We start from the raw sequence: 288358 nt of genomic DNA on the forward strand, positions 1-288358 counted from the left end.
AAAGGGCATAGAGGAGAATACAGAAATGGATCCAGCTTTGAAGCAGATTCCTGAGAGCTGAAATTATTTTTTGTTCTATATCTACCATACAAAAAGATGGTTTTGTGTTTGCTTTTTTGTTTATCAAAGATTATGATGATTCACACAGAGTACTGAGAAGATGTTTCATCAGGTATCTTTTTTCTTTTTTAAACCCTCTGACTGACAGTAATGTTGGTTGAGCATGCAGAGTAGCTCAAAGATGTGTTTTACATCTGATGCTAAGTTTAGGTCTAGTTCTGGACTTTCCCAGGGTGTGGTGACTGACAAAAAAACCCCTCCAAAACCAAAAAACCAAACCAACCAAATAGAACCACCGAAAAAACCCTCAAACTCAGAAGCTGCTGATTTGGACTGGAAAAGCAAGGATGACTGTAGCAAACCCTCTCTCATCCCTCCCTACTCCTCTTTTTTCTCTATTCACAGCAGTGTGCCTTATCAACATATCCTGTGAGGATCTACCCAGGCTCAGCAGGACAAGGCTACCTGTCTGTTTCTCAGCGACCTGGATCTAAGGCAGAGGTCCCTCCTCAGTCAGACCTTGCTCTTTTAAAGCTATTATCATGCTATTTCCATAGGAAGGGTTTTCACATTTCTATTTGTAGATAAACTGCAATACAAACTCCTAAGTGTCTTCTCCTTCTCACTCTTTGGTCTTTTCCTACCAAGGCCCCATCCAGTACAAACTCATGGCTGTTATGCTGGTGGGACACAGAAGGCTGCTTACTTTAGTGGAAAGTGCCTGCAGACACCACTTGAACTGTAGACTACGCTTTCATGGTTTAAGGAGGTCTTAGTGGTTTCTTGGCCTTTATCTTGACTGTTTTCTAGTGCATGACTGTGGAATTCATGGTCACAAGCACTTCACCCTGCATTGGTTTCTAGAGAGTTAGTGTGTGAGTGATGAATAAATTAAACAGATACTTAAGTGATAAGAAAGAAGTAAGCAGTCCTGTTTACAACCCTCATTTCTTCTATAAACTGTAAGAAGTAAGTTAATCAGTCATTTAAGAAGTTCAAGTCGAAGTTGAAAGTTAACCTGTTAATGCTGTTTTCTGTTATATCAAAGCTTTTTTCTCTGTTACTGAACAGACAATAGTTGGAAAACAGCCAGGAGTTTAAGGACTGTTTAAAATGAAGTTGAAAAAGGGAAAACATTTTGCTACAGGGCTTTGTTGAAACGTTTTCCCTGAACTCCACAAATACAGTAACTAATTATGTGACATTTTGCTGTCTCTATTAAACTGAACACTGTGCCAGTAACATGCAATATTTCTTTTACTACTGATATTATATTTTTAAATGTCCAGTGCCAGTTCTTAAACACAGTTGACGCCTCTGCAGCAGGGCAAGAATGTTTACACAGGTAAGAGGTAGCTTTCAGTTTGTGAATTCTACTTCAGCCTATGTCAATTGTTGTAAGCTTTTAATTGGATGAGTTCCCAATGCTGATACAGATCTGGCTGCTGACAACATATATTTCCCTCATGAAGACAAACACAGCTAGAGCAAACACTTAGCTAAACTGAATTAGTTGTGGAGAAAATGATGGTAAAATTAAAACAAAAAGGAACCAAGTGCAAATCAAACCTGATGTTATCTGGATAAGAGAAAAGAGCTCCACAAAGGCGGTACGTGAGGTAACATGGAGACAACAATGTACGAGGTAAATAATGAGTTATGCCAAAGAAATTTTATGCAGAGTGGGTGGACCATGCAAATTGATCCTGAGCACTGCCAGGAAGTTATGGGAGGCCTAAACAACCGGGAGAAGTTGGACAAGAAGTAAAACTGGAAGTTTTAAAGACAGAATTAGTGACTCAAGAGCTCTGGAGAAGTCAAAGAAGTGAAAACAGTGTGTAAAGAAATCAAATGCCCAGAGACATCTCTAATAAATTCAGTCGGGCAAGGGATCAGCTGTATGGTAATATGATTGGTCCTATTACACAAGCACTAAGGGAGTTCCTGAGAACTGGCAGTGAAGTACGAGATGGTGTTGAGAGAAGGAAGGGTGCATTCCAAATGAGCACCAAGTTCTGATGTCTCTGTCAGATGCATACAGCCTAGAAATCAAGCAAGCAGGGTAGCAGGCATAAGCTGAAGGGGCACCACCTGGAGAGGAATTTCAAGGAGCAATGAAATCACTGGAAGTGGGATAATTGAGGAAAAAGACAATTTCATAGTTTACTATAACAAAAGGATAACATCATGTTTCAACATTATAGTGGTATGGAGCAGCTGTAGTTTGAGATGTTTTTTAATTAATCATGAAGTGCTTGGTGACATAAAGAGAGAGGAAAACTCAATCTTATATTCATTTATTGCTTTTTATTGAGCACTGCAGTCACAATACTAATATGATTGTATTAGTGTTATGTACTATAGTATAATCCCATTATTGACAGTACCGTTTTTATATTCCCATTTCTGTAAACATTCTGGCTCAGGGTCAATGAGTTTCTTAGTAACCTGCTCTAATTGAGTATGTCCCAGCTCATTGTAGAGAATTTTGACTAGATAGTCTTTAAAAGGACGCTTCAAACTCAAACTATTACATGATTCTATGATACTGCTGTAGAAGAGAAAGAAAAACTTCATATCCTTATCACTAGGAAAATTGCTTTGCAAATATATGGATACAGCAGGTAACCCAGTTCAGGGTTTACACTAAATTTGTACCATCTAGGTATACATGTGTTTAGGAAAATACATAACTATTTTTATAGTTATGTATTATATATATATATATATATGTAGGTATGTATGTACTTAATACCTATGCAAGTTCAAGGTGTGCTTTATTACATTTTAAAGCATTTTCTGTTAGTTGTTTAAAAGACAAACAGCACAAACTTAAATAACGCTGAAAAAACTTGTGCGTTATTTATATGAGCACTTCTTGAATATTTGTCTGAGAATGTGTGGGATTTTGAACAACTGATTCAAATCAGTGTTTGGTATGAGGATAAAAACACACAGGATTAACATTGTTTTTCTCATCATGTTCCTTAACTGGGCATTAAAGATAAGAGATTAATTTGAAAATGCTAGTTTGGGATGATAGAGCATTATATTCTTTATTTTATGCTGTTGACACCAGGCACTAGCAAACTTGTTTGAATTAAAGACATTTGCTGTCACTAAGTGTATTGCTGCTGTTGGCACTCAACCTAGACTTGCAGTAATTGGCAAAAAGCCAAAAAGACTTTGTCTACATAAAAATATGAACTGCAAAGAGCTAAAACACAGTGAAGTTAGAATGATAGGACAAATCATGTGTTTGATCAGTGCTGAAATCTGGGGTCTAATTCAAAGTAATTTTGCTTTGCTGAGAACTTCTGAATGGTTATAGATGAAGTGATAAGCTCAATGAGGAGATCTTGTTTTTTATAGAATGAACTAATCAAACCCAGCCTCTATTAGAATAAGCCTATGCTACGGTATACTGATAGCATTACTGGAAGCTCCAGGGTGCTGTGGATAGAAGAGTTCAGTGCTTTGAATGATGATAGATACCAAATGAAAAGATTGCAACACAGATAAAGAAGGAAGGAGGCTAGGAAAGAGGGAAGTAACATAAATATTGTGATATAAGTGCTACAGACACACACAAACACTGAAGAAAAATAGCACAATGCTGAAAAAATCATTAGTTTATCATACAAGTGAACTCAGCCTTGAGAAAACCTGTGTAAGCACTCTGAGTGCATCCACATCCACCCTTCCCAGAGGTTTGACTGCTGGGGCAGAAGGCAGGCTTACAAATGGTGCAGCTGATGGTGCACATCTCCCTTCCTGCTGCAGATATGGGAAGAGACTCCCAGCCAGCACGGTGCTGAAGAAAAGCCATGGCAGGTGTCCCTCTCTGCCCTGTGGGATCTGCTCTTAAGCTTGGTCCTTAATAGAGCTACTGTGCCTGGCAGCCCAGGTTGTCCTGGGCCATGGGCCAGTGATCCAGAGCTGGACCCTGTCCCTGACCTGCAGTCTTGACTTCCCAGCTTGACCTTGGACCCTAATGATTACTGGGCTGTGTCTGACCCTGGGCTGCTGCTCCTGGGGCTGTCCCATTCCCTGGATGAGGGCCTGTCCTGCCACCCCCATGGGGAGCCCCTGCTGCCCTCTGGCCAGCTCAGGCCACCAAGAGCTCCAGGGCTGTGGGGCCCAGGCCCTGCTGAACCTTCCTGTCTGAGCACAGGACACCTGCCCTGAGGGTCTCCACAGTGTTCGCTCTCTGCACTGCCCTGAGCCGCAGCTCAGCCCCAGGCCTTGACTTCCTTAGTGGCATCTGAACTTCTCCACCCCATCCAGATACTAACCTGGGGCAGTTCCAGTTTCTCCAATGCCCCTGGAGCTCTTCAGGGATGGTCTGAAGGCCTTGCCCCACTGCCTGACCTGGATTGTGTATTGATTGTGTATATCACCCCAGGCTTGCTGGCCACTGGGAATGGATATGTATCACCCACCCCACTCCGAGCCAGGGAGATGCATGGACCCTGGAAATAGTTCCATGGGGACCCCCATCTTGGCCTGAGACCCATCAGACATTGCCCAGGATCCCCTACCTTACCCTCATGGCCATAGCACCTCACAGCCAATGTGTATGACCTCAGGTCTGTGCAATGCCTGAGAACATTTTTGAGCCAGCAGTGAGCCAAGGTGGCCAAGAGAGCCAACATAATCCTGGCCTGCATCAAAAATAGTGTGGCCAGCAGGACTAGAGAAGTGATTGTACCTTTGTACTTGACACTGGTAAGTCCACACCTCAGATACGGGGCTTCTCAATTTAGGAAGGACATTGAGGTGCTGGAGCAGGTCCAGAGAAGGGCAGCGGTGCTGGTGAAGTATCTAGAAAGTCATAAGAAGAGCAGCTGAGGAACTTGGGGGTGTTTATCCTGGAGAAAAGAGATGACCTTATCACTCCCTAATGCTACCTGAAAGCCAGGTGGGGATCGGCTTCTCCCGGGCAGCTTGGGGCAGCATGAGAGGAAACCAGAGAATGTTCAGGTTGGACAGCAGAAAGATTTTCTTATCTGAAAGGGTAGTCAAGCATTGGAATGGGCAGCTCAGGAAGCTGGTGGAGTCACTGTCCTGCAGCTGTTCAAGAAATACCTGGATGCGACATTTAGTGTCATTATCTAGCTGACAAACATGGTGGGCAGTCAAGTCTTGACTTGATGATCTTGGAGATCTTTTCCAACCTTTCTAATTCTATGAGTCTATAGTATCCCTTATTGAGGTGTCCATGGCCAGGGCTCATCCCATGTCATGAGAGCTGCTCTGAAGACAAATCTTTAGTGCTATATCTTTAGAAGAGACACAGACCCCACTGTGGTGCAGCCCAGCCTGCACCTGCCTTCTGATCCTGACCCAGATCAGCACCCATGGGCCAATGCCCCAGCCCAGCTACAGCCTGTCCCCATCCCTAGGGAGGTGACCAATGCCCAGGACTAGAGCTGTCCTGGTGACCCTGGCTGCCCTGCTCCTGGACAGGGAGGAGGGATGGGTACTGGAAGCCAGGTCCTGCCCAGACACAAGGGAGCCATGCCCTGGGGAGCCTTCATCCAAATGTCAGGGCATTAAGGGCAGAAACCATGATAAAACTGAGGAATCACAAACCCTGTCTGCACATAGTTCATGTTATCTGATTGTATTAGTAGTTTTAAATTAGTATATTTAAAAGTACATGCAAATAATCCTTTCTGAGTACTGTGCCATGTTATTGAGTACAGACAGAGAAAACAGCTTGACATGAAGAATAGACCTGAAAGGATGTTATAAATTTTGAATATAAGGTCCAACTGTGACAAAGTAATCCAAACTGCCTAGAATATTGTGACATAAAGTAATGATATTATGAAAATTAATAATTAAAATGACCTATTGAATTACTTTTCTAATGCTATGTTTTGCATACCAGAAGAGTTTTGGTGCCTTCCCAGTATTTCATCTGGTAATACAGCTCTTTAGAATTGCAACACAAAATCACATTGCAAAACTCTTTACACATCTCTTTAGTTTATGTCATAAGGAGTGTAGAAGACACAGCTCTCTTTGCCTCTACCAACCTGCCAGGGTACCAGCCCTCTGGGAGGCTATCACTTCACACGAGATTTAGGCAAGAAGGAAAATCTGCCCTCCTGCAGCAGATTCCCCTCCCCTCCTCCTTCAAGAAAGTGCTTCTACCCATGTCCCATAGAGGTGTGGTGGGAAAGAGACTCCTCTGCTTAAGTACTCCTTTTTTTGGGTATCTGCCCAGTGTGCAGTTATCATGACTTTTGCTATGCTGCTAGTCATTCTTGGCATAAAAGCAGTAGAAATGCACCTACTCATAAGCACACATATATACACCTCCTTCTGTCTTAAACAGCTGAGGTTCTGAACATGCTATGCAAATTGCTGTGAGCAATGCCAACCTCTCCTGCTCACATAAGCACTTCAGTACTGATAGAGATTGGTGATATCACTTAAAGCTGATACACAAAATACAGAACTATGCCTACGTCCAGGCAGCAATTCCTGTGACCTGCTCATATATTGAAAGAATTTAGTAGAGTTCAGCAGTTTTATATCACAGAGAAATTATTTTCAATAAGGTCATTCACCACTGACACCCCAAATCCATGACATGTCAAGCATATTTCTTCCAAGGCCTAATACTAGGACTGGTATAGGTTCTTCCTACAATTTCTTTGTATTGCTTCTGGGAGCAGTGCAAAATATTTCATTCTTGCTCTAGCTGTGTCTGCCTCAGACCACTTCCTCTAGAGCAGCAAAGGACTCTATCTTTTACTTTTCCTTCTTGACTCTTAACAATGCTGTTTACCCTGTCAGAAAGCCCAAAGCTGGTGTTTCCTACAGCACATATAGATTAGCTTTCTGGTCTGGATGGTCTTCAGCCTCCTCTTCAATGGGACACTTCATTCATATTCAGAAATCCTTTACCTCTTCAGTTTTCAGGTAGGAATGCATGTTAGATTAAGGTGTGATTCAGTGCAGTGGACACCGTTCTCAGTGTTGTGTCAAACAGAAAGAGAGCCCAGGTTTGTAAAACTGGAGAAGGACAGTAATGTTCTGTCAGTGCTTCTGAATGTTTTAGCCAATTAAGACAACATCACCATGTTTTCCAAGAGTAGTGAGGTGACTGCAGAGATCTGTCTCACACTTCCAAATGGACCAGGTGGAAAGCATATGTGAACAGCTAAAGGTGGGGCAGAGCTCTTTGTTCACTAGTGTTTTCCTAGCTTACCACCCAGCTAGACCTAGGCCCAGCAGCTACAGCCCTTTTCTTAAATCCAACCCTTACTGCTAATTAAAAGCACACCCAGGCAGTCCATCAGCCATGAAACACACCTGACAGAACTGCTAGCCACATTAATGTAATCCAAAATTTTCAGAAGCTGATAAAGCATTATTACAGCCAGCCACAGGTTAAGTCCAGTTTCATCTGCCTTGTATAACCCAGCAGATGAATGCAGCTTCAGGGTAGGCAGGGAGCTGTTCAGTAGGATCTAATCCCTTCTCAGCTCTCTGTTCATAGCAGGGCAAGCACTGAAGAGGAGGGGAATTAATCACAATGCTGCATCTTGCTCATCACTTACTATCTGTCTCTCATATAGATTATTAGCTCTTGATATTGCAGCACCTTAAGGAAAGAAGGAATCCTTAACACATTTCCATCTTTCTGTATGTCACAACATGGGTTAGATTTCAACAATTTCACCTTTTTAGTATGACTAAAGTCTATCTTTGGAGAAGGCATTTGCTTCTGATTTAATGAGTGAAGATGTAGCCAGGAATGTGTTTCTGAGTTTGCTCCAAGGGCAAAATTTGCTTAAAATCTTTAATGTGTCTTCATCAGTCAGTGTCTCGTGTTTTATTAAACAATCTTTTAATAATGGCTGCTCTGGAAATTAACCAGGTTGGATGAGATGATCTTTTGAGCTGCCTTCCATCCTTGAGTGTTCCATGAAATAATTTTATACTGGAGTCCGTGTATGCTCTCAATTATGGTTTTCATAATCTAAGCACATTAAATTCTTTCAGTCCTTTGCATTAAATATTTTCTTGAACTTTCAGATACTTTCTGTGGCTTTTTTACTGGCATGTTTCAATATTCTTGTCAAATTTTGGGCACAAAAAAGGAAAGATCTAGTCTGGTATTGCCTGTTCTATTTTTTATTCAAAATAATCTATTAACTTAATTTTCACAGTATATTGGAAAACAATGTGTTTCTTAGTGCATTGGGAACTCATATTCCATTATGATTCTTCAGAACTTTTTGAAAGCATTATTTTCCAGAACTGGGAATTGAGTAATCACCATATGTTATTTTTTTACAGTTTACTCTCTCAAAAGAAAGTAAAATTTGATGCCACCTATGTCAAAGTAAGGCTTGATCATTCACTGTCCTCAATTAAAAAAAGTCATAAAATATTTAAAAAAAAATAAAGAAGTCTTGACAAAAGTAATAACTTTTGGAAATTAAGAAACTAAGTAATCTTAGACAAATAGCTCTTGCACATGAACAACTGCTTTGACAGAATAAAATCAGTCCATCTGGAAAACAAGTAGCTCAATGACCTTCCAACATTAAAACATATTCCTTCTAAAGATTTTAATTCCTGGTGTCATGCCAGAGGTACCTTTTTTGATTTACTGACCAACCTTTCCTATTCTGTGCTCTGCTTAATTCCACACAAGCAGCCAAATGTCTTTCATGGTGCTTGGAAAGCAAACCATTGGTTTGTTCTTAGAGATTATGATGGAGAATACACAATTGACCTACTTAATTTTGTGGTGCTGTCTTCTTTGGCAGCCAGAGCAAAGTAAGTGCTTTCTTGTAAACAGTGACTTTCATGCTTCTCTATCTGTACTTAATCATATCCCAGCAATGTTTGCATATTTGCCTGAGAAGTTCTCAGGCTGGAAAGCAAAACTCCAGAATACTTGAGGACAAGAACTAAAGCAATTACTCCTGCAATTTCATTACAGAAGTGGTGATGCCTGAGGAAAAACTTTGCTGTTTCTTATAGCAGTGTGGGGTCTGCAGGTTCAGAGAATAAAATAATTTCATTAGCAGGATGATAGTATTTACACATGATTACACATTTTGTAAAAGTTTGTAATTTATTGTTGTTATTTCATTTGGCTTGGGAACAGAAGGATGGGAGTAGGAATGGGAAAAAACATCACTGGGCAGTTTTTGCTTGTGCAGTTGAATACTGATAGTTATGTTGCTCAGAGGCTGAATTTTGGCAGGAATGAACACTGTACTCCTGTGTGAAGCTGGCTTCTCAGGGGCCCAGAAGCAGAGTGCAAGTGAGAAGGTTGTGCCTTCCCCCATTTGATCCTTGGCCCTGGGCTGAGGAAATTCTCCTTTTCCTCCCTCTCACCAGTTCTTTCCTCATGAAACATAAGCTGATGGCAGGACAAGAAAGGGAAAGGAAAAAGAAAGGAAGGGAGGGAAGGAGAGGGGAAGATAGGGGAAAGGATAGCTGCAATCCATCACAGTCACTAGATAGCATTGATCTATTTCTCAATATAGGTGTACTCAGTGGGACAAAGTTTAGGGCTGAAACCTATGCTAAACACATAGTAGGAATAAAAGCGTCTCTCTTACATTCCAAAAGCCTATTACCTGCATTTGTTTTCCTGGACATCCTGAAAGAAACCTGGATCCTCACCCTGGATGACAGCTGACCAGTGCTACAGGTGTGAGTCTGATGGAGCAGCATCCTGGGGAAGAGCTTTCTAAACATTCATATTGTCATCTCCTTGTCTGAATCATCTTTGTTTCATCCTGCATGCATAAATTATCTTTTGTCTCTGTTTAATACTGAATTCTTTATTCACAGCCAAGTGATAATACAATCTGGAAGCTTTCATTTTTCAGGAATGACTATTAAACAGCATCTAAAAGCAATTATATTCAGATTTAAGACTAAATAAGACTGTTGACATGACTGCAGTGAGCACAGAAAAAAAAAAAAAGTTTTCATTTGGGCTGGCAACTAGGATATTTCTGAAAACTCTGTATCTCTTTGGCCCTGCCAAACTTGATAGCTATCTAGATAATTACTTGTAGGAATTTGGAAGGGACTGAGGCACCTTCTGCAGCAGGTATTTTACAGCTCTCTGAATGATGTTGTGTCAAAGCCTCTACCATGTTACACATACATTGCAGATGTTCCAGTGTTTAACCCTGTGCTTTTCAACAGATTTGCATTGGGCTCAGAAAGTAGGGGAATTTGTTTATACAACTAGATATTAGTAAAATCTCTTGATTCCTATGAATAGCTTGTACAGTTCAGTGGTGAATAACATGCCCTTTGCAAAAAAAAAAAAAAAAAAAATTGAATTGCCATTCTGTCCTGATTTTTTTGTTCCAGTCTGACAGCATCCATTATGCTGATTCTTAGAAGAAAATACATTTCTTGACAGGTATATACCCATTGTCTGACTCCTGGCTGATGATTTTTAATCTCCTCAAATCAGTGGTTTATTTGGGATTTGATGGAAGCAAGGGTGTTATGTTTACTGAGAAGGGCAATCATGAGACTACTGAAGGGCAATCATGATAACTACTGAAGTGCCACCTCCTCACTTGTGGAAACTTACAAAATCTCATTCAGAGAAGAGAGACAAAACACATCTTGAAGTGCCAAATTCTTTGTCTACCCACCACTTACAGCTGCACATATTTCACAAATCTCCACCCTAAAGTCCAGCTCCAAGAACAAAGCCTCATTTGGCCAGAGCTGCACTGAGGCGTGTGGGACTGACCTTGGTGTTAACACCTTACACAAAGCTGATGTTACTCACCTGCTTTATTTCCCTTTTATATTTTCCACCCACTTTGGGTGACTGAATTTTATCACTGCTTCCTAAACACAGGTGAACTGAAAGTCATGCTTAAAAAGATGTAGCTTTTATCTCTTTTAAATGAAAGCATGGAATTTGCATCTTTGCCATTGAATGATAAAATTGAGGATGTGACTACATATACAAGCGATGAAACAGAAAGTAAAAGTGAAATATTTATAAAGGGATATATACTGCTCTAGAGAAAGAAAATATGAAGGTGGTTCCTATCACTAATGTGATAAGTATATCATTACTGTGATTCATGTTTCATTATTGTGTTTCTCATATTACTAATATGATCGGATTGCAAGAAATAAGGAAGGAAAATGTGCCTAGGCAAGAAACCATCTAGGTCTAAATGCCTTAAAAGTTGACCTGTTTGGGTAACACAGGTAAAGACCACCTAACTTGATTTTTCAGATGAACAAAAAGCTTGGCAATTGTATTTAAAAGATAAACAGTTCTGATAATTTGGAATCACTGTGATGGAATCCAAAAAGAACATGATGCTTTGGCAACAAATTCCATTGTACTTTCTGCCTGCTCTTGATAAGCCTCTTTTCCTCCCTGTCTCTCTTCTTTGCTGATCATGTTGTGCCAGCTCTTCCTGTTTCTTGACCAGTCCTTTGCTACACGTCCATTCTGTAATACAAAGCCTTGGCAGACATACATGTCTGTAATTGCAAAATGTTAGCTACCTGAGCTTCTTTACTTCTCTTTTGCTCATAAACTTTCCAGATATATATTGAAAACTTATTTCTTCTGTTTCGTTAGTTGCAATAGAGCATATAATTGCTGACTGTGAGAGATGACAGGTTCTTCTCCAAATACTAATTTAAGCACCAGGAACGAATGTAATTTTGAACTTGCTTTTGAAATGTGTGCTTTGTAGTACTCTGGTTCTGGAGTAAAACTTCAAAATAAGTGGTCACAAGATGATTCAATTTAATAGAAAGGGACAAATTCAGGTAGTTTTAAAACTAAGCTCCCTGGTTTTGAAAGAAGCAGTGGTAAATTCATAGGACTTATCTATAACTGCATAAAGTTCAAGAACTTGAATGCAAAGGATGTCTGTAACCTGCAGATATACAGGACAGAAGAAACAGCTTCAAACCTACCGCATGAATAGGGAAAAGTGAGTAACAGACTATTTTAGCCTGCTAAACTACTTCTCTATAGTTCAGACCACAGTGGGACAACATTAGGAATGTCTGAAATCAAAATGACTCAAAGCTCACAGAGGACTTCAAAGGAAATGACAAAAGGCATTGAGATATACAAAGTCAGAGAGGACAGAGAAAGAAAGTGTGTATCCACTTGTATGGAAAGGAGGCACATAATAAATGCTAGGCTGATATGAACCCACAATGAAGCGTTGGAGCCAATAAGGGATGTGGGTTGTGCAAGAGTCAGCACCCAGTCAGGAATGCCCTTGCAGTTGTTATGTGTTGACTGAGAAGATAACAGCACTCCAGTTGGGTGAGACTACCAAAGGGTAGTCTCAAATGCCATTTGTTTCCTGGATTTAAGCACTCTTAAGGGCTACAGGAAGTGCCACAGTGAGACCTGGGTCCATTCTGTGCACATACATCATATATTGGGATGCAGATGACAGGCTCATGGCTTCCTTAGTAAAGATGGGGGAGGAATATATGGAAAAAGGCAACAATCAGTTCCAAAAAATTGTATGTTAACTAAAACAGTTGACAAAGAAGTGGAAGACACATTCCTCAACTTATGTAAATCCAAATCTCCAGATGCTAGGTAAATCCTGCAGACTATGTGATCAGTGGATTTTGGAGCAAGTGGAATGAAGAAACCACTCAGCCTCTGCCTTAGACAGCCAGAGAGCTGCTAATGCAAAATTCACTATGTCAGGAAAGATATCAGACCTTACCCCAGAGCCCAGCAAGTAAAGGATACAGATGGAGTTAACATCATCTCATCTTTCAGTTCTTGTGTATTTTATGCTATCCAGTGTAACAGGATAAAACAGCTGACATCATTTTGGTGTGAGGAACCATCTAAATACAGGCTAATATAGAGAGTCTGTGCTTGTGTTTTCTTTATCCCTCAAAATCAGTAAAGCAGATAAGCTTCCATCTGGTTTCTTCTCCCCTCATTATTGATACCAGCACTTGCTAGGACACTCCTGCAGATTGCAAAATTTTTTGAGATTCTTCAGGATGATATTAAAGCAAAGATGACACAATTTATATAATTTCCACATGACTGAGGAAATTAATACCTCCTGCTATACACTTCAGAAGCAATCTGTGCAGGGTACATTTTCTGGATGCAGATTTGGGCTCTTTCTCCTCTGGCAATGCTTCAGTTCTTCTGTAACATCCAGCTTCCAAAATGTGCCTACAGTGTGACCATGATGCTTGAACTTCTTCTTTCTACCAGTGTCTTGAGGGACTCATTGTCACTGGGCCAGTTTTACAAATTAAAAATTCCTGCATCTCTAATGACTGGTTCATCTGCAAAATACTTCAATCTAATTTACAAATGTTTCAAAGTAACAGAAGTCCCATCCTTTGAGGCAAAAAAAAAAGAACAGCAAGTCTTCCAGCCATCTGTTTCTTGAATAGTTTGAATGGGAGCAGAGCATTTACCTTCCTCAGTCTTAAATCTTTTGACTACCTCAGGATTCAGATGGAGAAATCCCAATACATTTTCTAAGACGTCTGTCTTGTCATGTATTTATAAATTCAGGCTTGGGGTTCAAGAACATGACATCTACTTTAAAATCTCTATCTCTTGCTTTCCATGAAGCTTCAAATTGATAGAGTACTTTAAATTAATGGGCAGTAGTACCACTTTCTTTTGAAAATGCAAACAAAACAATGCCTTTAAAAAGCCCAATTCTTCTTTAAAACTCCGTTATGATGATTTTGTTGAAAAATCTGTAATGGACTCAATTAAGGCACACCACAGATTGAGCCCATGGAGGGTAACATAATAGTACTTAAAATATTTATTGCATCTCACAAAGTATCCTGTTGTCTCTCATGAGGATATGTACTAAGATGTTATTCCTAAAATCCAAACTGATTTTTTTGGCAATTGTTTTTGCTGTGATATCAATTGGCTTGGCTTAATGTGCAAGTGTCATCACTCATCAGTCATTGCTCAGGTTTGCAAAGCCCACAGACTTAGTCATGCAGACATTTATATTATATCACCTAAATTAATGTAGGGCCTAGACACCTACATGTCCCTCAGTCTCAAATCCATGGATCACTGTTCTATTACAGCACTTCTGGCAATGCCTTCAAGGCCAAGGTTCCATAGAAACAAATGCAACAGGAAGATTTAACTTTATTACAAACATATTAATGTCACAAGGATTAGCAGACAAAGTAAAAAAAATTATGGTGTTCATGAAGCAGAGCTGAGCAATGACCTTATGCTGCTCACCAGCCTGTTGGTATGTGTTAGCTGCTGCTGTTAGGCTGATGTCACTTCTAATGCAACAACTAAATCCACATTCTTGGGTATGTGTTTGCCTAGACATTGTCCCTCTTCCACTATTTGTTATACAGCAGCAAGAGGCTCAGCAGAGGCAGCACACCAGGCACCAGAACTGCCTAAGTCTGTTACACAGAAACACATGAGAGAGAGAAGTCAAACATTACCCATTCTGCTCAGGTCCTTTCTGTCTCTTCCCACCTACCCTTGTCTGACTGCATCAGCCAGCCTGTATCACAGTAGTCTCAAAGCTTGGCTCTGCACTCATCTGTTCCAAAAACTGCAGTGATAAAAGGCTTCAGAGGGACAAGATGGCATAAGATGAAACATTTGCTACATTTGCTAGCTGTATTCCCCCTATCTAGTTTCTGGCTAGACTGGACACACAAGAAGAAAACATCATTCAGTGTATTCCGTGTCACCTAGATATCCTCAAACTGTGTCCCTGTCACTGTTTAGTTTGTTAGTACAGAAGTGGTGTTGCCTTATTAAAGACATTCTTAGGAGAACAGCATTAGCAAACAAGGCTTTCAGTGTTGGCTGGACATCCTGCTTCTCCTCTGCAGAGATGCAGCCACCCCCACAGTTGAGCCTGCTTGCTCTGGAGGAAGGAAAAATACTTTCCAGGACATTTAGAAATGCATGCAGCCTGCCAGAGTTGGTGATGTGGAACGGCACCACCTCTGACAGAAAACAAACTTTGCTCTCCCATATCTGAGAAAAAAAGTCTTCATTGGTTTCTCCTGGAAGAATACCAGAGGATGGTTTTGGCAGGGGGATGTGCCTGCAAACAGACTGTGAGCTCCTTCTGCAATGAAGGTAAAAAACAGAAATAGGCCTTGAGGCACTTCAGGGAGACTAGAGAACTTGTTTTGTCCTTAGGGCTTTCTCATTAGATAGTTGTGTGTTGTTCTAACCACATTAACTGGCTGAGCTGCCTGGACTGAACTGCTAAAAGGCACATTTATTTCAGGACTTTTCTGAGAAAGGTATACCCAGGAAAGTTTCATCTGATGTTGTGAAACTTTTCAGACCCCAGTCAGTCAAGGCCAGCCATTCAATCCCAAATTTCTGAGTTTTCTATGGTGGCCTGAGAGCAACAGTCATGCTGTTCTCAGCTGCAGCTGTTATGCTGCTTCAGGAAAACTACAGGGAGCTCAGGATTGCCATTCTTTGGTTGTAAGGGTCTGAATTTGCCCAAGGTTTTTGTGAGGGAAATGAAAATTATTTGTCCTGGATATGAACAAGGGTAACTGGCTTTTGTCGGGTAGCAAACATCTTTTGTTCCAGATTGGCTGTACTACCCAAGGTATTCCCTTCTCCTGACTTCACCTCTGTCAGCCAAAGAGATGCACCATGTGTTTTCCTGCACCTCTTCTGAATCTGGAGCAACCAAAAAGAGGGGGCATCCAGGCATTCTGACAAAAGCCAGAGGCTAAGGGAAGCACATGGTTCACTGTGGGATAAGGCGGGGTGGCAGAAAGGTGCTACCCCATGCCAGCATTTGGGCAGGCTGGGCCTGTGGGAATGGGATCAGGTCAGTGACCCAAGCAGGGCTGCCAGGTATATCCCAGCAAAACCCCTGGGGAACAGTATGGAAAGCTGTCAGCCTGGAGGGTTTGTGGTTAATTTTTACCTCCCATTTTGCTATTAGACCCCAGTGGATAAAGGCATGAGGTAGGAGGGTGACATGGTGCACCTGGGGCATAAGGGTAATATGAGGTACAGGCACCATGTGGGAGAGAGAGAGATGGGGAGCATGGTACAGGTATGACGCTCCAATTCTGGGTTCTGTCCCTGTGAGAGCTCTGCAGCACACACAGTGCTCTCCCAGAGAAAACTGCTTAACTGAATAGTGTTTCCTTTTTGGAACTGGTTGTTTGAGATGTTGTTGGTGCTGCTCATCATTCCTACTATGGTTAAAGCACTTGTGCACGAAGTGTGTATTTATTGTTCAAGACAGTACAGCTAAGGAGAAACTGTAGTTTCAAAGTGTGTTCCCATGGATGTGGTGGTACCCATTAAAATTGGGCAGTTGGTAATAAAGTTCTGCATAAAAAGAAATAATAAAGAGGGCAGGAATAAGTTGTTTCTTATTTCTTTGTAAGTTTCAAAAAATACATTCACACTGCAACATTTTAGGGCTTTTGCAGCATTTTTGTTTCTTCCTGTGATATTTCATATGTCAGATCTATTTTTGGGCAGGAGAAAAGACCAACTGCATGGGGAAAGTTGTGTGTAGCTGTTTAGGAAAGTGTCAGTGTCTGTCTGTGTAAGAATATGTCCAGTGCATGTCTTGATTGCATTCTTTGGCTAACATGGAAATGCATATATGTGACCAGAAAAATCTGCTCATAATAAAAATGAAAATGTTAATTATTCTAGTGCCTGTGCAGGTGTTATTGACAATGCCTTTTATGTGAAAGAACATGAACAAAGCAGACCTGTGACTTTCTAAGAGTCAAAAGAAAGGGAAAAAAAACCTAATACTGTTCCAAATTTTAAAAAGATGAATGTTTTGAGGAAAGAAAAATAAAAAGTTTGAGTGCAGAGTGAAAAAAAGCAAGTATTGAAAACTATGAAAACAATCTTGTCACTGTATTAATGTTTTATAGGATCAGAGGAGTAGAAACATTTAAACCAGATCATGGCTAAACCCAGTAATAAGTATAACATTGTGGGTTTGAAAAGCCATCATCCTATTTGACATTTTATCTTCTGATTCCTCCATGGTTGTTCTGGTTTGCTTGTGGTCCTGCTTGGGGCAGCAACTTGTAGAAGAGCTAGCGGTCCCCAGAGCTGAGAAAAGAAGGAAAGGAGTGCAGAGAGAAAGAGAGAGAGAGAGAGAGAGAGAGAGAGAGAGAGAGAGAGAGAGAGAGAGAAAGAGAAACTGAGAGAAAGAAAGAAAGAGAAAGAGAGAGAAAGAGAGAGAAAGAGAGAGAAAGAGAGAGAAAGAGAGAGAAAGAGAGAGAGAAGAGAGAGAAAGAGAGAGAAAGAGAGGGAGGAAGGGAGGGAGAGAGGGAGGGAGGGAGGGGGGGAAGAAAAATTCCTCAGGTTGTTGTTTTCTTGGCAAGATAATTCACTCTAGATTCACAGAATTCTGTAAAAAATAATCCAAATTGAGAATAACAGCAAAAGACAAGAAAAATATTATATTTTTCTATCCAAAAATAAAGTTTTGATTCTTCAATTTGAAATCACTTGTTCAGTCTATAATTTCTTTTAATATTAAAAATGTAAAGTGTTCAGATTTACAGGCTTAATAAAAAGCTTTCTTCAAGCTGAAATTACCTCTTCTATGAAATTACCATCAAATAATAATAAAAAAGTATCATTCACATAGGTTCATCCATCCATCTAACTGCCAAAAGAGCATCCTTTTTTCCACTTCCCTTACTGCTTTCACTCTCTATCGTCTGATATTTATTATTATTTAATTGTGCTGCCATTCATCCAAGCCAGGGCTGAACTGTGCTTGTTGCTGCATGATTAGGTAGCAAAACCTTTAAATTAACAGTTTCACTAAAGAAACCTTTAGATTAGAGACATAAATAAAACAGTTTTAATCGAATATTTATCCAGTGCAATCAACCAGAAAAAAATGGTTGCCATGGCAGCTAGAATTTCCCTGTATGAATGTTAGGAGCTGTGATAGTTCACTGGTCAAGCAACAAAGTTAGGAACCCCTGCTTCTTCTTTGGCTGTAGAAACGTATCATTGGTATCTCTCTCTGAATTCTTTATTTGTTCAGTTGCCAACAAATTTAGGTGTGCTTTTTTTAATGTTGCTAAAGTCTGCTACCAAAGATAAAGTTTTTGTCCCTCTGCATCAATCCCATTGTTGTCATTCATACAAATTATACTCACCTTAAATGTATTTTGCAAATAGTGCTTTTAGCATCGTGTCTCATTAGGGAGCTAAGGATGTGCTTAGCCAAAGCATTTTGCTTTATGGCTGTCTAGGTCTCAGCTAGAAGTAAAACTCTAAGCTTCTCTACTGGTTACTGTAAGGGAGCAGAGACCAAAATGCAGATTTGTATCACCTTGGCATTTGTGGTATTAGACTGTATTATATCACCACTGAATTACCGTTTGTTTTTTTCTCTTGTGGCAAAGACAATGAGAACTGCAGTTCCATGTTTCTTTTGTAAGGTTCTCATACTCATACTTCTCTTTAGAGAGAAGTACGTTACCACAAGTGGTGCCTAATTCAAATAGAATGTTAGCTATTTCACAGAGAAGGGACAACATCACTTTACATCTCTGGACTCCAAGCAGCTTATATATTTCTGAATAATTAAGGCCTGCAGGGATGTTTAGGGATGTATCTCATATTTGGACTTACCTGAGGGGTAGTGCAATGAATGGGAACAGGCTTTGGAGCCCACTTGGAGTTCAGTAGGATGCTAGATTGATTTTAATTCCCAAAAGTCCTATTTACTCCTGTTTACCTGTTCGGATGCTGTCAATCTAATTTATGTGCAGATATGTCCAAGGAAATGGCTGAGTTTACTGAATCACTCCTGCTGAATAGAAACTGTGCAGGAGGAAGTGGAAAGCACTCAGCCAGTTCATCTACTCACAAATGTTTCAAAGCAGAACTTACTAATGCCATGGTTGTCTTATGCTGGGTGGGCCTTTTTCCTTCAAATAATGACCTTCCTATAAGGAAATATCATTCTTACAGAATTACTTAAGGAAAATATTTTTTAAAATTTGTCAGGCTAAATGACTCATTCAAAAGGGTCATTATATAAAATGTAGAACAAAAGCTGGCAAAATTACTCTAATTCTTTTTCTGTGATAATGTAACTCCTGGGAATCCTGGTCCTGAGGAAGAAGCTCTACGCCAGTGCTGGACAATTAAAGAATGAAAATGACTGTCAATCCTCAAAGGAGCTCAGCTTTAATATATGAAAACAGTGCTTTATCCAATCCCCTTGAAACCCTGTATTATAAAGGTTACCTGGTAGGAAAATGAGGAAAATGAGTTCACTGAGTTTTTTTTACTCTTCATTTTCCTGTTGAGAAGAGCAGGCAGGAAAAGTCATCAGCACAGGTGACATGGTTAGCAGCATGATGGGATTGTGGAAAACTTATTCTTGTTGTGAAAGGATAATCATGGTGCTGCCTGCCTTTAGGAGGTGTAAAGCTTTTGGATATCCAGAGAGAGGGCTGATACTTTTGTGCAACTCTCTGATGGCTGGTCATCTCCTTTGAAGATGATCTGGAGAAGAATGGAGCACAGAGAGTGGCACCAGCTTTCTCTGGCAAGAGGGATGACAGTGTAACTTTGCTGCAGTGACATGCATTTTGAAGGCTATGAAATGTGTTTATTTAGAGAAATAGAATTACAGCTATGATTTCTGACACATCCCAAAGCCATTTCGTGCAGAAAGATATAATTTTATATATACACACAAATTTATTCCACCTATTCCTGCCTATCCCTGGTCGCAATTGAGGAGATTTGTAAAGAAGTTTTCTCTCACTTTGGTTTGTTGTCAGGTGTGATGCACACATTTGGCTTGCTGGACAAGCAGCCATTCCACACATTACCATCTTCTGGTCATCTTAGTACCTGCCATAATTATCCTCCTTCCCTGTCCCCCTTTCATGGTTAACCTCACTTTTTTAAAATTATGCTCAGTTTTCCATCCTTTTACTTCATTTTCCTTCCTTCTTGCTTTGGCCCCAGCTTGGATCCACCTTCTCCCCAAGCCTTGGATAATACCTCCCTCCAGCCCTTCTTCACTGAATCTCTGAGCTTCATGTAGTAGTCCTTACTGCCACAGCAGTTGTTCTTACACTGACTTTTCTAACTTCATGGTTGTTTCTCCTACTTATGCTATGTCTGGAACCACCACTCCTCTTCTGAAAATATCTGCAGTCTTTTTATAACTCTCTGACAGAGAGTATAAAGGTTGAAAGGTCATCAGGTGAATTTGCAGGCCAGAGGACTCGGTCAGGAAGCAGGTAGATGCAAACAAAGAAAAAATATTAAAATGTAACAAATGCAAACATGGCCACAGGATTCCCAGGAATGCTCTGCAGCTTCAAAGCAAGAGGAAGAAGTGGGTATGTGTAGGTTTACATCTGGCCAGTTCAAGTCATGGCATGGGAGTACTCCTGAATTTTTCACCAATGCTCACAATTGTGTGTATTTTGTGCAAACATAAGTAGCCCTTTCTATTATCTCCCACAGAACATGTGACTATGTTGGAGTTTAGTGGTCTGTATCCGAAGCCATGACATTCTTGTTTTAACAACACACCTGCCTGTTCCCTCAGGACTATACACACTCTTTGCACTTGGACATAGGAAATACAGTGAAGTTCAGAAGACAACGTGCGCATCCCTGAGGTAACATGGAGTACTATAAGCACATCTGGTTTTTATTCTCTTCTGTGTTTCCATAAACTATTGTTAAATAAAAGATCTCAGTTCTTGCCCTCCAAGTGCACTGTTGCCTCTTCTCGGAGATCTAAATAAATGCTGCAGCAACCAAGGTAAACATCTTTCCATGACAGACGAACTAGAACATCCTCACTGTAAGAGTAAGACTCCCTCTGTGGGAGACAAAATTTTCCACCTTGGTTTGTCTGAGGCTGAGAAAAATAGTCATGGAATGGGAGCACTAAGGAAGACTTTCCTCTAATGGCAATATACATTACACCAACCTTTTTTCTCTAACATAAACACAGCTGTGAGCATATTAGCTTGAAGCTGCACAAACCAAAACAGATTAAGAGCAAGAATAAACATGGCATTTAACATGTTGCTAGAAGACACCTAGATGCAAGTAGTGATTAAGGTGTTGTAAGAGTCTACACAAAGGAATAGATATGCTTGGTGCCTGTGAGTCAGTATTTATAAGCATTTGAGTCACAGAAACATTGAATTGTTTAGGTTGGCAAAGACCTTTAAGATCATTTAGTCCAGCTATTATCTAACATTGACAAGGCCATCACTAAACCATGTCCCCAAGTGCCACATCTACACACCTTTTACATATCTCCAGGCATGATGACTCAACCACTCCCCTAGGCAGCCTGTTCCAGTGCTTGGCACCTCTTTCTCTAAAGAAATTTTTCCCAACAGCCAAAGTAAACCTCTCCTGGTGCAACATGAGGTCATTTCCTCTTGTCCTATCACTTGGTAGGAGAGACTAATGTCCACCTCACTGTAGCCTTCTGTCAGGTAGTTGTGGAGAGCTGTAAGGTCTCCCCCAAGCCTTCTTTTCTTCAGACAAAACACTTTGTAGTGTTTGGGCTTAAATTTACCATTTTAAAGTAAACTAGATAAAGGAAGATTTTAGCATTAATTATTATATTAGAAGTCTTGTAAAACTCTGACTCACAAAATGCATTCCTGGTATGCAGTCCACCTGTGCTTGCAATACCCCAGAGAAGTGTCAGGCTGCCAAGAAAGAATTAAGGAACAAGGGCCTCACCCAGTGGTGTGTGGATAGGAGTGAGGATGCCAAGGATATGTGGGCAAAAGAAATTGCCTTTTGGGACCTCTGCATTGGCAGGTAATTGGTGGGCTGCTGACAGCTGTGCCCAGAAGTGTCAGAGACACCTTTTGTTAGTTACTTCCCAAACTGTGGGTGCCCCAGAAAAACGTGGGAACTCCATGTGACCCAGCCAAAAAGTCAGGCCATGGATCTACATGCGCTAGATCCTGGTGAAACAGCCAAGATCTAAGGAAGGCCAAGTGATAACAGTGTTGACAGACCGTGTTGGTCATGGCTGAGAGTAAATGTGTTTGCTGTCATTTTACATGGGTTGTGTTCTGATTTGACAGTCTGTATTTGCTGGGAAGTGCCTCACACCCAGGTCAGATGTTACTTGACATACATTGAAGATGTCTCTGTTGGCCTTAGCTTATTTCTTTTAGAACAGAATTGCCTTTTCCACTTTCCATGTGTCACTAGCTTTCCAGGAAAGTATTGAAAACTGAGTAAACTATCCTCTCCTTTCTCACCAGAAAAATAAAGAAAAACTGAAAATTTTTGAAATAATAATTTTAATTTTTTTCCTTTTTTTTTTTTTTTTTTTTTTACTTTCCTGTCCTTAGCATCTTGTTAGAATGCCTGGTCACTTTCTTTGCCTTCTGTTTTCCAAAGGCAATGGTGTACACACATACAGACTTGTATTTGACTTTGCCTTGTGAGGTTCCTATTAAAGTTAGAAATCAAGAGTGCAGTGTGTTTCATTTCCTACTGAAACTTACCTGATTTTATTATCTCTAAATATTATTGACTTTGCAGTATTCTAGCTTTTTTCCATCTTCATCCAGGATGCTGGACAACATCAGGCTTTCGGTTAGTCCATTGATGGCAGCAAATTCTCCCAAGGTGTCTCAGAAAAGGTGAAAAAATAGTTAACATATATTTTAGGTTCATTCATATTTGAAGAAAATGTATAGACTGAGGATCTCTTCTGGAAACATTTGCAGTTCCTATTGTGAGGTCAGAATTCTTGCCATATAACAAGAGAAGTTACTTTAATCATGTCCAAAATCCCATCATAGTTGGTAACCCCCAGAAGGGAAAAAGCCACACTTTGCCACTCAAGATAACTAAGGTTTCCTGTTTGGCTCTGTGTTACAGAAAGAAAAAAAGACCTATGCAGTAATTTATGACTTTTTCTGTGTTGTCTTCTGTCCTCTTTTGGCTATTGCCAAAAATCATTTTATCAAACTTCAGTCTGGCAATGACAAATGAAACAATCAGGATCCAGATGATCTTGAGAGTGATGTTTCATTCTGAAAAGCGACCTTTTTCCTCTGGAGCTTATTGCTTACTCATGTAATTTTCTTCCTTTCCAGAAGAAAATAATTCTTCTTTTTCCTGATTTTGGCATGTAAATAGAGTGGCTTCAACAAAAAACAGAAATATCTGGGCTGTAATGGTGGAGCTGCTGACTATTTGCTCTGTGGCTTATAAATTTGTGAGTGCTCACTATTTCCCTTTTCCTTCCTAAGGTAAAGGAGAACATCCATGCTTCCACTTCTGATGTCTCCTCTCTCCCTTTTGCCCATTTAGGTTAACAACAAATGAAAGAGAACATGCAATGGAAAATACATTTATACAAATAAATGTGGAAAATGCAAAAGGATGCTGTAATCAAGAAAAGCTTTGAAAAAAGCACAGATTTTAATCACTCAAGTCAAAGAATGTTATTTGCTGGTAGTTTGTTACATGTTTTCATAGCCACCTTTGAAAATAGAGCTTTCTTATCAAAGCCATTTGAATTCTATGTTTTACAGTGTCCCAAGTTTGCTTTAGAAAATCAATATAAAACTCTTAGGCATAAGATCCTCATCCATATAGCAAGAGCACAGTATTGCTGGAATCAGACCTACATGAACTGAAATTAACCATTCAAGTCCAGGCTGAGACGAGGTTTTAAAAAGGAGATTTCCCCTCCATTTTCTGGATGTCATGGTAACACCCTGGCAATCTTGCCCAGTCACAGAAAGTGCAGAAGTCAGAATGTGAGGCAATCCACTCCCTACCCTCAGACTAGGTTGCCTATGCTGAGCAAACATCTTGACAGAGATCATAGAATCACTGAATCACAGAGCATCTCAAGTTGGAAGGAACTCACAAGATAATTGAGCCCAACTCCCTGCTCCTTGCAGAAGCAATCTCGTGTTTAAAAGTCAGGGATGGAAAGTCTTCATTTCCCTAGGCCATCAGTCACGGTCTGCACAATAATTGCAGTAGGTTGGGTTTTGTTTGCTGACTCACCTTTGCCCTGAAACTACTTGAACTTAATTTTTTTGTTACTGTAATTCACTGTTGCTTGGAGATTATCCCTGGCTGCGTGCATTAGTATTAAGCTAGAAAACCAAGAGATCAGGAGAGGAAGCAGGCAAATAAAGGGCAAGATTTGCTGTAACGTATCAGTCGATAGAGAATGGAAGGAAAGACTTTTCAGAAACTGTATTATCAATATTATAAACATGGTTCAAAAAATAGAATACTTGAAAATGTAACGAATAGTAGCAGGAAGATTAATGCCTGTTACCTGGTGAGAGCAGAACAGTGAAATGAGCTCTTAGCTGCTTAGGAATGGTGAAGGGAGGGCTATGTAGCTCAGGACTGCAATATTGTAAACACACAAGTCTGTGTTTTCACTAATAATGCAGGGAGCTGCTGCTGAAAGCCTGATGCAACCTCATCTAAATCATCATACAAAATATCAGTCTCTAAGTGCATGAAATACAAGAGATGAAATTGTTAGGGGCAACTGAACAGGTGGTAGGTGAGTCAAGTTTAACTTTATTACAATCTTTTCTGTTACTTTTCTACTGCATCAAATGTTCAATTTAATATAAAGTAACTGGTTTGAATCTTATCATAGCAGATAATCAGTAGAAACTATTTGCTATAGATAAATGATTTCAACACAGTTTTGTGTAAGGCAAAAAAGTGTATCTGCAGCTACAGTCATCTATAAGGCATCAGAGATATCACCATGGGATAGACATGTAAAACACCATTAAAGGAAGGTTAAAAACTTCTGGAGTGGTAACTTGTGGCTGCATGGAATATCCTACCATGTTTAAAGGTAAGTGGGCACCGATGTGCACACACCTGATTTGCATCATAATTCAAGGAGGATGAAAACGTCAGCACAAATAAGAAACCATGACATGTAGAAGACTGATATGGAGACATAGAAAAAGATACAGGGAATATAGAAATGGCTAGTGGGGTAACAAGGAGAAATTGGAAAAGCATCCAGGAAAGACTGTTGGCATTACATACTGATGTTCAGGTTGCAATAACAAAAATTACAGCCTGGTTCTGCAGCACTGACATTTCCGTTCTGCAGCTGAACAAGAACAGACCAGTATGTCTGTACTGCAGAAGGACAAGCACCATTCCCCAGTGGATACATCAGCCAGATGATGAGTCAGGCCACTGGGTAGTGACAAGCTGGGCTCCCAGCCAGCGGGACAGCCTGCTTTCCTGCCAGCAGCGTGGTGAAATACAACGCTGCCTGTTTGGTTTGTCAGGCAGGCATATGGGCTGCCTTTCTGCCTGGCTTCAGTCAAAAACATTAAACTCAAACAATGCATGGTTGTAAAGCCTTCTCATTCTGCTATCATAGCTTGCCTTTGGAACACTAATCCCTGCAACATCTTTCAAACAGCTTTGAATTTGATTCTGTCCCTAATACTGCCTCAGAAATACCACGTAATGGTGAGCAAATCTTTTATATAGACTTTTCAAACACACTCATCCACAGCTTCTTGGTTTTCTAGGTTCTCATCTCAAAGCCCTGGGGTATGACATGGAAAAGCTCTCCAACCCTGAAATCAATGGTTGCTTGCTTGAAAGGGAAAGGTTACAGTGCTACATTCTCCAAAAAACTAAGCTTTAGGTTCCTTTTGCATAACAGGGATCAGTGCTTAAAGTTCACCTCAAGACCCACATGCTTTATTTGCCATCTGGACATCAGTGGAAACTGCCCAGTAATCTTCTAAGAGTTTTGAGAAGAGTGGATATTTATGAACTCCTTAATGATAAATGCCCTGAAAGTGCAGATGAAGAAACTTGTTAGTCTGACTGTATTCAAACTGAAAAGACAGTAAAGAAGGCATAAGACCATACATCATAAAATCCTTACTTAGTGAATAGTGTCTTTCTTGTGCACTGAATAAATATTATTTCCCCAAGACAATGTATATGCATAACAAGTTTAACTCAGTAGCCACTGCCTTAATTTGGCTATTGCCCTATTTGAATATCTGGCTTTGCTAGATTATTATCGATATGACTACGATAATTTAGATTTACTAAGTCACACATTGATTAGTTTGTTACATATCTTGTTCTCTCCACATGAAAATAGTGTTACCATAGCAAAATGTTCAATGCATAAAATGGCACTTGCTTTTTCTGACTCCTAAAATAGAAAGAAGATCATTAAATTCATTACTGTGCTCTTTTCCCTTCCCTTTCCTCTCCATGGGTAGTCCCAGGTTTTCATGAGCACTTCTTTGGCCAATTGCTTCACACTTCTTTATATCTGCATTAGCTTCTAATTGCAGTCTCAGCAGACAGAATTACAGGTTAGTTTGGCTTTCAGGATTTTTAAGAAAATGTTATGTTCCCTTTTCCTTTTAGTTTTTTCTACTCCAAAACTTTTTAGTATTTTGTTTTGGACTTAGGAGTAAACACTAGTATGTATTTAAAAATTAAGTAGTGTCAACATTCATCAATCATAATGATGGCCAACAAAAAATGTATTTCTTGAGGATTGCTTTTTGTCCTTTTCCCATCATCACAATAATACTGAAAAAAAAGTTATTTGAATATTTTGCTTTAATACTTTTATCTGCATTCTGAAAATAAATTACTATTCACGAATCGTCTACTACTTCCTTCCCCAAACTAAGAAATGCTTGGGTAATCTTTCATTGCACAACTACTTCACAAAGCTAAAGTCAGCCTTAAGATTTACATTTTCCTTTCTCCCTCTCCCTGACCCAAACTTTATCATCATTTTGGGACTTGCACTATGCTGTCATACCTTTTAATTCACTTTTGAGTATCTAGTTAGAGAAATCCGTCTCACAGAAATCTAAACCTGTCAAATTTTGCTGATGGGCAGAGCTTTTCTTCACAAATTTTGGGATATTATTTAAATTTATTATCCAGGCTATGGAATATATAAGCAGTATTTTGTTAAAGCCTTCCCTTTCAAACCACTACGCCCTTTCCACAAGTTTTTTTCCCTTGTTTTTATAGGGATTTATCTAGAGAAAGCTGTTGACAGGTGTACTACTTACTGTTCACAAAATTCTGTGGCACACCACATATGCACAAGCAGTGCATGCTGTTTCCAGCCCCATCAGTGTCCACTGACAGCAAGGTTAAGCTGGATTTTTCTGACATATGGTTATAACATTCCTTCACGCATTAACTGATGCTATTTATTCAATAATATAGTGTAGCCCCAACCCTCTTTTATCTCAACAACATGTCAACTCTGGTGTGTAAAATTAAAGTCAGATGCCAGCCCTGTCAATAGTTTCACTGTCAATACATTTAAGCAAGAAGAGATAGGGCTGGCTGCTCCTGGGGACATGAATGAAATGAATACACAGAACATAAGAATGGTGTTTGTTTTGCAGCTGGCTTGGAGTGGGAAGTTTAGGAGATCAGGGTTGTAGATCAAAATCTAGCTAGAAGTCAGTAACTGGTAGTGTACATCAGGTGTCACCCTGAAAACTCAGCTTCTGAGCTTGCTAACATAGTTTTCTAAAGACTTTCCCAGGACAGTAGCTGTAAGCATAGATATGTGTACATTCTTTCTGTTACACGTCTTGTGATGGGCATCTCTCATGGCCAGTGCAGTGAGAAAGTGTTATCCTGACCATCCAATCCCTGGCCGTGGTAAGAAGCCTATAAATCCTGGGAGGAAAAATAAACTCTTATTTTCGCCACACCTCGACCTGTGTCCGTGTGATCTGTTCATCTTCAGTGGCAACAATCAGGTGTTACATTAGATCCAAAACTATCTGACATCTCTATAAATGATCCATATGAAGCAGAGGGCTGCCTCAGCAAGTTTACTGATGATCACAGAATCACAGATCCATTAAACTGGAAAAGACCTCTGATATCATTGAGTCCACCATACGATCTAACACCACCTTGTCAACTAGACTGTGGCATCAAGTGGCACATCCAGTCTTTCCTTAAAGACCACCAGGGACCATGACATGTAACTGGGAGGAGTGGCCGATCAGTGACTGATAACACTCCACAGACTTGTGCTGCCATCCAGAGGAACCTCAAAAGGCTAGAGAAATGGGCTGACAGGAACTCAAAAAGTTCAAAAAAGTTCCCTTTGAGTAAAGTCCTGCACCTGGGGAGAAACAACACCAGGCACTGGTATGGGCTGGAGGCCACCCCAGCTTGGGGTCCTGGTGGAGACCAAGTTGAACATAAGCTACGAATGTGACCTTGTGGCAAAGAAGACTAATGATATGCTAGGATGCATGAGAATGAATATTTACCAGAAAGTTGAGGGAGGTGATCTTTCCTCTCTACTCATAAGTGAGGCCACTGCCGGAATCCTGAATTAAGTTCTGGGCTCCCCAGTCCAAGAGGGACATGGGCATACTGGAGAGACTGCAGTGAAAGGTCACAAGGATGATGAAGGGATTCTGGTTACCTTTCCTATGAGGAACGGCTGGGAGAGCTGTTCAGGCTGAGAGGTACCATTCAGCCTGGAGAAGGCTCAGAGGGGTCTCATTAGTGTGTATACTGATGAAAAGGGGACGGAGCCAGGCTCTGCCCTGCAGTGCCCAGTGACTGGACCAGGAGCAACAGGCACAAGCTGAAACACAGCAGGTTCCACCTGAACACCAGGAAACACTTCTTCATTGTGGGGGTGGCCGAGCACTAGCACAGGTTGCCTGGAGAGGCTGTGGAGTCTCCATCCTTGGAGGCACCCAGAAGCTGCCTGGACATGGCACTTGAGCAGCAGGGGTTGGACCAGGTGACCTCCAGAGGTCTCTTGCAATCTCCGCCATCCTGGATTTCAGAGACTGAGGAAAAAATAACAGCATGGCAGGGCACCATTCAGGCCACAGAGATAAACAGTTCTTTGGTTACTTCAGATACATCTCCTGCATTTCTGTCTTCCCAGGTCTCTTGCAGTTTCTGCAACTCCTTTTATTCAGGGTCGCTTTGGCAGGCCGTGGGCGACACGACTGGAGAGGAGTTTGGTGATCACTTGCTGAACCTTTGAAAACTGCCAATTTCAGTTCTGCACCGTGTTCTGAAATTAATTAGCTCCTTTAGTTTGTATCGCCAACCTCTCCTAAACACTGTTCTTTTGGTTCGGTTTTCGTTTTCGACTAGAAGAACATGCAACATCTGGGAAGCAGCGCTGACATCAAGCGTTTCTGATGGCGTTTGGTCCCGCTAAGCCTGACTTGCCCGACTCGCGACGGATTTTTCTGTCCAAAAAAGCCGGGTGGGCACCTCGCTTGGCGCTGCGTGCACCGAGGAGATGCTTTCCATCAGCAAAGGGCACGTACAGGCGCGAAACCGGGCGAGCGGAGCAGAGCACCCCGGCCGGAGGCTCGGCCCGCACCGAGCCAGCCGCAGCGGAGCTGCTCCCGGCGACAGCCGGCACCTCCTCAGGCTCCGCGGGGAAGCCGGGCCGGCAGGAGGCGTCCTGCGGCGACTGGCAGGAGTAGGAGGAGGAAGAGGAGGAGGAGGAGGGCCGAGGCGGGGGTGCCGGCTCTCCCGGAAACAGCGCCGGCCGGCGGCAGAGCGGCGGCGGCTGCCAGCGGTGGGAAGTCGCTCCTGGTCCTGCGCCCTCGCCGCACGCTGGGCGGCTCGGGGCGGCGTGGCGGGCGGCATGGAGCGGGTGCCCCGCGAGGAGAAGCCTAACCCGCTGCAGGATGCCAACCTCTGCTCCCGGCTCTTTTTCTGGTGAGCGCCAGGGCAGGGGGAAGGGCAGCGCCGGAGGTGCGGCGCCGGGGTGTACGCCGGCGAGGAAGGCGCCGGGCTTAGCGCCGCTGCCTTTACCTTGCCCGGCCGCTCAGGAATGCCGAGCCCCGGCTAAGGGTGCCCGGCTCGCACTCGAGCACGGCTCCCGGAGCGCCCCGGCGGCGGGCGGGCGGGAGGAGGGGAGGCAGCGAGCGGGGAAGGGAAGCGGCGGCCGGCGCTGCCCCGCTGGCAGTGATTGTACAGCCGCGGCTCGGGCGCGACCTGCCCGCCCCCGCGGGCCCGGCTGTCAGCGCTGCCCGCCGGGGCAGCCCCGGCTCGCAGGTGGGCTGAGGTCTCCTGAGGTGAACCCGGCAGCCCGCGATAATCTCCGGCTGCGCTCCGGGGGCCTGCCTATCTCGGGCACGGCAGCGCTCAGCCGGGCGGGCGCGGCCCCGTCGCCCCCTCCGAGCACGTGTTCGGCTCCCTCGGTAGCTGCGGGGAGGACGGGACCGTGTTCTGCTTCCTGGCCCGGGTACCCCTGCCCGGGACTGGCTGCAGGGGTGCTCCCAGGCATTGTTCTGCTTCCCCATTTGAATAACGGGTCGCGGGCAGGGATTGCTCATCCCGCCGAGGCGTGCTGGGCTTTCCCCTCCAGCAGTGAGGTGGTTTCTGACCCGCATGGCTAGGTGGGAACTTCCTGGCTTAAGGAATGGCTGGGCAGCATCCTGGCTGCTCTCATCCACGCATCTGCTGCCTCCGCTCCGGAGAGGTTTGGGGTGTTACAGAGCGAAGGCTGGCGGTGTTGCCACAAACTTTATGGGGCCACATGGCTACCAGTCCGGAGTTAGTGCTTGGTCTCTTATTAGTGGGGATCTCGGCGTGGGTAGACATCTGTACTCGAAGAGGTGAGGAACTGCAGCTCAACATTTTAGCTACTTTGAAATGTAGTAGGAAAACACGTGCAAAGTAAAACGGGAGAGCGCCAAGCTTGTTTGTCCCAGCCGATCCCATTTGGAAGAGCACGTACAGAGACAGCCCTTATCCTACTTCACCTGCTGTAGCCTGAACCAGGGTGCACATGTTGTGTGGTGGAGGAGGGGGAAGGAAGGGAGGGCATGGCAGGTGAAGCTCTTTTTTTGGAAGCCTCTGAAACACAAATAAAAAATTCTTTGATTCTATAAGCAGCTCTGAGCAGGTGCAGAAGTTCCCTTTGGAAGATAGGGGAATTTTAAAAACCCTGACAAATTTTAGCTAAACATATTTTTCAGTCAAGGATAAGTCCTCAGAGGTACTATGTGCAAAAAGAAAGAAAATAAATAAGTAATAATAAAAAAGGCAGGTTGTATACTTGTAAAGAACTCCCTGTGTCCAGCATTTTGGCTTTTACTCTGACACCAGGGATGCCCGAGTTGGAAACAGCTTTGTTGTGAAATCCAGGCAGAATGGGATGAACCTAAGTTGGCCCTGTTGCATTCCAGGACTGCTTCTAGACTGTTCCCTTACCCTTGCTGGGACCTTGTGGTGTTCCTGGTAGTTCTGCCAAATCCAATCCAGCTAGATGTGAAAAAGAAGCATGCAGTGCTCGTAGCCAGCTTTCTGACTGCTCATATCGTACCTTTTTTTAGGCCTTCTGTATCACTCTGCAAGTATTGCAGAGAAGTGTTCACTAGCAACAGTGAAGTACCTTAAATTTCCCTAGCTTTAGGCAAGCACCTGAAAGGCTCCTTTTACCTCACATGTGTTTTTAGGTTCTTACTTTGCAAAGGGAAAAATAGGTGGAAGGCTGTGCTTAGGGGATGACAGGTCTGCTAAAAATCCAGAGATCAACTGGGACTTGAGACTTCACAGTAAATGCTGTGTACAACCATAGGGCTTCTTCTTTGGAAAAGGGTTTAGTGGAGCCTGGAAAGCTTTAGAATTTTCCCAATGTCCTGTTTCTCAGGCTTTTATAGCACTGTAATTCACAGCAGTGAAAACAGCCTTCTAAATGGTGTGTGTGATCACTAGTAGCATCAGCCAACATGCAGTAGTATTTTCTGGGTGAAAATTTCAGCTGAAATGATACCTTCAGTGGGTAAAATTGAATAAGCAGAGGCTATCAGCTTTCTGCAAGTTAATACCATTTTGCATAAAATTCAGGAAGTGTTAAAACACTCTCTCATTTAGCTATAAAGCTAATATTGCCTGGTGCAAATAGGATCAAACTCATGGGAGGAAAAAAAGTCATGTTTTCATTGAGTTATAAAACTCAGGTAATGAGTGTGTAGGCTGAAGAGACATTCTTCTACCATTGTTCAAAGCTTGTCTTCTTACTTTTGGGTTGTGACTTTGGCAAGTATGAGCTTGATGAACATTAAACACTCCAGCAGTGCATTCATGGGAAAGAGGAGCATCTGGATTGTGTGTTAATATTGTTACTTTTATAATGTGTCCCTTGTGTAATGTTACAAGAATGAAAACTATTTATGACAGAAGTGTGAAGATCAGGGAAGTTGCAAAATATTCTTGTTTTTCTGTGTCTCTCACTGAATTATCTATATTAACAGAAGTTTATCAAAGCCCAAACTGGTCTTCTGGATGTTTCAGATATTATTCGGATATATCCTGACTTTCAAGAGTCACAATTTCCATGCTCACCAAACTTTTTGAAGCCCTGGCTGGTATTTCAGTTATAGTTTAGAATGCTTGAATTTCTGATTTACGTCATCTATGTTGTTAGGTTGTTGGTTTTTTTATTGCTGGCTCAGTTTGCTGGTGAGAATGAGGATTCTGAAGGATGGGTAGGAGGGTTTGCTTTCTTTTTAAGGTTTGTCCAAGGAAGAGAGGATTCAATTGTGGTTTTCATGTTTAAACAGCTATTCAGTTGTAGCAAGTTTGGGAACTGAAAAAGCCTTATAGCCCCCCATGCAGTTGAGAATTGCACTTTTTGCATATTTTTGTTTTCTGATGTGGATGGTGGGGATTATTAAATTAATAACATTAGAGAATAAGAATATTTCTCATTTCTAGCTATGAACCCATCTTTGAGCTTGCATGTTCATTAAGTAGTAATTGTATCTTTATTTGCTCAGACCACTTGTTCCCTTGAGTTAATAAAGATGTTTTTCTGTATAGTAGGTGAATTTTTATGCATTCTGCTATTTGGACATCAAATCCACTTCAGTGGAAAGTTGCAAAACATAGACTGTGATTAAATTTTTGACAGACTGGGTAATTTTATGCTGTTAACAATATGAGGAGGGCAAGCTGGAACACCCTGGAAAGAGTATCCAGAGTTGTTATGCAGAGAAGTAAAAGAAGTTAAAGTTCTTCTAGATTTCATACAAATGTGTTACTTCATTTTAATAATAATAGTAATTACTTATCTGTCACAGACTTATCATGATTATGACAAGTGTTTGTTTTTATTGGAGTACTGAACGCTGTCATCATCCCCGGGCTGGATGCCTTTTCACATCATGACTTGACATGTGGCAATTGTGATTACATTAACAGCATTAAAACGTGATCTGAAAGCTTGCACCAAGGCATCTACAGAGTTGTTACTCCAAGAAATAAGTCAATGATTGATTTATCATTACATTTTAGTGTCTGGCAGCATTTTTTTTGACTTGCTACACGTGTGCTTTGGGGAGAATGACAAAACCACTTAATCTTCATGGTTGTGATATGCAGTGGCAGAGAAGAGTAAAAAATAATCTTCATTTTTGGGTTTAAGTGTGAATTGAATGGGGTAAACAAATATGTAAGTCCCAGGATTTTGAGTGAGGACTGTGCAATATGTAGCTGCTTGTCTGGCCAAATGTAGTCAAGTCACAGATTTCTCTTGTAGTAGTGTAAATAGTTACACACCTTACTTAACTTCCTCCTCTCTCTTCCCTGTGGCTTAGAATTGGAAAGGCCACTGACTGATTTCACTGGATTTCTCAGGCAGCCTAAGTATTGCCTGCTTGTCTGTCTTCAAGTGTTTCTTGCCTTGTATTGAAAGAAGCTGGAAAGAATTCATCGTTGTTCTTGGATATTTGAACTGGACTTCAGTGGTGCCACCAATAAAGTTGGCTTGTGTTCTTTAATGTGTCAGTGAACAGATTAGACTGAGGATTTTACATTTACTTACCATCAAAATATCAGGCTTTGTGACTTGCCTGGGATCTTGTCTGATGTTCCGTGAATTCCTGTGGTCAATGCCGGAAATTGATCATGGTAATACCACTTTATAAAGATCTCTGAGGTATGCAAGTTTAATTATTGACTTACTGGTGCAGAACAGTTGTGGTACTATAAGAAACTCTGAAGAAAATGAAAGCGTTCTCACTATAGATAAACAGAAAATTCATTTTCTGCCCCCAGAGGTTGAAATCACGTTTGCTTCTCATTTTCTCCTGGATGAAAGAAGACTGAGGATCATATATACAACTTTTTTTGAAAGATAGTGCCTTGTTTGTTCATTTATCAGATATTTAATGTCCTGCTGTCAAATCTAAATAATTTGTCTCTGGAACTATTGCATTAATTTTCAAGTTTTGCGTGCTTATTTACAATATGTCTGTATTGTGCAAAAGAAAATACTTGAAAATTATTGTTTATGAGCTAGTGAAGTTAAAATATGTGAATAAAGAGTGCTAAATAGATTGTATGGGTTACAACAAGTGTGTATAAACTGTTGAAATGTTAGCATTTGCTATCTACTGTAAATATCTGTGCTTAGATATGCAGTTTGATGAACTGTTAAGAGTATAACGAAACACAGACTATTTGCCTTTGGAATGCTTATGTAAAGCCTGCTATATCATTGATGAGAAAAAAATGGCTTCTAATTCCTGCAGAACCTCAAAATTAAGATTATTTTCATGGTGTTGTTTTTTTTATTTTTCCAAAAATAGTTTCCTATCCTGCTTCTAGAAAACTAGGCAATATGTAGGGTAGAGGAGGGAGATAACCCAATTAGATTTTGGGAGTGGAAGGTTAAAAAGACCAGTCATCTATTTTATGTAATTTGTTTAGTATCCCTGGCACCGTACCACTTGTAATAACAGTGGGAACTCACAGGGCACTTTAATTCTCCCTATTTCCATTGCTTGTCAGAAAGGATGTTAATACAGAAATTCCCACCGTGAGGTCCTTCTTTAGTGAGGAATTACTGAAGTTTTTTTTTTTTATAAGTCACAATCTTCAGACCTTTACATCAAATCTTTAGTACCTTGATATTTTTCTTGGCCTGTGGTTGTTGCATTTGGAATTGATATTTTAATGATAGTCTTTGAAATGCCACAGGTACAGGTGATGCCAGCCCTCTCTTCCCTGCTTCTGGTCCTGCAGAATGTGTTAGTTTGCAGTATGCTCCCTCCATTCTTCTTGCCATGTCTGTGCTTCTTGCTGTCTGAAATACTAGGAGTATGCTAGATGAATAAGGTAATTTTGTACCTGGCTGATGAACAGCATGAAAGCAGCCTGCAATAAAAGTAGTCAAGTACCAGTTGTGTTACTGTCAGTATCAGAAAGTGGGTGTTCAGGAGCTTAGCTGCTCACACTGTGCTGTGAAAAAGCAGCAGCTGGGAAGATGAGATGGAGCTGGGTATCAAAGGTTAATACAGTTCGTATTGAAACTGGAAGCCTGAAGGGCGTTTTTGAGTTAATATAGCTTTGAAGTAATTTCATTGTATTCCTATTTTTTCCTTCTGTAAGCAATGAGAAAAGCTGCCCTTAAAGCCACGTTAAGCTGGGGAGGGAAGTTGCAACCAAAACACCAGTTGAAAAGCATCTGAAGAAATACCAGGCTTACTCTGTTTATTCTTGTGGACGACTGCATTTGTAAGGGGAAGTGGGAGAAGGCAGCTTGCTAATGAAAATGGATGAACATGCGAAATGGAGGGGTTTAAAAGAAAATCACATGTTGACTACAAACTGTTGCTAGAATATTTATGAATTCTTGCAGAATAACTCTGGGGACTGTCAGTGTGTGTGTCCTTCTTTCTGTACATCCCATGCCACCAGTGATCCCCTGGACTGAGAGCAAGCACATAGCAGTGCTGAATTGCAGTGCTGGTGTAGAGTGTCAGATTGCAAAGGTAGGTAATGCAAAGGTACAGTGAGGCAAGCAGGCTCCTGAGGTCTGGAACCAGGAGGAATAAGCAATTTGCATTATTATCCAAAGGGCCTGTGAGGAAACCCCATTTATTTTATCAAAAAAGCCATCTCCAAAGTAGGTGATTAAAGAGAAAGAAACATGTGTTACTTTGCAGCTTAGTTGTTGAAGTAGTGCTTCCAAGCTGCTCAAGGGAGACAAAATCCTAGTGTTACGGAAGAATTTGGGTAAACAAAGACTCTCCTGTGCAACTGTTGAAAAATAACTGGACATTGAGTGTAAACAGGTGATGGTTGTAATGTAGTGCACAAATAAGCTTAAGAGGAACGGGGAAAATACAGTTCGTAAACCACCTCTTTAAGGAATTAGTTGATGAGGGTGTACCGGATGTAGCTTTGACTGGGTGCTGTAAAATTATCCAGAAATTAAACTTCTGCTTATTATTACAAATAAAGAAAATATTTTCCTAACCAGGCAAGCAGTCTTGTGTAGTCTGATTTTTCTTATTTGTCCTGGGATAAAGCAGGAGCTCTTGTGAAACTGGTGAGAAAGAAATTTTGCACTTTTGCAGAGGAAGGTACTGTAATATGCAAGTGGCTGACTGTGGGATCATAGTTGTGGAGCTGGTCCAGGCAATTGAGACTTGTGGGTGTACCCAAGGCCCTTTCAGACACATCCTTTGATCTTACATTTTTTATTTGTGTCGGCTTTGTAATGTAATTGCAAATGCTTCTTGCCTGATGTTTTTTTTAGACTTTATCGGTTCATGAAGAACTTACAATATATGCTTGGGTTTCTAGAAAGCTCTGCAAGCCTGCTCTGCAGTGTGGGAATGGTACTTCTTTGAGTATTTGCAAGCAGGACATGATACAAATCCAGAGGTACAGCAGGTCCCATCCCTGGGTTAATGAACCCATTTGAGCTGGACACTGCTATTAGTTTCATATACCTATCTGTAATGTATTTCTTCTTTTGCTGATTTTGGGATGATAGGAAATCTAATATACAAGCTTTCTTGTTTAGGAAATGTTATTTCATGTATGTAGCAGAATAGCATGACTAGCCTTAATGATGCTGCCTTTTGGATAGCAGGGCCTGTTTCTCTTTCATGCTGTCTTTGAAGAAGGGAATGGCATGTCTTAGGAGAGTAAGCAAATACTGTCTTAGCTTTTTCTGCAGATCATAGAGGCTTTCCAGTATATTGGTGGAGTTGCTGTCAGAACAATTGGAAAAAATTGAACTTTCCTGAGCAACCAAGTAAATTGTGGTTGGTTGACTGTGTTGTAATCTTAAAGGGTGTGTAACGTCAGGGCCCAGGAGTAGGGAAATGCAGGAAGTGAATGTTTATATTGTGGTCGTTGTGTATCTACTAGTTCAGAAATGAATCACTTTCTTTTTTTATCATTGCCCAGGATACTGATGCAGAGGTGAAAAGCCTTTTGGGGTCAAAACACTGATTTACTGCTTTGCAGTTGGCTATCTCTGGGTTTGCAGCAGGTTATAGAGTGATTTTTTTTAATTTGTTTTTTTTAATCTTTATTCCAAGTGACATCAGTTTTTTGGCAGTAACAGGGCATGTTTCCAGACTGACGTCTTTGATCAGCTAATCGGTTTGATAGAACAGAGGCATTCCCAGCAGAGCACAAGGTACTCAGGATTCTTACAGATACTCATATGTAGGTCATGCTAGGAAGAGTTTGGGCTAAGCTCTTTGAAAGGCATCATGTGAACCTTGTGTTCTGAAAGAGTAACTAAAATGAGGCAATATGTAAGAAAAAAAAATAAATTCAAAATTCTTAGCAAACAGGAAAGTACCTGGGGAAAAATAAGGAGAGTTACTAAGCAGTCCTCTTTTTGTTTAAGTTGAACAGCTTCTTCAGAAGGAAATACAGAAAGGGAGTGTGAGTCTTATCTCCTCAGCACATTGTTCCTTTCTTTCTTGTGGTAAAATAGATTGGTATTGAGCCCATCATTGGGGTGGGAGAAGGGGCTTAGATGACTGTCTATATTTATCCTCAGTCTCTTTAATTTTGGTTATTATTTTAGCTTTTTTATTAAAGAATAATGCAATTTGCACAGGTTCTGTTTTCATAACAAATGCTATTATTTTTTTTGTTTTGTTTTTAGTACTCCTTGAAGAGATCTGTGGTAGCTGATCTCTGTTCTGACAAAAGACATACCACTCTAATGAGTAGTCTTCCTTTAGGGCTACGTTGGGGTTTCAGGGATGTTCTTTATTTATATAGGCCTTTGCTGTATTCATCAGCCTCCTCTAACAGTCCTCTGACAGCGCTCTAATTTAACTGAGCCTTCAGGCAAGAGGAGTCTTGGTTGGTTTGCATGTTACAAGTGTGTGACTTGAGTAACAGCAGGCTGTGTGAAATAGGTTGGTCTCAGTTCTGCTGTGAGTGCAGAGAATTCCACAGGGCATCATCTGCATGGGGCATTCAGGTAGAAACTTTTACTTTAATAACTGAATGTGAACATGTGCTAAGTCTTCTGTCTGGAAGTAGACCTTCCAGCATAAAGTTCTGGATGCATCAGTGAAATGGTGATGCTCAAACTCTTCTTGCTGTACTTAGAGTTTGCAGAAGACCTCATTCTTGGGATAAAAGCCCTTCAGGTACTAAGCATCATTTGAAAAGAAAAATGTTTAATCTTCTTCTAAAGGTCTTTATACAACATAATGTTAAAAGCTTTTTTACTCTTGAGAACTCTGTAGCAGTAGCTCTTGAAGATGGGTATTTTGGGAGGACACTAATCAGAAAGGTCAACAATGGGTGATTTTTTAAATTTTTTGAGTTTTTTATACAATTTTTTCCCTCACCTTACAGAAATGTGGACTTGTGCTGAGTCTTTGCTATGTTGTCCATTATAATAAATGAGTCACAAAATGAAATACTACAGTTTTCTGCTTACTCTGGATGGGTTATCCTTGCCTTCTTTAATGTCAACATAGAGGTTGTAGTGCAATATATTACTATTTTCAATGTTATGGTTTTAACTAACGGAAGAAAGGGAGAAGCCCTGAAGTTGCACCAGGTCTCACTGGAACTATTAGTCTGACAGCCTTGAGACTTCTGGCAGTTTTTTACCTTGCACTATCATCTCTCATCTGCTCCTTAAATGTTTTTCAAATTCACTCCCACTGTAGGTACAGTGTGGAGATGGGGGGACAAGGGATTTACTGCAAACTGTAAGAACTCCTCAGTGGTGGTGGGCATCAGTGAGTTGTTTTGAGTTGTTCTGAGAGTTTAAGGACAAAGGCTAAACTAGATGGCTCTTACAGTCCTGACACTTGAGAGTGTTGTCTTTCAGTTGGTTACTTTTCAGTGGACTGCACATCTGTGGTCAGCACTTGCTGCTCTTGGCTGTAGTGTGGAATCAAATACTATCAGGATTGAACAGTTGCCTTCAGAAGCGTTGTTCCCTTATTCTTTTTGTTGCCTGCTTGCTTTTTTGAAAAATGTGTGTTCCACTGAGTAAAATTAATAGGACTGTTTTTATTTTTTAAGACTGTATATTTAAGTCTGATTCTAAAGTGTCTTTTGTTTTCCTCTGCTGCATGCAGTACTATTCAGCACTGCTGAGGCCACAGCTGGGGCCCTGAATCCAGTTCTGGGGTCCCCAGTACAAGAGAGACATGGACATACTGGAAAGAGTGCAGTGAAGGGTCACAAGAATGATTAAGGGTTTGGAGCATCTCCTCTGGGAGAAAAGGCTGAGAGAGCTGGACCTCTTTATCCTGGTGAGGAGATCAGAGGGATATCATCAATGTAGATGAATTCTTGAGAGGAGGGTGCAAGGTGAGCAGACCAGGCTCTTCTCAGTAGTGTCCAGGAGTAGGAGCAGAGGCTATAAACTGAGTAAAAAGAGGTTCCTCTGAACATCAGGAAACACTTCTTTGCTGTAAGGGTGATTGAGCACTGTCTGAGGTTGCTTGGAAGAGGATATGAATTGTGGAGATCTTCAAAAGCTGTCTGGATGTTGTCCTGTACAACCAGCTCTAGGTGGCCCTCTGCTTGAGGCCCAGCTGACCTCTGGGTGTCCCTTGTGACATAACCCCAGCCTTTCTGTGATTCTGTAATAAATATCCTATTTATGTTCCTTGTTAAACGTCAGAACCGGTTTTGTTTTCACCACTTGGCAGCAGTAGCCAGTGAAATCTCATGACCATTTCCACAGATGGGAGAGGGATTTATCCCTTATATTATTTTCCTGAAAGGGCTGCCTCATCCTGATTCTCATGCTAGGAGAAAGATAACTTCAGCCTCTGTCTGAAAGGAGATCTGACTTGTTTATGGATCCATCATAGGCTAATACTGATGTTGCAAGAAAAGGAGCACTGAGTATCCATCGGCCTCAGGAATGGACTGAAGTCTGCAGATCATTCCCTTAGCTGCTTGTCCTGGAGCAAACAGAGGCTATCTCATCCAGCAGGCAGAAATTACTTGAATGGCTTTGAGGTTATTTGCCTCATATCTGCTTTTCACCTGTGGTCAGCTGCAAGAACTGAGGCGAAAGAAGACGTGTCTCAATGGAACAGGTTCCTTGTGTCAAACCAGGCAGAAGTTCTGCTGCTGGTTGGAGCAGTTGGTCTATGAGACCTTTTATCAGGACCTTTTGTGGGGAAATTGTGATAATGACTTGGGCCTTGATGCTATTTAACCATAAAGTACAAGCAGCAGAGTTGTCTGACAAGTACTTTGTTTCTAATTGTACTTTTAACATACTTTAAGAAGTTAACAGCTCACATAAACAAATCTTCAGTACTCACTCCAGGAGTTTAAAAAGGGCTGTTAGGCATCAAAGGTGCTACTCTAGGGATAGAGACTTACTTTTTTTGAGTGAGTCACGAAAACACTGTGCTAACATGCTAAGTAGTGAAGGAAAAACACTCTATAATCCCATTTGTTACTTGCAGTTGTGCCATGGAGCCTGGGAAAAAGGTTTTTACAACAGTGCTATCTTTGAAGAAACTTTCTGAGCCTCCTCTAAGGTTCTGCCTGCCCACCCACCCTCTATAAAACTAGCCAACAACCTTCTTGTAAGCCAGTGTATACGCACTTCAACTGGAACATGCCCTAGCAAGAAATGTAGAGCAAGTTGATGAGGATTCATAACCACTGTTGTGGTTGTGAATAAATAAATACCCTCATTGTAAACCAACTCAGTTTTGAAATCTCACATGTAGGTCTTCCAGAAAATAATACATTTCATCTGGCACACCACGCATTCTTCTAAGAACTGTGTTGGTGAAGTTGGGGAATAATTAAGTATCAGAAATGAAGCAGCAGTTAAGAACTTTCACAGGCAATTGAGATGAGACAGATAGCTTGCCTTGAGTGCAAGAGTATTTTTTCCAAAACATCCCTGACTTCTTGATTTTGATGGTGTTAACCAGTTGAGAAAGTACTTGTAGAAAAAGCCTTGGAGCCAAAATCCATGTCTCCTGGAAACAAAATACCACAAATTCAGTAGAGAGACAAACTAAATGGAAAACTGCAAGTTCCCTAACTCCATTGTTCCCACTAAGCCATGCCTGTTTTGCATTTGTCATTCCCTTTTTCTCCATCTGATTGACAACTGTAATATCCATTATTTTCCCATTTTTACATTTCATGGATTATGTTTAAATTACTACCTTTAATACTTGTCAGTTGAACAGCAGCTACTTTTATCCTCAAGTAAATGTTACCAAAAAAGGCCTTTTAGTGTGCATTACAATTTTATTTACAGCTGTCAATATTTTAACCGTTGGGTTAAGTTCTGTTTTTTTCCTTAATATTTAAAGAAATGCTATTTTTGCTTGAGTGTAAGGAAACACCTTAAAGAAAACAATTCCCTTAGGACCAAGAATGGTTATGGTGGCTGTCTGGATGCCTGGGGGTAAGGTGCTGAGGGCATAAAGAGATTTAGGAAGTGGGAAGTGCTTTACCATTTGCGAGATAATGGTTGACTTAATTCTTAGATAAAAGTGCAGTGAAATTCGTAGATCTTGAATGATTCAGGAGGAGGAAGGAACAAGGTAAAAGACTTAAATTATTATGTAAAGAAATTACTTTTTGGTCCGCTGATCACTTTACTAATAATTTGTATTTAACTAGGTGGTTGAATCCCTTATTTATTATTGGCCATAAACGGAAGCTTGAAGAAGATGATATGTATAAAGTGATGCCAGAAGATTCCTCAGAGAAGCTTGGAGAGGAGTTGCAGTGGTAAGGAGAAAAACTGCAAATTACTTTGTGTTGGAAGGTACAGTTGTTCTCTTTTATTGTATTAATGCTGGAGAAGGTAAAAATCTTATTTCTATTCTAAAATTAAAATATGTTATTGTAAAGTTTAACAAGGTTAAAAATACTGAATAATTTATGGTAATAAGAACTATGATAATTTGTTTACCATAGAAGCTTTTTTAATTTTTTTCAAGTTACACATAATGGAACTGGGTTAGAGTATTTCTCTTATGTTATTTAGAATTAACTTGACACTTTGCAGAATGCTTGCGAAAGACAACTTCTGATCAACTGTAAGGGTAGTAATCCTTAATAAATGTGTGAATCTTCTGTCCTGTGGTAAAATAGCTGTGGAAACTTCAAATTGCTTTGTGTAAAAGTGGAGAAAAAAGTTTTATACTTTATTTCTTTTTGATTGTTTGTTTGTTTGTTTTGTGCCAGTTGAATTAAGTGACCCTTCAAATATATGGGTGTATATATGTATGTTGAAAATCTGCCACTCACTGGTAAAATGGGAAAGATGCCTTGGACAGCTAAAAGCATGTATCTAGGAGGTGTTTTTACTTGTTTTTAAGTACCTTTTCATAGACTGTGTACTGGTTTGTAGTGTTACAGACTCAGGGGGATCTATCTTTTAGTAGGAAAATATCTTCAAATAATTACTATTTATATAAATTGTTGTGAACCTTGCAATAGAGAGGATTTTTGTCTTCAAATAATCTTCTACTAAATATAGTTAGAGGAAAAGATGCCTCTTAGTGAAAGGTAGCCTTGCTGTTTCTTGCCTTTACACTGCAGGCAGAGCAGATGGACTTTCCCAATAGTTTGATTGGAATGAGTGACTCCTCAAGAAGCAAAAAAAATCCAGAAGCAAAAGGTTATGGCTAAGTCTGACATCACCCTGCTCTGGATAAGTTAACTGAAGAAAGAGGGTTGGTGATAAGCTTGTAGGAGTTGCTGCTTTTAATGTCTTTGTAGCTGGAGAGCTTTGCCGAATTCCATGGTTGTGTCTTGAAGCAGTTCGGGGACTTGGCTGTAGGGGAAGATGGACTTTTTCCAATGATTTTTATAGTAAAAGCACACACTTGCAGGAGTCAGGAAATGATAGAAATAAAAAATGAGTGGTTTCTAATTCTTTAGTGTACTTGACCAAGAAGCAGAGAATATAATTCATAAGTAGCTGCCTCTGGAAGCAGTCTTTTCTCTTGAGCCAAGAAATCCCATGGAACCTACACAGTTTGTGTTTTCAAAGCATGTAGACAATAACTCTGTAATTCTTGTAACAAAAAAAAGAGGGGTAAAAAAAAAGTTCTTATCTGTATGCTTTGAACTTTTGTGCCTTGTTGCAAAATAGTTGGTTTTCATGCTTTAGATTCATTTCAACCGTCAGACTATCAAGGTCAGAGGTTTGGCAGAAAACACTTAGCCTTCAGAAGAAAGGGGGAGGATCCTGTCTGACAGCAGTGTGTTTTAAGGAGTCTGCTTGAATTGTGATACTTTTTTGTTAAAATCATGCTGGCTATTACTGTCTTTGGTTTTTATGTGAACAGATTGTGTCCTCCTTGTGGGCAGACATGTGGTAATGGGAAGGTCTTTGCTGCTCTGCTGAGGAATACTCACCTTCAGAGAGGTGTGGAGAGGGTTGGGTGACAAAATCCTCATCCTCTGATGTGGTAGAAAAAAGATAGGGCCAGACATGGGAAAGGGTTGAGCATCAAAACCTCTCTGGGGAAGCACAGAGCATATGGATAAAGTCACTGCTGCCTCAGTTTAGTCCTTGGTCAGGAGATCATATGATAGTGGGCTCATAAGTAAGGTGAGTGGTGACTGAACTGAGAGGAGAAGAAATAAAGGGAGGGTTCCTCAACAGCAAATATGTCAAGGTCGATAATAGTCAAGAGTGGTGAATTGTTTTTCATTGACCAAAAGCAAATAGGCCTAAGTGCCAAATGTTTATGTGAATGAGAAGACATTATTATCTTTAATTCCTTTTGTTTTATTAGATTGTATTAAGGTGATCAGGACAATCTGGCTGTTAGTCTGAAAGTGTTTTGTTTTAGGTAATTGCCTTGTGATTTTACTTTTGTTCTCCAACATATTTGCACTTTGTTTGTCAGGTACTGGGATAAAGAGGTGCAAAAAGCAAAAAAGAGAGGAAAAACACCACATTTAACAAAAGCCATTATTCTGTGTTACTGGAAATCGTATTTAGTTTTTGGAATTTTCACAATGATTGAGGTAAGTGGTGTAAAATGTCACAGGACCTACTTCTTGGCTAACAGCAATGTGAAACTTCTCCTCTTAGATTGCATGACACGTACTGGTAACTTGACTGCTCAGAGAACCTGGTAGTGTTCTTGGAAAGGTAAAAGAGAGCTATAGCCCTGCAGAGACTGAAAAAACTGAGTCATAACTGCAGGATTATGGAACAGAGAGCTCATTTGAATGCATTATTTTTGAGACATCACAAACAATTGACTTGCTTTGTAAGGCTTATCTGTATTTTATGTGTCTGAGTGGGGTGCCCAATAGAGGGTTTTTTGCTCTCTCTGTAAGTGGCTCTAAAGGACACATGACATTTTAAAAAATGGAAGTGTAATACATACTCGTGCAATTTTTATAACATCAAAGGGTTTTTTGGTAATTGAGAAAGTTCTCTTTGAAGTTCCAGCTACATTTTAATGTGGAACATGTTTCTTTTGGATTATGTGTTGATAAAAATTGGCTTGACACTTTAGAGCACAATAAAGACAAAATAATAAAGGATATGACTTGCGGCAGTACTTGGCTCTTCCTTGCCTGTTTACAGACTTTGTTAGCACAGTATGATATGAAGTTACTAATACTTTCCCCTCTTCCTTCTCTTTCAGGAAACCCTCAAAATAGTTCAACCAATTCTTTTGGGAAAAATTATTGAATTTTTTGAAAATTCTCAAAAAGAGGAAGATTTGACTTATGCATATTACTGCGCAGGTGCTCTGTCTGTGTGCACGCTTATTCTGGCTATAATGCACCACTTATACTTCTATCATGTACAGCGGGCTGGCATGAAGCTGAGGGTAGCTATGTGCCACATGATTTATCGGAAGGTAAGCAGACCTGGTCACAGCTGTATTTTGTATTTGGCAGCTGCTCTGTTAAGGGAGTTTAAAAATGCACTTATTTATTATGCTCGTGCCTGCAATTCCGTTGAAGTTACTCATTTGTAGAGACCTAATGCATGCGGAATATGTCGGGCCTTAGATGTACACATGTGGCTTTGCTTTCTCTTTTTGCTGAGGTGTCTGGATGACACCTTCAGGCCTGCCTAGTGAAGGTGGTGAGTCAAATAGCCCTAAAGTGTTGGAGAAGCTGCTTTTTTTGCCTCCTGCTGCTGTTGGGGAGGAGCCCCCCCATTTCTTTTGGACGTGTTGCGTGCAGCGTAGAGCAGGAGAGAGCTCCCAGGAAATGCTGGCAGCTACTCAGCCTTGCAGTTTGATCTCAGGGGAGGACGTGGTGCTTGGATGTCACCATATGCTGCAGCACTCTCAGTCTCCTGGGAACTGCTTCGTTGTCCAGGTTTCTTCCCACCCCTGCTGTGGTTAATGGCAGGAGTTATTTATATTTTATTCCGTCAGTGCTGTAGAACTAGTAGTAGGTTGTCTCCTTTGCAGATCAGAGGCTGCTCCCCTCCCTTGGGGCATCCATCAGGTTCCCTCAGGGAGTGGCAGGAGGTCTGTGAAGTGCTACTTCACCTTCCAGGCAGGCTTGGCATCTTCACCTTTAGTATCCCTCATGTTTGAGGGGGAAGAGAGAGAGGAGCAGACAAAAGAGAATCAAAAGCTCAGAATCAAGTGGAATCCTAAAGGCAGGGAGATAGAGTTTTGTATTACCATTTACTGATTTTACTGTGGGAGTACTGAAGCCCTCCACTAAAACCAGTGAAATGTGAGAAGGGGTGAGCTGTGGCTTCCATGCTGTCACTGTCCTGATCAAGAAATAGCTGTCCTGAACTACAGATGGAGTTGAGGCTGCTGTCAGAGAGAAAATGGAGCAACAGGAGTTGAGTTTTACCTATAGGAGGGATGAAATGCTCTCTTTGATGTGCTCTGGGCAGCAAGCAACTGAGCAGTGAGCCCTAGTTCACTCTTCTGAAGCTGTTGCCAATACCCAAACCGTGAGTCTGTCTGCTTCCAAGCAGGAAATCTACTGAGAATGCTGAAAGGGAAAATGCCCCGTCTTTCTATCTTCAGTGCTGCTGGAATAGTGACCCTCAATTTCAGACCTCAGCAAAGAAGTTTAATTGACGAATCAAGACTACAGTTTCTTTGGAACGTTAAGAAATCCACATTATTTTAACCATTAAACATAGGTTCCATTAACTTAACACCAACATTTGTGCCACTGGCGTAGGTCATGTGAAGTTTTTGGACAAAGCAGTAAATTGAGGAGAGTAAAAATGTCCTCATTTTAAGTGGTGATTACTTTTCATATACACATTTCTTCTCTTCCTCTTTTAATACTTTGGAAAGGATCCTCTGGGAACTTGGCTTTAACATGGCACAATGTTTTCTTGTACATAATCATCTCTCTAAGGTATTAATTTACCAAACAGATTATCAAAACTAAATTAATGCAAAACGTATATAGTGATGGTGTTTGTTGCTGGGTTGATAGTGGCTTAGAAGCTTGGAAAACAAATATTTGTAATATGCAGGCTTGTTTCTAGAGATGGGATTAAATGGAAAATTAATCTGCCCTCGTGTTTACTTCTGAGAGTGAGAGTTGAGGTAACAGCAGAACACTGACAAACCTTTCTAATAATTTGTCTTCATTATGTGCTACTTATAAAAAGGTCATATTTTCTCTTTAACCTCATACAGGATTTCGAAAGAAACCTGGGTGTTTATTTACCAGCACTTTAGCAGAGTTTGTTAATTGCTGTAGAAAATAAAATCTTGGATTTGTAAGGATAAATAGATTGGATATGAGAGCATTCTTAACACAGAACTTCAAGTGTTCATAATTAAATTTTAGACCCTTTTTCATTTACTGGAAAGTTCAAATCTAATTTGCAAAGACCCTGTATTCAAACTCTTAAGAAGTTTTGTTACCAGTAAGAAGTATTAGTGATGCACATAGAAAACTTGTAACAAAAATGAAAATGAAATCTGTCTCGTGTGGACTTGGAACTTAGTTTTTAAATCAAAGGCTACTTTTGGGAAACTGGTTTTTGTTGTTGTTGTATTTTTTTTAAGACTTAGCTTTTGGAAGTTCTTTGAGGTCAGTGTTCTGACTTTAGCTGGGATGGAGTTAGTTTTCCTCAGCTCATATGGGGCTGTGTATAGATGTAGTAAAAAGAGGAAGGTACCAAACCAGGACTTTTTGGTAGAAATTGGTTATGAAAGTAAAACTGCTACTTTGCAGTCTAGGCAGATCCATTCAGCCAGGAAAATACAAGGCTTATTTCACTTCAAAACAAAAGAAAAACAATCAAAACCAAGAAGGAAGCAAGGAAATACTAAAACTGCGTTGCCACTGACAATGGGAATGGCTGCCTCTTCCCTGAGAAGACAAATCAGTCACAGATGAGCACGCTCCTTTTGGCTCAGATGCTTGTGTGGTTCCTCCTGAGACTGTCTTGGTCAAAATGACGTGGACTCATAGAATCATATTAAAACTGATTTTGCTGCTTATGTAGAAATAGCTAGGAAGAAGTCTGGAAGGTGATTGTGTGGTAGGTCCAGGACAGACCCCAGCCACGGGCCACGAGCAAGACACTGGCCTGGTCTTCTGATGGTTCAGGTGAACCTCAGGCAGCAAAGATGTTGTACAAGAGGCGCTGTAAACACATCCTGATGGGAAATGTCTCCAAACATGCATCATGTGAACTCCTGTTCTTATGATCTGTGGATTTCTAGCAGCTTTTCTCAGAGCTTACCAACCTCAATGTGTGGTGTGAAGCAAACATGACAGCAGCAGGCAGCTACCTGGGGGATTTCAGGTGTATGAGAGACACGTGGCTGAAGACAGGGAGTGAAGCAATAATTTTCTCAAATAACTAAATCTGATCTTTCAGATAAGATTCAGGATAAACCCAGTATCCTAGATTTATTTTTTGGAATGTCGGAGGAATTTCATAGTGGAGTTTTAATTTCTGCCTGCTGGTTTCAATGAAGTTAGAGTTGGGATTTTCTCTGTGATTAACAATACCTTTCTAACACAAAAGTAAGGTTCAAAAAATGTAAGGAACTTTGTTTGAAATTATGCTTTGAATAGTACTTTGATGGCTGATGTTCTTCTACTTGTTTCAAAATACTGGAGCAATTTTTGAAACAATCAGTGCTCTTCAGGTATGATTATTGGTCAGAAAGGAACCCTAATAATGTTTGGAGAGGGAGAAGTAGATGTGCACTGCCTAAAAATGTGCAATGTTTTTGAGGAGTGAACCATTTCTGGACAGAAAAACATCTAACATGCTTTATATATATTTTTTTTAGCTTGTGCTGCAAACCTGTGTTTACCTTCTAGTAGGTGTCGAAGGAAGCTGGGTGTGTTATCAGTGTTTTTGAGGAATTTCAGTTTGGATCTTTACAGTAAGGTTCAGACTGCATATTTCCAGATGTGATTTTTTGGGCGGGGATATTTTATAAGCACATATTATTTTCTACTAATTTCTTTATTAATGTATAAAAATACTTGATATTTAATGTTGTTTTCCATAGCATGTGCTAAACTTGATTTTATATAATTCATATACGATTTTTCAAGAGTTAGTGATTTGTAAAGGGACACTGATTGACAAAGATTAATAATTTTATTGATAACTTGAGGGGTTTTTGCCTTCTATCAGATAACACGTTTAAAACAGAATGCTTGCAATTGGCCTGTTCTGACTTTAATCTGGCCTTCAGGTGGAATTTTCTGTTCCTGTTTTGTACAGATGCTCACAGTGAGGGGGAGAACAGTGCACATGGAAATTTACAGCTCTTTTGCTTAGTGACTTGCTGTTTTGGTCTTTTCATATTTTTAATCACTTCAGACATGAAGATAGGGTGTTTTTATTCTCACAGTCCTTCCCTTGACCTTTTTTTTTAATACTCTTTTCTTTGGGACTTTGTTTAGGATATTTAGTCTAACCCTTATTTTATCTAAGCCCCCAGTGCTCTCAGGCAAAAGCTGAGATGTGCTTTCAGCTTTAGCCCTGGTACTGTATTTATGTATTGAATCTTGTGTGTACAGGTGTACTGTGCTTTATAAGCTGTGATAATTTGAGGCTGTTCTGAATTTTTTAGGCACTTCGTCTCAGTAATGTAGCTATGGCGAAAACTACCACTGGTCAAATAGTAAACCTGCTGTCAAACGATGTGAACAAATTTGATCAAGTAAGAAGTATTTTACAGATCTTTTCAAGGGGCTGGAGAAATTGTGGGGTTGGAATTAAGAAAGTTTTGTTTAAAATTGGTGATTAAATATTTATAATGAACATTTCTTCTAGTTGTTTCTTAAACATAGAATATTTTGTCTTGGAAGGGATCTTAAAGACCATCTAATTTCAGCTTGCCACAGGCAGAAATACTTCCTAAGTGTTACTAGGGGTTTAGTTTGGTTAGATAAGGTCAAAAGCTAATTTTTGATTCTTAACTTTTGATTTGTTTAGGTAACAATTTTCTTGCATTTCTTGTGGGCTGGACCACTTCAGGCTGTAGCAGTAACAGTACTTCTCTGGACACAAATAGGCCCATCATGTCTCGCAGGAATGGCAGTTCTGATTATTCTTCTTCCTGTGCAGACCTGCATTGGGAGGCTTTTTTCTTCCCTCAGGTAAGGCTGCATGTTTTGGGTTGTAGCTATTTTCTGTGCTGGGTTTTAAAATGTGCATATTGGGTGGAGGCAGAGTATCAGCTTGTGTCTGGGGGTATTTTTTGCAGTGTCTTTTATCTTTGCTAATGCTTTTTATAGTTGCTAATGTGAGATGTCTGAATTCCAGATTATGGACTTGAAGTGGTCTGTCTTCCAAACATGCTGAAAATATCTGCTACTCATTAGCTGTCTAGTACATTGAAAGAGTCTGATTATTTCTGTAGCTACCTTGCTGTAGATTGTGGCACAGAATTGTGAAACCTGAGCTTTGCCTTCCTGCAGTGATTCTTGTGGGGTGGTTACTCCACAGGGCATGTAATCAGCCCTTCTCTGTGTGGCTTACTGGGGTGATACAGGAGTAGCAGCAGAAAGCTCTGGAAGTTTCTTGTTCAAAGATCTTGCTCTCCTGCATGACTAAGATTCAGAGAGAAAAAAGGGGAAGGAACTGAGAGACAAGGGAAAAAAAATTGATCATGGTGGTTTTGATAGCAGCTATGAGGTTTCCAGCTGCAAGGTTCTAGGCTGTAGAGATAAGAGTTTGAAGTAATTTTTCATTATCAGACAAATTTAACTTGTTTTTCTGTAACTTTGTCCTAAAAAAACCCAGCAAGAATTGCTTCTGATGGGATTGTTGAGACAAGTTCTTGCATCCGAGTTTTCTGTTTCTTGTGTAATTAGCCATGCTTAACTTACATTATGACTTTATCAAAGGCTTTTACATCTAATTGGAAATATTTTGATGTTCTTTTACTCTGTACACATATGCTTAGGAGCGTTGGGCATCTTGCTTTACGTCTATTGCTGAATGGGTTCCTCTCAGCTCTTTGGATAAGTAAAATTTCTTTAAGTGAGTTACTGTTTGTTTTTTTTCAAGTTTTATTTCAAGACAAATTTTCTAGACATACTAAGCCTGGCATTGCTGTTGTATGGCCAAGTATGAAGAGAGAGATGAGAATTATGAAATGAAAACAACTCATAGACCTCTTCATTTGTAACCAGTGTGGTAGTCTTCAGTCATTACATTCGTGTGCTGTTTCTCAAATAATGTTCAAGGGCTGTTTCTCAAATGATCCATTCAGAGTTTTCTGTCAAATTCTAAGGGCTTTTCTTTTTATGGTAAAGCGTGTTTGTAGAACACTTACCATAGGTTCTTAGATGCGTATTTTTACTGCATGTGAAATATGTATACATAAGTATCTAGTTACCTAATTGTTGTTTTTCATTAGTTCTAAGTTTTTGAGGTTTGAGTCAATAATTAAAATACCTAGTGCTCAGCTGGTGCTTTATCTGTGGTGGCAGGCTTTAATATCCCAGTTTTACAGATGGGAAACTGAGGCAGAGATAAGTGGACTTGTCCAGGGTCAGACAGTAGGGTGACAAAAATCTCTTTCTTGAAGGTACATATTTTAAAAATTAATCAGTGGCAGTGTAACAGTGTTTGAGGTTTTTTACCCATTCAGTTACAGCCATTTGTTTGGATGCAGTGCAAGGGAAAGAATTTGTTCACTAGAAAAGCTTCTGCTTGTGTCCATGTGCACTGATCTTTTTCTTTGTGAACAGACATGTGGAATGAACAGAAGGAGTTAATGGTAAAACTGGAATAGATTTTAGCTCTGCAATGATGAGTGTATTCATGTGGCAGTTGCTGGGAATCTGCATGGATTTGAGGAGAGCAGCCTATGAAGAAGTAATTTAAGGATTAAAGCTTTTGCTAAAATCCAAGCATGCTCGGTGTGGCAGTTAATTTGTGCTATTATTCAGCATTATTCTTGTGACTCAGTCGTGTAAACACGCATTCACACCAGTTCATGATGCAGCCATTGGCCTCAGTGCTCTGGGAGTCTGCAGATATGGATTCAGTATTCTGTGGAATGGCATCCACTGTACTCTGCAGGATTGCTTTTACTTGCACAAGTACAAGAAATTTTGCAAAATACATGACCTAATATATTATTTGGGAAACAGTTCAGTTATTGGACTCAAGACCATTTTATATGTATTTAATTCACGAGAGCTGGATGCTTTCATTGCTTAGTCATGCAACTGGAGTATTATTATTATTTCAAGTCCTTTTTCTTAAAGATAAAAACTGTGTCTAACTGCTGTGTCAGACATAATTAAAACCCACCAAATATGCCTTGTGAAAGCAAAAAGGAATTTTGTAGCATGCTTAATTTAGAATGGTTTTTAGTATCACAGAGGAGTCTACTCAGACAAAAATTTTTCAGGTCCTTTCTTATTGCACTCTTGACATGCTATGTGAGCATGTATTGGACTGATCTGTTTGTACTCTGAAGTTAGTATTTTTAATACCAGGGGCATGTTTTTCTCTGTGGTAATTTACCATCAGTGCAGTGGATATCTGTGTACTTGATTTGATATCACTGTGTCTGTGGCTTCTGGTATGTATGTACAAAATATGCTTATTGTAAAGAAGGGGAGTGTAACTTAAAAAAAGTATAAAAAAGACCACTCCCCCAACCTCTTGAGCATTTTAAAGCAATTTGAAATAGGATGGTTACTATGATGACATTTCAGCAGGAAAGCTGCAAAATTCATTTGTGAGAACTGCAGCCTTTTTTGATTCACACCATTTTAAAAAAAGAAACCTCTGTTAACTTTATTATTTTCTGTCATTGTCAACTTTCTATTATGTGGAGACCAAGCCTGGAAGTTAGGTGACTTCCAGGATTGTAGGCGAGAATTGTTTGCTGATGCAGAGACATGAGCAACACATACTAATTTTGCCTTTTCTAGTGGTGGTGTGTGTATGGGGAAGAAATGATCTATTACATTCTTTAAGAAATTGTTTTTCTGTTACTGTTTCTGTTGGAAAAAGGAAAAGATGAAGTAGCAAAGGTAATCTCATTCCACATTGGTGTGGTTGGTTTAGGCTACGTTATTTTCCTCAGTGTTATTAAGAATACGTGATTGCACTAGGGCCAAGTTTCTAAATGCCTTCTGTCAGTTCCCTTGTATAAATATTTTTTAATACCCTGCTTCAGCCATCCTAGCATTTATGGAACGCTGGTGCTGAGAAGTTTTTTTAAAATCACGAGTAGGTGCTTGAAATTCTTTCAACTTGCGTTGTATAATTACGGTGATTTCTTCCAGTGTGTGAGAGAAATCTTATAGGGGACAGGTTAAGCTGAGAAAGCCCTTCTAAAAAGATTTGATTTTTTTTTTAATGATCTCTGAAACGTAACTTTCATTAGTATATGCAAAAATAAGTAATTTGACAGGTAAAGGTATGTTTTAACAAAAGTAAGGTCATAGCTCTCCATGTGCAAACTGTCTACATGAATGAATTCAGAATTATAATGGGATCTATTAGCATGATTTATGCATTCATTTTGTGGCTTCTAACTTTCAATGTTTTTTCCCTAATTAAAACTGTGACCTTATTATTTAATAATACATATTTTCCATTTTTTCCATCAGTGCAAACATAGTGTGGGTCTAAAGTAGATATACTTAAATTAGTGTTAATTATAATTAATGCTTAAATAATATTTTTTTAAGAAACCATATCTAGATTATCTAATGAATTATAGCTCATGTGCTAAGTAATCTCTCTTTCAACTGCACTTAATCCTAAAAAGTCACAAATGAGGCCAGTTTCTTTGACAACATCAAAAGAACTTTATGACAAGGGTAGTTGTTTTCACATTTTGAAATATTTTTAAAGTAATTTTCTGGTTTTTGTTTAGTTCTAAATGCAATAAACAACAGATATGTTGTTTAATACTGTGTGTTTGCACAAACCGACACATAGTTCTGAACACTGAATCAACTCTCAGTTCCCTGAGAACTAAGAATGCAAACATACCAAGTCTGCCTGCTGTGTGCCAGCTTTAAGATCTTCAGGAAAATCCTTTAATGCAATTACAGTTTTGTGAATCGTCTTTGTAAATAAAAGCAAAAACTTTGTAAATATGTTATGTGATCATAAATGGTCTTTTTTGGGGAATCTGAGAATTTTTCCTTTGTCCTATTTTCAGAAGCAAGACAGCTGCCTTAACAGATGTCAGGATTAGGACCATGAATGAAGTGATAAGCGGTATGAAGATAATAAAGATGTACGCTTGGGAGAAGTCATTTGCGGAACTTGTGAATGGTTTAAGAAGGTAATCTTGGAAAGAGACATCTTGATATATGACCACTGTAATTTTCCATTTTTTACATGTGAATAAGTGCTTTATTTGGTGCTTTAAAATGCAGTTTCCTTGCACTTCTTGGGGTGTTTTTTTTTTAAATTTTATGTGGCAGGAGTGGAGGAATGAAGATACATTCTAAGGGAATAAAAAATTCAAAAAATCCTCAAAAACTTGAATAATTCAGGCTTTTTTATGCTTCCTTTAACATTTGTGCTCAAAACAAGCAGCTAATAAGCTGTAGCAGTTGTAATGCAGCAGTTTCATCCTCCTTTTTTGCATTTTATTACTCAAGCCACCTGGGAAAGGTAGAAGGGAGAGAGACAGTAGATCAGAAATTCCCTTGTTATTCAACTGGCAAGGCCAGCTGAGTTTGGTATCCTTAGACATTCATTTCAGAGTTTATTTGACATCAGATTAAAACATATTAATACGTTTGATTTTCAGTCGGTATTTTCCCTTTTACTTGACACTAACAGCATTCAGTGCTAAAGGGTAACTGTAGGGTGCATATTTCTTATAAACTGATTTTCATGTCATGTCCCTCTCCAACATATGAATAGAAAAGTGTTATCCTCCTGCAGATTATCTGACTTTTGATTTAAATGTTTTATTTTGAAAATCCTTTTCTTAAAAGGAGTTTTCTTCCTTTTCATCCATGTGCAGGCTTGAAAAATTGCAAATGTTCCCTGAGATGTTTCTTCACACACAGATAATTGTTGGATTCTATTATCTGTTGGATTATAGGATAATGTGCTCATTGAATGTTCATGACTGATGGGAAGCTTTAGTGTCTTGCATGGAGCCAGAGAGGATATTTCTTCATCGAGAGCTTCCTCAGTGGGTGTATTCACATCACTAAATTTTAGATTTCCATCTTCAACACCTCATTAGGATTAGAGGCTTCCTTTCTAATGTTGGGAAGAAGTAAGATCTTCCAGAACACATCTTGAGCCCTCTTTCCTTTCCTGAACTGTGTTGTGGAAAACTACTTAAAACTCCTAAATTTAGTCAGATGCTTTATTGTCCACTATTTCCACATTGCCTCTTGACAGTGGCTATGATGCCATCTGAACTCCTCCACCGCTCTTTTTTCTTGTGTCTGTCTGTATTAGTTTCCTTTTATGTAAGTTTGTGCCTCAAGACAATGTAATATATTATATGCAGCCTGCAGGTAGGCTGTAATTTATCTGGTATTTATGGAGAGCAGCACAAAAAACTTGCCGATGAGACACAGATAATGAGCGGATTATTAAGGATTATTAAAGGGTGGGAAAAGAGTTTCATCCAGGCTTGTAGAAGTAATTCAATTAGACCAAATTCAAATAGTTTACATACAAATGTTCCTTCTCTGTACTCTGGAGGAGATCAGAGATTGTGAACCCTTAAGCTGAAAAAATAAGTCTTTGAAACTCTTTAAAAGTCTGTCACTTCAGCCAATTTGGCAAGTGTAGTGGGAAAGTTGCTTAACTAGTTTTCCAGTAGTGCATCCTGCATCCTTTTCTTCATTTAGTGATTGCTTAATTTACTTCAAATTGTATAATCACAACCCGAGCTTCTAATCTTAATGTATAGTTCCAAGTGGAAAGTGATCAAAATTATTAAGATTTTCCCGAAGAATTGCCAGAATATGTTGAAAGAGAAATCAGGAATTGTTTTGGGATTTTATATTTGATAGTATTAAGCAGACAAAAAGTAGACTATATGGGGAAGGAGTAAGTTGTGGTTCTCTTGATAAAGAAGAATGATTATATTAGTAAGGAGATATTCCTGATAGCATCTACATCATAGTAGATGATAGTGCAGTAACATTTTGAGGATTAGACTTGTTGAGTCATTTAGAAGTGGAAACTGCAGTTTAACTGAAATGGAAATTGAGAACAAACGCATCAGCAGCTTTTCAGTTGCTGGAGGGAGACTTAAGTGTCTGTGCAGTACTTCAATCGCTATTCAGTTTGGGCAATGACTGGCAGAACAATTGGCCTCACAGATCAGTATTTTCTTAATTTATGAACCAGAATTCCGAGAGCAAAAGAAGCCAGGAGCAGGGTCCAAACTGGGAAGGATTTAGACTGAGATGAAAGGAAGTACTCTAAATCCTGTGATATAGTTTGAGGAGCAGCAGCTGAATAATGACAGATACTTTGGCCATGGGCAAACTCTTGATCTTCTGGAAATTGCCCTGTTTTTTTCGACTGCAGAGTATGTGTTGGTCTTGTCATAAGTTTTGTGACTGAACTCTACTGGATTTTGATATTGGAAGGATAAGGAGTTGGTGTGTGCTTGGCCTTTATACAGGCTTTTTTCTCCTCTTTGCATGCAGCCCAAAAATATTTGAAGCAGATTAGAATCTGAATTAAAAAACTGGATTGACTAGAGAAGAAAAAAATAGTGTGATAGTTTTCTGACTCTGAGAAATAGTTGTTTTCTATAGCTGTTAAGATATTAAATATAATGAATTTCTCCTCTGAATTTCCAAGCCTCTTAAATTATGGTTGTTTTTTTTGTTTTTTTTTGTGTTGGTTTTGTTTTTTTTGTTTGTTTGTTTGTTTTTGTTATTTACCATATAACACGTCTTATTCACAGTTGTTTGCATAGGAGTTGGGGTGGTGCAAGGGGAGGAGAAAGGATATGAACGTAAAATCCTGAGAGGGGGCATCCATCATCGTATTGTTGAGGGTAGAAGTAATGAGATTGATGTGATTTATTTATATTTTGCATTTTTAGGAAGGAGATTGCCATGGTTATGAAAAGCTCCTACCTCCGAGGACTGAACTTAGCCTCGTTCTTTGTGGCAAGCAAAATAACAGTGTTCATGACTTTCATGGCATATGTACTACTTGGCGAATTTATCTCTGCAAGCAAGGTGTTTGTGGCAGTGTCCCTCTACGGAGCAGTGAGACTCACAGTGACCCTGTTCTTCCCTTCAGCTGTGGAGAGAGTGTCCGAGTCGGTGATCAGCATCCGACGAATCAAGGTAGCCTTACTGACTAGGAGGGGGTGTGGATTCCTTTTCTTACCCTGCCTTTGTTTTAACGTCACTGACAGCCTTACTATGGTTTTGCAGTTTGGGATTTGTAATGAAATAACCTGTTTTGGAAACGGGACGTGGTGTGAGTATGCGGGTACAAAAAGTATGACATGCACTGTAGGGTAGGCTGAGATGTAGGAGAAAAGTGTGCATGGCAAAGAGGTGTGCAAATGTTTCTGAAGTAAGAGGAACATGTGTACAGATAGGCAGGCATGCTGGGATTGGAATTTGAAGAACAAAGCAGGCAGATGGGAGCTATAGGATTCATAATTCACACTGCAGTACTGTCTCATCCGTGGAGGACAGATGGGAGCCCCAGCTTCTGTCTTGTGGCTGCTTTCAGTGCTGGAGTGAAGACTCAAATTCAGTAAGAATGAGCATTGGTAGTGCTGATGGCTGGTGCTAACAGAGCAAGAGTGTGTTGTACACCATGGACTGCCATGTTAAAATGCTTGGCTTCTCACTGCCCTCTGTAACAATGCGCACCAGCTGGAGTCTGAGCAGTACCTCTGTGCCTGTAAAAGCCTAGCAGTAATCTCCCTGCCCTCATACGGCTCCTGACATCCTCATCCTGCTTCCTCTTAGTTACTGCTTTCCGTGAGTATTCAGCAGCTATCTCACATCTGCAAACTCTTACCTAAGTACTTGTTAACTAGTCTTGGCTTTTATGATCAAGACATTCCTTCTCTTCCCAAAATATTGTCTGCTGCTGCCTATTTAAGGTCCTTAGACTCTGTGAGTCAAAGGATAAAAGAATTTCTTGGGTTTTGTCATAAAACTGTGATAGCTGTTATCCTGGAAAGTTTTCTGTGGAAATAGCTCCTTTCCTTTCTAAATGTGTTTGGGATATTTATAATCTAGCATCAGGCAAGGTGTGGTAGAAGTGTGGCTATGGTACAAAGTGCATGCTTATGCAAATTGAAGGAATAATTTGCTGACTGGGATGTAATGTAGAAGTGCAGTAGTGAAAATGCAGTGAGCCAGTTATGCAGATGTAAGCAGGTTTCCTTTTTTGTTAATATCCTGGGCTTTGAAATAAGGAAACATTCAGATAGTGTTCTGTCTTCTATTGGTCACTTGAAGAATGCTTAATAGAGGCAGAGGACAGCTGCTTACCGTGACCTCGTTACTCTTCCGATGAAATAACATAAGTCTTTGCCATCAAAGCAGTGGAATGAGAAGGTGTGGCAGTGAGGGTTTCACTTCTTCTGCATGGAAAGGAGGTGTTAAACGATTTCAAAAGTTGTCAGTGATTCAAGGAAAGGACAGGACAGGTTTTCAAGATCCATTTCTTTCTGGAATTCTTTATTGAGCAGGTGATTGTTAGAGTCCTTTCCTATTAAATCTGGACTTCTGGATGTTTTTTGGGAGCAAGTGTTAGCTAGTTAGAGGTACACTGTTGTAGTTGTGCATTGCTTTGGAAATGTAATTCTTCGATCAGTTTGTAGTTGTTTTTCCCAGTCCCATGATTAATGTTCTGTATGCTGCTTTCAAAAACCATGTTTGGGTTCCTTTCCCATTCTCAGTCTCACTTTAACCAAGATCCTCTGCTTCTCTTCTATTGCAGAACTTTCTGATGCTTGATGAAGTCTCACACTTCAAGCCACAACTGCATGACAGTAATGAAAATATCATTCTTCATGTTCAAGATTTGACTTGCTATTGGGATAAGGTAAATTTACTTACATGTTAAGTATATTGGTGCTACTGGCATTTGAAATCTTAAAATGCAGTGTGTGTATGTATAGTGTGCTGATATGTTGTACTCCATCCTTTGAGCTTGAGAATCTTGTCAGTATGTTAAGCTAACTGTAGAATAGTACTGAAAACACTATCAAGTGCATCTTAAAAGCAGCTATTTCTTAATACTATACTAAATGAAAAACTTTGCGTTTCTCTGGGAAAATATCCTTTTTTATTAAGCAGGACTGTATTGTGGCTGAGGTACTTAATTTGGAATTAAGGACACACCACACAGCAAGGTGGGCCTGATCATGTGGGGGGTTTTTTTGTGAACTGAATGCTTGATCAGTCTATTAGTCTAGAACCAGTACAATATTATACTTCTCAAAACAGATTAGAAAGTTTTAGAGACAAGTCAGCACATATTTTTAGCTCTGTATTTTGGGACTGTTCAGCTGCACATTTTTTCTGCTTAAAATGCACCAAACTCGCCAAAATGGCTAGAAAAATGGACAGTAAACATGTGATAAATTTATTTTATGTCTCTTTTATGGAAGAAAGGCAAAGGTTGACTGTTCCTCTTTTAAAACTTTAATTTCTGTGGTAAGTCAGCAATTTGTGATGAATTGCACTATTGCAACCTGTCAGTATTCTCACACTAGAGAGATTTCAGTCTCCATTACAAGTGCTGGAAGCTCTAAAAATGACTTTTGCATATAAATGTAATGCAAGTAAGACATCAAGTATTTCCCTTTCTAAACCTTTTTCCCCTACCTGTGCTGTGTTCCAAGGAAGATCAGGTGTGAAAATGTATTTGAGGGTCTACTTGCAGCTACTCAGCTGCAAAAGAAAATTGCTATTTTATTCTGCTTTACTTTCTCAGACTTCTCTGTGACATCAATATTTCTGAGGCATTGATCAGTTTTTAACAATTAATTAATATGAAAGACTTGATTGTGAATACATTGAAATGCAAAATGTAGTGTATTGCTTAGTCTTCATTTTCTTCTCAAACTGACTTTGGTACTGCCATTAACAATTTATAGGAAATGTTTACATAAAGTGCCCATAAAACACTTTTTTTTTTTTTTTTTAATGAGTTGGATAAAGCAGGGTGGCATAACTGGAATTACTGGTTTCTTTCAGTTAAAAAAACCCCAAAACCCAAACCAACAAGGCATCCACAAAACTGTTAATGTAACTTTCATTTTGATATTTAGTTGCAGTGTGCATGGGAGAAGAACAGTTAAGATCTGCTGAGAAAGTTTCTATAATATACTCTTAAAATGATGCAAGATAATAGATTTGCTCATTGAAAAAAGGGATAAATTCTGATAGACATGAGTTATGAAAGGAGTAATATAAATATGTTGTCCTTTGTCAAGTAGCAGGCTTAGCTTGCTACCCTGACTAGGTTTCTCAAGACACTTTGGATGTCTGTACAGACACTCTACAGCAGGATAATAATTCTCTTATTATTATTTTTTAGAGATTGTTTCCCAAAAGTGATACTAAAAAAAAAGAACCAAGTAGCAGCCCATGAATCCAAAATCACTTGAAGTAGAAAAGGGATTATTAGCCACACTTTTAGGAAAACAGCCTAACGTGGTGTATTACAGTTTCTGAAAAGATAAACAAAACCAATTAATTCCTGGTCACACTTCTGTTTTACTTAGGGAAGTATTATCTTGAGTACCACAGGCTAGTCTGATGCCAGCATGGAACTAGGGATTCTTCAGTACAGCTTTTTACTGTTGTTCCTTGAATTTACAGAACAGTCTGTCTGCTCAACTGAGCAACTTCAGATTTACAGTCAGCATTTGAACAGAGGCCAAATTTATCCCCTGCAATTTTAGTCCTTACATGAGAAACCTAAGTAGCATAGTACTTCTATGCAATATATGATTTCTGTATCCCTTAGGTGAGCAGAACTATTTCGTTTTCTTGTCTGTAGGGCGTGTAAGGTCTGCCCAAGCTCACCTAAGGAGTTGCTGCCCCTGAAGGGATCATTCTTGTGTCCTCTTGCCTTTGCAACTCTGTCTGTTGCCTCCCTTATTCCTGTTGTTAGTGCTGGTTTGTATGACCTTGTGGTGAAGCAGTTTGGAGGGATGAAGCACTAGAAAATGAATCACTTTTAATGAGATTACCTTTCTGGTAGCTGAGTCCCATGAACAGCACATGCAAGGTTAGGCAGAAGGAGGAAAGTTGGAGACACAGCAAGTTGATGGGGCACAGGGGAGCTGGGACATTTGTGATAGTGAGCTGTCAGGTGAACTTAACTGCAATATTAGTCTGTGCACTAATTTAAGTTTCTCAGTTTAGTGCTAAAAATAGGTGTGATGAATTCAGGACAAATTGTCTTTAATTATAAGGAATACTATTTTGCAAAAATATCGTTGCCCCTTAGGTGTGTGTTGCTGTGCTGTTGCTTGAATTACTACTTTTATGTAGGCTCTATGATAGCTTCCAGTATTGCTTTGATGTTTAGTGTGGCAGTAATAGTGTAGGAACTTTTTAAAAATCTTTCTGTAATGTTTTTTTGGCTCTTACATTATGGTTTTTTTAAATTTTTGATGTGGGTGGAAATGTCTTTGCACTTCTGTGAATACAGAAGCACTGCCCCAAGAGGTCTGAAGAGGAGCCTGTGTGTCTGAGAGCTTATTTATTTTTTCCATCTAGACATTGATTTAATAAGAGATATTTTCTCTTCCTACAAACTCCGTATTAAAAAAAAAATTAGAAAATCTTTGGCTGCCATAAATTTGTAGGGTTCTCCTGACCTTAGCATTAGGTGAGCACCTGAGCTGTGTGCTCTGGACAGAAGAATCAACTTCGGTGTCAGACGCTGCTTGGAGTGGGTGGTGGGGTTGTGCAGAGAAAAGGAAAAAAGTCCCGTTGGTGCCACCTCGTGGAAGTTTCCAGTGGCAGCAAAAGTGGTTTAGCAGAGCTGCCCTCGGAGCCTGAGTTCAGCTTCTGGCAGCCTGAGCATCTCATGCAAACCCTGCAGTGAGTCCGAGAGCCCTGGCAGCGGGGCTGCCTGCCGGGGATTTCTCCCGGCACGAGTGAGCACGTGTGTGCTATCCCAGCCATCGTAGATGTGGGTTTGTTTCTTCCCAAATAATTTGAAATGAATTGCAGGCTTCCTCCTTATGCAGTCCCAGAACGTTTTTCTTGTGTCGTCTTTTGTATGGGGTTAAGCTGATGGTCTTTTCAGCTACTTGAACTGCAAAAAGTGGCTGGAGATATTGAGGTATTCTTAACCTTGCTCTTCTGTTTCTGGAGCTTAAGGCTGTGTTTTTGGATGGCTCTTTAATCGAAGTACTTGTTTGGGGTTTGTTTAATGCTTATGTTTTACTGCTTGCATGTTAGTGTCAGTCATGCTTAGTGTGGGTGAAGTTGCATGTAAAGGCAGATTCTCTTACAAAGGTGTTTTGCTTTAATGAGAGGGAGCTGCACCAGGTCCTTAGAAATTGCTGTTTAGCATAGCTGTTAAAGACATGAGCATCCTTTTTTTCCACATTTTTGCATTTTTGCAACCTTGATAGAAGAGGTGCAAAATATGTTGGGGAATAAGCTCATCCATAACGTAAAGGATAGGCATAGTGGAAAGGAATGTTAAACAGACTGTCCAAGGGCAGTATGAATGAATATCCCGTGTGCAAGATGAAGTTGTGTGAAATCAAATAGCACGTTTCTGGTTTTACTTTGGATAGAGCCTTGACTAGAGCAAACACAGCCCTGGCTTTCCTGAGGCTCTGAGAGCCTCAGCCCTCCATTTGCCTGTGTGCTTGGAGTCGCTGAGTCTTGTGCTGGGGCTGGGAATGCCAGTGTGGTGGCCAGCGTCGAGCTCGTGTTTCCGAGGCTGCCACTCAGATGTGTGGGCTCTGAGGAAGCTCTGCTTCTGCTGTCTTTGGCCTCCTTCTTCCTTGAGTGCTATTTTAGCTGTGTTGCATGTTCGTGGTGAAGGATGAGGGTCTTTCAAAAGTGTTTGTGAATTACTGAAGAGGCAAAAACCATATGCCTGAAGATACGGTGGGCATATGGACTGGTAGTTTATAGTGATGTATGCACATTGTTTTCTGTTTCTAAGTATTTCTTTTGATGGTTTATGTTTCATTACTGAGAAATCCTGACTTTTTCTCAATCCCCAGAGTTTAGAAACCCCAGCACTTCAACAAATTTCATTTACTGTCAGACGAGGGGAATTACTGGCTGTGATTGGTCCTGTAGGAGCTGGAAAAGTAAGTCTTAATATTTACACCATTTCACGAGGCTTTTGAGTCTATTAAATGTGAAAACTAGAAACCTGAAAATATACAGTTCCTTTATGTATGTAATCACACATTCCACATCAGGATACTGGCATTCAAGACAGGCCAATGTCCTTCAGGGTTGGGAGGAGGTGATGTGGAACTAAACAGTATTTTTTGTGTTGCTTCAAGACTGCATGAAAAGGGTACTAGTGCTTTTCTACTGTTAGCAGTAGTTTGAGACACAAGGTGAAATAGACCATCGTGCCAGTAAACACTGCTCAATCTCTGTGATGTCTTTAATGCAACCAAACTTTTTAATTTTTACTTTATTTTCTTTTAAATCTTTTCCAGTCTTCGCTCTTAAGTGCCGTGCTTGGTGAACTGCCTAAAGACAAAGGTTTGATAAATGTTACTGGAAGAATTGCCTATGTTTCACAGCAACCTTGGGTGTTTTCTGGCACTGTAAGAAGTAATATACTGTTTGACAAGGAATATGAGAAAGAAAAATACGAAAATGTTTTAAAAGTCTGTGCTCTTAAAAAGGTAAGGCTTTCTCTTAGTGTATTTTCTTTCCATGAAGTTTATTTTTATTTTAGTGTTCTTTCAGACCTGTGGTGCATGATGCAATGTACAGAATATGGAATTGATATAAGTAGCTTGTGAAATAACTCCTGTTACTTATCAGAAATTTGCAGTTATTTTTGCCATCCTTGTGTAAGGCATCCTCTTCTGATTCCCAAAACTTCCACTAGGGGGAGATATAGCATGTGTGGAGTGCTGACAGATTTGGGAAAAGCTGTTCCCTATTATTTTGTTTCATAATTACATTTTAGCCCTTTTCATGCGTATTGTGGTAGGGGTGTGTGCAAATGCAATAAGAGGCAGAACACAAATGATCAAGCTAGCACTCTCTGTGACTTTCATTTTGTAAATAACCTATATGCTTTCCTCTGAAATAAATGTCATGTTTGCTGTGTGTTATGCATTGCCAACAGCTATCAAAAGAACCTTAGGGCTATGTATTGGAGAACTTGCTGAACCCAAGTAGTTATATGAAGAAATATATTTGAAAGGTTTGTGTGCAAAGGAGTTTGTGACATGAGATAGAGAAGAGGATTAAGCCAGATTTGTCAAGAAACAGACATTTTGCTTGGCAGCTAAAAAGGTTTTGTGCAGCATGTTATGATATTTCTGTCAGCAGTGACACAGGTGAAAAGCAGATGGTTACTGTAATGAACATTTTTGCAAGATTTTTACACTTGGCAGATAGAGTTTTAGTATCTCCTGCTGATATTCAGTCATGTTGTTGTCTAAACTTAAGGTTTTAATGACTTTAAAAGACAGCAAACAGCATTAAAAAAAATCCCCACTTCATATTGATGGTAGATTTGCTTTCATATTTTTCTTGCAAACTTATGTGTCTTATAAAAGCTGTGAATAAGCTTTAAGAATATATTTTGTAGCTTAATGTAAAACTTCTGTATTTCCTGAGTAGAAAATACAGTAATATGACGTGGAACACTATAATTTTGTTGTTATCCACAGTCCTGAGGTCTCAAATGAACCAAATCAGTGTGATGAATGTTGTAGTTATTTTTCCTGAATACACTGAAGTAAGAATAAAAACAATGCAGTTTTTAAGGAGATTGACAAGATAATTTACTGATAATAGTTACTTCAGTTTTTATTTTTTGTGACAGCTAATTTTGTTCTAATAAAAATGAACAAATTTACTGTTAGACTTTTTAGTATTTTATTGAATTTTCTGAATCAACAATAAATATTCCTTGTAAGACTAAGGATAGTAGTGGACTTTCCTCTGGCACAGCTGTAGAGAAAGTGAACTTTAGGATCTCATCTATTTTTTTTGCTTTCTCAATTACCTTTTGCTGAAAGTATAGAGTCAAAAAGTAACAACAGATATTACATTTAGTATGAAACCGTATATTTTAATGTGTTACATTAATACTTTTCAAATAAGAAGTGAAACAGCTTTGCCAGTCTTTGAAGTTAAAATGACTTTAAAAAAAATGTATCTGTTTTTTCACATTCACAGGACTTGGAATTACTGGCAAATGGGGACCTAACAGTAATAGGAGATCGTGGAGCCACTCTGAGTGGGGGACAGAAGGCCCGTGTAAATCTGGCCAGGCTAGTGTTTCTTGCTATTTCTAAAATTTATAAATTGTCAGACTCCAATGACTAAAGTAAACTAATGTAAGACTTTGTGATACCGACATTTCTTTAAACCTTTTAGAGCCGTGTATCAAGATGCAGACATCTATCTTTTGGATGATCCACTGAGTGCAGTAGATGCTGAAGTTGGAAGACATTTGTTTGAAAAGTATGTTACTGCTTTATTTTAATTTAAAATGCAACTGTAATATTGTAATTCCTTATCAAAAAACTTGAGAAAGCAGTAGATGCTGAAGTTCGAAGACATTCGTTTGAAAAGTTACTGCTTTATTTTAATTTAAAATGCAACTGTAATATTGTAATTCCTTATCGAAAAACTTGAGAAAGCATTTCTAGGGGGATGGATTTCTTCATGAAACTTAGTACATTCATTTTATGATTGGTTTCTCCCCTACTTTATGTAATTGAAAGATACTGGGTTTTTTTCTTCCCCTCTGTGTTTTGTTGATTTTGTTTTTAAAAGTCCTGTAAAAATCTGTTTTGATGATATAAATAGAAATATTCTTAAGGGAATATATGCCATTTTCTTAAGGAATGTCGAGTTTCATACATGAATGTTGCTGTTTATAAATAATGGGGTTTATGAATATTAGTACTGAGTGAAGAATAAAATGGGGTGGGATTTCAAGTCGCTTCTTAGTTTGCTACAACTTTACTTGCTAGTAATAAGCACTTCATTCAACTGGCTAAAGGAGAGGACAGAACTCTCTTAGATTCCTGAATAACTTTTCATTTTGGTTCTTGAAATTTCTCTTGGCTGTGTGAAGCAGGGCATGTGGCCTGCAGAGTAGGCTGCAGAGAGCAAAAATAGAGGGAAAGAGAATGTACAAGTTTGCTATATAAGAGAGGGATACTGGACCTTCCCCCATTTCCAAAGAAACAGGAGAGTGCCCATTAAAAGTCAGGCTCCCTTTTCAGTGAGTTTCTTCTTCCCCATCCCCCTGAAACTGTCTAGCCTAAGGCACAGAGGTATCAGAATAATTTGGTTAGTCCCAGCCAGTGTTTTGTCCTTACTTCTTCACAGCTTGCAACTCTCTATGTTAAGAGGCTTAACCTTGAATTTACTAGAAGGAAAAGCTCTGTTGATGGAATTCAGTGGGTTTTGGTTGAGGCCTTAAATAAATGCATTTTGCTTAACATATTTGCATCCTTTGAATTCCATGCTCCAAATACATGAATTAATTTGGTTTTACTATTGTTCTCTCCTGTCCACTCCTAGATGATCATAAAAACTTGCAGAAACCTTGCAGAAGTGGTCTTAGAAACTGCACTGAGTAGTAGTGGCGTGCAGATTCTTTTTTCCCATACAGGGAAGCTTTTAGTATCTGAATTTGTAAATTTTACATCCTGTTGATGTTTGCAGTTTCAAATCTGGATCCTCTGAAACCCCATTAACATTTTGCTTTATTTTATTGATGTTTTTAAAAGGCTATTGTTTGTTTCTGTCAGCTAGTATGGAGTAAGAGTTTTATGATGCATAGGGTTTATGTTCATTTTTTAGCTGCCACAGCTGATTGATGGAGTTCATCACCTCTAGTTCACATACACTATCAAATTCCTTTAATGCCTGCTTAAGCTTTCTAGGCTTCAGCTGCTGCTTTTCTGTTTCTGCACAAGATCTCCCTGCAACTCCAGCATCTGACTGTATCAGTGCCTGAGTTCTGAAAGTGCACCCACCTGAGCTGCTAACCTGTCTTTCCCTGAAGTCTTAAGGTCTCTTAATGAAGAGGGAGACAGGAAAGTAGTGTGGTGCCTTGTGAAGGAGGTCAGGCTGCCTCTTCAACTAACTCTGCTTTTCATGTGAGCTGTGACATTGGCAGCATCTACATTCTACTGCAAGCCTGGAAGTGTGGATTTTTGTATGTGCAAAACCATAAAGGAGATAGAAGCCATTGCACTGTGAGCACAGCATGTGTTTTGCTGATAAGTGTGTGACGATGAGGAGGTATAAGGAGGTTATCTGAGAGAATTTGAAACTCAGACAAGTAACTGGGGTTGTTTCTGTACTTTCATTTTTTCTCTGCAACTTCAGATCAGAGTGAGCAAAACACAAACAAGTAGAATGAAAGCATTTTTAAGAAAATGGACTGGGTGGAGTAGTAGTGGGAAGGAAAACCAAGCAATGCCTCCCTGCACAAGATTTTAAGAGAGGGATTTTTACGAACAGAAGTTGTCTTCTGAGGCCTTCATGGAATCTGTAAAGGTACTGGGGGTAGTGGGAAGAGTGTTATGTTCAGGAAGATGCTTTGAAAAACAAGGCAAAGCATGTACTTTAGTGCTTCCTGGATAGTACTAAAAATGTGGAGAAGACAGAGAGCACTTGGGCAAGAATGATTTCTTAGAACATGGTGCTGAGGAATGTCCAAAACACCACTTCATGCAGGCTGCTCCCCCAGGAGTCCAAACCACGAGGCTTAAAACAATGGATGAGATGGAAGAAACAGGGGATTTTTTAATGAGAATCTGAAGTGGATATTGTTCAGTTCACTCGCCCTTTCTTTTCTTGTAATTTTATGTTAAAGTTTATTTTTTTTACAAGTGTCTAGTCCATGGATTTACATCAAAGATAGGTTATGTTGCTAGTAATTCCCCAAAACTATGGCATGTGGATGGCTGGTTCATTACATTTGCTGCTTTTTTTGTGTTCTCTTCAGCTACTGCAGTAAGCAGTTTAAAATTTATAAATAATTTTCAAATGAGAAAGAATGCAAGTAGCACAGCTCCAGTGGGAAAACAGACCATGATATTATTAATAAGGGACTGTGGCTCTTAAGAATTTCTTTGTGATACAGACAAGTTGTTCTGTGGATGATGGAGTAGATAAAGCCAGATTTTCAATTAGTTCCTCTTTCTTGTTCAGATTCCTTGGTACCTAGGAAGGTATAAACTGAAGCTTTCCTATTTGTGTTATTTGTTGCCTTTTTTCGTGTGAGTTCTTTTGATAGTTAATAGTAAGCATGCTTCTGCCTTTCTGCAGTGGGGGGTTACTAGTATAGTTATATGGTTTTTTTGCATATTTGTATGTGGATATGAAAAGGTGCCTTTATTTTTTATTTATTTTTTAAAAAGTGGCATTTAATTTTAATTAACTTTTAAGAAATCCAGTATTTTGAGGCCTCGGGTTTCAAAATGGGGAATGGCCATCACAGATCCAGTAGCACATTTCTTTGTATGGTGAAGTTTGGAGCAGACTGAGATTTCTAAGAAAATCATGCAATTGCACTTGGATCCCAAGGAATTTCCTACTCTCCCTGTTTATCTATGTATTGCTATAAATTATATAGTTTCAGATCACCTTTAGGTAGAAATTAAATTGTGTTCCAGCAGTGGTATTGAATCAAAAATCATGTTTTTAAGAGTGAGATTTATATTTCATCAGTCTATTTGGGCATGCCTTTCTCTAGGTATTGTTCCTTCCCATGTATCTTTTCCAGTGACAGGAGCTGTGTAGCAGTGTCAGCTGATGATCAGCCTGATTTCTTTCTGTTTCTCCTCTGTGCTTGTGAGAGTAGTCAGAGTTGCAGGACAGGTTAGGAATCTTTTAAAATCAGACCTAAAGTTGTGATGGTTCTTGGGAGTGGCATGCACATTATTCCTAGTATCAGACAGAATTCACATAGAAAAAGTTCACAAAGACCTACTTGAACACCGGGATCTCTGGCTCAAAAAAGTTCCTAATATAAGGACTCCGGAAGCTGTAAATGTGTGCCAGAGGAGGCATGTCCCTATGTTTGCTTATATACTTTCTCCAGCCATCCAGTGCTACCTGGTGCATAGAACAATTAGTGCTTAGGTCAATTACTTTTGTGGACCAGTCATATTTATGTGTGACTGGGACTGGTCATGAGATGGACATAAATGATTACCAAGGTAGATATAGAAACAGATGCAGCAGAGTAGAACTAGAGACAGCAGAGCAGAATGTGTAGGGTGTGTGGGTTTTTTGTCTCTGGCAAGCATAGCACACTTTTTAAAAAAATTTTGTAAACTTTGAAATGTGCAAAACTAACTGGGGGATTGTTCTCAAACTACTTAAATTTAAACGGAAGGGAGTGGAAAACAAATATAGGAAGTAAATGAATATAACAAAGGCTTTATGCCTGTGAGCACTTCTGCATGTGTTTTAATTTCATTTCAGTGGTTATTTTCATTGAAATGAATGTAAGTATTAACTAGAGTAAAGTTAAACTTGCATGTGAACTTCCAAAAAGGAGAAGGAGAAAGAGTGGTAAGGAAGAAAGTAGAATCATTAAAGAAGAGACATTTTGCAGAGGTGAAAGAAAGCTGGTTCTTGGAGATAAAAACTTAAAAAAGATTGAAGGAAAAACTCATCTCAAAGAAAAGCAGACCTGATAGGGAAGGAAGAACAAAGGAGGATTTGTATGCACGAGGTGCGAAGACTCTGCCTTTGTGCAGGGGAGCACTGTGTTGTTGTAGTGTAGGCCCCCTTCTCAGTGTCTCCTGCTTCATGCTCTGCACTATCAAAGCAGAAGCTAATTATTTTTTAATCATGTAGCAGTTTGCTACAGTCAAAGTGCAGTGGGTTTTTCAAATGGATTAAAGTATCCTGTTACTTAAGTTTGTTAGCTTAAAATACTCTTTGCTTATTTGTGTTGAATTGGAAGGGTGTAATTTCTGGAGAGGTCTGTCTTTATTCCGGTATTTCTGATGATGTAGGAAGGTCATTGATGGTACATACTCAGGTGATAGAAAACGAGGCAACTGTAAAGGCACTTCTGCAAACAGACAGGTATTTGTCAAGTCTTGGCTATGGGATGTGAATTAGGTGCATGCAGCAGGGAAAAGTGTGAAGTGTTGAGTCAGTGAATGTACAATAGCAGGGATCAATAGTGTGGTAGTTACATGGAAAAGGAGGTGTAGAGTGTAGGTAGGTCACAAACCAAGTATGACTCAGCAATGTCATCTTCTTTTTAAGGAAATGGCACCCTGGGATTTATGACCAGTACTGTATGTGGCAAATCATACTCCTGTTACATTTTGTACATAATATAGTACATAGAGATAGTACATACATATAGTAAAATAATACTCCTATTATGATTTGTACATGTAAGGTCTCAGCTGAAATAATGTTTTGATTCTGTGCCCTTCAAAAAATGTATAGACCAGTTTCATACTCCAGTGTAGGTGGTCAGGAACATTCAGGTGTCCACGGCAGGGAGGCATAAAAGAAAGAAGTTGCCTATCTGCAACTTAAAAGTCTGTTTGGGACACTTCTTTATTACTTTATTTGTTTTTCTTTCATGTCTGGAGGAGAAGGACTTCAAGTATGAAGGGACTTTGTACACAGGAATTAACTGGTCTAGGGGCCTTTGGCCATTTAATGGATTGAAATTGCACCAAAGGATGTAAACTTGAACTTCAGAGAAAGATTTTGTAATGGCGAGGGTAGCTTGTCCCTGGAATACATTTTCAAGGATGTTGAAATTTCTATTTAGCTTAAACATGAAGAAGAACCCATTTAACTTCTGCCAGGAACATTTTTACGTTTAAATTGATTCTTAGTTGGGGAAGAGGATGAAGCTTTCACAGCCTCTTAATCTCACTTTTTCTTGTACTCAAGAAAGCTGAAGAACCTTTGGGTGTTTTCTATCTGGATCTTGTGTGACTGTGTGCTTGTGTATTTAATATATGTGACGGTGGTGACTTCAGTTTGTGCAGCAGTTTGTCCTGTTGTCATGCATTAAGTGTGCTCACAGTCTAACAAAGTGTGCCTCTTGAGAGTGCTGGACAGTCTCAGGGAAGGTGAGCTCCGTGGGGCTTTAAAAGGCAGATAGAAAGGTCATGGCAGTGCTGGGCAGGCTCCAGCAGATGTCTGAGCTCTTGGACCAGCTACATCCCCTGCTGAGAAGGCTTTCCCTGGGTTCTCTGTATCATCGGTGAGAAAGGGCATGATTCACTTAGAACTGGGCTTTTCCCCTAGTTCTTCTTCAGTTATACAGAGCAGTACTTCTAAAAATAGATGGATGATGATACCTTAAGTCTCAGTGAGCCAGTTGGAAAAATAAACACTTATGGACTTGTCGTGGTTTTAAACCAGTAACTAAAAAAATTACTTATTTCTTGCTGTGAGATATGGATTAGAACAAGAGCAAAACAGGCTTAAAACTTAAAAGGAATAAAGACAGTTTATTAACAAACTACAAGAATAAGAACACCAGAATAAACTTCCAGAAAACCCTTTTATCTCTCACTACTTGACTATTTCTTTGTACACATGATAACATAGAGACAAAAAAAACTTTAGAACTTTGGTGGTCAAAAACAGTCCCAATTCTTGCTAGAGTCTTTTCATCAGTCTTTGTAGAGAAACAGAAGTCTCTTCCTGCCAATTTATGGAGTTTCTCACAAGAAAACTATTTTTGTTATAGTTTTCTATTTCCTTAATGCCAGCTGCCCGGAAATCTGTCATCAGAGTTCACTCCTCCCATTCCACATCACTCCGAGGTGTGTATGGGCCATGAGTCTAGGGATGTCATTTTAAGGATGAGTTATTCAAAGGCAGAAGTCCTCTTCATCTGTCTCTGTGAGCCTTCCTGGAAAACAGTTTTCTCTTTGCCCCCCAAGGCTTCAAAATCTTCACTCTACCCATTTCCAGCAACCCACAGTATCACAATTACTCTCTCTTTTCTCAAAAGTCCACACTTTGAACACTCTATTCCTCCCATACTCTAGTCATGAATTAAAGGAGTCTTTTTAAACTACTATTGTCCATCTCCATAGCTTTAATAGAAAGATATTTCAGCTGTAAAGCATCTCCTTATTCCCTCTTTCTTATTTAAACTTAACTCTTCCTCACTGTTTTTGGTGGTTCTATGATGTCTTCTTCATGTTGATTGTCTCTCTTTCCCTGTCTTTCTGGGAAAAATCTGTACGTTTATCCAGGTAATAAAAGAATTAAAAGCTTTAGAAAGCTGCAAGAGTTCCTGGTGTCAGGTTTCAGTTTAGCAGCAGCAGTAACTGAGCAGCTCTGCTTTCTTTTCCTCCCCCCCCCCCCCCTTCGTCTTCTGCGGCCTTGTCCGGCCGGGGGGGGGAAGAGGAGGATACAACAGGACCTTGTTACCTTCTCAAAAGCCGGAAACAAAAGAGGGCAAGAGAACTCTGACTGTACTTCTTAAGGGGGTGTTCACAAGTTGAATTCATTTTTTAGTGGTCAGAACTGCTGTTAGTTCTTAGAAATGCTTGATAATTGGTCAGGAGAAAGGACTCCCATCAGCCACCAGCAGCCTCAACTTCTTTAGCTCTCAAAACTACCTTAAAGGTAAAGCTACCCCATGACAGGACCATTTTGGAATGTTTTGGGGTTTTTTTCTTTAATCAGTAGTACTATTTAATTCTCCAGAAGTCTCTGTGGCTCAGTGTTACAGCTGGTCTGAAAGCTTCTCTCAAAAAGTTACTTTTACTGGCTGTATTTCTCCATTTCTCCATAATTTTCCACAGTATCTTGCCCTTCTTTCTCTTCCCTTTAGTATAATTTTTTAAAAATACTATCTTTGCAGTTCAGCTTATGACATGTACATTTGTTACAAGAACGTTTAGGACAATTTTAGTGAAATGTCTTATTGCCTCCTCTTTTATCCCAGACCAGAAATAATTCTATTTCTTTTCCCTACCTTGAAAACTTAAAAAGTTAAATAAGGAGCATACTTGTTAATCTATGTATAATCATTTTTTGTAAATCTAGTAAACATGGTCATCTTCTGATTTTAAAAACTGAGTAACTGAATAGCTTTTACAGAAATAATTAAAATCTTTTAGGACTTTTAATTAATCTTTCCATCTCTTTGCAGATGTATTTGTCAGGCCTTACATCAGAAGATTTCTGTTTTGGTCACTCACCAGTTGCAATATCTCCGTGCTGCAAATCAGATTCTAATTTTAAAGGATGTAAGTGCTTCCAATGTCTATACTTATACTTTGTAATTATCCTTTTTAATCTAAGAAAGGAAAAAAATAAAAGTCAGATTTTAATTTTTAGTTTGTAAATGTATTTTCTGTCTACTTATGACTACATATGGTTTTTAAGTTATTAGTAAGTTGATTTTTCTTGGAATACCTTTCCTGAAAAATCTTCTTCTATCATGCATATAAATAATCTTGAATTAATAATACTTATTTCTTCAAACACTTTGTCTAGTTTTGAAATAAAGTTTCAGCCTTCCCTTGCTTCAAATTTAATATAATGTAAGACTGTGTAAATGTTTTGCTTTTGTTCTTGTTTCTTACACTTCTGTGTGAATTAAGAACTGTGTTAATTTTGCAACAAACATGTTTTTAAATTGAGGCTGAGAAATAGTCTCAGATCCTTTGAGAATGAGCAGTGCATTCAGTGCAGCTGGTTCCTTCCCATCTTGGTTGTACCAGAGGCAGAGGGGAAGTGCAAGGCCTACAATTGGGGCCTTTTTTCTTGTTTTTTTTTTTTAAGGCTGGGTAGTGAAATATTTGAAATTACTTTTGATGCATTGTGATGGTGCAAAAAAGGACACTGTCCCTCTTTTTTTTTCCATTCAGATTGCTTTAGAAGTTACAGTAGCTCTTGAGAAATGAGTTTGTGGTAGAGCTGAAAGGAATGTGGACATGGTGTGTGTTGCTCCTTGTAAGGTTCTATAAGGATCAGAAAATGAAGATGGTGTTTACCCCTGGGATGGAGCAATATAAAAAGACTGATGGTTGTGTATGTGGTTTAACAGGTTGTCCTAAAGCTGAATGGCTTGGCTGTCTCCCACAACTTCTCCAGGGAGATGGTTCTCCCGTGGCTGTAGCTTGGGCTGTTCTCATCCTGTTTGTTTGTTGGCCCTGTTAGCTGCTCCAAGGTGACTGGTCAGAGCCCAAAGAGCTTGTTTCTTCTCCTCTAAGTGAGCCTCACAGAGGCTTCAGCTCAGTTACTTCAGTGGGATTTGTGCCCAGCAACTGCAGCACCCCAGAGGTAGCAAGGACAGGTCAGAAAAATTGTCCTTTATGGAAAGTGTATAATGAAAGTACTAAAAGTTTATATTGATTGTAGGGTAAAATGGTGGGGAAAGGTACCTATGCAGAGTTCCTGAGATCTGGCATCGACTTTGCTTCCCTTTTGAAAAAAGATGAGGAGGTGATAGAACAGCCATCAGTTCCAGGAACACCCAACCTGAAGGCTGCCCGGAACCGAACCTTCTCGGAGTCCTCTGTCTTGTCCCAGGATTCATCTGTCCACTCACAGAAAGATGGAGCCGTGGAACAACCACCTGTGAGTGCTCAAAGGATAGAAGTGTCTTGGTTCTTGTCTGGCTGGTTTTGAACTTAAGTTTCGATGTGGGCTTTCCCTGCAGCATTGGGATTTCAGGGATTACTGAATTGCGTTATCAGGTGAGATCAGCTTGCCTCTGGAGGAGCTGCCCAGCTGGGCTTGGCTGGCAGCTCACAGCTCAGCGTGGTGCTGTTCAAACCCTGCAGAGTCGGTCTGTGCAGTTCAACATCAGCTCTGCTGGGTGCTGGGAGCATTCCTTGCACGTGTCCAGAGCCACCACACTATGCTTCTTTCAGTCTGTCCTCTGACAGCAGTACTTTAAAGTCCCACTGTATTGGGGGGGTTCACTGTGGAGTGTTGAACTGAAATGAACACTTCCCCTGAAATCCTGAGCTCTGAGAAGGGCATGTAGAAGCTGTGGCTTTATGCAAAGTCTGTGTTTGCATGGCTGGCATCAACATACCCATAAACATACCCACATGATCTTGAGCTGGCCCTGCGGGGGTAATCCTGGGACATCACTGCCTTGCTCTCTCCAGCCGTTTTGTTGGTGAAAACAGAAGGCTTTATATGGTGCCAGTGTGACTTCCAGGTGCCTCCTTATCTCTTGGCCTGCCCAGTGCAAAAGCAACCCTAAAGTTTCTCTACCAGAGGTTGCCTTCTGCTGGTGTGTTTGCATTCACATTGAACAGTGCAGGCTCCCTGTAACACTGCTAGGCTTGTGCTAGCACTGCATCCATGGAACAAGCAATCCCTGTATGTCCCTGATGACTGACACCTTTGTGCTGTGGGTATCTATTATTTCTATTCCTTCTCTATGATGAAAAGCAGTGAGATTATAAAAAGGAAAAAAAAAAAAAAAAAGCTATGAACTTTTTAGTACCTTTCTGAGGAATGTTTTTTTGTTGCTCCAAAGCGCAGTAAACTTAAATTATTAATGTCCCAATGGCAACTCCAGTCTTAAATTCTCATAAATTTGTGGATGTGTACCAAACTTCTTAGCAGCATTAAGACTGTTGGATGGGGATGGGGAGAACTGGGAAGGGGGGGTGGCTGGAGAAACAAAAAGCCGAGATAGGCTTCTCACCTTTTATGGATGAGTAGGTTGGATTTCTCTTTTCACGTCTGTCAGGTGTCTTGATTCGACTGCTCTTGTACAGGCATGTCTTGTGGCAACAAAATCAACTGTTACATGTCCACTGAACTGACACTAGTTTTTATATTGAGTACACTGTAAAAATTTAAAAGAAAAAATCCTGAGTTTATTAATTTGTATAGTTCTTTCACCTTCTTTATGCTTGTATAATTTTTTTCCTTCTCTGTTTTTCAGTGTTCCCCATCCATTGTTTGCTTAGTATGACTTCTCATTTGTCATTTTACTTGTCTTCCCTATTAACAGATGCTTTGTTGGTATTTACAAGAAGATGATTAGAACTTTATGGATAATTTTTAAGTCTTGGGTATATGTTGGATCATTTTGGTACATACTCGTAGAAGAGCATTTACCTTAAATGCTTTTCTGGAAGGGAAAGGTTGCCCACATTTGTATTCTGAAAACGGAATCTTCTCCAAATAAAGGCCTTAGTTTCTGGAGCTGTTACAAGTGAAGGTGGTATATAAGAAAAGAAGAACCTGAATAGTGGTCAGAGTAAATATTCCTGGCTATATATGTTGTTGTGTTATATTTGGTGATGCAGTGCCAAATAAAATCCTTGAAGTGTTGCTTTGCAGAGTAGATTTTTCAGTATTAGTGCACTGAGACTAATTTTTTTTGTCATAGCTGTAGTTCTGTATTTAAAATATAAAATTTTTATACGCATAATCACTTTATCTCCTTGTTTAATTGTTTGCTAAATCTGAACCATGACTTTCAAGTGGCATAATCTGAGTCTGTAACTACGAGGTTGATGGGGTTTATTCTGTGGATTTTTTCTTCCAGGGTGAAAATGCACTGGCTGCAGTGCCAGAGGAGAGTCGCCATGAGGGAAAAATAGGATTTAAAATTTACAGAAAATATTTCACTGCAGGAGCAAACTACTTTGTGATTTTTATACTCTTAGTACTTAATATTTTGGCACAGGTAAGTCGTTGGAAGCCACAAATAATACTGAAAGTATTTTGGGTTTGTGAGGATTGCCCCCTCCCCTGCCTTTATTTTCTTCTTTATTTTCTTCTTTATTTTCTTCTTTATTTTCTTCTTTATTTTCTTCTTTATTTTCTTCTTTATTTTCTTCTTTATTTTCTTCTTTATTTTCTTCTTTATTTTCTTCTTTATTTTCTTCTTTATTTTCTTCTTTATTTTCTTCTTTTTTTTCTTCTTTTTTTTTCTTCTTTTTTTTCTTCTTTCTTTTTTTAAAATATAGTGCATACTTGTTGCTGTAATGTTTCATCTAAAATGTTTGGGTGTTCTTCAATAATTTTGTAGTGTACCCAGGTGTCAGCATGGAATTGTTGGTACAGCATTGAGAGGTCTTGCACTTATTCTTATTTCAACAATTTTAATACCTCACTAAAATAATTAGTTTGATGGCAACATGGCACAAAAATGATAAGCCAGAGTAGTTTGTTTAGAAAGAGAAGAAAATCATAAGGTGTATAAAAGCGCTATAAAAGTTTAACAAGCCTAAACAGTCAGAATGTTTCCAGTTGAGGAGGGTAAAGAGTTTTACTGGGTGTGGGAGGACAGAGTCTGACAGAAGTGTTCAAAGAACAGCTCACCTCTTGATAAGTCCAGATTATGAAGAAAGTTTAGATGGAGGATCCCTGTTTAGCAGAGTGAGAAAGTGAGGAGGAATATAGGCAAATACCTTGTGTGATGCAGACTGTAGCAGGTATATAAAAGATTTTTTTAAACAAGGAAAGTTATTTACAAACTTACTGAAAGCAATGGTGAGCTGAGGAAGCTGAGTGAAAATACCTTGTTGCCTTTTTCTCTGTTTCTTGCTGAGAATTCAGATTTGTTTCATGGAAGTTATTTTTCTTTGCTGTAAAAAAATAATCTATATATTTTAACATCTTGCTTGTCCTTGAATTGAGTCTGTTGGAAAGGTAGCTAAGCAAGATCAAATCTCTGTAGTAGACTGCCCACAACTTCAAATTCACATGAACAGAAGTGTATTTTGAGATAATAACCCTGTTACATGTTTGTAGTCACCTCTTGTCACAGAAGGAAGGTGGCAGAAGGAGTTTTTCCCTCCCTCTCCTCTCTCATCCTCCTTCAACCCTGTTTCTGGTAATTATCTCATGTAAACACAAATTTCTGGACTGGTAACATCAGAAAGTTTGTTAATCAAAAAGAATTTTGGAATATCTCTTGTAGCAAATTTAGGAACTGAGAAAATGAGTTCTTTAATGTTCAATTAACATACATTAGGAAGAGCTACTATATTTTGTTTGCTAAAGTGTATTGCTTTCCTTTAGTTTGCTAACATGTAAGGTAATTTAAGGTAACTTCTTTCTTTGTAGAGCACCTTCTAATGTGCTTGGCAAATTGCTGCTGGTCTTGAAAGACTGGATGGCATACTTTTCTGAATATGTGATGTTTTCCCAGAGAGCTTGAAAGAATAGCAAGGAAATTTAATTTTCTAATTTTTTTTTAATTTTGTAAGATGATTCTTGTATTTGCCTCTTTTGCTCAAGGTGGCCTATGTGCTCCAGGACTGGTGGCTTTCTTACTGGTAAGTTGATGATAACAATTGGCTGGTGGTTTCTGCCTTTTCAGTTAAGTGCTGTTTGTTTAATTGAAAAGGAATGGAACCTGTTCTAGAATAGTTCAGATCTTCCTCTGATTTCCACTTCTTTTGTGGGGGAAAAAAATTTAAACTTTATGCTGAGTGTGGACTCTAATTGCATCTATTCATGTTGTGATGCATGACAGCATGAGATCTTTTCGACTAAAGATTTCAACAAAGTTGAATCTAGAAACAGCTAAACACACTTATTTGATGATGGTTACCTTCTGTGTGCATTTCCACAGGGCAAATAATCAAAAACAGTTGGATCTCTCAACAAATGGAAGTAATGGAACGAATGCGACTGGACCTCTAGACCTTAACTTTTATTTGGGAATTTATGCAGGTAATTGCACATGCACCTGTGTGTGTCTTAAGAACTATTTATTATCTGATAGAGAGTTTTGAGAGGTGCAAAGCAATGTGTGGGGAAATGTGTTTTCTAGCAGTAACTGAGCAGTCTTCTAACAGCTTAGAAGCCCGAGTCTTGCTTTTTGATTAACTAGGTTGCAATAAATAAATCTGACAGAAGAAATAGGCAGAATGCAGAGTCTTTAATTGCTTTGCCTGGATTTTGGAGAGTAAATCAGGAATTGAGTGTTTGTAAAGTCAGTCACATTAAGGTTGTGCTTATTGTCTATATATTAGTAAGTCATTGAGCTAAATCTTCAGTCATTATATGGATGGCAAGAGGGATTAGAAATGGATGTTTGTTCTGTGCAGTTCTAAAACTTGGCATGGCTATGTTTCTTCTGAAGTGCCATAGCAAAAGAACAAGTTTCTAAAAGCCATACTAGATGGGTATGCAAAGCAGGTTGTTAAAAAACATTTCAATATATTTCAATAGGTAGCATTATGCTTCTGAATATTCAGAAAAGGGCGTTGATCCTTGCATTCAGGCATCCAAACATCTTGAAAAACTGCTCTGAGATGTAGTAAAAATTGCCACAGAAAAATCATGTGCATGCTCTCAGATTCTGCTATTTAACACTCCTAGTGATGTATGGTTTTGTATGGAATGGTAATTTCTTCATGGAGATGTAAATGACTGGTGTGAGAAAACAGGTGGAATGCCAGAGGAATATGCATTGACTGCATTCAGAAACATCTCCATGGCTGAGAGAATAGGTGCAGGATTTTTTGTTTAGTTTGTTTTCTGGAATCCACGTGACCTTAGTGGCTGACAGAAAACATTGTGTTTGGCCTGGAAAGCAGCAATTTAGGAGCCAGATAAACCTGGCTCTTATTTCCTCTGTGTAATGTCTTATTTCGTGAACTGTTCCAGTGGACTGCACAGTATGATTAAATGTGGCAAATTTCACTTTCTCTGACCAGATAGCCTAAAACACATTAGTGAAAATTTTATCCTTTAAGGAATATTTTGCTCTAGATAGCAGAACAACAAAAGCTATCCTTATATTGAAGTGTTTAGATGACTTAGTGAGATATTTACTATGGTTGAACAGACAGCATTGACTTACAAACACAAAATTGTAAGTGAAGTTGACAAAGTTATAAAAATATAGTATTTTATGTGAAATATGCAATAATCCAATTTACCTTTTTCTGTAATCTCTTAAACAGTATAAAACAATTTACCATTTTTACTTCTGATTTTGAATGTTTGATAAAACAAAAAAACCCACTGTAGTATTTCCTTCTTAGGACATTAGTCCTTGTTGCTTTTGTGAAACAAAGGTTTTGAAGAGTAAAATTGCTGTTAATAGGGAACACTATTGTTGGCCAGAACTGAGGTACCAATTCTACACCTCTTCTATAAGGATAACATTCAAAGGGCTCTTGTCTCTCTCATACGGAGCTTCTGAGCTCATGAGCAGGAAAGCAAAGAGTGAAGGACTCAGAAGCGTGTCTTGTTCCTCCTTCTCTCCAGCTGTTAGGTCTTTTCAGGAGTTTTGTTCTGGGAGGCTCTTACCAACAGCTGCTTCCAGGCCTGAGTAAAGTTGTACAGAAAAGTAGGGTTCTCAGGATGTGGTCCCTTTCCTCGTGTCACTCCCACAGACTGCTGTTAGGAGTGGGCTGTGCCCTGGCCTCCTGCTTTGTGCCTCTCCTGCTCCCTTGCATGACCCAGCTTTCCTGTTCGGGTATATACAGTTACTCTTGGAAAAATTGTCTTCTCCTACCTGGTCTGGAATACAGCAGCTGGGACAAGGCAAACAGACTCTTGTCCCAGCCACCATCTTTTTTCTTGAAAGCAGCACCTCAGAGAATGTAAGCAATTAACTGCAAGCAGACAAATTAAATAGTGATGATACATACTTTTTTTTGCTCCCTGGGAGAACAGAGAAGGAAACAGGATGGCATAGCTTAACCGTGTCACATAATTTAAAACCTCCCTCTTTCCTGCTGTTACTGTAGCTGTTCCTGAATTGTGCATGATTTTAACCTGCCCTTAGAATAGGCAAGTTTTTCTGCTGATAGTTGAGGTCTGACTTCAGTGTGTCCTCAAGACCTGAGGTAGCTTTGCTGATTTTCTGAAGCAGATCATGTGGAGCCTGGAAGCTCTGCTAAATGCAAGGTTTAGACCTTCACTGTTCACCCTTATTGACAGGGAATTTGGGCAGCCCCACTGGAGATTATGCACAGCAAACAGAGCAACAGCAATCTCATTATTTGTTTCGGTTTTTTTGCCCTGTAGCACCCTTGTCTTGCCAGCAGAGTTGTGCCCAGAAGAGAGACAAAAAGTCTGCAGACCAGTTCCCTAGAATGACTTTCACGTGACATAAGGAATGCATCTTAGGAAGTGTGAAAGACATGCAATTTAAATGATTTGGTGTGTTTTACAAGGGGAAGAGTGGCATGAGTTGCTTGGGCTGATTTGGAGTTGGTTGTCTCTAAATAGCCATGTATATATTACTTGTTTAATACCTGCTGGCAAGTGTTGAATCTTCACAGTGACCTCTGCAAGCCACAATTGTACATGGCACTGTGAAATTAATTTTTTAGTAACGCTGTTATGCAGAAAGTTTTAATACACATTTATCTCATGGGTTAACAGATATTTCTTACATTTCTATGAAGTACCAATTCTTTCAAAAGAGAAAAAGAGACATTGATTAAATGGCTTCTGTGATAATAACTGAAACTAGTGACAAATGTATCTGTGCTCTGCACCCAGTTTGAGTCCCCCTAGGCTTAAGTTTGGATTCTTGCTATATGCAGAAGTCCAGAGAATTTGTTTTTAGTGCAGTTTTATTTTTAACTCCTTTTCTTTTTCTGAAAGATCCATATCTTTTTGGAAGCTTTATTCATGTTTTGTTTTTGTTTGTTTTTTTTTCCTTTCAGGTTTAACAGTGGCTACAATACTATTTGGCATAATAAGAAGTCTTCTGGTGTTTCAAGTTCTTGTTAATTCTGGTCAGAATTTGCACAACAAAATGTTTCAATCCATTCTGAAAGCTCCTGTCTTGTTTTTTGACAGAAATCCTATAGGTAAGTTTATTAGTCAAAAAAAAAAAACAACAACAAACCTCGGTATTTAATGTATCTTCTTGACTGCACAAATTGTACCGTTTCTGGACAATTACAATTTGATGGTATTTTTGCACTTTTGTTGGGTTATTTTGCTTCTTTTACTGAGACTCTCTAAGTCTAAATTTTACTTAAACACTTGAAATCTAACAGTGTAGTCCTTTTCAATTTCAAACTCCGACTGCTTATTGATGTTTCATCTTACTGTCTTTAAATGCAGCTTACAGAACAATTAATTAGCTGCAGCTTTGGTGTTGTACATTGACTTGTATTTGCACTGCTGTTTTGATGCAGTTTCACAGGGTGTCTGTCTCCCATATGCTGAATGTGTATGAGTGCATTTTGTAAAATTGTGATCCAGATCCTTGTGTTCTTCAAAAGAAGGGAGAGAGAAGCTGGAGCAGAGTGAAAAGAGGGGGAAGTGGATGGTACTGACTGACTAGCCAAAGGTTTCTCTTTTACATGAGGAACAGAAACCCGATGGCCTTCACTCCCTTGGGGAAAAAATGGACATGGGCTTGTTCTCATAGCACCAGAAGGCATTTCATTAAAGAATATATAGGGATGGCTTTATTTCTTCAGTGAAAGTAGTAATATTTTCAGGAAATAGATACTCATGTGGAGAAAAGGTTCATGTCCATGATATGATGAATGAAATGTGTACAATTTAATCTTAACAAATACCCCTATAACTGCAGAAGTTTAGATCTGTGTTACATGGCCTGCTTGTAATGTGAGTGTGTGGAAATGTAAATCTAAGGACACTGCAAAGGATTAGAAGGGAAGTCCAGGAAATGGGTTAGTGGTCAGCTTGTGAGAGCACATACAGGAGGAGAAATCCTAGTGCTGATGTGTTGGGGATTTTCCTCTAGTCTCTCTTGTGTATGTGTGCGCAGCAAGTGCAGTAGTTTTATTTTTGAGAGAATACGTAATGATCTTGTAAAAATGCCCCTAAATCTGACTCATAATAACAAATTTAAGAACTAGAGAAAAAACATCAGCAGCAATGCAGAGTAACACCAGTTTGCTTTGTAACACTGTGAAGCTCTAATTAGCAGTGCATTGTAAAACTGGCATTCATAAAACCTGCCTGTCGCTGGTATTCACACACTGTTGTGATTTATATGTGTATTTCTGTTAATCAACAGATACTTTATAATAGAAGATTAACTTCAGGATGCATATATTTCCTTACCTTCACCTTTCTTTTGGTCAAGGTGGCATGCAAAAGTACTGCTGTTCTGATCTCTGCATTATTTGAAAAAGGAAAAAATGAGAAGAGAAAAGATGACACATGAGACAATGTTCTTGTTCAGAATTGCAGCATTTAGCAGTTCTGAAATCTGTTTGTAATATCTGTATTTCATTGTCTGATTTACGTGGGTTTTTTACTATTTATTTATCTTTTAGAACTTCACATGCTATTTCTTGTATTGAGGTGGGATGTATTTTTTTTTTCCCCAATTGTTTTTTCGATACGCCTATGAAAGACATACTAAAAAGAAATTGAGATTATTAAATGTGCCTTTTTCTAGGGTTGTGATTGTAATAGCTAAGCCAAACTATTAGTTATCATATCCTGTATTAGCAAAGCTAATATTGCAATGTCAGATCTGTCATTTAAGCATCCAGCATGTTCTCAGTATTAATGTGAGGTCTCTTCAGCAGAAGCAGTTCCTGAACTGAATTTTGCTGTTTTATTTATCAGAAAATAATCAGTAATTAAAAAATGCCACGGCTAGTATTTTGAACACATGGTGATCTGTGTTCCAGAGTTGAGGAAGGAAACTTAAATAAATAGACATCCCAAGCTCTTGGAAGTTTTTACTGGGGAAGCAGAGTAACGAGGAGCATCAGAGAGTCGACATTAGGAAATGGAAATGCGTGGTGAATCATGACATGTCTGTCAGCTCCCAACAGTGTAGATCCAATCAGTCTTGGTGAATAAATGAGATGACTTATTTCTAAAAAAATTACACTTTGTGAATCAGTTTAGGCATGAGCCCAAGATTTCTCTTTACAGATTGCACTAGCAATATATAGGGAGGGAAAGGTTGTAAAGGGAATAGTAACTACCATTTTACCCAGATGATAGAAGACTGTCAATGTATTTTTGGAAGCTGGATTGCACAGCAGAGAGAGGAAAGGAATAAAAGGACCGCTCTCCTGTCTCCCTTCCCAGACAAAAATGTTTGTATATACACAGATTTCACTTTTCTGTAATTTGGCATAGGTCTAAAAATAGTTAAACATTACTGCATATTTCACATTGGAAGAACCTTATTAATAATTGACTGTCTCTCTTTCTTTTTCCTTCTTAAGTATTTAGCCTAACCGTACTGAGCTGATAATCCTAAGTGACCAAAGTGTGTTGTCTTACCCAGCATTCAGAAAAATTTGCCATTTATTTATGACTGAAATACAAATTTATCAGCAGATATCTCTACTGCATCACTTACACCGCTGTTGTGAATGCTTGATGAGCAGTTGAAGTGTTAGTATTTTGGGTTTGAGTTGTCTGCATTTGTTTACAAAACTTATTTTTTTGAGTGTAGAATTTGGCTCTCCGGAAACTTCCTTTGCTCTTCTACCCATATCCCAGTAAGGGATTCATGACATGAATGTCAAAGTATCTGTAAAGTAGGAAGATGTGGACGATTCCTATTTCCTAGTGAATGCTTTATGTATTGCTCTTCACATGTCACTTGCAGGAATAAAAAGGGGTTGGTTTCTGTGCATGTCTAGCACAAGAGGGCAGCATGATCTGTTTTATCCCAGTTGAGCATTACAGCGGCCTCTTAGAAGGATAACAGAATTCATCTGTTATGTTTTTAGAGATGATATTTGAGGAGTGAATTTTCAGCCTCTCTGCTGAGCAGTAGTAATGTGGTTCCATTCAGTTGTCTTCATTATCTACAAGAGTAGTATTTTCTCCTGATCTTTTGCACAATAAGCTTTTCAGCTTCATGTAGTGCTGAGTTCAGGACCTTTTTTCATTTTGGAAATAGTGGCCAAAAAGTCAGATAACCCTCTAGAGTCAGAAGAGTCCCACCAGGGAGACCTTCCTCAGCCATTTTTCCTTTTAATTTCTTTTTCAAGATGTTTATAACACTTCAAAACAAATTTGTTATAAAGCTAGGTGGAAGGGGCCTGGACTTCAGCAGCGAAGACTTGATTTGGGACTTGCCTCTTCTGAAATTAGTTTCCTATTGAATAGTTCAGAGGATCCTACTTTTGACAAACTTCAGGATTTGATTCAAGATTACTTGCATAGCTTGTAAATGAATTATTCTTTTCTGGGATTTAGGGACAGAGATTAGAAAAGTGATGCTAATGTGTAACTGCATCATTTTCAGTTGTGGTAGTTTTAGTGCAAATTCTGTGTAATTTTGAATTTCATTGGGTTTAGGAAGCTGAAACCTCCTGCTGCTCTGCTGATGGGTGCTATAAGAAGGAATGGATGATATGCATTCATTTCTTCAGATAAAATAGAAATCGCTTCCCTTTCTAGAGAATCTGTGTGAAATTTAAATTAAACCAGAATCACTACACAAGCACAGCTTTTTTTTTTTTTTTCCCCTGAGTTGTATCTCCCCAAATTCTTGGTTCTGACACTTATAGGAGGAAAAGAAATATTTTGGCAGACTTTACAGCATTTCTGGCCTTCTTAGAAATGGGAAGCACTGAACTGTATGATGACGATCCTCAACCTGTTAAATTAGCTGATTTTTTTTTCCCCCCACAAATACTTTGTGGAAGCATTAAATAAACATTGATCCCTTTAGGTGCTTACCTAGACTTTGAGATTTGACCAAGAGAGAAATACTCTTTTTTGGTTTTGGCAGCCAGAAATGACATGCTGAACTGATAGCTAATAGCAGCACATGAAAGCAAACTCCAAATATAAAAGATTAAAATGTGAAAGAAAGCTGTTGTTATAATGAAGAGTTTGTTTTTCTTTAAGGCATAAGGATTTTAATTATGGTATTCATAAATTGAGTGCTGAAACGCTTATAATTTGACAGAGAAAGTTTCTTTATAGGATTAAAAGCATGTTCATCAATGCACAAGTGACTATCTGCATTTTATCTGACAGAAGTGTCAAATTGGCAATGTTGTTAAAGTGTTTCAACCATATAATATTTGCAACGAATATGGTATTTCAGCAGTCTGAAAATTACAATGCTGATAATGAGGTTGTTAAATTATACTTTATCAGATGGATAGTGAAACTGCTCTAGTTAGTGTACATTAATGTATGCTTGTTCACACAAGTGATTCTGCTGAACAAGTAGCGTGTTTAAACAAGAAATACTGGTCTTAAACTGTGTGATTTACAGTAGGTGGTGTTTTGGCATATCACGCAGTTAACCAGGCAAAGCTTCATGTTAAGATACTTTGTTTGTAGTCTCATTCGTCAGTGATATAAATATTCAGTAGCAATGCCAGGAAATGTATTGTATTCCTATTTGACTCAATGACTCAATTGCTTTTTTTTTCTTTTTTCTTTTTCTTTTGTTTTTTTTTTTGGAAACAAGATCTGTCCTATCTTTCTGATGCAGTTTTCAAGTATATCCTTGTGGTCAAGATGAATTCTGCAGGGTTGCGAAAAACTGTACTAGCTCTTTTGACAGCTTTCATGTTCTCTTAAGCTAATACAAAAAAATACATTGTCCTTAAAGCAACAGAGGCTTTGTTTTCGACTCTGTGCCAGGCTCTAAAGCGCATTCACATGTGCACAGGTTTGTTAGTTTACGTTGAAAAGAAGTCCCTATAGGACAGCCTTTTGTTGTAAAATAAAAACACAGATTCTCTCTTCTGTGTTGGTAATCACTTGCATTTGTTGTTATTAAGATGGCAACACAATGGGTTCCATCAATCATCAAGATCCTTAACAACCACACAACGTTGTAAATATTATGTTTGGGTGTTTGAGTGGAACAGCTCGTCACTGAAGTAGGTGTGGTAATTAAAACCTGTTAGGTTGCTACATGTGTTAAAGAAAAAAACCCTTTAATGTTTTTTTCATATAACAATGGCGATATGTACTTTAAATCTTATCAGGGTGTGATTATTAAATGATATTTTATGGGAGTTGCTCATTTACTGTTAGTATTATCATGGCTTTGTTAAGAGTTTAAATAGTCTTATGCTTCCATGTGTTTTATCACCATTACGATTCTGTCAAGAGCCTTACAAAGTTGATTGCTATAGGAGTAGTCTTTAAAGTCAGTAAATGGCACTCTGGAGTTATGTTTACATTTATTATCTGTTAGCGTAACTCTAGTCAACTCTATCCTGTTCTTTTCAGCAATAGTAATTGAATGAAACTTGGCCATAAACCGATGAGACAAGTCCATTACATTTTCAGTTCACCGAGTCTGAGCTCACCCCATTTATGCCTAATATGGGAGATGAAATTAAAAGCTTTATGGGAAAGCTGTTTGTAGGAGGGGATGAGACATTATTTGATAGGGAAATAGCGTGAAGCTTGTACTGACAGCCCCTTCCAAGTGCAGCCTCCTGCTTCCCCAGCACAAGATTCCACGTCCCTTCGTAGGGATTTTCTATCTTCTTCACATTAAGATCCCCTGGTGGGGAAAACAGCCTGCTGTGAAACTCATTTCTGACCATATGCTGACCTGCCCAGATACTGCAGAGTCTAGTGTTTTCATTTACTGAAGCAGCTACAGAGAGAGCTGCTCTCGCCCCACCTCAGCCGAGCAAAAAGGAGGCATGGGATGTCGAGCAAGACAGGGAAGTCTAATTAAAAATACTGGCTTTAGAGGACTGCACAGAAGCTGTTTAGAGACCTCCCATTCCTGCAAGTGTAGCTGGAAAATAAAAATGAAATTTTGTTTTAGTCTTGCATGGATGGCATGCTGTTTTGGGGAGATTTGTGGCAGTGAGGAACTGAATGTTGGTTTGGAGGCACTTGAAAACCAAGGGAGAGTCTGCTGTAATGTTGATGGAAAACTGTAAGGGGCTTAAAAAGAGGGTCCAACTGAGGTGATGCAGCTACAAATAAGCTTTTAGAGATAATCCAAAATAGAGGATTTTTTTGTTTGTTTGTTTTGATAATAACTATTTAAAATACATACCTTTTTTTTTGCTATTTTTAACCTGTTTATAAAACGTGGAATGCTGCTACAACTGCTGGGGATACTGGGGACTGGAGATGCCACGTGGATAGAATGTGCTTTTGCTGTTCATGGATGCCTGTTTTGGATGGGAAATCAACATTTCTGAGAAATGAGGAAACACTTATCAAAACTCACTTCGTTCAACCTTGGAACAAGGCATATGCATTTCCAAAAATAAATTACTTTGGGGAAGAGCTGGGCAGGGATGATGAACAGCCAGGTGGTGAGACCACATGTATGGAGCATGGGAAAAGCAGTCCAGCTCTTCTCTCCCTCTGGTTGAATGTGAGCCTTGAAGATGTGGCTCCCCTACCCTGGGTGACATCAGACTCTTGGCTGTCCTGGGCTTTTGGCTGTGCCATAACCTTCCACTGCTGTCCTTTACGGACACACAGACACAGTTAGACTGCTGTGGTGTTTGCAGAAAAACCAGCCCACCTTCATGGGGTGTTTGGGGTTTTTGTTTTGGTTTTTTTTGTTTAATCTGAGTAGCTGGAAATTAAAATGAAGCAAACACTGTCACAGTGCAAACTCATTTCATTAACACTGTTCTGCTTTATACTGCACAGAATTCCTTTTCCCAGATGATCCTAGGTAATCTGCACTGCAGCATCTGGGTGAATTAATTAGTTGAGGTTTCTTTTTTTCTTTTCTTTTTTTTTTTTTTTTTTTTTTTTTTCCAGATTGCCAGCATCTTGTAGATTATGCAACAAGTGAAGATTAGTTTGTGCCTGTGGTGATCTTGTAGAGTGTTTGGAAACAAAAGGCACTTCTCGATCCAAAATTAAAATTTTAGTGAAGAAAAGAATGGCTGTTGTATGTGAATCTGCCTGTTTTGGCAATCCAGACTAAACCCTGAAGAATAGAAATAACAGCAGAAGCAGAGGTATTGAATTGAACTTGACTTTAGTGTGTTGTTCAGTTTAAAAAATACAAACTTTAAGTTATTTACAAATGGTACAATACAGCATTGCTTGCTGCCTTCCACCCTGTCTTCCCAAGATAATTTTTTTTCCTTCATCAAAATCATTAGGTACTTTGGGGCTTTTTTCAGGTGAATACCTATGCAGAACCTCCTTCAGGTTTTGATTTTTGATGTAATTTTATGGAAGATAATGTTACATTTGGAGAGGGTAACATTATTATAAGCTGTGCTGTGTATGTTGATATCTACCAGCCTTAAGAGAGCTTTTCAAAGTGTTCTAAAATATCAACAGGCATATGAAGAACATTTTTGTTTGTTTTATTAGTTACTGGACAATAGTCCTGTAATTAGGATGGTAGTATGTAATGGACATTAATTATTGCTTGTGGCTATACTGACCTTGAAGCAAGTAGCTTGAAACTGAAAACTGCATGTTCATTTTTGTTTGGGGTTTGTTTTAATGTTCATTTAAATTTGGGCACTTGCTGAACATTTTCCTGATTCTTACTTGCATACTTAATTTCCACAGCTTTTGATTTTGGCTTGAGCAGAATATTTAGTTATGATGGTCCCAAAGGGAGGTTGCAGAGTGCGGAGGTTTCTGAAAAGTCTGGATAGGCTGGAGCTGCCTTAGCTGTTACTCACCTAATGCTGGGTAGGAAGTTGTATTCACAGAGCCAGCAGGCAAAGCAAGCTGCTGTATGGCAGAAAGGTGGCAGAGTCTTCATTCTCAGCTGTTTGGTTCAGAACAGAGTGCCTTTTGTGCTCAGGAGGTAGTTTTGGTTTTGTGTTCATCTTTGCACTGTTTTAAAAGACTTACAAATGACTTTTGACATGTTTGTCTTCTATTTGTAGGATCCCCTCATCCTTCCTCATTTACCAGTTAAAAAAAGAGCATAAAGATCACTGATATTTCTCAAACTTGAGCTTTTATCATTGTCCAGCATTTATGACATTTGAAAATTCACAGGAAGTTTAAGAGTTCAGCTTTTCATAAGGTCATGTTTTTTCTGTCCACTGACATGGTTCTGGTCAGTTTTTATCCACATTTTATTTAATTTTTGTGTACTGAATTCATCCTCTGCTTTCTGAGTCCAGGAATGCTACTTTTTCTGCCCTCTTTCAAGCATAAGTCTTCACTAGCTTGAGTTAGTGTTGGGGCAGAGAATGCAGAATAATCTGAAGGTGCTTGGAAATCTGAGAAGGTGAAGGTTTGGAACTTGGACATTCTTGCTAGCAATTATAAGGAATAATAGATGGAAGAGAGATGGTCTAGCTCTTCCTCAGTTCTCTTTTTATCAGATGTGATGAGATTTCTGTGTGTGTGTGGTAAACCTCTTTTTTCTCAATGAAGTTACTGTCTGTTTAATATGTAAATGATGCAATGCAGAATATTGCTAATTCGTGTGTAGGCAAGAAAAACCACTCTGCTTTGTGGTAAGCTTTCCTTCACTGGGAATACATGTTTCTTTGTCCCCACGTGTATTCATTTCTCAGTGTAATTTCATGTTCATGGGTTTGAATGTTCACAACCCAAAACAAGTAGTTTAGTCTACATTTTAGGCAAAATTCCTACATCTGTTTTTAAGATGTCATAATTAATTTCTCATACAGGAATACTGTCCCTGCCCCATCTTTTCTAGGACATGCCAGGAGGACAATAAGTGATTAGATGCCAGGGGCATTTGCTCAGTGTTGGGTTTTTCCCTGCTCTCTCCTTTTCAATGTGAATACCTAAAAACTGTAAATTTTACACTGTCTTGTTCCTCTCTTCTTCTAGAGCACTAATTTTTTTGTTTAGAATCTTGTCATGGTGATCTTTAGAGAAGAGGTAGTGTCTGTCTTCACTTAGAGAGTTAAGCCCCTGTGCTTAAGGATGGGTGTCTAAGATTTGGAAAGTACCACTTAGAAGAAGAGAAAAAAATGAACCATATTTTTAATATTTATTTTAAATATATATGTATGTATATGTAAAGCCCCCTATGCTTTCCTTGAGCTTGTTATTATACTTGGAGTAATACTTGGGTATAATACCTTTCTCCCGTCATTAATTCTCTAGTCTTCTTTTAGAAGAACAGTCCTCCTCTCTCCTGTCTCAACAACCAGCCAAAAGTAAACAATTACAGTTAGCTTTCTAGAATATTTCTGGTATTTCCTGACTAAAGAAATGTTGAAATGGTTTAAGGAAGAGTTGATAGTTCTTACCTTTAGACAGCTAATGTTCCATTACCGTTGGAGAAAAAAAATAATATTTTGGTGCTCCTTTGAGACAAAAGATACCTGCAGAAACCTCTGCAAATTTAAAGCTTCAGAACTGTGAAATACAGATGGTTTTTAGCTTTAGAAGTGTCATCTTTTTTTTTTCTATTAAACTAACAATATAGAGAGAATTTTTTTTATCAGTATTTTCAACAGAAAACTAGTTACGCTAGACTTACTCTAATATTAAGAAATCTTATCTAAGGAATGCTTTCAAAATAAGGCCAAATTTGAGAGAAAAAAGTGCCTTGAGGTTTTTATAAAGCTGACAAATTTTAATATTCCAAATACATAGTGACAATGATCTTTTTTCATAATTAAGCTACAAGTATGATTTAATATTGAATTCAAAGGCATTCACTGAATGCTGCTTATATTTAAATGCCCAAAAATCCCCAAGAGAAAAAATGGAAAAAACAATCTCAACATACTTTTTTTAATTCAGATAAGAAAAAATAAACTCTGCTGCACCTCAGTTTAATAACCAATGTTGCTCAGCTACTACCAAAGGCTTAAGGACAGTGTTTAGAAGTGATTGTTCAGAAATAAGTGTTTCTCTAAGATTATGAGGGCTTATACAGATGGTTTTGTTCACCTGCTGAGTGTTCAAGAGTGGAAATGTCCAATCTGACGCTTTCCAGAAGTGTTTGTTTGCTTGAAAAAATAGAAACATTCCTGTGGAAAAATAGGATTTAATTAATTTTGTCCTATCTTAGCCACCTACGAAAGCAATATTGTTTCGTACTTTTAATAGAGAAACACGTGTAGTGGAATGCAAAATCCCAGGTTTCTGAAATGATCTGAGATGTTTTTAGCTTAAAATGGAGTGCTGTGAGCACTGCTTAATTTGTTAATACCTTCCTTCTCTGCCTCTGTTATTTGTACTTCTTAGGAGATACAAGATGCCAAAATGCTTGTTGAGTACTTGTTACTAATTTTAAAATGGGCATGGAAATGTTTAGAATGGAAATCTTATGTATTGTTCAATTTAAATGGGCAGAAAGAGGACAAGTTAGTACAACTGAAAGATAGTACATTTATATTAGATATTAAGAAAAACTTCTTTGCTGTGAGGTTTGCTGTCCAGACAAGCCTGTCGATGCGTTATCCTTGGAAGTGTTCAAGCCATGTTGGATGGGGCTCTGAGCAAGCTGGTCTCGTGGAAGGTGCCCCTGCCCACTGAAGGAGGGTTGGAACTAGGTAGTCTTTAAGGTCCCTTCCAACCCAGGCCCCATTCCAAGTTGCTTTATTTGTATGGGTCTTGGATACATTCATTCTTTCAGGATACAGGATACATTCATTCTTTGACCCCCCCTGAGGAGGAGATGGAAAAACATTCTTCAAGCTAGTGACCTGCAGCACTCTGGTAGCTTTGGGCTGTATCTGAATTACTAAGAAGTAAATGTGATGAAAAAAGAGGTTCAGTATGGAAGAAGAAGGCTTTAAAGACCTTTCATGCCTCTCAGATTTGGTGCAGAGATTTATACTTTCATCCTTAAAGGGGTGATGGTTCTCATAATGGAACTCGACCAGCAGGATGGACAGAGAATGCTGTTGGTGTAAGAGGAAGTGTGAATTTGCTCCTCAGACCAATTTTTCCTCTTGCTGTATGCCTTTCTGCTGTGATACCAAAGCAATTCAGAGAGGAAACAGAGCAAGGAAGGCAGTTACTTTAATTAGTGTATTTTATCCTCAAAGGCTTTTCAATCTAATTCGGTTTTCTGATTTTCTGTTGATTCTTCCAAATGCTTCAGACTTAGTCAGACAAAAGCCTTTTTCTTCACAATTGTCAAATTTCATTGAATCTTGAGTCTTGGTGATAGAGCTTAATTGTCAGCAAAATAAGTCTTGGTTTCTGTAAATTGTTTGATCCTCAATTGGTTTAGAAGTGACAATATACTTTCATTTACAGGGGTTAGATACTGTTTTCATGTGGCCTGTGGAGCAAAGTTAGACCAACCAAAAACATTATTTCAGTTGTTTTCTGTTAGGAAGGCTTAGACAAAGAGCTTAGTCTCAGATCCTTTAAAGTTCAAGCATCTGCCACTAGGGGCAAAAATTATTTTCCTGTAGGCATTCATCTTTTATTGTAGATTTACCGTGCTGCTTCACTTGGTTGATAATCTAATTTAAACCTCAGAGATGATTCATACCTCCTCAAGGGGATTCACAGCTAGTTTAAATGGTCTGATGTCAGAACTTTTCAGTTCTTCTAGGATCTCTTTTCTGTACATAATGGTCCTTTGGGTGATTGAATGCACTGAGGAGGAAAGAATGTAACTCATGTTAACACTCGAGAAATACAGTTTTACAACACACTTCAGATTATTTTTTTTTCGAATTTATTTGGATTTCTAGTTCAGGTAACTTGTGATGTCTTGACTTAATTTAGGTCCTAATCATGCCAAGTGGTCTATTGTGGATAAAATTCTGCAGGTATGAGCGTGGTACCTGTAGAAGTATGAACTTTCTGGAAGGTAGAATAGACTGTATGCTGTGCTAGAGACTTTTGTTTCATAAGCCCAGCATTTTGTCTATCTGTAATGTGACAGTTTTCCAGAAAAACATTAAATTATGAAAGGTTATGAAACCTTGATGTCAAAAGGCATTTTCAGTTTCCATTCTCAGAAAACCAAAAGGAACAAAGAACCAAACCCCCAATTGTCCAGGAGGTCTTAGAAGGTTTTAGAGTGATCCAAAGACTTAAACTTGTTTGTGACCCCTTCCTGGAGGCATGACCACTGCATAGTTGACCACTAAGAACTTTTAAGAATTGAATGTTCATATTAGGGACGTGAACTGCTATTTGAGGAGGACTTCTCTAGAGTCAGGCAAGGACAAAATAGACATTCAGAAAATTAAGAGGTGTTGTAAATACCATTCAGCTGTGCTGAGAAGTTTATTGAATGCTTTCCATATGCATTCTAAAGTTAAGCTGCATTTTGAAAACTATCAGAGCCAACATTAGTTCTCCAAATATTCTAATTAAATAAACTACTATGCTAAATTGTTACTAATTAATACTCTAATTTTAATAGTGGTTGGTTTATTAATACAGTTTTGCCTTTTGTGGTTCTTTTGCTTGGAGGTATAGTTTTGTTTCATGTGTTTTAATGATGTATCTGCAAATTGATACAGAATGAAGTTCTGTGCTCATGCTGTTTTGGGAAGAGGGAAACAAAAACACGAGGTATTTTTCTGTAATTTTCTTTCATTATTATATGTGTATTTCTCCATTTTATTCATGCCTTATCAGAAATTTGGTGTCTTTTTCAAAGCAGAATAATGGCAAAGCTGTTGTTTTGAAAGAACCTTTCCCAAAATGTTTGGGGTCAGATTATGATCTGTGATTATTTGCAAAAATTTTAATGCATATTACAAAATATAACTTGTGCTTCAGTTCCATGAGGGGGTTTAATAGTGGTTTATGTATTGAGTGATAGGTATTTTTGCCATAGTTGTCACATGACTCCTCTAGTTGTCCTGTTTGTTACAGTCCTGGAACTTGTTTCATCCTAATGTGTCTGATGTATTTTCAGCAGAAAAGCTGCTGGTTTAAAAAAGCAACAAAACCAAATTGTGGTAAAAATGGGTGTCAGGAAAACAAAATCAATGCTTAAGTAAGTGAACTATTAAAAATCCAATGACAGACAAGTTTTGAAGGAAGAAAGAAAACTTACTGATAATTCTTTTACCTGAAATCTTAATTGGCCTTGTGAAATCTTAAGACCATTTGTGAACAAAATTAAGCAAACTAATCAGAGTGTACTCTAAAGACTAATGAGACACAACCATCTGTTTCCCCTGGAGTTCTGTAGTTAGCAGAGTGAAATATGCTTCTGTAAGAAGTAACTAAAATCCTCTGAATTGTTTTCTAAAGACATCTGTTTCAATAGATATCAGTCTTCCCTTGTCTGTCAGAGTATAACCTTGTGAATAGGCTGTATGTGTCCAGTGCCTATGGTTATCCAGTATGTACTGGATGCACTTTGCCATCTTCCTTCAGGTGACACTGGCTTTTTTACTTCCACAGTTCTAGTTTGGGAACTATTTCAGAACCTGTTCTCTTGCTTGTGGTATTTCCCATGTTTTTCAATGTAAAACACCCTTTCTGTTGCCTTTATGGCTCACGTGCTATTCTCCTGTCTGGCTCTTTTTGTCACCCTGCATTTCCAAAACATCAGTTCAGGCACTTTTCTGGTTTCAAGTGTTGCAATCACCTTGTGTTCACCTTCTGTTCTCAGTTGCTTTGTCCCTAACTCTTCCACACTTCCCGGACTGTGTCTTGCTGTGTTGGGCTTTGTGCCTTGGCTGTGTGTGGGATGACATTTGTACCTAGAGCTTGTGCCATGCCATGGTGAAGGAGAATGGAAGAACCAGTGCTGAAGGAAGAAAGAGAAGAGGAAATGGGGAATGGATATGCAGGGTGAAGGAGAGGACACATGCAAGCAGGGCAAAAATTCAAGTAAATATGTCCACAAAAGCTCTCTCAATATCCAAACACCCAGGTTTGGTGAAGTCTGTGGCTGTGACTGCCAGTTTGCCTCTTGACAATTCTGTCTCGCAGCTGCTCCCCAGGGCCAGATGGAGGGAAGGGCTTTTCTTAATCTTGAAACCCCAATATACTGTGAGGGAGTCTAACAGGAATTGTAGAGAGGAGTATGACTTGGCTTGTGCATTAGCCTTCTCCCCATGCAAAGCTTTTACTATTTCTGCACCCAGTAAATGCACTTGGCACATTCCAGTGTTTTTAACTCCCTCCCTCATCATTTTGCTTGTTTATCTTTCATGCTTACATCTTTGTAGCTCCCTGCTCACTGTGCACTGAAGTTCATCCACAAGCTGGCAATCTTTTTGTCTTAAAATCATCTTTCGAGATTCACCAGTAGTGTTGTAACCGCAGTACACTGACAGCAGTTAAACGTATGGGTGGGGAAATTCATTAATTCTGTGACCCCTTTGTGTTCCTGCACTTCAAAACACGTCTTGTCCTGCAACTTTCTGTTCCAGCTAACTGCTCCATCTTCCCCTAGCTCCTTATTCCTTCTGTAGTCAGTTGTGTTGGTTTCTCTTGACTGACACAAACTCTTCAGGGCAGGGCACACTGCTGGCTATGTGGTGGTGCAGCCTGTGTCCTAGCCAGGCTCTGCCTCCCGCCTCGGATACGTAATTCCTCTTCTGGGTGTTTCTGACGTGCAGACAACAAATGGCAATGAGTCCCTTGTTGTGAGCAGCACTCTTGTGTTTTAGCCTGTTTATTTATTTAGGAGTTTATACTGCAGGACAGCTGTAAATCAGAGCTTCACAGTGAAGTCTGTCTTTGAACTGAACAAAACCAAAAGGGTAAATTATATTCACTTCTGCTTGAATGACAGTTCGTTCAGTCAAATAATTTTTCTCCTCCTTGATGTGTGTGAATTTTTTTCTGTGCTCATAGAGAAGTGAAGAAATGTTGCTGTTAACATATTTATCATTGTAAGTTTCTTATTATTTGAAAGCCATGAAAAAGAGGAAATGATAGGACTTTTTCTTCAATTTTAAACAACGTATATGCAAACATATGGTTTTAATTTGACCTCTAGCATTCAGCTGTCAAAAAAATCTATGGGGATTTATTTAAGGTGTATTTATACATAAACATTAAAGGTTCTTGGGTTTTGATATATGCACGACTAATGTTTTAGTGTGGTCAGCAGCTACTTCTCATTTGTAGCTGCTTATTTCTAGTACATTTTTCTTTTTTGTTTCTGAGATGAAGCTTTCTAATAGTTGCCCAGTAGAGGAGTACAGTAGAGTCAAAGGCAGCGCAGCATTTCAAGATGCTTAGCATTTAATAATGTAATTATTAAAATGTCTTTAATGTAATGAATAAAATATACAGTAGAGAAGAGGTCACATTTGGGGTTTTTTTCTCATTTGATTTCATTTAAGTGTTGTTAATTATAGTTTAGGCTGCAAAGAAGTTTACTTTATAGTGATATTTTTTTCCCCAGAAGCCAATGGCCCAAGGAAATGCATTGTCAGACTATATGTATATTCTCTTGGACATCACTTCTGGAATAAAACTCTTGGGTTGTGGTTGCCTTCAGCTTTTCTGAGAAAAAGATTTTTGGTTGGTTGTGAGGCAAGATTTGCAAGTGGAATTTAATGCCAGTCACAAAACAGAAGAGTAGGTGAAGTCATTCCTCTGAACACCCTGGAGCTGGCTCCACTGGAAAGGATCCATTCCGTGCCCTAAATGAGGCCCCTCAAAAAACCCAAAGGCTTTCATTCCAGCTGTAGTCCCTCCCATGCTGATTGCTGTAGCCTTCAGGCACGCGCCCATTTGCCTTCTTCTGGTGCTGTACTTTCTACTGAGATTTCCAAAGCTTCATGAGCAGGGACTGAAGGAGACCTACAGCAGAAGTGCCTGTAGTAGAGAAATAACATGCCTGCTGGAGAGGTGGGCGGCCCACCTTCAGTGTATTCTCTGTGACTGCTGAAAATAACACATTCCTGTGGATCTCTGCCCCACCTTTGCCTCTCTTCTAAGTCCTGGCCCCTGGGCTTGGCTGTGCCTTTATAAAAAGGATGACAGGTTTCCCAATATCTTATTTTGTGAATGGTACGTAAGTTGTGAATATAGTTGTTTCCAAATGTTATGTGACTTTCCCCCAACATGTGGCTTATAAAAGTCCCAAATTGAAGCAAAATATTTATTTTCGTGGGGCATTAGGGTGTGGTGTGGGTCTTCTTTAACACAGAGCAAATTTTCCAAGAGAATGCTTTGATTATTTGCACAGCAGACTAAGTGAGCTTTCTGATAGCTATACTAGAATATCTTTGGAGTTCTGTAGTAATGATATTCCATGTGAGGGAGGAAAAAATCCATTGAAAATTATCCAGTGTCATCCATTGCGCATTCTGGATAGCCAAACACATGGGGGTTTTTTTATAAATTTTTTACCAGTGGCTTTTTTATAGTAAGAGTAGTTAAAAGGGAAAATGTATTTCAGGAATCATTACATGGGTATATAATGAATGAACTTCAGAGAGAATCCCTCCTTTCCAAACAGTCACATATTCCAGAAGAAGAGAGAAAGAAAATTAAGCTGAAGCAAAATTGAAATGAATGATCAAACTGAAGGAACATGCCAAGCAAAAGAGAAGGGTTTACAGAGTCACATGAAGCTGTGAAGTGCCTCTGCTGTTTGGCCTGTCCCGAGGCTTTATCCTCATGGGTGGGCTAGGTAGAAACCAGAAGTCTTGGCTGTCCCAAGACAGCCCCTATAGAATTCAGCCCCTATGGACTTCTAAACAGAAGAAACAGTCCCTATAGAATTGTCTTTCATGGTTCCAAAAAAAGGAAGAAGATGAATGGAGTTCTGAATATGTAAGACTAGTAAAATGTGGCATATTATTTGTTTTTGGAATGACAACCAGATAGCAGTTTCAACTAAGATTTCAGGAGTCAAATGCTTTATATTCAGTAATGTCCTATTTCTTCACTGTCATTTTAGACTGCAGTGATGGTTGAGCCCCTCTACCTTGAGCACCAATTTTAAAAAACGGGAGGGAGGAAGAGAAAAACATTGAAACATTGGAAATTAAGATTCTTATTATGAGAACTATCTTTAGGAGATAGAATGGTAAGCAAAGCAACAAATATGAGCAGATTTGCAAGAGCTATGTGGGAACCACCCCAGTATTTTCTGAAATGCATTATTTCAAGCCTAGTCTGAATCAAGTCTTGATAGTATAAATAGCATAGGAAAATTCCTTTTTGTTGTTGCAAAAACCTTACCAGGAAGGTGACATGTCTTTCCATTTTTATTTTAATTATTGCATTGATGTATATTTTGCTCCCAAATATGAAAATAGCTCTAATAGCTGTTTCTCTCCTCTCATGTAAGTATTCCAGTAACAAAATACTCTTCAGTTATTTCAGTCCCTCCTGATTTGTAGTATTCTGTTTAATTTTTTGTAAGTCTCTCCTCCAGCAAAAAAGCACTTGGGACATAATTTCAACCTACATTGGATTTGTAGTAGAAAGAACTGGACTACACAAGTGCTCTTTCAGAAGTGAGTGCTTTTGTGGTTAAATATTTTAGTGAAGAACTAAATTAATAATCTTGCTAGTAGAAAGTCAGTATAAGACTACATTTTGTAGATAATGTTTCGGGTCTGTTGTACAGATGCTTTGCATTGCAGTGAGAAGTTGAAGTAGGTAACTTTATATATGAAAAAGAAAAAGACGGTGGTGTAAATCAATGGAGAATTTTGTCAGTAGTGTATAACTTGACATCTTTTTAAAGGCAGGTTGAGAAGAAGTTGCAAATGGTTACCATTTTCAAGTTTTTTTCCCCCTTCTGGAAGGGTAAGGAGGCCAGTTGAAGCTCTCCTGTACCCCCCTCCTCTATACAGAAGCCTTTTTTTTTGTTTGTTGTTGTTCAGTTGGACTGTGTCGCTTAAAAATGGGACTGAAAAGTCATGTTGCTTATGTTGAAGCATACAGCAGAAATTCTGCTGTATTTTGGCAGTACATTAGATTTGGTGGCATCATTTTAGGTTGTGAGTTTTTTTGTTTCAGTATGTTTAAATATAGAATTTTTTCATTGAACTGAGGATAATTTAGAACAGCTTCACTGGATGAGTTTAAAATGAAGCAGAGAGGATATCCAGAGCTTAACTTCTAGAATGATTAGAACTTTATTCTGGCAATCTTCATCACAGGATTATGTATTAGAAGTTTGATAGTACTCCAGGGACTGGGGGGGTTGCAGGTGCCTGCTTCCATTGTTACTCTAATTATGAAGCAGAGATATAGTTTTGTACTCAGGTTCTAGCATAAAATTTTTATGTATTGCTAGAAGTTTGTACTTTTAAATGATTTGGAATATTCCTTTCATAATCAATTACAGGGTGTGATTGCAGGGACCAATAATTAGAAAATTACTGATGAATATATTATCCCAGCTCTAGCATACATTTTTAAAAGGGATCACTTTATTAGCCAGTATAATACAGCACCAAGGTTAAATTCTGTTTTGTAAATGCTGGTACATCTGGAATTGTAACCAACTCAGTTAACGGGTTATGAGACACAATCAGAAAGGCAGTTAGGATGCAGAAGGTATTTTGAGATTTGCCAAGCAAACAATTTCAGAAAGAAGGAAAGTTACACTTCCCTCCCTTCCCACATGCAATCAAGAGGTTTTTCCTTTGTGTGCTTCTGTTTTTAATGGAGACCTTATATAAAATTTCTGCATTGTATCTTATTTGAGGAGACTTTGGCTGGTGATAACAGATGTTATCATTCAGATGCTCTTCTGAGTACACCCAGGAAAAAGGACAAATCAGCTGTACCACATAAATTACCAGAGAATTAAAAAAAGCTGTATAGAGCATCAACCTATTTTGGTTTGCCACAGCAGGATAATTCCAATCAGTGGTGTGTATGGACTAGAAAGCTCCAGAAACAACTGTATAGTTAGAATCAATGTATTCATACTAGGTAATGTAGATGTCTCCATCAGCTATGAAAATAAAAATTCATTTCCAAAGAAGTCTGTTTTCCATTCTTATCTTTATCATAGTTATTCTTCTTCCTTTAAATCCTACACTTAAAAATAAGATCAAACACAGTGTTCGCGTTTTCTTCTCGTTTCCTAACTGTTTTCTTGTTTGACAGCATTTGTGTAAAAAGTCCTTTTCAAGTAGTGAATTAATTTGGATAGAAGGCTTCCCACCTGAATTCATTACATGCTGGCAGTTTAGATAAATGGATATTATGATCTCAGCATATTTCGGCCCAGCACCACTGAGCCTATTTGCAAATGTCTAAGAAAGTGATAATATTCCTATCAGTTTCAGACTGCTAAAGAAAAAAATGGGGTAGAATTTCTTATTTATATTTATAGGATGCCTGTGGGGAAGACAGCAATGCTGTATATGGCAGTTTGTGTGGACATGTGGTGCTAAACATATATTAAAAAAAGATAACAGACCTTTTGACGTTTCTTTGTAGAAATATGGAAGAAAAGCCAGGGTAGATCAGTAATTGACAGCTATGCAGGAGATGCATTTCCAGATTTCTTTCTGAAGAAATATTTCACAAACTTACAATTCCTTTCAAAGTCAGTAATCCATCTTTAATTATTTTGTTGATTTCATAGTTGTATTTTACAAGGTTGATGTAATGTCTGCTTCCTGCCAACATTTGATATGGACAATCCACTTTGTCATTGCTTTGATGAAATGGCAGGCTGCTTGTAGTTACAGTACTTTTTTCTTTTTTTTTTTCCTTTTTTGGGGGGTGTGTGTTTATGTGTGTGAACTGAGCATGGGTAAAGGCTTATCAGTTGCTGAATGCCACAGCTTAACAGCAAGATATGTGTGGAGCTGCCAGTTTGTACCACGGACAGAATGGGAAGTGTGTTCAATGCAGTTTACTGGATGGGCATTTAAACATTTAAACGTACCTGGTTATGTACAGCTATTCCTACTTTTTGAGTGTGCCTTTATTGCCACACATACACTTGAGAGCATTATTTTGCTACCAGGTGTCCGTTTAAAAGGGCTTTGGTGTTCCAAGCTGTAATTGGGACTGTTGGAGTGCACGATTCCTCTCTTTGGGGTCAGGGAGCCCACGCTGTGCCGTGGCTGTTGCAGGCAGTGGTGGCACCCAGCCATGGTGCCACGGGGGTGGGGGACACGAGGGGCTTCTGCTTACTTAGCTAAGTCAGTGGCTGCACAGTGTGTGCTTTGGGGTTGTCTGACATGGATCCATCCAAAAGTTGTCTGTCCTAGCCCAGGCGAGCATCTCCTTGGCATGACATACCTTCAAGCAAGTGTGCAATCCTAGTTGGGTTGTTTATCTTTAGTTACACATAAATGATTAAGTACCTTTTTGAATCTATTCTTAACACTACAGGTTGCCTTTAGACAGGTTTCTGTAAGTTTGCAGCAAGGAGTGGAAGAGAATGTGACTTTTTCTCCATGGAGGCTGGGCAGTGAGGGTGTTCTGGCTTCACTGTTTCAGAGCAGCTTAAGAGAGTTTGAAATTTATTTTTTTTTTCCCCCTGGTAAATGCAGTACATGGATAGGGATATTTAGGCCAATTGCTATGGAGGAGTTTAGGTTACCATGCAAAGCAGTATTTATTAATGACATTTGCATATTGAAATAAAAAGTGTGATGCAATTAAAACTGCCTGCGCTGAGGATTAGCCTGATCTCCGAGGGGAAGAACATTCCAAGAGTGTGCACCCGTACACAAACATACACACACAAGTGGCACAACCCTACTATCTGTAGAAGGCCCTTTTCTTAAACCCTTTTACTTTTCCAAAGAGGCCAATCAATGAAGTAGAGAAGTAGTGACAAAGTATTTCTGCAATGTGTGATGAAGCAAGTGGGTATAAAGGTTTTGTAAGCTCATTGCAAGGTATAGAAAATCAATGTGCCTACTCTATTGTGTTACACAGAAGTATTTCAGTGAATGCCCTGGCCAACAAAGTATACTAGAAGTGCCAAATACATTTAGAAATAATGTACTCTTGCTCTTATGGCTGTTGGAATTTAGGTTGCACAACACTGATTACTGTGGATGGCATTTGGCTATTCCAGTGGAGGATCCTAGTTTCTTGTTTAAAAAAAAAAATAAAATCCTTTTCTGGTGTTTACATCTTGAGTGTTGATTCAGTGTGGATTGTATTTCTTTCATGATAAAGTATGTATAAACATTTTAAAAAGGTGTGGCACAGTCGAGTGTTTTCATTATTTGTATGATAGGTTTGAACATCTATTCCAGAGTATCAGTAGGCACCTGCAGAAGCAAAGTGGGTTTGTAGCACCTGAACACATTCCGATTTGTGCAATTAAAGCAGTTTACAGAGCAAGGAAGAAAAGAATATCACATACTGAGGTTTGATGTCTTTTTCACGGACGACAAAAGAGTTTTGATTCTTTCATTTCAAGTTTAGCCTAACTATTGTGTAGGGGAGGAGGTTTAATGAATCATTGTTTAACTTTGATACTGCCAAGTATTTGACCATTAAATAGTCTGAAATGTGTACATTGCACTTTGGTGACAGACCCTTATTTAACAGTGATTAATTGGCATTGAATAGTTATTTAATTACTTCGGAAGAAATCTAACAACAGTGTGTGTTCTGATTAAGTTATTTGATGTAAAAACAAACATAAGACTGCTGAAGAGAGCACGTCCCCTTTTGCAGCTTGCTACTAACAGTACACACCACGTGGAAGCCTGAGTGATTGAATTAGCAGATACTATTCACCAGTTTGGATGCTGTTGTAACACTGGCATACTTAATCCTTGATTTCTTAACAGACTTTTTTTCATTAGTGGTTTGGTGAAATTTGACTTATAAGTTTCAAGTGTAGTATTTTCCTTTTGCTTTCGTAGCCCCTCGCTGGGATAAGTAAAGGATGTAGGTATTAAGAAAGCTTAAAAATTTTTGTGAATTGGATATACCGGACTGATCTAAAAATTATTGTTATAGATGGGACACTTGGCATGTATATGTATCTCAGAGATGCTTACTCTAGGAGTTTGGGGTTTTTGGAAATATGAACTATGGTGGCACGGTAATCTTGATAGTCTGTAAGTTTAGGAGAGAGGAATTTTAAGGTTAGGAAGAGAAATTGTAATTTTCAGGGTGAGAGGGCGGGTAAGTGGTTCAGCTCCTGCCCTTCTTGAATAGCAGGTGCAACAGTTTCCGTTCTCAAAAGAAGAACCATTCTCAAAAGTTAGGTTTGCAAATTCTGGTAGGAGCTGTAGTCATAACTGTAAGCATTTTGAGACCTGACTCCTAATAGGTACTTTAACTTTTAAATCTGGAATGTTTTCTCTTGCATGCTTAATAAGGCATAAGTAAGTCACTGATTTACTGTGCTTCCAGTAAGTGGAAACAGTTGTTTCTTCATACCTTGTGAAATAGACCTCTTGTACTTGTAGATATCCTTATAAATGAAGCAATTGCTTTGAATGCAATACTGTAATGGCTGTTGGGCATCTTGTGGATATTTCCAAAGCATAACACTCCTGCTCAGAGGTGCATTGCTGTCCCTGCTACATGGTGAAGGAACTTGCTTTAGTGGGTTACTCTAGCTTCCTTCTGTGTAGGGTGTGCTGTATAAAATGCCAGTTCAGTTACATCCGTGTGAACAGGATCTGAAATACATCTCCGGACTTGTATTTTCTCTTCTACTGTCTCTGAGGTAATAGAATTGAAAAACAGCAATGACAAAAATAAGGCTAAGGCTTGCGGGTTTGTTGCTTGCCTTTAGCTGTTGAAAAGCATTAATGGTCACCAGATAAATAGTACAGGAGGGAGATACAGACCTCTTAGCAATGAGCAAAAGATTTTCCTCGTCTTAATGACTTCAGGTGTCATTTTTCAGAATTTCTATGTGCAAACACTGAATAGATTAATTTTTCAGTAATTTGAAAATTCAAAATCAACGAAGCTCTGCTATCAGAGATTCACTTCAATGTTTATTTGGGAAACAACTGATTCACGTTGCCACTGTTTAATTATATTAGGTGGACTGTGGAGGGTTCCAGTTTTCAAGATTTGTCTTTTTCATATGCCATTTCTTTTGCTCACTCAAATTTTAGTCAATGTCATTTTATAGAATTACTGTATTTACATTTTAAAGAGGATTAGGCAGATTAAAAGATGTTTTCATGTTTTATTGATAACATCAGATTAATTTCCACTTCCCTAGTGGCAGCTCACAGAACTGTCAAAACAGAGGCTGTAGAAATATTGTTATACTTAACAATTTCATAAGGCAGTTGCAAAAAAATAAAAAATAAAAAATACAGTTTTGGCAATTAATTAGTGGTGTGATTACCTCTGGGAACTGGAACTGTTGGTGGTAACGTGGAAGAGACAGTGAAACCAGCGATTGCTGGGGATGGCCTGGGTGAGCTAAGTTTTCTGTCATGGCCACGTTGCTCAGAGAACTTGACTGGAAGTGGAGGAGAACCACAGTCACTCCTGATGTGCAGGCATTGCTGGGTTGCTGGAGGTGCCAGCATTGGGCTGACCTTGCTGTGGCCATGGAAAAGTAGCCAGCCCCAGTGACCTTGCTGCCTCCTGGCAGTGTCACGTGGGATGGCCTTTGCGCAACGGCTCCTTATGTAAGTCTGAAACCACTGCAAATAAAACTTACTTGGGGTTAAAAGGCAAAGCGTGATTCTTAGGCTGAGTTAAGGTGGGGTTTGCTTGCTATGGGATTAATCCGTTGCCCTTATGTACAGCTTGTCATTGGTGGGTCTCACAGCTTTTCATAGAGGGGCTTAGCACTGTCACCTCTCCTTGCTGTGCTCCTTGCTCTGTAAAATAAAGTTCCTCAGAAGGATGCCTTGAGAGCCTGCCTAGAACAGAGGCTGGACAGAGTTGAAGGATTAAAGTAGGTATTTATTAAAAAGCCTTTAAAAGATACACTTTGGGCAGTACAAGAGCCCAGCCATGGCTCTGCCCAAGATGGACCCAAGATGGACACCTGGTCACCAGTTTTCACACTTTTGTAAGTTTTGGTCCATTTGCATACTGGTGTTAATTGTCCAATTACAGCTTCAGGTTATGAAGTCCCCTCCTCCCGATTTGCTCTCCTCAATTCACTGTTGTTTATACTTTTTGGGTCCTGAAGCTGCAGTGGTGCCCTAGGTTCTAGGGCTGGAGAAGGATTGTGTTGTCTAACTAAACTGTGAAGAGAACTTGCTAATGCTCTATATGACGTTCAGACTTACATGCTAATGCAGTACAGAATCTGGAAAGTATGAAAGCTAAAACTTAAGGCATCAAGAAGACAGGTGACAAATCTGTGAACAGATTTCTAATACCCTGAGCCCAGTCTGTTATTCCACCTACTTTCCCTTATCTCCCCTCCCTGGACGTGCTGTTAAGGAAGGCTCTATCAACAGGAAACATTTAACCTCTTTGAATGATTTTCTTTTTGCCAGTGAAAATAACCTAGAATGTGGTATTTTAGAATATTAGGAAGCCTTAGTGACAGCATGTATGCAGCATGTGCTTGGATCACTCTTCTGTGACCAGTCTCCATGTAAGAAAATCATGGGAAAAAGAAAGGTTTTTTTAAAATTGCCTTGGACTTCCTTCTGATGTATTTACCCTGATATAAGTAAAAGGGAATGTCCCCACATGCTAATCCCAGTAGAAAAAGATGAAAGAGATTTTTCTGAGTCTTGTGTTGCTGTATACCTCTCCTCTCTGTGTGCAAAGTCTAAAAAGGATGAATTCTTCTCTTGGCTGCCTGAAGTAACTGCTTTGGGTAGTGAAGTATTGCAGAGCAAGCTCTTTGCCATCAGTATCTCTCTTCAGAGTCATGTTCCAGACCTAAGGAGAGGTTGTTTTCTGTATTGTTTGGTGTAGAACAGAAATTCCCTTTAAAAAAAAAAAAAAAGAATGAAAAAGAGCTGTGAGCAGAAAACTAGCATGATGGTTCCTACAGAAGTTACTTCACTGTCTCTTATCTCTAAATTACGTCTCCAGCGCACTCTGTGGAAACTTTAAACTTGCTTTCAGTTTAATGAGCTCCTTTGAAAAGAAATAAAAAAAGTCTTTTGTTGCCAGTGCAGTGAATGTGTTTGTACCAGTTAAAAGTATAATTGAATCAAGATATGTGCAGATAACAAAGCAATGTGAATGCATGTATGGGCATCACACACCTTAGAAATGGCCAGATTCCCATCCCTGGTTTCTTTTCTTTCCTGGTGAGTAGAGATACTGATTAATAGAGAAAGATACTAATCCACTTATGGGTGGCAGTGCTGTGACTTTAATTATTGACGAAGTCTTGATATAACTGATTTTTTTCACTCAAGTAGAACCTGGGAAAATAGAGAAATGTAAATGCTCCACTGACAGCAGACTAAAAATCATTTTATTAGCTTTAATAAAGATCAGTATTGTCAAGGTTTTGAATAAGTATAAATGTAGGGCTGCATGAATGCAAATCTATCTCAGATTTTATTTTAGAAATGCCTGCAATTTGAGTCCATGTATAATGTTGAGGGGTGAGAACAGAAATGCTAAAAAAAGATCAGTTAGATCAGCTATGATTTATCTGAGACATGCATGCACTAGTGAGTTTCAGTCAAGGATAGGAGCAGATTCTGGCTGATGTTGCTTGATGAAACTTGCATTAAGTTGTCTGAACTATAAACCTTTACCTGCACATGTTAAGCATATAAAGCATGTGTGTTTCACCTGTTAAATTCTGTTGAAATATTATCTTCAGAGCCCATTTAAGTAAAGGTTTTATATTTGGGTAGAAGGTATTTGTAGAAGAAATTCTTCAAAATATATTGCAGTGGTCATAGAAGAGTCCCTTCATGGGGGTTTCCAAAATTGTCTTTTTATTTTTTGAGTCCAGCTGTTTCCTTTTAATTGTTTTTGAAATGGTAAAACATGGATCTTTGCAGGAATTATATTTACTTCCCTTGTGTTTTTCTTCTCACCCCTGTTTCTATAGGAAGAATCTTAAATCGTTTCTCCAAAGATATTGGCCACTTGGATGACTTGCTTCCGTTGACGTTCTTGGACTTCGTACAGGTAATTCAGTTGCTGCTGTCAAAGACTTCTGCACTGCATTTTGCATTTAGATTCCTGTATGCTTTGCTGAAGATCAGCTATTTGTCACAGATGTAGCTGAGTTGAATGAAAGTGCTTGTTTATGAAAGAAAGGTGCGGTTGAAATTTAATGTGTCAGTAAAAAGCTAACATGAGTAATAACTGGCAGGTAGGAGTGGCTATACACAGCTTGCTCTTATGTCAAGATTTCAGCTCATAGTAGCTACATGCTTGGTAAATTGCTTCTGATTTGCCTCCAAGCAATCTGGCAAGCTTATTGCTGTTATAAGAAATATGTCCATAGTAAAGAAACAATCAACTCACATGAAAAGATAGCGCAGATTAACCTAATTACATGTCTACTTCCACAAAGAATCAAATGCTTACCACACCATTTCGGATTAAAATAGGTGTGGCTATTTACAAAGAAAAGATTAGTAGTAATAGGGTGAATATAATAGCCTTAATAGGAACAAGTGAAATAAGTTGCTGCAGAAAAGAAAGATGGACAAAGCATTGAGATTTTGATGATGATGAAATGATAAAGGATTATATATGACATCAAGGTAATTTTTCTGTTGCAGTTGCTATTAATCTTTCTCATAAAAAGTTGTAGGAGGATAAATCTGAAAAGGAGTGATCATACTGCATGAAAATAACATGATTCATATAATACACAGAATTGTGGAGGCTAGATAAAAAAAGACTTAGTGGATTATCTGGATCCACTTAGGGGATCACACTTGTCATGCTGAGGTCAGAAATTTTTCTTAAAATGCTATTGCTAGCTTTGCTTTGACTCTTAAAGACAACTTATTCAGGATCTAAACCCTGATTTGACTTATTTAAAAATAAACCAAAGACATTTCAGGTTGAGCAGTTTAATCATGTTGTTCTTGCTGAACTCTTGAAAATAGGAAAATAAATTATTCTAACAAGTAAAAATGCCTATTACAATAAAGTGGTTTTTATAGTTTAGTGAAATAGCTGAAATTAAAGTGTGTGTTTATTTTTCAGATTTTTACAATGCCACTTTAAAGTATTGTTTTGGGGAAGAAGGGAACGTGGTGTATTTTACCTATCAATTACAGCAATTGGGGGTTTTTTTGTGAGTTAGGGAGTTGCTTACAGTGAATGTTAGGATTTTTAATTCATGGCCACTTAATTTAATTTAAATTAATTTAAATTCCTCTTCAAAGTGCAATATGGTCTTTCTCTAAAAAATTAATTTTTTACTGTTTGTACAGATTCCAAGTCTACTTCAGTCTCGTTAACTATCTTGTTATACAGAATATTTTACTTTATCTCAGCTGTCTTGAGACTATACATATGTGCCTTTCTTTTTGACTGGACATTCAGTTTGTCCTGCAGTCCTTATCCTCTTCTCTTAGCATACACATAGTTTGCATGCACAAAGTCAAACCCACCTGTCCTGCACAGTGAGCTTGTCCATTGGGCCAGAGGGGTTTATATGTAAATGTGTGTCCTCTTTACAGCAAACTGTACTCTGTGTCTTCATACTGTGTACTGCTCATGGCCAGAGCATCCTCTGGGTCCTGGGCTCCTGAGATAAAATCATTAACCCTTTTGTCTCGTTCTGTGCATTTACAATAATAATGTGAGAGTTGTGTTGCAAGACCACTTGCATGGTGGTTTTATAGCAAGAAACTGAGTGGGTGTTTTGCATGCCCTGGCGTGTGGTTTAAAGGCATGTGGGGTTGTCTGAGGATGCAAAATTTGCTGGGAATACGTTACAGAAGTCTGCAAAAGCAGAGGGAACCACAATTGGTGTGATCTTGTCCATACTTCCTTTTGGGAGCAGACCCTGAAGCAAACTATCTTGAGAACTGCACTGTCTTACTTTTGACAGAACACACTGATCTGCTTCAAAAGAAAGCTGAGAGAGTCTACCCTGTGTGCATGGCACATGGTACAGAGGACTGAATCATCTACCAGCACACTGGAAAACCCAGCTATTGACCAGTGTATAGCTCCTTTAGGCAGTGTGTGCTTTCCGAAATGGAACTGGTCTGGAATGAAAGAGTGAAGGCTGCTTCTCTAGATGTGATTATTTCCTTCTTTCAAGCTCCTACTGTAAACCACATTTGATAAACATTTTCCTTCATCTTGATTAATTTATAGTTTTTTTTTTTAATTGTCTATTGAATTATTTGTCAAATTCTGGAGTTTGTTTTTTAAGTGAAAAGTTTCTGCTTTCCAAAAAACAAAGTAGATTTTACAAGTCCAGTACATTATTAAAAAGACGCTATGTTTCAAAGCTTGCCTGCTCTATTTGGCATCAGAAAAGAAAATTTAGGATCTTACTGTTGATTAATAATGCACTGCTATCCATAAGAAAAAATACTTTCTTCTTGGCAGGTTTTCTAAAATTTACTCTTCTTGATTGGCAGGCTTCTTGCTTAGTGGATGCTTTTGAAATTCAAGAGCAAGGATATATTTACATCTGATGAAGCAGAGATTTTTACAAAGGATAACTGTTATCAGTTATGATAGAGATCTTTTGTCACTTGTTTTGTTTGCAGGTGTCTTTTGTAACACTCCTTATAATCCCTTCAGGAAGAAATATTTTCTCCTTTCTAAAAACAGTATTAGCTGGATATAAAAGCTCTGATCCCAGCCATTATTGTTGATTCTTTGAGAGACATTTCCCAACATTCATTGTTTAAATGGTTGTCAGGAGGAATCAAGTGAAACTTAGTAAACAATGCAGTAACTGGTTCATCGTACTTTGTGTGTAGAAGCTTTTCTTGAGCGGATTTGCATTGAAGAAGTGGTTGTTTTTCAGAGTTATTGCTAGGATCATTGTGAAGCATTCCAGCCTTTTACTGTATTGGCAAGTGAGTGTAGAATTTCAGCACAAATAAATACAATGTGATTGGACACTCAAAAACTACAGGATGAGCCAATTTAAATACTGATAAATAAATAATTAAATGCCACCTACTACTTCCAAGAATTTTATAATTATACAAAATACAGATTTTTAAGCAATGCTAAAAATTGGTAATATTCTTTTTGGAGTACGTAATAAGATTTATACACTGCACTACATAATGAGCATTATTAGTCTAGACAGCTATACCAGATAAAAATTAATGATTTGAACAGAAGGAGTTTAATTTTTACATCTTCCATTGAGTTAAAGAGAATAAAGACTCTCTTCAAGACAGTGGATAGTCTCTGTACACTTTCTTGTTAAAGCAAAGATGAAAGGTATGTGGCAAGAACAAAAATGCATCATGAACCTTGTGTATTCTTTTGAAAATCTGATCAGATTTTTCAAAACCATTGCTTTGCAGTGTCTCCCAAAGTAGCAACTTGCATTGCTTTTAAAGTTTTCTGCTATCTTTTAATTCTTTGGTTTGAAGTGCACCAAAATATAACACACCTGTCTTGAGAGATTGAGGGCAAGAGAAGCAGTCCTCACTAGAAGGCAGTAATTTTTTCTTCTTAAGAATTTTAACAGCATGTGAGACATCTCATGTTAGTGCAGCTGACAGTTTTGTGGAAATTACTGCTGTACCTACAAGGTTTATGAATTAAAAATAAGTCTTTTTTATGAGTACATGTTTATGACTGTGTTTGACTACATGGTTGGAACAGAACCCTGTGGGTAGATGTGAAGTAGGAAAATTGAGAAGAAACCAAAGGTTAAGTTAGTTGTTACAGCTAAGATATCTTTAATGGTATGCTTAGAGTCCAGTTCAAAGCTCATTTAAGTAAAAAAAAAACCAAACTTAAAAATCTTCAGTCTAAGCCTGGGTCTTATCTTCTGTAATGAATTCTGGCTGACCATAAGGTTACATACTAGTTCTCCTAAAAAAATAAAATAGAAAGCAATTTAATGTTCACTATGATACTTACTATTTCTACCAAATATGGCATTAAATTTGTTTGTAAAATCAGGTAGTGATCAATGCTGTAGGTTGATTAAGATAGTCGAAAACTTTTTTGGTGAAGATGGTGGGGTTTTGGCTTTTTTTTTTTGTGAGCTTATATATTTTTAATTATTGTTAGCATCCTTATCCTCAGTCTGCATCTCTTTTTTTTAACTGCAATTACATGGTTTTGGCAGCTGTTCTCCAGCTAAGTTACAGTCTCCTCAGGTAGAGGACAACCTGTGTGAAGGCCATTATAGTCCTTTAAAACTTTCTATGAGGGGTTTACTTTATTTAGATATAAATGTCCTGCCTTAACCTCCATGGGAGTATAAGGTTCTGCCGATGTGGACTTCACTGGTAGGTGTGGGTTTTGTAGTTTAAAATCTTAGGCTCACAGGATGCTTTGCCTTGGAAAGGACCTCAAAGACCATCTAGTTCCAAACCCTCTGCCAGGGACAGGGACACCTTTTACTACACCAGGCTGCTCAAAGCCTCATCCGACCTGGCCTTGAACACTCCAAGAATGGGGCATCCACAGCTTCTCTGGGCAATGTTTAGCTCCATGCAGCACTAGAAAAACACAGTGCACTAATTGGGGAAAAGGCCAGCCAAGAAATAAAATTTTGAGGGAGTATTAGAAATTAGGAATTAAAATTAATGGGGGAGTATTAGGACTTAATAATCCAAAATATTTAATAGTGGTTTATGCACGTGTGCCCAGATATTCTTATGTGGCCAGTATTTTGGATGCTTTATTTTTGAGAGTTCAACAAAGACTGAATCATATTTTGACTCAAGGTAGATCTGCAGAGGCTTAACATCTTTAAACTCTTATCTCAGACTTTGCCAGATGAGTACCCAAACTGATAAACTGCTGCTTGAAAATTATGTCTGTAAACTGATTGAGTACATAGGACGGTGAAATATATTTCAGACTTCGTTTTGGTTTTATAAGTTATTCTGGTAAATTTTAAAGGGATGGTTTTCTCTGTAGTTTCTTGCCCTTGTAATTTTTCAGTGATCTTATAACTTGTTAACAGAGTTGTTTTTTTGCTTTTATTTCAAGTGAATTTGAGTAATTAATGTGATGGCCCCTTCATTTTGATTTCTTACCCTACATTAGATTGAGGGGAGGGGTAAAAAAATCATGATCTGTTTTGTTTCTGGAGAACACTGTGAACATGTGAACTATCTGCAGCTGCCCTTGAAAAAGGGCAGTGATTTATTGAGGAAAACTGAATTGCAAAACCTTTTTCCTCCCCAAAATCAACAGCTTGACTGAGTTTAAATAACTGACTTTTCATATCCTTTCATCACACACAAAGACCTAATCCTGAGACTACTTGAGCCACCAATGTAGGCTGTGGCTGAGACCACCACTGAATGTGCCATTCCCTTCTCACTACACACAAAACACATTGACTGCAGCTTTATGAAGTGAAAATACTGAAGAAAAGGAAAATGTGAAGGAGGTGTCCACAGTCATTTCTTAAAAATAAAAAAAAGGAGAAAGGGGAAAAAAGAAGCTGCTGCATCTGGATATTAGGAACAAAAAGTGCCTCAGACTGGAATAATAGCTTGGGTCACTTGCTTTCGTATGTGCACAAGAGTGGAACTGCCGTTCCTTGTTTCAGTACCACTGACCCCTGCATTTTATTGTGTGAGGATGTCAGGGAAAGTGTGTAGAAGGAATTCCAGGACCTTTTTGGCTTAACAATGACGTTGTTATTTTGTGCTTTCTGTGAGAGGTGGGATTCCTGAGGAGTTTGTTGCGTTTTTTCCAGTTTAACTGAGTTTAGTTGACATGCATGTGTGCGTTTTAAGAGATATTTTTATTCATTAAAGAGTAATTCTTTCTGTGTGTATTCAAAATATGATCCTAAGTGTGTTGTAAGAAAGTAAACAGTAGTGGGATCTGTGTTAAATGTCAACATGCTCTGTTGAGCCTGGTACATCGTGCAGACCTGTGGCTTGGATAGCTTGGATACCTTTTAGCTTCCCTTCTGCTGAATCATGGTAGTTTTGTTGTGCTGAGGTTTAAATGAAAAATAAATAAATTAAAGAAATACAAACAGTTGCCTGGTAACACTTGACAACTGAAACCTTACAGGACTTTTTTCTTGCTGTACCTTCCCAAGATGCATATTACAGGGTATCTGGCTATTGAAGAATGAAAGACTGGTTAAAACCTAAAGAAAAATAATAGGGGTGTATAATTTTTCATTGGCAACTTTTGAACTCTAATTTCAGAAAAGGTTCATATGATCATTGCAGTAAGATCCTAATGTTTGCTGTGGTCATGTAGTATTTGCATGTGCATTCAGTTTTAGTGGTTTGTTGTTTTTTTTTAATAAACCCCACTGTCTTGTTAAAAACAAACAAGCAAACAAATAAAAGGGGTGGGAGGTATTGGAGGAAGAGGAAGCTTGGGTTGCATTTGTGTCTCCAAGACCAACATGCAGAAGCTGTGAGTTTAGCACAGACACTTGTCTAAATAACACAGTTTTTTATTGACCTTTTCTTCCTCTGTCCTTGAATGTCTTGATTGTTACATCTCAGTAGCCAATTAGTCTTGTTGATGGTGACCAGCAGTGGGAGATAATCTGTGCCAAAGCTATTGTTGTTCTTTATTTTGTACCTGTCATCACATTCCTTTGAACAGAAGGGTGAGTGTCTTGCATCATACAGGCTGCATATTTACTCAGATTGGTGGTGTGTGTACAGGATAAAATGTGTGAAGTCTGGAGTCACTGCTAATTGGTGAATTCCTGTTTATATATAACCTTGATTTTCCAGGGAAGGCTAAGGGTCTGTTATCACTATAGTGACTGTGTATCCCCAGCCTAAGCCTTTGCCTCACCCCCACCTTTTTCTTTTTTTTTTCTTTTTTTTTTTTTTTTACTATTTATGTTCATTTTTTAGAATTTTTATAAGAATAGTTATGCATGCAATTCTCCACACATTAATGTCAAGGCTGCAGAGATCACTACTGTAACAAAACTAATTTGTGTATGAATATAATGTAACTGCTTTAATAATTTAGGGTGTTTATTTACTTGGTATTAATAAAGTTTGAAGATGCAACTCTTTATCTAACATGGGAAAGAAGGTAAAATAATACTGAAAATATGGTGTCATTCTTTTTCTCTTGCCTCGTTTACTGCTTTTCTTGTTTTTCTTAACTTGTTTCCTTTTAGTTTTTGCACTTCTCCATTTATGTGGTAAAAGTAGGTCATAGTTTTGTACTGGGCTCCTTGTATTTTCTCATTGAAATGTGGAAAACAGGTGGTGTGAATGTAGTGCTCTGAAAAATAAAGTTTTCAATTAGTGGAATTCTGTCTTTTTCAAGAGCATATGAGCATTGTGAGGTGCAGTCTTTATCCTAATTTCTGTAACATTTGAGCATATTGAGGTTTATTGGTAGTTGTTCTTGCAGTATTTTGAAAGCTGGAAACTGTAAATACAAAATTTCAGTCAGGTTTAAATCATCCCTTCTCTGAATGGGCTTTTCTGTTTTGTTTATCAGATTACTTTCAATCTATTTTCAGATGATAGAAAGCAGGATAGTTGTATGGAAGTCCAGTGATGTTCCCCCCTGTTCTATGTCGTCTGGAAATTTACCCCACTTTGGTTAAGGTGGAATTTGTAAAAGTTCCAGAAAGAGATTCTATTTGTTTGGGGCTGTTCATATCTGTTGGAAGTTACTTTCTCACTTGCTTTTCTTTCGTGTGAAAGAAGGCAAAATATTTTGTAATAGTATTTATGTATGCAAGTGAAGTTCTATTCTGTAGTTTTCTCCTTTTCTTTTTGGTCTTTCTTTGTGTATATACTACTGCTGTTTTTAGTGCCAGAGTGGGAATTTTTATTATTATTGTTTATAGGTATTTCCCTGACTTTGTAAGCATTATTGCAACCTGTCATATCTGTCTCAGATTGATGATTAGTTTTAAGACTTCTGAAAATCATTAACATTTCTAACACTTTACAGTAGCTAGAAATACTTTAATTCTGCTGTCAGTCAGAGAGTGTAACAATCCTATTCCAAATGGTGATAAGGACAAATCTTCTAGATTGCCTTAAACTACTGATACACTATAGATAGGACAATGTCTGCTTACAAACAAATTAGGATTTCACTGTTTGGCAAAAGGATTGGAGATTTCACTTTTGATTCAAGAAGGAATGAGAAACTTGGAGGTAATTTGAATTACTAAGCCATGTAGCTAATGTGTGTGTGTGTGTGTGTTAAATCATTATGTGTATTTATGCCCAAAATAAACACATGGGACAAGGAATTATCTTTAGCAAAAAATAAAGACTTCATCTCACAGAAATGTTCTGCCACGGTTATGTGTGCATCTACACAATGTAGGAACTTTTTTCATACTGAAGCTGATACTGTGGCTACTTGGTGAACTCTGATTTGAAAATTCCAGATGAGTTTGTCAAAAGGTAGAGGAGACTGCAGTGTGGGCAGTTCTGTATGAGAAAAGATGGGAGTTCAGGTGGTAACTGAATGTCATATGTCTTTCTGTTACATCGTACATCTACATTACAAGACATTTTTGTATTATTTAAAAAAATTGATTCATTTGGAATGCACTTCTGAAATACAAAAATCTGTGTATTTAGAAAGGCCCTCTTTCAAGCACTTAATAGTATCTATTCCTGCACAGTGGAAGAACAGAATGCTGAGTGATTTCATTTTCTTCCACAGCCACATCCCTAAATCATTTTCTTAATGGTTTTTGAAATCAATCTAATGTTTCAATAAGCAGAACTCTCTTGCTATGAATGTCACTTTTTTGCTAAAACAACAGGTTTAGATCTTGTAAAATTGCTGGGTTTGGTGCTTAATTGAATTGTCCATCCTTTTGTCAAACACAACATAACACTTGGAAAAATAATTTTTCAATCTTCTCATTTATAGAAAGTTTGTATTTTGGAATCAGACCTGGTATCAGTTACTTACGTCAGTAAGTGTGCCTTTATTGGTGGTTTGTGATAAATAAAACTTCTGAAAAGTCTTCCTGTCAGTTTGCTACCTATTTGTAAGAATGAGCACACAGTTATGACAGTAAGTAATGTTTATTCTCTGCCAAGGAATTTTCTCTTTACTCACTGGGTTCTGGACATGCACTGAACAGCAGGGTGAAACCTGCTGGTGCTGGTTAATTTAATTATGCTGAAAGATCAGACCACTATTGAACTTTTTGGAGCTGAGTGATCACTGGACATCATGTAGTACTGAAAAATTATGAGTCAGGAGTTTATTTTGAATAGGAAAGTAGTATTTTATAGCCCTGTCAAACTGGCAAAGCTCTGGGGAAGTTAAAGGAAGAAACATCAGGGTAAGGGTAGAAAGCATTTTTTGCATATCTGCTATGAAGGAGTGTGACCTGAAGGAAACAGAAGGTAGTTTTTATTTCTTAGGATAGCTAATGCTGTGGTCCTTAATATTTTTCAGTTTTCATTTAACTGAGGTAGAGAGGCTGTTGTGGTGTTTACAGAAATACGAGTAGTTCTTCATTCCACCTAAAAATCAATACAATGGATAGTGTATTTCTAAATAGCAAGAACAACAGTAAAATTCTTAAAAGCTTTGTAGTTACTGTAAGGCTGAAGAGCTGTGTTACTGAGGAATTGATACTCAAATCTTTAACAGAAGAGCCCACAGTTTGAATGTAGCACAAAGCTTTTAAAGTTCTTGAAAGACCCAGAATTGACTTCTGGTGAAAGTTCGACTTGGCTGAAGGTCATGCAGTTGAAAATGAGGTATTCTTGAGGAGGGTGCACAGCTGCTCTGGCATTATGGCCATGAAGGACAAGAGACCTGAGGCAGGAAAGTACAGGGCTCAGGAACAGAGTTTGCAAAACTGTGACACGTGGGGTGGCAGTGTTTGTGGTAAGCACAATTTTGCTAAACATTTTAAAGAACTAAAAAAAAAAAAAGTAAGTAAAAAAAAAAATATGTGCACAACATGTGTGAAAAAGTGATTACATCATCACTGGTTCAGAGGAATTCCTCACAGGAAGAGTGGACAGTATTTCAGCAAGTAAATTAATGGACTAGACCATAAGAGCATGAATGAATGCCATCAGTGTTTTTTCTCCAACAGTGGCAATACGAGATGCTGTTTGTGGAGGGCATGAGCTACTTTCTGTGATACTTCCCCTGTTTAGTACCCCAGAACTCACAGTTTTGTACTGGAGGTGTCAAAAGGCCTAACTTTTCCGAGCCTTACTCTTCCCAGTCCTTTTACTGTCAATTTTTTGCATCATTTTCTATTGGCCTGTAAGACCTGCCTCCTGCATCCTAATCGCCTGAAAAGAGTTTGAGGTTTTTTGTTCTCATTCTGTGTATATGTTCTCCATAATTATCACTGAAATAAAATCAGCTTTCAAAAAGGTTTTTTAAGTGGGATGAAACTGAGACAAAGATCAGTGAATCAGCCTCTGATGATAAAATGGTAAACATATGAATAAATAATACAATGAGGAATACACTACTTTTAACACTACTAAAGAGTAAAATACCCACTGTTGAATCAACTGTTTTGGTTTCATTAAGCTCTGTGCTCAGTTGGGCTGTCTTGGGCTTGTATACCTGGGGAAACATCATAGAAATGCCTTCTAAGAGGTAGGAGGAGCAAAAATTGTCAAGCCATTCTTTATTTTCCTTTAAAGATATCAGTTACTCAACAGCAAGGACTGATAGAGGAGATACAAAAATGCATTTTTCTGGGAATCTTGGAGCAAGTGCCACAGCCGGCAAAGCAACCACACTTGGCAATGGTGGTGGATATTGGACCCACAGCCCCTCTAAATTCATATGATGGAAAAGGGGTGCTTTCTGCTACCTGAGGAGTAACTCTGGAAGTGTTAGGTGATGCCAGACATTTTTCTGTAGTGTTTCTGGCAGGTTCTGGCAAGACCTGTTAGGAAAGCACAGTGTGTGTGTGTGTCTGTGCATATTCTACACTTGCTGATTAATGCTGTTTTCCTCAAGCTACCATGGAAGTTGTGCTGGACATCAGAGGTGTTTGATAAGATAAAACATATTTTTCATGGTACAAAGACCACTGTAGTTTATGTGAACAGTTCTTGTGTGTGCACCTCTTTTTCCTTGGGAAAAGAACAATATAAGGATATAGCCAAGGACTGTTCACAGGAGAAGCGACAAACAGCAAAACATACCATTGTTGAACAGCAAAAACATATTAACTCTTTATATTATTTATACAGGGAGATCACGGTAAAGTTAAAAACTAACTCCTGTGATGTCAGGAAGAAGACCTCTCACTTTTCTGTAGATCCTCATTGCAAATTTGTGACTTGCTGCCCAAATCACTGAGAGCACTTCTTTGCAGATGTGCTTAGGGGGCACAACGTACAATAAACAAGGAGCACTTCAGAAAACCAAAGATCCTGCTCAAGGTTTTACTGCTTATAAATACAAGGATATATTGTCCACAGCCATTTACAAGATTGGCTATTGGCACTGTCCCTTTGTGTATGGCAGTATTGGTTTCCATGTACAGTGGGTAAGAGCAGGAGCTGCATGCCTAAGTAGAGCAGTAGCTTTGGCTCTGATAAAAGCTTGTTTTTCCATGGAAAACCTGTATTGGCAGGAATAACTTACGACCATGGCTGAAGAGCCCTGGCAAAAAGCTTCTTACACGAGTGAAGATAGTTTATTATTAGAAAGAAGATAACCTCTGTATGTTGTAGGAATGTAGTGCAGAGTTTTAAGGGATGAGTATTTCAAGCGTTTGTAAGAATCACCAAGTCCAGAGCTTGGTTATGTGTTTGTTTCTAAAGCATCATATCTGGAAGTCTCAGACCCAGACTGTGATTTTTGAAAATTGCTGTTACAATCAAGTTCTGCATGAGACAGTTAAACCTCCTGGCCCAGGGTGTCCAGAGAACCTATTTCTATCCCTTCTTGCAGGGTAAGAGATTACTGATAGGTAAGAGATTACTGATGATAGAATGCTGTTTGAATATGAGAATGGTGGCAATGAGAACATGAGAGTGGTGGCAGTGCCAATGTATTAAAGAAAACACCCTTTGTATTATAAGGTCACTTGTTAAAGAACAATTGCACACAGTTCACCGTGGCGTCAAGCAAACATTGAGGCTTCTCACTTAATGACAAAACGCATGCCAAGTTAAATGAGTGAGCATGTTGGTGGCACAGAAAACATTTGCCCTGAGGAGCTCAGGATACGCTTGTTCACTTGGAAAAACAGCGATCCAGAAGGACTGTCTTGTAGAGACGAGAACAAATAGGAGGTGCTAGCATTAAGGATGTGATTGGAAATTTTGAATACATTTCTGTGGTGTATCTGGCAGATGTGTTCAGCCCATTTGCAGTGACATATTGATTTAGTTAGGTAACCCCTTGTCCACTAATTGCAAATAGCAGGATTCAGAGGAGAAGAACCCTGCATCTCACAGGAGATAAGATGAACTTGCTGGTTTTGAAGCTTTTAGAGCTGGCAGTTTTTAGTTCTTACTTTCTTCATTCAGTTTATCTGAAATGATAATTTTCATTTCTCCTCCAGTTGTGTTGGTTTTTTCCCCCCTTTCAATGCATTGGTTGTCGTGGTCTTCAAATTCCAAATTTTCTTGTAGATGCACATTTTCCTAAAGTTGAATTAACACTGATTGAGAGCTGTCATTCCTGTCAAAGATTGCTGTCCCTGGTTGCTTCAGAAAAGGACATTGTTAGAGATGCTGCTTAAATATTGTATGTCCCATATGCTCTCCTGTACTCATAAATCTTCATTGCATTTTTGCTGAAGACAAATGTGTTCTTGACAGTTTGATGCAAGCAATAGTATAAACAACAATATATACTTATTTTTAACCTGTTCCAAAAGAAAATCCATAAATTTTATTTTAAAGGTAGTTTGAAGACAAGACTGCTCACCTCAGCTGCTTTAAGTGAATAAAATGAAGTAGAATTGTTTAGGTGCTAGTTTCTCTTTGGATGTTTCCTGTGGCTTTTTGTAATAAAGGGGAAAAATGCAGAAAATCTACACTGTGGTTCTGGGTGGAGCTGGCCCAAGTAAAGTGTTTATCACTCTGATCTTATTGCAATGTCATCTTCCCAGGGAAACTTGTCTTCTGGTGTCCCAGGGTAACCAGCCACCTGTGCAGTTGTTCTTTAACAGAGATGCAGGACAGTCAGTCCAGACTGTCTGGTTCAAAAAACGTTTGTTTGAAGAAAAAAAAAAAAAGCATTCAAAGATAAGGTCAGAACTGGATTAGGGATTGATTGTTCATGCAGTTATTTGGCAGAGTTAACAAGGAAATAATTTCAGTCAGGGGTAGAAGAGAAGGAGGAGGAAGGGTGATGCCAAGCAAGTATTAACAGAATGGGGGTTTGTAGTTTTTTGACCTGGCTTTACTTCAGACAGCACAACCTGACTGAGAGTACCCAAAGTTAATGCAGTGAAGGTTCAAACTGAAATCAAGGACATGTGCCTTTGTTGTTATTAAATTAACATGGCTTTGTGGCAGTTCCATGGGCTAATGTAATCCTTGGGAGTGTGTATTGGGGCCCAGGAAGTAGCATTTAGGAATTGGGGCTGAGTAGGTGTACTTGGCTTCTGCTTAGGTATTGGTAAAACCAATCCTGGATTGCTGCAGTTCTTGCATGGGATTTGACTGTAGATTCAGTCATCAAAATATAGGCTTGATGGGCTTTAGATGTTTACTTTGCTGTAGTCAGAAGGTATCAAGTAAATACAGTTAGTGGATTGTACCAAAATATTCAACCATAGGGTCATCAGATACGCGCTTAAAGTTTGGATGAAGTTACCATCCTTGGACATGTTTAAAAGCATATACCATCCTTAAGGACATGGTGTAGTGGTGGACTTGGAAGTGCTGCAGACTCTATTATCTAGTGTCTTTTCCAATCTAAACAATTTCACTATTCACTTCATCACTTTTTAAACTTCTAAATTAGGACAGGAGTTTTACTATGTAGACCACATCTAGACTCCCACAGTGAGGTCTCCAAGTCTCAAATCCCATCCCCTGTGCTCCTATCATTGAGTAGAGATCCTACCAGGTCAACAACTGCAAGTCCAGGATGGTGTGGTTCCTATGGTAGTAGGTCCTATAGCATGTTTTTCTGTTCTGTGGTTGTGGTACAGAAATACCTGTTAGTCCTAGATCTGTTTGAGACAGACCTGTTTGAGATAGAAACTCCAGAATACTGCTCTCCACACCTGTAAGAATAATGGAGAAGTAGGTCATCAGATGATGAAGGGAAAGCATGTTACAAGCGAACGTGCTGGTCAGAGCATTCATTTCCCCAGAGGGTTATAGTTGGGTATGCCTGCTGCAGTAAAAGAGGAGATTTTTAAGGGAAAAAAAGCCACAGTAACTGGAGTGAGTGACCAGATCATGGGGGAATCTCTCAGGATTCCTGTAAGCAAGAGGGTAACTCCCAGCAGAAACAACATGTGCTTTTCTGTACTCTAGGGATAGACTGTGTACCGGCTGTATGTGGGAGAGTCATCTTTCTCCAGGGAAATTGAAGTTTGAAGGTGGACATTGGACACTATGGCTCCATTTGGAAGCAATGGTCTTTTCCTGAAACTATCCAGGTCTTTTTGGTCTGGTCTCTTTGGTCATCTGTTGTCTTTTGTGCAAGGTGGCCTCGTTTCAAATACTGTGCAGATAGCTGTAAAATGTAATTCATCAGCTCATGTGTTTTTGTTTTGGTTGCTTTTCTTTTTTTTTTTTTCAGTTTTTTTGCTGCTTTCTACACAGTCATTACATATTGAATGCTAAAATTAAGAAATACATTAAAAGGTGCTCGTCTCGTAGACCATATTTCTTTTATGTAGGAAAATCTTGGACTTTTGATACAACTTTCCATTGTAAGCTGATTCTGGCATGGGAAGTCTAGACAACCAGTCCTGAGCATTTCTTGCTGTTTGTCTCCAGAGAGGAGAGACACCAGACACTCGTGTTACCCCTGTTGCCAGCCTGTTGATTACCTTGCGTCCTGCAGCTTGCATGCAGTGAACCTGGTATAAGTTGAGGCAGTCTCCAGCTGCAAAAGTTGGTTGTCTCTTGTGAAATTCAGGAGCTAGAACCTTTGCCTTACCTCACGCAGTGACTACATGATTACAGTCTGCAAATGGTTGTGTCTGGCTTTCAGACTACTTCATTAAGAGTTAATTTATATGCAAGTTTGGTTTTCAAAAAAGACAACACACATGACTGATCCACCCTATCATAAATTTTTATAATGATAAGGTGGTGCAGGCTCATCTAAAATTCCTTCCAAAGGCGGTGCCAGATTTTTACTTTAGTCATCCTAACCATCTTTTCCTTCCCTGTATTTCTGCCATAGCAAGGCTTTGTTTACATGAGCTGGATCTTAATAGTTTTACTCCCACTCCCACCCCCACTGGCACTTTGCAACATATTGTAGATTATCATCTCTAAAACTTTAGTTTGGCTTCTTTAATTTTTATTAAGAAGTATTTGTTTTCCTTAGAATTCTTTTCCTTGAAACACCTCTCCGCAACATTTGACTTTGGATTTGCGGTTGATGTTGTGAGGAGACTGTACTTCAGAAACAACTTTTTTGTGACTGTCTAGGAAGTGACAGAGGGAGAAGGCAGCAGGTGTATAAAGCACATTCAGGAGTGAGTTTGGAACAGGAAGGAAGGAAGGAATGGACTTCAATCTCTGCTGATAAGGATGGAGGTGTGGGAACCTTTAGAAACTAGCCAACATGTGGATGGCTGGCAGGCTTGGCAGAGATAATGAGCATTACTGAGGAAAGCAGAGATCTAGACACGAGAACATTTGTAGGAGGTCTTTGTGTCCTTTCTCCTCATCCAATGATAAAAAGGAAATATGTTTACGGGTCTCTAAAGAATGCCAGAGAAGCAAAAGGTAGAGAAGGGCTGAGGGCAGTGAGTGAGGATCCCAGAGTGATTTGTTTTGCTTTGTGCTGACACAGCCATGTGCATAATTGATCCAGGTGAAACGCTGTGCACCTTCATTGCCACCTTACCTCCTTCTGATGAAGTCTGGGTAAAATGTTTGTGATCTGCTGTGTGTTTCTAGAAGGTCAAACAACATGGTGCTATCAACACCTTAACCCACAGATGAGCAGTGTAGTGGTAATACAACTTCCTCCAGAGCTCCTTTCCCATGCCTGCCTTATAGCAATTTTTCTTAATAGAGTTATGAGACCCTAAAGTGTGCTTTCAGGATCTATGAGATGGGGGGCTATTATACTGATAAATCTTCTTTCGTGAGCTAAGACCTCTAAGCCTAGAGCTGACTCATGCAGTCTTAATGTGTAAGGTGTGTGGGTTTGCTCTTTGGTCAGGTCAAATTAGGGTAAAGTTAGAAAAGCCTGAAGGAAAAAAAAGCAAATTTAGGGGTAAAGGTTGTACTTGGTTTTGGCCTTAGTGTGCTATCAGAAGTGCAGCAGGAAATGCAATGTTTCATAGACGTTTCCACTGAAAATGTTTGGTAGCTCTCTGTTGAAGTTAAAGAGATGGAAGCATTTTTTGCTGCAAGACATGCATTTTTGGCACCCAGTGGTCACTAACGTATTTTTGGAATGCAAAAGTCAGGCAGCCACAAAATTTAGCTGGAATCCATTTTTGTGTTGTGTGGGGTGAAGAAGAAGGTGGTTGCTGTACAGTCCATAAAATGAAAAATCTTTAGAAAATATTGTCATTTCTAAGGAATATGTTAGGAGAATAATACAGTAATTTATTCTTGAGCTAGGATTTCAGTTATCTGGTTTTGGTACTGTATGAATTTATTTTTGTAGGGGTGGGGTTTTTTTCTCCCCTTTTTAGGGAACAAATGGACACACCCTCATTATAGTATACCAGGTCTCCAACCATACATTCATGCATGCACAGCTGGGTTCTGAAAGAAGTTTGTGTGCAGATGATGTACTTGACTGTATTCAAACTGAAAGTTTGATGAAAGATATAAAAGGGTCTGAGGAAGATGGAGGATTTAATTCAGAAAGTTGGGCCAGGATCTTCTGTCCTAGGCAACAGAGTTTCCCTCATTATATCTAGTTTTTATAACAGTGACTTCACTCTTTTATGAGTGAAGTCAGGTTTACCTCACCTGCTACATGACATTCTAGTAAAGCTGGTGAAACAAGCCTTTTATGACACTGTTTGTGGTGTGTAATATTTTCTTCTTATTTGTAGCATTTCACAATGCAATCCTTTGAGAAGAGAAAGCCCACTTTCTCCTCTCCTGGGTTCTTTCTAAATGGGACAATGCCATGTTTAGGAAAACATTGCAAGCCTGTGTTGAAAGTCTCTCTTCCAAGTGTCAAGTATTTCAACTCAAGTTGAAATCCAGTTTTTCACCAGTTTCTTCTTAGCAGGAGTGCAAAAACATATTCCTGATTCACCAAATAACTAGGGTCCATTAAAGATTAGTTGTCCATTACATTGATCATTTATTACCTTATTACAGCAGTCACAAAATAGTCTACAAAGAAATACACTTATTTTCAGTCAACCAGCTTTGTAAAGACATATTTTAAAGAACAAATAATGTGGAGGAAAACCATAAACTACAAAAATAGTCAATTTAGGTATTACTGTAAGTTTTCCAAGTTGCTTAAGAATAGATGTTGCTCATATGTTATACAATGCATCCGCTCTTAAATGTGGTAGTTATGTTTAAATATTTAAGTGTTTCAATAGTGTTAAATAGTTTTATACTTGTTTTAAATTAAATTCTTCTGGCAAAGAGTTTTTTATTTTGTTTCTGTTGTGCTCCAGACTCTCCTACAGATTTTTGGTGTGGTGGCTGTGGCTGTGGCAGTGATTCCTTGGATACTCATCCCCTTAATTCCACTATTTATTATTTTCATTTTTCTTCGACGATATTTCTTAGACACTTCAAGAGATATTAAACGTCTAGAATCCACAAGTATGTAGTTTGGCGGGACTTAATGTTAGTTTGAACCCTACTTATTATTATGTGAAATGGTAGTATTTTATAGACAGTCCATCAAAGGTTTGTTTTTTTCTTTTGCTATGCAAATAACTTCCTTATTGCCTTGGTTCTCAACTAGTGAATTACATGCTTAACTCCTGTTTTGCATAATGATAAACCTAGGGTATGTCAGTTAACTATCTGTAAATAAAGCTAGTTACGAACATGCTAAGCTGCTGGTCTTTGGGACCTTGCATGCATATACTAATGGTATTTCTGACCTTATCTGACTCCTGTGCCTGACTTTAGCTTGACTATGATGTGGAATATTAAGCATTATGCATAACAAACATGGATGCCTAATGTCATTAATAAAGCTCAAAGAATTACTTCAGTGACAGCCATTGTTAGAAATGTAAGACATTTTTGTATAAATTAATCTGCCTGGCTGTCTGACTGATTCTAATGGAGTAAGAGAACATTAGTTAAAGATACTGCATATTTATTCTAAAAAGATGCAGTAGAGTAGTTTGTATGGTTAAATATAAAGTGGTAGGATTAAAGATTAGTGTGGTACAAAAAGAATTAAATGTTGTCCTTCAGCTATTGTTAAGTTAACTCTCATTTCCCTTTGTAGCTCGAAGTCCAGTGTTCTCCCACTTGTCATCATCCCTCCAGGGTCTTTGGACTATTCGCGCTTTGAAAGCAGAGGAAAGATTTCAAAAATTATTTGATGCACACCAAGACCTCCACTCAGGTTTGTGATGAATTGATGTGAAAAATCAAATACTTTGCACTGTAGGAGGGAAATATCTTATGCCCTCAGCGACATGTATATAATGTGCATTAAAATCAGTAGGAGCTGTGCATTTGTCTCTTTAGGGTAAAATTCCTGTATTAGAACAAAAACATTATCTGTCTAGATTTAGAGAGTTTACTTTGGGCAGTAATATAATTTAGAATACCCATGCATATGTTTTAACAATGTATAAGATAAACATTTGAAAGTATGCCTGATAAGAATACTTAAAGAATAATTTTTAACATTTTCCTGGATTCCATCTTTAAGAAAAGGAAACGTGGGGGGAGGGAGGAGAGAGATGTGGAGGAAACAAGCTATATTATGAAGGATTTGATACTAAGTAGTGTGCTAGGAATGGGCAGATATTATTAGTATAAATAATCTTGAAAAAGTTTCATAAATGTAGCTTATTTTTTACTTCGAGCAGCTTTCAGGGCTTTAATATAAAATACGGAATTATGGAACATAATTGGAAGGTTTGAAATATTGGTATTCTGCAAGCATAAGTAATATAATTCAGGTTTGCACTGTGATTCTTTGACTTCTGTTATTTAATTGTTCTCTATTACAATGTTCTTCAAGATATAGCAGAATGCAAGTTTTCAGTTCTGTGTTTGTTAGGTAAGATTGTGAATTTCCTCTGTTGTAAGACATACAAATATATTTGATGGCTGTTTTGTAGATTTACATGATTTCAGACAAGACCAGCTGAGCCTTTTTGAAGTACAGTTTATCACAAGTTGTAGCATCATACACCCTGACCATGTTGAGCTCAGTAACTTGTGACTGGTGTAGTGTATCTTCCAGGGAGGCACCTCTAGCTTTGAATTTCCCATTTCTTAATATTTTATAGTTGCTAGTTCTCTGTCCAAATCAACATTACAATACCTGATAGCGAGGGAAGACAAAGTTGTGGTTTAGTTTTATATTAAAAGACATCTTTAGGCAATAAACTCTGTATAGAAGTTTCACTAGACAAAGAGGACCTTGACATTTAAGAGAATATTTTTCTGTATTTTAAAGTCAGATCCAGGGAACATAAAAACACTTTCATCTTTCAGTCAGTTTGTGCATCTCCCTAACAAAACTGTCAATAATCCCCCTCCCGGGCAGATAAACCTGTTTTTGAGTTCAAGCTTCAGTGCTTGCAGTCACACTCTTCTGTATACCTACACACTTTGTCTTGGTGTCTTTCCCACCCAAGCCTTTGGGGTACACCAGCTGGTTTAAAGTGTGTTTTGGTTTTGGTCCTCACTGGGAATGTGTGCGTGGACAGCAAAGGAGGCCCACACCATCTGGGCTGTACTAACAGGAGAATAGCCAGGGGAAGGAGGGAAGTGATTGTCCCCCTCCGCACTTGTTAGCCCACACTGGGACTACTGCATCCTGTTGTGGACCCTGAGATCTGGGAAACATTCTAACAAACTGGAGTGAGCTCTCTGGAGGGGACAGTAAGATAGTTATGTATCAACAAGAAATATTTCCTTGGAGGTAACTGGGTTTGTTCAGTTCACAGAATACAGGGGATTTAATAGCTGCCTTCTGCTACCTGCAAGGATGTTGCCATAAATACAGGTTCCTCACCATGGTACATAGTGGTAGGAGCAACAACATGGCTGTAAGCTGTAACAAGACATGTTTAACCTGAATTCAAGGAAAAACTATTTCACTGTGAGCACAGTCAAGCAGAGGCAAAGATTGCCCAGAGGTGAAGGCTTCAACTGTGTCAATTTTCAAGGCTCAAACTGCATAAAGCAAGGAGCAACGTGGTCTGACCTCTGACCTGACTCTGCTTTAAGAGGAGGCTGAACTAGAGGTTTCCTGAAGTTGTTTTCACTCTGCATAGTTCTTTGATACTAAATGTGAGCAAGCAGTAGCTGACGTAAGAGAGCACCTTTCATACCAGCTCCCAAAGCTGGAGTCCTGGGTTTTAAAGTCTCCTAAAGAGTTTTAAATTCTTTTCTGCATTGAAGAAGGCTCTCCCAGCTAGCTATGGTTTTGTTTAGCACTATTGGCTGGAGTAGTACTTTCCTCTCTATTTAGTCCTGAGCCTAGGACTCAGGACACTTGGTTTGAACCCCTTTGAGGGATACCTATGAATGGAGTATTAAACAAATTTTAAATCAGAAACATCTAAAACGCAGGCTGACATTTGACCAAACCCAAGTTTATTTCCTGCCAGTGCCCATCTCTATAAGCAAGCCCGTGAGTTGTCAGACCATGATGAGTCTTTATCAGTTCCTGTGACAGTCAGATCCCTTCTTTTTGCACAGTGACCCCTGTTGCATTGGGGGGTTGCAAAATGACCCATCTCAAGCTGGCAGTTTAATGCACCTCCCTGGACAATTAGGATCAGTGGAACAAAAGTTCCATAATCTGGCTATCCAAGATGATCAGACTTATAACCATACTTACCTCCTCTCTCTCTTACAAAAGGGAGAATTTTTTCAGTCCGAATTTTTCCCAGCACTGGGCTAAGGAACACTGAACAGTTGAAACTGCAGTGATGTTTAGCAGGGAGTAATGACAAGCAAGGCAGAAGGGGTTGGAATGGTAACCTTTTGCTGTGACTTGGTAGTAGCTGGAACAATTCCTCTGAGTGCAGCCTAAACAATAATTAATGCCACGCTTTATTATGGATACTTCGCTTCTGATTTTGGCCCTGGATTCAAACACTTTGCCTTCTGTATTGCAGTGCCTTTTTGTGCTCTGTCTAGCATATCTACCTGGCATGGAACTTAGCACCAAATTGCTATTTGAGTGCAGAGTGGAGGTGTCCACCTGTGAGCTTCCCCAAAAGTAAAAATACACATCTAATCATCTGAATAGCTCTGTATAGCTGCAGAAGCTGTATTGAGTAGCTCCTACAGAAACTTAACCAGCTGCAGCTGCCTTCTAAAAACTTGGCTCTGACAGTTGTGTTGTGATATGTTCTAGCTAAAATCCTGTAGACTCTAGTTCAGCTACAGTAAATGCAGTTGTACTTTCACTTTTAGTATAAGACTCTTGAATCCACTAGAGTTGAGAAGAGGCTTCCATTTTGAATAAGTGGACCATGCTTCGAGACTTCTCTGTTTTTCTTTCTCTTCTTATTATGGTTGCTACTGGTGTGTGAAGACTAAATTAGACAATTTCAGGAGAACTGGTCAGTATCCTGATCATCATCAGTCCATGCAGACATGCACTTGAAGATGGCAATGTTGGTTTTTTTTGACAACTCATATTATTAACATTAATTAATTTAGTAATAATTATACAACTTAGTTTTCTAATAATCCACTGGTTTTGTGTCTTTATAAAATACATTTTAGAAGCCTGGTTTCTCTTCTTGACAACCTCAAGGTGGTTTGCTGTGCGTCTGGATGCCATCTGTGCCATTTTTGTTATAGTGGTTGCTTTTGGTTCCCTGCTTCTCGCCAAGAGTAAGTACAGATGTTAGAAAAAGTTCACCCAGTAATTACCATGTATAGTAATGCCTAATTCTTTTTCATATGTTGCTGTTTCTAGTTGTTTAAAGGCTGTAATTAAGTTAAATGTTTCTTTCTAGATCATGATCTCTTCCTTAGTCTATGGCATTGGGGCTGTATCTGCTTTCCTGCAAATACTGGAGGCAGTTCAGACATCTTCCAGGCTGAGGCATACATCTGTCATCATCCCCAAGTGTGCAAACAAACGTGCACTTCTGTAGTCTTCACTTTTGAGATTCTGGCTTTCAGAGCAATAACAAGAAATAAATCTTACTCTGTTTCCCTGCCTTTGTCTTTCTCTTTTGGGCCTACAGGGCTTTGCTTTTCATACTGAAACACCCACGGAGCTGTCTCTTAACAATGTTTTTCCTTTGCACATGGCACAGTAGGTCAAACGGCAAGCTAAACTTCCTAGGGATACTCTTCTCATATCTTGGATCAGTGGGATAGTCCAGTTCCAGAAAGAAAATTGCCTCATAATAATACATTTTATGTTCACTGTCACTCATGAACTGTCATTAGTGTATGCATCATCCAGGATGTAATTGGGTTAGATGTGCTAGAATGAGATAGTCATCTAAAACATGAAGGAAGATGTAATTATCTTGGACATGAAAATTAGTGCTAATTTGCTGGTTTTGTTTCTTTTCTTTTTTCTTTGGATAAGTTTTGTATGTGCACGTGTGTTTTAAAATTTGAATGCTCGATGCTGCACAAGTCTGCAAATTTTGAGCTAGGTTTGATGTTAGTAGAATGCAAAAAGACAAGTCAAAACAACGGTCCTGAATCTTTCCTTGCCTCTGGATAAAGAATAGTTCTCTTGAAGTCAATAGAACGATATTAGGATAAAGTTCAAATAAGTCAGAGGACAGTCATGCTTAATATTGGGGCAGACAGAATACATTTATTTTGTGCGAGTAGACCCACTGAACACAGAGAAGAAATATTCTGTCCTGTTACTTTATCTGACTGCTTATAGGAGTACAAAGTTGATGTAAATGTTCATAACTAATTTTGAAATGATTTTATGCAAAATTTTTGCTTAAGTTTAGGGCCTTATCAAATTTCTGTAGAAAAATAGTGAGGAGTTAACTCATGCTCAGCCAGACAGGGATGACCCTAACAATCCATGTAAGTATGATCTTGAGACTGAACCTCAGTTTTTAGATAAACACTAGGCCAAGGAGAATTTGGATTATCTTGTTAAAATGTTTCCAGAATGTACCCCAAAAGTGCAGTGAATAGCTAGCTGTTCTGCCTGGAGCTACTCATTGCACAGATAGCAAGTAGCTAAATACCAAATAAAATTCTGGCTGTGATGCTTCCATCATGTAAGTAACCTCATGAAAGAGAGCTTAACTGAGATTCTGCCTAATTACAATTTACCTATTTGAGTCTCATTTTCCTTTCTTCTGCAGCTCTGAGTGCGGGGCAGGTTGGTTTGGCACTCTCCTATGCAATCACCCTCATGGGATCATTCCAGTGGGGTGTTAGACAAAGTGCTGAAGTTGAAAACCTGGTAATGTTTATTTCTTCCTTTTCCCCTCTTGGTTCCTTTCATTCTTGTGACATAAAGCCTTAAGGATGATATTCTTCTTAATTAACTTAGGATATTAATACCTTAGCAAGGAATTGAGGCACCACTCTGCTGTCATAAAGAAAAATAACTTCTTTTAGGTTATAATTTGTCTGACTGGTTTTGAATGTTTGTTGAGGTGAACTGTGTCCAGGGATTGTCCTCCGGACAGGGACTGTCCAGTTACAGTGTAGACGATTGTATTCCAACTTATTAAAGTTAAAATTAATCCCTTTCTATAAGGAAGATTTTAAATTATGTTTTTTTTTATTTGGTATTTATAATGTATTGTTATTTATTATTACATTTTAAAAAAAAATTTATATCCCTCAAGGCATTTTAGAGTCCTGTTATTCCACTGCAAAGGCTTATAACTTTTTAATTCATTCTAACGTAACACAAATGTGAAAGTATTTGTTTATATTCAGCTGAGAAGGTTGTATGTTTTCCAAAATATATAATATAGAACACTATATAGAATTTGACCAATTCATAATATTTACTAGCATGTTCTAATTTGCCTGTCTACTTTCTTAAGATGATACATAAGAAAATTAGATTGTAAGAAAAATGCTAAATATAAAAATGGGATTTTTTTTTTTGTTGTGTTGACAAGTGAAGTTACTTAAAATTACAGTTTGCTGTACACAGTCTAGGAAATGTGTAGTCGTTTTGTAGAAGTTACAAAGCCAAGCTTAATTAATAATAATGAAAATAACGAAGGTAAATTTTTTTTTTTTGCTGTCAAATTGCTTTTTCAGTGCATTTTTCACACACCAGTAGACTGGTGGTGACAGAATTTTTGAGAAATGGGAAGAAAGCTTCCATTTTTTTTCATGCCATTGGGGACATTATGGAAGTGCCTGTGGGAGTGTCACATGTACCGAATTGCTTTCTTGGAGACTGTGACTCAGAAATACCTTGGAAGAGAAAGTCCATTCACTAACCTGGCTTTGATGTGAAATGCTGATCATTTCATGGAACTATGATTAGCATCAACTTCTTTGATAGGTGGACATCCACCACAAATCCCTTGTTATTAAAGGGTGACTGCACCCGGGGAAGGCAAGAGCGTTTCATCTCCATTCTGTTGCTACCTGGTTAAGGGAAGTGATTGTCACACTCTGCTTAGTGGTGGTGCACCCTTGTTTTCAGTCCTGTGTGCAGTTTTGGGTAGCACAATACAAAATGAAGCTGTTGGAGAGCGTCCAAAGGAGGGTCATGAGGATGATGAAGCATCTCGAGGGAAAGCCTTGTGAGGAGTGGCTGAGGTCACTTGGGATAAGAGGAGACTGAAGGGAGACCCCGTTGTGGTCTTCAACTTCCTTGTGAAGGGAAGGAGAGGGGCAGACGCTGACCTCTTCTCTCTGATGACCAGTGACAGGACCTGAGGGGCCTAAAGTTATGTCAGGGCCCTATGTTTATATTTATTTTATTTATAGCCTATGTTTAGGCTGGATACTAGAAAAATATTCTTCACCCAGGTTGGGCACTGGAACTGGCTCCCCAGGGAAGTGGATGTGGCATCAAGTCTGCCAGAGTTCAAGAAGTATTTGGACAATGCTCTCAGGCACATGGTGCAATTTTTTTTGGGGGGGGTTATCCTGTGCAGGGCAAGGAGTCAGACTCATCCATGTAGTTCATTTGGTAGTTTCATTCCTAGATTTGTCTTTCCAACACACAATGGATTGGTGTCATCTTAGTCAAGACTGACAAACAACTCTCTTGGCTTAATTTTCTTAAAATGTATATATTTAGGTTTGTAATTAATCCTACTGATGAGAAATGCTTATGAATGGCTTTATGTATCATGATATATCTGAGTCTGTGGTAGCACATGAGATATATTCTTTCCACTTTTTTAGTTATATAAAGAAGGCCTAGAATGGCACCAGATACTCTTACCTGTGTTTAAAAGAAAAACCGTGGAGTAATTTGCATTGAATCTCTATGGTAAAAATACGCACACATACTTATATGCATGCAGTATTTGCAGTGTATGCCATAGGATGAAGTTCATGTATGTATGTCTTCTTTACTCCCCCTAGATGATATCAGTAGAGAGAGTGATGGAGTACACAGAACTTGAAAAAGAAGCTCCTTGGGAGACCAACAAACATCCACCACCAGAATGGCCTAACCAAGGAATGATAGCATTTGAGAATGTTAACTTCACTTACAGTCTAGACGGACCATTGGTTTTAAGACATTTGTCTGTTGTAATTGAACCAAAAGAAAAGGTAGGTATACAGCTCTCTTTGGATATTCACAGAAATTAAGATGATAAGTTGACAAGAAGCTGCATGCTGGAAATGCATTATAAAATATGTGGATGTTAGGATAATAGTAAATGTTCTTTTAAAAAATTTAGCTTTAGTTATATTTAGTAACAAAAGTTACAGCCTATTTATTTTTGGCAAGTGTAGCATAAATTTGTCTGGGAACATGATACTTCAGTCTGTCAAAACAAAGGATTAAACATACCCGATAATTTCCTTAAAAATATGTAAGATTCTTCAGAGTGGCAGACACTGAAAATACCAGCCAAGCCTAGAATGTTTGTTCAAATCCAAAGCAAATGGATTTGCTGCATTAGGAAATTGGGGATTCAACACAGGGAACATAATTGGAATCAGGTATGTCAACAGACAAGGTGAGCAAAACCAATGAAAAATAAGGAATGTACCAGCCCTTGCACTGAGCCCGAAATGGAACATAGAAATACAAATCAGTTTCATAACTTCAGAATTTGGGATTTTATTTCAGTTCCTTTTGGCTACCAATCCAATTAACTCTTGTCATTAATTAGATTGGTAGCCAAAAGAAGCATAGAAATAAAACTCATCTGCAAATTTGACTCCTCCTCCCCAATTTTGACACTATCCCTGTTGAAAGAGTGCTGCAGGGAAGGTCTCCCCCACAGACAAAATTAAATTGGAGCCCTGAAGTGTTAATTTGTGCTTTGCTACATTTCAAATGCAGGTGTACCTTTTTGATTAGGAGGTCTTCCCTAGGAGGCTGGTTCAACTCTACAATCCTTGCCCTTGCCTCCTTTTTAACATGCTTTTGCATTCAATTCCAAACCCATTGATTTCCTCAAGTGGGCCTGTTAATAACATGCATGTTACAAAAATTCAACCGGACTTTGCTACATTGAGGTGATTTTCTGGAATTAGCTGTGAATGAGTTAAAAATGGTCTCTTGAGAAGAGCCATGTGGGCTGTCTCCTTAGCTGTTTTATGTCCCTCCAATATAGACTAGAAGTTCTATATTTCTCAGTGAGAGACAGGAATAAAATTAAAAATGGAAGCAAGACATACTAGCAATGCATGCCTCAGTCCTTGGTAGGGGCAGGAGAGGGAGGGATGACTGGGGGTATTTCTTTTTGCTGAGCAGTTATGCTGTGGTTTCGTCATCCTGAATTTGCCCAGCTTGAAACTTGCCAGGAACTGTGTTTGCTTTCTATGATGTTTTGCACAATACCACACTAGGCTGTATTCCGTGTAAAATAAATCTCCCGAGCATCTCTCCTCCTTATATTGCTTTTAATTATGGAGAAGCATCTTCTCCAGAACAAGGTTTCCAGATGTGCTGGAGATTCTGCCCAAACTGCTGTCATTGAGAGCTCTTACAACTTAGGCCCCTGGCTTAGAGAGACTTCTGGTGGCTGCAGTGCCCCTGGCAGCAGGAGTGAGTTTAAGCTTCTGCTGTGCTTGTAGTTTTTCTTGTAGCCACCCAGTTTGGGAAGCTGTGGGTACAGTGAGAATGAAAGAGGTGATTGCTAGCAAATCACTCAGAGGTTAAGGTCTCTTTTGATCTGTCTCTACATTCAATATTTCCCTATAGTCAAAGGAGGCTTGGAAGGACCCTGTGTTTTAAACATCTTTGCTAAAGTAGTGTGGTCTGACAGAGACAGACCAGGGAGACACAACCTGCTGTGCCTGTAGCTGGCAGTGATTAACCTCCTCTGCTACTATAGCTGCAGCAGGGGGAGGTTAGCATGTGTAGCATTGGGTTTTACACACCTCTATCTTTGTTTCAAGGGAGCTCATGAATGCTTATTGGCCAACATATTGTAAAATGTGCCTTCTCCTGACAGCTCCTGGATCTGTGGGCTATGTGAAAAGGTTAGGAAGGTGCACATGTAGATTTACGGCATGGCAGCTGTGCTCCCACAACGTACCATGCAAGGGAGGTCGCCTGAGGGATAACAAAGACATGGGCAGTTTCAGTGGAGTAGCTGACATGCTGTAAATCTCACATTTTTTGTGCAGCTCTGCACAAGTACAAGTGACACTTGAGTAATGATGAGCCCAGCATAGCAGGTGTACTCCTGTGTGTGCACATGGCTCGCATCAGGCAGCACAGTCCTGGCCCTATGATTCCTGACAGGTGCCACTTCCATTTGCAGACAGGTGCTGTATTTGCACGGGTTGTGAGTGTGGGCCTCTGAAGAATAAAATGTATTAAAAAAATGGATAATATACTGAAATGATAGTATCATAATATCATTACTACTAGTAACACTGAGAGCTATTTCAAATTCCCGTCAATTTTCAACAGCCTGTAGTCAATTGGACCAAAGATGCAAATAGATTCTTCTAAATGTTGAAGAGCATAGTCTTTTCATTTGATGCCAAACTGAAAGTGGGATTTTGACAATATGCAGACCAGCTGCATTTTTATTTTAAGTATCAATGTAATTTTTTTATGTTTTTTTCTTTATATCCTTGATACAATACTTTATATTGACATATAACAATTGAGGAACAATTGAACTTTCGTTTTCACAACTCTGGTTGTCTGTGTTCTCTATTCAGCATTTTCTTTCTGAGCTGTAGTTTATTCAGAACTATTTTTCCATTGTTTCACTGGTATAATTTAGAGTATTAGACATTTTATCATTTCTTGTAACAGATTTGCTTAAATTAGTCTGTTTAATAATAGGCACTGTAGAAATGTTAATTAGTTTATATACAATAGTACAATAATGAATGGTTGGATGAAATTGTTGAATCAGAATGTAGAAGTAGAAAATACCTTTCAGATTATGCAGCATAAGTTGCTTCTTGAAGTGTGCTTTTTTATTGTGGTGTGTATTTTTTATCAAATGTGGGCAGTGCTGTTTTGTCTGAACTTAGTGTCTCTGACTGAAAGTTTCTCCTTGCACTTGGATGGAGTTTCCTGTGCTGAATTTCATTTCAGCAGTTATTGCTGCATACATGTGAGTCTCAGGCAGTGGGTAATTGCCCTCTGGTGTCTGTACGTATGCTCATGAAGGTTTGCATCTTTCTTCCTCCTTTCTGCACCCCAATCACTTCACCAAGCCATATTATACATGCTTAATCCTCATAAATCCTTCACATCAAACCAGTATCTCCAACCCATATTAATTTTGTTTTGCACTGCTCTTAACTTTTTCCAGTATGCTAATTTTTTATTTATTTATTTTTTTTAATATAGGAATTAGAACAGAATGCAGGAAATAACAAATTCTGCCAGATCAGATCTGTATAGAGGGCTGCACCCATTATCTTCTCTGATGCAGTTGATTACTGTACACTGTTTTTCTCTAAGAATCCTTTTTCTGAATACAACATTAAAAAAAAATTAAAAGAGAAGAAATATTTGTCTTAGGTTGTCTTAGGTCTTAGGTTCTTGTCATTAAAGTTATCAATTCCATATTTTTCATTGTCTCTTTTTTATGAAAGCTGTAATTTTTTTTCACACTGCTTATATCTTCCAGTTTTTCTCTGGGAACAAAGAGAACCGTGAATCTCTGTGATTTTATTATTTGCTGTTTCTTCTGTTTGAAAAGGAATTTCAGCTTGATGTCATGGCCTTATAGTTTCAATAGTTGTTGAAGATGTCTGAAGTATGGATACTTTATAATCGTGCTACTTAACCATAACTAACCAAAATCAGTCTCAATTATTTAGCTTGGGAATACATTGCTCCCAGAGTGCTTTCTGGGAGTGCTTCTTGGGGTTGAGTAGTAGATGCATGCTTGAAATGATTTGCCTAACATCACCCAACAAACCAGGTTTAGTATAAAAATTAGCAGTTGATGAATCACATTACTGTATGCATTGAGCCACTTCATCTTGTTTACACAATAAGACACCACACATTAAGGGAGAATCATTCACCTTTGAATATGATCCAAGAAATTGTCGTGTATACAAATGCCACCTGAATCCAAACTGATTTAAGGGGAGAGGATTTTTCCCCTTGGAAGAATGTTAATTACAGAAGTTTTATTTGGTGCATGTTCTACTGTAAATCCTATGATGCTGTAAAAATGTTGCTTGACATATTAATTTATCCTGAAAAGCTCTCAGTTTAATTGTACAGGCCTGGCTTGCTCTGTAGGTTGGAATAGTGGGAAGAACCGGAGCTGGGAAAAGCTCTCTGATAGCAGCCCTCTTTCGCTTGGCGGAACCTGAAGGAAGGATTTGGATTGATAAGTACTTGACATCAGAGCTGGGACTCCATGACTTGCGGAAGAAAATTTCAATTATACCTCAAGTAAGAGAGTGACTTGGTTTGCCATGGATGTTTTGAATATGATACTATAATGTTTAAAGTGCTTTGCTGGGTTATGTTCCCCCTGCACCTCTCTATGCAGTAGACACAGGAACTGCAGCAAGGCGTTATTCTTACTTGAGAGAGGTCTTGATTATTTTAAGATTAGCAGAATCAATTTTGGGAACTGGAGCATTTTTTTCCTTGTTTTGTACTCTGTTCCTTTGGAATATCTGTGCTAGCTGTATGCTGTCCTCCCATAGTCTGGGGAAAAGCAGAGAAAATCTGGTAAGTGTACGAACCAATTTTCAGCAGTCCACTGAAGTCACTTGATCTTTTGGCGGCAATTCCTGCCTGAAGCTTCCTTAGTAAGGGACTTTGAAGAACCACTTTCACCTCTCTAGTCATCTCTGTACAAACTGACCGGTGCTAGATTTAGAAAGAGGAAATGTGCCGCCTAGAAGTGAGCTATCAGCTTTTGCATTACTTGGAGAAGGTTGGACACAAGAAGACCAGGGGAACAGACTAAGAAATAGACCATTATGACCTATAATAAATAAAACTTGATGAATTTTAGAAGCTGAATGCAAGAAAGGCTGCAGTGCAGGGAAAAAACACAGTAAGGCAGTGCTGGAAATAGCCTCATCTCTCATGCTGGCGTAGAAGATAGGCTGTTCAAAGAAATCCAGTAGGTCACACAGATCTTCTCTCTCAGAGTCTTACTTTCATGAGACATTGTATCAGAGAATGGTTATGTATAACCTTAAAACTTAAAAGGCAAGGTCTGGGCATGTTTCACCAGAGCTCTGGTCTCTTCTGTGGACATTGGCTTTCCAATGAAGAGGGAGGTAAATTGAAAAGCTCATATGCTGCAAATGTGAAGTCATATTTTGGAAAGTAGTTCATCTGCACTGTTCTAGCAGTAGAGTGAAGAGTAGATTGTAAACCAGAGTTGTTTTTTTTTTGCCATATTTAGTGTTATTTCTCAGATCTCTTTATTTTATAATAGAATTGGTATTTAGAGTTATGTCTGAATGTGTGGTAGTCTGTTGGCAGGGTGGCAGAGTATAGTACTTTCTTTAAGCTGAGAATCTAATACAAATGGTAATGAGGCTTTTTTTTTTTCCTCAAAGAATAGGAGTCAAAAAGAAACAGGTATGCTATTGAAAAAATAAAAAATAGGTACTTCCCCAGCAATTGGATTGTTGCCTAATGCAGGATGTCTTTTGTTTCTGCATGCTGCAGGCTTTGTTATTGCAGTACTCACTGGAACTAGTCATCTTTTGTATGTAAAGAGAACTTTATATGGATTTAAATTCAGGTTTTTTGTTTGTGTGTAGCGTTCCTTTCTTGTGAAAGCAGATGATCATCAGTTCATTCAAGGTCTACAGCTCTTTGAAAGCCTTGCCCATAGCTATTGTGGGTGATTTTTACATTTTGAAGAATTCAGCCCAGCTGAACAAAATAGGATGCTGAGACAGGAAAACTGCAGGTCAAATGCAGTTTCTACATGTTGAATGATAGAGATGCTCAAAGTTCACAGCATTCAATTATACATGTGAGGTTTTTTCATACACTGGTCTTTTGACATAGTATTAATACTGTTTTAATCCAGTGGAACTCTGTGATTTTTGTCAAGTTTATATAAGGTTTGCATCATAGTCCCAAAAGTTTTGAGTGTCCAAAAGCTAGCAGGTAGCATTTTGTAATTTTGTTTTTATGTAAGGGAAGGCTGTTTCTACTAAAAAATGAGAAACTGTCAAGTGGTGGTACAAAGAAGAGGAGGAAGGAGGGTTTGGGATCAAGTTTCTGCTGTGGTAAACTGTATGATAGGCATTGTCTTGTACTGTGCTAATAGTAGTGTCAATAATAGGAATAGCAGTGTAACATCAGGTAGTTATTTTACAGCAAATATCTTCATAATTATGTGGGCAGCTGAAGAACCAGAGAGAGAGAGGCTTATTAGAATTGCAACATAAAACATGCTAAACAGAACCATTCCTAGAGAGTGATGAGGCAAGAGTGAAGTTTCCTTGTGTGTGAGTTTAAATACCTACCTGGAGAAATAAAAATGTGCTTAGGCTTCTAATTGCTTGCTTGGATGGAGCTGTGTAAAGGTTGTGTTTGTAAATCTTTTCTATGCAAATGTTGTCTGCCTCTCTGACTGCAAGCATTTTTACAACAATTATTTACAAGTTAGTCTTATTACTTTCCTCTCATAAACCAGACTGTTTTAAAAAATAATCTGTGTCAGAAATGGTAATTAAAAAATATTCTTATCTTCTGTTGCAGTGCATGTCTCTTGTTAGGACCTTTATAATAGTTATGAACACTTTATAGGTTCAGCCTCTTCTTTTGTCAACCTATAAAAATGGATTGAAAAGGAAAATAAATGTAACAATACTTTCAAAATACGTCAAATGTTGTATTAAAATGTGTATTGTTAAACAATTTAGTTTCTAGGTGTTTCTGAAGAAGACTGTTTTTAGGCCTGGAAATGTTTTGTGTTAAATCCTTTTGCTCATTCAACAGGTTTTTAGTGACATTGCTATTGCAGCAGACACTTTCAAATAATTGGCATGTTCAGTCAAGAAGTGTGTATTTTTTTTCTTTTATATTGCTTATGGCATGTTCTGTCTTTTTAAATTGTTTTATAGCACTCAGATGGTTTAGAAATTAGAAGACAATAAAAGAGTTAAGGTCTGAATTCTCTTCTGGTTTGCTGCAGCACTTTGAAGCTGGGCATCACTAGGGTTAGATGGGGAGAAAGTAATGACAGGTTAATCTCAGAATAAGCTGAAGTTACCCAGTGTAAGTTAGATTTTATTTCCCAGGGGAGAAAAAAAAAAAAAAAAAGAACACATTTTGTCTAAAATTTCCCCAGTTTAAAGAAGACTGACAACATGATGAATGGTCTCCATTTATGATGAGCACTGTTACAGCTTTTGACTTGTTTTTGTCTTTATGTGTGGTATGAAGATGAGTTTAGCCCTAAAGTCGTGTCAGTGCTTGACTCACAGGTCTGGCAAATCACATTATGAATCACTGATCTGTTCCTTAAGGACTTCTGAACCAAAAGTTGTTTCCCCACTTCTTAAATACTACAAGTGTCAGTGTGATTTGATTTGTGCCAGTTTGATTAATTATCTGTTATTGCTCTGACTGGGAGCTGAAGTAGAACAAAACTTGCTTCAACCACAGGTAAACCCACATTGGTACCTGAATGGGAGAAGGTACTGATTTGACTCCCTGGTGTATTTTGAGTGAGAGCTTTGCCCAGCAGTGCTCCAGTTCTAAGTCAGTTTGCTTTGGTGCTGTGGCAGGTTAGATAAACTTTGATGTGTTTAGGTTTTAAATGGTGAAAGCTGTTTCTGCTTAGCCCTGATGGTAAAATGGAAGGGCTTTTATGGTACGAAATGAAAAAAAAAACCAAACCCACAGCCAAACGCAGAAGGAAAACCGGAAAGGCATTGTGAGCTCTTTGATTCCTCTCTGGTTTATGTACTTAAAAAACAGGTTTTCAAAACTGCCCAAAAGTAATTTAGGAGTGAGAGCTCCTTGACAGTGCTAGTTGTTGGTTTTCATTAACAATACCATGAGGATAGCAATGATTTCATGTAAGTATATATATAGCTTGTGGCATCAGAACAGTGGCATGTAAATGCCCGTTCAAGTACCAACATAATAGTGTACAACAGTTTTCAAACAGACCTGTCCTGTTTGGTAAATTATCTTCATACAGAGTAGTTGAACACTTGCTTCTCCCACCCCCCACATCTCCCCCTAAAGCATGCAGTTGTAATAAACACCTTTGGATTTCAAAAATGATACTTCTTGTTGGCTATTTTTGTGCTATTGTTGATTTAGGTTAGCTGTGATTATCATTAAGTTACCTATTGCATTATAAAACTTGCATTTCAGGAGCCTGTTTTATTCACTGGAACTATGAGGAAAAACTTAGATCCTTTCAATGAATACACTGATGAAGAGCTGTGGAACGCCTTGGAAGAGGTGACTTACTAAATCTAATAATATACACCTGGTATTTAAAATCCACATAGCAATAACATTACAGTGCTTGTGTGTGTTCGGTTTTAGATGTTTTCATCAGGTTTGATAAAGGTGTAGTTGTTGATGGAAAAAGGTAGACTATAATATGTGCATTTATGTATGTGTGTGTGCATGTGTGTGCAGACATATATATTGTTATATGTCTTTTATGAAAGAATTATCCTTTGGGATGATGCCTTGGTTATATTTTGATTCATATCTTGGTTTTAATGAACATTAATAGATTCTTAACAACATGCTTTAATGTTTTTAGAATTCTAATAACTGACACTCTGTAATCCAACTTGGCACTTACTCATTTTGTGTCAGAATATAAAAGGCAAACCTTGCATACTTATTGTTGTGTCATCAGACACACAATAGCTGATTTAAAAGAGAGTTACTCATCCTACAATATGTTGACATGTCAACAGGTGCAACTGAAGGAGGTTGTGGAAGATCTACCCAACAAATTGGAGACACAGCTGGCAGAATCTGGATCTAATTTTAGTGTTGGTCAGAGACAGCTGGTGTGTCTTGCCAGAGCAGTTCTAAAAAAAAACCGTATTCTTATCATTGATGAAGCAACAGCAAATGTGGACCCAAGGTAAAAACAAAACCTGTCGTATTAAAATGAGCTGGTTTCTCTTCTAGTATGTTCATCCCTGCTTTAGAGATGAACTTAAATGCTTTATATTTCATGTAGTTTGTATTGCTGTTTTACGTTTTTGATGATACCATCATTTTTGTCTATGCAAAATGGGGTGATGGAGCTTTGGCTATGGAGCAGAGGATATAAAACAAGCACTCAAAAGATCCCTAATTTCAGTGCATTCCATAGAGCAGGGAAATTAATATTCAAAGTCTATTTGTCCTGCAGCCATAGATTAGAAGACAAGAATGTTCTTGAAAATGCATCTCTGTAACATCAGAATAGCCGTGAAACAAGTTGAGTTCTGTTGACTTCTGGAAGAAATGTTTGTTGGAAATAAATAAATACAAAAGATTTAATTCATCTCATTCCCAAAACCCCCTAAAACTAGAAAGGTGAAAAAAGGCTATAAGCAAAACCAGATACTTCTGATTATGAGATGCTGTCCTTTCAGATGGCTCAGATGCTGGTGTGGTAAGTTAGAGATGTAGTGGGGGCAGGGGCAGAAGGTAGGCTGTCCGAAACACCACAGGAATTGCAAAACAGAGTTGGAGATGTTTAAGTCTACAGGATGGACTCACTTATTCATTATTCTGTCTTGTATAACTCAGGCCAGCACAACTTTCCTGAATTCATTCCTGTTTGAAAGGGAGTGTACTTCTAGAACATCCAACCTCAGTAGCAAAAAAAAATTCAATGACAACCCTTGTTAAATTGTTCCAATAGCTAAGTACCCCCACTGTTAATTTTTGAAACATTTGAAGCACTGGTGGAAATACTTTGGAAACAATACTGCAAACGTACTGCATCAATTAGTCTGAGCTGAATATATAGTTCCAACAAACTATGGCTTGAGGGAGAACTCAAAGTCCAAAGAGGACAATAACACAGCAAGTCCCTCAAACAGATGCATTAAGGATTTTGTATGTCATCTGGGCGTGACTCATTTTTCTAACATCTTCTTGGGGGAGAAGTGGTTCCACTGGGGTAGCTTTACAGTTCAGCTGTCAGTATATTTCTAAAATCTTTAGAAAAGTGCATTCCCTTCCCAGAGGTTCTCTTTTTCTTTTTTTTTTTTTTTCTTTTTCACTCTTAGTTTATTTTTGGCTGGGCTCTGGTAGATTAACTGCGATTAATCATAGGTGTGGAAATTTAATACCATCTTACTCATCCTCCCTATTTTGGCATCTCACATCTGTGTTCTCAACTTGCACTATCCATTTAATTGATCTTGATTAATGTATGCTGCAATATATATTATAATAAGGTAAATGTTTGTTTGTATCAACTCTAAGCATAACAATACAAATAATAACTTGGAACTTCTTTGAATTCAGTTTGCATTACAGTCATTATTAGCTTTTCCTTAATGTGTTGGTATAACTAGAGCCAAGTATTTTTTAGCTGTGCAATCTGATAGGATGATCATCAGGAAATGCTGATGTGGGTTGCTTAACTGAGCAGTTAGGGAGGCATTTTTGGTGCGTAAGGAAAACCTCCTCCTCTTCTGATGCACAGCCCCCATACCTGGCACCCTTGTCTCTCACTTGGCAGCGAGCACACATCATATTGAGCACCTGAGATGGGAGACCATGGCAAGCTGCCGTTGCCTCTGGAGATACTTTTCTCTTTTTTTGTTTTTTTGGCTCTTTGGCTCTTGATCTCTCTCCCTCAGCAGCCTCAACTGCTGCTGCCACTGTGTCCCTTCTGCAGTTCAACCTGGAAGCGGGTGTGAGTGTAGCAATGCATCTGAACAGCTTGGGCCATAGTGTGGACCAGCCAAACTGTCTGTAGAGTTGCTTATCAGACCCTCTGGAATTTCTCAAGGTTGCTGAGACATAAGCTGTTCTAAAAATAAGAAAGAGGAGGCTGAAAACCAAGAAAACAGGACCACAGGAGCCAGATAAGAGAGAGTGCTTGAACATCTGGACTGTAACCAATCCTGTGCCCTGAGGGGTGTGTGCAGAGCACATGGACAGGATAAGGGCACCAATGAAAAGATGTGTGATCGTGTTCAGTAGTTTTAGAATGTATAGAGAAGTGTGTAATGTCAACAGTAAATGGGATCTGCGAGATCATATTGGCTCGTTGGTCAGAGGTCTTGAGCTCCTGCATGTGAAAAGGCAGGGGTTAGGGGTGGCAGGAAGAGAAGGAAGGGTGAGGTGTTGCGAGGCAGTGGATGCAGGGTGAGAGATGGACATTGTACCTTCCCCAGAGGACTGAGGTGACTCCCCGGTGTGACTTCTGTGCATGCTTTTGTGGGGGGGGATGGGGGGGGGGAAAGGAGCTTGCCATAAAGAAGGTTGCCCTAAGTCAGACTACCTGCATGATTTAGGTGATGACTGACTGACATTTAATTTGATTTTATCTTCTTGGGCCATTCGCACTCTGAAAAATAGAGTCTGGTTTTAAAGCAGTTGAACTGTTCTGGAAACCTGTGTGAAATCTGGAGCAGAAGAGCTGAAAATCTTCATGTAGTTGCTTTGGTGATACACAGAAACAAAATCATTCCTTACTGGGACTTTTTAAAAATACTGAATCTGTTTTAATTGTATTAACTGATATTTTGGCTTATAGAGAACAAAACTTTTGGCAAACAAACCGCTGCCACCTTTTTACATTGGTTGTTCATTGAGTTTGGTAAAAACAGCCATTGCACATAGTTCAGTTCATTAGCTGTCTTAACCTTGTAAGGTTTAACCTTTTATTACATCTAACTGCTATCTGTAACTCTTTCTCTTTTGGAGAAATTATCTAAGCCTCTCAGGAATTGTGTAGTGTGAGATACGCTTTCAAGACAATCCCAGGAGGACATTAAACAGAAGATAATGACTTACCCAGTTTTCCTTTCAGCAGCTTGGTTGCTTCTCATTCAGATCATATTTATTCTTCCTCTTTAGATAGTTTTCTTTTTACACAGTCAGCTAATTCAGGTTACACCAGATCTTGGGTTGCTGGGAAACTTGGTGTTAGATCCTCAGCCTGTGGTGCCTGTGGGACAACTCTACCACTATTTTGTGCTTTCTTATTGTATTGTTCCTTGCAGTAGGGAGTATTGTGGTTCCCATTTTTATATAATCAGATTAGGATGGAGTTTTTGTCATCCAGCAGCCCTGGTTTTGGTATTCAGGTTGCATTTTTGGTTTTTAATGTGCCTGAAAGATGAAGAGGTTTGATCTACAGAAGTGGGTGATGAAATCACTTGGCACTTGCCTAGACACTTGTACAATGTGAGTAGGCACTACTAAGAGTCCATTTATGTCCTGAAAAAGGGACAGAAATTATGCTTTCTTTGGTACTTTTCTAGTTCTAACTGGCATATGATACAGTCTCTACTCTGTCAGCACGTAATTCTGTATACAGATGGTTTTCTTGGTATTTTTAGATTTTCTTGCTTTGCCTAGCTTCTTCCTGAGATTCTCCTGGACGTTACTGATGGTGCTTCTGCCTGCTGTCCCAAAAAATATGCTCCAAGATCTACCATGAGCCTTGGAGAGAATCTAGCCAAGTGTCAGTCAGCGGACACATCAGCATGAGATCTTGTTCCGTGATATTGAAGATGGAGCTATTAAGTCTGTTCCTGATTACTCTGTAGTCTCATTTTATAACATTTGTCACGCCTACAATATGGACAGCAGTTTCTTGTTAGTGATAAGCTTGTGTTCAAGAAATACCTGTTTAAGATAATAAATAGTTTGATAGTATCTCTCTAAGAATGAGAGGTTTTTTCCTTGTAAATGTAAGAAGAGGTAGTGCTATAAAGAAGACATATAATAAAAGATAAAACTAATGTAGAGGACAGGGATGTTCAAGGCTGAGACATTCTTTGAAAACAGTAGGAATAACTTGAGTTACAAATAATTGTAAGCCTTTATAAAGTTGTTATCAAAGTTCCTGAGCTAGCTATGATTCTGGTGTTCTGTAGTAGCTTTGCAGAAAACTTTGAGCTTGACTGTAAAAGCCTGAAAAAGGCTTTCATTACACAATTCTAGGGAGTATTGAATACTGAAATTTTTTTTCTGTTTTGCTGTTTCAACCTGTGTAGAGAACACATCCAGCTGTCTCTATGAGGCTCTTCCATAGTGAGTGTTTTCATGGATATCTCTGCTTTTATTTTTCCTTTTGGAGGTAAGAGTAGTCAGGTTATTGAGGCATTGCTGAGGAGAGAGTGAAAAAAGATACATGCATTAACACTGGGGTGAAAGGACTGGTATTGCTGTGATGTGGAATATGATGAACAACTTCCTTTTCTTAAGGAGATAACACAGAACTAAAGAGTCTGGCCCTGTCCTGACTTCTCTTCCTGTCTCTTTCCCTGATTGCTTACTGGCCCTTGTTCAAAAGGAGTTGAGGAACACCTGCTTCTTACTTTGTTTTTGAGCTTCTTTTAGGAAGTAGGAGCAGAAGGACCAAGCCTCTCAGACTGTGGTCCAGAACACAGTTCTCTTAAGCTCATGACAGAATTTAAATGTTTCAGTCCCCAGATGAAGGTAAAAGTTAGAACGCATGGAATTCTTACTTAACTGTTTATGTCTTCCTTCTCTTTGATGATTCTTCCTGTCATCAGTAAGGATCTGTCTTCTCCATTGTCATGCTGATTGCTTCAACTTAGCTTTTAACAGAAACTGTGTTCGCCCTTCAGAGCACGTGAGCTCCTACTTTCTACTTTCTAAGTAGAAACTTAATAGTTGCTTCATTCCTCTAAGTGATCCAGTTCTTCCAAAGTTGTCTGTCCACTTTTTATTGCTGGTGCCTCCTGGCACGATGGCATCAGAACAATTCTCTTTGCGTAATTCATGAAGTGATACCAGATATTCATCATTTGCAAACATGATTTCAGTGTGGAGTACTACTGTCTAAAAAAATACTACTTAATCAGAGAAAGATATGTTTTATGAATATTTTATGTATTTTATTTTATTTTCTCATTACTTTGAAAAATTTGAAGAATTAAGGCTTTGCAAGCAACTGATTGCAGCCAATATGCCTGCCTAAATAGCCTAGTTTACTCAGATAGCTCCTTTGTCCTTTTTTAACCTAATCTGCAGCATTTTATTATTCTCCAGTCATCATACATACAAAAGAACAAATTCATTTGTATTAATAGAAATTCTGGAAATGAGGCCCCTTACTTCAAGTGACTGACTTCTAGGCTGGAGCTTCCTTGGTTGAACTAACGCCAGTATATTTTGAGTTCTTTGTGTCGTCCTTCTGTCTTGGACAAGAAATTTGATTTCTGTTCTTTTTTCTCCATTGTTGCCATTTGTCTTTTGGGGTGATTTTGTAGGCTGGTGAGTATTCACAACGCCTGGCTGGTGGGACCCAAGGCTACCTGTGCAGTGTGGGCTGTCAGGTGCCTCTAGAGGGCATTCACTGCCGTATGGCTGCCTAATCCAGGTTTTCAGATTCACCTTCCAGCCATGCCTCTTCCCTTTCACTGATTTAAGAGAGGACTGTAGAGATCTCCACGTATAAGCCTGACTGGTGTCCTCTAAGTGAGGTGGTGTCAATGCTTCCCTTGTACAGTTAATTACTCCAGTAAGATCCAGTTCTATGAGTATTGCCCATCTTTTGCCTTAATGCTCATTTGTAGGGCTAAAGAACGTTCTAGAGTTCTAGAGTTACCTATGTATCAGTGTAATTTTATTTCCTTTTCAGTTTTGAACTTCATTTGTGACAGTTTTCACTTCAGTCCTGTTATTCGGTATCTGTGCTCTAGCTTAGTTTTCACTCTTTACAAGTCTTACGTTTCTTTCTGCTGTCCTTTTCTTAGGTGCTTAGTTCATACAGTAGGGCTTACTCTTAACTTGAAATCTTCTATCTCTTTCCTTGGGTTGTGCATTCCAGTTAATGCTTTTGATTTACACAGAATGCCAAATTTTGGGTTTTTTCAGTATTCAAGTTCTTGAGCTATTCCAGTACTATTTTAGTTTACCAACCATTTCCTCTAATTAATCTGTGTTTGCATTTGAAATCAAGAACCTTGGTTCTAGGCTGTCTTGCGTCTGTTCTTCAGATGATTTGCAGTGAAGGATGTTTACTTCCACCAATTTTTCTTCACTGCTTGCACAAACTAAATCTTGAAAGAGAATAACAATGTTTTCTTGGTGTAGAAATCAGTAGAACGATCTGTATCTACAGAATTTTCCCTTTTCTGTAATCAAAGTCTGAGAAATTAGTCTCCTGAAATGAAGCCTATTGCTCTACTTACAAGAAGAAACACTTTCCTCGTCAGGTATAAATTTTGGAGTATGTTTCATGGTATGCTTCCAAGTCATCTGATCTAACAAGAGGAAGAAGCACGGTAATAACTTTATAAGTGTATTTCCTTCTATCCAGTCATGTTTGATGAAGTCATAAAACCTGCCTGCCATTCAGTTATCCATGCAAACATCTTATTTTTGTCTGCATTGCTCTTGCTGTGTTTCAGAACAGATGAGTTCATTCAAAAGACGATCCGTGAAACCTTTGCTCACTGCACAGTGCTGACCATTGCACACCGCTTGAACACCATTATTGACAGTGATAGGATTATGGTAAGACAGTTAACTACTTCACTTTTTTTTTTTCTTTCCTGAAGAAGAATAATTTTATTGACTTTCCTTAATTTTGATCCAGAAGTGGGTAGGAGTGTAAGTCATATGTTAGGCTTGTCCAAGTTAACCTCATTATCCTAGCTACTGTGACTCACAACTCATAAAACTGTAGATGTAATGACCTGGAAAGAATTCTTGCTTTCTCTGGCCTTGCACTTTCCATCCCGCAAGGCACAAACAAGGCAGGTGAGGTGCAGCAGGAGACCTGAGCAAATAAACTCTGCCAGTACTGGGAGCCTATGAAGTCATACCCGTGAGGTTCTGGAAAGAGTCAGCTGGGTGCAGTCTTGGTGGGCCAAGGGAGGCAGTGGCAATAGTTGGTGTGGGATGTGTGAAGAGGAAGTAGTGGAGGTTCTGGGTCAGGAAACATGGAGGTCAGGAGACAGCAGCTGCCCTGGGGCAAAGGTAGTGATGGGAGAAGTAGGACAAGACTGGTGAGGTAATGAACGTGGCCAGCTTTCCAAAGCAAGGTTCAAAGTGAGAAGATGAAGCACTACCAATGCGGCAGCCTCTACCATCTTCGCTTCCGGTAGAGGAATGTTATACCCTATCTGCCATCTTGTCTGCCCAAAAGTGCATTGCAGATTCATAGAAATTATGATGATTTTCATAAAGGCAGTAGTGTTCCCTGGGCTCTCAGGAAATCTGTCTGGTTTGTGTCCTTGACATGATGTGCAGCCTGCAGTTTTACAATTTTCTGCAAGAAGAGTATGAGCCCTTTGCAAACATCTTCACAGCCAATCAATGAAATAACTGGCATAGGGGACAAACTGTGTTCATAAGTGGAACTCAAACTTAAATGGGCTTTGAGCAGAAATTAATCTTCACCTCTTGGTGGTAATCTTAAAAAATACCTCTCAACTTTTGACTTAGGAAAGTGAAACTTGATCGTTCTTTCCATAGTTTTTTGTTTTATTTTACTGGATGCTCAAAACATTTAAAAAATTTTGATTGAGTTACAGTGGTTGCCTGAAGTACACAAAATTAAACAATTCCATCTGCTGAGGTGAGTGGTGTTCTAACGAGTAGAATGGATTGTGAGCTCAGTGATTATAGTTTACTTACAAAGAGAGAAACCAGCAGAACTGCCACAAGTAGTCATGTAATTGCGAGCATTTAACATATAATAAATAAATATTTTCTTCTCTGGTGAATACCTCCCCACAGGTCTAATGGATATGTTGGTGTTTTCTACAACTGAAATGAACAAAAGATTTGTGAGGAAACAACTGTGACCTAATTAATAGCTGTGTGTGTTTGTTAGCTGTCCAAAGGGATTTCTGTGGGTTTTGGTTCTGTAGCTACCATTAACATGGTAGGCGCAGAATTCTCTCTCCACAAAAATGTTTTCCTAATTTTACCTTTAATGTCATGAAGTTGCAATGAAAACTAAATGTTTTTACTTTTTTTTGCCAAAAATCGTAGGAGCAAAGCATAAAAATCGCCCTTTTCCCCAGACTACTCAGAATAATTGCCAACTACATAGCTACTCTATTACATTTTAAGTGTCTGTACATTATTCTTACCCTTATGTTGTTTCAGTTTAGTCACTATTAAGATTTCTAGTTTCCTAATTGTCTAATAGTCTTTAATGCTTTTGGCCTCTTTAGAGTATTAAGAAAGAGACTTGCAAGAAGGTGTCTCTTTGAGTCTGCAGTCAGTAGTAACTTTTAAATATTTTTCATCTTTTTGCATTGCTCCATTTTGATCTTACAGATTTCTGTAAGCTGGGAGAGAGAGGAAGGTGAGAAGCCTGATTAAAAAAAGGAGAAAACTGACATGTAACTTCGTAACAATGCCTGTTTTTAAGGATGCCTGTTTTCTCAGCATCCTTACTGAGTTATTGATTCAGAATTATCATCTTACATTTAGAATGATCAGAGTTATGGCAGGTGTGCTTCTGTTACGCTTTAATTACTTGATTTATTCAGGCATGTAACTCCTAGCGGGACTAAAGCAGAATTTTGGAAGTAAAATATGTTAAAAATTCCAAGAATAAGAATATTCTTCTAGAAGACTATTAATTAATAAGGGCTATTAATAAAATTAGAATTCATGGAAAATTAATTATTTACTTCAATATCACAAAAATTGAGAAGACTTAGCTAAAGAAAGCTTTTAGTGTGTTCTATAATTTGGTTAGTCAGTGGTGTGTTTTAGTAATTCACAAATTTAACTTGATGAAGATTGTTTTTCAAGAGTCAGAAATACAACAAAGAAAGTGCATTGTTATTCATTTACCCATTATTATTAAAAGCCCTTGTTTTGTTCCTCCTTTAATTGGGACCTCTAGGTGCAATAATGCCTTATTTATAAGCTATCCTAAATCTCTCTTGTTTGCTATCGTGATAAGTTTTTTAGAAAATGAAGGAAGAAGAACAAAGATACAACCTGATAGTCAATATATTAACAATTGTCTTTTGACAAATAATAAGTTATTTTCCGAACAAATTTTGGGCAAACTTGTTCAGCTCTCTTAAATCAATCACGAATGTTCAAGCCCGTTCCTGAACAAGTGGATGTCACTGAGGACTTTCCACCCTTCCCATTGAGTCAGATTGAAAGGAACATCCTGCTCAAAGCAGGGTCAGCACTAAATTCACATCAGGTTGCTCAAGACTTTTTCCATTTGAGTCTTGAAAACTTTGAGATGGAGATTCCACAGTCTCTGGGCTACCTGCTCCAATGCTTAATTATCTGCTATTAAGTCTTTTTCCTCCTTATGTCCAGTGAAAGCCTTTATTCCTTTTATGGCAATTGTTTCTTGTTTTCCCACTGTGTATCTCACTGAAGAGCCTTCTATCTTCTCAGTAACTTCTCTGTAGATATGGGAAGGTTACTGTTAAGTCCCCTGAAGCCATCAGTACTCCAGAGTGAACTTGCACTGCTCCATCAGCCTCTCCTCATAGGTGCTCCAGTTCACTGACTACTCTTGTAACCCTATTTCAAGCTTGCTCAGATTTACCTTGCCTTTTCTTGTACTAGGGGGTCAAAACTGGTCATCATGTTTTGAGTTTGTTGGCTCCAGTCTCCAGCTTGGCGTTGTCCATGAGTTTTTGATTTAATTCCGTTTAATTACTGGTTAAAGCAGAACTTTCCAAAAAGAAAGAAAAAAGAACCCTGAAGTTCACCTTTAGGGTTAATCCAAACATTAAAAAAAAAAATTAGAACAGAAAATAATTTTGAGAAAGTCATGAGAAAATGTCAAGTTGGATGAGTATGGAAATAGGAACTGAACGTGAACTGTTGCATGTCTGCTCACACCCGTCGTAATAACCGGTTCTATTTTAGAAGAGAAGAAAAGCCTACTCAAGGAGGGAAAAAAGGAAGAACAGAATATATTTTATACAACTGTAGACAAATCTGGCCTCAGGAGTTGTTTTAATTCTCGTTTGTTCCATTCCCAAAACCATACCTCTGCTTTCATAATCCAGGTCACGCCTTAAGAGTATTTCCATTATATCTGTCTTAGTGATAAACACGTTTTATCAGAACTTCAAACGCTTAAAATCATTGAGGGAAGAGCTGTATTGTGTAACGTGATACTCTCTAACCCAATCGCCGCAATGAGTAATGCTACATTGCACTTGCATAGGACCTTTCATCTGGAAATTGTAACGCTCTTTATAAACATTAATTAATTAAACTTCAAACACCTGGGTGAGATAGGGAAGTATCCATACAATCTTTGGAACCAAAGTTGGAAAGACTTGTTAAGTCAGCCCATCAAATAATACTACCATAAAATTATAATCCAGCGGTTTTCAAGCTCCTTTTTTTTTTCTTCCCTCTGTGCTACTCCAGCATCTACTAGGACACTTTCTCATTCCTTTTCCTTCATTACTTTGAGAAGCCAAGTTGAAACTCTTCCCATCAGGTGCTAGCAGTACCCATTTTGGCTCTTTGGCACCGGTAGGCACTCTGCTGCATGGCAGAAGGGGAGGGTAGGATGAAAGCTGCAGTTACCTCTTCTGTCGTGGCAAATCCTGGCAGAAGCTCAGCTCAAGCTTGCTTCACTGGTCCCTCATTCCCTGTAGCTTCCCCACCACCTCAACAGCTTCTTCCTTGTCCCATCCTCACCACAGAGGGCAAAGACCTTTTATGTAAACTGCATCTGCAGCTTGTGGCAGCCAATGGGCACCAGTCACAAGACTTCCAGGGGGATAGTATAAAATCCCCATTACCCATTTCTCTTCTTCCTCTCTGCTTCCTTCTTCAGGTTGAGAAATTACTTTTAGAAACTCTTTTTACAGAGGGGCAAACAGAAGCATGTAGAAATTGAGGCTCACCCAGGGACATAGTGGTTCAGTAGCAAATAAAGTATGTGCATCTGGTAAGAACCTGATGGAGTTGTTTGCTGTATATACTATGCTGTGGCCTCTCCAGAGGAAAGTCACAGTCAAAACTTGTGCTTTTTTCAATGACAAGGATGTTTCTCCAGAGAGTTTTCATATCAGTGCAATACTTCTTTGAAATGGAAACTCTTTATGCAAGCAGAACTTGATCTAGTAATTAAAAACTGTCATTCAAATAGGAAGTTTTTGATGAGAGAATCATGGGAAGAGATTTGATTTATTTATGTGAAAACCTGTTGTGGTTACATTCTGAAATGACTAATATTCAGAGTAACAATACAATGCACTTCACAGCCAGACCTGAGTTGTTTTTTTTGGTCAATAGAAAATTACTTCCCACGTCTTTCCGATAAGCCTCCCTACTTCCCACGTCTTTCCGGTACGCCTCCCTCATTCGATTATTCTCATTTTTCTGATGTTGTGTTTGCCATGGTGGAACATCTGGGCCTCATAAGTCAGGAACTGTGTTTCCTGCACTGTAGATGTCTAACTTCAGAAGAGCAATCAGTCCACCAAGAGTAAGTATAAACATCTTGGAATCAAAGAGAGAGAGAGATCCAGGCAGTACAGTGTGTGGTGAACAGGGCGTCACCTACAGCTAGATAGAAAATGCTACGCGGCAGACAAGGTCTGAGTCTCTCTCTGGAGTTCCCATATCTGACCCATTCATATCCTTCATCAATCCAGATGGAGACAAGGCAGTGGTGATAGACATCCAAGTGGACATGATGGTGATGGCCATACTGCCCTTCCTTACCATGGGGATCAATCACAGCATTCTTCCTGGAAGTGCAGAAATCTGTGCTCTCTGAAGAGGTCTGGATGCAGTGCTCCCCATTCCCAGTAAAATGTGTTCTCTGTGTACCCAGGGCAGTCAGGTTAAGGCCTTCCTTCTGAAAAATTGCATTGCCAGAAGTGCCAGAGTCATCAGCGGATAACATAAGGGAGTCTGAATCTGCAGCCCAGTGAGAGGCAGAGCTCTTGTAGCAGTGGGGAAGCCCCATCTGTCCTACTGATACCTTCATGTGAGCTTTCACTGCAGTGCCCAGCTTCAGATGGAGATGTGGAGAATGCAGGAAAGTAGTGATGGTACACTTAAATTAGTAATACTGAGTTAAAGTTAAAAAAGCTATGGTCAGTCAACTCTTGTTTACGTGGCTTTCTTTTCCACTTAAATATCACTGCTGGAAAAGGAATGTGTTTTACAGCAAATCTCAGCATTCTGTTTAGGGAATATTACATTAAGTCACAAGACACAGAACATGCAGTCCTCGCCTTAGAACAGTTCTTGTGAAAGCTGTGTCCCACCATTTGTGTTGACTCTCTGGTCTTCAGTGTGTCCATGTCAAAGTGTTTCCTTTGGACACACTTTGGTGGAGAGCTGCCCACTGTCAGACACTGGCCCTCGAGTGCTCGGGATGTCTAAGAGAGGTCAATTGATGAGACCATAAATATTCCTGGACCCTGGGACTATAGAATATGAAAATTTATTAAAATAAGAATTAATTAAAACTTCAAAATTCTGAAGCAGGATAACTGGTTGGGTATAAGATGGGTATTTTTTTTGTTCTGTAACAGAAAGGTGGAAGGGGATTTGACCTTTCATTAGCCCAGTATCTGGAGTGTGGTGAAATATTATTGGATGTTATGCTTGAACTATTGAAGTCTGTTCTGTTAAAGAATGTAAAAGGAGCTTAATGGATTATAGTAGCTAGAATGGATGCTGAATTTTTGTAACTAAGCATCTAATTCTTCATAAAAACCTTAAAGTACCTTGTGGGTCTGAATCTAGTAATCCGCAGTAAAATTGCTACATTCATACTGGTGCACCTGCTATCATTATTCAAAAGGAACAAACACTAACAAAACCCCTTTTTTTGGCTTAGCCTCTGTCTTGAAAATATGGACTAAGGAATATTAGAACTAAATTCATTCTTGTTTTTATTCAACTTAAGAAAGATCCCTACTGAATTCTGGGACCAAAGTCTCTTGAGTAAGGAAATGTGATGACGGAAATATGAAGGATACTCATAGAAAGGGACCTGCATGGAGAGCAGAGGGCCTGGAAACCATAACGTTTCTCCTTTCTTTTGTTAACTCAAGACTTTTGGAGCTTCTGCAAGAGCTGAGCATTTGGCAAATGATTTTTCAGAAATGGTCAGTTTTATTTTGATTCTGAACAAAGGCAGATACCACTGTTCCCAGGTCTTCTGAAACTGGGTTGATGTTTACCAAACCAGAAGAGAAAACAAGATACTTCCATTTCTTTCTTGGAATTTATTGAATTCCACAAATATTAGCAGTGAAGACATTGCTTTCAAAGCCAAGTAATATATGCATCTTTACCATTAAGAGAAGATTCTATATAGGTGTTCAGGCCAGCTTTTGCATAAGATACCAAATTGTGTGCCATGGTCTTGTATCAGAGCAAGACTTCTAATTTGAAATGGAATCTGTGACAGTTGTAAATGTCACACCTATCTGCCTCTAAAATCAAGTCAAAATCCCAAAGAACTTGAAAATATGCTAGAGTTCTTGATTCTCTTTGCCAGTTTTAAGACACACTTCTCTAAGATATTGGCATCTTTAGTTCTTAAAAGCTGCTCCCATTTCAAGAGGGCTGCCCAGCAAGATTCTTCTTTTGCCTAAAGAAAACAACCAATTATTGAGGCAGTACTTCAGCTGGAAGCATTCAAACTAAGAAGTTGAATTTGAATTTCTGCAGGAATTGAAGCCAATGAATGTTGATCTCTCGTTCTGTCAGGCATTTGTATGTGAAAGTGTTTCATCAGTGTAAGAACAGGAGGGTCATATCATGTTTCTTTAAAGACAGTGGTATGCAATCTAGACTGTACTAGAAATACACATCTTTAGAGAATGATTTTTGCTTGCTCAGAAATACTGTATTACTGTTTAAAAGCAAATTGGCACAGGTCATGTTGGTGGCTGATGCCCTGAGCAGAGTTTCTGATAAGGTGAAACTGTGCATGGCAACTGAGCCACAAGTTTGTTGTCATCAGAAACTGATAAAACCAGGAGACATGCTCAGTCATCTGCAACAATATTCCTTAACCTCTTGAGAAGTATAATATTCTTGTAGCTTATCTACCTTTCTATGACCCTCAAAAGCCTTATTAAAGAGTGGGATTTTTTTAAACTGAAGTATATCTCATATCACTTCTGGCCACATTTAAGTCATTCTGCAATCCCAGTTGAGAAATGTGGCTTTACAGTGATGGAAGCAGTCATTACTGATTGACCAAGGGAGAGTTTTGTCAGCACGTACGTGTTCATGTCAGCTGTTGGCAAGCACTGGCACGAGGCCCCTTCATACCCTCTGAAGCAAGGGTTGAACTTACACTGGTATGTCAGATGTTTGGAGGTGAGGAAACTGTGTGATACAAGAGACATTTGCAGTGTGTGGTTAACAGACTTCTTCAGCGACACACAGAAGGAGTTCATATTGAGTGATTATCAGTAGAATAAGTCTCATTACTACATATGTCATCGGTATTTTTTCCCCACGACATTCCATTCAGCTTAAGGTGGCATGCCATCAGATGGAGGAAAAGAAGGTAGATTTTATTAATCTCTGCAAGAAGCCTAAAGAAAACCTGTGTGAACCAATTTACCAGGCAGTGCTGCATGCTCAATTTCCCCAAAGTTACAGCCAAAGAGTAATTTCAGTTTAAAGAAATTGATTACAGAACAAGATGTCTAAAGTTGACTTTTCTGTGAAGCAGGGGATAAGGAAGTATGTTTCAAATCCCAATGACCAGTGACAAGTCTGGCATTGTTACAGCAAAGTTAAACTCTGCTGAGGTGAGTTATTTGGAAAATCAGAAATTAATAATTCAGATTATAAGAAGGTAAATTCGCAGGTTTGCTCTGCTCTGTTCATATACATTATTTGACACCAAATGTGTCTGGAGTCACTAGTAGAATAATTTGTATAGGAACCCTGAAGGAGCATGGGGAATTATTTGAATAAACATGAAGGCTTAGGAAAAATAAAAACAAAAAAACCCCAAAAATAACCAACCAAAGCTCCACTGCCAAAAATTAAAAAAAAAAAAAAAAAAAAGAGGAAACTTTCAAAATAAAAGAAACCTTTAAAATGGTTTCTAAGTTGTATTTACAGCCTTCTTAATGTGCTTCGTTGTTCATAAACATGTTTAGATAGGTTGATATTTATAAATGATTCTTCAGAGAAGTATGTGCATGTTTCTGATCTGTTTTGACAAACCATGATGAGACAGAAGAGACAGAACATGCTTGCATCTGAACTTAATGCCAACTGGAGTACAGGCTGTTGACTCTTTCCCACAAAGCTATGTATTGTCTTGGGTGAATATATTTCTTATAATATGATGTAACCAGAAGCATCTCCTGAATATTCTCCTCTTCCCAGGACTTTATTGAAGATCATCTTGATGTATGCTCTCTGAGGAAAACATTGTTCAAAGTTGTACTCCTAGCAGAGTTTTGAACTTTAATAATGATTTTGTTGTTTGGTGATGTCTTCTCCAAGTCTAAATTAAATCAGATGTATTCCCAAGGAGATAATTTCCTTGAATTATTTTTCTTTTGAATAGGAAATAAAAACATTTATGATCAACTCTTAAATGTCCCATTTCCCCTCTGGCTTAATGGTGAATATGAACGTGAATAAGAATACTAGTCATTCCTCAATAATAATTGAAATAAATTCCCATGTCCCCCTCCTCTGTTGTTGAACACTTCCAACCTTGGATTGTTTTTTTCCTCAGAATGTTTTATAACTATTGTTCTCTTGGTTTGTCTGCTTTTGTTGCTGAAAGTTAGAAAACACAGGATTTAGAACTTTGTTTTTTGTGTCTATGGGTAGCTGTAAGTACATGGTGTTCGTTACAGCATTTTAAAAGGCCCTTTTTCTTTCTCTCTCTGTGGCTAATGACACTTCTTTTACATACATATATATTACAATTATATATATATATATAAATTATATATACATATTGATCCACAAAGAGGATTGTAAAATTCACTTAGAAAATTAGTGTTGGCTTCTCCAAAGTCCTGTGCAACAGAACAATATAGATTATTTGAGGAATCATCAAGCAGAAAAGATGTTCTGGCTCTACTGCCTAAGTTTCTGTTGGAAACTCAACTATCTTGATGCTCAGCTATCCTTGTTGCTTGTTGTTTTGTTTCTCTCTTTTCATGGTGAAATGGATTTCCTTACTCCTTTCTCACCATTTTATGTTTTACTTTTTGTCTTCCCCTGCTTTTTTGTCTTGGTTAATACATTAAGTTGTGAATCTATGGGAAATCTGGAAATACTGCAAAGCTGGGGGGTTTAGGGAGGGACTTAGGTGAAGATACCCTCGTGGGTTACAGCTGAAGATACCCTTAGGTGATAGATACCCTCGTGGGTTACAGCTGAGGCAAAATGTAGTGCTCAAATCTTACCCATATTTAGTTCAGCAACATTTTTGTGGCATAGACAAATACTCCTGTGCTAGTTAGAGTTAACATAAACACATTTAAATGGCTAGTAATCTTCTCATGTTTGATATTGCAGGTCAAGATCAAATACTTCTTTTCTGTTTCTCTGTCCTTCCCTGTCATATTTTAATCATCCCCTTTTTGTGTTAATTATGTGCCCCAAATATCAAACAAAGTGCTGTTCAAAACTTTGTTGTCTTCTACCAATATGGTTCTTATGGTTCTGGAAAGATCACAACTCAGATGAGCAGTCACTGGCTCAAACTATCCAACCAGGCTGAAATATTAGGTGGAATAGAATTTTAATGGCATGAGAGGATTTTACACAATAATAATACATCATTTGAGCCTTTTTAGAACTTAAGATGTCTCTATATTGCTGCTTGAGCAATGCTAATTTGAATAGCTGTAAGTAAAGGTGTTTTCACCATACTTGGGGAGGTGAGCAGATTCCACTGAGCAGCAATTTTCCTGCATGTTTTCTTTTGTATGATTGCCAGCAGCCAATTTTGTAAATTTTTTGCTGTTGGAATTACTCTTTCATATGAGAAAATCCTGTTGTAGTCATAAAGGTGGTACTACAAAGGCAAGAACAGTGCAGGCAAGGTAAAAAAAGCTGCCAGTGCAAGAGGGTTGAGAATCTGGCCCTGGTTTACATATGACCACTTTGGGTTTATATAACTCTTTTGTGTTTGTTTTTATTTCACTCTGGGCTGTCTAAGCATTTCACAGGCAGTTAGCTCCCACAGAATGATCAAGTGTTTATTTCGTGTATTTTACAAAGAGTCAGAGCGAGGAGCTGAAAAGTTGAGTGATTTGCACAAAACCCCTCTCTCAATATCTGCACTGAAGTCTGTGATGAAATTCAAGTCTGATTCAGAGTCAAGTGCTCCTGTGTGTCCTCCACAATCTCCCTGCCAATCTGATTTCGCCAGCTACAAGCTTCTCTGGCTCTTCTGTATCAAGTTCCACTGGTACAACTGCCTTGGAACACATCTGGGTTCGATTCTCTTGTATTGTGCAGTGATAAGCGTTGCAAGTTGATCAGAAAATATGTGGCTGGTAAACACCAGATTCCACCTTTCCTGAATGATTAGCTGGCTTTTTGAAGTCCTAATGATTTTAATTTGGCTTGGAGTCAGTAAGAGTATGCAAAGCCTTAGCCAAAGTACCTATTTATTTATGTAAATCTTATCAGCACACATTTCTTCAAAGAAGAGTACCTATCTCTTTGTCTAAGCGCTTTTTAATAAATATATAAATACATAAATGCATAACTACCTAGTAAACCAGCTTACATTTTCTCCATTGTCTCATAGATGACAGCAGTTAGTATAAAGTGGTTTTCCTTGGTGAACAAGGTTTATAGTGTTCCTGATTTGTAGGAATGATATTGTCTGTTCAATTTCATTCTTCATTTTTCATTTCAGATTTTTTTAAAAAGTAACACAGCTTTTTTTTTCCTATGGCTGTTCTGTCTGTCTTTATAACACAAGTTTGGGTTTTATTCCCAAAGAAAGGCTATGAATAGGTTAATGATTTGTTTAAAATGTGGATGGAGTTTCTCCAGACAGAAATTGCTCACTCTATCCATTTGTCTTCTGGACTTGACTTTTTAAAACTTGGAAGAATAACTTTTCCTTTCCTCAGGTTCTCTGGAGGGGAAAGATTATCTCTGTTTGTGATTGTTTCAGATATTTGCAAAATGAATGCTAAAATTGCAATACTGCAGTAATATAATTTTTTTAAACCCTCTACTTGTCTGTTGCAGTTCTTTACTTGTAAGAGACACATTTAATGAAGATGCTTTTTGTTTCCTTTCTTCAGGAGTGCTCCCTTAGTCTAGTGCTATGCTGGAAAAAGCTTTACTTAAAGGCAACAGAGACGTTCTATGCTATGGCACCATGATTTAAGTGTTGAATTGTATACGATAATTTATTGCATTTTTAAGGAAGCAAGGTCCTTAACTGTGACATACAGTGGCTTAAAAAAGATTGTGATAAAATATATATTTATAATTAATTATTAAATCATTAACTCATTAAATATTCAGAGTAAATCAGATAGGACTAAGTACACTGAAAAGTCAGCATGTGTGCAAGTATACTTCTGCAGGTGAAATACTGCATCTATTAAATGACTATATTGGGCTGTGCAATATTACTAATATTTACTATTTTTCTATGAGCATTTTCTTCAGCTGCAATTCCAAATGATGCTGGAAATTACTTGCAAAGGAAATTCATAATACAGGCTGGGTTCTCTAAGAGCTTTTGAAAATAGCAAATATCTTCTTGTAGGTTGCTGTGCATGCAGTTCATAAAATTACATGTAATTATGCTGCTGTTTGTTGTCTGAGTTATTTTCCATTCAAATGCCATGTACTTAATTGAACTGGAAGGGAAGGAATTGGGTCCCTTTTCCCTGGTGCTGGGTCTGTGGTGTCAAACAAGTCGACAGTGATCTTGGCAGTGTGGTATTTTCACACCAGTGCAGGCAAAGGGGTCCGCTCAGCTGTGCCCCTTCCCTGTGTGTTTTGTCATTTACTGGCGTTCAGACCACTTGGAGATCTGCCAGCCCTTGGTTTTATGGAGCTGCACAGGCAAAGGACACATTTGAAAGTTTCCTCACAGGACTCTGAATTAATATACAAGCTTGTTGGAGATTCTTCTTTCGAACAGAAGTTTGCACGCTATTTTGTTACTTTGGAAGTTGTCCTCACAATATCTTTTGTTCATTTCTTTCCTGAAATCAACAGCTCAATTTTTTTTGATCTTTCTTTTTTTCTCACAAGTATGTACACCACAATTATGGCTTGAGTTGAGTCCTTGAAGTCCTTTTGTTGTGGCAATATCGTTGTCAATAGCAGGCCTGTGTATTCAGTTTTTTTATTTATATAAGAACAAAAGTATTTTTTGAATTATTTTCTCACATAAATTCTTTTCCTTTTTTTTGAACTCCATTACTCCTACTCATGGCATAAAGTACTGAACTTGCAAACTAAAACCCAAATCTCCTTCTTGAGTCAACACCATTAATTTATAAGCCAGTTAAGTATTTGAGTGCATTGCATTTGTCAATATTGGCTTTTCCCTGCTATTGTGTTTCTCATTCTCTTAGGTTAGTTAGGTGTATCTGAACCTCTGGTCTAGACTTACCTGCATATTTTTGTGTCAGTCAAAGGTTTGTCACTTCTCTGACACCTCCTTTTTCTGATGACTAACATAAGTAGTTACCACCTATGCCAGAACAATATGGTTCCTACCAGTTCCTACCTGTTCAGCTTTCTACAAAGAAAGCTGTACTGTTTAATTCAAATATCTTGTTTTCTGTCCAGGTTTCTGAAAAGCTTTGTTCTTTTAGCTTGGTTATTTAGTTACACCAGATATATTTCTGAAAATCCATATAAACCATTTTTCCTTTAGTTTTCTTCTGGTGCATTAAAAATTGTATCAGATTTGTGATTGCTAAAACTGTGGAGAACAAATTCTACCTGTGATCTGTGTGTCTTCTTTTGTTTTAATGACTGTTTCAATTAATTTGGTGTCTTATATCAAAATATATATGCTAGTCTAAAATTTCCTAGAATTGATCCTGTAAAGACTTTTAAAAATATAAGTTCAGTGTTTGCTGCCATGCAGTCATTAAATTAAGTCACTAGTTCTGAGAGCAGTTTCCTAGAGGTTCAGTCAGCTTATTCTTAATTTTTTCCTATATTTTTGACTGTGTATATTCTCTGTGGATTATTGACTTAATGCTTATTTAATTTCTCTGTTGTTTGTTCTTTTTCCTTTCCTCTCTTTTTGGGTACCTGTGTCCATGGTGGCATCTGATCTTTTCTTTATGTGGAAAGAATAGGGTGAGGTTTAAATATCTTTCTAATACACAGTTGGCGAAAACTGATGCAAGAAATTGTTTATCTTTTCAGCAACACCCTCATTTTCTTTAATTACATCTTCACCTATAATTCAAAAGACCTACTTATTCTCCCTTAACCGACTTGGTGGTTATTGCGTGGTTTTTACCCACAGCTGTTTACTTCAGAGCCCATTTTGGACCTCTTTGTTTCCTTCTTACACAATGAATCTTATAATCTACTTTGTCGACTGCACAAACATTGTATTTCCATATTCTGCATAACTTCATGTTGGAGTCCTATAGGTGGAATGGCTAGAGGGCACTTCAAAATCGTACAACAGGTCTGTAAACTGAGAAAGCGCTATACTAGTTTGAAGAGGACAGAATTCATTTTCAGGGTATAAAATTCATCTTAGCACCAAAAATGCATACATTTCTCCCTTGCCTGTAGTTGCCTACATTTGGTTTCTAGTTCTAACATTTAGTTTTTAATTTTCTTATGTTAATACATTGGTTTCTGCTGATTTAACAGGTTTTAGATGCGGGAAGACTGAAAGAATATGGTGAGCCTTACATTTTGCTGCAAGAACAAGACAGCTTGTTTTACAAAATGGTGCAACAAGTGGGCAAGACTGAAGCAGCTTCTCTGATTGAAACAGCAAAACGGGTAATTTTAGAAGAAGAGATAATTAAGTTTGTCTCTGCAGTTTGTTTATCTCACGTTAGCATATTCAGTGTTGCAGTAAGCCTTCCACTAAAGGATCTGTCAGTTTTGCAAGGCAAAGCCATAATTTTCAGTGGGATATACACAGACTTCCAAATGATACATGTATTTATATACCCTGAGTTGAAAGACTGGATTTCTTGCATCCTTTTGTGTGTACACAAAACAGTAAGTGTAAATAATATAGGACATACTCACTTGTGCTGGGCATTGATCTTAACTTGCTGTAAAAAGCATGTTAGGACTGCAGAATCAAACATTTATCTGTTATGCCTATATTTTTTAAAGGGTCCATCAGATTTTAGGTGGGGCTCAGTACCTGTGACCATGCTGTGGTTCCTGAGGGTTTGATCACATTCCTTCTGTTGCATATTCATTCTCTTACTTCATTCTTGTACCCTGGCTCTCTGTTCTGCACCAAAGATGAGCAGGGCTCAGCTAAGAAGCAACTGTTGAGTGTTTTCTTGCCTTCTTGTTCCCTGCAAGGCTCTGTTCCTGATTCACTGTTAACTGTTCAAATCCTACTTGGAGTACAGAATTATTAATATAATTGTGGGCATTCCTCTGGCAATCAAAGTGTTTAAGAGACATCAATGGATTCATTTTCATAATATGCCTGTGAGGTGAGGCTGTATCATCTCCACTTCTCAGATGGAAAGCTGAAACAGAGATAAAAAGATAAAAAAGAATGACCTGTGATTGAGGATCTCTTTGACTAGCTTTGGCTTGCTTTCTTTTTTCTTGATAATTTACCATGCAGGCTGTCCAGAGCAAGATTTTACTTCTCTCAGTGCCAACAAAGTTTTAGCATTGCTTCAGCTGAGACTGTCAGTGCTCAGTTTGGGAGCAGCTTGCTTGGAACTCATGTAACTGTGCTTTCAGCAGCCGAGAAAGGCACTGGTATTAAGCTGGTAACAACCTAAGAGAGCCTTTTACAGGCCAGAGGCAAAGCTCTTTAGCCTTGCTGCTTTCCTTTCCTCAAGTTGCTGGATGTGTAGAGCAGGGCTAGAGGAGCACAAAGTCTAAACTGTTTCCACAGGGAAACAAAAGACCAATAGACAGGGAACAGCACACAAAGACAGGAAACAAAATAGCAGGTGCTTGACTATTTTCCAGTAAAAAACTAGATGAATTTCCAGCAAGCTGGAAAAAAATGAAAAGTTGTGCTGTCATGGAGTTATGCTCATGTCTGGATGCTGTTTCACTGGACTTTTTGAAGGTTAGGGAAGAGATTTTTGTGTCTGTTCGTATTCTCAGATTTTATTTTTTAAGGAGTTTTTCAAGTAAACCACTGTAGCTGAGAGCATACCCTATAAATTCTTGTGTAGCACAAATTGCAGACATGCAAGAGGAAACAATTTTATCTTGAACTAAGCAGTGTTATGAGTTCTGCTGTCCACTTCCACTGCTTCATTTATTTTCTTATTAGGAAGGAATGGCTTAGCCATGTTTTCTGTGGCATGTGTATGACAATCTGGAGGTTATGTAAATGGTATTTAAAAGGGTAGCTTCAAATTCATGTGACCATTGTTTGTCTGTAAAGTGAAGGCCAGCTTCCTAAGGCTTTCTCTTTGGAAAGGCAAGAGGTGAGGCTGTCCAGCTGTCATCTTTAGAAATTTAGCTATGTCATGCTGTCATTCCTTCCTTCCTTCTCCAGAGCCCTCCCCAGTTGCACAATTGCATTCAAAGATGATTCAAAATGTATAAAAATAATTGCCTGATGTTACTTGCCCGTATAGTCATCTGCAGTTACCACATCAATGTTATGTGATTTTGTACAGGAAGGGAAGAGATCCAGGAACCAGTCTCTGCTGAAATGTGGTTTGATGAAAAAGTTTGCTAACTCCCAGGCTAGAAGGCAGATACAAGCCTTAGCATCTGCCAAGAATGCAAAGCATGGTGCTTTTCCACACTCGGACCAAAAATATGGGAATCAAGAGACTGTATCTCTAGTCAGCAGCTACCCAGAAGCAGAATTATAGTTCTTTCTGTTTGAAGGACTTGGACAATTCAGGGGTTTTGTTGTTGCTGTCCCTTGTGCTTCATGCATACTTTCAGAGAAGTCGCTTAGTCAGAAGAGCCGATTCCAATGGCTTTTCTTTTTACACTATTGAGTCTGCTGCATGTATTGCTGTTGGCTTCCCACATTCCTACTGTGGTTACTAAGAACTGTTTTTATGAAGAACAGCTTGCTTTCTGTTTTTGGAAAACAGCATGCTGCACATAAAAAGAAATGGTAATATGACATACATACATACTTTTCAAAAAGCATTGCAGTGGGTTGCTAAGTAAAATGGTTTGGAATGTGGTTATGCTTTGGCAATGATTATTTGATTTGTTATATTTTGGACCTGAATCTTGATTTATTTCATTTTGGACCTGTACAAGACAAACTTGTACGAATATCTTCTTTCAATAAGCTGAAACTTCAAATGCATTTTCTGGAAATGTATTGATTCTGCATATATCCTTTAAGTGCAAATTAAGAGGTTCTTCACATCTTAAATTGGGAAGACTAACTTGGACCATATTTAAGAAACATAATTTTAAAAAGAAAATCTCATGGCCCTCTTAACAAAGCATTGCAATACTGAGCTATTGCTGGAACCTTAGCTCAGGCTTCCAAATTGATCCAGTTACTATTGTATGGCTCACTTGGTCACTCAGTATCCCCATTTTTTTGTGTAAATGTCAAAGAAAGCAACACAGGCACAACTCAAATTGGCAACTGCTGAGTATGTATTAAACAGCCCGTGAGCCTGATGGCAACTGAGTTATGCTTGACATCATGAGACTGTTTTTATCTTTGCTCAATTTACAAGAAGCTGCTAGGAGAAAATCCTATGGGAAAGAGAGAAATAGTCATCAAGCAGTGAAAAGAAGAAAAAAAATAAAAATTCTCAATTATTCAGATAAACAGAAGTTAGTGTGTTCTCCCTGCTCTTGGCAGTGTTGAGAGAAGCTTTTCTGCAGGCTTTGGTGGCATCAGGATAGGGATGGGTTTCTGTCAGTCAGGTTTGAGTACTTTGAGGGAAAAAATAAGGATTGTTTAAATTTTACTTTAAAGCTGTGACAGATGTGTAAATATTAAAATACTAGGTGTTATCTCACCTCAGTGGTTACTTTTAAAATGGTTGCAGCTCTGTTGGCAGTGGAAGAAACTTGTATAAAGACTTGGGCATTTAATATCTTGAGGTATTGGGCTCAGGGGAAGAATTGCAATGAGACAGTTGAAAAGCAGCTGCCATTTCATTACATCTCTAGTAATGTGCCAAGGTTTTCTATTAGCTTTCCATTAAAAAAAAAATCACATTCAAAAGCTGAATTAAAAGTATGCCAAAGTTTTATGTTTTAAACCAGGAACAGGATGGGAATACTGAGGCTGCTGTCTGCAGCCTGTGTGCAGTCAGCAGCCTCATTAACTTTCCTCCGTTGCATCCGATTGTGACTGGTTACTGAGGAATGCCTCTTAACAGGACTCCCAATTCTTCTGTTGATTCAAATCAGACTTGAATATTCTTTGAAACTTGTAAAAATGCATATACCCTGCAATAGTGAGTGCACAAAAGATGACAGTGGTACTTACAGGAATATTTTTGTAGAATGACTATTTCTTTTTTATCCCATGTGTCTTATATGTGTATTCATGTACGTGAAAAGGATATTATTATCAAACAAGCTGAACTTTGTTGACAACACTCTTAAATACAAATTGCAGAAATGTTTCATAAGCTGTACTCAAAGCAGTCTGACTATGAGACCTAACTCGTGACACATGTCAGCTTCAGAAAGATAGTGTATTTTCTGTTTTTAAAGACTCAAACAAAACTTTTCACATTCTTCTTTGAAAAAAAAAATTGCATTTGAAGTCCTTTTTCACCCAACACATTTTTAGATAAGAGCACACAAGTCTTGACATTATTTCATTTTGTTATGCGCATCTGTCAAGGAACAGAGATATGATACAGCTGCTAAAAACTGATGATTGTGGAACAGTGAAACTTGACAGCATTTCATTTCCTTTATGTTCTGATTATACATTTATCAGGAAACCTGTATCTCTTCTAGTTGAGCTAGAAATTGGTAGAATTCAGGAACTCAAAGGCTGGGCAAAGAACTGTCCTATTATTTGGTATCATCTTACGTTTTAGAGAAGTTGCTTGGTTGAGTCATTGTTAAAGCTTTTGCTTCTTCTTTCATTATTGTGGTTCACTATCCTGAGATCACATTTCTATAGGCCCTATAACTGCTCTGCAGCACAAATTAAAGGCTGGGATATTTCATACATATACTTCGAAGTTTCAATGGTTGTCAATCATAGTTTGTAAAATATAGGGATTACAACCTGATTTTAACATCCAAATCCATTGTGTTCATTTTATGTGTGAAAATGAGAAACCCTTGTGCAGACGCAAGATTTCACAGCTTCTTTGTCATCCTGTTTTTAATTTATCTCCATGTTTTGAGCTAGTAAAATGATTTTACTTATCAGTTTAATGTAAAGTGATAAAACATATCTATTCATCTGAATTAACAAAATTTGAGGGGATCGACAGGTTGTGTGGGATTTTTCTCACATTTTGGTCTAATGTAAGTTCATATAGTAATTTTACTAATTTTTCAGTGACATACATTTGCTGAATACCACTAACCTGAAGTTCCTGTTGGGATTCCTTAAGGATATGTATCTCTACTATATTTATCTCCAGAAATATTGTTTGAAGCTAAATGGACTTTTGGTGCCTAATTACTCATAGAATCTAATATTTTTCCTAGGTATACTTCAGTAAGAATTACCCGGAAGTTGTTCAGAATGGTCAGCTTGCCACAAACTCCTCCTTGGATCCTTCCTCAGGATTGTGCATAACTGAAACTGCACTGTGATTCCTCATTGCCTTAACTGTTCTCCTTAGAATGTAAACCTGAGACCATCTAAACTCAGCGACAACATTTGCAAGCGTCAACAGGCGAGGAAAGGGAGGGAGGGGGGGCAATTCTTTGCACTGGACATCCTTCCTATTTAATACTGAGAAGAAAATTTTTACTGTCCCTGTTTCTTTCATTTCAGTGCAATATGTTTTTCTTTCCAACTAATTATGTTTGTATTGCTAAGGAAATTAGGCGGATTGAGTTTTTATTTGAAAGTTATGTGGTAGAGATCTCTTTTATTTAAACAGGTGCAGGACACCTAACAGGTCTAGTGTGCATATTTGGAGCTTAGTAAAATAATTGGAATGTGTCCTTTTTTTTCTTTTAGAGATATTTTGAGAGCAAGCAAAACCAAATTGTTTTCAGTGTCACTTTAGCATGACAGCTCTGTCAGAACAGCATATTTGGTAGTGTGCAACTTACTTGTCTAGAGCAACTGTCTTTCTGCCTGTCACAAGTACCTATGCAGGCTGGTAGGAAAAAAACTTGAAGAAGCCAAAATCACTTTTTCTTTTTGATAGAAAAGTACTATATACTTTTATATATATATATATATATAAACAGTTCAAATAATGCTGTTCAAGATGAATGTAAATATTAGCTTTATTTTGCTAAAATCCAAATGCTGAAAAATCTATCTCAATCTTCTGTACTTCAGAAGAAAATTACCACATTTGCACTGAAGAAATATTTAAATAATTTAACATACATTCCTCTTTTTACCCAGGTTATCAAAGAAAAAAAGGTATTAAAATAACTTGAGGAAATGTTTGAATGACATGTCATTATACCTAAATACTGTGTAGTACAAAGTTATCTTCAACACAACACATTGAAATGTATACATTATTTGCATTTATTGTGCCTTAATATTTGTGCCTTCAAGCCAAAGCTGTAACTGCAGGGTACACAACAAATTCATTGGATATATGTTAAAAATATGTAACTTTAGTATGTTTAAAGTTTTGCATCAGGGGTTCTGTTGAACTTCAGCTGTTTGAAGTTATCATCCTGCCAGAATAAGTAAGAAAATACAAGCTGTAGTTTCAAATGGCTGTTGCTGATAGAGAGGAATGCAGTGAGAGAGGGGTTCAGTATTCATAAGTTATGTCCTGATTCAGCAAAGCACTTTAACACAAAGGCACTATTCCCATGTTTAAAAAATAAATCAAGCAAGTGCTATGCTGCTTCAGATTTTTTCAAATTTAGTGAGCTATTCTTTGAGGTCCAGTAGAAAATACATCTATTCATCTTGCTGTTTAAAGGACACAGGAGAGACTAAAATGCAAAAGATTTCTTCAGGACATGAAAAATATTGTGCTTTTTAAAAAATACTGAAGATGCTTGCTATTACCTTTGTAATGCCGAACAAGTGTTATTTACTCCAGTGTTCATCCAGTGGCCTAAAAGTAAGGCAAACATGAATGTGTCTCATTTCAAGCAGTTCAACCGGTCTTTAATTTAGTCAGATACAAAGTTACTCCTTACTGAGAAGGAAATTGAGGCCAAAGCCTCAACCACTCGTCTTGGACATTTTTCTTCTGGGAGACAGCCCAATGGTGAGAATCCTTGTTCTCCTTCACAGCAGCCTCTCTGCACTGGGGCTTGCTGTCCTGCTGTGAGATCCCAGGAGAGAGGGAATTGTGTCTGCAGTGCCACCAGCCAGCTTTCTGAGGGGCTTTTGGAGCTTGTGGAACAAGCATCAGGTATCTGTGCTTGCTGGTAACCTCCTCTTACATGCTTTGAAATCATTAGGGGAGAGTTACAAAATTAGACGCCTTTGCCCCTACCCTTTTTTTGTCAAGTCCTAACACTTCTCCTGCAGTGTGTAGCATCTTACACTGTAACAAGTTCCACTGAGATCAGTGGAACTGAGGGTGATGCAGTGATGTGCAGCAGGAGGCTTGTGCTGCATCTCATGATAAAATACCAGCCAGCCAGGGGCAGCTACCAGCCACCAAGCCACATGGCACAGGTGTGCTCATGTAAGCAGTGCTTATGGCAGATCCTTCTGAGAGCACACCAGTTATCATCCTGTGTGTTCAGTGGCTGTTTTCTTTTCCATTCAAGTTGTCTGAAATAAGGATTGGGCTGCAGTGCCACTGAGTGAGAGCAGTGGTTGCATTGCACAGGTATGTGAAGGTGTAAAGTCATGTTAGATAATGCTGGGGGACTGTGTAGCGTAAAGAAAGTTCAACCTCATGGCCTTGTCCACTACTGCCTTTTTGGCAAGGATCTATGGATCCATGTCCAAACTCTGCTGAAGCTTTGCTATGGAAAGTCCTGGTTGGAGTGGTGCAAAACACAGCTAGGGTGAGCTGACCAGTAAGGCAGTGCACTTTGTCAAGTTGGGAGTTGGAGATGCTTTGTTTATCTTCTTTTTTTGAGCAGTGAAAATATATTCAGGGTCTGTGTTCTATAATATGGAATCCTTATTATTTCTAAACAGTTTTTGTAGAAGAGGAAGTGTGATGTATAATACAGAGACTTTTACGTACTCTAAGAGAATAGTAAGTTCTCCTGGCCATACATACCTTGAGTTTATATTTTTTTACCAGATCCAAGGATATCTGCATGCGTAAACCAAGGGTATAATTACAGTTTTAGTTCATTTCAACTCTGAAATCAATCTATGGTAAGTTATATTTCAGAGCAGAACTCCAAAACGCTGGCTGCTGCAGACTCACTGGTATGAGACCCTGACAGATCTAGCGATCAGTCTGTAAACTAGAATTAATTTGATCCTGTAGCTTTTTGAATGCACACAAAAATGCTAGGTATCTCTGAAAATTATGATTCTGCTTCTTCACGTGTTTTTGCAGGACACTACTTGCTGTAGGTATCAAATATCAATATCAGACAAAACAAATTTATTACAAAATCACACTTGAAACCCATAAATTGCTGAGTAGGAAAACTAAAAGCAAGCCATTCATGTCTGTTATTGGCATTATTTCATCTTTTTGGTTTAAAGCAACAAAAATATTTTATTCAGGAAACTGGTTTTGCTGGTATTATTGATAGCTGTTTTGTTCAGATGTTGATTAAGACCAACTGACCCATTTCATTTTAGTTAGGTAAAAAAGGTACCTGAATGGCAGAACTCAAATCACAGGAAGAAAAAGACCTATATGTGATGAAAGTCTTGGTCTGTTAAATGAATGCATTGACTTTCCAACAAGTGTTTTATGTTTCCTTATAAAGAAAAATGTAAATAGTTTTAAACTTCCATTTTGAAAAATGGTTGTTTTGAAAAAAATTGTGCTTTATTTGGAAATAGTAAAGCAGGTTACTCTAAGTTGCATACCTTACTGGGGATCTTGGAAAAAGAACTGTCTCCTGAGTTATTCAAGCCTTTAAAATATTTCTTCGCCATGAGGTGCCTTAAAGTATTCCAGAGTCTTATTTCTAATAAATATAATTTTATATAGTAATACTGAAAATCATCAGTTACAGAACTGTTGTTTCTTAGGTGTAAAAATCTAGGAACAGCCTCTGCTTCTGATCTTGAGAATTGTTTTTCACACATCTGTTTTGGTATGTCTTTGCTCCACCCCTTCTCAAAAGACCACTGTGAGCCAACAGAGCATGTTGGAATTTCCAAAGCCACAGTTCACCAGGATAGGCTATTTCATGTTTTACTAATTTGCTTGTTTTAAGGACAAAAATTCTCTTCAGTGAACTGCACCATTTGCCAGATGGTCATAATCTTCTGCGATACCATTAGTACCGCCCTTTGGAAGAGGGAGGACTTTTTGACCAGCCTCAATAATGCTGGTTACTTAAGTAATGTTGATGGTTTCTTTCAGCCTTCCCAATAAATGTGTGAAATAAGATTGCAAAAAGAATCAGAAGAAATGCTGCTTTTTTGTTGTTAAACTGACCCTTTGAAATATCTCACTTCAATATTTGCCTCTTTTTTTTGGAGAGGGGAAGAAAGAGTTGAAATCACTGCTTTCCTGTGATGGTGATAAGCATGACAGTTTTGCAGAAGATGTGGCTTTCTATGTATGTTTTACATTGTGTAACAGCTTGCTGCTTTTTCATCATTTTAACTCTGGTTTTTGTTTGGTTTGGTTCTTGCATTTGTTGTAATAATTTGATTTTGGTATTGCTATGGAATGATTTCTTTTGTGGACGTTCATGTGACAACTGCTGTCATACAATAAAAGGCATTTCTCAGAAGCCTGTCTTAAGTCTGTTGTCATTGCAAATGTGTGTCTGAAGGCAGAAGTTATGGGCTGAGCTAAGTCAGGACATGTCTGACATCTCCAAGCATCTCTCGGTGGCATCAGTAGCCCCAAGACCTGAAAATCCACTTGGAGGTACAAAACACAATAATACATGCCAGCTTGGTTTTACCAGTTTTCTTCAGTCCGAGATCTCTCAGATCACATTACCAAGATTTTTGCTTTAATTGCTAAAAAGTATTGTAAATAGATTTTAAAAAATGGTGATGGGAAAACTACTAAAGTTGCACCAGTGCAGATGGGGTATGGTCTCTGAAGTAACTGGCAAGCTCACTGGGCTGGACAGTGGAAATGTGGCAGGTCAGTGGACAGAAGTGAGGTGGGTTAGCAGCATAACTCTAAAATCTGTTGTTACCTCTCATTCCTATGCTTCTGTTTTGAGGAGTTTGTTGCTTAGTTTAGGAAGACACTCAAAAACTGTTTTTTTCTGAAAACCATGCAGAATTCCTCCCTATGTCTTCCAATTGTCTCAAGTACTTCTCTCTGCTATTTTGATGCAGGATTTTTAGTACAGGATTAATTATGTGCATTTGCCAATAATCCCCCAGTGCAGCATGTTGCAGGACCTAATACAACACGAATTGTCATCTCTCCATTTCTACCATGGAATATGTGTTAAGAATTTCTCATATTTTTACCAAAAGTCTACCTCACAACCACCATGCAGCTGTCTTAGTTACCTCTAAGCAAATTTGGCTTGGGTTGTCACAGCACAAGTCGCCTGTGGGATGTGCAATATTCACCTGGAGCTATATCCTCCCAGAGCAAGCACTTGCCAAATGTGTGTGCTCCTGTGTTAATACAGCAGTTTTAGAAGTGGAAGAGGGAGATTTGTTCCCTTGCCTAAAAGAGAGCTGCCGATAAGTAGCAAAGCCAAAGATGCTTTTTAGGAATCTGCTCACAAAACAAGCATGAATTTCATAAACTCAGTGTTTAAAGCTGCTTCACAGATTTCGAGCAATATTAATGTACAGAAAATCAGGACCATACTCTGATGTATGAAAACGGGTTTCCACTGTCTACACCTTGACACCACTTGACTCCCAAACTGGCCTGGAATCAATAGCTTCATCTGTTTTGAGATACAAAATTCCCTATGGATCTTAGCCATGGATCCAGCACATGCTGAAAAGTACAATATCCTTGAGGAGAAACTGGAGGTAGTCCCACTGCCATTCAGGAGCCAGGGCACATCCTACTTTTAAGTTGCTGGGCTCAACATGGATACTGGGATTATACCTGCCTTCTTCAAACATGTGAGTTAAAAGCTGCACCATGCTCTCCTGCATGGGATACCCTGTTTGTTTTAGGGCATACTTTTGGGTGTTGAAGATTTTCCTTAGGCTGACCTATTTGGATCTTCCCATCTAGTGCATGACCAAAACATAATACTGAGGACTTTTTGATGGGAATGTTCACCATGAGTGAATAGCATGGGGGATTGTTTACACCAGGACAAAGGAAAAACCTAGATTCAAGTCCCAAGTTCCAGGGAGTATTTATGCATTTTATTCAATTGTCTGTAGAAACACCAGGAGGAGCTGGGGCTTCTACTCCATTCTGTCAGCATAGCTGAGGTGATGTTGGGCAGCAGGATCCACTTCCTTGTCTTCACTCCTGCTCTCTGGCCCCAGTGGGGCAGTGGTGGCCCAGGCTGCAGCTGCCACCACACAGGTCTGACAGGTCTGCTCTTTGCAGTCAGTGCTTCAGCTGTTGGGCAGCTCTACCAAAGCAAACTCGCTTCTCCTGCCTCCCCAAGGATGCTGTTGCCCTGAGCGCCATTGTTACCATGTGGAGCTCTTCTCTGGAGGCAGTGGTCTCCGTGTCCAGCTGTTCCTGCTGCAGCTGCTGCTCCTCCGGTATACGGGCAGTGAGTCTCCTTATACACCTTATAGACCAAGCTGTTCTTAGAATCAATAATGCTCCTAACAGAAGGGCTCTGGAATACCAGCTGAAGTTTCTGCATTCACGATACCCAGAGAAAAAGCTCCCAGCTTATGTAATTTAAATCTTTGTGTTGCAGCCGGCGGGATGTGTATCACCTGCTCACAGTAACATCTGAATGTGGTGCCTGAAGTATGGCTGGTGGATTGTGGTCACGCTAGTCAGGCACATGAGACTTACAATGAGCTATGGTGCTTTTTAAATTTTTTTTCCTCTTTTTCTTTCTGTTTTTCAGTTCTGGATATTTGCTATAGGGAATTAAAGTGAGGTGAAACAATGAAAAATAGTTCCCTTTGTTTGATTCCAGTAAGCTTTGTACCTCACAGTTCAAGCACAGATAGAAAATAAAGGAAGGAGTTATTTATGCTGTATATTCTGAAGAAAGTAAATCTTCCTAGTGTTCATGCCAGCTGACCTTCTTCATGGTCTTCTCTGTTTTCCAGGAAAAGACCATAATTATCTTATGGCACTAAATTGAGTTGGTGGGAAATACAACCTCAGATTTATTAGTCAAAGTTTGTCAACAAGAGCTTGTTCTTCAGTATTACAGGCCTGGATTTTCTTTCCAACGCAAGTGCCAAGCATGAATAGGACAAGTGAGCACTGTTGAACTGTCTCTTGAAAACATTGCCAGGATACCAAAAGAGAGGATTTCTCTCCCTCCCTGCCCAGCTGAGAGGATTTTTCCTCATTCTGTACCAGCCGGAAGGCAGCATTGTACCAAGAATATGGACCGCTCTGTGTTTTGGTTGATTTAACATGTATGCACTTTTGCAGGGTAGTGATTTCCTTGAGTGGAGTTATGCAAGTAATTCACCGTGAGTCATTCATGCAGTGAATTAAGTGCCTCTTCCCACAACCAGGTCGTCTCCTGACAATCTTTTTTTTTTTTTTCTGGAATTACTCAACAAATCCTTTTGCAATTACTTTTAAGCATTCTGTGTAGATCACACATTTATGTATGTGGTTAATGTTTGTTGATTTTTTTGAGTCATATTCCTAATACATCAGAGAAAATACATTGTGTTTTCTTTGTATCATTTGGTATAAATGACCGTACCTGCAAATAAAAAATTTGTTTTTATCTAGTTTCAGGTGAGCATGTGCCTGTTCATTTCTGTTTGTATCCCTGTCAATAAAACTAGATTTACTTGAATGGTGTGTCACATTATGCATATACATCAGCACAGAAGGAAAGGGAATCTGCATTTTTCAAACAGTTTTATGGAAAAGTCTCTGCTGTTTTTTCTAGCAGCAAGTGATAGAGACCATCAAGGGCTTGGGGGAAGAGGAAGATGCCTCTGCACATGCCAAAAGAATGTAAAGAACAGCAAGATGCTTGCAGTCTGCTGGGATCGAGCAGGGCTGGCAGGAGTCCCCCTGCACAGGTTTTACCTGCCTATGTTCTTTGTGCGTTTCTGTGCATGTGAGAAATTGCAACAGACCCTGTGCAGAACCAGTTCAAGTTGCTGAAAGCAGAAAGTGAAAGGCCAAGTGCTGCTGGTAAGCAAGAGCAGGTGTTTATCCTGTGCCAGGCATGGCCGAAGCCTGTTCCCTGCAGGTGTTGTCCTTACAAGTGCACTGGCTGACTGCCCCATGGGAGTGATTTAGCTTGTTTTGGAGGAGAAGCCCCCCAGAAAGGAGACATTTTTAGGGAGGGCTTCCTAGAGCATGAAGGAAGAAACAGTGAGGTTTCCCTCAGAGATCTCCATCTCGCAGGAAAAAATTCTTGTTTTCTGATTTTCAGGACATGTGCTGGACCCTACAAAGCTCATGGGTGCTCTGCAAAGAAGTTGTAACAGCCCACAGTGCTTAGGAGGATGTCTTTATGGGCTGGTTAAGTGGCTAATGGGGATCCCTTTGCTGCAGCCAAATGGATTACTTAATAGAGACATGTAGATGACTGGGCTGCCAAAAGGAATGGGCAACAAACCAGTTGGAGCTGCTGATGCTGTTGTCACAGATTTACCAGAAAATCTGCTTTTCCTTCCAGCTGCATTTTTTTTTTTCCTGAAGAAGTGATTATCAGTTCAACCTTTCCCTGCAACTGATATTGAGGCAAACTTCTATCAGATATTGCCAAGTGGAATTTGCCTTTTCATGACTTCTTGGCTCATGATGGCTGCCAAGCTCTCAGGATATTTTGGCCCTTTTACTGATTCTGGCTACTGTTGTTCGTAGCTGTTCAGGTCTCCCATTTGCCCATCCTGAGGGAAGCATAAGAAAGACTGGTCCCTGCTGTTAAATTGTTTGCATAATTCCTTTTTACTTTTTTTTTTTTTTTTTTTACTTTTTTTTTCTATTTTTTTAACTGGGAATGTTGATCTTAGACTGGAAGAAGTATCAGCAATGTTAGAGTTTTAACATGAAATCATCTTATCTGAGTGAGATGAGTGTGTCCCTCTTCTCTCATCCATTGCCTTGAAGTTGAGGAAAGCGCTTGATTTCCCTCTTTGATTTCTCTGGACAACTCTTAATCCCAAATTTTAGTAAGGAGCTGATTTATTGTCTAGCATCAGGGAGGGGACATTAATTCCATCTGCCACCCAGTGTGCCTGCTTGGAAAGAAAGAAACCTCCTCTGCTGTAGGTAAGATCAAAACCAAAGGGTATAAACTGGGTTGAAACCCTTGTGTTTAGGCAGCTTGTCTGGAAAACACAACTCTACTGCCACTTAACCCTGTAGTTGCCTGGAAACCCTTGACACACCTGATTCTTTACCTTGAAGCTCACCCAGGTGCCCAGAGCCACTCTCCCTGGAGTCTTCAGAGCTGCCAAAACTTGCAGCTTAGTGCCTCATGCCCGCGGGAGCCTTCCTGGCATGGAGAAAACAAGGATTTTACTTGTGAAGGGGCTCGGTGGGCCCTGGTAGCTGCACCTGGCACCTCCCCACGCAGCGCCGTGGCAGCTCCAGCTCCGAACCACTGCTCCAGAAGGGGTGTGAGAACCCTTAGAGCAAGCAGGAGACGGCCAAAGGAGACCCCTGCCTGCTGCCTCCCAGGGAAGTGCCCTCAGGGGCAAGGATGCAGTGCCCCCTTGCTAAAAGCCTTTCCTAGAATCATGATGGCGAGGAGAGAGGAGGACTTTGGTTGCCAGAACCCGCAGTCAGAGCGTAAACCTCCCGGGATGGCAGCTGCCAGGGCAGTGAGGAGGCAGCCCGGGGCTTCCCGCTCCCTGGTGGCGGCCTCAGAGCGAGGTTTCGGCTTTAGGCACACTCTCCCTCCTTGCTCTCCCTCGCAGCCCCCTCCGCCCTCCCGAGTCTGAAATTCCTGGCTGCAGAGTGTGGTTGTTTCAAAGCAGGGGTGGAGGAGGCTCCTCCGCCCAAGGTAGCCTCCAGCCGGGTTGTTGGGGCACTCTCATGGGATGTGGGAGATGTGGGTTTGGGCCCCTCGGGCTGAGGCGGGAGAGGAACCCGGGCCTTCCACTTCCTCAGCATATACTTTGAATACCGAGGCATTATATAATAAAAGCTATCACCACCTTTTCTTCTTCCTGCTTTGTGTTTTAAAAGACTGATCTGTGTGGAGTCTTTTGAAAGAAAGGGCGTAGGTACCAATCTCCAGGAGAAGATTCCAGACAATGGATCCCAGGCAGACAGGGTTGCCTCACTCCAGCCTCAAGGGGCTTTTAGTGCAAGAGAGAATTGCAGATACACCCTTGTCCTCCACTTTTCCTGTTGCCTCAATGTAAGCAGCTGCATGCTCCCTTCAAGAAGATCCCACTGTGTCCTGCCAGCTCTGTTGTGTTCAAATCTTGAAGCACTCAAATTCTGTCAACCACACAGGGATTCTGAGTGTGGCTCATGAGATGCCGGAGGCCAGGTCATCTAAAAGTCTGTGCCCAAACCTCTCCTAAATTTAACCTTAAATTCTCTACTTAAATCAGTTTGTCAAATCCAGATGAAATGACTTGCCTCTGAAAAAATACTGGAGATAGAAGCTAGATCAAGAGGGACATTCTTGCAATATAATTGCATAAGCAGGTAAAAATATTTTTGTTGCTTTGAAAATTTTAGAGGACTTCAGACTAGAAATAAATGTCCACAAGTAGTCTTAATATTTGCACTCTGTGAATACTCATTTGAAATAGTCTTGGCAATCAATTCTGATGTAGCTCTTTGACTGGAAAAGCCCAGACAGTCCCAGATGTCTCTTTGATGCAGGAACACACAAAGATTCAAGTTTCCATTGCTCTGATGAAGCAAGATGTCCCTTGCCCTAACTAAGGAGGAAGAAGTCCCTGTGTCCCAAAATATAAATGTGTTGCACATGGTGCCTATTAATCAATGGAGTCAAGTCTGGAGCAGCATCAACTCTTATAACTTGTACTCAGTGGTGAGATTATACAAATCCATGTGTCTCTTCATATATCCATATATTTGAAAAATGATGGTAGCTGGGTGAAGTCCCTGGGACTGGAAGTAGGGAAATACTGCACTCATTTTTACAAAGGGTAGAAAGGAACAGCCTGGGAAGTACCAACCTCTCAGCCTCTGTGCCTGGGAAAGTCATGCAGCAGATCCTCCTAGAAGTGCTAAGGCACATGAAGAACAGGGAGATGATTTAGGACAGCAACCCCCAGAATAAATGCAGCCTGGAAGATGAAGAAATAGAGAGCAGCCCTGCCAAGAAGGACTTGAGGGTGCTGGTGGATTAGAGGCTGGACATATCCTGGCAATGTGTGCTCACAACCATGAAGGCCTGGACTGTATCCAAAGGTGCATGGACAGCAGGGTGAAGGAAGAGACTGTCTCCCTCTAGTCCTCTTTGGTGAGACCCCACCTGGAGTATTGTGTCCAGCTCTGGGGCCTCCAATATAAGAAGATCATGGACCTGCTGAAGTCAGTCCAGAAGAAGGCCGTGAAGATGATCAGTGATCTGGAGCACTTCTTTTATGAAGTAGTTTGCATTATTACACTTGGAGAAGAGAAGGCCCCAGGGAGATCTTCCTGTGATCTTTTGGTACTTCAGCAAGATTTGTAAGAAAGATTGGGATAAACATTTTGGTAGGGTCTGTTGCGACAGGACAAGATGTAATGGTTTTAAACTGAAACAGGGTAGATTTACACTAGACAGAAGGAATAAATTTTTTACAATGAGAGTGGTGAAACACTGGTACAGGTTTCCCAGAGAGGGTAGTGGTGAGTACCCCATCCGTGGAAACATTCAAGACCAGGTTGGATGAGGCTCTGAGTAACCTGATCTGGTTGAAGATGTCCCTACTTCTTGCAGGGATGTTGAACTAGATGCGCTTTAATGGTCACTTACAACTCAAACTGTTCTATGATTGTGTGTAACCTTGTTTTGAAGTATTCCATCTATGAAGCTCCACTATTTTCCCTTTTTCTTGGCAGAAATCTCACTCCAGAGGGATGAAAGCCAGCTAATCACTGGGTCTTCATGAAAGATGAGAATCTTTTGGTTGTTTGTGGTAGATACTACAAATCGAAGGAGATCAGCAACCAAAATGAAGAAGGAATGTCACCGTCCTTACCACACTTCTATCAAGAGAATTCCGCAAAGGATGGCAAAGGTTCTCTGCAGACCCCTCATTCACATCTTCATTATCACAAATTGCCAGTGGAACCACCATTGCAAGGGACACCAGCTCTGGTAAAGGGGATTGATGCTTTGTCCCCTCTTTGAGACAGTCAAGAAAGCTGAAAGGCATGAAATAGAAACCTTCCCCAGGATGTCCTGGAAGCCTAAGTGTATGTTTGAGGAAGTCCAGCCACAGGAGAAATGTCTGGTTACCCTGTGCCTGGACTGACTGACCAGATATGATGCTTCATGGACCCTCAGGTAGTTTTTGCCGGGTGCTGTGATGAGATGCTTCTATGATATCATCAGGAGATGCTCATGGCAGAGAAATAAAAGAAAGAAGATACTATAGAGGACCATTTCAATACCTGACACTCTTACACTTGGCTAATTGTATTTGTTCATTAAGATAAGGATCAGCATTCAGCTTCTTCTACATTTAGGTCAGCCTTCCAGTCCATTTGCACTTGCAAGAGAGAGCTGCTTTAATGAGGGATAATGAAACTTGCCACACATTGCATCATAACTTCTGTGTTAATATCATTTGCACATGATAAAATGCAAATAGTATTGACTGTCAATGCACAATCGTTCTTAATCCTCTAAGCCCACACACACACACACACATGCATGTGCTAAAACTAATATCCCTAACAGTAAACAAAATATACATCTGTGCCTCTCTCTGTCCTCCTGAGAGCATTTATTTTCCCTAAACTACAAGATGCATCAGTTCTACCTATGCAGCTAAGCAAACAGACTGCCACTGGCTCCTGTAGGTACCCTTATTCCCTGTTTGCACTTCACAAAACCATGACAATGCAGTGCAGTGCACTGTAAACAACCCTGCCTTAAACGGACCTACACTCTGCATTACAGGCATTCAAGGGGCATTTCTAGTGCATAACTCTAGTTGAGTTTTTTGAGTGCCCAAGGCCTGCTTGTCCATCTTCTGTAGGCATCCTGAATTTTGAAATAGGCATCTCGGTTAAATGATAGGTGATAGAGATGCTCAAACTCTTTTTCATTTAGGATTTGTGCTGCTAGAAGGGTACCTGCATACTCTTTTACATCTGGATTTTGTTTTTGGAAGGTATCATAAAAGGTAAGGTATTAAGCTGAAGTGGGATCAGTTAGTGACTAGCCATCTTCAGTGAATAAATGTTCCCTGAAGGTTAAATAGGTCCACATGAATTTCAAGAAATGCAGATTAAGCACAGAGTGAAAGTTAAATGTATTTAATTATAATTCTGTTGTGGGAAGTTCAGCTCACAATGTCAGAATCACTAAATCACTTTCAGGTATCTTAATATCACATAGATGTTTGTATTTCAGAGGGAAAAACCTCTTCAAGTTGCACTACTGGCTGAGAGTGCTACCTATGAACTGTATGATTTTAGGGGCATTCTGTATCTCTGGTTCCCTGAGAGCTACAAAACTTTTTTGATCAACTTTTCTCACTGTTTGAATGTAAAAACTCATATTAGTTCAGGACTGGTGAAGAATTTTATTTGGAAATTTCACACCCATTATATGAAACATAGCATTACAGCAACTGTTTGCTGTTTCTGTTTCTCAGCGCTATTGGCAAAGTGCTGCCTTGGGTTTTAATAATCCAGAAAAATGCAACAGACAGCAGTTGTCTGGAGAAACCATAGATTTGTGTAGGACATGATCCCTGGGGAGGTGTCCCACTGGTAAAGAAACTTTGAGGAGCATGTGAGCAAGCTCAGTGCCTTTGAAAGGCACACTTCTCCTTTGATTGCACAGGCTCTTACTTCAAGAGGGCTGCTTCGTGAAGCTAGTAAAATTTAGCTTCACGATGCCTACCGGCCAAGTCTCGCTACAAACAAAGACTGAGTAAATGAGGTTTGCTTTTCAGAGAAGGGAAGTGTCCTAACCTTTGTCACCAGCTGAACCTGACTTTTACAGAGCTGGTCCGAGTGCTCGGGGTTGAATACAAATGTGCCCCTTATACACTTCTTGGCCCATTCAAAGCTTTGCATTGTATTTCTGTACCTGAAATGTATTTCTGTATCTGAAATTGCACTGTATTCCCCCAGCAGCCATAAAGTCAAAACATTTTTTTATTTAATACCAATGAAGCAGATGTTATTCAGCATTTACTATGCTTGCAGTGCCTGAGCATCTGGAAAGATGTGTGCCATCTTTCTGTGCCATCAAGATCCGGAAAGTGGGTGCCAGAAGTGTTAGAAAACACAGCCTACAAATCCAAGCTACAAAAGAGTGCAGGTGCAGGGGCAGCATCTCCTCCAAGCAGACCAAGCAGCCCATGGGCCATGTCCAAGAACCTCAAGACACAAGCTCCTCAGAGCAGCTGAGCGCAGACTCCTCTCAAGCGGACGTGCACTCTGTTTGAGGATTATATATGTTAGATCCTTGCTTTGATACCTTCACTTACGCAAAGCCTTGGCTCTATCAGTTCCAGCATAGTCAAACTTGGGTGAATCAGCCTCCCTCAAACCATGCAACCTGATTCACATGCTAGGAATCCAGCCTCTCCTTGCTGCAGAGTAATCAGTGGAAGCTCCAGCAGTGGAGCTTCATTTAGTATCAGCTCTGTGGGCATTTTTGTCTGCACACCTCAGGGGTTTTTTTGAACTCTAGCTGTCGTGAATGGGCCCTGGATAGTTTCAACTGGCTGGATTTGTAGAAGTAAGGCTTTGAGCATGGAGGGTGAGCTTGTGCTCCGAAGGAAAAGAAGTGGAGGTCTTGTCCATACCTGTTAAGCTAGAGGGTGTGAGTTCTGTGCTGTAACCAGCTACACTTTTTGGTGTGTGTTCTCCAGCATGGCTTTGGCCCATGAGGGCTAACATTCTCTGAGGTACTGCAGGGTGTGGCACATATCAGACTGATCTTCATAGGCCACATGGATGAGGTCAAGTGTTTTGGATGGGAAGGTGTGTTTACTCATGCATCTGCAAGTTGTGCATGACATAAAAACAATTTGCCATCTGGGTACTAGAGACTTCTTTCACAGCTGGTAGTGTATGTGCAAACATACACTGGACTGTGAGGTATGAGCTTGTGAGATACATGTTCATGTATATACATAGACGTGTATTTATATACATGCACACACATATACTGCACTTTTATGCAATAACCAAGTTTAATGCTTTAATTACCTGTACTGCAGACTAAGAATCATGTCCTCTTGTTCTGTTTCTTTTTTTGGAGAACGTCAAACCATGCTAATTTTAACAGGTCTCCCTTTCTGAGCATCAGTGGGCTTCAATGCCCCCAGCACAACACTGTGGTGAGCTGTTTTTTATCCCTGAAGGGTGACAGAACTGAGTTGAATAGCCACAGTGCTACTACAGCCCCTCTGCATTTTCTGCCCTGAGTGATGTTGCTGAAGTCTAGCTCCAGCTTCCCTCCCATCATTGTACCATTATGTCTGAGGTTACCTGCCTTTTGTGTAATTCTCTGGACTCCTCTACAGCCAAGACTCAATTACAGGCAAAGAATGCTAACATGCTATTTGCCGAAATTCTCATGGATGAGAAAATTAACATTCCCCACCCCCCTCCTTTTTGTTGTTGCCATGGTCACAGGAAAGGAATTAAAGCATCAAAGCCTTCCATTTCCCAATGATGGATTAAGGAAATTATTAATTTGTCTTATAGAAAGGCAGGTTGTGTCTCTGCAATTAATGTTAGAAGGCTCTTCATGAGGGGGATTTCAACCTCCTGGGCGGAGAAAGCTAAAGCATCTGCTTGTTCACTAGTTTAGATAGATGGGATGGCTATGGGGGTCTCTGCCATAATTCCTTCCTTTATTAGTCACTCCAGATAGTATTTGGCTACCTAGGCAGTGGTTTCTTTGGGGCACAGTATTAAAAATTCAAACTCACCTACAAATTAAGTCCTCTCCTTTATCCATTTTTTTATTCTCCATTACATGACCTCTCAGGCTTTTTTCCATTGCAGGTTGAGGAAGAGAAAACTCAGGGAAAAACCTACTTGCACATCATTGTCTTTGATATGTTCCAGCTCATCTCTTTCCCTGCTTTCCTGGCTCCCTGGTGCCAGGTCCTATCTACCTACTGGTGAGGCAGCTGTTTATATGGGACCACTTTAGAAACATTAGCTTCACAGCGGGATGTGTTCTCCCAAGGGAGCTGCAGGCTTGGCCATGGCCACTGTAATTGACCTAGCATGGGGCATAGAGATTCAGTCCCATGAAGACTTCTGATGGATCTGGGCCTCTTTTACCAGCTACGTCTTGCAATGTTTCTTCGTGACATGTCCTGGCTGGAGCTGCCTATGCTTGCAGGAAAAGATGAAGAGGAAAATATCTTACCCTGTCTGCTTCTGGTGTCAAAAATTCTTTCTTTTGCTTCACCTTTTCTTCTCCATTTCAATTTTTTAATCTAAACAGAATAAGTGCTGAAAATACATTTTTTATTATGGCATTTGTCTTCAAAATTAGGAGACAAAAAATACCAGCTTTAAAATATGGTGATTTTGATCTTGACACTCATCAAAATTCTCTTGGCTCCACAGAGGGTCACATTGTCCCAGGCTTCTTTCCAGCAGCTTCTCTGAGCTTAAAGGTGTTGCTTTGGCTTCCCACTGCCAGCAGCAGTGCTGTCTGATGGCAGAACGCAGCATGCCACGCAGTCTCTTTTAAATTCATCCTCTCATATTTCTTCTTGGTGCATTCAGGTAATTTGGCCTCTTTATTTACTTGATCCCCTTTTCTTGCTCCTGAAAGAGAGTGTCTTAGTGCTTCCCATTGAAACTCATGGAGGCAAATTGTTGGAAGATAATACCTGGTGAGCAAGTGCTGCTGGGGCAGAGGTGGCTGAGCAGTGCTTATGACAGAGTGATGCCACATGCTAACCTCGTGGCTCGTCCCTTTGATATGGTGTCTGTCAGGCGCTGTGCTTTGCCTACCTTGCTGTGGGAAATGAGGGAACTTGTTTGTCACTTTTTCCTTTGCTAAAGGGGTACAAGGAGGAAAGGATCTTTTCTCTGAGTGCTAGGCTCCCATTTCCCTTTGATCTGCTTTATGGGAGTACCTTTCCTCCATGAATGAGCAAAATGCCACGACTATTTCTTGGAAAAGCTGAATGCAATTTGGAAACTCAACAGGAGTTTGCATACCTGCCATATTCCTATGAATAATACAGTGCTGCTCTCCCAGCAACCACACTCAGCTCAGATATCTTTCTTGAAGACACTGCTGCTGTCAGGAAGACTCCTTCAGCTGATTGAAAGATATGAAACCCTTGTTCCTAGGTCTGATGGGTCTGTAATTAAGAGCTTTAAAACCAATGTTGTAACACCATGAGGGACATTTCTTTGGTGTTAAACATGTCAAATGACATACTGCTCTCAGATGTTGAGCTTAAGGTCTCAGTTGTTGGAGAGAAAATCCATATTTACATCTACATTTGTGCTGTAGTCATGGGGCCTGGTGATATTGGTATCACAATAGCACTTCAACAAACAAATAGATGGTTTTGCAAACACAACATAAACCTACAAAGTCTAAAAAAGTAAAATGTTTCACCAGGTATACCCTGATGTATTTATATGTTAGTTAAGCTCACTTTGAAGTGCTTCATGGTGTACCAACACCATTTATTTTTCCTCTGGTCAACAATGGGTATACAATGTGCAGGTTTTAAAGTAGGTCCTAAATGAGTTTACCTTCTCCACAGATAGCCTTTGAGGACTCAAAATCACAGATGCCATCTTCTCTGCTATGCCTTTTCTCTCCAGCTGAGCTGAGTAATTGAGCTGGTAGCCCAGGTGGCACCTCAACACCTCCACAGCCCTTGATACTGAGATTCTTTTGGCCAGCCTGCAGCCAGTATGCATTGTTCCCTCCTGTTGATCCTTATTTTCTCTGTATTCAATACCAGAAGGCCATAATGCTCACCATACTCTCTCCTTATGTTGATGTGAGTGTCCAAATGCTGTTGGCCACATGCAGATTTATCCTGGTGTTCAACATCAGGGGTGTGGGGAGAGAAAGATTTTTCTACCTAAAGAGAGGGAAGAAGGAGATGCAGACATCATGCAAAAACCCTTTACTCACACCATAGTTTATATTCTGTTGTGAGAAGGAATTAAACTTACACATAAACCCCTTTAAACTGAAATATCCACTGTCTAATTCAGAAAGAAAACATTTTCTCATCTGTCTTCCTTTTTTCAGGACCTTCCAGACTCTAGGGAGACCCACCACATGTCCAGAGGGGAATTTTGTAAATGTCTTCTTCTCTATGGCAGGCCTGCTGTTAGCAACAGAAGCTTTCTAGGGAATGTGGAGGATGCTATGCGCCAGATAAACTTTTCTCTCTCTCTCTCTTTTGCTTTCCCTCCTAAACTCCAATTGAAGATTTCCAGGTCATGCCATGAAAGCCTGCTCCACAAGATAAGTGAAGCTGAGAGCAAACACTTCAGTCATGGAGTGACTCCAGCTGTCTTTGACTCCTTAGGTGATGCTGATGGAGGCACACAAAGATACAAGTATGCCTGTACAGACCTGGTAATCCATTTCCAGAGGGATATACATCATCTTTTGTAAACATGTGGAAACAAGAGTGAGAGTTATGTTGCTAAACTTAGGCTGTGGAAAAGTCAGTAACACATGGGTTTCTTCCTCAAGTGCTATGAAAGGAAGTATTCCTGAGTACAGGATAGAAATTGTGACAAGACAGCCTTATTTCCAAAGGAGAAGTGCATGCTCCCTGCTCTGGAGCTTGATTATGGGAGGGAGGAAGGGAGGGAGGGAGGGAGGGGGGGGGAGGGAGGGAGGGAGGAAGGGAGGAAGGGAGGAAGGAAGGAAGGAAGGAAGGAAGGAAGGAAGGAAGGAAGGAAGGAAGGAAGGAAGGAAGGAAGGAAGGAAGGAAGGAAGGAAGGAAGGAAGGAAGGAAGGAAGGAAGGAAGGAAGGAAGGAAGGAAGGAAGGAAGGAAGGAAGGAAGGAAGGAAGGAAGGAAGGAAGGAAGGAAGGAAGGAAGGAAGGAAGGAAGGAAGGAAGGAAGGAAGGAAGGAAGGAAGGAAGGAAGGAAGGAAGGAAGGAAGGAAGGAAGGAAGGAAGGAAGGAAGGAAGGAAGGAAGGAAGGAAGGAAGGAAGGAAGGAAGGAAGGAAGGAAGGAAGGAAGGAAGGAAGGAAGGAAGGAAGGAAGGAAGGAAGGAAGGAAGGAAGGAAGGAAGGAAGGAAGGAAGGAAGGAAGGTTGGTTTAGGTGCATGGCTTTTCAATATAAATAGTAGAAATTGGTTGGATTCATCATGAGAAAGATGGATTACATGGCAAAACCCAGCTGGTATATTGAGATGATTTTTTTTATTTTGTAGGCACAACAGGTAGAATTTTTCTTTAAAGCCCACAGAAAATACCAAGAAAAGTGTTGCAGCCTGATTAAATGGTTAAATATATTAGAGGGGGAAAATTGCAATTTCCTGCTCAATTTGCTACCAAGAAGCCAGCTGGCAAAATAGTGGAAAAACCTATAAAACTCCATAGAAAGATTTCCTGTGGCACATGGAATGTCACTACTGAGGCACTCTAGGCTTTCAGCAACAGGAGGGTGAAACTGGTTCCTCTCCTGCACCATGGCAATGTGCAGGACATGTTTAGAAAGCTGCTGGTTTTGTGATGGCTTGAGCAGGACAGGATGGCAGCAGAACTCATGTTTCATCAAGTCCCTGATGCTGCTGTTCCTGTGGAAAGGCGGTGGGGTTGGTGGGAGGGCTTTTTCTCCATGCTTAGGCAGAAGGTGTGTCCATAAAATAATTATGGCATCAAGAGATGCGCAGAAGAGTTGTAAGCAGGCACCAACTGAGGGGAGCTCCTCCTTGTCCACCTGCACATAGATTTAAAGGTCAATATTTGAGAGGGCATAGTAGGGAAGAGTACCTTCAGAGAGGTTGCTGCTTAGGGGAGGGTAAAGAAAAGTCATTCTTGAAAGATGGGAGACTTAATAAAAATATTCATGCTGCGGACACAGATAGTGCTGCAGACTGTAAGACTGGGATAGCCAGTTTAGAAATATTCATCTTGCGCAAGATAGATAGAAATATAATCTGGTTAACACCCTGCATAGTGGGGAGAGACTGAAAATGAAGCTGCTTGTAGGATCATAACACAGTGGTTGTCATCTGGCTTTGGCAGTATTAAAAAATCCTTCCATGACGCTGTGCTAATGCAGACCCCAGTGCTGCTGAAGATTTAGAATTCCAGACAGATTGGAAAAGCTAGGACAGGGCTGGGTACCTGTACAGTAGAGGGAGGAAGATATCAAGCACTGCAAGAGCAGAAAAAGCCAGTGAAATTTAACTAGATTGAAGTTGGAGTAGCGCTGCCCAGCCTCTGCTCAGCACCTGAGTGTGCGGCTCAGTTCAGGTCAGGTGCATTCTTTTAATAGGACACTTCTTAAAGGAGTTTTTCCACCCCAGGTACCTTTGGTGGGGAGAGAGCCAGGCACCTCAAGTTAGGCAGGTCGACTAGGGATTCAACTATGTGAAATATTCAAGGAGAGGATCGCTGGATCCTGAGGAACGTGAGTCACCCTTTCATATTTGGCACTCTAGGTCCCACCACAAGAGCATGCTTCAGCACATAGCAGAGAAACTTTCAAGTCTCGGGATGTGGCAGGGTGTTGCAAAAGAGTGTCATGGATATTATCTCAATAGTGATTTCTGACCACACCAAAGTGGTTGGTTTTTAAAAAATGGTTATGATAATAGTTTACCAGGTTACTAATTAGTCTATTAATTTTGAAATGGTTCAGAACAAGGTTGAAAAATGATGATTCATATGTATTGTTTATCAAGAATGATTGCAGAGAAGACAAGTACTTATTACAAGTATATCACATTATGAAATCAATAGAAGAAGAAAAATAAAAAAAACCCTCAGAAAGTAATAAAAAAAACTGAGGAACACCATTCATCTCCCAGGGAAAGGGAGGAAGGGAAAAAAGACAAAACAGATCCCACTGTATGCTCAGAAAATTAATATGAATAATATTAAAATAAACTACAGACATAGCATTCACTAAGTGTTGTAAGAAGAAATAAATTTATGCCTCTCATCTTCTCCTCTTACTATCAATTTTTTCTTTTGTGTCCTGGTGTAAGAGTATACACAATTGCCTTTAAAAAAGGGTCATCTCCCTGATATTTTAGCCTCTAATACTAGTCCTGTGTTCAGATGTAATGGCATTTCTCAGTCAGATTTCTCAGTGATTAGAATCCTTCCCCAGAGACAAGTTCATTGACAAACTCCAGGAATTAAGGCAATGGGAAGACTTCCACTTTGGTCCCAGTAAGGTATAGGAGTATTGCTGCTGGAAAGCTGAACTTGAGGCTCTTTTTACAGCTCCTGATGTACCTTTATGACAGAATCACAGAATGGGTCAGGCTAGAAGGGACCAGAGTGGTGCCATTTGATCCAACCTCCCTGCTCAAGCAGAGTATTCTTAGAACCCACTGCATAGGATTGCATTAAGACATGATCACATTCCTATTGCCCCTGTTGCTGGAAGATGCCCACTTTGCTTGCCATGCAGAGCAGCAAGGGCAGACACATTCCCCAGCTGGAGAACCTGACTCCCAGCCCAGGTTTCCCTGTCTGGTAAGTACACTCTAATTTACATTCCTCCTGAGTTAGTAAGCTCGAGCCTAGCCTTGAATCCTTCTTGAAAATCCTGGACTGATTCATTTTCCCCCTGAAGAAGCTCCTCATAAACTCTGGCTCACCCCACACACATACATTTCATTTTAATTAAAAAATACCTTGCTGGCATGACAAGCTATACAAGTTTCACTAAAATATTAAATAATAAAAAAAAACCCCTCTGAACCCTCAGGTCTCTGTCACAGAGAGATACAATACATCAAACATCTGTCCAGAACAGAACTGAGGATAGTCATAGCATTTGGAGGTTTAACTTCATTCCATTTATCATTGTGACGTGTTTCGGATTTGGAGGTAAGTTCCTTTGCAGCATGATCATAGGTCACTTTTTCTTTTCCCCCATAGCTGTATGAAAGTTTTCCTCATTTTTTTTTTTTTTAATGGAAAGTCTTTTACTACTTTAAAATATTATTTTTTAAAAAAGAAAAACTCCTCCTCACATTTCCACCTGTTTTGGGCACAGAAATAGGATGCTTTTCTCCATTTCAATTCCTCTCCTATCACATTAGTTGTGCAGTGATTTCTTTTTAGTTCTGCACTGTGCTTTGCCTCTTCCAATTTCAGCTCCTCGTTTACAGTCATTGATTCTTCATATGCTGAGGATCTACTCCAGGCTGGCACATTTCAGCCTGTGAAGCTATCCATTAGTCTCAAAGTGCTATTTAAAACTCTTCAGCAACTCCATCTTTGGGACTTTAATATATCTGTGACAGTGACCTATATATAGTTTTGTGGTAGGGTTAGGTCTGGGGATGGAGACATGCTCTTGCTCCACTTTCTCCAAAGTCCCAGACTCCCTGTCCCAGTGCTGGGGGAAGAAATATAATCCACAGAAAGTTGTATGATGCATTGAGAGCTGTGCAAGCAAGTCCCCAGAAATGGAGAGCAATAAGGTGGAGTGTAGGTACCACCTCTGGTGTGTGGGAAGGCACATCCAGCTGCTGCAGTTCTCTTTTTGAGTGTTGGGAGAGAGCAACTGAAAGCAAGCAGTCAGGGAAAGGCACACTGTAATGTAAACCAGCACAGGGACACTGCTGGATGAGCTCTACCGAGGTGCGTTGAGATGTTGCTCCAGCTGGACAATTAGCCTGATATTATAAGCCATCTCTGAAGATGTTACTGGGGCATCTTGGCATTGTGCTGTGTGAGCACTTCAGCTGCAGACCACAGTGTGGGAGTTCAGACATCCAGCAGAGCCATAAGGGGTCTGGGTGTATTCCTAGGGAGCTATTTCTGCTGCCTAGAGAGTAGTTAATTACAAGGTGCTGGGTGCACCTTGGATTGGAGCACCTTCTGACCTTCTTGGGTAAGGTGAGTTACTGTGCAGAGAAGCTGCCCAGTTAAGTGAGACCAGGGAGGTGGTGGGCAAGTGCAAAAGGGAGTATATGCAGTGTGCAAGTCATTGGTTTTGTCAGGGGTTGGAATCCTGCTTTTGTTATGTGTGGACCCTTAGCTGTGATGGCTTTCCTCTGCTGGTGCCAGGGCTCGCCTTGGCTGCATCACGTGTTGCAGCTGCTGGACATGTTGAGTGTGCTGGACACTGAGGGCTGAAACCAGGAGCAGCACAGTTAAATCAATGCAAAGCTGTGCTTCAGCAGCTCAGCTTCTCCTCTCAGCCCAGCCTTGCTGACAGAGCTATGCCACTCTGACCTCCACTACTACTTTATTTTCTGCTTATATAAAGATCTTCCCACTGTACTTCAGTTCAAAGTTTACACATTCCTAGAAGTGTCTCTAGGGAATTTATCTTTGTACCACGGTGCATGTTGATATAATTTCTTATCATCCAAACTAATGTTTTAATTTGTTTTTGAATGTCTCTTTCAGGAACAGTTCTCTGGAGTGCATTTCTTGGCCATATAAATTCCTTTCCTGTTCATCCATGCACTTAATTTCAAGAGCAAGCCACCTTCATGGCAGGTGTTCCACCTGTGAGCCATTTTGTTGAGATTTCCAAAAGTGTGGTCTTGTAAATTAAATGTTTTTTTGTTATTTGTAGGACATTGAATACTTATTTATTGCCTGTATAGTAATAAACATGTTTGAGGCTTCCAGTAGCTCAAGAAAACAAAGTCCAGCTAGACAGCACTAACAGACTGCATACAAGAAGAGGAGGAGGAGGAAAAGCAGCAAAGAAATGTCGCAAAACTGACATTTCTAACATATATTTGTAGTGAAAAGAAACCCAGAAAGAGAAACTGCAGGCAGTCTTACCCACTGTCTGAAGTCCTAAGCAGCACTGTATATGGTTAAGTAGGTAAGAAATTGCATTGTGGAGAATTGCAGTTTTTATTGCTAAGGGAAATTTGCCCCTTAATTCTTAGTATTGAGTTAGAAGAATGTTATGGGTTATGTGTGACTGACAGTGTGGCCATGACCTTCTCGTTTTCTCTCTTCTGCACCAAGATGTCAGCTCAGCATCCTGTGCTCCATCAGGTCCCTTCAATGACCTTGACCATAAGGGCTCATCTGGAGACTTTTGTGTGCCTAGAGAGGAGGTGTGAGGGCAGGTTCTGGCAAAGCTGATGCCTTAGAGCAGAGCAAACAGCTGCCAATCAGCCATCCAGAGCCATGAATCCCTGTGGATGTGTTCAGCCTGTGCCTCTGTGGAGAGCCTCTACTCCAGCCTCCCTTGCTGGGGTGTTGCTGTTTGAGGCAGCAGCCCTGGGTCCTCCTCACAGCCTTCTGCAGCCACAGGACATGGACATAATGTTAAATAATTTTGTAGACAGTTTCTTTGTGCAACTAGTCTCCTTGTGTTGGAATGTGTCCTGGATTTTATTCCAGCTAATGTATCACAATTCTCAATTTCTATATAAACACTGGTTCATTTTAAAATCCTCTCTTTCTAACCTCAGCAGTATCTGTGGCTTAAGGATTCACATATTAATTACATGTTGTGTAATAAAGCATTTCCTTAGCAGCTCCTTAATTTATACAGTAGAAAATGTCTACTAGGTAGCATTTCATCTACCTTGCCTGTGTTTCCTATTATTAATTTACTCTCAAAACTGGCATCCCAATTTTCTTGTCAAGCATTTCTTTCTCTGTCAAGTGCTCTCCCTTAACCATTTTGAAGTCAGAGAACATCCCTCAGCACCACATCCCTTTCAGTGGGTGCTTTATGTCATAGTTTCAACATTATTTCTTAAATAGTTTTGAAACAAGTTAACCTTGAGTTGCTTCAGTACTTCCTGGGCTCCTGGTGTTCCTGTTCTCCATCCCTCTCAGGTCAGCCACGGACCTTCCTCTCCCCATCCCTCAGAGGTACCCTATGCCAATTATCATGCAGGAGGTCTAGAATTTTTTGTCTTCTGAGGCTGCTCCAAATGACAATTCTATTTGACACACATACTCTTGCCCATTTTTTGAGAAACTGACAGGAAAATCAGAAATTTCTCTGGAAAAGGGATGAAATAAGCATAACCTTCTCAAAGATTTGAAGGGGTTTATTGAGCAGTGATTTCATCCCACTTTCCAGGCTTTGGAGTTTATGTAACGATGGAGAGTTTAAAAATTCCTGTTTCATTTCATTATTGGAAAAAACTTTTCAAAAGACAAAAACAAATTTTAAAAAGACAAATTTTGAAAGACAAAAAACACATGCTTGTCACTTTTTTCCTAGGGGAGGTACAAGGATTTTCCCCCATTTCCTACCCTGCACTCCTATTCAGAGACAGAAAACTTTATTATCAATTAAGTGGTAAGCAGTGAGAGGTACTGATGAATTTTTTAGGTTTAGAAGAGTTTCTGTACTGCACTTATGGTAAAATTCTCATCCATGCTGCATGTGCTTGGCTGACAATGTGGCACACCCAGGAATTTAGCTACCTGTATAAATCCTTGCAAAAAATACCGTCTGACAATGTTTTCTTCTGTGGTATGATTTTCATTGTTTTGCCTTTAAATGTCTGTAGGTGTTTCCAAATAAATCAGTTTTGCAGAGAGTTAATACAGCCACAAAAATGTGCTAAGTCTGCAGATATTGAAGCTGTGATGTTCTGATCCAGATGGAATTTTTAAAAGTGAAATTTTGCTCAACTTTCAGTGCAGGATTTTTTTTCCTGGGTTTTCTTTGTGCTGAGAAGTTTGAGTCTGTGACTCTGTGTGTGTACGTATGTTTTTGCATTTGTGTGTGTGTGCACATGCATCTGTGGTCTCTGCTATTTCAAAAGCTATAATATTGAGAAAGCATAACTGTTTTATAGACCAAAGTTCACACTGAATTTTTTTCTTTATCTCTCTGTATCAATTTTATTTATATGTATGTTTTTAATAGCTTCACCCCTAGCTGTAAATACATAGATATATAAACAAGCAAATGCTGGGGTTTGGCATGCTGGAAGGTGTGGACTGAAACTGGATTTGTGTGGCTGAGGATCTATGCACTGAGCTGAATGTAATTACCTCTAGTTCCTGTGCACAACATCTAATTTGTGGATTTAAAAGTCCATAAGTGCTCATTGCCATGATAGATCATAACAGCTTTAGAGGCAGTTTTTCAGCACCAACATGTTAAAAGATATTAATTTAAAATTACTCTGCATATGTGCATTTTTCTGCATCTTTGACAGACCATCAGTACTGACCACCATAATGAAGGGGGTCCATTATGGACTCACATTTGTTCCCAGAGGAGAAATCATGAAGGACAAATAAAGGGAACTGTGTGCTCACACAAACAAATTTTCCTATTGTGCTGATAGGCTTGAGCTGAAATAGGACAGGAATAAGGTAACCTGGTACCTCTTTCAGGCTAAAGGCTTAAAGTGTGGGAGCTTGAGCCCAAACTGGTGCTGTATGCCATCTCCATCAACTCTGTTTCAGGCTGTGAGAGGCAGAGTCAGAGGGTTTTTGTGAGCGTGCCCTTATTCACCACATCTGCACCTAGGTACTGCAGATAGTAGAAACTTCCATCAGGGGTCTCTGGCTAGCAGATGATCTTTACACACCATGCCAGTGATACATGGAAATTCAGAGAAGTCTGAGGAAGGAGCTGAAGTTTTCTCACTCTGTTTCTATAAGGGGCAAACCCTTATGGCCAGACAGAAGTCTTTGGCCACAGTGCAAATGTGCCAGCACAGTAGGCTCTTGCATGGACATTCCAACTACCCAGTAGTGCTAAGCTCCCTGGAATTATCCTGCATGTGTGTGCAGAGTGTAAAAGAACCACTTAAAACACAAAAAACCTCGTCACAATCTGATCTCTGGGGCTACACTTTTAGCCAAGCTGCTAAAAGTCATGGCTGCCATATACTGTAAAAATTACAGGACCATGTCTGGAAGAGACATGTGAGGGGTAGCAGGCAGCTCCCTTTCCTGTGTCTGTTTTTATGGCAAGTGTGTGTGCAGGACTGAGAGGGTGACTGCATGTGTGTTGGTGCATGAGGGAGTTGGAGATCAAAAAACACACGCAAAACCGCAGGCTGCTGCTGCTGGAAAGAGCTCCCAGTTTAAAGGGGGCTTTGCCCAGAGGATCTAAGCTGCTTCTTGACTAGAAAAGCTTTGGCAAGCCAGATGAGGAACAGATACACCTGAAAAGCACAAATCTAATCACTTGGGTTTAAATTTGTTTTTCAGATTATGAAATATGGAAGTGCAAGTGGTAAGGAAAGAGGTCCTGAGGAGGCACAAAATCCAAGTGACAAAAAGCCAAGCCCTTCTTCAAGGAGGATCTGTCTTCTGCTGTGCACAGGCACAAAGAATCATGAAGAGATATGGTAGCTTGAGGGGATGGTTTAGCAACATTCCTCTTCCTGCCAGAAATCAGGTCCTCTTCTCAGCTGGCAAAAGCTGAAGACAGCCCCCTCCTTGTCTGCGTGGAGATCATTTCTGTATAATGTAAAATGAAGGGGAGGGAGAACATAATTTTCCATTTACAGTAATTATTTCAGCTTTCAATAAATACCCAGGGTATGTGTACAAAATGTGTTCAATGTATGTAGCACCTGTTTAATGTATGATCAGTTACTGTGACACCTGTGAGAGAAAATAGACACATACAGCATATTTGTAATATATGTTGCACCGTTCAGTATTTCTCTCTCATGGATACTATATTATCTGTATAGTATATTATCTGTACATTTACCATGTTCATGCATGCTTACATACATATTTATATTTCTCTGTAGAAAGAAGACTGATTTTTAAAATTCTACAACATGGATAAATTGTATAGTAAGTACAGGTCAGATGACTGTTTTGATAATTTTATAGTTTTGGGGATTAAATTAGAAAAATGTAAATTGCTTAGAGCCTGAGGAGCCTAAGTCTCATATTCAGAAGTAATTTCAGAAGAAAGTCTCTCTCCATCATGTAAATGAACTTTTTACTGGCTTTTCTGAACTGAACTTGATTTTATATATATAAGCATTTAAGTATGACAAAATGCTTATATATGGTCTCTTTCTGTCTGAATGTAATGATTTGAATTTTTGAGACACACAGATAACAGCTCTAGTGGGACCGTAGTCCCACTGTTAGAAAAAATTTTTTAAAAAAGCATGCTTGGCAACTGTACAGAATTCAGATTAAATCTTAAGTGTCATGTACCTATGATTTTGTGAAAGTGTTTGTGATGGAACAATAAGGCTCTTCAAGGCCTGTGTGTTGTCAGGCTGACCTGCAGTACACACAGGCTTCCAGTACTGCTGTGTTTCCATGAAACACTTTCTGTGTGGTATCATGCTTTTCAGTCATGCTTTGGGTCATAAGACATGGGTTTATGCATCCTTTCCCAAACAAGTGCCAGCAAAACCTTTCTACTCTGCCCCAACATGGACTATTCTGTAAATGCTACCTTTTATTAAATAAGTATTTTGGAACAATCGCAGAGGGTTTTTAATAACATTGCTGGCACTCCAGCCTTCTGCCTCTAAAGCCAGATAACTTGGGGCTCTGTAAACACTGGCAACACTTTCTTCATGTCAGTAGCCTTAATGACTTCAACTCTGTACAGTACCTGTAGCAAAACCGAGAATGCACCTCAACCACATGAATAGGGGTTTTTTCCCCCTTTTAAAACTTTTCACCATACATCATGTTGTCATAATTTTATATTATAGGGAAGCTCAGGAATTTCCAGGATGATGAGCAAGCATCCCACAGGAAAGGAAGAATTCTCCCCTCACTTGGTGGAAACATCTCCACTCTCAATTCACCTCACAAGAGGTGCTCAAGCTGGTCCCAAACAAGTCCTACGCTGAGCCTTGGCTACTGCAGTCCTACGGAAGTCAGTAGGACTAATGCAAGGATGGGCAAATTCCAGTGAAGTTTCAGTAGCTTTCTGTATGGGATTCCCAGTCTGGTGCCTGCTGCAGTCAGGAGGTGGATGTCATCTGGTGGCAGGAATCATGGTGTTGGTGTTGGTAGTGGTTGCCTCTTGGGCTAGCTGAGGCCCTAAAGTACTGCAGCCCTATAACTACCTACAGAATTAGGGATTTTGTGAGAAAGGAGGGAATTTTTACCTAGAGGTTTGAATCAAAAAAGAAAAATAAATAAACAATAGCTAGTTTTAGCTGTTTTGTGCTTAGGAATAAGGAGAGCAAAGCCAACAGCAGGGTATGAGAGGGGACAGAAAATGCAGGTGACTATGTCTGGAAGGCATAAAAGGGTAATTTAGTATGCACCTTTGTGATTTATCACATACCAATCCCCCCGCATGTGTTGTAAGGAGTGTGTGCAAAGGTGGGAGAGTGCTGAGGGCATGTGCATGCACGCAAACCCATGAGCACACAGTGGGACCCCGGGGAACCTGCTGTGGTACCCTGAGTGCCACCACTGTCACCACCCTCACCATCATTTCTTTGGGGCTAGAAGCAGCCAGATGTTCCAAGAGGTTTTACCAGCACAGTGATAGGAGCAGTGTGTTTTCCCATGTGCCTGCCAGCTGGCTCTGCTCTCCCCAGCACAGCAGTGAAGAGGGCGCTGTCTTTTCCCACTCGCTGGGGTGCAGGCGCTGTGGAAGCAAGCCACCCGCAGAACCTAGCTCACTGCATCCAGCTCCCTCTGAGCAGCACCTGTCCTTCCCCTTGCTCAGTGTGCTGCTGCTGCTGTAGAGAAAAGGGATGTCGCCAATCCCTCTGACCTAGCAGGGCTCCCTTGGCATCTCTGAAGCTTGATCTGAAAGCAGTGGGGCCATGTGGTTTTGGGGGTGTCTGAGGAGGGATGGCAGGGCAAACTGGCACCTTCTGGCAGGTGACATGCAAAAAGCCCTTAGTCCCCACATGTTTTCGCCTAATCTATTTGGAATCTAAACCAGGATTGATAGTAGGGACTGCCTTCAAGCCTGTTGTTGTGGCTGTCCACACAGCTGTCTTGGTAGGAAATGCATTTTGGAGTGTGCTGCTTTTCGCCTCCCCTGGCTGCACTGTGAGGGAGACAGCATCCTACATCCCATGTCCTGTACCCCACACCCCATATCCTGCAACTGGCATCCCTCATCCTGTGTCATGTGTCTTGCATTTCACACCTGCACCCTGCATCCCACATCCCACTGAGACCCAGAGGAGAGAGGACTGGGACCACTGCCTGTTATCACTTGGGTGCACTCCCATGGTGCTGGAAAACTTTGAGTGGTCCCAAGGTGCTTTAATATCAGGCTGCCCTGTGTGATCAATAAAGTTACAACAAAAGGCATGGTCACCAGTGTCAAGAGAAGGACTCTGCGGTGGCACTACCTGCAGCTGAGCTCCCAGTTTTGTGCCAGCTCTGAGGAAAAATCCTGAGTGGGTGGAGGGGGCAGCATCCAGGAGTGCACCCTGCCTGGCCCGACGAGCCCAGGACTGGGATGTTCCTCCTCCACAAGCCAGGCTGTAAACAGGCACCTGAGTGTGCGCCTGGCCCGAGTCAGCCCCTGGCTTCCCTCACTGCCGCCAAGGCTGCAGGAAATTTGGGCGGCAAAGTCCCTCCCAGGACTGCCAGGCTCTTTGTTGGGAGCTGGGAAGAAAACCCGTCAAAGTTGAGGAGGAGGAAAGGTGTGCCGAAAACTGAATTGCAAAGTAGAAAGGCAATTTCGACTTAGTCAAAGAGTCTTGAATTTCTTAGTCGGGAAAAGAAAAAGCAGAGTGTGAATCTGCAGCTTAAGAGCCTTCCTAAAAGTGTCAATAATTTCCATATACAAAGAATTTATTTTAGCCTTGGATTTCAATGTAAAGTGATTCAAGTACGGAAAGTAGGACCACTTTATTGCTGTTCACAAATTCACATGCATTTATTCTGCTGAAAATTTGATATAGGGCATTTTTTGTATTCCCATTTATCGCTTGCCAAGAAATAATTAAGAATAGGAGCTAGAAGATTAATTTTAAATAAAAAATCTTCTCAAATGAAAATGTCAGGTCATAAAAATTCCTTTTAAATCATAACAGCATATAAATCTTTGAAATTAACCATGTAATTACAATGTCTATCAACTTTTACCTTGAGCTTTGAGCCTCTCTTTTTAATCTCCCATTCTTTTTTAATGAATAGCTATTTTGAAATTAAAAAGTACTGTTCATTACACATGCCCCACTATAATAGGGTTTTTATCATATTTGCTCTATTTAAAAATACTTGCTACTTTGTAATTATTCACACGCCGATCCCTTCCTATATTGAGTAGAAAATAAAAAATGAAATAGAAGTCAAAGGTGCTTTAGAGCTGAATGATTTACACAATTCATTAAGGACGGTGATTTTTCAGTTAGCATCAGATTAAATGGTTACTTACTCTCAAATAGCCCTTGGGGAGTTGAATTGCTGGGTAGCAAACAGATTAAAGTTTGCATTGAAAGAAAAATTGAATTCAGAGGTAATCAATAGCATAATAGGGGCAGTGAGTGGTGCCTGCTGCCTGAAATGAAATTACCATATTTTTAATCTTAATTTTCCACTCTGTTTATCTGACAGTGTGGATGTGCAATCCAAACAGATAATGAGAGAGTGGGATATTGACACTGCTGTCCTCTGGAGTGCTTGTTTTCAGTGATTAAATGCTGTGATCTGTGATTACTTTGTGCAAGGATGTCAGAGCTGCTGGCCAGGACTATGGGAGGGACACTAGCTCAGCAGCTGTAGCTCTCTGGTCTCTCAGGTCCTAATGTCTGAAATTCATTTTCTGCTGGCTATACGGGGAGGGGGGAAATTGCCTCTTTATGTATATACTTCTGCTGCACAAATTACAATAATTAATCCCATTACTATTGTTGTCCTGATTCAGAAACGTTTAATTAGATCAATATGTAGTGCACCCTCTCTGTAAGTGCTATATTAAGGAGCCGCCAAACTTGTGAGGGATAGTAAGACATGAGTTATTATACAAAGCATGACTAGCAAAGTTTGGAGGTAAAGTGAATTATCTTTGTAGCAGAAGAAGACGGATAATGGAAAGCGTGATTGTACCAGAGATCCAGCAAAGCCAGTTGGTGCAGATATATGGAAATCTGAAATGTAAATAATACCCATTGTAAGTATAACATCCGCAGTCTTTTAAAATGCAAATGTAATGATAGAGATGTTTTTGTAAAAAACATAGAAGGACTTGGGAACAAAACATGATTTAAAAATTGTAATACATTAACATAGCTAACACAAATGGAATGCAGAAAAATATAATGATGCAACCCCTTTTTGACAAACAACCTTGAAGATTTCTCAATTCTGTGAGTATGAAATCTCAAAATATTCCTGGTGTTTGTTGCTTAACCCAAATGCAGTGTAAGCCATTTGCATTTTGATTAGAACCAGTGAGATAGTATGTTCAGTATCAGGGCCTGATCCTGCCTGATAATGGGATTACTGGCATGTAGCAAGGTTGTTTGTGTTCCTCAGTCTTTCAGGGATCAGGCCCTGGAAACAGAATTTAGGAAGCCTTGAAGTGTGTGCGTATGTGTGATGGATGGGTGGGTTACTTGAACCCGAGTATGTCAGGCCTTGGCAGTGTATTTATTGGCGACAGCTATCATGTTCTCTGGAGAATTAGCATCTCTTTAGAATACAATTTCCATGTTTGATTACAGTCTGAATTGAACTTCTCACTTTTTAACATCGCCACTGGGAGACTCTCCTTGTGCATCTTCCCAAACCTTTGTATCAAAGATTACTTTGGTCTAAGGGAAGTTAGTATTTCAACCAGTCATTAGAAATTAAGCCATTTTCAGGTATTCTTTTTTATCTTTTACTACAATGCAACGTAGAAAGCAAAGTTTTCACAAGTGTTAGATTCTCACAGCTACTGTTGCAGACATTACTGCCTGCAAGATTTCACTCCTCCTGAGAGTGAGGTGAAGTATGAAGAGCTGAAGGACTCCTGAGTGCAGCTCCGAGCCATAAGAACAAGACCCTCACTGTCCATGAGTTCCTGTGTCTTCGAGGGGGTCCCATTTCTTGAGATCTGCTTTGACAGAGGGTAAGGAGGATACATCTCACAGCAGGTACTTCAGGAATGCCCAAAAGTCAGATCTGTCTTTCCTTGCACGTATGGATGTAAACATGCATGTCTGAGATTGATTTACATGGATGAAAGATGTGGTCCACAAGCATCCTCGAACTTTGCCCCTCTATAGTAATTTCTACAGGCTGCAGCAGGGACATGGTGCATGAGCTAAAATACAGCTGCTTCCTGGTCAGGTGTTCTTCACCAGACAGGGCTGTCTTTGTCCTCTCCCTTACAACTAATTCAAAGAGATGTCATAATGTGTTGAGTCATTCCTAATTTTACCTTCCCCTCTCTTTGAACGCAGTTGGATGCTCAAGTGGAAACAATGCAAAAGAGCTTCTTTAGAGACACCAAATCTTGGGAACTCTGTAATATCAAATCCCTGAAGGCTCAGAGAAAGCCCTGTTTTACTCATAGGGAGCAGAAATAGTAAAACAGCTGCTATTCCAAGGATTAATATAGAAAGTGAAAGTTGCCACAGAAATACCACCCCATTATCAAAAACTGATACATAGCAAAGTCATGAAATTTCCTCCATTGCCTTCCTTAAAAAAGTACTTAATTCTTTAGGAAACCTGTTCCTACTCCATATAAAACTAATAGTAAAAAGGACTTCAAAGGGAAATGAAAAAGGAAGGTAAGTGAGAAAAATACTTTGGCACATGTGTGTGTCCCCTGTATAGGTGATGAATTACACCTTGTGCAATGCCCAAAGGTGCAGATCTGGAATATTTCCATGTAATTTCTGCATGTGATAAGAATTTAGAGGTTGATAAAAAGAAATATAAAGTAGTAAAATGCATGTTAACTAAGATATCTGCAGGTATTTGTTAATCCCTGTTAATAATTTTCTCTTAGTAAATCATAACTGGCCATGTATCTTGCATGGTGGTATTCCTTCTCCTTTACTTAATTTTCATGAGGATGAAGATTCTGATGCAGCACCATTGAAATCTGTGGGTTTTATCACTGACTTCTGTGTGAGTGAGACCAGGATCAAAGTGCACATGGAGGTTTTCCCAGTCTTAATTCCCTGTTTGTGACTAACCCAATGGGAAGATGGGAAAGAACCATGAAACAGGTTAGTTTTTTAAGTTTTTTTTGACACTCTAGCACAAAGTGTCATGAATACTAAATTATAGTGCCTTCTAAAAGAAATACTTAAATATATGACCTTGAAATTTGCTGCTTTTTTTTGGTTTGGTTGGTTGGTTTGTTTTGTTTATTGTTTATTTGCTTGTTTGTTTGTTTGTGTTTTGTTTTGTTTTGCAAATACCAGTAAAACTGAAATGCACTACAGTGCTTGGAAAGTGAGAGTAAAGAGGTGTGAGTGAGGCAGAAGCAAATCCAGTCAAATGTCTGATCAAGCATTCATGACAGTATTCACCTTTAGTAAGAAGACAGTAACCAAAATATTCACATAATTACAACCCATGCCTTCAGCAGACATTCAAGATGACATTATTCTCATATTAATCTTTAAACAGTGCATTGAGGTGATACTTTGTCACTTCCATATGGTCAATGACGTGAGTTCCCCTCAGAATTGCCAATATCTCACTGAGTCACTTGCTTTGCCATATTTCTTTGAAAGTGTTTTCTCCTGAAATTACTATATCTGCTCTGTTTGTCACATCCATTAATATAAAATACAATGAATTTATATTAGCAATATTTTTTTAAATTGCTAAAAAATCCTGACATGAGAAACTCCTTTGATTCATGACATGGGGTTGAGATTTGTTCTCCTTATTCTGCAAACTACTTTAGATAAAGATGATAGAAAGGTAGGTGTTTTCCACAGTTACTCAGATTTACAAACATGCTGAAGTTGAGGAGTTTGCTTTAGTGTAGTGAAGTAAGAAACTGTCTAGAAGAGGCAGAAGCAATAGTGTTACTGTTTTTTCCCATATATTAACACCCAGCTACCATTTATGGAAAATTATAAACTCAGATGTGAGCAAGACTTAGTCCTCCAGCTTTCTTTTAAACAGGGACATGCATAGTCATTACTGCTCTTTGCAATGTGTTATCTGTGTGTGCATCAAACTCCTTATCAACACTTTAAAATGCTGTCTCTGGGACTCAGTGATATTGCTAATAAACACCCATTGAAATGGAAAGTGGCTAAAAAACTGTTTGAACTTCTTTCCTGTTGTCTGACTATAGAGGTATAGTCCCAGCAAATGCTGGGGTTTATAAGAGCACAAAAGCTTTCTTCTGCCCATGTACCTGCAGTCACCACTCTAAGTATATTGAGCTTCAGAGCACACAAAAGAGAGGCAGAAAATCCAAACCAATCTCTTCCCTTTCACTCCTTAAATCCTGACATGCTCCATCACCTCTTCAAAATAGTGAGCTGCCCTTCCCCAAAATGGAGAAAAGGAACAAAATCAAATGCAAAACAATGAAGGAGGGATAATCTGATCTTTAAATAAGGAGACATGTTGCTTGGGGCTTAAGCAGGGTAAAGTTTCACAATGATGTCACCTTCTTCTGAGAACGTGACCCCCGTGAGAGGTGAAGGGTGAAATATAAATACCGCTAATCCATTGTGTTCGTATATCTCTTAAATATGTGCCAAGTTTGGCATGGCTGACTCCACCAACTGTCTGGCAAACTAGGAAGTCTTCACTACGAGCTTTGAATGAGCTTTATTCATGGAATCGGCTGCTCTTTTTTTTTTTTTCCCTGACTGAAGTACACCTTATTGATGTATTTTCTTTAAAAACAGACCTATTTTTCTGTCTCATTTCTGACAAAACTGTCTGATTTTTTCAGACAAAAGCAGAGGAGCCATTGCTTTTCACATAGACAGCAATATCATCCACGTATAATGGTTTCCACAATCTTAAGTTAAGTCATGTGTGTGAGGTTCACAGTTTATTTGTTTTAAAAACCTTCTCCAATCCAAACAGGAATGTATTCAGGAAAGTCACACTGCCCATGTGATAGAGGCTGTTGGAATGGGTGACTGGTTAATGCCAGTGGGTTAACAGTTAATGCCTGGTTGTCTATGTGTTGGTAAAGGTGGAAGGGAGCTACAACAGTAGAGATTTCTATTTTTAGGAAACGTTCATTAAATACACTGAGATCAGAAAAGTTTAAGATTTTTAAGGATGTCAGTGATTCACATTTTTTTGTTGTTGTTGGAATACCCTGGGAGAAATCTCTTCGTCAGTGTGGTGGGAGCAGGGATGGAAACTGATTGAGAAATCACTCTCTTTCTATCAGCCTTGTGGTACCTGTCTACTTTTAAGACCAGCAACATAAGAAGCACAAATATAGATTTCATTTTAATAATATTTTTACTTGAAAGCACAAATGTTTATAGGCATGACAGCTGGTAAGAGGACCAGAAGCTGCTGCCCCACCTCAGAGAACAGGAGCAAAATCTGTGACCTACCACTTGGGCCAGGAAAGTTTTTTAATCCAATCTCTGCAGAGAAATGAGAGAGACACACAGAGAGAAGAGGGGTGAGGAAAAAGGAAGAACACTTCCATGTTTTTAAGAGAAAAGACAACTTTTGGCCCAAATATTGTATCCCAGGAGGCACAGCTTTTCCAGGTAGATCCTGTAAAACGCTTTTCTGTGAACTTGAGAAATGCTTTTTTGCCCTGCTCCCATCTAGCCAGATCTGCAGGCGTTTTTGTCTCTTTGACTCATTCTCTCCTTTTTCCTGCACAAAAAATGTCTGCTTTCACTGGTAAGGGCTTTCACAACCTGTTGTCACCCAACCTTTCATCTTTATTTTAAGTAGCTCCCCACTGGTTTTGACTGGGCAAAACATTTGTCTTTTCCATGCTAAATTTGCATGGACTTGCATAAACAATTTCCCAGACTTTTTGCAGTGTCTGAAAGTGTTGCAATCTCAAGACAGTCAATCAACACTGATTCCTTTTATTTCTCCAAGTTCTGACTTTTCCTTGGAGCAAAGACATTGCTAGTCTCTGTGCTAATCTGCACAGTACTGGTCAAGGCTGAGGCTCCTGGTTGATCCCATAGTACCAATTCAGTAACACCTAGAGCGTGAACGGCTGAATATTTGCACATCACTTTGACCCTATTGCATGTAGCAGTCTTCACTGCTGAGACTCTGAAGGTCAGGAACTGTCTGTTACCATCCCTATGTGCAGGGAGATGGATAAAATCACCTAGTGACTCTACTCAGGTGAATCTACAGTGATTTAAGGTGTCTTAGATGCTGAAAGACATCCAAATGGGCTAGGAGGACACAGGACCTGTGGGAGAGGCCACGAGGACCTGGCCACAAGACCTGCAGGAGAGGCCACGGAGGCCAGGTAAGAAGCCCCAAAGCAGGTAACGTGATCCTGTGCACCTCTCAGCTTGTGAAGTCCAGCAGAGAACTGTCGGTGAGCTGTGCTAGGTGGCCGTGTCAGGCTGGAGGTTGTCTCTGCATGGGTAGCCCTCCACACAGGCCAGGAATGCTGCCAGCAAACAACGAAAGTACTCGAGGAACATTAAAGTTTCAGCCTAACTTTTATTTAGCTCTTAATTAAGCCGCTGGCTGTGTCTAGACGAGAGGACCTGGGCGTGCTGCCAAGCGCCCATGCACGGCGTGTACCCACCCTGCTGCATCCTGGCTCCAGCCAGGATCATGTGTGTGATGCCCGTGTTTGCTGCCCACAGCGCCCAGCCCCACCAGGAGCCCCAGAACATGCTCAGCACCACTGAACTCAGGTGTCCCTGACCACCTCTGGGAGCCTTGCAACACAGAGCCAAAGGTTATTGAGGACATGGCCTCTGTCAAATAGAAATAAAATTATTTTCCAAAAAAAGTCCCCTCAAATGCTTGGTTGAAAATGTTGAAAAAAAGTCTTCTAGTCATGCTAACGAAACGCTAATAAAATAATGCAGCCAAGTCCCACTAGCTTTGAGGAATTAAACAGGCAGCTGAATTTAGCCTATGATAAAATTAAGTGATATTTAGTGATTTTGAACAGACACCAATTATCTGAATTTTTCCTTATTAGCAGAAGGAAAAGCCAAAAGTTATTACCCTGTATGCTGAACCAAAGATATAGATCAAGCAATCAAATTCATGGGCTTCTCCTTAGGCAGAACAAAGAGGTTGGTTCACTGCTTAAAAGTCAACAGTGTTCATTTGCTCACTCAAGCTGCAGATCTAACTTGGTACAAAAATAATATTTTCAGTCTTGTTTTGGATCAATAAGGATATCTCCTGGGGTGGTAACAACATCTGAGGTACACTCTAGATAACTTCATGGCATACTTCACTGTATGTGGACTAATACAAGAAAACTGTGAGAAAGAGGAAGGAAACCTTGTCAGGGAAGCAATAGGAAATATAAGAACTGGTAGCAGGATTTGATGGCAGTTTAAGGACAAGGACAGAGCAACAAGCAAAAAGCAAAAAACTTGTGCTGCTTGAGTAAATCAGCTCATATCACAGCACTTTTACCAGGCTGGTTTATAGGCCTCAATTTAGAAGTGGACAATAAAACAGTGCATGTTCATAAGGCCAGAGTCACTTTTCTCTCTGAAACTTATGAGCTGGCATTTACCCAGACACCAATGAAAAACAGGAAGAATTGTTTAAGAGATTTATCTGATCACAAAACATACATCTAAATGAACATTTCTCTGAAAAGTCTGCATTTTTCTGCCTTGACTGAGATGAGATTTCAGAGCAGTTGTCTCATGTGCAGCCATCTACAGGTCAAGAAAGAGAAAGCTGGTGCAAATATTTGTTGCAAAGCAGAAGGAAACTGCCCATAATTTTCTCCATCTTCTCCTCACTTTCAGGTCTATGCAGAGTGCAAAAGTCAGGTGCTACACTGAGCTCTGCTTCCTGAGGACATCTGAACAGGAGCGCTGCACCCGACACTTTTGTTGTGGCAGCAGATCCAGACCCTGTGTTTGTTTTGAGGAACAGAGCCTGACACGTGCTGGGAAAACCACTGAGATAGCATAGACAAAAGAGTGTCCAGTCAGTCTTTTGTGGCCAGTGGTGTGATAGCATCAGCCTGGGGCTTTGCAGGGCAGCCTCCAGAGAAGACCAAATCAGCCACACCATCTCAAGACACTTCAAGCACAACCCATCTGCCTCCGTTTTGGGGTTGGCAAGAAAGTGTCTGTCTCTAAGAACTGTCTCCCAGTTTCCAGAACTGAGGAGTAGCTGTACTGCAGAAATGGACCTATTTTAGACATGAAAGGAGAAAGCAGATTCCCTTGCTGTTCATATAGCTGTTCCACCTAAACCTTGTATATACCTAAACTGTGTATAATACAGTATTTATTGGTAAGACAGACTTTTTATATGCTGGAGTAAAATCTTGCTATCAATCTAAGAAAAACAATCTGGAACAGGGACACCTGCCATAATATTATTTTCATTTGATACTGTATTTCATTTGAGCTTGACTTTAAAAGGACATGTGTGCCTGGGTGTTTTAGAAAAACCATAGATTTAAGTGTGGAAAGTGGAGTCAGCACTCATGAAAACTTTTACCATGTGACAAATATATAATCTCCCTGTAACACCAGACCATAATATATAATATATAGCTGGGAACTGAGCAGAAAGGAGAAAATCAGTCATTTACAAGTAGTCCCTTGTGTCTTACCTTTATTGCAGAAGGGCTTTACATAAAGTCTGTCTTGCCAGCTTTTAGTGTACCACTCTGCAAATGAAAGGGAGGAGAATTGCCAGGCAGCGAGCTTGCTTGACACAGGTTATAATTTCTCTCCCTGTTAATGGTGAGTCCTGTGAAAACAAAAATTATTCACCCACTGTGGGACATGTAACCTACTGCATGTATAGGTTAGCAGTGATACAGAGCCCTGATGATGATGGCAAATGAGAAGTTAGAACAACTAACCTGGATGGCTGCAAGTCTTACAGGCACCCTCACATTTGGATCAATATGTAACAGCAATTCGCATGCATTTACTGGACCAGGATCTGTAAAAATTTTCTGACTATGACTGCACAGATATAAGGGATAATTCTTCTAGGTGTTAGCAGTGGTAGTAAATATTTGTATTTATATTATGGTGGTGTCCAAAAGAACCAGTAGGGGACCATTATGAATAGAACTACATAAGAAAGAAAAGATATAATCCCTTCCCTGTGGAGTTAACCATCTAGGGGACACAATTTTGAAGTAGAAGAATGGGAATAAAATGTACATTGAAATGAGTATAGCAATGAATTGTGGCAGCTTTGTGACTTGTATGACTTTTTTTGTTATTCCTCTAAGGAAGAGGAAAACATGCATGATGGTTGCTATCAAGTCACTGCAACATTCTAGGGGTCTGGAATTCATTTCTGTTTTAGAAAAGTGGGTTTATGAAAATTTTCTAATTTTTTGTTTTGTTTTGTTTAACTAGAGGAAGAGGAAAAAGGTAAATCATAGTAATTTCTGTTTCTTTGGATGTATAAACTCTAGACTAGGATTTTATCAATTACAATATGCTAAGAAATGAGCCATAATTTGCAAGTCGTGTACATATACATTCAAAACACATAGGACCATAAGACAGCTGATCACTCTCACATCTGGTTTTAATGTGAGTCTCACAGGAATAGCACAGCAGCAGCATGCACCCTGCTTTTCGTGGGGCTGAGTGGGAAAGCAAACATCCCACAAGGGGACATACACACCTGATGAGCAATTCCTGTTCCCTCTAAGAAAAAGAAATCAAAAAATCAAGGCTAAGTTTTGCCTCTCCCCTTTCCAAGTGATGGTGGAAGAGAGGCAGGAGGAGGGTCACCCTGGGGAGGCTGCAGGGCTGATTGACATTGCTCCTGGACTGCCACCTCTGTGGCAGGGGGAGCTGCCCCACTCCCAACCCTGTCCCTGCTGCCCATGGGAGCAGCTCTGGTGGCAAGTGACCCTTAGTAGGAAAGAGGAACATTCAGATTTGACATTTAGCTCCTGAGCTTCTCTCTCTGAATTGTTGATTGTTTACCAGTTAAAGTGAAGTTCTTAGGGTGGATATTAGCAAAGAAGGAACTAATTAGGCAACTTCTGTAATCCTGTCAACACTGTTCTGGCTTGCTTGTGCAGGCTGAGGCATTTTCACATTTTATTCTTCTTTAGTCTAAGCATTTCCCAGGTAACAAGGAAGGTGAAGAAAATTATCACCTTTTAAAACTGCCTCCTTGTAACTTACTTTGACAGAGAGATGAAACTGCTTTTTCTCATGTTTTCCTGGCATAATCCTTTCCCTCTTTTATCCTTCATTTCATGGCGACCTGTAATCCTGCAACTGATCTAAAGAGGCCGTGTTTTGCATGTATCTGTGTCTTATAAAATGTTTTCTTCATCAGGAAAAAAAAGTTGTCCTAGGACACTGGGAGCAAAGCAGGGCTTCAAGCGACACAGTAACAGTTTCATTGTTTAACTTAAATAATGAAGGCTTTGGGGCTCTGTTTTTTATTTTTAAATGTTGGAAGTGAAATATGGTAGTGATGTTTGAGTTATGAACAATGTCACTTATTCTTTTACTGCTTCAGAGTCAATATTATAGCAGTGTTCTGGGCTACAGTGCTCTTAGCTGTGGGCAATATTGGTTAGCTAGATTTGGGGCATAAATAGGTAGAAAAGAAGGATGGCAAGGAACACTAATGCTGGATTGTGTGCTACTTTCTGGAAAACTTGATTCTTGTTTATTGTACTTTGTCCTTTTTCAACATGACAGGAGTAAGAGTTGATTAAAGAAACAAAGAACATGCACAAGCATAGTATAAAGCTGGCAACTTAGATTTGCATAACTTAAATTCTTAGTTTAAGAGACATAAATAAGGAAAGAAATTCCCTCCAGGAATTCAAACAAAACTTCTTTGGATTTTGTATTTTCCACATTATAAACAAAATCCTCATTGCCCAAAAGCAGAAAAAACTTAAAAGACTATAGCTGCAGGAAAGGGAAGAAGGAGATTTAAGTTTCTGAGACATATTAGAAATTCATTCTAAGATCAGAAGGGCAGACATTTTTATCTGTTCTGACCCTAAATGGCTTTGTCTGATTGTTTGTTTCTTTTGTGATGGTGCAGAGAGCTACTCCCTTGGAGGAGGCTGTTTAGCAACTACCAGTGGCTCTTCCTAAATTACTGACAAGAACAGTCTCCCTCTGGTTGAGTCAGGTTAGAAATAGACCTCCCTATCATTCCCTCTCTGGACATTCTTTTTTTTCTCTGCTTTTAGTGCTGTTTCTACTTATGGCATGAATCCCATCTCTCTCCCCTTCAAGTTTTTCATTACATATGGGTTTACTACTATATTTTTAAAGTTCCTTTTTTTTCTATCAAAGTTTCTTGTTTAGTCTGCGAACACACTAACACCTCACAGCTGAAGGTATTACACCGAATCAAAGAGCTTTCTGTTTTCCAGCTCAGAAATAAAATACTACAGGTGTGTCTGCAAGTGTCAAAGTGAAGAAAAAAAACCCCAAAACCAACACAACAAGACAACATGGAAATGGTAAAAACAGTAGCAGCATTAGAAGGGTTTGATTATTCGTATGATAATGGGCAGCTTTAATGTGAACTTTTTATGTAGTTGAGCCAGTGAGATCAATTTAATCCGGGTGGGTTATTCTTCTCCTAATGTAAAAGACCATTGATTCCTTCTATTGGCTCAGTGAGGGAGCTCTTCAGCACAGTGGCACACTGAGGAAGCTGGTTGAAAGCCACTGAAATCAGCAGGAGCTTTTTAATTGACTCTGAATCAGGTCCCAACACTGCACATAACTGCTGTCCTTTCACAAAACTTTCTGTTTCTTGAACACAATTGGATTACCTAAATAAAACTTGGTTTCCCTGTTAAATATTCTGTGTGAGTCAATTCTTTATGGAGAAAATATTTTGCCTGCACTACATTTGCTGTGTGTTTAAAGTCTGAAAGTGCTGCCAGTTATAATTGCTTCATCATCTTTTGTTCAGGTGACTAATTATAATAAAATATATTTTATGCATAAACCAGTATGAGACTCGTTTTTATACATTTCATTTAATTACTTTTTACTGTGACAAATCACATTGTTAGAAATGTACTAACAGATGGGGTGGATTTTAAAGTCAGTATAAATTATGACTCCTTAATTTTTGCAAGTGTTGAAGAATTTAATTGTCTCCATTCAGATTTTTGGCTTAACTCCTGTGGTTTGACTTGTTAGGATTCCAGACATGCAACACAAGGAGCAGAGAATTTCTGGACTGTGCAGTGTCTTTTGGGGGGGGAAAAAAAAAAGAAAAAAAGTGTCCTAAGAAGGAAAGGAAGTTAGGACAAAAGGAAGGTCTGAACAGAAGTGCTCAAAATGGCCTGTCCCAGAGCGAGGGTTAGGATGTCGGAGGGCTCTCATTGAAGAGACCTTCTTGTTAGGGACAGCAGAAGCAGTGCTCTCTTGTGTTGCCCACATACCAGCTGCAATGAAATAAAGGCTCTGAGTATGACCCCAGCCCAGCAGTGGGGGGAAACTCTTACCCAAGTATAAAATCAGTGCATGGGTAGCTGCAGCTAGCAGTAAACACTGCATGGTTAGCAATGAAACACTATTTCAGGAAGCCTTTTCTCTTCCCTTTTTTTGGGATGCAGAAATTCTTTCAGCTTCAGTAATTTTAAATTCAGAAGTTCCTGTTGAGACTTCTCTGGTATTAGCTGCCTTCTCCCCTGTCTCTCCTTCAGTCTGCTCCACAGCTGTGTTACTCCTGACACTTTCATCTCCCTCCCTTCCTCATACAGAGCAGATTTTCCTCTGGCAAGCCTGGGCAAGTGGCCACCATGGGCAAAGCTGTATTTCTTATCCACTGCTCCAAACCTGTCACTGCTCTTGTAAAACCCTCCCACACTCATCCTTTGATATATCACTCACTTACAGCTCTTTGTGGTGCTCACCGTGGTCTTCAGCCTAAACTTCAGTCTGACTGGTTCACTTTATCTAACAAGCATCAGGACTTGTTGAGAAAGGTCTCCTTGATCAGGTGATGATTGTAAACTGTGTCAATGGGAGGCAAAGAAACAGCTAGGCTTCCCAGAGGACCAAACTGAGCATGACCGACCCAACTGCCTCCACGTGTCATATCAGCCCCTCAAGTGATGATCTACATCATTCTCTTTCTTGGTAGACCTGTGCTTGGCATATTCATTCCCCTTTTGGATCCAAAATTCCCTTGTAATGCTTTCCAGAGGCTTGGTCAGACTCTCACCCGAAGAAAGGCTTGTGCTCATAATCTCCAGTGGGTGGAGGACTTAGACCTGTGCCCAAAATGAGGTAGAGATACTATTTACATTGGCACTTGCTGTTTTCAGTGCCACTAATGTCTGCCATGAGACTTCATTCATACACAGAGTACACACAATACAGGTGTGTGGAATAAATTCCACTAAGTGTGCCCTTTTACTTCTGAAGATAAAAACCACATTAAATTAATGAGGAATGTTGTCAAGTCCTAGCAAGTGATTAAGCTCAGAGATCTGTGGCTGTAAGACTGTGGTGCTGACTAGCAGGGTGTTGTTTTTCCATGCCTGCGAGTTTTGAACTGGTATTGCAGAATTTGGAAACCCCGGATTTAGAGTTTGGCTTTGAAAGTTCAGCTGATTCAGAGATTAGGAAGCACCAGTACAGCATCTGTACCCATTATCTCATGATTTAAATGTTCTCTGTTTTACATTAGCTGATGATTTAAGTGCTATTAGATATCTTTGTATGACATTCAATATGAAATAATCAACTAGCTTAGTGTAACATTGGTCCCATCAATCAAAATCCCTGTTCCTCCCACAGCATTGTTAATGAAATGTTGGTAAGAAGAGCAACAGACCAGACTATGGCATTAGAGTTAAGGGGTGAAAGGTGACATTTCATTACTCAAGTTTGTTTTTGTTTTTGTTTTTGTTTTTTTGTCATGGAGTCCCATTTCATTTCAACAAGGAATCCAGAAGGCACATTGGTTTGGAAAATGTTTTATAACTCCTAAGATATCTGTCCTAAATAGTATTTGTGTTTAAGCTGATTATATAATATAACATTAAATGGAGAAAAAAAGTCATCATATCCTCTAAAACCTACCTGATGCTGGAGCTTGACATGGTTCCTTTGAGAGGGAGTCCTGGTAGTTCTTTGTATCCTTGTGGTCCTCATGGTGAGATGGATGTCAGCTCAAAAGTAGTAGTTTCGGTGGAGACAAATGTGAATGTTATTACATGTGTGTTTGCCTGACTGATTTGTAGGTGAGGGTGAAAATGTGTGGGTATGAGGATAAAACATTGTCATATGTAGAACCAGAGAGCTGCTCTCAGGCCTTCCAGTGGAGTCCTCATTAAAAGATAACACACCAGTAAATTAAAAACAAACCCAGCATTGTTGCACACTGTCATAATAGGGGGCTGAGCAAGGAGGAAGTGAGAGGCATGGCAGGGACCTGGACCATTTTGTCACCTTCTTCTCCATCAGCTGAAGCCTCCGGATAGACACAGAAATCTTCTGCCTACGTGGGAACTGAATGGGCAATAAGGAGAGGCCTTTGGAGGGGGAAAAAGAGTGGAGCTGGAGTGGAGGAAGGCCCAGGGATCAGTCAGTCAAGAAGGGCCTGGTGATTGTAGTGTGGACTTATGTTTTGTGAAGTTAATAATGAAGACAAATCCCAGGAAAGTTGGAAAGCAAGCCTGTCTGCATCTCTTCTTCTGTTCAAAGCAGAGCAGGGACTTGAACTGCTTAGAGAGTCACCTTTCTTTGAAGCAATTTTGAGGTGAAAATCTGAGGCCTTTGTGCAAAGAATTAAAGCTTTTCTAACTCCCCTTTAATTTGGGAGTACTCAAAAAGCTCTCAGCACTTCTGTAGGTAGCTGGCAGGCTCTTTGCCATTCCTTAATGAGCTTTTTTTTATTATTATTTTACTGAGACACCAGGATTGAATTATTGTAATATACATGGAAGAGAGATATTAATTCATTCCAAGGAAAAGATGATTTTTAGCCTATTTTTATAATTATTACCTAAAGTACATAAACTCTCATCTGGGACTAGGTTCTTTAAAGGCTGTTTCAGATCATCATGAAGTCTTTTTCAATCAGGCACAAACTCCATTCAGTGAAAAAAGCCAATGTCTCTGCTCTACTGCCTTGTCCCAATACTGTACTAAGGCACAGCCAGCTGTAATGGAAAGGCTTGAGATTACTGTTTTTTCCTCTTTGAAGATTTATATGGTATTAAATAGGAAAAAAATGTGTCCTTCTGCTTATGAAAAGAAGGACACTTTAATAGGTTCAGACTTTTTTTTTGGTGAAGGAGTAAAAATGTGACACTGAATTCTGAAAAGTGTTTAATTAACAGCTTGGTTTTGCCAGACTTTTCTACTGAAGAACTAACTTAGCTTATGGACTATAACTCAAAAAAAGAACTATTGATATGTTAATTGTATATGATTATGAATGGTTATTTATGGCATTGGATCCCTCTGCTAAACCAATTATGCTCTATTTGTGAGATTTGCATTATACTGCATCCATGGCATTTAATTAAACTTCTATTTCTCTTCTTTCTTTCTTTTTGTTTTCCTTTTCCAGCCTTACATATATGATAAACTACACTAAGTCACACAGTGGCTAAAGCTAAATCAGCTATTCATTTGATCACCCTTCATTCACATCCTACTCTGTTTATTCTGCCCAGAAAATCTTAGCTATGCCCTCGTAAACATTAACTACCCAACTCACCAGCTCAAGTTCAATGAAATTTTATAATTGCATTTTATGTACTTCTAGAACTAGATACAGCAGTCACTCAAACTCTATTGGTGAAAATATATTATAATGTATATTTAAATATATTTATATAAACATTAAGGAGATGTTTAAAAACAGTGTAATGGCACAGCATGCTGTAATCTGAGTTTCTTTTGGTCTCCCTCTGCCAGTTAATAAACAGCATGTAAAGTCAACTGCATAACCAATGCTCTAATTCAGAACATATCAAAAGGTTTGCGTGGGTGAGGTAAACTGGGCTGATAGTGAGTCAGGAGCTGGCCAGATCCAGCATTTGTTCATTCAGAGCATTTTTAATGTAGAACTAATTTTCAAGTAGTTGAATTTTTGCAAGGAAAATTAAATCCTTAAGGAGGCAATTCAGCTAAAATCCTGTGAAACGCAGTTCAACACGGATTGCCTTTTCACAGCTGTTTTGTGTGGTAAAGGATCTTAGGTTTTCAGTCCCTCAACACCTGCTTACTCTTTCTTTTCTGAAAGTGTATCACAGTACACCTAGTGAATGAACTGTTAGGATTTAGTGGAGAAAGAGGTTGAATCATGATATGGGATATACTTCTTTGTTACTCGAAACTTGCTTTGCCTCCTACTCATAGTGTCAGTACCAAAAAATTTAGTTTGGGGCTTTCAGTGGTTGAAGTGTCCAAAAGTGGGAGTAAAGAGAGTTATATCCATCCTCCCTGCAGCCCCTTGTGTGTCCTGCTTGCTGTAGGGGCAGGGTGCAGAGAAATCAGGAATTCAGGAGCTGATCTTCCAGTGCACACACATATATATATATATATATATATATATATATATATATATATATATATATATACACACAGACATGCACAGATATATCTGGTTCCACTGTCCCTGCCCAGACAGTGGCAAACAGCACAGAGCCTGTTCTTTGGTTTCAGAGCATAATAATATCTTCTTCCTGGCCACAATGCTATTCATCACAGCCTTTTGCCAAATAACAGGCCTAAGTGGCCTGGAGGTCTTTCTGTGGACACTGTTCCAGATTCAGTCTCCCAAAGAGTATTTTGAAACATACCAGCCCTAAAATATTTTCAGTCTTACTCAGAAAAACTCTCACTAACTAAATTCTGCTCTTGGATCTTTGTTCTCTAAGAACCTGAGTCCCTTCTCAGAAAGGAGTTTAGCATCTTCCTTGCATCTTTAGTGCGTAATTTAAAAGGTTGGCTACACAAAGCAGGAACAATTGGAAGCTTTCTTCTGTGAAAGATCCCTATGATCATAGGGATGGGAGAACATAGTTGGAATAATTGTATCAGAAGGGAACCTTTTTAATTATGTTCATTCCACCCTAACACATAAGCAAATAAAGTAGGACCACTGCAAAAGCATTGATTTAGCCTGGTTGTCGGGGCAAGTACAGAAGGGTTTATCATCTTGACATCACCGAGGCAGCCATTGTTAGAATATAGCTTGAAATAGCTGAAGAAAAAAAAATGTAGCTCTTATTTCAATTGGGGCAATTTGCAAAAACCCAAATCTTCTATTGTTTGAAGGGTTTATTTTGGGACAGGGAACCTATAGTTACTGCACCCCAAAAGTTCTCTTTTTTTATGATTAGCTGAAGCACAGACAAATCATGAAAAGACAATTGTACACTTTCTTGTGTTGCTTTATGGGCTTTAAGTGCCTACAAAAAAGGATCCCTTATGCTTTAATTTCTCTTTATTTTTTTGACTGTAAAGACCCATGGGGTAAATGCCAGTCCCACAATCCTGCAGTTATATGGTTACTGTCAGCCTGCTCAAATGATGCTTCCTGTTCATTAGGCGTCCTTTCATCTGACAACAATGTACTGGCTTTGCTGCAATTCTTAGTCAACGCCCATCTCTTCAATAGCCTGTGAATAGTATTAAATAGTGTTTATGCTAGCTATTGTTGCCTTTTGTGTGGTTTGTCTAATTCACAGAGAAAAGTCTGCTTTTGTGGTCTAAGGCTGGCTACGTCATGGCACGCCATGTGCCTTCTGATGGGATCCATTCCTGCTGAGTGATAACATTACAGGTCTCAACTCCTTTGCAATACAATCCAGCATTCTTAACACAGTCAATACACTCACAGGCAATCTAGTTTACTCTTTATATTAAGAGGTTTAGGGAGACAAAGCTCATCTAAATACCTGCTCGTGAAACAAATAAGATGAATTCAACCGATTTGAGAATTACTTCCCAGCTCCCACACAACTACACAATGAGCACCAGAAATCAAAAATTAAAAAATAAAATAAAATACTGAAGCTGAGCAGGGAATACCCAAATACCGCAGGTAGAGTCATTCTGCACACAAACACAGCACATTTTATCATATAGGGTGGCATTACTGTTCCTAGTTGAGATGAGGCTTAATACTAGAGTCAAAGCAGCTGCTTTTCTTTGCTTAAACTACTCACAAAAGAGAAGGGATATTGTAGGGATCATTACATTATCCTGTAGCTCAGGAGCCTTGGCAGGGCAGGTATGTTGCCGTGCCTTGAAAGGGCTTTTGATGTAAGCAGATCATTAAAGGCTCAGTGTGTAACTGATCCTTGGCTGTCTCTGGCTTTTGCCGTATATGGGTTATTCTTATCTAACTGTATGCTCCCTGTTCTAGGTATCTAAAATCTTATTGTTCTCCTTCCCTCTCTCCTCTCAGTCCCTCCCTCCAACCTTGTCGCTGTACAGCTGAAGTTGGTTTCCAGCTTTGCCTTGGGAAGCTCACAAATACATACAAATGCAGCTGGAAAGTGAGGCTTACACTCCTTAATAGTGCCATTTGTTTGTCCCAGGAGTTGTTATCCTCCATGCGTCACACTTTGAACAAGATCAAGAGTGGCTTCTAAAAAATATGGCAATGAAAAGAATGCACACAAATAGTAATTATTGCTCTGTAGCTGCTCAAGCCATAATACCTTCCATGGCCAGAAGCAAGCAGGGAGGCAGGGGACTGGGTGGGGCTGGGAGTAGGTGGAGGCTGAGCTTTGTTCTCTGTGCATCACAGGAGAGCAGTCAGATTGCCCTTCTGATCAGCATACCCATACCTGCACTTCTCAGCGGTGTTGTGGGCCACATGCACAAAGGCATTCAGGACTGTGAAGCTCCTGGCAAACAAGGGGCACTGGGATGAATACCCACAAACAGCCTGAAGGTAGACTTCTCCACCTGAAGTGGACACTCTTTTGAGTTAATTGGAAGAGACTACTTACTTCATCCTTGTGCTGACCTCTGACGTTGTTCTGCTGAAGTACACAGCCTTTTCTTGCAACTACTAGTAGAGAGTGGGGTAACCAGCACAGAAATGGACACTGTAGGCATGTAAAGTCTACAGAGAGTAGATGTGTCCTACCCAAATGCACCTCAGTCCAGGTTCTGCTGTCTTCAGACTAAAAGCTGCTTTATCCAGACAGATAGCATAGAAAAGGCTTGATGTCCTTATTAATTATCTCTTTTATTTTTATTTTTTTTTTATTTTTTTGGCTTCTAAGTGCCTCCAAGCTACACAGAAGGCAGTCGTTCTTTCTATCTTAAAGTGAAAAAATAAATACAAAAATCTGTCATAACAACATGAAAGCATTTCCTGAATTACAACCCTAACTGCTGAATGAGTGTATTCACCTGAAATGAGTCAGTACAAGTGCAAAGTCTGTTGCCAAAAACCAGGGAGGAACCTGACAGTCTAGAGCAGTTGCTAGATAAGAGCTTCTCCCTGTATTCAGATCACCTTCCTATGGAAATAAGTTGAGCAAATGCTCACCCAGAGTCAGTAAATGAAAGAGAGTCTGTATCCTGAAGAAATGCAGTACCTTATTCTTCTCCTGAAAATGAATGAGGTGGGCTTTGACTAACGCTTTCAGCAGCAGGCATTGGGAATGAACTAGGGCTGTCAGGAAAGATCATTGATTTTGCAGGACCCTTCCAAATTATACGTTATAGTTTGGAGAAAGCACTCCCTTTTCAAAAGATAATTTTTCAATGTACTGCCCGTGTTTATGCTTTTGTGCAAGCAATAATGGTTTCATAAATGTTTTATGTGATCAGGGTTTAGCTATACCTGGGAAGTTGGCAATTCTGATTAGATTTTACAGATACCAACTTTTTTTTACCATTAATACCTTTTTTTCCTTTCTGTTTATGTTCCCAGATTGATTTCCAATAGTTAAAATTTAAACAATAAAGACAACTTCAGTTTTCAAATCTGCAAATAGGACAGACAATGTATGCAACCTCCTCATTGATTGACTCTTCTGTTTTTATAGATCCACCCTCTTGAAAGAGTCATTAAACACCAGAGAAAATGATTTGTTGCCATTGATTACATGACATACTGCTCTGACATACACAGTTTTTATATCTAAGTTATTAATTATGTTGTTAATGTAATTTGCAGGCCACAAGATAAATCATTCAGCTTCTGACTGGATATTACTGGATATATTGCATATATAAATACATCTCTGGGTGTGAAGGTAACTGTTACCAAGAGTAATAGATTAGAAGGCTTCTAGTTTGCCTTATAAATCATAATGAGCTAAGGAAAACTTCCTCTGACCATTTATTTTATTATCTTGGAAATGCTGAGTTTCTCAACATCTCTGCCATTTATGTGCTGTAGCGATGCACATTATCACTTCATTTCAATACAGGGGAAACATTTGCAATTGTTGTCTTCACGCTCTATCCTCATTTTCTCAAGAATTTCACAGTTTAAGGTTAAAAAGCTACAGAACCTAAAAAGTCAAGCTTAATTTGTCAAATTTTCCCAAAGGCTTCACTAAACAATTTTTCCCCCTTCTGGTGCTGGATACCTTGTGCTAGCTTCATTCTCTGTAACTTTCTTTTCCTAGCAACAATTGCCAAGGAATTAATTATGACAGCCAGTGTCACAAATGTGTGCCATGGTAGTCTGTTGCCACTAGTGACAGACTCATGTGTTTCAAAGTGGAAGTCTCTGCATTTGTACCAACAAATTATTTTTAAAAGTTCCTCCTGTTTTGTACTTCATTTCAACAGGTCTGGGTCTTTCCTTAATTTCAGAAGGGTTTAGCAGCAACTATTCAGCAGTTACCCTGGGAGCACACTGCAGATTATGCATGCTTGCCTGACATTTGACAGATGCCCTTAAAAGGCTCGGTTTCCTTTTCATAGAGGCCAGGGGGTTGAGGAGGGTGGAGGGCTAGAAACATTTTTGAAGTGAGTGACATATGTTTAAATGTCAAGGTGGTCTTACTGAATCACTAAGCACAACCCTTGTACAGTGAAGCAGTGGGAAATGTCCTTTTTAGCTAGAGCTAAGAATTCACATTTTTTAGTATTCCTGATCCCAGAGATGACATAGTCCTTTATTTGGAGAGGAATCTGAATGCTGAAGACTAAATTTTGTTGCCAACATATGCTAAGACTCCTCTGAAAGTCTCACCACATGTGAATAGTGAATAAAACTTGTTTTATAAGAGGCATTGCTTAAAGCATGAAACTCAAGGAGGTAAATTATCTTCTCTCCCTGCTTAGCTCTGTCCATGCAGAGGCTGACATTGAATGTTGGTACAGTAATGATAAACAAAGCCACAACTGTAGCTGGAAAAAGTCATGAGTGTAAGGAGGAGAATTACTCATCTTTAACGTGTTTCTTGGCTCTGGAAATGTTCAGTGTCTTGATACAAAGGTCTTCAACATCATGGCTGATATTTTTAAGAGTGTTAATGCCACAGTCATCCCCAGATTGAAACAGCAAGGTGGCCTTAGAGAAGGGAAGTGGTCCTGGGTTTGGATCTGGGTGTACATCCTGGAGGAGTCCTGTCCACAGAAGGTGCCACACACCCCCTCACTTCTTCCCTTTCCTCTGGCTCAGGGTCCACCAAAAGGCAAGCTGTAGGCTCAAACTATGAGCAAGTCTAAGTTCAAATGTGTCCTCAAAATGGTGCAGATGACTGGTGAGCCACAGTCAGGAGCATGCCCCTACATGTTTCAGCAGGTGAAATGCAGAGACCTTAAAAGTTGCATTTGAAAACTTGTTCCTTAAATATAGCAATTATTGGGTCTAGAGATCCCAATACTAGTCAGAGTAAGGAATGGTGCAGGCAGCCCTGGTTCAAGGTTCATTGCCCAACAGTCCTTATCAATCTTAGACTTGACTTGTCCTGAGTAGATATTGCCAATTATGTCATGGTAGCTAAGGCAGATAGATATCTCCTTGGGAGGAAAATAATGGCCAGCATCATTGTGACTTCCCATCTAAATTGAATTTGAACTCAACTCTCTAGAGAAACACAACCACTGCATTAAACAACTGACGGAATTAATGCTCTCATCGATTCTGCTCATCATTACAGATGTGTGTGCTTCCATCTGCATCCAAGCCTCTCCATCTTAGGGAGCCAAACTGTGGCCCTGAATGGGCAGAATGTGCTGGCTTTTCCAGCTGTGCAAAATGGTACCAGCCCTGCTGCTGGTCTCACAGTTCCTCTGGGCTCATGCTGATGTGAGTAAGTGGAAGAAGAGGCTGGATGATGGATGAGATGTGGAGGCCATTTCCCCTTATTTGCTTCAGTGCCCCCTTTTAAATGCAAGTAGAAAGCGGAAAATGAAAACAACAGTGTCAGTTAACATTGATGAGTAAATTTAAAATTTAAGTTTATGTTATAAAATGCATATCAGCCAATCTGTGTTCATTTTTATGACATAAAATTTCTCAAAAGAATGTCTATAATATGGAAATAGTTCCTGTTTATCAGATGATGACTGAATGTTTAACAAGGCCCACAGCCACAGTACAGTAAATGCTGCAGTCAAGTATTCACTGGTTGCATCTAGATTTTCCTACTTGGACACTCTGGAATAAAGGCCTTTAATTTCTTTATGTTGCATCTACTCACAAAAGAATTGTTATGAATTTCTTTCTGGAGAGTTTTAAAGACCATTTGGAGATAGAAGATGAAATGCAACACAACACTTCAGGGATATCACATTTTTATTCTTGATGCTTTGAAATTTCAGATGGTCTTTCAAAAGGTCTTTATGGTCTGATCAATAACATATATAGATATAAAAGACTCAGCCACTAAAGATTTTTTTTTCTATTTTGTTTAATTCCGCTTATCCAGAATAGCAGATAATTTTTAAGAGGATTAATCAACGTAGACATTGAATAAAATGTATGAAAATAAAGTCTCATAAAAATAAAAGGAACCTTTTTACTTTATCAGTTTATTTGCACAAATTGATTTGATAAGGAGAGAAGGAGGTAGATGAACAGAAAGGAAAGAACAGCAACCTAGGAATAAAGACAAAAGGTGCTGGAAGGGTCCCAGGTTGTCAGAACAATGCAGGAAGGGAATGGAGGTCAGCATGCTCATATCCTTTCCTGTGTGCAGCTTGTGTGAGAGCCCCTGATGGACGTGAGGAATGAGGATAAGAAGATGCAATACTGACAAAAAAAGAAATACTGACTAAAAAGGGGAGGTGAATCATCTAATAAACCCAGGAGTCTGAGGAAGAGAGATTGTACCACAGAACCATGGAACAGCTTGTGTTGGAAGGGACCTTTAAAGGTTATGTAGTCCAACCTCCATGGGCAGGGACACCTTCCACTAGACCAGGTTGCTCAAAGTCCCATCCAGTCCTCTGATAATCTTGTCCCTGCTCTGGACTCACTCCAACAGATCTCCATACGTCCTTTTTATAGCGAGAAATTTCTCAGTATTCCTCACAGGTTACCAGTCCTTGATTCCAACCTCTGTAGGCTTCTTTTTTGTGTGTTAGAGATCATCCAGGAGCTCCATGTTTATCTTTCCAGGTTTTCTGCCATTTTTTCCCAACTTCATTTTTTTTGGAATGCATTGTTTTTGAGTTTGGAGGAGAAAATCCTTGAATATTAACCACTTTTCTTGGGCTGCTCTTCCCTCCAGGGCTTTATCTCATGATTCTCTATGCACAACCTTGAAAAGGACAAAGTCTGCTCTCCCTAAAGTCCAGGGTAGTGAGCTTGCTGTGTGATTTCCTCCCTGCCCTAAGCAGTGACCACTTCATGGTCACTGTAGCCCAGGCTTCCCTGCAGCTGTCCAGTCCCCACCAGTCTCATCTTGTTAGTGAGAACACCATCCAGCATAGCATGTCTCCTCATTGGCTCCTCTGTCACTTGGAGAAGGAAATTAATGTCGATGCATTCCAGCAACCTCCAGGACTACTTATGTCCTGCTGTGTTGTTCCTCCAACAGATGGAGGGTTGTCGAAGGACTAGAGACTGCAAACGTGATGTTGTTCCTATCTGTCTGTAGAAGGTCTCCTTGACACTTCCTGGTCAGGTGGCCTGTAGCAGACCACCCACTAATGTCACCTCTTTCTGCCCTCCCTTTAATCCTGACCCATAAACTCTGGCCTGACTCCTCACCCATCCCCAGGTGGAGCTCCATGTACTCCAGCTGGTGACTGATTCAGAGGGCAACACCACCTGCTCAGCTTCCCTGCCTGTCCTTCCTAAAGAGCCTGCACCCATGCATTCCAATACTCCAGGCATCATAGCCTTCCCACCACGTCTCTGTGATGCCACTAAGATCCTAGCCCTGCAGGTATGTGCCCATCTCTAATTCCTCTTCTTTGTTCCCTGTGCTATGAGCAAAGACACATTTAAGATGGGTCCTGATGTAGCTGATTTAATGGTTGGAGTGGCTGAGATTCTTTTGTGCTGCTCTCCAGGCGCTCTCCTGCTGACCTGTGATCACTCACTGGACTCTGGGCATCTACTGCTGGCCCTGTCATCAAACTGGCAGGAGTGGGATGGATTGGGTTTGCCCCCCTCAGCAACATTATTTTTCCTTTTTTATCAACTTGGTAACCCCATGACTGAAGAAGCTCTTGTCTCTCTCTGACATATGAACTCCATGAACCCCCAGAAGAATGTTTAAGTCCAGCATAATTTAGCACTAGTATTGTTTAAGCTCTTTAATTAGTTAACATATTTTATTAGTTAATTAGTTTATTCCTGCTCTTTCTCCTTTTTCAATAATTTCAGTCTTCATTCTGAGGTTGCAAAACTTATTTTGAACATTCAGGGAAAATCTATTAACATGCTATTTTCTAATAGACCTTAATTATAAGAAATTAAATGATCCTTCAAAACTCCTATAGACTTCTCTTTCCTCGAAATGCACTTCTCACTGAGGAAGTGTCATAGCAAACATACTGTTGTTTGTTAATAAAATGCATATAGATAAAAGACATAAAATTAACATATCACAAAATAATAAAATCACAAATTCTGTTCAGTCTTCTGTTCCATTTGCCTTCCGGTCAGTTACTAATTTGACCTCTGCAAATATTCTTTGCAGTACATCACATGGTTACAAATCAGCAAAGCCTTCAAAATTGCAGTCAAATCTCCAAAATACTAAAATAGCCTTATAGTGCAAAGCTAAACATTCAGATGCTGGTAATGCAATTAAAAGTCTACTGGTCTCCACAGACTACGAGAGTAGAATTTTGCAGAAGATTGCATGGCAAGCATTTAGTGCAGCTGGAGCAGGATGCAGTTTACATGACCCAGATGTTCCCCAGCTCGAGAGACACCTTCTGTCTTCTTGCTACTTGTCACCACATTTTCTTTCATTCCTGATTATAACGTCAATCTTAGAGTAGCATTTGTAAGTTTTAGTCAAGTCAAAGGGATAGGTGATATATTCCTCTGCACAGCAAATCTGTTGGAGAGTGACAAAAGGAGGATCACAGAGATGATCAAAGGGCTGAACCACCACTGCTATGAAGACAGGCTGAGAGAGATGGGGTTGTTCAGCCTGAAGATGATAAGGTTCCAGGGAGATCTTACAGCAGCCTTCCAGCACCTGAAGGGGACCTATAGGAAAGATGGGGATAAACTTTCCTGCTGGGTCTGTTGTGATAGGAGAATGGATAATGGTATTAAACTAAAAGAGAGTAGATTTAGATTAGATAGAAGGTTTTTACAGTAAGGGTGATGAAACACTGGGATAGGTTGCTCAAAGAGATAGTAGATGCAATATCCCTGGCAACATTCAATGTCAGGTTGAATGGCCCTCTGAGCAGCCTAATCTGATTGAGGATGCCCCTGCTCATTGCAAGGGGACTGGACTAGATGACCTTTAAAAGTCCCTTTCAGCCCAAACCTTTCTCAGATTTCTAAGATCTGTGTAGCTTACTGTGCATAGACTGTCCTATCCACAAAAGAGACCATTAATATTTTAACTGGAAAGTAAATGGCAGAAGTAAGATTGCTCTTCTTTATCACCCATATGTGAAGAAAGAATGAAAAACTCCACCTGCTAGTATCTGCCATCTACTATCTAGACCTTGGAGGAGCCCTGCAAATACCACCTGTGGGTGCTACTTGTGACTCTGTGGATGTCACAGAGTTCAGAGGACAACAGGCAGAAGTGCTGTTCATTTGGCACACCTGTGCTGAAAAGCAGTGATATGGAGCAGTTGGGTCTTGGATGTGTAACTTCAATTCCTTTTAAGCTGATGTCCACTATTCCATGGACACCATCACCAATTATTGCAATTTAACCATTTGCTGCTTCTCTAGCAAACCAGCATAAATGACCTTGGACATACCCTCAGCCTACAGCAGGGACAAGATGCGGTGCTCCTGGGAAAACCTACACAAAAGGAGATTGCTTAACAAGCAGATTGTTAAATCCTGTGAGTCAATCCCATTCCAGCACCTGCCCTCAGACAGCTCTTTATGGCAAAAGAAAAGTCTCTGCCGTGTCCTCAGGATCCATACAGAGAATACAAAAGGCAGCTTCACTTCTCACCTTGCAAATCAGTCCTGGTGTCCTCTTTTTACATTTCTGCTAAATCCAAGAACAGGGGGTATAAAGCTGTAGATAGGCACCTGCAGGTGCTGATGTGCCTCTCCTCATCTGCCTGGAGGCTCTCTGCCTGGATGCTGTTACCAGCATCCCTCTCTGCCAGCACATTTTTCCATTCATCTTCCTTTAAAAAGTGTTGCAGAGCAGTTAACAGCTTCAAGAGGAACTGTTGTCATTACTAATGTTTAGGGATTAGAAAATGTTAGTTCCGTGCAAATTATACTTAATTAGTATTGTAAGATAATAATTATTTTTCATTAATAGAATCCTAAATCTTTGAAAGCCTTAAATACTGTATATCTCATTAGGCTACACAGTACAAAACCAGTGAAACACTTTCATTAATTCATTAATGATTAGTTGGAAAAGCAATATGACAGATTATTTTACATGTTACCAAGTACTATTAGTACACTCATATACACAGCTTAATTTTGAACTTTAATATTAGAGTTTCAGTTCTTCAACCATGGAAATTGAGTATAAAATTACTATGAAGATAAATTTTCATTTGATATTTTTTCAGCCACACTTTCTACCATGTACTCCTTCTTCTTCACAATTCACACAATAAGAAAACAAAAATTAAATATATCTTTAACATGGAGGACTACTTTTTTCATTTATTTTTTTTTTTAAAGCTAGGTATCATTTAGTTAATGGATGTCCAGTTAGGAAAAATGTCCAAATCAGCAGTGCCATACTTTTGAAAGCAGCGAATCCTCTCTCAACTCAGCTGAAAGACCAGGCAGAAGCAACTAAATTAGACCTTTAGTTATGGACTTCTATGTTCTCCCAGTGCAAAATGCCAGAGAAATGAGGTTAAGATTCATGAAAGTAAGTTAGGGAACATCATCTCTTCAGGGAGAGAAAGAGAGAATGAGAGAAAGCATGAGTCTTGTTCTCTTCACACTTTTGCCTGAAGAGGAGACAAGGAAGAGCACCTAGAAGCTGTCTGGGATGGGTCAGGCAGACAGTACCCTAAAAGCAGCATCTTCATCCCCCTGTGACTATTCCCTGCAGATCTACACCTCACACACAGACCCTTGTTTGGACAGGAGAGCTGTGACCAGCATGCTGTGTGTGAGTGACCCCAAGGCCAGGCTCTGATTCTGTTACCCCATGTGCATGATCAGCTTATTCAGGCTACTGAGTCTAATTTAACTGGAGTTATCCCTACACATAAAAAGGAGATGACTGAAGAAAAAGTCACACATATTTCTGCCTGAATGCACTCTTGCAGCAAAGCAAGCCAATATTACATGTACAGGCACTGCTGCTCTATTTTTGTGAACTGCACATGAAATATGGAGAAAATGTCTTTAAATGAAGGCTTTGGAAATGTCTTTTGGGAAAGGAGATGTTTTGCAGGACATTCTGCAGTAACTTCTTGCTTGGTGGATAGGATTCTTGTTCTACTCTTAAAATGGAAGGAAAAACTCACAGATCAACTCCCCTGCTTAAACAGATGCTAGGGGAGAAAGCACAGAAAAGTGTCTGTCAGTCACCAGGTATTTCCTTCACTTCTTATACCTTCAAGGTTTTGGGTGGTCTTTGGTGGTTGCAGGGCTCTACTCAAGTGTACCTACACTAAATGGAGAGCTTAAGATTTCTGTAAAAAACTTTGTCAGAACACAAGATTTCCCTTTCACAAGGAAATCCATCTTTTTTAAATGTGCTTTGATCACACCCCAATGTCAAGTCAGGGAGCTATTATTATACTTGTGTCAAAATAAAAAAAAAACAATCAACCAAAAAGCCCTCAACAACTTTCAAAACATATTACCATTATTTAACTATTTATTCTAATCTTTTCTAATGTTCTATTCTATAAATTTTAATACAGGGATTCACAGAAGAAATGAAAAGAGGGCTTGGTGGTGTAAGCAAGAGGTTTCAACCCTTTCACATGGAAAACTCTGTCAAAGCTGTGTGCCTGCAAAAAATTTGCAAATTCCTCAAGTCTGCTGTCCAGTAGAAAGGTCTTCCACCAGAAATGTTTTGTATTCATGGATTTTCTCAGAACAAGCAGTTTCACATGCTCTAATGAGCTGTATGTGAAGACAGTAGACATGCACTTAACCAGCAAACAATGTTTTCTCCACCCCATACTCAACCGAATGCAAAATAAATTCCATTATTTGCTTCATTTGCGTCTTTTGAGGACAGTAATATATTGTAAACATTATTAGTGCTTTACATTGACATCTGTCTGTGGAAGGACTCAGAAGTTAGTCTTACCACAGGGTGTAAATTATCACTGACCCTCTGGAAAGAAAGTCCCAGGCTGTGGCTGGGAACACCAGGAGTGGGGATGTCCCTGCAGGCCAGCCAGTCTTTGAGAATCTTAATGCTCATTGTAAATCCTGAAGATGTACAGAAAACTTCAGTTTCTCTGATGCTTTCTAAACCACAGGAATATATTTAACACATTAATAAAAGGGAAAAAAAGCCAAACAAACCCTAGGAACAATCCAGTTCCTGTCATCTCTCTTGATTTTTCACTTAGTAGACTTCTTTATGGATTAAAAAACTTTTTTCTTCTTCTTCTTGTAAAGAGTGTTCATTGAAGCTTGGCCAATAGATGGTATCACCCTTTCCAAAGTCTATGCTATGGGAGGCCTATGGAAGCATATCTGCTCAAGGCATTCATGCAAATTATTACTTACTGCCCTATATGCTCATAAATTAATAGCTTCTCTGTGGATGAAAAACAGAAATTAGACAACCATTAAGGTTGAACAATGTATAAAGAATATTAAATATTAATATATGAAATGAAAAAATATTGCAAGAGATATGAATAGATATGCCAGAAGCATAACAAGCCAAACCTAGGAATGTAAATAATAAAAACATGTTTTCAGCTAGATATTCTGGATGGTTTAGTATTCAAATTAAAGTTTGTTTTCTCATTCAATAAAAACAAAACAAAAAATATTTACCGTTGTTGCTTTATTTGCATGAGAGTTCATTTTCCTCCTGTGAACAGAAGCAGATCTTAAAGCAGAGGCGAATCAGGATGGAAAGGCCACTTTCTCATCGGTGTGTTTTTCAAGGAGTGTTTCGGTGAGGCGTGGATGGCAGCTCTGCGAGCTCAGGAGCAAGAGTACCCCTTACAATTTAAAGTGTTATTTGAATGAATAATTGCAAAGCTAGCTTGTGCATTTTAATGACTTGTGTCAGCAGCAACGATAAAATTGAAATGGAAATTGGATGAAGTGTTTACTTAATAGTAGGATAAGTCTGCCTGTTGCTGAAGTATTGTGGCTGACTGCATATGTCACTTGTCTCTGGCAGTGATGCTTTTCCTTGGAGCCCTGTCGGAGCTACAGGACCTATCATTTCACACAGCCCATCAGCTGTGAAAAAATTCATGTTAAAAATACCTGATTTCTTTGTGAATCCAAGTTCATTTTTGAAATCTATTACACCCTGGCCAGCTTCAGCTCATTTCTGCTAATTCTGAATTAAGTACTACTCTTCCCTGTTCCTGGGAGAATTATTGCAAAGGTGCTCTGTACAGATTTTGACCTTAACCATTGATTGCTTCAGGCAGACCTTGATTCAGCCTCCTGTAAGGTCCGTAGGAGTGACAAGTGCACCCATTTTAAACACACATTTAGTGAAACATCAGATGGAGAATATCCTTTCTCCCATACTCAGTTTTATACAATTTTCTTTTAGCCAGATGTTCATTTCCCAGAGCTTGGGCTGGACAGCCTCACACGGTGCTTTCCAAAAACTCTAGATCCACTCCTGGTTAAAGCCTTGATGTGAATCCTACCACGATTCAACAGCCTCACTTTCAGATTGTGTGCACAGAGCTGCATGGGCTTTGCTTTAGTTAGGGTACTAAATCTGGGCTGTTCCCATGCTGGGGGCTGTTTTGTGGGATTTGTAGGAATGAGCAAACAATAAGAAAGAATCTGGTATATTTGCAGTAGGCAGAAAATGTTTTTCAGGATAGTCCCGAAATAGCCTAATGAACATAAGATAACTAAAGATTTCAAATCCAGATGCTTGGTTTAATCAACACGCACATGTACACACACAGAACACATGCTGGCTCAGAAAACTGATTAATTACTAAAGCTTTTGATTAATACAGATCATGGAAAAACCCCAACTTTTGTTGGAAGGAGTGCTTTTCTTTCTGCCTGTAGTTTGAGAAAAAATTGACTCCTGACTGCTTCTCAATTCTGATTGGACAAATGTTTCAGAATAAGTGCTGTATTTTTATAAAGCACAATAACCGCACAAGGCAAAGTACCAATACTTCTAAAAACACATGATAGTAAAACCTAGGCTTCAAAGTACTTGGGGCTGTGTCCAACACTGAGAAAATCCAAAATAACATTGCACAACTGTACTATCAGGCATAGGGTCAATCAGGTTCAGCTCCAAAGGAGGTGGCATCTGTTACCTACCTCATGTTTTAGTAAATAGTCTGTTTTTTATGTGACAAGTGCAAACAGAGATACAAATTAATGGGAAAAGAAAAGCCCCAATTGTCCATTTGTGTCACATTGCAAACTGCTGGGTGAAAAACAGCCCAGCATCATTTAATCATCCTGTTTTCCCTCTCCTTTTTCACTCATTACATTCATTACTGGTCACAAAAGACTGCTCACAAAACAGCTAGTGATTTTAATTTAATGCATCCTTTCTAAAACCTGCAGGGAAATTAAAGGAGGTAGCAACCTGGGGAGGGCTGGGGAGCAGAAGGGGGAAATGGCACATCTGAAGCTTTAAATGCTAATAGTCAAACATTTCCCAAATAGATCTGAGCTGACCCTAAACACATTGGGAGGGCTTAACTCATTAGTTTGCAAATTGAGTCAAATTGACACAAGGAGTTTCCTTGCAGTGCCTTTAAATCTCTAATGGAGGCTGGTGAGTGACCTCTCAATCTGACAGGCCAACAGTTGCCAAACCATCTCAATATCACAAAATCCAATAAAACAAGCTACCCAGGCAGATCACCAAGGGCTGGTGCAAGTTTTTTTCTCTACATTATGCAAAACGTTGTTGTTGCTGCCTCCAGCTAAATATAGGGGCATCACTGCTTTATAACTAAATAAAAGAGCAGTAATCAACCAATCTAATCAGTACAGGGTGTAATATTAGGTCCCCCAATCCCTCTGACCAGATCTCCAGCAGCTGTTCCACGGGAGCCTCAGCACTCAGCTCACCCAAGGCTCCTGCATGCTCATTTGCCTGAACCTGACATCCTGGGTGGCAGTGCCAGCTTTCTGCTTTCCAGTCTCTACTGTGCATCTCTGGCCTCCTGTTCTAGAAGATGCTGCAGTCTCTAACCACCTGCTTCTGACTAGAAACAATGCAGGAAAAAAAGCCCTGCTCCTGCAGATGTGTTCCAAAAGATCCTCATGACTCCATCATTTAACACTGGGAAAAGCTCTTTGAGGCCGATTTTGACAGCAGGTTGACAAGGATGCATCACAACAAAGGTAGAAGACTTCCACTTAATTTTCAGAAATAATATCACAGTGATCTGGGGAAAAAATATTGCAAAGTCTGAAAGAGCTGTTTGAGTATGAGTTTAATAAGGTTAATATGCCTAAAGCATGCAGAGCAAAAGCTCTCCAACACACCACTGTACACATCTTCCTTGGGATGCAGTCCAAAGTCTATTGGTCTTGACTTGGCTTCCAAGGCACTTGACTTGGAAATTGCTCTCAGTGCTTATTTTTCTCTTTTTCATATTGGTTCTGGTATTTGACTCAAAGCTCTCCAAAATATTTCATGTGTAGTCTCACACTTTCTACCCCCCTCTGCCAGAAAACACATGTGCTGTGATGCCCCCAGTCAAGTAACTCACGAGTTACCAGTTAAATGCACACTTGTAACGATGATCATTGAATGAAGGCAAACAGCCTTGGGAGACCAATTAAGCCACATGGTTATTTTGACAGATCATATCCTAAAGTACAGCCTTTTGAACACAAATGGGAAGTATATATCCTTCAGAAATATTCCTGTGTCCTCGTACTCAGGATGTGGATATGGGAACTAATTACTGTTCTGTTTAATCGCTTCTCTCCCCACAATAAATTCTCTTTCTCCAGGCTGGCTGTTACCCTTCATTTACTTACTGAGGAGGAAACTCCTTCACGTATCCCATGATCAGGGCTGGTGCAATGGCTGCTACTGCAGGGCAGCTGACTTACACCAAGTTCACACCTTCTCCTCCCCCAGTAACTTGTTTGTATGGCTATCCTATAAACCTATAAAATTAATTTTGCCTCTAAAAGTAGAGGTAGTGAGCTAAGGTGATATAGCAGAACCTCCATATTCAGAATTTCCATGCCTAGCTGCCTGTCCTGTGCTGAGACCACAGAGACTTAGGAGTCCAAAATCTCAGCTCAGTGTCACCATAGCATCCAAAGCAAGTACCAGGGCTTAGCTTTTTTGTAGATCAGTATTGCCTTGTGGGAGACTACAAATCATTCTTTCTGTGTTGTAGTGTGAACTGTGTCCCCTTTAGCTTGACTGTTTATCCAAAAGAATTATTTTGTAATGCAAACTGGTCTTGTTATCCTGGGTGGAGTTTCTGTTTCTTCCCAAAAATTGATTTTTATAAATAATTGGATACAACTTACTTTTTTTAAGAGGAAAAGGCGGGAAAGCCATAGTAAATGAGATTTTGGACACTTGAGTCTGATCTCCCTCATTGCTTATTTGTTCTCTTTTGCCTTTTACTAATGACTGTTATACTTCCTTTTATTCTTCTTTTATTTCTGTTTTGTTGAAAAACTTCTTTTGGTTGTCCCTTGCTAATTGAAAAGCATTTCATGTCTTAGCTTTTTTTGATTTTATCTCTGTCATATAACCCTCAGTTTGGTGGAAGAATTTTAACAAGGGGGTTTCCAAGAAACTTTGCAGCTTCTCCTGCCAATGCAGCAAACCATTGTGTTGTAAACACATCCAGGGCTGCCTGACGATTGTGGGTTATTGTGCTCCTCATACTAATTACCCTCTACAGGGAGATAGTGTGCAGAAACATTGTGAAAACCTTGTCTTCTCTTCCTCCAGCTTTTTGTTCCACTCTCAGATCCTTGGCATCCAGCTTTTCACCACTCCTCAGCATCTCATGCATTGCATGTTCATTTTTCTCTGCCTCCTCTTTTGCAACAAATGAAGAGTCTGTTTTCTTAAACTCCCTTCCCTGCTGAAACACCTGAGCACCTCTGTTGCTCTTTCTACTGCTCCAATGCCCATCTTATAAAGCAGCACCTGGAATAAACACACCATTTCAGGTGTGGTCTTACACTTTTCCATCTGCTGCCAGGTAAGAGCTTTATTTCCAAGTTCAAAACTGCTCAGTTCTTTTCTTGGATCATGCTCAAGAGTGCAACAACTCCACTGAGATCTTCATCCTGGTCATCCAAGAAAAATCATCTTTTCTGTGCAAACATGCTCGGTCACCATTTACAACGAGGTACTCTTGGCACACAGTTATTTCTGTTTCCCCTTACAGACTCCAGGCATGTTAGGATAAGAACTATTCACCTGGCCTCTCTGCAGTAAGATCTGTCCCATTATGTCTGCTGTCATAAAATATAATAAGAACTGTTAATCTGTTGAGTGCCTGAACTAGAAGAGCTGATTTACTTGGCTGAGAGAAGTTCTCTTGATGTTTGAAAATCATGGAATTAAACCCCATCTAGTTTTTAATGGCTTCCTCAGTGCCCGGAAGGATCCCCCAGATGCTGCTCCAGGTTCAGCAATGTGTCCAGGTCTTGGCCTTGTGCCACCCCAGGTGAGACCTGGCCATTTCTCCCCATTTACCCTCCTTCTTTCCTTGTCTCTGGCTCCAGGGAAGGGCCTCTGTGACACGCACTGCAGCAAAAGACCAAGAACATCTCGGGTGAGTCAATGCCTGGAGCCTTTATTTAAAGGAGAAGGAGCACAAAGGCCATTTTTGGCTCACTAGCCTGGCTCATGAAGTCTGGGAGCATGTGGGCTTCTTTTCTGCCTCACTGAAGAGGAGTCATCTTCATAAAGTACTTGAATGATGGCATTTGGATGCATAATGCCCTGATAAATGGTGACAGGGATACCTGATTTTTAATTGTTTTAACATGTAGGAGAGTGGAAATTGTGAATATAACATGAAGGAAAACCTTCTGTATTTCATTATTTGTGGCATGTATTTAGAAACTAACATAAGTTTCAGAAGAATCTGAACACATTTAACATCTGTTATCTCTTTTCTAATCCTTTAAATCCCTTCATTTACTCCAAAGTTGCTTAAGCTGTTATCAACTCTTTTGAGGGCTCTACATCTTAATCACAACTGTATGACAAATATTTGATGATATAGTATGCATTTGGCAGATACTTAGGACTCAAATGATAATACCAAAATAGAGGTTTCATATGATTACAGAGACTAAGGGATTAGAAACCAGATTTAAATGGGTCCAAGGGGCAAATTCAAAGACTTCAATCATCTTTTTAAAAACAAGATGCCATGGTTTGTAAAAAAAATTCTAAAATGAATTTGCCAATGATCTCTCCTCCAGAAATATTCTATCACTTCATCAAACTTACTTATTTATTTAAACTGCCTTTGAAGCTCTTTTATTTCAAGCGGAAAAAAACCCCTGAGTTCAACTGCATACATTACACAAGGGGAAAAATAACACTTATGTAAAACCTTGGTGGGAACTTTCCCTTCTTCTGTTCTGTGAGGAGAAGACATTTCCCCAGAGCTGCTTTCGAGTTTCATGTTAAACCGAGCCTCCAGGTAAATCCTTCAGAGCGGGAGTGAAGCGCTGGGAAATGGCACTCAGTGACAAGCTGGAGGGTTGCTCTCCATGTCCATGCAGTGAGCTGGAGGCAGATCCAATGGAGCATCCACGTGGTGACCGCCTCTGGGTGGCTGCTAGTGCCGGTGGAGCTCAGTTGCCCAGTGCAGTTGCCCACACAGAGATGAGGGGTGCTGTCCCAAGTGTCCAGCAGGTCCCCACAGGGCTGGCAGGTGCATGGCACCTCAGAGACCCCTGTGCATAGCCCTGGCTGGCAGCTGGTGCAGTTTGGAGTTACAGATGTGACCTCCCCTCTGCAGGGCTCACCAGGCTGGGGCACTGTGCTGGTGTGACCGGAGCGCTGTCATTTCCAGAGCTGCTATCCTGGACCTGGCTTGAGTGCCCCTGCATCATGCTGAAGGATATATTAAGGACTCACTGAACAGGGGAAACACTGTTCCAAGCCAGCATATCTCCTTCTCATCTCCATTTCTTCCAGAACGAGATAAGGTTGGGTCTAAATTCATGGGATGCCTATTATCTTGAAGAACTGCTTAGCACATTTACGATCAAAATCTGCAAAACTTTTAAGCTTACAGTAATTATGTTTTTTTTTATTCCCAAATTAGACTTTTGCTAATTGCATGCCTGGAACTGGCTTGTTAGAGGTTTGCATGAGCATTGGTGCAAGAAGGAAAGAGAGTAAAGAAATGTGTGGCCCAGAGTGGCGACACAAAGTGGCCTAAATCACCCTGCAGCAGCACCTTCTGAGGGTGAGAGGTACAAAACATCCTCCAGAAAATTTTTAGCATTATCAATACTCAAGACTAAAGACATGGATTTTTCTTCTTACTGTTAATTTTGTTTTACAGCACTGATCCTCTTACCAAACAAAGCAAGCTGTGATGCAAGCTCCACTCTTCCTCTCCTATGAAGGATCCAAACAGGGGAAAAGTGACTAGAAAACCTGCTGGGACATGAGGGCCGAGAGCACCATTACTTTATTCCTCTGGGAAGAGAATTAGTGGCTGAACAGGAGCAAAATCCATGTCTCAGGATGCAATGGAAGACAGGAGGACTAATTCTGGAGATGCTAAGCATGCAGCTGATGTGCTGAGCCTCAGCACTCTTCCTCCTGCTGCATCCTCCTGCAGCTCTTCCTCCTTGCTGCATGTCTCACTGTGTTGACATTATCTCCCAAACTGTATTAGTGAGCAATACTCAAGGATTCCAGGCACACCACAAATCCTGAAGAAGGTGCAGAAGCATCCAAGGAGAGGGATTTGCATGCCCTCTGGTGATAAAGTACATTTCCAGGTGGATTTCTGCTTGGACTGGCACTAGAGGGATGTAGGGATGTATGGTCTGTGCCCTTGACCCAGCTCTTCTTGCTATGCCTTATTCCACATGAAAACCTGGTAATGGAATCCTGACTTAAAGAGATCTTCATACTGGGTTGCTACTACTCACTAGGACTTTTAGTAGGTTTTTTCTATCCTTTTCTGTTTTATTTCCCTGTATGAAACCTTGAGATGGAGAGTCATCACATATACCAAGAACACAAGAAATGCTATTGTCTGTGGATGAAGTAGCACTTAGTACAACAGTGATCTGAATGAGCATATATTACGTTTCACCAGCATTGAAATTTCTATCTTACAAATGGGAGAAAGCAGTCTTCACTGGGTGTGTGCTCTGAATGGAAAAGTCAGTTTATGGATTCAAGTGGCTCTTTTGGTAATGCTTTGACCAATGCTTAGACAATAATAGAAGAAAAATCTTGTGAGCAAAAGACAGGCTTTGGCTTTCATTCCTGCTAACACATTTTCCAACATCTCCAAACAAACTCAGCTCAGGTGTCTTGGGCTACTGTAAACTTCAGAGACAAAGTTTAGGAAGCAAGATGAATTCAAAAGAGTTTGTGTTGTCAGCTACAAGAGTAAAAAAATGTTATCAGCTGCTTAAGCACTGCTGACTAATGTATATTCAAAAGCAAATCAACACAGTCGAACCCACTCTTCAAGCATCAAGGAAACCAGATGAGACCAGTGTCTCAGAGATATGGTGTCAAAGGATTTGGTGTGAGTTTTTTTTTTTTAGACAGTAGATGGAAGGGGAGAATTGCATTAAAATGTAATGTTTGTCAATGGCAGTGATAAAAAAAGAAAACTTCCCTGGCCATTGCTGGCTGCTGCATGCAGCAAATCTGAATACATTGGTAATGTGAGGGACTGATTAGTCCTGTAAGGCTGCCTACAGGTTAGCAGGCCTCATTTCAAATCTCTGACAGCAATATGTGTCGTTTCATGCTTCATCCTCATTCCCCATGTTCAACACAAACCGGGGTCACTCTATATATGGAAATCACTGTCTTCAGGGCAAAAAAATTAAAAAAGGTGAGATTGCTGCTTTAACCTCACTGGCCTCAGAAAATATGTTTTAGTCTGATACATTATACTAGTAGGAATTATTTATCAAGAAGATACAAGCTCGATATTTCAGAAATAATGAGATGTTCTGGTTTTGCAGCTGAAATTTTATGGTCCAGAGAGCATCAGCTATGAATTCAGAGAATGAAGTAAACTTGCAATGAATGATACACAGCATGCAGCTGAAGTAAAATGGCTGTGCAAAGGGTAATATGAAAGTTATAACACAGTGCAAAGCTCACTATGTCTTAAGTGCCTTTGTTGCCAAACAGAGACAGACGTTTCAAAGACAGTGCAGGCACAAGCTGCTTGCAGTATTTATTGAGGGAAGTTTTTCTTGGGAAAGGAATCTCCCAATGAGAAAGTTTAGTCGCCAGCCCTCAAATCCCACAGCTTAGAATACCTACTGAAGGATTCATGCCAAGAAAATCTGAGAGCAGAAATGCATTGTTCAAGTACTCAGTGTGGAAACACTAGGTAGGCTGCAGCAAAGGTTAGAGGTTTTCTCACAACAACGGGTGGATTTCACTCATACCTTGATTTTGCTAAAACAAAAGCAGGTGTATAAATCCATGAGTGTTGTTTTACACCACTGTTGCTAGCAAATGTTATTTTAATAAGAGCACAATGTATGAGCTCAATATACTCCCTGATTTTGTTTAGTTTGCTCTCTTGTCTGATCAAACAAGCTGAGTGAAGAACTTACATTTCCTCTAATATCAGTCTTGGGTTAGGGTTCAGCAGAAGCATCAAAATGTCAGACACAGAATCAGTTACGAAATGTACAGTGTTGTCCAAAATAATTTGTTTGACATGGCTTGTGGGGATTATAAACTCCATGTGACTTAATGCAAACAGAAGCACAGCCATGAGGAGCGATAGTCAGCCCTTGTGGCTGCTCACATCCCTACAAGAAAGACCAACCTGCAGGTGGTTAGTAATTACCAGAGGAGGCAGGGCTCAGACCAGGGACTCAACCCGAGGCAGTGCCATAGAGTCTTGTCCTTGCACCACCCAGCCCTCTCCTACATCTCCCTTCTGCTGGCACAAGCTGGGTGGCAGTTTATGGTCTCCTTTGTAGTGTTTTACCATCTGTAAAATTTAAAAACCAAAAAACAGCCAGGCAGCTTCAAAGGCTGAGAAGTACAACTGTTTGAGTTGTTTTTTGCCTGACAGTGATGTTTTTACCTGACAGCTGATCTGAAAAATGAGAAGAGATATCAAACTAAAACTAAGGTTTTTGCAGTCTGCACCCAGTGATCTCAGAAAGGAAAACAGTAAGTGGCTCCTCTCTAACTTTTCCAGTTTCAGGTTGTTCAAGATAACTTCCAGGCAGCTCTTGGGTGCAGGAAAACACTACCCCTTCCTCTGGAGTTGGTAGAATAAAGCAGACTCTGAGCACCTGAGACCATCTCAGCCCCCAGCAGGTTTGCACTGCTGAGTCCATGTGGCACGTGCTGGTGAATGACTGGATCAGCGCTACCCGTGCAGCACATCTCCCTCCCAACAGCAGGGTTTGCCTCATGGAACTCAGGTAAGACTCATCACAGCTATCTGCACACAGGATGGTAAGGAGAGGATTGTGATGGAGAGCATGGTGAGCATCGATGCTGCTCAAAACCTAGATTTCTAGCCTAGATAGCTATCATCAACCAAAAAAAAAAAAAAAGAAAAAAAAAGAAAAAAAAAAAAAGCAGTAAGAGGGACCTAAGACAGAAACAATGAATCAAAAATTTACATAATTTGTGCTGAAAAACATGCAATTTTAACTGTTCCAACCTCCCAGGAAGTCTCCCTTTGGCGGACATAGGACAGGCCCATGATACAGCACTGAAAAGGAGCTGGCACTCAGGTGTGTAGCAGCAATGGAGTCACTTTGGGCACCATGAAGTGTCTCAGCTGACCTTCAGCCTTTCAGCTGAAATGTGTGAGTGTCTAGGCCTGTACTGTCTCCTCCAGCCCCTGCAGAGCTGTGGGATACCCAGTGTACTTCACAAGCACTTAATCCTTCATTGAAGAAAACGTGTGTACTGTTTCAAACCCTCTTATATTTTCAGGTCTATTTATTCAGCATAAATACTTAGGAGCTCTTCAAGCTGTGCAAAGACTCCACAAAACAGAATAAGGCCCCTGTAAATGAGATGTGGCATTTTTAGCCATCGAGTTACTGTTCACATCCTGCACAGGTCTGTGCTTGTGCTACAGCTGCTGTACCTAGTCTGCTCCCACGTGTATTCCCTGCTTCTGACATCCACTTCTGTACTCCTATGTTTTGGACACACTCAACATCTACAGTGTCTCCAGGCCATATTCCTCTTCACAGAACCCCAGAAATCAGAGCAGCCAGGTCTGGATGCTCAGGGGCAGCTTTTATAAGAGAGTATAGGCTGCTTACTTTCCAAAAAGGAGTAATTTTTTAAGTTTACCTGCATTATATGTGTCACCAGAGGAACACAGGTCCTTGGAGATGTTCTGAGAGATTTTCACATCAACATAGATCTCAGACTGAGAGTTAATAATGACAGAGATCAAAACTCAGTCTAATGTAAATTTGTTGTAGAGTGTGATTCAAAGCTTCTCTGTGTGACTTCATCCAGGGTAAAACAAATCAAGAAGGCACCTCCACTTTGTTTCCACTGTCAGTACATTCTTAGCAATCAATGTAAATCCTGGGTGAATGTTGAAACTCTAAGCCTATGGGGTGGGTTCAGAACATACTTTTGAATAGCAGTTAAAAAGAACCTGCATCCCATCTTGCTCACTGGCTATGATGAACTCTGTTTTATCCTGTATAGATTACTGAGCTGAATAGCAGGCCATTATCATCCAATATGATAAGCCACTGTAGACCTCTGAATCATGATAATGCACAGAATCATCCATGAGCTGCTCCAGCTCTGGAAAGAAGTTTTGTTACTTCTCTGGCTTTCACAACAGTGACTTCTTAAATGATTCTGTGTTAATGTTCTTCTCAATAAAGCGTTTAATGTTTCAGGTGTGGGGGACTTAGGCCTGAAAGACATTGAAGACTTGAAAAGTAGCCTTGCACACTGATAATAAAGCATCTGTTGTTTTGGACTTACTGCATTCTAAATGTGCATCCTCAGTGCAGAGATGGAAACACTTCCTGAGCATGTAAATTGGGCACTCAGTGTGTGTATCACTTAAGATTGTACACTCAGTTGAGATGCTGGGATTGCAAGGAAGGACTGAGATTTAACATTTAAAATGGATACATCTCTTTCAGATTCACCTGGCCTCATTTTAGGCCACCCAACTGTTCACCCAAATCAGTATTCCAAATGTGGTGGCATTTTAACATACTCAAAGGACAGGAGGAAACACTTCCAGAGAGGAGGTTCAACCTGTTCAGCATTCTGGCCTGGCTGTCTCCATCTGGGGGGTGGCATTAGGTGATGTGATGTGGATTCCCTCCTCTCTTCAGAGCCTGACAGTGACTGACAGTCTGTCACTGACCACAGCATGGCCTGTTGGCTCTATCAGTCCTTAGCTCAGTGCTCAAACACATCCAGCGCTGAGCAGTGCCAGGGGGATGCCACCTGCAAGTACAAACAGAGAAAACACATGGCTCTAAAAAGAAATTTCTTTGTATTAATGTCACATGCTTGTCCAGCTGCAGTCAATGGTGGTGTTCTCATTGCTGGTAAGTACTTTGGGATTTGGCCCTAATCATTGACATAAATAGGCACAAAGTTGATCTTGACACTGAAAGAAAGAAAGGATGACTATGTACAAAGTCATGGCAAGAGAAAGGCAAACAGAGGAAAAGTTCATCTGAAGGTGACTGAATGCTATTTCAGGGCTGTTGGTTGTTCTTTGGATCAAACTTGTGTGTTAGTTAATGACTCATTTTCCTTTTTCTTTACATTTTCTTCTTGACTCTGAATTCTGTGTAGCATCTCTGCACAGAAAAAAAATGCATTTGTAGAATGCTGATTTTCTGCAATTAGTTTCTGATTTTTCAGATTTGTCCTTCACTCCAAGGCTTTTGAGCCTCCATCAAGCAGCATTTTTGAGAGACTATGGGAAAAAAAATCCTTACAAAACAAAAACAGTATTTTCAGAATTCCACTCTACTGCTTTCAGACTATTTCCATCAACCCTCTTATTCATTTTGATTTATTTCCATCCATAAGCAGACTAACGCTTTTCTATGCTTTTATTGTTCTTCAAGAATAGGCCTTCTATTGGAGAAAAATAATGTCTCTACGACCACCACTTTGCTCAATGCAGATCTTCATTAATCTGCAGCCACAGTACAGGCTTTTAGCAGCAAGCACTTTTGATGGGAATTGAATTTGATACTGCATTATGGTTGTAGGGCTTCTCACAATAGACTGTGTTCTTTTCTGTGTCTGTGCACAATCAGAGAGACCCAATTAAATAATTTGGTGCAATAATGGAGAACAAAAGAGTATGAGGGCTTAAAGTGAGGGCTTCAGCATTTGTATTCTCCCTTTTCTGTATCATGTTAATTAATTTGCCTGAAAACCAAAAGAAAGAACATAATGTGAAAAGCATAGCTCATCTACAACATGGAGGCACTTTAAATGCAGATACCAGACCAAATCAACATATAACAAAGGAACATTCATTGCATTTCCATAAGAAAAAAAAAAAGTTGCCAGCTAATGTTGAGTGGTCCTAGTCATGGCCACTGGAACTAAGAGTTGCTATTTGGGGGGGGGGGGAAGTCTTCCAAGTGCAGGAATAATACTTTTGCCCCTGTGATAACACCTACAAATAAAAATGCAGTTTTGAAACTTAATTGGTAGGTGGAAAAAAACCGGGTGCAACAGAGATCTCAGTCTTTTTGGCCTTAAACTTTTTCTTTTAATCTTCTGAGCACGATTCTATTCTCTTAATTTCTTCCCACAACAGCTCTAAGAAGACACTTCCAGAGAAGTGAAGACTTGCTCCTCTGTTTGGTTTAGAAATTTCAACAGTATTTTAGTGGGCACTCTGCTCCACCGCTATTCCCGTCTGCAACCGAGTTTATCCAGCAGAAAAGATCCATTTACTCCCTGCTGGAATAAATAGTGTGAATGTGCAGCCCTTATTGGCTCCTTGAAGCCTGGCAGGGGAGGTCAGCAAGCTGAGCTGATTTGCAGCTCTGATGACAGCAGCTCCCCTGCACTGTGCAGTGCCATCCCTCCACAGTCCTCCTCGGAGGGCGGACCACCGAGCGCTGCAAAACTGGCAGTCACGCATCTCTTCTGTAATAAATCCTTTAAGCTATTAATTGTTTGAAGTCCTAAAAAATGCAAACCCAAGGATTACTCCATTGTCTCTTGTTCATTAGCAAGTGGAAAAAGAATATCTGCAGAGCTGTGATCCAATTGCATTCATTACTGCTACCTGTTAAATAGTACTTTAGGGATATTAGTGGGAATCATTTACATAAAGGTTATGAATCTTATTTCACAGTATATTAATAAAAAGCATCTCATCTGGGTAAAAATATGATCACAAATTGAGATTTTAATCCGGTTTGGAAGTTTACACAATTATGTCTTTATAAAATAGAAATATATATGTCTTAGCTAGTTACAACTGATATCTTCCTATCAGGAAAAGCTGTTTAGTTTTGGGTTTGAGCTGTACAGAAGCTTCACAACTGCAGCTGTCAGGCTACCTGCATATCACTCATCCTACTAAAAGTACCGAGAATGATCACCTCATCACCTCTCATCAAGGTGTATTACATACCTTTGCTGCTACGATACTGTACTTCCCAGCAGAGGTGTCTTTTTATATCAGCATTCCTCTGAATATTACTTGTGTTGACAAGTTACTAGGCTGAAACCTGGGTGGGAGGATCTGGAGATATCACAAATGGTTAAGATATTTGTGGCTTTGAATCACTGCAATTATCTGTGCATTTCCAAACAACGTTTTTTTAAAAGATGTTAGGGGTCTTATCTTCCTCCCTTCTCCTTAAACTCACTAAATATATCACAACAGCAGTGTGCTGTTTGTCAACCACCATAGACTCGTATGATCAACTTTTCTAGGAAACAGCAGCACCAGCAATCCTGGCTCAAGTGCAGCACAGGAGGCTGCAGCCCTGCTTATCAGACTGTTTAGTATACGTATGAATGAAGTGCTGTTCATTATGGTAGGTCTTCAGTCCATAATTAATATATATGAGGCTTACAGTTGTTATGTCTTTACTTCCAGCATGGGGACATGAAAACAGATTGTCGTCCGTGAATCTTAGCAAGTTACATTCTGATCCAGCATTTAAAAAAAAAAAAAAAAAAAAAAAAAAAAAAAAAAAAGGCATTTCTTCATATTCTCAGTTAATTCAGTCTAAAAGTGTCACACTTATTCAGCAGCAGTTAAAATAGTCTGTGATGAGAGCATGACAATTTCCAGCTAAACTAGAGGATAATTAGAAATGCCCCGTAGCAGGCAAGTCAGTGCTTCAATTTATTTGCTGTTTATTACCAAGTCCCTGCCCCTTGGGTGTAATGACTGTAAAGCAGCACCTGCAGCTTCCCAGTGTTTGATTTAGTGCTGTAAATGGTGCTCAGAGAGTAGATTAAGCTGGAATGTGATCAAACCTTATTTGCAATCCGATTATACAAACTGCTCCTTGCACTGACCAGATTGAAGTAATTTCCCTATAGAAGCGTTACACTCACTTTGGTGTAAAAATGATTAACATGTGCTGACTGTAGGTCAGCCTTTCACTTTCAGTGTAATTCTTTATCAGGCAGGATGCCCATCTTTTTCTTGTGTTTGCCACATTTGTGTACCATGCGGTATTTAACCAATGGATATAATCAACCTCCTTTTTTTCAGGTCTTCTTGATGAATGATTGTAATAAATAAGCACTCCAGCATAAGCAGATTAAACCATTTTTCCCCTGTTTGATTGTTCAGCAGTATTGACATGCTTAATGATCTAACAGAGAACAGCTACAGAATGAAGGAATTTCCATATTTTACTGAAAACGGCTATTGAGGTATTTATAAACAGCCAGTACACACACGGTGCTCTAACTTCAGTGCTGGGCAGGATCACTGGGCACCCACATCAATCCAAGAAGTAACCTATATTTCTTTCAAAAAGTGCCTAAATACTCACTGCCACTACTAATCCTTTCACTCTTAAAGAATCAGCAACATAAGGTTTCTTGGTTCTCAGTAGCCTTTTCCTTTTTTTTTTCCTTTTTTTTTTTTTCGTATCAGGAATGCTGGATGTGAAAACTGTTTCTCAGACAATTAGCCTCTGGTAATGAAATGCAACCAAATATATTCTGCACATTGAAAGCAAACACTTGGCTCTCTGTATATTTCTGTGACAATCAAAGAAATATTTTAGCCTGAAATGCATTATCAAGCCTGACTCAAATACCAGCAATAACATGTTTTGTTGTATAACATTTTAAAGCTGGTTTTCTACAGACGTTTTTGTTGTAACCCTTTAGAGACCATGGTCCTGAAGGTTTCACTGAACACCATGTTCACACCCAGTCTCCTGAGCTGTAAGCTGGGAAAATATGGCTTTTGTCCTGGTCAACTGCCTTCAGAAGGGGATTCCTGAAGTGGTTTGCAATATGTATTGGGTACAGCCATGCCAGCACCATCCAGAAATCCCCAAATATGTAATGCAATCTTTTGCTGTCAAATAGATATGCTCGCCTGGTGACAGCCAGCAATTTGCTCCCCCTCAGCTCCCGTGCTGGGGCTGTGCTGAGGCAGCACCGCATTTGTCCCAGCACAGCTCGGAAGGGCTGCACGTGTTTCTTTGACATAAATATCTTCTGGCTGCTTTTTATGATACCTGAAAGATTAGAATTAAGTCATGCCAAAAATACCCGTTTAACTTCAGCACTTTAAAGCTTCCTGTACAACAAGTGTTGAGGAAATTAACATCTGCATGACAGCAGGTGAGTTATGGGTTTATTTATATGCCTTTAATTTTACTCTCTGATTGGAAATAGAGAAAATTGGGTCTTGATGGATCTCATTGTCAAAGTCAATTTTACACCAGTCTCACTGGAAAAAAGTCAGATCCTTCCCATCACAAAGGGCAGCAGATCAGCCCATTACCCTACAAGAGCAGGCTTCTTCCCACCTTGTTTTCTGAAGATCACCTATAGCAGAATGCAAGGACTGAGTGTCATAAGAACAACTGACCACAACACAGCAACTTGTGACACAACTTTTGCAGTCTTGGAGGGACAAACCAGAGACCCAATGACATCCTGATTCCTTGAGTCTTACTGAATGGGCAGGGAAAGAAAAGCTTATCCATATCGAAAGCAGGGCTGAGGTGATGGGGCTCTTATGCAGAGCAGCACAATAGGTCCAGTGTCAGAGGAAGCAGAGGATGGCTTGGTGTGTAAGTGACTGCAACAACAACGCAGAGCTGTGTAGCATACAAGTTCTTGTAGCTCATGTAGATTCAAAAAATGTATTTCAAGAGACTTCTGCAGAAGTCATTCATAAGTTGAGTGACTTCCTAAACATGGGTGATAAATTTTCTGCTCTTGCTGTTTTTTTATCGTAATTCTTTCTCTGAACTTTTATTTTGGTCAATAAAACAATATCACTCTTTTTTTTTTTTTAACTATGATGCACACAATGTTTTGAGTCAATACTGATGGGAAGTTTGGTCAAGATTCAAAAATGATCATGCTGGAAGCTGTTTGATGTCACTAAGTATTTGTGTGTCTGTGTGGGGATGGGAGGCAAGAGCCCAAGCACCTGGACCTGGCAGCCTTCACTCACAGAAAATGGAACTTCTGTTTTGGTGAGAATAAATCTCAGAAATTGTCCCTGATTCTAATTTCTTTAAGTAAGAAAAGGAGAAGGCAGGCTAACTTTGGGAATGTTAGTTTTCCATAAATTTGAAATGGAAAAGGTCTTGTGCTTAAGTAGCACGGCAGTCCAGACTGCCGTGCTGCATTTCCTCATTGTGTTTTTTCCTATGCTGTACCAGCTGTCCAACATCCCACTCCTGCAGTCATTTTCTGCGTGCTTTGTCTTTATTTAAAGCCTGCAAGAGACTTTGCAGTGCTAACAACAATCCCCAGGGCCTGGTTACTGCTGAGAAAAGGCTTCTCTCTAATTTGTGCCTACACTTCTGAGAGGGCTCTGGAAAGGCTCTGGAGGTTGTGTCAGGGAGAGGGAACTGCTTTTCCCAGGAGACTGCCTCTTCCATTACCCTCTTGCTTACTCCAGCAGCCAGCAAGGGTGGAAAGGGAAGAGAAAATGCAACAGCTCCTGCAATGATTTCACATAAGACCTCAGTCTGTTTCTTCAGGAGCAAGTGGAATACACCAAGCTGTATGTTTAAAAGGATGGTTATTTGTATACCAGCTATTGTTAATGACTGTGGTGGTTGTTTTTTCATTGCCTCTGTTTTTTCCAAGCTAATAGGAGGCTCTCCTGTGTTTACAGTGGATCATGCTGCAAACAATGAGGTTGAAGAGATATAGACCTGGTCTGGTGGTATGCTAGCCTTCTGTCTTCCAAAAATTGGTCCTATGTGAAGCTATTCACATCAGACACTTTGAAACTAGTTTTGGCAGATCAAATAAAATTTGACTTTTAGAAATTAACAGTCAGTACTAGTTAGGTTACCATGAGCATCACTAAAGTTTATTTGCCCTGATAGGACCCACAAGCTCACATCCTCAGGGGTGACATGGGGTCCCTGCAGCACCCCTTCACCTTGTCCCCACTTTGTGGGGCAGTTCTGCTCCTCCTGTGTCCTGGCAGTGTGTTCAGGCACCCATGGGTGGGTAGGTGGGTGACTCAGGGGACCTCCATACCATGGGTGCTCTCAGAGCCCCAACAACACCAACACCTCACACAGCACTTTTGCTGGCAGCAACTTCCACTATAAGAGGATTTCACATCTTCTGTTAGATTTTGGTGTCTGTGGATGGTTAGGAAGTCCAGTTAAGGACAAAATAGTATTGGCTCACATGTGCAGACTTGCCAAAGAAAAACCTGCTTTTCCAAACTGGCTGTGCTTTTCCAATGTGTTCAAACTGGCTGTGCTTCCCCAAGATAGTCCTCACTGAGTCCCAAACTTGCTGTACACTTTGGCATGTACAACACACAGAGCAGTTCTCGTGATATGAAAACAGGAGATAGGCACTGCCAATTTAATTTTTGATTCTTGTTTAAGCCAAGTTTTGAATGCGATGGCCAGAGATTTCAAAATATTATTCAATTTAACATCACTTACTTACATGCATTAAGATCAATGTTATTTGACCGAGAAGGTCACTGGCTATTTTAACTTTTGTACTTCCCTCTCACAGCCAGCATTTTGGATAATAATGGCTACAAATGGTCGTGGGTGATGAGTAGTCACCTGATCCCATGACAAAAATTAAAGCACTTTAGTCCAGTGTGATGGCAATGTCACAGCTGCTGAGAACTCAGATGCTGCAATCCCTCTGTGTCACTCAACTGATATAAACAAGCAGTTTTGTATCAGCCCACTTCATTACTGCAAGCCAGCTTGAGTCCAAGGGCTGTCTGAGAGATGGTTATCAGTTGCTAATAAAGTATTTGGAGTTGTAGCCTGCTATAGGTTAATTGCAGAGGGATCTGCAGAGGTTTTCTCCCTGCAAAATCCAACAGGAGCATCGAGAGAATGAAAAGCTGCCTTATAATTCACTGCTAACACAGAGAACCAAGCCCTCTGCATCTGCCCATAGTTTTATGTACTAAAGCCTCTCCCACCCTCCTTTGGAATTGGAGAGAATGCAGCAGTGGTTCTGGCAAGTTGCTTGGTTTTGCTTTCCTTTAAATCCAGGATTGAGTTTTCCAAACTGTCTGTGAACCCTGGGACCGAGAGGAAAACACCTGCCCTGAGGAGCAGATAGACCTTCAAGGAAGGCTGACATACTTCTTCCTCACCTTTCTCCTTTCTAGGGCAGATCCAGACTGCTACATGCAGCCAGCAATGCAAAACGCAGATAATATTAATCTTGAAGGAGATAAATTATTGAAAAGATGACATCAGCTCAACACCATCAGAAGCTAATTGTTGGCCTCATTAGACAACATCATTAACACTCAGAGATGAATGGGATATCCTGCAAAACAAAATGGGCATCCTGGCATAGAATTCTGATGAAGAATGCAATACAAAATGCCATGGAGGGAGCTGGAGGGATTGCTCAGAGGAATTTCTGCTGACAGGTTGAAAATGCCTGCTTGGAAGAAAGTGCAGAGTAGAAAGACTTGGGTATGTTTGTTGGTCAGAGCTCCTGTCTGAGTTGCCAGTTGTGAAGCCACCAAGAGATACACATGGAAAAAATAAAACAAATTTTTTTTAAAATCACAACCCCCCCCCCCCCCCCCAAAACCAAACAACACAACATCAAAAAAAAGAAGCTCAAAACCAGCCAAGGTATTGGAAATAAATGCAGGGAAATACCAGTGCCAGAACAGTTACAGAGTAAGGAAAGAAGTGCCAAGTTGGGACAAATAAGCCTATGAGGCTGCAGCTGTTGCCATCATTGCTGTGCAGGCAGTGGGACTGCTGGTTACCTGCACAGTGATCAGAGGGTCTAGGAAGGAGGGAGCACCACATTCTGGAATGAGTACAGAGGAGGGCTCCTCAGTTGACTGGGATAACGGAGACCCTCTTTTAAAAGAAGATATTACAAGTGCTTGTGATGCTTGGCTCAGCAAAACGAAGCTGAGGTGGCTTGCAGAAGGGCATGAGAATGTGCAGGGCAGGAGAAGAGCAACTGGAAGGACAACAATTAAAAGTGATAAGTTTATCCTTGATATGTTTCAGCTGAAAGTCAAAGTATTTTGAGTCATGAAGTTCTGGAAAATCAATCAGATATGGGGAAATTAGTCCCGTCTTAAGAAGGAGCGGAATAGTTTTGTGATATGTTAAGTGATGCTTACGGAAGAGGAAATTCCTGTGCCCCTCATTTTCCAAGGTATCCCCATTCTGTGTATCTAAGGGACCCTGACACTCAGAGCTGGGGGTTTGGCAGCCCCTTTCTTTCCCTCCTTGCAGTGTGTGACCCCAAACACACTCTGGCAAGCCCCTGAGGAGCATTGCCCAGGAAGATGCCTGGCAGGAGACAGATGAGGCTCAGTATCCTCCAGCTGGAGACAAAGTCTCTAAAGGAGAATGGGGTTTCTCAGCCCGGCTGGTTTTCTTCATGTGTTGTTCAGCAAGGTGGCTTCTGGGCAGTAACTGCCATGTGGAGGCTCAAGAGTGCAATAATATGGATTTCCATGCTGCAAGTTCAAGGGGAACAACTAACAACAGTTATGCTTCAGAGTGCTGGAGAAAAACCTTGTAGCTGAGGCAGACACAAACTGCAGCCTTATGGATGTGTCCATCACCTCACCATTCTCCTGAGCTGCCAGAGTCCTGTCCCAGCATGTGTGGGGAACAGGGACATAACTGGGGAAGCATGGACTGGGAACTACCTGTTCTCCCAATGCTTCCAGGTGGTAGGCAGCAATCTGGGGGCATTTCCCTGGATGACACAGTGTTAATGAGCCCAGAGTGAAAGGTAATACTGTCATAAATAATAAAAATGAGAAAAGGTGGAGCAGAAGATTAATTTGTAGTAGCTACAATGCTAAATTATTACTTGCCCAGCCCATTTGAGGTTTTAAGTGCTAGATAAATCATTTTACTCTGACACTTAAAAAAAAAAAGCATCTTCTAGCCTCAGCCAGGCAAGTTTATAGAGACTAAAGCAGTCCCAGTTCAGGTGAGGTTACAGTTTAAGAAACTGCTGTTAAAAACACTTAATTATTGTGAATGTAACCAGCAAATTTCTCAGCAGCATTAATGCATATTGTTTGATCTCTAACCTATTGCCCTCAGAGATAATTGTCCTTGCAAATCCATAAAGACTCCATCCCAAGTCCAGTTTTAAATGGTTCTTAATGTGCTCTCAAAATGGTTTCAATAACCATCATCATATGTTTTCTCCATCAGAACACTGAAATAGCTTCAAGGTGGAAAAGACATGGAGTATCATACCCATTCCAAGCAAAGGATGACCTCTGAGCACCAAGGTGGTTTTCAACAAGCCAGTACCAGTAGAAGACTATCTTGCATCAGCTTTCTCTAAGCGAACACTTCACCAGAAATCATTGGAGTTGTCCATACCATTACTCTACTTTCTCAAACTAAACCTGACTCCTATCAGAGCTCTCATTCCTAATGGCCACCTCAGTCTTGTGCATGGAAAGAGCTCATCTCATCCATCAACATCCAGGATGCAGCAGATGGACAGTTAACATTTCCAGTGTGGTGTAATGCTTGTGGCTGTTCCATAAGAATGGATTTTCAGGACACACTTGCCAGAGGAGAGGGATAGAAAGGCACTACAAACACTAGCTGGAAAGAAAGACACTGATGTGTGTGGGAGAAAACAATAAAGGGACTAGCAAGGCTGGTACTGCTGGGGTGAAGGGCATAAAGAGGAACATGGTAGGGAAAAAAATGCCATAATTCAGTAAGGTCAGCGTGAAAATTTTCTACTTGGTTTTGCTAGAAGCCTGGATCAAATAAAAAGATTTGGTGAAAGGCATGAAATTATCTGGCCAAGGAAAGGAACCTCGTTTTTACAGCAACAGAGTTCAGATAGAACAGATATAATGTGGGTGTCAAAGAACAGTGCAGGCATTATGAGGGATTTAAAAACTATATATATACCTTGGCTACTTGAAACAATCCTAAGTGCATTATTAAAATGAAAAACAATCAAACAAGGAGACAGAGCAGGTATATCAGGAGGCAGAAAGGGAAAATTAAGGATATCTCCATGGGTCTGTGTCCAAATAAAGAAACATAAGGGGGGCATTTTCAATAAGAAAGGAGCGAATAGTGTAGTAGGAAAAAAGAATACAAGTGGGGACCAGTCCTATTAGCTGTGAACTGCTGTGCAATGCAGGGTTAGTGTTTCAGTGCAGTGGGGAAGCAGTGGATTGAAAAGAGGCAAGGTTCTTGTGTCCTCAGTGGTGTCTGAATCCATGGAAGTGGAAGGAACTCCTCAGCATGATGTCTCCAGCATGCAACAAGGAATCTGGTAGATACCATTGGCTGTACTGAGTAGTGGTGGATTCAGCTGCATAAAATTAGGTAACCAGACCAGCCTCCATCCAGCTCCTCTTCCAGTACCCAGTAATCCTAGTCAGATCTGCCAGCACCATGAAAGTATCTTGGACACCTTAGGACAGGTTCAAAAAACAGTAGACATTTATGTGTGCAGCGACATCTCAGTCATCATCTCCTTAACCTCAACTGAGACCTGAAACACTCACATTAGGCATCTACACTGTAGACTTTTAAATTTGAATGCCCATGAATCTGGAGTTGATTTTCACTTTACATAGTTGTAGTTAATTGACATGAAGGGATTGAGTAGAGCTACCTTCCACATGTAGAATTGCAAAGATGATTGCTTTCAAATCTTCTTTAAAAATGTGAAATTGGATGAAAAAGGATAAGTGTGTTCAATTTTTTTATTTATTTTTTTAGAAAAACAGAGACCAGTTTGGAATTGGATTGATGTTTGGCCAACCTGTTCCCTTTCATCTCTAACTCATAATATTGTTATCTGAAACCAACTATAATGTATGCCTTTTCAAATCCTGATTTATGAATTTCACGGTTTGAAGCAAGTATGACAACTCTGGCATGTACACATAAATGAGATACTGTAGGATTTGCGGTTTGTGGGGCTATTTGGGGATTGTTGATATCAGTGCAATTCCTATTTGAGAGGTGACTAGAGCATAAATGTTAAGTGGCAACTTGATTGTTTTATCTCTCCTGGTGAACTGGCTCAGGTGAGCCTTCACTGTCTATAATGAATACAGCTGACTGAATCTAGATAGGGACATATCTTCCACACTCTATGCCCTTACAAGTGACAGAAAAAGGGGGCACCTAAAGTACCTTCCACTGATCAAATACAGTGTCTAGCTATTTGCAATGCCATGGCTTCCTGCAGAACACTGCTTAGTCAGAAGTCTGCTTAGTCGGATCCCTGGGCTCTGACAAACCATATATCATTTATGAGCATTTCTTTGTTTCTCCTCTAAAGTCCTCATTTTCTTAAAAGCAAGAGTGAACAAAAAGGCAAGAAGGAAATAAATCAAGGAAACCAGGAACAAGGAAGATGACAAAAATCCCCCAGGAACATAGGACCAGCAGGGACCTATCATTCAGCTCAGACATCTGTTATTGCAAGCGCACTGGCCAAAGGATGTATGTAGTAATCTCACAGAGGTCTCTCTCAAGTGCTGCTAGCATTTCGCTCTTTCCCAATAAAAGGTTGATCCACACCTTCTACCTTCTGACAGCAGGGAACCCCCTTTCCCAGGAAAAGTTTATCCATGACCAGTTCATGTTTATTGGTTATTTTGCCAACATACTCCTTAGACGAACATCTCTGGTCTCTAAGTATGTCAGAGGAGTAAACATCATTAGTGGTCAGATGTGAGTACATCTGATTGTAAGCAACTAATGAAGCCAGTAGCTTCTAGATCCTTATGTGAGAACAGACTCACTTTTCCTAAAGATTCTCTGAATGTATAGGATTGAATTTTCATGATTGCTATGCCTAAAACTGTACATTCAAAATAAGAGTCCTCTACAGTGGTACAGATACATTTCTTTTCCCCACTTGTGGAAATACTGTGGCTTATTCCACACTGCTAGCAGGCAAGCTGGTTTCAGAATGTGGAGCTAAAGACCTAGAAAACCTGTAGCTTAAATCATCTGCAAGTCTTTCTTGTACAGGGTTCTCCAACAAAATGGGTCCTGTACGAGCTCTTTTTTTGCCTTGCTTTGCCTTGTCTTCCTCCAGGACGTGCCTCCTTATCAGGTCCCATGAAACATCCATAATTTAGCTGAAGGGAGTTTGCATTCATTCCAGTGAAGAGCCAACATGTGAAGGCAAGTGAGACATGTTATGGAACATGTCACACCTGATGTATCAACAGCAAATGTTTCTGAGGCTGAAGAGCCATCTGCTTTACACTATGTGAAAGTCACGATACCTTACAAGCTGGTGTTTTATTAAAGACCTATATATGTTTATATAGGCCTTACTTACTCCACACTTGACTCCTCTTACTCATTAGTTTAAAAATTATTATTCATTAGTTATTGCTATTAATTATTCATTAATTATGAATTCTTATTCATTGGTTTAAAAATGGAGGCAGCCCTTCATTTAAGTAGAAATTAGAATTGTGTCTCTTTTCTTAAGTGCAGTCCTGTCATTTCACACCTCCTCAGTGAGTGACCCACTCCTCAGTGGGTGACAAAACTCTAATGAAAAGCCTGACTATATATATATAGAGAGAGAGACAGGCCATTGATTTGAGGAACATTCAAAGCAAAGTTATAGATATTCTTTACACTAAGAGGCAAGTCATGTCTTTTCCTCTTTCTCAGTAGCAATCTCTTGAACTAAAAGGGAGAGATAGGCCATCTAAAAATATAGATAGCTGAGAAAAACAGAGGGTACTGCAACTGCCTTTTCTAATAAAACACATCTTACAGACATTGATCATTCAAAATTAAAGACCAGTTAAATATGCTAAGGTGGGTTTTCTTTCCTTATATCAACAGACAGACATTTCTTCACTCGCAAATATATGGATTGGCAATACAACAAACCAAAAAAAGTTGTCAGTCATAGACCAGGAGGAGAGAGTAACTTTTAAAATCTGTTGTTCACAAGAGGAGAGTGCTACTTGGGACATGTACATTAACCAGCCTTTATAAATGTTCACCACTCTTCCCACATGGGGAGCTGTTAATTTTCATGGGTTAAGACAAGTTTCATCTCTCTGGACCTGGCTATATGCTGTGATGACAAGTGCTTGGCTTCTCTGTGTATTTTATTTTAATGGTTACTGTGTATATGCTTTCTGGTAAATTTGCACAAGAGAATACAAAAATAGATTCTATATGACAGAAGCTGTCAAACTGCAATGCATGTTCATAAAAATACATTCTTCCAGGAGTATGCATTTCATGTTCCTAATTGTCAAAATGTTTGCCCTGTGAGACTTTGCTAGTAAATATCTCAGCATGTCCATATACTGTATGAAATTCCAGCTCCTTTGTGGTTTGTCTACACAGCTCACTTCTCAAAAACCAGAATAAGTTATGCTTCCTATAAGTTTCATTTCTAATAATGGTTTAAGATAGAGGAAAGAAGAAAAGGGATAGAGGAATTCAGCTGGATGATGGATGAATATGGAGCAATTTGACTTCCATGAAATGAATAGCCACCATTCAGGCACAGATTTCATGGTACAATTGACTACATTAAGGTTAGATGACATCTCACCAGTTTTTGTTAGTTTTACAAACCCTTGACTGTGGCATCCTAAAGTACTCCTATTCCTATTCCTCACTTTCCAAATATTTAAACCACCATCTCACAGCGTGATAACAGGCAAACCAAAACTGTCACGCTGGACCTGCTCCAAGCTTCACCCTGTCCAGCAGAACATCTCTGACAGCAGCAGGCATTCAAAACTCCAGAGATGTGTCAAAAAGTTCCCTGTGGGCAAATACAGAATAAAGTCTCTTGCATTGTGTTGTTGCCTCCTTTAATAGTTAGAGATTGGCTTAAGACCCAAAGCATGACATTTAAGTCAATTAAGTATTAAACAAAAAGTGGAAGTGCAAGCTCTGAATATTATTTTTATTTCTTGGAGAACACCCAGCACACAGACACATGGAGTGGGCTGATCCCAGGGCCACTCATACAAGAACAAGTCTTTCCATTTGCTGTCCATGGGCTCAGGACCAGGTTTGACATTAATGTTTTGGATATGTAGAGCAGACCCAGGACACTGCACAAGCAAGGGGGATTTAGTGCCAGCAATGCTCTGCTTCTGTGTGTGTCTGTGAAACACCTCAGAGGTGTGGTGCAAATGTTAATTAGTGCAGCTGACCAATGATTTAAGGAACCATAAGTGATGGAAAAGGGAAATTTATTAGTATGTATGTACGTATTCAAATCCCTCTTCTCTGTTGGATTTATAATCAGAAATGCTTGGACAACTACTGGAGAATGTGTTTTCATTCCTCTGTGTGAGGTATTTATGATATATTTACAGTAGCCACTTGTAGTTCATGAGCTTTTTTTCTTCACAACCTTTAATTTAATAACTCCTAATATCTTCAGTCACTTTCACAGTGTGCTTACTGAACTAATGCATTATATTTCCTTCTGAATAGAAACCACTCCTGCCCAGACCTTGTGCAGCAAGGGATTTGAGTGCAGTAGACAATTTCAAAGACTGCTCTTTCTATTTAACAATCAGTGCATTAGGCTAAAATATTCACACAGATGCACTAGCAATTGAAAGGGTGTGCAGTGTAGTGACAAGGTCCTTCTGTTACCTGGACTGTAGAATGATGAATGAGCATTAGTGGAATATTCTTTTGGCCTTTAGGTTTACCTTGATCTTCTCACAGAATGCAAATTGACATTATACCCACATTTCTATAGTATTTATTACTGTGGTCATGATGTGAGGGCTTTTTTCAATATGAATAGTGTAAAAGGGGAAACATAGTACTGCAAAGAGGCATTATTGTGCTGGGAATGTATAAACAGCTGAGAAGAATAGAGCGACATGCTCATAATGGAAACTGAAAGCTCTTCATTTTGTCCTGATTGTCTACCCTTCCTTTTTAAACAACCTCCCTTTTTCCTAGCTATCAATACAAAGTTCTTTTTGGTAAAATGAAGTGTATTCATGCTGCCTGAAAGAAGCTTTTAAAGTTGATCTGTGCCCACACAAAAGGGAGGCAGTGTTTGAGCACATCAAGTTGAGGAAGCAAACTTGGTCAATGTTCATTACTCATGGCTTGACACTCTGAGCCTCCATATCATTTTGTAAAGAATCAGATAAACTTTCCTTGTGATAAACAACTGAAATAATTTTTCTTAGCTGTCAAGTCCTTTTCTCCCATTTCCAGCCTGTTCTCACACTCTTCCCAGCTCGTAAAAGCAACTGAGCACAGCTCTTTGGACTGATAAATGGGCTCCTTTCAATTGGTGGCAGGCTTCAGGAAAAAGAGATAATCCTGGATAATGTGGACACAGTTTTCATTTCATGTCACCCAATTAAACTGCAATTATCCGGAGTGCAACAGCAGAAAAACTGGAAAGAATGGCTGGAGAATGAGGAGCCCTGGCTCCCTGGGACTCTTTATACTACACACATTAGCCTAGATTTGTTCTATTCTGATAATAAAGTGCCAGTCTAAGCACTTAGCAGCACACAGTGAGAGACAGACCAGCTGCAACCTGTAGCTCAGAATGAAATACTATTGCAAGTGCTCTGGGAAACATCACTTCGATCCAGAGTAACTTTCTGGGATATTATTTGCATCAGGAATCCAAAGCCCGGTGCTGTGGTTAATTACAACCAGAGCAATATGGTCAGGAGGTGCTCTGAACAATGCAGCGAGGTTCAGATTACAGGTAAAACAAGGACAAAAAAAGCCTTTTCTTAGCATGACTCACAGTAGCACTGCAAGCCAAAATAAAGCAGATATCAACCATTTTATTATGAAGGCAAACTGCATTAACGTCTCTTATCTCTTCTGCATTTTGGCTGAGATCTAGGGCAGGATGAATTTAATATGTTAATATGTCTTATTAAGTTACCGCTCTTGCAGTAAAATAAACGGGATAATCTAACGGATCTATTTTATCTCTAATTACCATGATCCTGGTAAACTGCAATTAAATAAACAGATGGAGTTTTAAAGCTTGTGGCCTGGTGTATGGGAACATTTTTGTAATTGAAATACATGTATTTGTTATTATTGCCTTATATCTTTTGCCCAGCCATGTGAGTGCATGGTGTCTCATATACCCATAGGCACGAGGTATAAGTACAGGGGTACCAGATCATGTCTCTCCTGCAACTTTGCTCCTGGAAGTCTGTACTCTTTGACCTCGAATTTTTTTATTAATTTACTCCTACACAAAGGACCAGGTGGGGCTACCCCAGGCTGCGAGGCAAGTCAAGCAATTTGGCCAATATTCCCTTTCCTGAGAGGAAAGATGGGCTTTAAGGAGCTACACTACTAGATATTGTGAATGTACAATCATTTTTGCCTGAGCTCTCATTGCATGCTGAGGAGCAGCAGCCAAACAGAGAACCACCATTTCCAGTGGCCACACCTGAGGCTGTGTGCAAGCTCCGTGCCAGCTGGTGTGGGTGCATCTGTCACATGTAGTTGTGCAAAGGGACCAACAAGGGACAGAAGTTTCTAGGTCACACTCAGAGCTCTCCACTGTGACTGTGGGAGGCTCTTAGGTATTGCTTTGGCCCTCATCAGGCACCAGACTTCATGGGTTTTGTGTAAGTCAATATCAAGCGATAAACTATTTTTGTAATATTTTTTGTTAGCAAGCCCTGCAACAAAAAAGTGTGACACTTTCGCAGGAAAGACAAAGCAAATCTGAAACTGATAGAAGTGATGAAGGGCAACCAATTCCCAAAGGAAGCACAGCTATTTCATAAGCAGTTAGTTTTGGGACTGGAAATATTCTGGTTTACCTGAATTTTTTCAGTTTGGCCATATATCCAGGTTTTTATCAAATGGAAAAATGCACTTCCCCATCCCACCTGGGAAAATCCCAGGTGCAGAAAGATTTGGATTCTTCAGAGATGTTAATAAAATTGGGATTTCCCTGTTTCCAAAATAATACCATGCCTCCCACGCTCTTTATTCCATCTCTTCACGTTCCTACCTGAAGCAGGTTCTGGGCTGCTTTGAAGATTGCTTTTCTGTTTAAAGATGCCTTGTTCCTCACAGAGTGTATTAAAATAGCAAAAATCTGCACCTTAATGTGAGAAGGAGCAGCAGAGTGGAAAGAGGTGCTGTGGCAGAGGTATGGTCACTCACACCTGCAGATGATATTAATGGAGTGGTTTCAGGTCCTCTGCAAAGGGGTGGACTTTATACCAATAGAAACAAGAATTTTAAAGTGTGGCAACTTTCTTTTAACTGTTTTGTGGTCTCAAGGAGCCTTTAAGCATTCTTCCTACAAAGAAGGGCAGTCAAAAGCCCTGACTGGGGGTTGGTTTACCGGCAGCAACAAAGCATGATTTTAAGGAACAAATGCATTTTAATTTTGGAAGCTCCATCTAGGGGACAAGGTCAGATGGCCAGTGATTTGCTTCTATTTGAAGCTGCCAACTTTTGTCCAAGCCAATCCCAGCATTCCAAAGATGACCAGGACTGAAGAAGTGAGGGAAACCTACAGGAGGTGGAAAGACTGATGTGCCTACGTAGGTAAAGAAAGGTGATTGTATTTGATTTAAGGATCACCAAATCCTTAAAGACTTTGTTCTGGCAAAGTTTGGGCAACTAAGCAAAATAAATCAATCTCTGATGGCTCTAGGAAGAAAAAGGTCAAATGGTTGAGCAATGTTAATCACTTGTCATGCTGAGATCTGTCCTGGTGAGCATGTCAAGACATTGATCTTATTAAGTGACATATATCTAAACAAAACCAGAAATTAGGTCTTGCATAACACAGTATAGTACATTAGTCTTTTAGCAGAGTACACAGAGTGAATTAACATTGTGTGTTAACAGCATACAGTGCGATGTAATGGAGAATGATGGTGCATGGCTTGTTCCACCCCTTATGCCAGGCAGTGCATGTGCTCAGTCCCTTCCCAAGCAGACCCAAATAGGCAAGAGAGACAAACTCAGGCAAAACACCTTGTCTTGCTGGGCACAGAACCTGGGCTTTCCAGCATTTAGCTCAGTTACCTCCCAAGAACTAGACAGTGATGGGTAGGAGATTGCATATCAGTCACATAACTGTTTTATCACCGATTTTCTTATCTTGGAAATAGAACAAGAATGTAGGGTTATTCAAGCCAGATGCTGACTTCATTTACAGCTAGGGAGCAAGGGGAGTCACACCTTCGCAAAGGTTTCTATTTCCTCATTTCTTTCTCCAAAGGGAAAAGCTATCATGTACTAATCTTCAGGAGATATTACTAGATGATGCTTTAAACCTCTTTAAAAATATATGTATATTATATTAATGTATATATTTTTGAAATATATGTGATATCTCATATGATTTTTCATTTCTGTCTGGAAAAGGCAGGTGTGCATTTTAAGGGACTAGATTTTAAAGGACTGTAATCTCTATGTGACCCTTCTCTCCATTTCTACCTATTTGCAATTTGTTAGGAAGAAACAGAAACTCTGGGATGGCTGCAATTTACCTCCAGTGCCCCATAAGTTGTTCTGGAAGGAGAAATGCTAACTTCTCAGGATGTAGCTTTACCGAAATATCAATGTGTACTTTTCATAAGAACTTCGTTAGCTGATGGCATTTTGCTTGATTACCAGCAATCATTGTTCCCCTCAGAAAGGAGCAGTGTCAGATAATTTCACCCTCTGCTTTCTCTTTGGTTGCACAGTGGCCAGAAACAAGAATTAGAGACCCCCAAACCAAGCGGAGGCCAGAGCTGTGAATGGAGCAGCTCTGTCTGAGTCTCATGCTAATGAGATCAGGAAGGGAGGAAATGTTGAACCCCAACCTCGGGCTGCCAAGCAGCTTGCCCCTGCCTCGGCAGTGGGCAGAGCCAGCTGGGAGCAGGGAGGGTCCTGAGGTACCCAGGGGATCAGGATGCTACTCAGCTGGCAGGAAAGGGAGAAAGAGTTTCGCTTATCTTAATAGCTCCTTTTGTTCAGGAATCACAGTAGCAGCCCTTATTTGCAAACTTGGATAAGTATAATGCACTCTGAGCTCTTGCACAGGTGCTGGGCACTAGGGATTTTTCTCCCTGCCTGCACAATGCCTGCTTTTTTTTCCAGAGCTGCAGGAAGGAACTGGAAAGACTCAGTCAGACAAAAGTGCTGGCTGCACATTTGGCCAAAATGTAGACTGGCTTTTGTTGCTGTGTACATGGTGCCATCCATGAGCCCAGCAACGATGACCTAGAAGGTGATCTGACAATGAGTGTTTCTTTTGGAGAATGTGTCAACTATTGTAGAAGCTTGAACTTTCGTAATGAGACTGACTGATTCCAACAGATAATTGCCTGGCAATCTGTCTTGATAGCTGTGTAGATAAACAGTATATTTTCTTTCCTTCAAAAACATAACAAAGGAGGAAAAAATAGAATCTGGAATGTCTGTAGGGATTAAGTAAAACAAGAGCAAATCATAGTAAGATAGAGAGCTTTAGAAAAACAACACACTCTTGTTGAGCCAGTTTTATAAGAAGTTACACCCAGTGAGGAACTGTCTTACTGAACTTACATGGCTTTGTACCACCTCAATGCAACTCTGCTGACTTGCTTTCTTTGAGAATCCAGTATTTGAGTATTTCCATCTTCATCAAAGGTTGCCTGCCAAATATGATGTTTTCCTTTTTCCTTCTCTTTTCTTTCTTCCTTTTGTTTTTTTGGTTCTTTTTCCTCCCTCCAGTTGTGGTTTACAGCTTGCCCAAATCCACAAGAGGAGGTGATTGATGTTGCCACATGTTGGTTACTGGATGTAATAGTCTCCAGTTCATGGACAACATCCTTTTCTTCTTAAAGATCTGCTGTCCCCCAAGTCCACTGGGTGCTGACTGCAAAACTCAGTAAATTGAATATCTGAGAATGGAGAGAGACTTATAATATTCACCTCTTCAAAATGGCAAGGACTCTCGTGGATTACCAGTTTCAGGAGCCTCAGAACTTGTGACTTTGTAATAAGCTGGTGCTTCTACACAAGTTTTTTCTTTTTTTCCTGTGTTGACCTCTACTGCAATTTAGGAGATGGAGCAGTCCACCACACGTCATTTAGGATGAAGTTGTTAGCCCACCATTAGAATACTTGAAACTAAGTCTAACCTCACAGACAAACGTAGTCTCTCCTGTAAAGATTACTGCTACAAAGCTAACAAGTCCTTGTTGTTACTAAACACGGCTTTCTCCAGTAAGGAAGGAAGAAGGGTACAAATTATCCTTAAGTTTCTTGCTGTCTGCTTTGTTATGATTAGTAACCTCCTTCTGGTAGAAGATGTTTCTTCCTTTGCACATAAGGCCATCGTCATAATAACTACTCTCAAACGTTTCTACTGTGGTACATTCAGATAACCTCCATCAGTATTGAGCAACTTTTGTGCTACAAACTTACAAATAAATGTATTTGCCAGTGTGATCAATGATGGATTATACATGTTTTGCTTCATTATTTTAAATTATGGTATTACTATGTGCTTGTAATATAGATTATGGAAATACACACTTTTTCCTTTCTGGAAGCACTAATGGAAGCCTTCATTTCCATTAAATTTTGTTCCATAAGATTTTGCTCCTTGAAAAATTGTCAACAAGCTAACCATTTTCTTAAAAGAGAAAACAGAAAGCCAAATACATTTCCTCATTCTTAATGCAAATGTGGGAGGCAACATAGTGATACATAACTTTTCCAAAACAAGGTACAATATTTCATTACAAGGAAATTACCCAAGGAAATAACTCTGTAAAAGGAAATTATTTCAGAAGAGTGGGAGATTTTTTCCCACTTTCTTTGCAAGAAAAATAGGAATTGTAAGCCGAATGGCCCATGGTGGCTTTAGTCTGTAGCTGATAATTTTTAACTCTTTCAGGATCTAGAGGACCAAATACAATTTTCTTTCCTGCTTAAAGATTTGAGAAAACACTTTTCACAAAGGTACCATGATACTTCCAGTTATGAAATGCAGAGTAGGTTTCTTACTCTGTCCCATGGATTCCTTCTTCAAAATAATTTAAATAAATATATGACAAATGGGGCAAGATGTGGACCCTGGTGGTCTTCATTTGAGTTAGGAGGCTCTCTGGGTATGGTCCAGTAACCACAGTTCCTCAGCTGGAAAAATATTTAAGCAGTCCTCAAGTGTGTAAGTAAGGAGGACTCTATGATGGATGAATTAGTGGGGATCTGGGAATCAAAAAATCAATAACTTGTACAGACTTAATTAGGATCTTGTTGCAATGCTGGAATGTAGAGGACTGCCTACCACTGGATTTTATGTTTGTCTGACCCTGCAAACCCAGAGAGCACAGTGGTGCATTGTCCTGCCTTTAGCATCAAGCTGAATGGAGGTCCACCAAAGCATCCTCCCTGCCGCTACCTGACAGCTGCCTGTGCAGGGCACTGGCGCCGCAGGCAGCAGCAGCCGCGGGATGCTCGGCACATCGCTGTGGTATGTATGGGAATGAATGGTAACTAGAGTTGTTGCTGCTGTTTTTATTTTGCCTAGTTGGCAGAGGTCTCACTATTCTTTAGCTTTTGAATTAGGATGATGTAAGAGGCCCAGGCGCTATGCTAAACACTCCACTACAAGGTTTATCAGAAAAGGCTGCCTGCCTTGAGACTGTTACACAGAATCACAGAGAAATAGCCATAAATTTTATGAAGAGTCAACAAGGTCATGGGCTGAAGGAGTGAGATTCCTCCTAATCCTCTATGACTCTGGATGACTGCTACTCTGTAGGCTGACCATGCTGTGTCTGTGGCAAGACAACCTTGTGTGTGCACCCACAAAGGCCATCTGATGCACACCGGCAGCCGTGCACAACTCTCCTCTCTGGGCTGCTTGTCCCAGGAGTCTCTAGCACACGTTGTTAAATCCATATGCTTGAGCTGTCAGGCAGATGCATCACCCCCCTATGACCCTGGCTTTTTGTAAAGCAGGAGGAAGAAGCTTGTTTGGGCGAGTGTATCAAAACCAGGGGAGCTCAAGTGCTGGTTGTTATTAACATACCACACTGGAAGCATGCACTGCCTCAGCCTTGAGCCCTCCAAGATACCAGGTCTGTCACGGTGGTTGATAACTCCCATCCTCTGGGGTCATTCCCTGGGGCTCACGCTGACTTCCTGCATGACTTCAGTTGCTGAGTATCTGCATCATTTCCAAAAACAGTTTTGAAGGGCTTTGAAAATGTAAAACTGGATAACTCATGCAGGGCCAAATTCAAAGATCAGCAAGTCTTCCCACCATCACTGGTGGCTGAGACAGTTGTCCCTCCCCTGGTACAGAAGTCTTGCTCCCTACTCCCAAAGCTGGCTCTAATTAGCTTGTGCCACATGACCTAGCCTCGAGCTGAATTCTGTTTCAGCCCAGCCTTGTCCAGGCACTGCTTAATTTTGTTTGTTCCAGGGTTGCAGTTGTCTCATGTGGGAGCGCTGACTATCAGCTCCTCTGCCCTATTGTTTGCAGCCCATGTGCAGGGCTGTGTGCCTCAGATGGAGTTCCTCAGGAGATTAATGATGTGCTGAACAATGCCTTGTAGTTGATACCCTCTTGAACTCTGACACCTGACACTGGACACCTTCAGTAAGAGTCAAGGGCTCAGCAAGTAAGCAAATTGCAGCTAGATAGCGATTTCCCTCGAAGTATCTTCTGTGAATAATAACACTTCTTTGGTGTATTTGTCACAGTTAGCTTTGCTTTTACTGGTTTTCACATAAATGCTGGAGAAGAGGTTGTTTTTAGGGTTATACATAGAAAAAGAGTTCTGAATGCAGCCAGCTGGTGCCTCTGGCCCATCTCTCTTAGATGTGGGAGAAGTAGGTAATTCAGGGATTTGTATAACAGCTTGTTGCGTCTTCAGTCAAGAATACAGACAAAAGCACCAGTTCCATTTCATCTTTTAACAGGGCCTCCCTGGGTGTCAACTGTCCTGCCTAAGGACATGCCTTAAAGCAGTTATGAATGCCCCAAGACAGAGAGCCTCAAGCCATCAGCCCTGCTCAAGTGGCATCGTGTGCTCCCGCTTGCTCTCCCTCGGCCGCCTCCCCGTCCGTCAGCCCGCTGCCCTTTGGTGACACGAACCCCATGGCCAGGAAGGCGCTGGGTATTGTTAGCACTGTTCCCTACAGTAGATTGGCAGCCAGGAGTGCCGGGGAATGACAGGTCCCATAATGCACCCTCATCGCGAAGATGGAGAGCGTCACCTCTGTAACATTCCCAGCTTTCATTAGCCTGAATGCAATTGTGCTAGGTTTAATTTTTTGAGTGTTTGCAGTTTTTCCAGCAAATAGCTGTTTGAACACAGTGTCCCCATTATATCACCACAGTCAAAGAGAGGAAAGATAAAGGCATTGTGCAAAGTTTCTGTGGCTTTGCAGACAAGGATTTATGTACTGGAGAACTCTCATCTGGCAGTCAATTTGCCTTTGTCTTTCAAAGTAGTGGAAGTATCAAGGGAGTATGCCTGAGAGTTTTATTTGCTATTTACCAGATTACTGAAGTATCGGGCATCTTTAGAACTGTTGTAAAGACAAATGCTTTCAAAATGATTTTGCAAACTTCTGCTGAGGCTGAGGGGAGAGGCAAGTGAAACCCTTGAAATGCTGTCCTTTGCATTGCTAGAGGGGTGTGTGATTGAGGAAGGAACTTGAGACTGTACAGTTTCATGAGTTTAAAAGGGGATCTGTCTGTCCAACATAGAAAGAAAAAATGCATCCACCACTATCTACTTTAGAGGGATAAGCATGAAAACAGTTTTCTCTGGAAAATAACAGTTCCTGTTAAGTGAATATATGGATAAACTGAGTTAAAAAAAAAAAAATCAACATTTTATAAGCAGGCAAGGATGAGATTCACTTATATCTTACTTAGAGTCTATAGGCAGTTTACTACTCATCTTACAACAAGCAAGAAATATTGCAGTTAATGGGATCAGTCCTGGCTAACATTTTCCCCCTACATCTTTCCCTACTATTTGCTTCTGACTGACTTAGCTAAAATTGTAGTGAAGGCAGAGCCTGTAAGACCGGGCTTTATTGTCTGAAAGCAAAACTGAATGGTATTCATCTAACACTCCTTAAAGTGGGTGAGAGCTGAAGGGAAAGCTGCTTACAAAAAATTGTAATTTAGCGTTAAAATCAAATACTGTACTGGAGAGCCTGCATTATAAATACCTTAGCCACTCCAGATGATCCTGCTATTTATGGAACAGTTAGCATTACTAACACGATAATTAACTGAAATAATACATAAACCAAAGTGATTCCCATGATGTTGAAGGAAGAAACCAGATCAGAAGCCATTGAGAAATAAAGGCCTTTATACCAGAATATAGTATGACCCACTGATTTAGGGTTATCAATAGAGACCAGTAAATACCCTGGGATTTCTAACTAGCTTGAAAGACTACCAGTGCCTGAAGCCAACATCTGCAAAGTTCCAAAAAAAATACCTACCTGAATGTCTGGCATCCATAAAGTTCTTGTAATTTCTGATTCCAGGTAAAATATTATGTGAAAGGCCATTGCTGTATCTAGCCTTGATAAATCCAAGAGCCGTGAAGCGTCTCCTTAAACAATTCTTATCTCGTATGGGAGACGTGAGACTAACCTGCTGGGTTTTCGTTATCTCATTTGAGGGGAAGTTTCCTAGCTTATTCTTCCACAGGTGTAGGTGGTGTTTGTGTTTCTTTCTGAGGAGCTGGTTCCTGGCCAGATTGCTGAGCTCGCCTCAGGCCCTAATCCACAGTGCAGAATACGGCCTCTTTCAAGACACAATTTTAAGGAACTTCCTCTGGCCAAGCGGGCCCTCCCTGATGTAACATGAACCTTTCTCCTCCCAGTGCCAGGAAGGAGCAGCTCAATGTCCTGCTTTAGAAAAGAGCAACAGTCCTGCTGGAAAGATCACCTTTTTGATGCACCACAGGCTGCATTTCAGCCTGATATGAAGCAGACATCATGAAGATATGCCAAAGGCCAGTATAGTGTCAGTGCTGCCATTATTTCAGTCTTCCACACCGTGCTGACATTTTCTTCTGTTTGTCTGGGTGATTTTTTTTCCTGGGAAAGAGATGAGCAGAAGAACACCGACCATTTCCCTGTGTAGCTGGTGAAGCTCTGCCCTGGTACATAGAGTGCTTTCAACTGGATCAGTGCAGCAGCTGCTGAACCAGCCTACAGGCATCTGCAAAGCGTGAGCAGAAAGTCTAGGAGGGCCCAGGAAAGAAACCAAGCCTTTTGTTTATAGTGCTGGTATGAGGCCCAGGAGATCATGGGAGACCTGCCTGGGTGACAGATCTTCATTACTGATTTAGCCTCAGCATTACATTGTCTGTCTGTACATCTTTCTCTGCCCTCTGCTCATGTTGCTCCTGTTTTCTTTCTCTAGGATATGTGTGCCATGGGGGCACTGATTACATCTGTCTGTGGTTGTACAGGGCTTGGTGCTGGGGTAGATCACTCTGGATACTCCCAGTAACAGCAAATAATAAAGAGAACTGTGGTAGGTTTTTTGGCATGTGATTTTGAGGAGAGAGAAATGTACTAGATATTCTAAAAATAATTAATCTCCTTTTTATAAACTGTAGAACCAGAACTCTACTCTTCTAGAGCACACCCTCATTTCTTAGGACTACACTCTTAGGACATCCTTGTAATAATGGCAATAACTTTTCACTGCTAGGAAAGAAGATGCAATTATTGTCCCATTTTTATGTATTTTGGACCACCAAATTTAACTACCCATCATCAGGGCAGAGCTGCCTCTGTGGCATAAGGTAATTTAATACTATAGGCTTCTTTCCTGGACATTGATTGTCCAAGTTTCTGCCTGGAAAATGAGGTGCTTTAGCAAAATTTAACTGCAGATTTTTATCACAGTCATGTTTACAAAGTTCTGTATATGATGCTACACCTGTACTTCTCACTGCAAAATTTCATAATAGAAATTATTAAATTAATCTGCTTCAAATAACTGGGTTGAAAACTGCTTGAGTTTGGCTACAATACAAAGAAAGGTGTTTCAGAGCTCATATATGTCTCTATATATTTATTTATATACATATTTTATATATTTCTATATTTTTTAATATATTTATATTTATTTAACACATACCTCAATACATACACACATGCTGTATGAATATGTAAAAGAGCACTTTCTGCCATGAGTTCAGAAATGCAAGGAATATTACACAGATGGAGACACTGATTTATCCTTTCTGGAGCAACTTTAAGGCAGTCTGGATTTCTTCTCTTCTGCTGTTCAGAAATAATGCCAAAAAAGAAGTTCAAGAAGATCTATATTAAACTTCAGCTGTTGATCTGTCTCTGCTCTGGACTTGACCCAGGTTGAACATATTGTGTAAGCACAATTCAATTATTCTAAGACCTTACAGCCTGGTGTATGGAAATGGATGTCCCTTATATAAGGTCCAGAAGTGAATACAAGGTTTATACTTAAGTTTTTATATATATATATATATATATATATATATAAAAGTGCTTTGCTGAATAAGATTTTGCCTGAGAACATGCTTATTCCTGATTCAAGGGCTTGATCCCATCTATTCAGTGGAACTTTCAGATGAAAGCAATAAAAACAATGGAGGCATTCATCAACATTCATCCCTGGTCCTTTCTCCCAGAGATCTCAAAAAAGCCATGATTATCTAGGTAACAAGATCTGTTTCACCATAATAAAAAGCAAAGCGAATGAGAGCCTGTGTAACATGTGCCCATGGCACTAGGCACACAGTAGTGTCACTGCCCTGGGCACTGCTCCCTGGTCTTGGGCCCTCGTAAGATCAAACCTCACATACATGGAGTTGGCTAAGTGTGGAACCAGCATGTTTGTGACTTGGCCTCAACTCACTATCAGCACACCATAAGGGTACAGTTGGGAATCCTCATATTCCTACAGTCTTTTCTCCAAAGTCATCTTCGGTTTTGGTTTGGGTTTTTTATTTGTTTTGTTGTTGTTGTTGTTTGGGTTTCTTTTGGGGGGAGGGGAGTGGGGAGGCAGGGAGAAGGATGTTGGCATTTGTTATTTGTTTTATATCTCAACTCCATCTCTTTGGGACATACTTACATTGTCCTCTTAACTATTTGGGGTAGTGTAGCACCAGACTTGTCTATGTACCAGAATGGAGAATCTGGTGCTGCAGCAGCACAAACAGCAAGTACCAGCTTTGTGCTATGATTTACCCACTACTTGATCTTGGAATCATAGACCTTTTTGGTTGGAAAAAAACCTTTAAGATCATCGAGTTCAACCACTGACCCAGGATACCAAGTCCACCTCTAGTCTGCCATGTCCCTAAGTGCCACACCTACACATCTTTTAAGTACCTCTGTGTCTGGTAACTCCACTGTTAGTGACACCCCCAGTTGGCAGCAAGAAAGGAACTGACCTCCAAGGACCCATGTGTGAGTCCTTGGTGGGTCTTTAGGTGTTGGAGTCCGAGGCACAGAGTGCATGCCCTTATCTCTGATACCTGGCTCTGACATCCAAGAAAGCACTGAATTTCATATAACACCATTAAAACAACTGTTAAAGTTAAATAAAAAAACTAAGAGCATGAGTGTGTAAATTAGAGATTTGTCTTAAGTCACTGGGTGAAAAAGTTAAAGTTTGGAGTTTAAACTAGGTTAGAGAACAGAAGAAAAGATGGAGGATTTAGGGTGTCATCTCTTTTCCCTCTTCTTTCTTCTTCATGTTCTTCTTCTAGAGGTTTTTGGGTAGTAGTAAGTGATTGGATAGAGAATGCCGCAGTGCAGCACACATGTGTTGGGTCATTGGGTCACTAAGAGAAATAATTTTCTTGGCATTTTTTGATTGGATAAATGGACATATAAAAGACCTTGAAAAAGTTCTTTGTTAGCCATTTTGCACCTTTCTATCTTAGTGCATGTAACATCTTGTACCCTGTATACATGTAATATAAATAAGACAAAAAAAACCAGCCAAGTCCAAACAAGAGAAAACTGCCTCTCTCTCATCAATCTCAGTCCAAGGGGGAAAAAGAACCCAACTACAAGTGTCCCATCAGGGCATTTAGGGTGTTGATGGAGGCAGATGTGCAGCTGGAAAGTAGAGTTCTTCTAGGGTTAATTTTGCAAGGGTTAGGCCATAAAAATACAAGTCCCACCTGCAAAGCATGTCTGGGGGAGCCAGAAAGTGATGATCCCTTCCTCTCTCCTCCACAGATATGGAGACTGAGCATAAACCAGCTTCTCTGTTTCCACACAGCACTTTTCTGATCCCACATAACCAAATCTGCGCTTGGCAAGGAGGGAACAAATCAGACATCTTTCCATCTGGAAAATCACCATCCTGCTCTTCATGTATGGGAAGAGGTGGGGGAGGTATCAATTTTCTCCTCACCATTAGTGAGCCCTGATAAACATAGTTTGGCAGCCTGAATGACAAACTTCTCATGGTCTTTTGCAGTAGTCAGCAAGCAGAAAAGTACAAATGTCCTACTGCTGAAAACCTGAAGAGCTTTGTCTTGGGAGGGTGAACATGCTACCTCTTGGGCCTGCCTTCCTCAAAAAATAATATATGCGGTGCTAGTCGGGGGAGCAGCCAGATCTGGAAGGCCATGTGCTGGTTTTGGCTCGCTGAAGAAAGTCGGCATCTGGTTCAGCTCTGTTTCAAAGTTAAATTTTCTTAAATGGAGCCAAATATTTAGATAATATTAATAATTTTATTTCCTGAATATTAACTATGGTATATGGTTAAATGACTTCTGTACCTGCAATAAAGGGCTTTTAGGGCTTATGAGCTGCTCAGTCTCTCTCTCGCTTACACAGTCATTCAAGCCAGCTATTCACTGCATGGCACATGGTTTTAGCTACACATTCACTGCTTAATTAAAAGTACTGCTTTTAGGAGAGCAATAGGTTTTGGTTTGCTTTTTTGTTAGTTACTGCCATAGTAACCTCCGTACTAAAATACTTAGTGCTAAGAAGTAATAAAAATTTATGAAATGCATGCAAACTCAATAAAATAGTACTTAAAAATTTATGACATGGTATGTCATTTTGTGTCAGGATGCACACAAACACTGTTCAGAGGTATTTGGGGGGTGGGAGAAAATAACTCTAATATACTTTGTGGAGCCAATACTCAATGCCAATTTCCATTAATTAGCTGGTATTCTCTTTTTTTCAAGTGGGTGGGAGCTTTGTGAAACTTTTTCAGGCTTCTCTCATGTTGGTGAACAGCCTACGTTTGAAGCTACCTGAATTTCTCCAGAGGGTGTGGTATATGTGTAGGATTTGGAAGGTGAATAGAAGACCCGGTGGGATCCTCATGTTTATCTCACAAGAGGGCATCTCAGGCAATCAGCTCCTCCTGAATGTCTCCAAGATCTCCTTTCCCTTGGCAGTGCCAGAGCAGTGTGGTTAGTCTAAGTGATCCTGGTAATGAGAGCTGCTCTCAAAGCAGTTTACCCCAGAACAAGGAAATTTTGTGATTTTGCCGTCTACATATCAGGAACTGAGATACAGACCGGTAATTTTTTTAGAAAAAATTTGGAAATATTAAATAAAAATTCAATAGGTTGACTGCTTTCAGACCTCTCCAAATCATCTGCAGTGATGGTGTGATGGAGGGTCTTTCACTTCCCAGAGATCATCCTATGCACAGGGCTGGTGATAGCAGGAACAGGAGACAGAGGAGGAAAGTTCCCACCGGTTTGCTTCCAGAGAAGATTGTCCTGAAGTCCCCAGCTTCAGAAATAACATTCCACAGCAGAAGTCTATGTGGAGCCAGAGGTCCCTTTCTAGCTGGGAAGAAGTTCCCTCCCAGAGCAGCAGCTTTGCCATACCTTCCTTCCCAAAATTTGCCACTGACTAGCTCTGGCAGCACTCTTCTCAGTTTTCTGTCTTCTCTGACTCCTGTTCATAGTTTTCTTGTTCTCCCTAGGTATTACACAGTCAACTCCCAAGTACCCGTGGGTGGTTTATCCAGGTGGCTGATAAGCCATGGATGTTGGGATGCAGAGCCAGCTCAGATCCAGCCAAGCTTGTTAACTCCTGTGTAGTGTTGCTCAGCTGCTGCTTGGGGCAGCTGTGATTGAGGAAAGGAGCAGTCACCTCTGTACCAGGATGAGAACAGCCTAAGGCACCTGGACTTGCAGGGAGCCAGATGGGCTCACCCTGCTTTGCATTCCCTGCCCTGTGGACAAGGGGGATGCAACCAGAGAGATACACAGACCCTCCTGCATGGACTCAGGATCATGGACCTGAGCTTCTCTGGAGCTGGCTGACCCAAGAGAATTCCTGAGGATTTACTGAGTGAGTGCTGGGACCTCAGTGCTTTTTGTTGTGCCTGTGCTGATTTTGTTCACCATGCACCTACACCTTCAGCACCTACATTTGCAATTCCTGCATGGCTTGACCAAGGCTGCAGAGCAATTCAGTGGCTCAGCCCAAATTCAGGACATCTGTCCCACAGCCCATGTTAAGTGGGTGAGAATCTCACACACTGAGAGTTCTGTGGGGCTCCCCATAGTGAACATTGGCACGGGATTCAACTATAAGTTTGTTGTTACTGCTGCTATAGAGTAAATATGATTTGAAAATTTGAGGGGAAAAAAAATATTTTTAACTCTCATTCTCTGTTCTCTTTTTTTTTTTTTTTCTCTCTCTCTCTTTGAAGGACAGGAAGTGTGCATTGATCCTAGAGCAAAATAGCAATTTAAAATATCAGAGTCAGACATGCAGGCCAGAGCAGATGCTGACTACTCCTAGAGCAATTGCATCTGGATATATTTAATATTATGTCCTCACATTTTTACGCTCCGTTTTTACGCTTGTCAGCAGATTACTTATTTCCCAAATGTGGTATTTCTGGATTGGACCTGACAGTGGTGGCACAGTGCAGGAAATCTGCTTTGGGAGCATGGGATGCACAAGCCATATGACCCACAAGTTAGCTTCATGGGGTGATATAAGGAAAAAATGTGCACAAAATACACACATTTCAAACTATATAGCCAGGAAAAACATAGGTCTGTTTTTATCAATGAGTGTCTGGGCTTCCTTCTGCCTGGATGGCTTGGAAATTTCCTATTTCACCCCAGTGCCCAAAGGTGACCTCAGTGTTTTCAAGAAGAACAGAACAAATAGCTGATAGAAAAAGGAGTTAAAGTAGCCTTACTGAACAAATAAATTGGCAAGTGTATCTAATAATTGCATGGGTTCAGCATTTTTCTGCGATAAATGAGTAAACTTTAAATGTATCTCTGAGATGTGCTATCACAGGCATTGCCATGGGCAAGTTTTATCCAATGATGAAACAGCAAGGCCTTGTGAGATAAAGATGATAGAAGGGGTACTATCAGGTGGCAGCTGGGTAATTACAACTCTCTATTTGGGCTCTGTAGTGATGCTGCATGTGATAAGTGGAGAATAATGAAGGAAAAGGAGTAGTGATAATACAGGAGCTAAATGGTAGAAAATAGCCTATCATAGCCCAGAGCCCTCTGAGTGCCTATGGGGACTTTGAACTATCTTCCTCAGTTTTCAACCACAGAAAAAATTCTCTCTCTTTCTTCTTCCTTTGCTAAATTTATGTCTGGTGGGACAAAAGGGAAAACTGAAAGGAAATCAAGGGTATGTGAAGAGAATATGACCTTTGCAAATAACACTGAAGGTCACTGTGTAATTATTCTAAAATAAAAGTATCCTGTAATCTTGTCTGTAACCACAAAAGATGTAAGACCATTTTTTAATGTGATTCCAAACAGTTTTGTTGGGGATCATGGTTTATGAAAGGTCAGCTAAAGTATTTCTAATTATATCTTGTCTAGCTCTTTGCTCAGAAGAACACAAATGTCATTTGTTGTGATGGAGTCAAACTCTGATTAAAGAGAAAAACTGTCAAAAGACAAACTCATGAAACCAAAAAACGCTATTTCCTGATTGAAGATTGGCTTTTGTAACTTAAAAAACCTCCAAAACAACAAGCCCACAGGAGAATAAAATACCTTGGAGCTGGTCACTGTTTATCCCAGTTTGTTCTTTTTTATTTTTTCCCAACAGGCAGTAATACCTACTATAGTTCCTAGTGAGCTTGGCACAACTTGCCAATTATCTGCGTAACTCTTGGTAATTTTTTTTTTATTCCCCTGAGTAAGACAATAGTTTCCTGGCACTTCTTTCACTTGGGAGTCTGCTACCTAAATGGCACTTACACTGGATGTGATATAGCGTGGGTGCATTTATACATGAGGGAACTCCACGTAAAATATCTGCTGCCCAAAGATAAGACAGAAATTGTTTTGCCCTTTTTTTAGAAGCTTAGCTAAATAGGTAGAGTAAAAAGTGTATCATGCACCGTTCATGTATGTTCATGTCTTTTTTCTTCTTAGGACATGGACTCTGCATTACCACAGATGGTATGTATTTAATTACATTAAATTAATTACATTTTAAAAGTATACATTGGAGTAATTACTGCAGTGGAACAACACAGAAGATGATGTTTTGTCAGCATATTAGCAGGATGCAGAGTGAGTCTCTCAGGAGCAGAAAGATTCAAAGGGAGACTTTTTTGGTATAGCAAACTGTGGTGTTTAAACAGTAGTGAGGCCAATAGTGGAAAAAAGGGAAATCTTAATGAGTGCCTGGATTTGGGAGACTTGCAGATTGTTGGTAAAACTGAGAAAATCATACTCAGTTTTAGGGGGAAAAAAATGAGCAGAGCTCCTGTTCTCATCCTGACAGAACATGACTGGAGTATGACAAAAGCATTTAAGCATTACAGAAATAAATGGCATATAATAAAATGCTTACAGTTGAATAGAATGGTTGTTTATAGGCTTAAATACCACAACTGAATAAACAAGGAAATTCACATACATGGAAGAAAAGGGTTTTAGAAGTATATACCTTATTGCAATTATTTTTACTATATTATTAAATTATAATGTCTGTATCAAATTTTTAAAAATTCAAATTACTATTAAGTTTATTTGGACACTGAGATGACTCACACCAAGTCCAACCCTTCCTCTGATTTAAGATAAAGATCTTGGTAAAAAACAGAGTACAAATCAGGAGTTCATGGTGTGAAGAATTATTAGGCCATCTCAGACAGGAAATATAGTTTCTCATTATTGACTGACTCCTACTCTCCTGGAGTAACAGAGTTTTGTAATGACAAAACTCATTGACCTATGAGGCCTTACTTATGTGCAAGCCACTTAGAGCTTTGGCCACAAATGTGAAATACAGCTGTGACCACCACATGACTCCTCACTGGTACCCAAATGGTGAGGTTCCTTAGGACGGGATTCAACCCTCCTGCCTTTACACACACAAAAGTTCGTCATCTAAGTTTGAGTCACCCTCCCTGCTTCTTTTTTAAGTCAATGTGGAGAAACTGGCACCTTCAGAAAGAAAATTATGTGTCCTGTGTCAGACATCCAACATAAGGAGGGATCAATTACCCCCAGGAAATACCTATTACTCCTGATGGAATACAGAGGGAGCTCAGGGTGACTGGCTTACACATTTAACTTCTAGATAACTGAAGACAGGTAAAATGAATTTCATCCTGCCTTTAAAGGAGATTTGTGTTCAGTGAGATTGAGACAGGTCTCTATATTTGGACATTTCTTTCATTTTGAATCATGCTAAGTGCTTTCCAAACCGCGGGGGTGAATAGCCTTATTGTCGTTCATCTCAGTCAGCCTGACTTGGATTTAACTCATCTTTGGCTATGCAGAGCTTACATAGAGGTTTTCAGGTGGCCATGATGACTCAGGCAGTCCTCTGCTCCTTCTCCTAAACCCCATCCTCCACTGATCATTTGTGTGGTCACACAGTGAAGCAGGCCAGCACACTGACCTTGCTGGAAACTGAGTAGGGGAAAAAAAAATAAAATGTTGCCTGCTCTGGATCAAATGACCATACAAACAACCATGCTTGAAAAATGAAAGAAATACCAGAAAAGCTGCATTAGGGCTCGAGACTGCTTCCAGACAGCCTCCATTATATGCCTTTCCATTCTGTCATCCATTTTTCTTGAGTCAACACTAAACTAAAATACTTATCAAGGCTTCACCCTGTAATTCTCAACTCATCACCCACACTGCTCGTCCTGTCCTGTCCATCCAGAAAAACCAATCCTTAGGGTGGTCTTCCTCACCCTATTCCCTCTTTACACGATCTACTCAGTTTGGGGGAAGCAGAAAATTGCTACAGAAGAACCAAGAGGTCATTCTCCAAAATGCACATCCAGTGCTCCCACTGCTTAAAGGCACTCAGTCCCTGGGCTTGTGCTGCAGCTAGTCCAGGTTCACTCTCTCTGAAATGCACAGGGTGTGGATATGAGGTCCTCAGCACGACCCTGTCAGTCTGCTCCTACTGCTCCCAAGTCCTTTACCAATGGAGATGCATCCTATATATTATCCAATGTGATAAAACTAATTTCTTTCTGTTTCATATTTACCCTCCACCCAAGACCTTAAAATAAAGTCAGAAGCCAATTGTCTCTTTGCAAAATGAAACTGAAATCAGAAGCAGCCTTTGAGGAAGATGACCAAGACCCACTAACAGGCTTTAGCTTGGTGGTCCTGATTCAAAAATCAGGAGTTTTCCCCTGGCTGTTTGCAGTCTTAGACTGTACTCTTGGGGATTGATTTCTAGCACCTTAGTCCATAAAATTTACATCCATTATATAACAGTTTAGACATGAAATCCTACACATATACACTTGCTCTCTACCGATTCCTGTCTTCTTCTTTTCTTACCAGTCTCCTTTTACCTCCTGAAATTGCAAGGCCTATATCAGGGAAACGAAGTCAAAAATTTTCACATTTTTTAAGTGTATTCATACAGGCAGGGAATAATCTGTTCTTCATGTCCCTGGTAGATAGGGAAAGAATTGATGAGCTTAAATTTCTGCAAAGGGGATTTAGGATAGTCATTAGGAAAAACTTTCTTGTTAAACCTTGGAATAGATTGCCTTGGGAGGATGAAGGATCTCTATCACGGATGTTTTTTCAAGAACAGGTTAGACAAGTGTCTGTCAGGAACATCAGAGGTATGGTTTATATTTCCTGGAGGGGGTGGACATAGTAGATGACCTCTCAAAGCCACTTCCAGCCTCTTTTTCCTGTGATCTTCCAAGGTATTCCGAATGTTTTATTTATCCATATCAGTGCACCTCAGTATTTTTAATACAATGTTTTTCCAAGACAGATATTTGAAAGATTCTAATCCTCTAAGACTACAGATCACTCAGAAGTATTGTGTCTTGTTATCCATTGATGCTTGACACTAGTGCAGACTCTGGTAGGGAGCTACTGGCTTTGGCTGGAACACTGTCCATCACATCCTGTCTTATTCCAAATTCTCCTAATAAAGTCTCATTTGTATTTGTAAATCTGGCATATTGTTCTGGATTTCAAATGTTAGTCAATACGAAAAACCTGTTTTATAACACTTATAAGACCAACTGGGTTATTTATACCACCAAATTTTGAAACCTTCCTTTCAGTCAATAGAAGTACTTTTTCAGCCAGTGGATCTCTAAAACTATCAGACTTTAAATATAAGAGCATATTTTCCTTTTAAATAATTACATGTACTGAGTGACATGACTCTTTTACACCCAAGAAAATCACACTCATATTGCACTCCAGACAGAAGAATGCTCATTAGAAACACAAATGCCTGAAACACTATAAACAAAACAAAATGTGCTTGGTTTTGTACTTTAACATTGTGCCACAATACAGTGGTCTCCTTTGATCCATTTCTATGTGTTGATGCAAGAGGGTACTTCCTGCTTATTTCTCCCTCCTTCCTATTTCCTTCTGGGTTACTATTCCCTGCTGGACTGTTTGGTTTTACCTTCAGTAACACGAGTTCATGCCCATGAACTCGACAGCAGTCTGGCTTGGGGGACAACAAAATCTGCCCAAATGTGCCTGTTGAGAACGCAGCCCTGTGCTGGAGCTACATGGCACTAAAGAGCTTCTGTCCCACACAGCACAGTTAGCCAAAATGGAGCAGTTAGCCAAAAGCCACCATCCTCCTTCTGTGTCCAGCTCTGACACCCTACTGAATTCAAGGGCTTCTCCTGAGCCAGAACTTCTGGTTATGCTATGCTGTGTGATACGGCAGGACTCAAGGAGGAGAGCTGCACTCCACATCTCTGAGAGATATCTGCTATCTTGTTTGAAAGCTGATATACCCTCCAACTTTGCTGAAGCTATTTTAGTTAAGCTATAACAACTCAATTGGCTAAATCCTCACTAGTGATATGTAGTTAGAGATCACCCAGAGCTGATACTGGGACTGTGGATCTTGTCCTTAAGAAACTTTAAGGTCTTCTTTATTTTCTCAGAAATGTCAATGGAAAACATGATAATAGCAAAGGATAGGCAGGGACATATTTGTCAGCAGTGACATCAATTCAAATGTGCATCAAAATGCAGAGGTCTGACAGAGATGAATGACAAAAAACCCCAATTCTCCCATAAAACTTACATTCTTGCTGTACAACAGGCAATTATTTTGCTTAATCAGATTTTCAACTGAGCTGCCTACAGTGTCAGAAAGCCACAAAGTCATTTAATAGACAGCAGTTTGAATGGGTTGGAGAGGAAATATTTAAGCTGAACTGTTGCTGATGAGATTTCTCAAGCTCAAGAAATTCTCACATAAAGGACATTATGGAAAGGAAATGAGTTGGCTTTAGAAGGTCCAAATTTGCAATTTTTTTTCTAGATTTGAAATATTGAGCTTAAATCATATAGTATTGGTTGTTTTTGCCATGAATACATTGCACACATTTACAAATATATTGAGCTTCTGTAATTGCTGTGTACAAATGGATCTCCATTATTATATTATGGTACAAGTCAGAGGAATGACTCAGATTCTAATTTTCTCAGAAATGTTTCTCTGTGTTGGACAGAAAGGAAAAGAGATGTCCATGAGATGATAATGTAAAGGGTACATTAATTATACATATTTTGGAAGTGTAGATGTGAAAGCAAATGAACCATCTCTCAAAATAGCTACTTCCAAACTCCTGTCCTGCAATAGATACTCAGTCCCTGAACAATCCTTCAGAGAGCAATTCAGGTTTCTAAACATAAAGCCATGTTTAGTGCCCTGGGTATACTGCCCAGCCTCCAGCTCTGCCCCAGCAGACCTCCTGCAGCTCCTGCCTGCCATCTGCCATCCCCATGCAGATGTTTTGGATATCATCAGATGTTTACAATGACAGTAGATCCTTCTTACATTTAGGCTTGTGAATTGTACCCTTGATTTTTATGTGCTCCAGTTTCCTGTCTACAAGATGAGAAAACAAGCCTTGCTTCTTCCCAGCTTCAGCCTGAGCTAGTGTTTGTGGAGCTGTCACGAGCATGGACAATTCTGAGAATGCCAAAGATATTTCCACTGCAAAAACCTCTTGGGTCAGGTTTAAGTCCATGCACAAAACTTGACATGAGATCTTTACAGGCAGCAACCTTCTGCCTGTCTGCTTCTTGTGGATGGCTAATTCCTTCCCTTGAAGCAACTTCCATAGGTTGATTGTGGACTACATGGGCTGACTCTGCACCCTGTCTGCATTGACATCTTGTCTAAAGCAGCTGCAAACCCTCCTTTTGGAGGGCTTTTCCCTATTCCATGTATGCACAGGGGTGCCTGTAGTATGGCCTCAGCTAGAGCCTATCATTCTGTAACAGGAATAAATGCCATCACTTTCCACTCATTAATTGCACATTGAAGGTATTTGTGTAGAATAGCACAATCTGACAATAATATAAAGCTGTTCTTTTAGCTGACATCCAAACAAAAATTCTGCCATTAATCTATTTTCTTGTTTTGTAAAGAAATTCAATCAGGTATCTGTCATTTTAAAAAGTCAATCTTCTCCTTATTTGAAGGTATTAAGCAGTCCTTCATTCTGGTGGCTGCTTTTCAGATGCTTCAGGCTTTCTGATCATCAGAATATCACCCACTGTCCTTTGGAACTGGGATTTGTGACAGCCCATGGTAAATGGCCTGGAACAGGAAAACATTCCACAGATAATTTAATGGAACTAAATTATTTCAGGAAGAGGACACTGCACTTCAGTGATACATTTATTGATTTGATATAAAGTATTAATTTTCTGGTTGTATTATTTTATCATGTTAGCTGTCTATTGAATTTTACTTTTCCTTTCCCAGGAATTTGTTCTCAAAACAAAGGCAACCAGTTTGAAAGTATTTTATTGAATCTCTGATTGTGTTTTCCCCTCCAGCTGACTTGCATTTAATCATTTTGATTTAAATATTTCCCTGTGTAGGAGTTGACAGATAGGAAGGACTATAACATCAGGATACCTTTCACTCCGCCCATTTTTAAACATTTCCCCTGAGGAATTAATTCAACCACTGTAGGACCCTGTCAAGAAAATTCATATGCCTCCAGACTTGATTCCTTGCCATTGTGGGTATTTATAATTTCTTATGCTAGTTGGACTCAAGGGGGCCAAACGCAAATATAACTAATGGAACTGAGGAGCTGCTCCCAAGCTCCATACTGGCCTGCTCAGTATTCTCAGATTAGCGGCCACCCATCCATGGGAGCTGAGAAAGAGTTTCAAACCCTTTGCCTCACACTCATTAGTAAAATATCTAGGAATTTTCTAAGTTGTTTAGTTTCTTTATTACTTTGACTTTGGAGAGGTCTCCAAGCCCAAAGAATGAGAAATTTGAGGTAGTGCAGAAAAAGGCATTGGCCACTCATCTCCTTACAGCAGGCACTGAGCCTTGGGCCTCAGCTAAAGTTACTGAAGTCAATAATATGATTCAGATATATTAGTATGTGTTTCAATCACACGTCTAATTACAAAGTAGAAAATCTCTGTTAGTATTCTCTGGGGGAAAGTTCATTTACCTGCCAATCAGCTTGTAGATTAACCTTCCAGCTGTCATGATCTTATCCTGAGAAACACCTCTGCTACTGTATGACCTGAAAATGTTTCATGTTCACAACAGCATCGTCAAGTGAACCTCCCCACTCTGCAGTGAATGTATTGCAGTAGGAACGTTTTATTAATACATTGCACATCTATCTATCTATCTATCTATCTATCTATCTATCTATCTATCTATCTATCTATCTATCTATCTATCATCTATCTTCTCCATTTCCTATCACTGTGGTCCTGGTGCATGTGTTGTGTGTACAGAGTAGCCCAGATTGCATCTTTTCCTTCTGCAGATGTAATCATAACAAGTAATCTGTAAATAGGCTCTAGCTGGGGTCAGTAGAAGTGAGATAGTCCCCAGGACTTTCTCACATGCAGGTCTGGATGGAGAAAGAAGTCTTGAACCATACGCTTGGTCAGCTTGAAAGCAGCTTAGTATTCATCTTGCTCTTTATTGAAGTCAGATATGTCCACAGTTCTACAATACATTAGCTGATCTTTTAAATTTTTATGTAGATGTTCCCAAGCAAAACCTCCTTAGTCGTAAATCTTAAGCCATCAAAACCTTACTAGGAATTACTATGCAAGAAGTATCCAAATATATAAATGTATTTATTTATATTAATAGTAAGAATTTTTAAAAGATCGTTTATATCATCACTGCTTTCAGATGAGCTGTGCAGAGTGCAAGATGAAACGGATAAGCAGCTGAAATATGAAATTAATATGTAGACAGGAATTTGCATGGATGAACAGAAGCAAAATCTCCTTCAGCACAGGTTTTGTGAGCAAATAGTCCTGAATGAGGAGTTTGTTCAAAATCAGAACCTCTGAATGTTTCAGTGTCCGTCCCATTTTATTCAACGGAATCAAGAACTTCCTTAGAGGGACCAGGTGTGTTCTGGTGATTGGTTAAAAATTGGTGAAGTGCTACAACACACATAATATTTACATAAATTATGACATTCACAGTGTAGTGTATAAGGAATTTGAAGAGTGTTTGTGCCATTAATTAGGAGGATGCATAGGAAGAATCTGCACAGATATGACCTGATATAAGAGATGGGAATTTAGAGGTGATGGAGAACCCTCTAATTGAAACCAACATACTCAGTAATCCTAAGAACTATATCTCTCAGATACACATCCACACATCCACATTTATGTTCTACTACAAAAGTATGTAGATCATAAAATTTGATCTTCAGTATGTTAGACCTGTTGCTTCATCACCCAATTAAATCTGTACACAACCCAGTAACTTCTGTTTGATGAAAGGATAATTCGTGTTTGACTAATGCATAACTTCTAGAGAATATCTAGTCTTGATCTCACAATAGCAGGAGACAGGAAATCTATTTGGTAGTTATTTTGAATAGTTAATCCCACTCACTCCTAAAAAAAGAGGTATCTAACTTCTGTCCTGGATTGACTTAGCTTCCAATTTCAACCACCATTTCATTCTCTACTAAATTCAAGATCACTTCAGTGCTCATGTTTTCTCTCAGGAAAGAGATTTATGTACTCTAATCAAATCCCTTCTCAATTTTCTTTCTGATAAGACTTTTAAGAAAAAAAAAAGAAAAAAAAAAAAAAAAAGAGCATTTCCAGTTCTTAAATAACTTACTGCATTTTTTCAGCACTTTCTCCATGTTTTTAATGGTTTTTAAAAAAATACCAAAACAGAACCCCTTTCCTAGCTGTTGTCTTGGCAGAGCAACATCTGCAAGTGCTGCCACCCTTCTACTCCTATTTATTACTTGAATGTTTGTACAGCCAGCTTGTGTCCCTCATGCACAGAATTGCATTGGGAGGGGCTGTTGAGTTCCTAGTAAGCAAATACCACACTTTGTAGTTTACTATCAGCTGTTTGGGTTTTTTTTGTTTGGCAAAGCAAAAGAAGCAGCTCCTTCTCCTGAGTTGTTTGCTTTCTTGTTCTGAGTGTTCTGCTTCTGCAGTCTTCCTACAGGTTGTCTTGGGATTTCTTAGAGCCACACTGTCCTGCACTGCCGCTCAATACATACAGTACAATACAATACAATACAATACAATACAATACAATACAATACAATACAATACAGTTGTTTGGATTTTCGTCATTAATGCCATTTCCAGGTACTAAAAAGCTCTTCTGTGGAGAGCGTCCCACTTCTCAGGCTTGGCTGTTTCTCCTGGAGACACCCTGACTCTGTGTCATGTGAGTCTGCACACATACCAATACCCTTCTACTGCCATCCCTCTGGTTTCTAGGCCAAGAGAAAAGCTGTCCTGGCTGGAACACCCCTGCATGCATCTAAGCTGAGTCTGTGCCAGACCATGATCCTGAAGAACAAGCTGTGCACATCAGAAGGCAAAGACTGACAGCTGTTGTCTGTCCAGGTGGTCCCAACACATTTAAGTTAGAAAGCAGTAAGTTTCAAGATGACATAATAAGCCTTTTTAAAGAAAGCAATAAAAGCAATAACCAGGCTTGGAAGTGACAGTGAAGAGAGAAAGGATTCAAGAGTAAGATGGAAGAGTGAATATGATATTGAATTATCTGAGGCTTACAAGTGGGCAAAGAGAAAGTGCCAGAAGTAGAAGCTGGCAGCTGAAATCTGTACTAGGGGTAACAACCTATTGACAAGCCAGAGAAGAATCATTTGAGGAACAGAGGTCTCTGTCAGGCAAGGGGAGACATGAGAGATGCTGAAGGGAAGAATTATATGTGTTCTGAGGAGGGGGAACATAGACACACGAAGACTGCCAGCAGTACAGGCTGGGAACAGAGACAACAGTCTGACTGTACGGACGGTTCCCACTGTTCTCAGCTTACAGCAGTGAATCCTTAGGGAGAAAGAGTTTACACCTCCCACAATTCAGAAAATTCTACATCTATCTCTGAGCCCACCTACGGTTCAGATAGGAAATTTACTGTAATATCAGGCATAAGATCCACTAAACAAAAAGTAGCAGCCATCTCAGGGTATTTTTCATTGGGAAGTTATTTTAATTGGTGCCTGATGCCAGTCAGAGCTGTACTCACCCCTCATATAATTCTAAACTAAGTTTTAAGGAGAACTTGAGGCAAATAGGTGAGGTTCACCATGGAAATATCATATTTGACAACAAAGTTTCTTTTTCTTAACTGATCACTGGGGTTCCTTAGAAGAATGGGTACTGTACTGCTTACGTAGCCATTAACCAGAGAAGCAGGTCAATATTTCACTCTTGCACAGCTCAGTGTAGGCAGGCAATTAAGTTACAGCATTGAGAGTGAAAGATGGTGAAAGCCAAAAACCACTGTCAAAGACAGTAGGTCCCTGTGATAAGAGAACCTCATTCAACAAAGTGGTAACATTTATAAGTTCACAAAACCTTGTCATACTGGTCTACTGCCAGGAATCAGATGTTAAGCAGATTAAAGAATGGACTGGCTCATCAGCTGCAAGTTGAATGAATGCAGAAAGTTTCATTTTGGATCAATGGTCTCCAAAGCAGGCTAAAGCCTGCTGGAGAGGGAGCACCTATACCCCAGCTTCTGCTCCTTGTGCCAGGAGGGCACCACAAGCTGCTGATACTCAGCTCCAGCAGAGGTAAAGCAAGTTCCCTAGCTGCTTGAGGAACAGAACTTTTTGTTGTTTTGTTTTCCGAAAACCCACAGTGTAACAATGTCCCCAAACTACCAGATGATTATCAAAAGTTTAAGATACATGCAATTTGTCTCCTTGGAGTACTTCACAATATTACATTTAGGTTTCAGGGTGTTGAGTGTTAAATTACTCATCACAAACAAAAGTTCTGCTGCAGGATAGGTGTTGATAATAATGCCTGATAGCTGTGCATAATGTTTCGTTTGGCAGAAGGTAGTCTGACTACTACAGGAAGCAATTGGCCAGAGGATCTTGTTGAGGCACAAATAGTCAAAATGCAAAAATTGTACATGAGTGAAAAATTTGCACACAGAAATTTGGAGCTCTGACTATTAATTCCCTACCAAATAAAAAAGAGCTTTTCCCTTACTGGTGGATTTTTCTCCTATGCAACACAAAGAGAAGAATGAGAGACTGAATGGAGACACTGAAGACAGACTCTGACAGAGATGGATATTTTCATGCAAAGCAGTTGTGCCTTAAGCAGCTTTTACCCTGTGGTCATCAGAAGGCAAATGGGAATTTAGGTGTGTGAACAACTCCTCATTAAGGTAAAATGTGAAATAAACTGTGAATACAGGACAGAGTGGGAAAGAGAGAAGTCAGAAAAACACTCAAGGAAGTACACCAAAACCTGAAATTAAAAAAACCCATGATGTCCTCAGTCTGATTATGAAGGCACCAACACAACATGATTGGAGGGACAAGGGACCAAGACAACAAATCTTTTGTGGAACGTATTTTCCAGCAGACATAGAAGTTTCCATCAGAGGCCAAGGCAAGAAAGACTCTTCTGTCTTTGTTCAGTTCCTGGTCTGAACTGCTCATGGTCAGTTCCCACTCCCTTAAAACCCAGACCAAAAGAACAGCTGGATATTCTTTTCTCTTTGTGAATCAGTGGCTGTAGAAGAAAATATAAGAGACACTTTGCTATGTAGGCAGCCAAGAGAATTAAAGAAATATGCATAACACGGCTGTTTCCTACTGTCAACAAAGAGAGAAACTGTGAAAGACGGCTGATGCCAAGCACTTTTCAACACTTGATAAGTCAGCAAGGTTCTGGCAGGTGTCCTTAGGAAAACAGAGCACTCGTCTGAGCATGTTCAATACCCCCTTGGGAAATGCTGTTTTCTCAGACTGTGTGAAGCACATGATGCATTTTTACTAGAAATGAAACTTTTTTCAAAATACGTAAACCCCTGAGATTTACCCATTGAAGGTCCTGAAGTACATCCCCCCACCCCACACTCTCCAAAAAAAACCAACCAAAAAACCAACCAAAAAAAACAACAAGAAAAACACAAAAAAACAAAAAACAACAACAAAAACCCAAAAACCAAAACCAAACAAATAAAAATAAATTTTAAAAAAATCACCAAAAAGAAAAAACCCACAACCCACTAAAAATGGAGAATACAGCTTTGGTACTCTGAGAAGCTTTGGAGAAAAATCTGCTTTTTTGCGTTAAACTTCAGCAAAATGTTGACAGTGTGGAAGGGAAATTACCTACTGCTGCTGGTCAAACTATGGTACAAGCTGTCAATTGCCTCTGGCAGGAGAGAGAGGGACACAAGGACTGGACTCCGAAGGAAGAGTCCTTCACAGGACTGTTGGTGTTGGGTGTGGGTGCATGACTGGCACCCTAGGAGCAGTGGTGTTCAAAGATGGGCAAAGGACAAAAGACGGGCAAGTTGTGATAAAGAAAAAACAAAAATGTTAAATGGATCTATGTTCTGGAGTAAAGAATTCTGAGGGTGAGCTTAAATTAAGTGGTGTCCAGATGCTTTTAGGAAGGTCCGGACACAGATCTCCTACACCATTGCATCCAAGATTGGGTTTTGCATATCCCACTTTCTAATGAGTGTTAATTTACTCCAGAAGAGCAGGAGGAGAACTAGACAGATTCTGGGTGTTAAAGAATTTCAAGTTTTTATATATGGGAGGTCAAGGTTAGCCTAAATTACCATAAACCACTTCTTGCCATTGCCAAAAAGGAGCTGTCAATTTTCCCATTTTCATGCATTAGAGCAGGGATTATTTTTCCAGGTACTAGTGTATCATTTGCAAATTAAATATGAATGAGGAGTATTTGATTGTTCAGCCATAATCTTTGTCATCTGACAAAAAGGTGGGAAAGGGAAGTCTATGTTACATTAAGTGCTTGAAAACTTAAACAGTTACAGAGGATAGCTCAGAATGTTTTTTGTTTAAATTGGAAATTAATTAATTAATCTTAATTAATTATATTAATTAAGAGCAGACACACAGATACAGCTCTTGTTATCAGTTTAAGAATGATCTCTAAGAACTGTCAGAACTTATTGATCATGAGCACAAGTAATTTTCAGAGAAATTCAGGTTTAGACATGCAGCTGCTAGCACCACATGTCTCAAACATGACAAACACCTAGCAACAGCACATCTCATTGAAGTATTAAAATCATGCTCTGATCATACTCTGATCTTCATTTTGAACTGTTAGGCACCAGGACAGCTCCAATAAAAGATATCACTATCTTCTGGAAACACCTTAAATTAGTAGAAAACCTAAAATAAAGCATGAGCATGTTTAGAGAACAACATTAGAATACACATCTGACTGCTTATATAGAAGGGGAAAAATGAAACAACACAGTCAGTCAAGTTCATGGTCCCGGGCCTCTTTATTAGAATGACAGTGGAATTATTTATATCCAAGCACAATGTGTTGAGCCCTGAGGTCAAATCAGGTACCTCAGTGCTGGCAGAATGCAGAGACATTCTGGGATGCTGAATTACCCATTTTCCTCAGACAAGTCTAAAACTGAAAACAGTTGCATAATTTTGAGATTTCTGATTCCCAAACATAAAAGGTTTGGGACAGATGACCTTTCCAGTGTTCTGTAACACAAGGAATAATCCACACAAGGATGTCAAAAGACTCCCATCATGAGCTATTTAATAGACTTGTCATAAGTGTTTTGGATTCTGATGCTTATTGCTAATTTTTGATGGCCGTATGCTTAACTGTGAAAGGAAGATGAGCAAACTTTATCTCCAGGAAGGTAGAGCAGGAGCTAGTTGAAGAAGGGAGTTATGTTCTTCAGTGCTTCACATTGTGTAATGTTGACCAAACTAAACTCAGACATTGAGTGGAGCAGATCTCTGTCTGGTTCTTTGGCTCAGCCTTTGCTCAGAAAAAACACATACTTCTCCTACAGCAAGCCTAAGATTATTGCTTTCTATTTCTTTAACATTGTCTGGATCATTTTCCAAGATAGGTTCTTTACCCTTCTGGAGAACTTGCAGCAGAGCACACAAGTGGTTTTTCAGCAGACAGCACCTTCTTTTCTCTGTTGTATTTGATTTATATAGAGAGAAATTTCTTTCAAATATTACTGTTGCAGTTTTCTCTCAATAAAAGACTTCTCATGGACTTCTTAGGGCTCTTCCTTTTATTTTCGTTATGCTTACTTGCATTTAGATGGAATGTATTCTGGTTATATTCTCTCTCCTCTCATTTACTTCTAGATTAGTTTTGAATGCTCAGGTATTGCTAATTACCATAGCTAGAGCTTTGGTACCATTGCATCTCTGGCTGCTTTATTATAGTATTAGTGGGTAAAATTATTTCAAAACAGTCTTCAAAAATTTTGAAGTCTCTTTTTGTCTCTAGAATAATACAACTTTGGACTTTACCATTGCCTTTCTTCTCCTTTTGCATCTTTGCTAAGGTTAATTTCTTCAAAATCTCTCATTCAGTGACAGTCAACCTGCATCTTAAGTTAAGCCCCAGAAGTTAGTCCCAGTCTAGTCTGCACACTGTGTCCTTGGGGGTAATTAATAGTGATGCTGCTGCCAGCTGCTGCCTTGGAAATTATGTTGTGATACTGAAAGTGCTCACTCTAAAACAAGTCTGGGTACAGTGGATGTGCAGTCCAGTTCTCCTGCAGTATGGGCAAATGTTCCCTGGTCTGCTTGGCAAAGGAAAAGGGACACTGCACATCCTCTCACAGGAATCAGACCAGCACTTCATAAATACATAGCACCCACATATTCTCTGGTTGAAAACAGAGAATGAAGTCTGAAACACAATGGTAGAATTATGAAATTAAATATTGAAGAAATTAAGTCTTTTTTATAAAGCAATATTTGCATGGCATATCAGAAACATTTGATTTCACCCTGAATTGAAACAATAACAAATTCTCAGATGTCAGCACTTCTTACAAAAATGATATTCCATATCTCAGCTGTTCTTGTCTAACAGGATTTTCTCATTAACCTCCCTAAAATATAGCATTAATACCTCCATGAAGACTTTTATTTTTCTCTCTTCATTACATTTTTTTAACATGTTGGTGTACGCATATTGACTTAGTAATTACCATTATTATGCTGGATATAATGAAACAACGAGTGATGTCTTATTGGAGAATCTGATTCACCCTCTATTCCTTTTGTTTTATATTAAAGCATCATTACAAAGTCATCTGGTCCACCTAGGCCTGCTCAAAGCAGGGCTAACTTCAAAGCTGGATGCTGAGTTGCTCAGGGTATTGCCCAGTGGTTTTGAACATCTTTAAATCACCCAGGCCTGTATGGTGTGAAAACTTGTAAAGGGCTTGGAAAAAGGACCTGCATCTCCTATTTATAGCACCAGTACCTGCATAGTGCTGTGAATTATTTTGAGGTATAAAGTACATAAGAATAAGTAACCTTTCTGTAAGACAAAAGTGCTTGCTTTATCTACTTGCACATGGTTGACAT

The 288358-nt window shown here is 39.7% G+C and overlaps 1 protein-coding gene across 2 annotated transcripts; it reads left to right on the forward strand.

Moving 5' to 3' along the window:
* Positions 1–29627: 29627 nt before the first annotated feature.
* ABCC4 (ATP binding cassette subfamily C member 4) lies at positions 29628–172795 on the forward strand. Of its 2 annotated transcripts, XM_058839076.1 has the most exons (31): positions 29628–29848; positions 42038–42148; positions 44284–44404; positions 45037–45255; positions 49441–49530; positions 49806–49969; positions 54010–54135; positions 56890–57139; positions 58761–58865; positions 63028–63117; positions 63481–63672; positions 65186–65280; positions 65387–65473; positions 73137–73233; positions 74351–74569; positions 76509–76649; positions 78209–78246; positions 78546–78646; positions 81604–81750; positions 107625–107704; positions 125433–125583; positions 126227–126346; positions 129703–129813; positions 131277–131377; positions 133483–133674; positions 137807–137962; positions 141881–141970; positions 142444–142616; positions 149092–149197; positions 163490–163624; positions 168458–172795. In XM_058839076.1, the coding sequence occupies exons 1-31, from the start codon at positions 29775–29777 to the stop codon at positions 168563–168565; spliced, it is 3990 nt and encodes a 1329-aa protein (XP_058695059.1). In that variant the 5' UTR covers positions 29628–29774; the 3' UTR covers positions 168566–172795. The 2 variants fall into 2 exon arrangements, with proteins under 2 accessions (XP_058695059.1, XP_058695066.1); XM_058839083.1 differs by lacking the exons at positions 149092–149197; positions 168458–172795 and having other exon boundaries at positions 163490–163625.
* The last annotated feature ends 115563 nt before the right edge of the window (positions 172796–288358 follow it).

This window comes from Poecile atricapillus, chromosome 1 (assembly GCF_030490865.1).
Source record: "Poecile atricapillus isolate bPoeAtr1 chromosome 1, bPoeAtr1.hap1, whole genome shotgun sequence".
In the NCBI taxonomy this organism is placed as follows: Eukaryota; Metazoa; Chordata; class Aves; order Passeriformes; family Paridae; genus Poecile; species Poecile atricapillus.

Coding starts and splice junctions, on each gene's coding strand:
- ABCC4 (XM_058839076.1), top strand. CDS start 29,775: ATGGAGCGGGTGCCCCGCGAGGAGAAGCCTAACCCGCTGCAGGATGCC. Junction 73,234..74,350: donor AGATTCTAATTTTAAAGGAT/GTAAGTGCTTCC, acceptor TATTGATTGTAG/GGTAAAATGGTGGGGAAAGG. Junction 137,963..141,880: donor AAATTTCAATTATACCTCAA/GTAAGAGAGTGA, acceptor CTTGCATTTCAG/GAGCCTGTTTTATTCACTGG.